Source organism: Camelus bactrianus, chromosome 4, assembly GCF_048773025.1.
Source record: "Camelus bactrianus isolate YW-2024 breed Bactrian camel chromosome 4, ASM4877302v1, whole genome shotgun sequence".
Lineage (NCBI taxonomy): Eukaryota > Metazoa > Chordata > Mammalia > Artiodactyla > Camelidae > Camelus > Camelus bactrianus.
In genome coordinates this window covers 65,891,915-66,140,443 of record NC_133542.1, presented here as the reverse complement: position 1 = coordinate 66,140,443, position 248,529 = coordinate 65,891,915, and the positions used below count along the sequence as shown (strand labels likewise).

At 53.5% G+C, this 248,529-nt stretch overlaps 1 protein-coding gene and 3 long non-coding RNA genes across 15 annotated transcripts; 3 read left to right on the top strand and 1 right to left on the bottom strand.

Annotated features, from left to right (window-relative positions):
* Positions 1 to 11,863: 11,863 nt before the first annotated feature.
* On the bottom strand, positions 11,864 to 201,780 carry DAB2IP (DAB2 interacting protein). Of its 9 annotated transcripts, XM_074362158.1 has the most exons (17): positions 135,521 to 135,786; positions 112,905 to 113,008; positions 92,993 to 93,141; positions 39,713 to 39,866; positions 37,970 to 38,068; positions 36,569 to 37,123; positions 33,320 to 33,464; positions 33,091 to 33,235; positions 30,396 to 30,632; positions 28,609 to 28,810; positions 26,477 to 26,655; positions 23,571 to 24,459; positions 22,740 to 22,892; positions 20,415 to 20,608; positions 15,713 to 15,800; positions 14,845 to 14,915; positions 11,864 to 13,750 (listed from the first exon to the last, which is right to left on the bottom strand). In XM_074362158.1, the coding sequence occupies exons 1-17, from the start codon at positions 135,642 to 135,644 to the stop codon at positions 13,741 to 13,743; spliced, it is 3,498 nt and encodes a 1,165-aa protein (XP_074218259.1). In that variant the 5' UTR covers positions 135,645 to 135,786; the 3' UTR covers positions 11,864 to 13,740. The 9 variants fall into 9 exon arrangements, with proteins under 9 accessions (XP_074218259.1, XP_074218258.1, XP_074218256.1 ...); XM_074362157.1 differs by lacking the exon at positions 135,521 to 135,786 and adding an exon at positions 201,646 to 201,780 and having other exon boundaries at positions 11,864 to 14,915; XM_074362155.1 differs by lacking the exon at positions 135,521 to 135,786 and adding an exon at positions 179,031 to 179,397 and having other exon boundaries at positions 11,864 to 14,915.
* On the top strand, positions 143,497 to 150,979 carry LOC141577491 (uncharacterized). The gene is made up of 3 exons (XR_012506537.1): positions 143,497 to 144,166; positions 145,824 to 145,927; positions 147,835 to 150,979. It is a non-coding gene; the product is annotated as an uncharacterized LOC141577491 (long non-coding RNA).
* On the top strand, positions 178,137 to 212,748 carry LOC123615463 (uncharacterized). 4 transcript variants are annotated; one of them, XR_012506540.1, is made up of 9 exons: positions 178,137 to 178,489; positions 178,687 to 178,877; positions 179,964 to 180,139; positions 182,638 to 182,814; positions 199,849 to 199,917; positions 201,890 to 202,024; positions 202,209 to 202,376; positions 206,427 to 206,579; positions 210,018 to 212,748. It is a non-coding gene; the product is annotated as an uncharacterized LOC123615463 (long non-coding RNA). The 4 variants fall into 4 exon arrangements; XR_012506539.1 differs by lacking the exon at positions 210,018 to 212,748 and having other exon boundaries at positions 206,427 to 207,279; XR_006723038.2 differs by lacking the exons at positions 178,687 to 178,877; positions 210,018 to 212,748 and having other exon boundaries at positions 206,427 to 207,279.
* Positions 212,749 to 234,278: 21,530 nt separating this feature from the next.
* On the top strand, positions 234,279 to 239,764 carry LOC105065259 (uncharacterized). Its single transcript, XR_834914.3, has 3 exons — positions 234,279 to 234,499; positions 234,598 to 234,728; positions 239,587 to 239,764. It is a non-coding gene; the product is annotated as an uncharacterized LOC105065259 (long non-coding RNA).
* The last annotated feature ends 8,765 nt before the right edge of the window (positions 239,765 to 248,529 follow it).

The following is a 248,529-nucleotide window of genomic DNA, read 5'->3' as shown; positions in this document are numbered from 1 at the left end:
TGGGGATGAGACCTGAAAGGGAGATTGTAGGGGGCAGAGGCCAGTTCCGGCGGCTGACCGTGGGCGCTGCTTTCAGAGAGATGGCCTCGGGGTGTTGCCCTGTCCTCCTGTCCACCCTCTGCCCCTGCCCTGTGTCTCCCTGCTCTCCTACCTCTGCCGCTGGGTCCCCTGGCCCTCAGCCACCACTGCAGCAGGACCTATGGACAGGCCAGCCAAGGACTCAGCCCTGACGCCCGCAGCCTGGTCACAGCACTGCATCTGCTTCTGCCCCGCCGCCTAGGACCCCACAAGCCTGGGCTTCTGCCTTCAGCACACACCATGCACGCCGGCAACAGCCCTGCACCAACAAAACTGGGACACCTACTGTGTGGTCAGGCCACTCAAGATGGCTGTTCTCTTGCTCCTTGTACGTCCCCTGCTCAACCAGCCCCTGCTTCTCCTGCACCCGACTCACCTGAGCATGTCTGCCCCCAGCCCCAGCTAGCGGTAGCCCTAGTGCTTAGGCCAGAGCAGCTCCACCTGCTAGTTTCTTAAATGGAAACATCTGCCCTCGTGATGGTCGTTAACCCGAGGGGCTGTGAGGGACGTGCCCCAGCTGCTGGTTTCCCTGGTGACTGATGAGCCAACGTGACGTCAGTTCCCCCATAAATGGTGGCCTCCTTCTCCCCTGAGTAGCGGAGATCCCTGCCATGTCCTGCCTGCCGTCCGCTGCTCACGGTGGGACGTCGCTCCAGGATCCTCTGCTTCGGCCATGTAAGGCCCCCTGTCCAACGAGCCATGGATGTCTCTGTTGCTGTCTCCAGGCTCCTTCTTTAGTCTTGAGTCTGGGCAGCTATAAGGCTTGCCGGCTGGCGGGGGGCAGCCCAACAAGTGCCGAGCCAGCCAGGAGGCCGAGGAAGCTCCCGTGAGCTCCAGGCTGTCGGAAAGTAAGGGCGGGGAGCTGTAAGTTTCCAGGGGTGATCCCAAGGTGGCCGCCCGCTAGCACACGGGGCCCTGGGACAGCTGCCCGCCCTGAGAGACGTCTTTCTCTCCCACTATGCTGATGATGTTCTGTTAACCTCAGAGTCTCTTTCCAGTTTAAAAGCAGCAGCACTGTGCTCGTGGCTCACGGGGCTGCACGGGGGTGGCTGCTGAGTACAGACAAAACACAAGGACCTGGACTGTCTATCAAACACTTGTGTGCTATCTGGTCGGGGAAGACAAGCTATTCTCCACCCACCGCCCCTGGATAATTACAGACACAGGTGTTAGAGATATTAACTCAGGGACAGGCTTGTGTGTTGGACGTGGCCAATTACCCAGAAGGGTTTGGTTGGGGCCCGTGGCATCAGAAAAATAATGAGTACCCTTGATCTTCTGGTCCGTGATGGAAGGGGGCAGAGCAGCCGCATGGTGTGATGGGCCCACAGCTCTGTGCCGTCTACAGTGCGTTACAGCAGGTGGAGACATTATAAGAGGCCTGCCGCAGTTGTCAAACAATGCAAACACCCACTGTTCGGGGTCAAGAACAGCTGTCCGTGACATATGGGACCCCCAGGGACACGGATAGTGAGCAAGGAACCCACTTTACTGGACACAAAGTTCAGGAATGAGCTGGTTACAAATGCCGTGTTTCCACCTGCCCTACAGCCCCACCGCTGCCGGGCTCGCTGAAGGGGTGAACGGACCGCTTCAACAACCACCAAGATGGAAGATCTCTCTCTTAACGTGTGGACCGGGAGGCTCATTCAAGCCCTGCAAATGAACATCACTGAACATCCCTGGAGCAGTCGTCCCAGTGCTAATGCTGTGTTAACCCAGAGGCAAGTGGTCAACATAACCCGAGTTCAACTGTTGACCACCGAAGAAGGTTCACTGCCCACTGTTGATCAGGACGATAACTCACTTTGGCCCTTGTCACAGGATCTACACCTGGGGAAAGACATTATAAAATGGCCCTGGGCCTGGCAGGTAAGTCCCTGGTGGTTTGGGTTTGCAGCCCTGTGGGGAAGGGGACAGACTTCCCTACTGGAGAAAGGCACCACTATATTCACCCTGTGGTCTGTTGTTAGACCCCCCTCTCCAGTGTTTGCACCAGCTGTGGGGACTGAGGGTGGACAGGTGGCCAGGTACCGCAGGCCGGGGCAAAGACCACAGGCAGGGGTGGTATCTCAGAATGCCGCTACTGCTTGTATTTTGCTTAACGGTCATGACCTCCCCATATTGTGACTGTTAAACATCTGACGTTTCCTCCTAGCCTGGGCGGAGGGAACCTGTTCGTGGACTGGGCGACACCTTGGCCTCACTGCTGGGCGAGTCTGATTGCTGGGTCTACAGCCAGACGCCGTGGTCATCTGCCCTGGATGTCCACGAAACATTGACCCGATAAGTGCTTGGCTCCAAAGTTTGTGCTCCTCTTGGACTCTGATATCAGAACCGCATGTGTGATATTTAGCTGGAGTGCACCTCACCTACCTGACCCCGGGGATGTGGCAGAAGAGGGGCGGGCTAAGACTGCAGGGGCCATGCAGGGTGTGTTGGGGTGGAGTGTGCGGTCAGGCCACTCAAGATGGCTGTTCTCTTGCTCCTTGTACGTCCCCTGCTCAACCAGTCCCTGCTTCTCCTGCACCCGACTCGCCTGAGCATGTCTGGCCCGGCCCCAGCTAGCGGTAGCCCTAGTGCTTAGGCCAGAGCAGCTCCACCTGCTAGTTTCTTAAACAGAAACATCTGCCCTCGTGATGGTTGTTAACCCGAGGGGCTGTGAGGGACGTGCCCCAGCTGCTGGTTTCCCTGGTGACTGAGTCCACTTGATGTCAATTCCATCAATTCCCCTATAAACAGTAGCCTCCTCCCCCGAGGAGCGGAGATCCCTGCCATGTCCTGCCTGCCGTCCGCTGCCCATGGTGGGACGTCGCTCCAGGATCCTGCTTCGGACGTGTAAGATCTCCTGTCCAATAAACCATGATCTCTCAGTCACTGTTTCTGGGCTCTTCCTTCGGTCTCAAGTCTGGGTAACTACAAGGCTTGCAAAGACCTGCAGGGTGCAGCCAACACAGACCCACACTGATAATACAAGCCATCTGGACAGAACCACACTTGAAAGCACACCGCATGGATACCTGCTCCCATCCCAACATGCAGGCTACACTTACTCACAGGGACACACACCACACCCATCACAGCCAGCGTGATTGGATACATGCGTGCACACGCGCGTGCATGCGCGCGCACGCACACACACACACACACACACACACACACACACACACACTTCTGCATGCATTTTGAATTTCCAAGTGGCAGATAAAATTTGTTAATTCCTACTTTCATAGCCCTGTGGTCAAGAAATATGGCCTTTTCCTTTTATTAATCTGCTTTGTTAAAACATTGTGTTAGATGTTAAGTATACAAAGTGGAATAAACTTGGACCCTACAGCCTAATAACAAAACAAATTCACCTTGACAATCTGATGTAACACCCAGGGCAGCAGAATCCCAGCACCTATATTTTCTGTAACATACTATATGTATTTTTTTTCTACTTAGGTTGATTTTTACTGTTATTTCTATTGCCTAAACACTGCTGGACCCCCCAGAATTTTCATTACTATATTAATTTGCTTTTCTTGAATTAGTATGAGTGGACATAGTCTCATTTGTTTACTGTTCATTTGTATTCCCTCTTTGCAACTTGCCATCTCATATCCTTTGCCTGTTTTTCTGCTAGTATGACTGGAATTCTCCAAATTTCCAATCATTTGTCTTTTTCAATATTCTTTAATGATGCTTCGAGCTGATACACAAGCGTAGATCACGACACTGACTTTGAAGCACACGTGTTCTGTTTTTCGCTCTTAGTAACGACGTACTGTAATCTATTCCCAAGTTTTGTTTATCGATGAAGCAGTGTTTGAATTACGCTGGCACCGTTCAGGACCTACTGCGAGGCTTCCGCAGGCTGACACGCTAAGGCTTGGTGCACCGTGGAGAGCAAGCAAGACTCGCTGTTGCCAGTGGAGTTGGTGGTCCAGGAAGGAAACTCCGTGGGAAGTCGCCCTCCAGGTTGCATGCTCATCCATTCCTCCGAACAGGCTGTGCCCGTGCGCCCCATCCCGCTGGGGGCAGAGAGCGGGGCAGCTCCACCTCTTTCTCTGCTGATCAGCCGGCACCTGCCGCAAGTGTCCCCGCCCCGGGACACTTGTTAAACTTCCGAATCCATGGAATTGGAGGTATAGATGCCAACACATGATTTCTAAGATGTGTCTGTGTATGTGCACATGCGTATGTGTTTGTGTGTGTGTACATTTATTTCCTAGCTCCGTCTGCTGCGAAGGTCAAGAAAGGGCGTTCTCGTAGCTCTCAGATCTTGCTCTGTAATTCCATTCCCCAGGGTTCCTCAGAAAGGACTAATTTCAGAGCTGGGGTGGGGCAGGTACAAGTTGAGCCTAGGACATCTTGTGAGGCTAGAAAGTAAGGGAATGTTCGAAAACCACACTGACGGCATCACAGGACATGGGCATCAGCTTGGAGGGACTCCCAGTGGCCAAATTCGGGACTGTTTGAGCACCAAAACAGTTGACTAGTTAGTAGCCCTTCAAAAACAGGCCTTTGTAACAGTCCACACCGATAATAAATAGATTTTTAAAACATACGTAGGGAGAAAGGAGGACATTTGCTGACGATAAAATTGAGTCAACTGGTAAAATGGGAGAAGGGCTTGAGTTGCAACCATCCTAGTCAAGACTGGATCACTCAAGAATCATTAAAATTGTCTAAATCTTGGGGAACGTTTTGTCCATGAGCAGGATATTTGTGTGGTGTCAGCATGTCTCCCGGCAGACTGCATATTATATGCTGCAAGCAAGAGCAAAAAAAACCCCACTAATTATACACTGGAGAAGTTGGACCACACCTCGATCAGGTAGATGATCAAAAGTAACATCCTCAGCAAGGGCTGGAAGGGCATTCTGTGCCTCCAGAGATCTGACCGTGGGAAGGACTCAGCATGTTCTTTGCAGTGTTTTGACCAAGAATGGATAACGGAAACCAGGCACAAGGAAGCATCAGACACATGCAAAATGCGAGTTTTATTTAGAAAGCGGGAGGGGGCGAGAGGAATGGTTGGTTGTATTTTTCCAAAATGTCAATGCCAGCAAAGACAAAGAACAGCTGTAAAAGTGTTCCAGGTTAAACAAGGTTAAAGAGACATGACAGCTAAATGCAGTCTCTGACCCCAGACTGGATCCTGCGCTGGAGGGAAAAATAGTATAAAAGGATGTTGGTTCTACTGAGAACGTTGGAATGTGAACGTGAGATGAGAGAAGTCTGTACGATGTCAAGTTGATGGAGGTTATAACTACACAGCGATGACGTTAGAGAACATCTCTAATCATCGTAACGACACTGAAGTATTGAAGGGCGAAGGGCTGTGATAAATGTAACTCATCTGTAGGGAACTGAGGGAAAAAATTATGTGTCCGTGGAGAGAGGGAGTAGGAAATGATAAAACAAATGGGTAACAATGTTAACAGGAGAATCTGGGTAAAAGACATGGGTGTCCTTTGTATTGCTGGTTTTAGAAAATTGGCTGCAAGTTTGAAATTCTTTCCAAATCAGAAGTAAAAAAACACAAAAACCACAACTTTAGATTCAAGAGCTTGAGATTTTAGAGTATGTGCAAATACAGTCATTAAAAAGAAAAAAAATCATGTGTCAGAAACCTGGATAAATGGTTATTAACACTAGATAGCCACGGGGGGCGGAGGGATTCGTGAGTGATGGGATCCCTTTTAACTTTGTATGTTTCTGTTTGTTTTGTTTTGAAACAGGGGTCAGGAAAAATTGTGAAAGACCTTGAAATAAGAAAAGAAAGATGATCGGACTTCCTGAATCCAAAACCAGTTTTCCATTGTCCTTGAGCTACTCAGTCATTAAAAAAAATCATAATGCGTATGATTCTTATTCATAGAAACCAAACAGTGTCTGGTGGAATACACTTGGTTATTGCCCTGCCGGTGGACCAGTTTTGCATCTATTTGCAAAGCTTTTTCAGCACGTGTGATTGCCTATGTAAGTGTGGCTCTTTGGATTCTCCTTTGAATTGGCTATGACAACAGATGGGTTCCCTCATTAATTAATGAGTTAAAAAAATGCTACATAGATGTTCATTTTATGTTTGTGTGAAATTCATGCTTTTCCTACTTAAAAAAGGTCCTTTATCACAAGAATATGTTCATTTTTTAAAGGTTAAAATCTAGAAATATTTTAAAAGAAAAATATTCCAGAGGCTCTCCAGAGACCTAAATCAGACTCGCAGGGGGAATCTCCTCTCTCCTCTGCAGTCTTGATTCCCCAGGCCAGTTCTAGATTCCCCAATGAGCACAAAGCCCAACTTCACGTAGACAATTTACTGAACCCAGATCCTTTTTTGGTTGATTCCCAGGGATATCCTAAGAAGATGACCCCATCTTTTGCCTTCTCTTCCCCAATAGTTATAATTAGCGTCTTTCTTGCCTTGTTGCTTCGACATGTGGCAGAGTCCTGCCTCCAAGTCTCTGTTTCTTAACCTCATTAGGAAGGTCTCATGTTTTAATCTTAAGGATGATGTTGGCTATTGGCTTGAGATAGCCTATTTTTTAAAATGTGTTTTTATTATAAAAGCAAAAATATGATCAGAAAAAAAAAAACTTAGAAAATACTAAACACAGAGAGAGAAGGGGAAATAAAAAGCCATTTATTATCTCATTATCCCTAGGTCAATATTTTGTTAACACTTTGATATATATCCTTAATAACAGTAATTATTTTAAGATTTTATTAGAATAATTGTTATTGTTCCCAGAGCAGGTAGCATTTTTTATGCGTCAGTAACTGTGCTAAGGAAGGGGGTGACAAGCATTATTTCAGCAAACCTTCATAGAAGAGTTCTCTATACTGTAGGTACTGTTACCCCCCCTTTTCCCAATTTACCTGAGATCACCTGGCTCATTGACAGACACTAAGACTAAAACCCAGGTCTCCCTCATGCCCAAGCTCTGGCTCTGACCTACACTCTTCTATCTCTTAATCAAGACCTGTTTTTGCAAACAGATTTTTAAAACTAAGCTAGAATCCTTCTAGACATACAATTCTGTTACGTTTCACACCTAATATATTATTAACATCTTTCAAGGTCATTTATTATTCTTTCACAAATTTAATGGCCGCATGGTGTTTCATGCTATGGGTATGTTTTATTTATTCTTAAATGGCTCCATATCAAAACAAGAAAAAAAAAACTGGTTGTAAAATAGTCAAACAATAATAAGAATGTAAAGTAGAAAGTTCAAGTTCTCCTTTCCATCCTTCTGAGCCCCACTCCTCAAAGTCGCCATTAATAGCATGTGTTTGCGGCCACATAGTTTTTCTATGTAACTGATTACATGTGATGTAATTCGTTTTTCTTTAAAGGAATAGGGCATACCAATCTATTGCTTGCCTTTCACACACAAGAAATACATCATGAACATCATTCCAAATCTACCCATCCTTTTTTTTCAAGCATTTTAAAAAATTGAACTATAGTTGATCTACAATATTGTGTTAGTTTCAGGTGTACAGGAAAGTGATTCAGTTATACGTACATAGATAGACGTATATTCAGATATATGTATATATTTTTCCAGGTTCTTTTCCATTGTTATTACAAGATATTGAGTACTGTTCCCTGGGCTATATAGTAAATACTTGTTTACCTATTTTATAGGCAGTGGTGTATGTCTGTTAATCTCATATTACTAATTTATCCCTCCCCACCCTTCCCCTTTGGTAACCATAGCTTTCCATGTCTGTGAGTCTGTTTGTTTGTGAATGAGTTCATTTGTATTCTTTTTCAGATTCCACATATAAGTGATATTATATAATAATTGTCTTTCTCTGCAGTCTGATTCACTGCATTTAGTATGATAATCTCTAAGTCTATCCATGTTGCTTTAAATGGCATTATTTCATTCTTTTTTTATGCTGAGTAATATTCCATTGTGTGTATGTATATGTATTTCTTTATCCATTCATCTGTTGATGGACATTTAGGTTGCTTTCGTGTCTTGGCTGTTGTAAACAGTGCTGTGATGAATATTGTGGTGTATGTATCTTTTTGAAATAGAGTTTTAATCTTTTTGGAATATATGCCCAGGACTGGGGTTGCTAGGTCATATGGTAACTCTATTTTTAGTTTTTTAAGGAATCTTCATACTGCTTTCCATAGTGGCTGCACCAATTTATATTCACCAACAATGTAAGAGGGTTCCCTTTTCTCGGCACCCTCTCCAGCATTTATTTGTAGGCATTTTAATGATGGCCATTCTAACCAGTGTGAGGTGATACCTCATTGTGGTTGTGATTTGCATTTCTCTAATAATTAGCAATGTTGAACATCTTTTCATCTGTCTGTTGGCCACCTGTATGTCTTCTTTGAAGAAATGTCTATTTAGGTCTCCTGCTCACCTTTTGATTGGGTGATTTGATTTTCTGATGAGTTGTATGCACTGTTGGCATATTTTAGAAATGAAGCCCTTGTTGGTTGCATCATTTGCAAATATTTTCTCACACTCCATAGGTTGTGTTTTTGTTTTTTTTCATAGTTTCCTTTCCTGTTATCTATACTTCTTAATGCACAAGAATCAAGAAGTCATATTTGACTCTTGGCTTGAGAACTGGGAGGATGGCAGAGCCATTTGTGGGGGTTAAAAATTGGAGTCATATCAAACCTGGTGCCAAGTGGACCTGTGAATGAGGCTCAGGGCAGTGGAGCTGGGTATAAAAACATGGGCATCACTGAGCAGAGAATGGGTGCCATGTAAATCCGGTTCCCGCTGCTGAGGAGCTGCACCTTGAGAGAGGGTGTGCGCTCTTCAATTCACCCCCATCCTCACCTCTCCCGGGTGTGTCTCAACCCTGGGGTCTGAGTGTTTTCTGAAGTGGGCCTGCTGCAGTCACTCACATGCTGCCAAGTCACTGAGGCTTCCTGTTTTGCAATGTTGGGGATATTCAGAAAAATAACCCGAACTTGGAATTAAAGCAAAAGGAGGCCAGCTTGTCATCCGTGTCTCATCAGAGTATTGCTAAGAGGACCACCCTGGGACTATTCCATCATCTGCAGGAATACATTTTTATTTGACTTGCCCCTCACTCTGTATGTAGGTATGCAGTGTGTGAAGTTACATGCTCACTGCTTATGGTTTAATTGCCCTGTAGGGTATTAACTAGTCTTGACTTTCCTTCCTTTCTAGCTGTTATATTTGCAAACAGGGGGCTTTATTGCCACTAATGAAGCAAAGCCCTGGGGAAATTCATATCCAGTTTCTTTTATTCGTTGGGAGCCCCCCTCAACTGTCTGCAGGGTCCTGGCTGTCGGCACTCTGCACACGTGTGTGTGTGTGTGTACCCAGGACACAATTACTGCTTAGATGTCGCTATGGGATGGTGGGACAGTGATGCAGCCTTTGCATTGGGAAGTATCTGGAGGTCTGTTCTCTGAAGCCAGTTTCTCCAAAGATCGTTTCAGCCAGCGACCTGGGAGACAGAAGCCTGGCCCTGGGCGTTCTGGGAGTCGTGAAGGTGCTTCAACCCTCCCCCTGCTTGCAGACCCGTACCTTGCAGAGTCTTCGCTCCTGCCTGGTGTCCCCACGTCCAGGCTACCTGGTTCCATTCCTCCAGAGAATAAACATCCAGTCCCTTACAAGGAGGTGAAGGGGAAAGAGGGAGCTTCCTGGCTGTGCAGACTAGGCGGAGGAGGCTGGGGCCTGGTTCCCCCGTTTCCCACCTGGTGCCCTTGCTCTGCTCCCACCATGCTGGGCCCCCCCTCTTCCTGAGCCTCTTGTTGGGGGGATCTTGGGGCTGATCAGCGCTTCCGGTTTGTCTCCCCTTCTGCTCTGCTAATTTAGTCGCTGCTCTTTCGTTAACCTCCATCTGCCAAAGCTGCTCAGATTTTCTCATATACTGGTATCTCCTTCCCACATTAATTCTGTCCTTACGAGTGATCATCTTTTCAGTCCTTTCCTGTCAGTATAGTGGTGTTTGGGAAGAGAGAAAAATGCATGTCATCATTGTACTTTGTTTAATTAGAAGACTATCTCTTAAAGAGGATCCTACTGATTCAATATGTATTTCTTAAACTTTCTGATAGTTTTTCGTCTAAGTAAATATTTATTCGTGATCTCTTTTTATTGCTTCAAGGTACAGAATGTGGCCCAAACTATTTCTTTGGCCGGCTTTCTGAGGTTTTCCTATCTCGATACAATAGTCAACGCTGAGTAATATTCCAAGTGTACTCGGAAGGAAGGTGTGTGCTCTCTAGGGTAAGAGCTTCCTGTCACCCTGCTTATTAAATTGTATTAATTATTAAAATCTTCTGGGTTCTCATGGTCTCCTTGATCTGTCATAAACTAATACGGGTGGTATGTTAGTCTCAAATGCAATTATATTTTTGTCGAATTTTTCCTTTGCATTTCCAGCAGTTTTTGCTTTGTACTTGTTACTTAATCCACATGTGGCGGTTCATAGCTTTTGTACTTAAGTTATAATGGCCCCTGCTAATGTGAAATTTTTTTCTGTCCCATCCATTGCGATTCTTAAATCCTATGTTGTCTACATGGCATCACCCCAGCAGAGGGATGGCGGTCCCTGAGCGTGGGGACCAGGGCTGCGGCATGGAAGCACTGCAGGGACCCAGCGCTCTGGCAATGAGGTGATGGAGGTGTGGGAGGCAAAGCCAGGTGATAGAGCCGGGGAAAGAACACAGGTGGAGTTGGCAGGTCCTGCAGGCTTTCAAGGCAAGAAAACCCAGCCTGGAGCAGGTGAGAAGCGGATGGAGACCTGATACTTTAAATGCTATGTGAAGGCACAGTAGGGGCTGAAGACACAGGAGTGATGAAAAGCAAGGGGTGGGAGGGATAGAACCCTGGCCAGGGGCTGCCTGGGGAAGGAAGGGGTCTCCTCCTCTCCTGTGGTTGCTGCGGGGAAGGAAGCGAGGTTGCGGGCTGGGGAGCCAGGGTCACTGAGCGGGGTCAGAGGGTGCAGTAGGAGGCTGGCTCCCAGGGCAGGAAGTGTCTGGCTGGGACGTCTGAGCAGAGGTCCAGGTCTGGCTGAAGCGCAGTGGGGAAGGAGGGAGAAAGGCCTAGCTGAGTGGAGACAGGAACACACAAGGGCACGGTCTGAACTCGGCATGTTTTTTCTCTTCCGCTCAGCCACCCAGAGAGCACAGCCTTGGGGCTGATGTGGTCCAAGAATACCGTCGAGAGCGGGGTTGAGGAGGGAGACCACAGGGGCTAAGCTGGGTGAAGGCAGCGAAGACACTGTGGCCTGAGAGGAGAGGACCTGAGGACCGGGGTGTTGATGCAGGAGGCGACGGGGAAGGCTTGACAGGAGATTGCAAGATGCGGCCACAGGGGCTCAGGGGCTTGTTCCCAACAAAGGCCCTGGGTTCAGCCTCGCAGGTGAGTCTGCGCCGCGTGTCAGGATTTTCCGGGTCTCAGGAGCCTGGGTTTAGGTCTAGCTCTGCAGTGACTGGTTGGTGATCCTGGACCAACCTCTCTTCCCTCCTGGAGACAGACTTCAGGGGCTTGGAAAGCATTTGAAGCAGAGGCTGGCAGGAGCTGGTGTCCGCTCCAGGGAAGTGCAGGGACCGTGCTCTGGGAGCCCAGCAAAGACCTTGTCCTTGCTTGTCAGAGCCAAGGGAGAGACCCCGGCTGGAGGAGGAGTGGGGGGGCAATCCCCCTGCCCACAACTGCCACCAGGGTGACCCAAGTGCTAGGGTCCCCTAGGTAAAGAACAGTATCAGCCCACGACTCAAGAGCCACCCCTGGAAAAGCTCCTGAGTCCCAGCTGAAGGGAGAGGCGAGCCAGGTTTAAAATAGCTAAATAAATCTTTAATATTTCTAATTGCAAATGTACAGAAATTGCACAGCCACACAGTCTTAGCACACCGACAACGCTCTCTGTACATTATTACACCGTTAGAGCCCCAGCTGGAGGGAGGCGCTCCGGCCAAGTCTCCAGCGTTGGCGTTTTTTCCTTTTCACATACTTACAAAAGGGGGGCAGGGAGGCAGAGTGGGGGCTGGGGGCGGCTCTCAGGCCATGTGTAGAAAAGAGGGGCTGTTTCCCTGGACAGTCTGCCTTCTGCAGACGGAGGGGGGAGGGAGGTGTGCCCCGAGGCAGATGCTCTGGGGGGTGGGGGCACCCGGAGCTCTGGCCTTGGTCCCCCACCCCCTCTTTTGGGCAGTCGGAAAGAGTCTTCACTTATGGAAGTTTGGCAGTTTCCTTCACCCTAAACATAAAAGTCAAGCAAAACAATCGGGCCTCTCTGTTGGCAGGGGAGAGCCTTCTCCAGCAGAGCTGGGCCTCTGTCTCCCCAAGCAGAGACTGCTTCCCCTCACCTCTCCCTCTGGGGCACAGGTTCAGTGTGACCCTGGCAGGACACATGTCCCCACCACCCTCACCCAGACAGCACACTGCAAAGCCAACAGGTAAATGCCACAAGCAGGGAAAACCCCCAACACCCAAATCCCCAATCTCTGCCCCCTGCCCAATACTGTTCTCTAGATTAAAAATAAAATAAAAACCGTCGGAGAGCAGCGGTCCCGGGCAGCCCTCGGCAGCACCAGGACTAAAGGACTATGTACAACCATTAGGTGAAATAGTTACATTACAGTCAAACACCAAGAACATTTACAAAAATCGTCAGACTTGCAATTCAGATAAAAATCTGTGAAGAGTCTGTACACTTTTACAGTTTTTGCACTAAGTAAATAAGGCTCTTGGCCTGAAAGCTTACAACCCCAGGCCAAGGGCCGCCAGCACCGGCCACTGCTGGCCTCCGGAGCCCGGCTTGCCCAGGCCCTGGGAACCTCCCCCTGTATTGCTAAGAGGCGCTCAGTCCGAGGTCGCTCAACGAGGCATCGGTGGGAAGAGAGGTGGGTAGGGAGGAGGGGAGGGCTCACTGGGCAGCGGGATCGAGACTGAACCAGAGGAGGACATCACTGGGGCCAGGCCCTGCCGGTGCGGCCAGGACTGGGGTAGGGCCTCAGCCCCACAGCTTCCTTCCTGAGGTCTGTGACCCTTGGGGGTCCTGCCCTCTCGCCACCAGCATGTCTCCGGCCTAACTGAACTGCAGCTTTCACCTAAGAGCCCCTGCTCAGAGCACAGGCCCAGGACCGGGTGCAGTGTGGTCTGGGCCACCCCTGCCGCGCTGCCCTTCCTTGGGATCTCTGTGGCAACCTGGGCCCTGGTAGCGTGTCTCCAGCCCCGGGGGCAGGAAGGGCTCAGCGCTCTTTCCAAGGGGCTCCTCAGCTTCCTACGGCTGAGGCAGCTCGCCCAGCCCTGGCTCCCAGCAGGGCAAACACCCCAGCTCTTGCCCAAGATTCCCCAGGGTGAGGAGTGGGACAGGGATGGACGAGAGAGGCCCAAGCTCCTGCCCACCTATGTCCCGCAAGGGGTGGGGGGTGGGGAGGGCTGATAAGCTACAGAACAGCCTAGAGCTGAGGGAAACCAGCCCCAGCCGTGGGGTGGGCGCCTCCCCTGTCTGCAGCGCCTGGGTCCTCCGCTGGGGCCCGGGAGGGTGAGGCAGAGGCCGGCCGCACACACGGGGCCAGGTGCAGGCCGCTGCTGTCTTGGAGAGGGAGCAAGTCTAACATCCTCCGGGGCCGCTATTTCCCATGCAGTGCACACGCTCAATTTTAAAAGGCCCCTGTGTTCCAGCAAGCGAGCAAGCGGGCTTTTGTTTCTAATGCATACTGTGAAAGGAAAAAAAATCACAGTTATCCACCTTCTCAGGGCCTGCGGGCATCAGAATTTTTTTTAACCATCAATCAGAAAAGCTCAGCCTCTCTCTCGGGGGAGCACCAGCTGGCCACTCCCTGCAGGGCCACTGTGCCTGGGACACTTGCTGTAGGAGAAGGGCAGGCACCGCACAGTGCCACTGGGGCCAACTCTGCCCACGTCTTTGGCTTTGCAGTGCCCAGAGTATCAGCCCGGGCCCACGATTCAAGGGAGGGAGGCTCTGGATCTTCCTACAGGCACGAGGGCCCAGAAGAGCAAGCTGTGATCCTCATTGGGTTTATTTGGCAGAACAAGTTAGGGAAGGAGGGCGGAGTCTGGGGACAGGTGTGGGGGTGAATCCTCGGTTCCTCACAGCCAAGAAGGCTCCCTGCGCATGCAGTGGCAGGTGCTCAGGGTGAAGACGGGCAGGGGACCCAGAACTCTGGCAGTTCCGTCCTCCCCACCCACTCCCTGCCCGCCTGCCGACCGCCCTGTCAGCTCTTGGAATGGAGGGCAGGTCCCACAGGGCAGGGCCTGGCTGCCTGGGAGCCCTGGGCCCCTGGGGAGGTGAGGGGAAGCCATAAGGAGTAGGTTCCTGGCTCTTCGACCCTCCACCTCTCCGGGCCCCTCCCTGGGGAGGGTGTGGGGGTACATGCACTTGGCCAGGTCAAGGAGGAAAGGTGACGCACACCAGATTCAACAATGAGCAACAATGAGCCTGCTCCCACCAGGCTGTCCCCACTCCCCAGCCTGCAGTCTCTTTGGCCTACACTGAGCACGCTTCTCGGGGAGCGGGCCGCTGACCCGCTCACGCTGCGCCAGTCTCTCGCGGCTCCCTCTGCAGCCGCCTCCTGGACCACGGGGCGGAGGGGGGAGGAGGGCCGCGGCCTCCGGCCCCCTGCGCTGGGGCTGCTCCTCCCCAGGCTGCGCCCCCGCCCTGGGCCACCTCGGTCCTCCCTCTCCTCGGGCAGGTTAACAATTGCTGCTGTTTCTGAACTCGCCGTTCTCAGTAATCTGCAATTTGGTGGGGTTGGTGGGGGAGATGCCGTTACGGGCTTGCATGCTGTACCTCTCTTTCAGCTGTGTCAGGGCGCTCATGAGGCGGGCGTTGGCAGCGTCCAGGGAGGCGATGCGCTTCTCCTGTGGACAAAGGGGGCGTTAGTGGGGGTCATGGAATGGGCTCCTGGGCCAAAGGATCTCCTGGGGGCTGAGGAAACCTCCAAGAAGTGCTGGGGGGGCTGCGGCCTGCAGGTCACCACGTGTGAAGGATGGGAAGGGCAGTGGGCCTGCTGGAGAAGAGGCGGTCTCGCCATCAAGGACCAAGACCTCCTCGAGCCTGCCTCCCTAATGTCCCTACCTCGTCACCCGCTTCTCACCCAAACAGAGCAGCCCCAGTGCTGTCATGCACCAGCGCCCCGAGGGCAGGCGGCCTCGCTCACAGGGCATGCGTGTGTGTGACACAGGTCACAGCTCCCGGTCAGTCTGTGCAGTTTCTAGACTGAGCAAGGTTGTCCCTTGAGAGGATAAGAGTGCAGACCTGAGTGAAGGAGACTGGAGGCCAGAGTCTTTTATGTCTCCCCTCTCAATGTGGCTGGGAAGCCACGGCTCTCAACAAGAGCTCCCCTGCTCCCCTGACCAGCCTTCTGTCACCCCCAGACTTCCCCATTCCCCTCCCAAAAGCTTCCACTATTTGGCCAGGGCCCCTGGTGAAAGGCAGTACCCACCAAGTTGCCCCACCCCTTTCACAGCCTGTCCTGGTGAGCCTGTGGTCCATTGAGACCCTCAAGTCTGACTTCTTGGAGCAGAGATCCTGGCCTTCTAGCCTCCTTAGCTTTTATAGTGGGGCATGACTGAGGACATAAAGAAGCCAAGGTCACCCCCTCCTTATCCCAGGTCCTTTAACACCTGTGGCCAACCAAAAGGCCAGAGCCCCACACCTGGGCATCAATGATCTTCTGTTTGGAGTCTACAGCTGCTTGCATCTCCGCGTGGTCCTTCTTCAGCTCCTCCTCCACTGACATCAACCTGCCGCCAGAGACAAGGACAGTCAGGCTGCATTTGAGGGAGCAGGTGACTTGAGGTGGGTGTGGAGCCAGGTGGGAACAAGCCATCACACCCGCACAGAGGGACACACTAAGAGAGCACCTCCCTGGGCCACACTGCCCACACCTGCCTGGGAAGGAGGCCCACACCTGCCCCCCGCGACTGACATGGGCTGAGCCTGCTCCTTCCTTACAGTACACCTGCCCCAGATTCTGTTCCCAAACCCCCAGGAGCCCCTGGGGCTGCCCCTTTCCGGATGTTCTGCCGGAGCCGAGAGGGTAGGAGTGGGTGTTAGGTCCTCACCACACCCCAGAACCAGGCAGTTGATATGAGTAGGAAACGAAGGCCCTGAAGGGCTCTGGAGCTTTTTCCACCCACTCTCCTCACTGAGGCTGTGCCAGGCACTTGAGGCAGCAAGATTAAGTCACAAGTCAGCGGGGACACAGGAAGGGAGACAGCAGCTACGCTCTGCATGCGAAGCTCAGGGGCCAAGGGAACAGGAAACAGGAAGTAGCTAACCATCTCGGAGGGTGGGGTGGGGGTGCACACACCGGACTCTACAGCTACATCCGAAGGACAAGCAAGGCCTGCTGGAGGGGTAATGAGCACAGGAGACGTGAGGAACACAGTCTACAGAAGCTGAGAACTAGGGCCAGTGTGAGTCTGTCGCCAGCTGCTCCGTCCCTGAGACCCTTCCTGGCCTCACCTGCTTGTCTCTCAAGTCCCTGTCAATCACTGCTCATCACTCCTATCCTCCTATTCTCTTCCTTTAGCTTCTGGACCCCACGCTTTCTGGGTCCCAGCTCCCAGGCCACTGCTCTGCAGACGCCTCGAGGACGTCAGGGCTCCACAGGGCTCTGCCTCAGTCCCCTACTCTTCGAGCTCGATGCTCCTCTCAGACGAGCTCACCCACTGCTTTATATCTGTCTCCACCCACACTGCTTCTCCAGCCCAGCGGAGCAGCTGACCCCAGGCGAGCACTCAGGCCATTTCACAGGAGATGCACAGGGAGGTCGGCAGCGCTGGGGCAGGTACAGCAGGGGCTGTCGTGAAAAGCCAGTGGGATCAGGGGTTGAGGAGCGATGATCAGGAGGAAGGGGTGTGGGGTCACGCCAATGGGGCCTTTCTTGTCACAGGAAGGTAAAACATTGAGCAAAGCCTGTAAGAAGGGGGTGGGGAGGAATGGGGGAAGAGGGAGAGACTTCTCCTTCCAGCTCTGGTGCAATAACAGGCACTGGATTTAACCTCCTGCCATTTAAAAAAAAAAAAAAACTAGAAAACTGGACAAAATTTATGAAACAAAGATTTCCAGACCCTGAACAGGCAGTGCAGTACAGTGACTCCCAAGAGAAGGGAACACACAAGGCAAGCCCCGCCCACTGCGCTGGGAGTCCAGGCAGGCAAAGGAGGGAGGTGATGACAGGGAGTTAAGGAGACCGTAGGGCAGGGGAGGGAGGGCACGAAAGCTTTATTGGGGCAGTGCCACAAAGAAGGAAATGCAGAGGTCTCTGCCTGTCTCCTGAGGGGTACCCCTGGGGCTTTGACTGAGGACTGGTCTGCATGCCTGTGGGAAAACAGCCAGGCAGGTGCAAAAACCATTGGAAAGGAGTACACAAAACAACCCCAGGAATAGTTTATGATCCTTCCAGGCAGTGTGGGAAGATGTACTACACAGGGGCATCAGGGAGAACCCCAGAAAGTCTCCAACCCCTGCCCAGAAGGAAACCTTCTCAACAGTGGAGCCAGATTAGGCCTAGACTGAAGACTGTCCAGGATCCACCCCAACAAAACTTAAAAGTAAGCCTCGGAAGAATCAAACTGATTCTTATAACCTCACTGTGTCCTAAAACAAAGCCCCGAAGTATTTAAGAAAGACAAAACATCCAGGGGCTACATAAAAATCACAGTTATCTGGCAAACAACCAAAGATCACCAAGCACACAGAGAAGCAGGAAAGTATAACCCAGAACCAGGGAGAACAGCAGGGAAAACATACTCAAATGTCCGATGACAGAAGCAGTAAACAAGGACATTAAGACAACTGTTACATTCCACATGTTCAAGAAAACAGAGGACAACATGAGCATAAGAGAAGAAATGGATGGGATTTAAACCAAACTGAAAACCTAGAGGCAAAAAATCCAACATCCAAAATGAAAAAACACTGGCTAGGATTAACAGCAGATTAGACACTGAAGAAGAAATAACTAGTGAGCTTAAAGACACAGTAATAATCTAAGATAAAACAACAAAAAAACCCCACAAAAAAACAAAAAAAGAAAACAACAGAGCGTCAGTGGGATGTGGGGCAATCTAAAGCACCCTAACGTACGTGCGATGAGAGTCCCAGAAACAAACCGGGGAGGCAGAGCTCTATACCCACAGATCCAAGAGCTCAACAGACCCAAGAAACACAAAGGAAACATGCCAAGGCGCATCATAATCAAACTGCTGGCAATTAATGATAAAGAAAAAAAAATCTTTAAAACAGCAAGAGAAAAAAGATACATTAAGTATGGAAGAACAAAGATACTACCAGAGTTCCTACTATTATAGCCAGGGTTAAGGGCAGAATGGGGTCCACTGCTAGTTTTGGTAAAAAGCCACACCACACACATACTCCTGCTAGAACAGCTGAGTTACACGGCCTACAAAGCCTAAAATATTACCTGCCCCTTTACAGAAAGTTTCCAACCCCTGCCCTGAAGCGACAACAAGATACAGCTAATACACCAATGAAGCAGATAAAAAGGGCTCGTAAAAAATGATCCAAAAGAGGGCAAGAAAAGGAACAAAACAGATGGTACAAATAGAAACAAGGAACAAAATAACAGGTTTAAAAGTAATTATATTACATTAAATGTAAACGGTCTAAACACTCCAATTAAGAGGCAGAAACTGTCAGGTCAGTTAAAAAGCAAGAATAATAAAATGTGTGTCACAGAAACTCACTTTATATAGAGGGATATAGTTGGGTTAAAAGTGTAGAAATGGAAAAGGATGTATCAGGATAATACCAACCAAAGGAAAGTTAGGGCAATGATATTAATATTAAACAAAGCAGATTTTAAAGCAAAGGAATATTATGAGATCAGGTGATTGTATAAAGAGGTCTCTGTTCATCCACAGCACTTAACAAGCCTAAGTGTGTGTATGCACCTAAGAACAGAGCTTCCGTGCACATAAAGCAAAAACCAACAGGAATGAAAGGAGAAATAGACAAATCTGTAATTATTAGAAACTTCAATATCCTTTTCTCAGTAGTTAATAGAAGAACAGTAAACAAGTACATGGAAAAACCAGTAAAGATACAGACTTGAACAACACTGTCAACCAAATTGCCCTAACGGACATTTACGGCGGAGAGAAAACGTAAACCAATCCTGGTGTATTTCCTCCGTGCTGTAAACTGATCTCAAGAGCACACACTTCTCAGAGAACACACAGGATGAGGACGAGGTAGTGAGGCTGAGAAGTGCTTTCATTCTTCGAACCACATATATGAGGTGAGCCAAGAGGACGGCTGGCAGGCAAGTGAACAGTGGGTTTCCAGTCACCCTGTTCACAGGCCCTCTGCTCATGCTAACTAACCACTTTACAAAGAACCAGTCACAAGTAAATGAAACTGATTAGGAGCAGAGAAAAGGTGACCTAAATAGAGGGCACTGGGGAAGGATTTTTACACTGGACAAAAAGCATGAGGCCAGGCGGGGTAACATCCCGGCAACTGCACACCTGCTGAATCTATCCACACGACAGGCTCTTGCACCATGTGAACAAACAGGCTGTAAATCCAGGTTCCTCTTGCACCTGGTGTTGCTGTCATAAGGAAGCAAACTCCAGGACTGGGACCCTGGGGGCTGGCCTGGATGCTACACTTTGACTATATTCCCTGCTTGCAGACATGGAGGAGGGTGTACCCACCCTACCTGTGAGTAGGGGGAGAGAGGAGAGAGAGACGGGAATCAACACAGAAATAAAGATGAAATAAAAGCCATCAATGAAATTGAGAGTCAGCGTTAAAATCAATGGTCCCCCTGAAATCTTCCTCCACAACCCAAAGGCACCTTAAAATTCAACATACCCCAAACTGGCACCATCTCTCCCCCTCCCCATCCAAAGTTCCCCATCCCAGTAACTGGCACCATGACACATCCAGATGCTCCTGGTAAAAACCGGGTTATTCTGCCTGCTCCTTCCCTCCCACCTCCCTCTTTCACCCACTGCATGGAGCTGACATCCACTCCTACTTTTCCTGCCCTGGACTGGGTCCTCACTGTCCTTCTTGGCAGTCCTATCCAGCTTCTAATCTCCCCCGAGTGTTCGCCAAGAAAACACGGGCCCCAGGCCCTCTGCAAGCTGCCTTAGCTGACCTCACTTCGGCCAGGCCAGCTGTACATTCCACCAGCAACACACGTTGTACCGTGTGGGTTCCCCACACTCCAGGCTACCTCCCACCTCCAGGCCTGTGCCACACTGTCCCCACCACCTGGGACACTCTTTCTCTCTCCACACCCAGCTCATCCTGCAGCTCTGCCCCCTGTGCGTGTGTGTGGGGCCAGGACTGGGCCCAGAGCAGGACCTGGCTGGCCTCACCTGCTGATGATGCCCTTCATCTGGATGTCCTTGTCCTCCTGTTGCCGTCGCAGCCGCTCCTCGCCCTCCTCCAGCCGTGCCTGATACTCCAGCACCAGCTTCTGTGTTGTCTCCTCCTGGCACTTGAACAGGGTCTCATACTCCTCCAGCTTTTTGGTGGAGATTCGCAACTTGTCCTGCAGTACTGCCAGGTCCTGCCAGGAGGGCAGCGTGCCACGGGCACAGCACCCAGGACAGAGAGCACAGCCTCATGAGCAGAGCGGGGGCACGGGGCGGGAGGGAGCCCGGCTCAGAATGCCCAGGGTCCATCCCAGCCCACTTCGCCCAGGGGGAACGCCCAAGGAGCCCAGGCAGAGGGGCCAAGGTGAGACTAAAAGCCTGTCCCCTGTCCAGGGCTCTCCCACCCCCTAGCCTGACCCTACAGTTACGAGGGGGATGAAGACTCAAACCCAGATCTCAGAAGTAAGGATCTTGAGCTTTTCATAATTAACAAAGGTTAAAAACCTCCTGGGTACATTCAGGAGTTCTGACAGTGCTCTGAGAGGTAGAGCCTCTATAGGAGGGGAAACTGAGGCCCAGAAAGCAAGTGACCCAATCACACGGAGAGTAGAGTGAGTGACTGGCAGGGTGAGGTCCCAGCCTTGATTTGTCCCTAAAGCCATGGCAGTGGCATGGGAAGTGAGGGGACAGATAAAGGCAAGGCGGTCCGGAGCTTTCCAGATCTGACTCAACCCAGCACACTCAGCCTTCGGGGAAGAGAAGGGACATGTAAAGTGGCAAGAGAAGCAGCGAGCTGGGAGGCCGGGTGAGCTGGACCGAGGGAGAGGCAAGGTCAACATGGGAATCAAGGGGTTGCCGGCCGGGGGCCGTGAGAATACAGGGAAGGGGGAGGCACGAAAAGCCTCTTCTTGAGCCCCAGGCAACGGGAGCCCGATTCACTCATCAGCAAGGCCTGCCCAAAGCTCAGAAGGCAGACTGTGGAGAGACCCCAATCCCACCCCAAATCTAACTCCTGAAGCAAAGCTGGACCCATAAAAAAGCCCAGCTCCGGGAGAAACAGCCCCATCCCGAGTCCTCTGCTCGGCTGGTCAGAAAGGGGTCAGGAGGGCCCTCCCTGACAAAGGCAGGACCAGGTCTCCAGGAAGCTTGAGAGAACTCCAGGATTTTCCTGTGAGGGTTAATAGCAAGACAGCGAGAGAAGCAGCAGCTCATCTGGCCTAGGAAAGAGGACACTCCGGCTGCCTAACCCTTGAAATCTTTCGGGCAAACCTTGCAATCCACAGAGGGGAACGTGGTCTCAGAAAGGCACAGAGCCTGGGGTGAGACTGGCCCTCTTTGCTCCCCAAACGCTGGCTCTTGGGGCACTGTGCTCCCTGTCCCCTGGTCCCCTTCACATAATAATGGTGAAAGCAGGTGGATGCAGTGCACCAAGGGGATGGTGGAGGCGGCGGAAAGCAGCATGGACATGGACCTTGCCCCAGGCCAGGGAGAGGGAGTGCAGACCCCTGACCTCCGTGCCCTCGCCTGAAAGGCTGCTACAGGCTTTCCTGGGGCCAAGGAGGGCGAGGGCACCCACGGTAAGCGGGGGGCCTCAGCCTGGGTCCAGCATCAACCTGGGTTTTGGCCTCCAGGAGATCAGGACCAGATGTGGACCCAGGGCAGCTGCCACAGTAACTAAAATAATTCTGGAGAACTGGCTTACCCTGCTGCCCACCAAATGCTAGATGTGTGATGGGGTGGGATGTAGATGTTTTAGGGCCAATATTTTTCCCCTGAAAGGAAGAGAATACCTCAGTAGCAACCCGACATCACCCCTCCCTGGGTTTCTGCCCCAGACCCTGCAGAAATGGGGACTGGGAGAGAGCCAGGCCATGGGTCGGCACAATCGTGGAGTGGAAGAGCCTGGCTGGGGAGCCTCTCCCCACTGTCTTATGAACCCACATCTCTGCCTCTTTGTGCATAAGGCTCCCCCAAAGGTCTCCATGCACTTTTTTGGCATCCTAGGCCCCCAAGTCCTAGATTCTCAAGTCTTAGATTCTCAGAAGCTCGGCTGCCCAGTCATTTAGAGAAGATGCCTCCTGAGTCTGGATTCAGTACAATTTCTAGGTGAGTCTCCGTGCAGCCCACATAGATACCTCAGGTTTAAGCTAAATCCTCCAAATTCCACTGACTGCTGTCCTCATGTGGGACCAGGGGGTTGAGAAGGGACTGGCCATTTGTGAGAACAAGGAGGGCTCCGTATTCAGGGCTCCAGCGGGCAGAATCCCGCCAGCCACCGCGGGGAGGCAGCCCGCCCTACCCGGAGCTGCCAGGGTCCGGCTTTACCTTTTCTGCTTGGCTGAGCTCGTCCTTACTCCTTAGCCTATCCCTGTGGGGGGGGTCAGGGCCCAGGCCCTCGTCTTCTAACAACTGCGCGTTCATGGTCAAGAGCCAGGCGGCCGTGCGGTCCAGGGCATTGGGGCTCACGGGTGAAGGGCCCTGCGATGAAACACAGCTGTGAGGGGCTGGACGGAGGGCTGGGAGGGGTCCCGGGTGAGCCATGGGGGCGAGTGGCTCAGAGGGGAGCTTCAGCTGACTAGGCACCTTGGACGCAGCCCCTGGCCCAGGGAACTCCCAACTCCTAGATGGCAACCTGAAGCTAACAGCCCAGGCGGCCTCCTGAGCGTGGCTCTCTGTTGCCCAGGTGAGAGCCAGTGAGCTTGGCCTGGTAGGTCAGGTGCCCAACCCAAAGCATATCTGTTTTCCCTACTGCATGGAAAGCCCCGGAGACCAGCTCAGAGCAGGGAGGGGTTCCTGGGGGCCATGTCAACTCTTATTCTGGGTCGGGCTTCAACAGGCTTGGAACTGGAGGTGGATGGACCCCTCCTTCTTCCTCCCTGACCCCAGCTGTCTCTGAGGGAACTGGCAGAGGGTCCCCCAGGCTACAGTGCCCTCATTTGCAAGACTTAGGTAGGGGCCCGTGGAGCCTAGGGGAGGGGGTGGTGATGTGCAGGGTAGGGCAGGGTGGTGGGATGGGGCCGAATGTGGCATCATTCAGCATGGGATGGCGGCTGACTGCGGGTGGAGGTGACATGACCAGGAGGAGCAGCACGACACGGGGTAAGACCGCCCCCCAGGCAAGAGAGCTGGGCATGCCCTCCAACCGACGGCACTGACCTGCTTGTGCACTACACGAGGCTTCAGCTCCGGGCTGTCGCCCTTGGAGGAGGAGGACTGCTGCCGCAGCCGAGCTCCAGGGCCAGCCCAGTCGGGCGAGGCCGACGCCAGGGTCCCGCTTGAGGGCCGCGGGTACTGCAGGGTGCTCAGTAGGGTGGGTGGCGTCCGGCCGCGGGGGGCAGGAGGTGGCGGCGGGGGTGGGGGCGGCGGCTGGTCGATCCTCCGTTGGGGGCCGGCGCTGTTCTGGCGGGGCACTGTGGGCTGCCCGCCCTTCTCAGTCAGCGACATCTGCCGCCGCGCCAGCTCCCCGGGGCGCCGCCCCAGCTCTTCGGCGGCACTGCTGAAACTTCCCAGCTTGGCGGCAGCCGCCAGCTCCTCGCTGTTGCTGTGGGAGCTCAAGGAGCTGTGGCCCTCAGAGCCCGAGTCGCCGAGGCCGCGAGGAGACAGCGGCAGGCCGGCCGCCATCTGGTACACAGGGTTCTGGAAGGAGAGCGGTGCCAAGAGCTGGGGCCGGCCCGGCGCGCCCTCTGAGGTGCCTGGTGTGGTCGGCGTCTGGCCTGCCCGCCGCACCGTGGCCAGCCCTGCCAGGCTCACCGGAGCTGCCCGGGCCGGCCACCCAGCCACCAGCTGAGTGGTAGGTGCCTGCCCGTCAGTGGCGAGGGCATCAGTGCCCGCCGGGGAGCCCGCCTCTCCGTCCAGTGTGCGGGCGTCTTGGAGGTCCACCATGGACAGACTCTTGCCACCGTTGGCCATCTGAAGATCAGGCTCGTTGGCTTCCGAGTAACTCGAGCTGCGGGCAGGTGAGGGCTGGACCCCGGAGGACCTTGTGACAAAAAACAAGTCCTTGTTTTCGGGGGTTGGAGACGGTAACCGGGTGAAATCTATCAGACTGCAGGGAGACAAGCACACACAGGGAAAGAAGGGGGAGAGAAGAACTGTGAATGCGGCCGAGGCGGGTCCCAACCGAGAGCCCCGCCAACCTGCTGCCCACGGCCTGAGCCAGGGCGGGGAGGAGAGGGAAGGCAGGGGAGGGGAGGCAAGGGAGGGGAGGGCGGGGCAGCAAGAATGGGAGAGTCCCAGGAACAGCAGCCCAGCTGCAAAGCCAAACCACAGGCTGGCAGCTGACCCTGGCAGAAGCCACCACGAGGGCTAAGGGGCCGCGATGGCTGCTCCCACACAGTCCTCTGCACCAGGGGCCCGCAATGCCAGCGTCAGGCCAGGCTGCCCTGCAGGCCCTCTCTCTGCTCAGCTGCACCTCGGGACAGTGGGTTCTGGGGTGTGGAGTATTCTGGAAAATTTCCCTTAGCTAAACCCAAACCCACAACGCACTGGCTCTCTGCTATCCAAGGGCCCTGCACTGAGAACTCCGACTTCAAAGCCGCGGGGGCTCCCTTTGCCTCTTCCCTCTTGTTCCTAATCAGACTGATAACCTAAGTGGGGGCCTGCACAGAGAGAAGCCTCCTCTGCAGCCTCCTGCTGCCACCTCTTGTCTGACTGGCAGGCGGGGGCTGGTGTTTCCGGCAAAAACAAGGAATCAGAGGAGGATTCTCAAGGTGTGACTCAGGAGGGGAGGGTCTGCACCTGCAGTGGCAGGCCATTCTCTCCCCGAGTCCCTCAGCCTCTCTCTGGTCCCTTCCCGGAAGAAGGCAGAGTGGTGGGGCCAGTTGGGCTTTGGGAATAAGGATGTAGGGGGGTGAACAGGGCTCTGGGCTGGAGATAGCAAGAACCTGGGGGTTCCACAGGGGCTTGGAATGGAGTTGGCTTAGCCTGGGATGGAGAGGAAGTGCCAAGCCCCAAGTGATGGGACTCAGGCAGGGCAGGCCGTGGCCACTCACAGCCACAGTACTTGTGGGCCTAGAAGAAGTGGACAAGGGCAGCAGACAGAGCCAGGAGAAAGCTGACCAGCCATGGGCCTTGGCTATCCAGCCAGACGGCAAGGTCAGGTCTCCCAAGAACCCATGTGCCCGGCCACCTCTTGGCCAAAGTGTGTGTTCCCACCTGAACCCTTGCTCTGCCTCACTCGGCAGGTTGAATGAATGGCCCCTCAAGATTCAGGAGGACCCTGGAAGGAGCATCAAGATCTCTGCACCTCCGGCCTCCTCCTGGGCCTCCAGTCCCACACACCACACCCCCCAGTCCTTGATCGCAATGTCCTAGCCTGCTAAAAGCCTCTTGCTGCTGCCACCACCTCAGAACGAGACAGCTCCCAACTCTGCTGCTCCAGCCTCATCCTCACCAGCTGCTCCAAGACGGCCCCGGTAAGGGGGGGAAGTATAGGAACGGGGCGTAAACAGTTCAATACAAATGCCAAGGTTTTCAAAGGAATGCCCTCTTTTTGATGTCAACACTCGAGAACACTTCACCTCCCCCTCCACTGTGGAGGGGTGTGTTTTATTTACAGGCCACTCGTCCTAGGGCTGGACCTCAGCACCTCTCTAGTTTTCCCAGGCTCCCAGCCTCTAAGCCTTGCAGTTACCTGAGCCCCTCTTGAAAACAGACACCCTGGAGCACCGCTTCTGGAGATTCTGATTCAGGTCCAGGAGATACCAGAAAACAAGTATTTTTAACACCACCCAGTGATGTGGAGGTGTTGTAACTGTTCTTCATCAAAAGATGTTACCTTTCTCCAGTCCTTTGTCTGTACTAGTCCCTCTACCTAGAATGCCTTTTCCACCAATGGGAATGTTACTTTTCCTAAAAAGCTCAGAACTATAGCACCACCTCCACCAGAGAGCCTCCCCTGACATTTCCCAAACAGAAGTTGACCACCTGCCTATAAAACACGAGTCTCCCTCAGCTTGTTTATAGACACCTGTGTAGGCTTCTTCTCCAAATGAGACTGCAGGTGGGCTGCACCTTGCCTCCACGTGTACCCCACAACACCCAGCGTGCCGAGCAGCTCTTACCCAGAGAGATCGTTCTCGATCACCATCTTCTGCAGCCCAGCTGAGATGCTGCTGCTGCCAGAGCCAGGTGTGGAGGCCAAGTCGTTGGTCCCTGCAAGCTGTCCACTCCCTGGGGTGCTCAGTGCCGTGTGAACGTCCCTCAGGATTCGAGGCAGAGGCCCCAGTTTGGATACAATGCTCTGCAAAGACACAGCAAGAGGCAGGTGTGACCCACTGGGGCCACCTGGGGAGGACAAGTGCACTGCAGTCACTATGTTCAGAACTGCTAAGGAGCTGGTCAGAAATGCAGGCCGCCCTCCCCTGCAGTCAGATCCAACAGGTCTGGGAGGGGGGAAGGAGCCCAGAAATCGCAAATTACATTTTTACCAGCTCCCTGGATATTTGTGAGACAGGGTGAAGCCCATAGGAGAAACGCTGACCTAGCTCCAGCCTCTCACCCTAGTTCATCCTACCTCGGTGCCCCCGCAGAAAGAGAAGCCCACAAGGAATCCCCGAATTTCCCCACCTGCACCTTCCCATCTGAGAGGCTTCTGGGACAGCCCTGTCCCACGTCACCTTCTCCACAGGGTGGGCTGGGGCCTGACCCACTTCAACACCAGAGCCCCAGTGGTGATGGCCCAGGTACAGAGCAGGCACCACCACACGCCTATCAGATGAGTAACAGGTGACTGGTCACACAGAGGGTGGCACCTGGGCATCTGAAACACACTGTCTTAGTTGAGACGGACAATGCTAAGGGCTCCAGGCTGAGGGTAGGGGACTCAGCCTGCACCTGCTCATGCACCAGCTCCCACCCAGGGCTTTGTGCAAAAAGAAAGCGTGAAAACTCGGGTAGTCAACAGAGAAGAGATGTGAGTGGCAAACAGCTCAATTTTAAATCCTGCTACAACTCTGTTAGCTGTGACAGCTGCTGACCGTCTTCGGTACTCCCTGCCTGGCTGCGCAGATACAGAGGACAATGACCGGCACAGGGACTCAGTAAGTGGTGGCAGTAGAGTGACTGGCGCTGGCAGCAGTGGAGGAAGAGAGGGCCTTGGCCCTCATTTCCATTTCTTCCTCCTGGGTCTCTCGCAGCCTACGGATATAAGTGAGTAGAAAGGACTGCGAGTCTGCTTGTAGTGAAAAGCTGGGACTAATCTGAGAGGCCAGTGAAATAACAATGCAGTCATGTGATGGAACGGTCCGTGGCCATCAGAAAGGTCTCAGTGGCAGTGCAGCAGGTACCACTGTAGAAAGATGCCCACGACAGAGGGAGTGAGAAGCACGCTCTGCAGTGCACGGTCAGCTCTCACTTTAAAAAGGAAACAACTCTGCCTGTGTGTGTACTTAACACATGCACAGATCTATCTAGAAGACTGCACACCACAGCGCCCTGAGGGGTCACCTCCAGGGATCGCCACGAGCAGGGAGGCCCTCCAGCTCTGGTTCAGCAGTAGCTACTTCTGTGAGATGGTCTCCCAGAGCCCTGGAAAGCAACATGCTCTGGAAGTGGATCCTGGCTGGCTCAGCCCTGGCTGCCGAGAAGCTGCTCGCTGTGTGGGCTAGGGCTGCTGGAGGCAGTGGAACCCCAGGCCACGGACGCTGCACTCCTGGTGGCTGCAGCAATGTCAGAGGTGCCTAGGGAATAACCATTTCAACTGATGGTCAAGGGCATCAGATGGAAAGGTTTGTAGCTTCCCGCCTGACACATGGAGGTACAGCATCTTCAGAATCTATCTTTTCCATATCAGTGGCATCAAAACCCATAGCAAAGATGTTTTTGGAGAAATGGCTAAACCTGATCACATTTCTCATGGGTAGGGAGCACACCTTCATACAGGGACTCCATCTACTCAACACCAGTGTGTGGGAGGCACAGCCAAAGCCTCGGTACACGGAGCAGGCTCCCCCGGCAGGTGCCAGCGAGTGGACGTGGCACCCTCACTGAGGAAACGGGGCCCGAGATCCCCAGTGCATGTTGACAGGGCCTGGGCCGGACCCTCTGGCTCTGCTGCCTGGGCAGGGCTGCTGACCCACACCCTGCAGGCGAACACTTCGACCTCCAGGTTACTCTGGGGGGAGGAGTAGCCTCGAGCTCTGCAGTGGCCTTCGGCCCGCCCTCTGCCCCATTGCGGCCCAGTGCGGACAGGCACCTGCTCCAGCTGGCTGACGGCCTCCCAGAGCAGCGAGTGCAGGCTGGAGAGCTCGCGGCCCAGGTCGATGTAGCCCTCGAAGCCGGCCGTGTTGGAGATGGTCTCAGGGTTGGAGATTTCCAGCAGGAAGCGCTGCATGTTGGTCCACTCGTGCTCCAGGAACTGGTTCATGAACGACATGTACTCCTCCTTGCTGCCAAACCTGGAGATGGAGCACACTGGGTAAGTGCCCAGGTGCCACCGAGGAGCCCCTCCTTCCGAGACCCCCTCACCTCCCATCCCTCCTTGCCCACCTTGGCTGCCTCCCAATCCATTCTGACTCGGGGCCCTGTTTCCTCACGACTAAGTCTAGACAGCCTTCCTGGACCTCACTACCCATTCACTGCCGGTCACAGTCTCCTTCCTCTTTTCCTTCAGTGTCAATGGCCTGGTGCACAGATGACTCAGTCTACCCTCGGCCAGGTCTATCTGCTGACTTTCAGACATGTACATCCACAGGCACCTCCCTTCATCCTCAGCTCAGCCAGGTGTGCAGTCATCCCCATCACCCCGAACCCCTGCCCTCCTCCTAGGCTCCCTATCCCAAGTGGAGACACTACCATCCAGCAGAGAGCTGAGCCGGAAGCCTGGCCGTGGTCAGTTCCTCCCTCTCCCTTCTCACAACTGGCAGACCTGCTGACTTTATCTTCTCAACACCTGCTGACCTTGTAGCCACTGCCCCCCCGTGCCACCACCTTCCTGAGCCAATGCTTCCACCACTTTTTTCTTATGGGAACCATAGCTCTGCTCTCCTCCCAGTCTTGGCTGCCAGTCCTGATCCCTTCCACCCCTCCTGCACCACTGCTGTCAGGCTGAACTTTTCAGGACCCAGACGGATAAGGGCCACCCTCTCTCCTGCTCATAGCCCTTTGGCGGCTCCCACTGCCCTGTCTGGCTTCCAAGTCCCTGCTGTCCTCTTGGGTCTCATCTCCCACTTCCCCAGCCTGGCACTGGATGACTGAGGAAGCTCACAGCGCCTGGTCCCTCCCTCCAGCACGCAGCCCCCCGGCCCTGCCCCGCAGTTGCTCCGGCTGCCTTTCACCCTGACACACAGCTGGGGAAGCACGTCTTTCAGGAAGTTTCTCTCCTCTCCCCACAAGCTTAGGGCCCTCCTACGAGGCCATGCACATCTCTACCACAGCTCTGTCCCCTGCTGAAGAGGGTAGGGACCAGGCGTGATTCACAGCCCAGCACAGAGAAGACCTGGAGGGGGGCTCCATCCACACCTGGTGAGAGCGCTAGATGACCCAGCCCTTCTGTTTCCACCTGCTCGGCCGAGGTACAGCGAGAACACTAAAGTGCTTCAGGAGCAAAGATGGCCTTGGCAGCATTAGACAAGGATGGTCTGAAACCATCTAAGTGTCCAGCACAGGGGACAGGGTAAGGAGACATGGGCCCTGCTCCCTCGGAGGCATATTAGTCATTCATTTCAAAATGAAGCTTATGAATGTTAAGTACATGGGAGAGTCCTTATGATAAAATGTTAACTCAAAGAAGCAGAAGGAAAAAATATCTTGTGTTCTCACCTCTGAAAATTAAAGAAACAGCAAAATGGCAAGTACTTTCAGTAGGGAGAGGATGGGGTGTGGAGATTTTACTCTTAAGAAAGGAAAGGGGGAGGGAGGGGAAGGCCTGAGGATGGCGGGGGCTGAAGCAGGGGCTGTGGCACAGCCCAGCTAGGGGACAGACCCCTACCACGGGCTCCAGCCTGCGCCCTGACTCTGTCCGTCGGGCGACGTGGCACTCACTTGGCAAAGTTGGCCAGGTTCTGGGTGACCTTGGCAATGAGGGTGAGGGTGCGGGCAGTGCGGTCGTCGGGGTATTCCTGCAGCAGGTTGAAGAGTGAGGGCGACATGATGGCCGGGCAGAGGAAGCGCAGAAACAGGGAGGCACTGATGAGCCGCTCGCTGATGTCCGGCCGGCCCCGGCTGCTGCACTCCTGCCGCCACGAGGCGAACACCTCCTTCAGCTCCCGTGGGAAGACGCTGTGCAGGGACAGGCGAGGGTGGGCCCAAAGGTCAAGCAGGGGGCAGAGCAGAGACCTGGTCCCAGGTCCAAGGGAGCCAAGTTCCAGCGCTGCTCCACCCGCCGCCTGAGTCCTCTGAGCCCATCACTCCGCCATCCACCATGCAGAGCGCAGGGGCACAGGGACAGCACAGTGCAGGCACAGAGCGCGTGCTCAGCTAGCGGAAGCAGCAGGGACGCCCTAGGGGGCTTCAGCAGAGCTGGGCATGATCAAGAAGATGGGAGTATCTTGACCTTGAGTGAGAACACAGCTCCCCACTTTCTAGATGGGGAGGCAGCGACCTCCCCAGGCAGCCACGATTGAGTGTGGGCAGGGGGCCTAGCACCGGCTGGGGGCTCTCTCCACTAGGCATCCCCACCCGGCCACAGTGAGACCCTTTAAGTGGCCTTCCAATCTTTTCACTAGAAGATGTGTGTTCCCTGGACCCAGTCTACCCCTGGCTCTCTCACTAGCCCAGGGTGCTCTGACGCAGGGCCTGGCCCTCCCGGGGCTTCGGTCTCCTCACTCTCACACTGAGAACAAGGCCTGCCCTGCTGAGCTCACAGAGCCATCTCATGGCCTTAAGAGGCCTTGAGCAACTTGAAAAGCTTTTGCCCAACAAGCCCAGCACCCAGCTCAGCAGGCTCTGGTAGTGAATGGGGCTAAACCAACAAGGACATGGCTGGAGAGGAAGTGAAGGCAGGTGACCTTTAGTCTTGGCCCCCGAAGTGCCTGGCACAGGACTGGGCAGGGGGTAGGTGCTGAGTGATAACATCTATCCACGGCCTTGCTCAGAACTGAGAGGTGCCTCTGGGCTTCTACAAATGCCAGAAAGAGGAAATGGAAATTCATTGTCTGTGGACATGTTTCCCTGCGTTCCACACCCGGCCCGCCCTGGGAGCAGCGGGGCAGAGGGTGAAAACAAAGGCTAGCCCTAGGGTGGTAAGTGTGCTCCAGAGTTCAGGCACTCTGGCTGCCCCTCTTCCCCTGGAGCCGGGGGTCATTTTTGGCTCAGCCCAAGGGGCCAGGTGGGCCCCAGGTGAGCACCTTGTGCAACCCTGGGGCAGAGGGACCTGGGCAGGGAGCGCCCACCCCATTGGCTCTGCCCCCACCAGAGGATGCCACTCCCCTAGCAGCCTGTGTCTGCCTGTCCTTCGGGAGCAGCAAAACACTCCCAGGCCCTTCTGAGTGCCCAGCCCTGAGCTAGTGCATCTGCCTTTCTGAGTGCCCAGCCCTGAGCTAGTGCATCTGCCCCAGGGTTTTCACGGTGTGTGCAGGAAATGGACTTGGACACAGGCATCCCACTCTGATGGGACCAGAGCTGTGACAGAGTGCCCAGGAGGGGTGAGCTGAAGGAGGACCACAAATGGGAGCCAGATACAGGCCTTAAAGCAGGAGGGGAAATAATATGACCAAAGAAAGGAGAAAGGTATATCTGGGGGAGGGGGTGGGAACAGGGTCAGGAGAGCAACTGAGATGGGGAGGACGCAGGCCTGAGCTGGAGCAAATTTGGGCAGCTCCTCTAGTGTAAAAATAGACCCACTGCTCAGGGACTGGCCCCACACAGTCCCGCAAGCCACCTGTAATGGAGCTGTGCTCGGCACCAGGTCACTTGCCCCCAGACCCATGTGCCCCAGGAGCAGGCACATGCCTGGCACATCAGCCTTGCAGGAAGTGGCTCTGGACTGATTCTGGCCCCGACTGCAGTCCTGCATTAGCACCTGCTCTGCTCACCCCTGCTCCTTTCAGGGGCTGCCAGGAGCCTGCAGACCTCTGTTCTGTTTGAAGACCAACCCTTCTCCTTTGTTCTCTACAGTCCCAGCAGGAGGCCTGCCTGATGTCCAGGCACCCACACAAGCCCCTGCTGGGTCCGATCACAAGCCTGTGATGTGAGCATCAGCTCCTGTGGACAGGTAAAGAGTCCCAGGTGAAGCATCCACCTGCCCCAGGTAGGCCTGAGCAGGGCCCTGTCAGTCTGGCTCCTGGTGCCGCCCCATCACCTATGACATCACCTGCCAGGCGCACAGAGGATGCCCACTATCAAGCATGTGCAGTGGACTGCCACACCGAAGGCTTCAACACTGCACACACCATGTCCTGCATTACTCTGGAATGCTCCTTACATCTGAGAGCCCAAAAAGAACCAGGACGGGGCCCTGGCAGTCTAGCAAGACTCAGTGAGGTCAGACAGCAGGTGGGTTCCCATCCCAGACTGGAGTTGCGTGAGGCTGCAGGCATGTCACGTGCTCCTCCCGATTAGACGTCAGCTCTCCTGTTGGTAGGTCAGGGATGACGGAGCAGAGCTCCCTTGCTGGGCTGCCTGGATGGGGTGAAGCACACGTGGGCGAGCACAGCGCCCAGCACCCTGTAGGCACCCTGCCATAGGAGGATGGGAGAGAGGGTGGGGGGCCAAGAAGGGCGTGCAGGACAGCACTGACCAGTAGGAGTTGATGATCTTGCAGAAGGCCAGCTCGCAGCACATCTTGAGGTTGCCCTGGTGCTCAGGGAGGTCAGTGGCCGAGCACTTGCTTGGGTCCACTTCACAGTTCTCATCCGATTCATACAGAGCTTTGATGAACTCACCTGGAGCCGGGAGGGCAGGGAGGGGCAGTGAGGACCTGGCGGGCATACCACACCCTCTGCCCGCTGCCGGCCTGCACCCCCTACCTAGTGCGTCCTGCAGGTACTTCTGGCCCACCAGCTTGAGGTACTCCTCGATGGCCTTGGTGGCCAGTGTGTTCTCCCGGAAGATGAGGTGCTCATTGTCCCCACAGCGGTCCACCTCTGACATCATCAGGTCCGTCAGGAAGTCCTGAGGAGGCAGGTGAGGGGAGTGGACCTGAGTGGGCCTGGCAGGTAGAACCCCAGGAGAAGCCCCTGCTCCTCGGGGCTGCCCCATTGCCAAGCTGCTGGCACCCACCCTTGGGAGCTGCCGGGGTAGTAGGGCAGGGCAGCCTGGTCGGGGGAGATACCTCGTGCCGGCGACATCAGAGCTGGGTCCAGGATCAGGGAAGAGCACGCTACATGGAACCATGAGCCTCCGCATCACAGCCAGACCCGCTGGACTCAATTCCCTGTTCAGCCATGCCCAGGCCTGGCTGGGTGACCGGAGAACTCCCCCTCCCACTGCCATTGGTGCCAAAGAGGACAGATGGGCTGCCCTCTCCCCCTTGTATAAGCAGCTGCCACCATTCCCCCGTTACTCTGATGGGGTCCCCTGCACCAGACAGACTCGTTCTGTGCAGCCTCAGAGGGAAGGATGAGAGAGAGGCAGAGGCGGTCCAGCTGCCCTGGAACGCAGTGAGCCAGTGCTTAGTCGGTTAGAGCACGGACCTTGGCTTGGGCAGGAAGGCGGGGGCACCGCTCCCACCTGGCAAACCTGGGTGGCAGCCCCTCACTACTGTGGGTCCCAGACTTCCTTGGAGAGCAGCTGGAAGGCAGCTGTTAAGCGATGAGCCTCGCAGTCCCACGCACGGCTTCACGGGAAGACCCCAGGAGGGAGCCTGTGCCCACGCCTTCCCTCCTGACTGCACCCATCCAGGTGGAAACTCCCTCCCCTAGGCCTGTGCCTCCCCACGCCCACAGCCAGCCTTGTGACTTGGGGGAGGGGGAGAGAACAGGCAGGAGGCAGGAAGTGGGAGACTCAGGGGAGGGTTAACAGTCAGGGCAGGGGCCACCCAGCACAGAGGCTGCAAAGTGGCCAGCGTGGGCCAGGGTGGGCCAGGGTTTCTGGAGCTCTGGAAATCCCCCGCTTCTGTGTGCACAACTTTGGGGCCCTCTGAAATCACAAGTGGCACAGGAGACCCAGCTGGCCAACGGAGAGACAGGAGGGACTGGGGGGAAGCGGCAGTTGGCCTCTCCGGGGACCACACAGCCTGAAGACACCTTCCTGATCTACAAGTGACATCTAGGGCCCCCTTCTCTGACTACACAAAAGCAGGGTGAGTGCTGAATGTACAGCCCCGCTCATGCCCCACGGCCTTCTTGAAATCCTGCGGCAGGTGTAAGGCCCCGGCAGGGATGAGGAGGGGCTCTCCTCAGGGCTAGGACCCAATGAGGGGGAACAGGCACAGGACAGGGAAGTGAGCTGTCCAAGGCCACACAGCTGCCTGGGCCAGATCTGGCCCAAGTATCTTGTTTCTCAGGCCCTGTTCTTCTTGTTCCACTGAGTGGGTGGGGGTGGGGGTGGGGGCACCAGGGAGAAGCCCCTTGCAGCCCCACGGTGGGAACAAACTGTGAAAAGCCACAGCCAGGAGAGCAGGGCCTGGGGAGGGAGCAGAAGGTGCCAAATGTCCTCTCACACGGCCCTCGTCAGATGCTCTGGTGAGAAGCATCTCACAAGTTAGTCCCCAAGTGTTCAAAGCTCAGGTGTCCGTCACCCCAGCAGCCTGAGTTACTTTCTACCCTTCCCCTTGCTGCTCCCCCGGCCCCTTGGAGGGCCCCTGTGGGGGGTGGGGGAGGGGTGGCTGGAGCCCTGGCTTCCACCTCCTTCCACAACGAGCACCCCAATTCTCCTCTCATCTCAGCTGTGAGCCTCAAGAGCAAAGGTCACTTCAGAGTGGAATCAGCATGTCAGGCCAGTCCAGCCCTCAAAGGACCCTGCCGGAGCCCTCGATGCCTCCCTCACTCCTGCTCTGAGGCCGGACTTCAAATGCCTGTTTCCAGCACCCCTCCCAGTGTTGGCCAGGAAATTAAGGACAGCACAGCCAGACGTGGCTCTCCATGCAGCCCTGCCCAGTCAGGTTGGTGGCTGCAGGTTGGGGAAGGAGGGGGTCCAACAACATGGAGGAAATGGAGTGCCCAGTCCCCAGGGAGCCCACAAGGAGAAGTGCCTCTCCCTGGTCCTGCACTGGTCACACACCACGAGCCCAACAGGCAGGGGCTCTGAAGGGCCCGAAGGAGGCCAGGGCCTTCCGAGAACAGTAGAGGAAAAGGGGTCCAAGGGAGCCATATACCCTGGGCTCTGCCTGGGGACCTGAGGCCCGGCCCCCAACCCACATCTCCCCTGACCCCAGGCTGAGGGCTCAGGATCTTGACCTGGCCACTCGGCTCTCAAACCACACCATGTCCAGAGGGCGAGGCCTTTTGCAGCATGGATGGGATCCACATCCGGCCCCTCTCCACTGCATTCCCCTCAGGCAGCGCCCTCAAGGGAGGGGCAGGGTAAGGGGCGGGTGTGTGCCCTGGAGGCCTAAAGAACCACACTCCACTGTGTCTGCAGGCGGTAGGCTTGGGGAGCCTTCCAGAAGGAGCCCACTAGTCTCCAAAACCAGGCAGGTGGGGCTGAGGCGTGGCCTGGCAGGGAGTGGCCGGTGAAAGGAGGTGGAGAGGAGAGCGGGGCTCCTCCAGCCCTGAAGCAGGGCCTGCTGGGGGCTTTAGACAAGCCCTGTTCCTGAAGGCTGCAGCCACGGTGGGCTGCCTGTCAAGACAGAGACTGCATGTCTCCTGTGCATGAACCTGGGAGGGAGGGGGAGGCTGGGGCTCGGAGAGTGACTGCACCCTGGTGGGCACCTACTGGGGTATCTGCCAAAATCAACACCTCACTGGATGTGAGTGACTGGGTCACTGGGACCCATGTGCTGGCAGAGGCTGGCCACATGGCCTGCTCCCCTCAACCCTCAGAGGCCAGCACCCTGGGGGAGTGGGGAGGTCCCTAAATTCACTTCCTCACTGCCTCCATCCACCAGCTCCATACCTGCCTTGGCCATCAGCTCCAACAACAGAGGAGTGCAAAATCTCCCCTTCGTGATGCAACTCTTGGGTTCAGGGTCCCAAGACCAGTGCTGTGACCAGCGCCTCCACCAGAGCTGAACTTCATCACGTGGACATGGGGACTGGCAGGTAACCTAGGGTGTCACCCAGACTTCCACAGAGCCACGTGACGTGGGGAGCCCCGCCTGAGGCCCACACACCTACCTTGACCTTGCCTGTGCTCTGCAGGATGTGCACCAGGGCCGACGCCATCTCTTCCTTGGTCTTGGCGCTGAGGATGGGCTCGAGGGCCGCACAAAGCCCCAGGTAGTGGTTGGTGATGTGCTCAGCGAACTCCTTGTACATCTCCATGGGCAGGATGGTGATGGTCTGGTAGCGCGCCTTGATGCGGATCATGGGCCCAGGGCCCTTGCCGCCTTTGGGGTTGGGCGTCACCACCGGGTACCACTTCTCCACGAACTGCCGCCCGGCCACCGAGGCGGCGGGCAGGCTGACCAGGCCCAGGTAGCTGTTGCGCTCCTTCTTCTTCTTCTTGTCAGTCTCCCGGTACAGATGGACGGTGACGGTGCGCAGGGGCGGCAGGTTGTGGAACTCGAAGTGCTCGCCCCAAAAGACGTTGTCGGTCTTGAGCTTGCCCGTGGTGCGCGCGTACAGCACGTCGTCCAGGCACAGCTCGCACAGGTACTTCTTCTTGGCCGGCAGGTCCTTGGCCTCAATCACCCACAGCTTCAGGATGTGCTCCACACGCCGGCTGTTGTCCTGCACACGTACAGAAGGGCCATGGTGACCAGGGGGCCGGTCGCCTGCGCACTGCCCAGCCCGGGGTGGGGAGGAGCTCTTGGAAGGTGGTGGGGAGGGCCTGGGCACTGACAGGACTGGGGTGGGGTAGGGACAGCTCTGGAGACTGATGGACACGAGGCTGGATCTCTGCTCTGCCTCATACTAGCTCACTGACCTTGGGCAAGTGACAATCTAAGCCTCAATTCCCTGTTCTATAAAATGGGAATAAAACCGAGTAGAGAGCAAGTCCAAGGCCAGCACAATGCTTGGCACACAGCAGCTGCATGTTGGCTCTTATGCAGCTTGCTCGTCTGCAAAGTCACTTCAGAGGTCATGACCATTGCTAAGGCCCTTCCTTAGTGATGTCACGGTGACCAGTGCTCAGCGCAGGCTGAGTCACCCAGGAGGCAGACACAGAAGCAGGCGATTACAGTCAGGGTCCCAGGAACCTGCCAGGAGAAGCCCGGGGTGGTGAGAACACAGAAGAGGGCACCGGCCTGGGCTGGCGGTGCTCGCCTGGAGGAGGGACAGACAGCTAAGGTGAAATCGGAGGGAAGAGCAGGAATCAGCTTGGAGGAAGAGGGCCCAAGAGTCCCAAGGCAGAGGTACACCAGCACCCACAAGCCCAATACTCAGTTCTCCGGCCCAGCCTCCTCACTTCCTCAGTGTGCAGCTTCAAAGACAGAGGCCCCCGGCACTGGAGTCAGCCTCTCTCAGAGCCCAACACTACCACCTGCCCGGGCACAGCCCGCACTGGAGACCCCTCCCTTGGCTCCCTCACGTAGGAGTCTGCGCTCTGCTCTGGGGAGGGGGACGCAGGCCTACCTTGTTGGGATGCACCGCTCGCCGCAAGTTCTCCATCCACTTATCCCGTTCGGCTGCTGACCGGCAGGAGAAGCACTTGCTTCCTGACGACGTTGTCACCTGTTGGGGGCAGGCAGGACAGCGTCACGGGGCGGGGAAGGCAGCAAGGCAGTATGATGGAGGACATTTGGGGCTTGGGGGGTTTGGCTGCCAGGTCTGTCTGTACCACACCCTCAGGGAGGAGGCAGAACAAGACTCAATGACCCCTGTATTTCACGTCTGCAGGCGTTGCACAGAGACCTGCGGTCCCAGAGCAAGACAGTGACAGGAGGGTGGCCCAGCCTCATGCCATCTGGCACCTGGTCCTGCCTCCTCAACCCGGCCTCAGTGCACTCTGTCCATAGGAAAGCCTCTTTCTGACTCCAATCTCATTTTCTCAGAGATAGAATAAAGAAGGCATGGCCCCCAGCACCAATCAGAGGGCAATGCTTAACCCAGTCTCCCTCCATCGGTGGGGCCAGAGGCACCTAGGGGACAGCCACAGGTAGGCACAAGGGTCACCTCAGTTTTTAGCTGACACCTGCTGATGATGCTTCTCTTTTGCCAAGTGACAGTGACACCAATGATGGTCAGAGAAGCGTAACATATCTGGGGCCAGACTAGAGAAATAAGAATTGGGCCATCTGCGTGTGCTGAGTCCTGGGGTCCTCCCACCTGGAACCCTTACCCTCCCCTCACCATCCAGCTTAATCATCCTCTGGTCTCCTCCAGGCGAGGGAGCCTGGCCCAAGCTGTTCCTGCTACCCCAGCAGCATGCTCTACCTAAGGAAACCAGACTCTTTACCTAACCTTATTCAAGGGCCTGCACAAGCCACAGCACCCCCTTCTGTAGACAAGTAGACAGACACCATCCAAACCCCAGGCAAAGAAGTCAGAGCCCAGAAGGAGCCCAGCTGGACCAGAAGTCCTGAACCAGAACCGACACCCAGAGGGCACAAGGCTGGGGCAGATGCCAGGCACCACTCCATTCCCTCTCTGGGGCTGGGGTTGCCAGGAGGTGGCCACACCAGTCCCGGGCTCACTCCTCTATCAGGAAGCTCCCTAATTATGCAAGATTGTTGGCGGTGGGAAGCTTCCCAGAAACAGAGGTGGGAAGAGAATATGAATAGTTAGAGAAGCAATTAGGAACTCCCAGGAACACCTGAGACATTAGTTACCCTGGTCCTGGTTTAGCTTCAGGCTTGTTGAATGACCTCTGATATCACCTTGCCCTCTCTGGACTTCAGAGTCCCCATCCATAGTTGGGCACTGGACAGGTGATTCCAGTGACAGCCCTGCTGGGTTGGGTGGCTGGCCCTCTGCTCTCAAACCCTGGGACACAGAATGCTGGGGCAGGACAAAGTCTGGCTCTCATCACTCAAAGGCGGGGACACTCCTCACTGCCCCACACTGCACTGGAGGAGTTTGCAGGAGGGGCGAGCAGGCTCGAGTGGGGCTCTGGGGCTTGACCTCCTCCACCCACTCAAGCCTCTTGCACCTGCCAGCACGGGGGACAGTGCCAGTCCGTCTCCAAGGAGCCCACAGAGCAGGAATGAAGCCCTTCATTTCTCAGCTCCACTTGGTCTCCTAGGAGCCAAAGGCTTTGACAGTCCCAAGAGCCCGGCCCCCAGAGAGGCTACAGAGCACTCCAGAGGGCGTCTGGAGGAGCCCTGGCCTCAGCGGGAGAGGACCCAGAGCCCGCCCTGCCCCCGCAGTGGGACGCACCTCGAAGCAGTAGTCCTGGCCCAGGATGCTGCTGTGCACGGGCTTGATGACCACCTCCTCCTCCATGCTGAGGTCCAGCGCCTCCACCGCGCTGCTGGGGCTGAGCAGGGACTCGTGGGAGCGAGACTCCTTCAGCCTCGGCATCAGATGGGACCTGAAGGGCAGCAGCAGAGTGCGTCAGGCTGGGCCTGTCCTGTCCCCTCCCTTCCCTTCTCCAGGAAGCCTGCCCAGACATCCTCTCAGCTGGAGGCACTCACTCCTCTCAACTCCCATAGCCTTTTCTGTCTTAAGGCAAAGTTGGGGGGAAGGGGCATTGCAGGGCTGGAGTCACAGACTGGCCGGTCCCTTTTCCCCACTGCAGGGCTCTGGGTAAGGGACTCAGCTCCTGCAGAAGCAGACAGCGAGGATGAGGCACCACCCAGTACTGGAAAGTCAGCACTGGGTGCAGGGCAGGGATGTGCCTGGCTCCTCAGCAGCCCGAGACCCACGGGAAGAGCTGACCCAACACAGGCAGCCTTCCCCACCTCCCCTCCCCTCAGCCCTGGTCCCCATCCAAGACAGAAGCAGTCACTCCATCCCAACACTTGTCCAGAATGTCACTGCTGACAGAACCCTTTCTCCACCGACCAGCATCGGGCGAGGCAGGAGTGCCCCAGAAACTCCGCTGCTCCCTTCTTACAGACGAGGACCGTGAGGTTCAAAACAGAAGGCGTGCAGCCATTTCTGCACAGTACCTGAGATGCCAGGACAGAGTCCACACTCTGAGGCCCAGGAGCGCAGGCCAGGGTCACTGGGCCCCTTACAGGCACAAAGAACAGAGCTAGTTGACTCCAACTGGTGCCCAAATGGGGCCTGAAACAGGACTGGTTCTGATAGACCTGGCCTTGGACCCGGGCCCATCGCTCACCTGCTGTGTGGCCCTGGGTAAGTCACTTCCCCTCTCTGAGCCTCAGTTTCCTCAGCACATTACATGGAAAGCACCTCAGTAGGTACCTGCACAGTGCTGGGGAGAGCCCACCTCTGAGAGGTAAACGTCCCTTTCCAGAGCCAGTCGGACACTGCCGGGCCTGCTAAGACCACTCCAGGATGTAGGCTGGGCAGGCCTCCCCCCAGCTCAGCCCCACAGTCCAAACCCTGGGCTTAGGTCACTCAGACCTCCTTCCCCAACACCCTCCACCCTTCAGCTCTCTGCTTCCAATGGTCGAAGCCTCAGTCCATCATCTCTCCCTGTCTCGGCAAGTAAAGACCCTCCCTCAGGTCAGCGAGGCCTGGCAGGACCACCACATGCTTCCTTGCAGGGCACACACCCTGTAACCCACTTCCAAGACCACCAGCAGTAAGGGGGGCTGAGGCCCACTGCATGTGGGCTCAGGAACCCGGAGATGAGCTGGACAGGCCCTGCCCAGAGGGCTGCCCAGGCTGCCAGAGGCCACCCTCCAGCCCCTACACATGACACCTCCATGGCAACAGCCCTCCCTGACATGGAGTCCCATGCTAGGCACTTCATGGGAGTAAGAGCTAGAACTGGGACCCCAGCTCTTGGGGACCTCACAGCTCAACCCAAGAGGCTCGGTCAGGCTCCCCGCAACTGCTCCCCAATGCCCAGCACAAAGCTGGCACAGAGCAGGGCTCAGATCACTGGAGCCGAGCCAGCGCCCTGGGGCAGGACTGCTGAAAGCTCGAGGGGAATGGACAGACCAAAGGGAAGCTGTGAGACAGGCTGAAGTCAGGTTAGAACCAATCCAAACCCCTTGCAGGGCCCGCGTGAGGCCCCGGGCCACTGGCACGCACAGCCGTGGTGCCTCTGCCCCTCCAGCACCCTCTCTGGGAGGCAGCATTTCACACACAAGCACTGAGGCCAGGCCACTCCACCACAGGTGCTGGTAGGCTTCTTCCCGGGACCAGCCCTCCAGGCCCTGCTTGAATGGCCCAGCCTCCTCCCCATCACAGCACTGACCAATGATGCGGGCAGGTCTGCCATTCCCTCAGTTGAGGTTCCACCCTGGGCCTCCCTCTCAGAACGGGGCTCCATACCTCAGGTGCCAGGTCCAAGGCTGGGACCCGGAGCCCCCAGGTCTGCTGTCTAGGGCTGAAAACCCAGCCTGCAAGTAGAGATCAGGCGGCTTTCTGGCCCAGCACGGGAAACCCTGGCAGGTAAGATGCTGGGAGCCAGGGTGGGTGGAGCGGGCACCCAGGAAGTACACAGGGAGGAGCTGGTAGGCCAGGCCGCCTCTTGCCTGGGGCACTTGCACTAGCCGGCTGGCGAGAGAAAGGAGGCATGTTCAGTGGATTCGGTCTATCCAGGGAGACCCAAGGGGGCCCTGGTGCTACAGTCGAGGAGCCCAGCAGGCCGAGGCCAGACCCCAAAGCAGCCAGAGCTTGGAACCTGTGGCTAAGGGCCCTCCTCTTCCCTCCCCAGCATCCTGCCCCACAAACATGCCCCAGCTGGACCAAGCCCCACTGGGACACTTCCAAACTGAACAGAGGGTTTGGGGAAGGTCGTATCTAAAGGCATCCCTGTACAGCTGGGCAGCCCTGACCCTTCCCACCTCCCCCAGGGATTTTCTAAGTGAGAGGACCTGGAACACGGGCCACACCCAGCCCTACAGCCCAAGCTCACTGGGAAGAGGAGGAATGGGGTGGGGTGGAGTGGGGCAAGGCCCAGGGAGGCTCAGTGGCTACTCCGAGATCTCCCAGGTGCTTCTGGGAGAGGAGCAGAGGGCCAGGCTCTGACCAGTGGGACAAGGCCAGGGGGCCTGCGCTCTGTGACTCATATGCAGACACATACCCTCCTCCTTCAGCCTGGAGTCTACCTGTGCCCCCTCCTCCCGACAAGGATTGTGGGGGAGAGAAAGGGGTACCTATTTATCAACTCTGGGCCTGTGCTTTGGGCCCAGAGGGGAGGTGGTCTGTGGTGACCCTGCAGGGTGGGACCTCCTGGCAGAGGTGAGTGTGCCCATGGTGGTGACTGATTAAGACAAGTGGGGCTCAGGGAGGGAAAATGGTCACTTGGTCACTTTCCAGATCCAGCAGGCCCATCTCATGGCCTAAGAACCACCTCCTCCAGGAAGCCAGGCAGCCCTGTCCCGGGCCTGCAGCACCCCTAACACTTCACACGGGGGACTCCTGCCCCATCAATCACCCGGGCAGGACTCCACCCTGCCCCCTCCCCCGCCCGCCTCTGCCTCCGGCCAGCATTGTGAGGCACTTCCTTTCTCACCTCCAGCCTCTGCCTTCCCAGGCTGGGCCGGAAGCCCATCCAGAGAGGGAGAGAGAGAGGGAGGGAGGGAGGGAGCAGAGCACCGCAGACTGCCCAGGCTCCAAGGGGACAGAGAGCAGGCACAGTCTCCCTACCCAAGAAGCTTGGAAAGGAGGTGAGCAGGTGCTGCCCTCTGCCTTGCTCCCGCCCAAGTTGTGGGTGCCCACCTCCACTCCGCCAGGGCACCCAGCTGGTCACATTCACATCCCTTTTTAAACTTCAACTGCACACAACTCTGCCAGGAGCATTCATCTACCCATTTAGAAAGATGGGCTCAGGGAGCAACAGTCACTTCATCTGCCCAAGGCCTCCTGCTGGAAGGGACCCAGGTAGGTCTGGGGGCCCTGCCCACAGCTGCCTTGTATGGTATAGGGGGTCAGCGCCACCCCCCTCCCCATTCCTGAGTCAGGCCCTTCCCTGTTGCCCAGAGTCTGGGGTGGGAGAGACGGTGGCCCAACACGCCCACTGTGTGGCCTCCCCAGTGCCCAGCTCAGTCTTGTGCACCCCTCAGTGACCTCCTGTGGTCTCTAGAGACCAGAGCCTCGGTCCTCGGTGAGATGGCACCAAGGAGGGCCAAGGCCTTTGCACGGGGGCCCTGGCCGTGCAGGCCACTCCCACAGCCCAGGTGTGGGCTACTTCTCACAGCCACCCTGCCAGGGCTGCAATGTGACTGCGCTGGGCTCAGAGAGGCCGGGTCTTGCAGCTACAACAGAACTTGGTCTCATGTCTGGGCTGTGGGGCTGTGCCCGCAGGAAACATCACACACAGCACTTGGCTGGATCCTCACAAGGCTGCGAGATGGATACTGACCTCATGCTGGCTTTACAGGGGAGACACCGAGGCCTGCTCAGAGAAGACAGGTGACCAGCCCAGGGTCTCAGCTTCCTCCTGGTGTCACCTCCACACCCCAACCCCACTGGGAGCCCTTTCCTTATCTGAAAGAGAAAGGACTCTGCTCTCAAATGGAAATAGAGGATAATGAGCACACACCGAAGCACCACAGAGAGGCTTTTCAGGGAGAGGCACCTCCCCCCACCACCGCCGGCGTTTGAGTCATGAAGAGGGGGGATGTCCCAGCAAGATCACATGGGCTTGGCTGCAGCTCCGCTGGCTGGGATCCACCTGCCTGTTCCACTTCCCCCTGGGCTCCTCTTCCCCAGGGGTCATGATTCCCTCAGGCAGGCCTCTAGGCACTTGTAGCCCCCTCTGCCCAGAAGTCCCCTTGTCCTACCCAACCTTCAATACCCAGCATCAGTGCTCAATCTCCCACGACGCATTCTCAAACTCCTGGGGCAGACAGCGACCTTGCATGTGGCCCCAGCACCTTGTTCATTAGGCTGTGCTGGGAGGCCTGTCACAGAGCTGTCTCCTTGCCAGGCAGGGGGCTCCTTGTGGGGAGGGCTGGGTCTGGATCAGCACCAAGAATCAGAGCCCCCGAGTTCCTGGACCAAGGCCACAACACCCCAGCAGCCAAGGTCAGCTAAGCCTGGGGGAATAGGAGGTCAGCTGCCATGAGGACAACCTTCCCTGAGCCTTCAGACCCTGGTGGTGGGAGAAGGGACAAAATGGCCCGAGCACTGGTCTTCAGGGCAGCTGCCTGCTCAAGGCCAATTCCTAAGAGCAGCACCCTGGTGCTCACACAGAATCTCCAAGGATCACCTGGCTGTTGCTTTGTCCAGGTATGCGGAGCTCCCTCCAACTCTCCCAAAGTCAGGGGCTCATCCTCCACTCTGGCTGCACCCCACTACCATGGCCCTACCCCTCTGACACTGTCCAAGACACAGCTGATTCTCTAGACCCTCAACCGCCCATCCCCATCCCCGGGACTAAAGGCCCTTGTGTCCCCTGCAGTCGCCCCTCCTCAAACTAGCCCAGCTGCTCAGTTACCCACATGCTCCATGCCATGGAATCCTCACACATCCTGGGAAAGGGGTGGTGCCCGGATTCCCAGGTCACAGACAGGAGCCAAGGCCACAGGAGAGGGAGGCCTGCCCTGCCCTCCTCTGCCTCTGAGAGCTGTCTTGGTCAGGGCCTTGGGGGGCAGCAGAGGAGGGGAGCCCCACTGGTCTTCCTGTCTAGACCACAGCAGTCCCCTCCCACTGGACGGGCCCCTTTGCCTGACATGATGTCACTCTGGCCATATCAGCTCTCCCCTCACAGCCTAGAGAGAATCAAGTCTCAGGGCTTCAACCTGGGGTTGAACTCTCCCCACAACTCTACGCACTCACACATACCCTGGCCAGTAACCTAGACTCTCCTCCCCAGAGAATCCCTGGCCAGCCGGGACTCCTTCCCTCTGGGGGGCCTTTGCCCATGCTGGTTCCAGAACCCGTCCCACCTTTCTCTCCACCATCTGCCCCAGAACAGCCTTCTTTCTCAGTCTTCAAAGCCCAGGCCAAATGTGGCCACCACAACGCTGTCCCTGGTCTCTCAGACATACAAGAGCTCACACTCAGGCCGGGTGGCAGAGTCCCACTCCACAGCACTTTCCAACCTGCCTCCTCACCTGTTCTCACGACAACCTGTCAGGACCAAGGTACCGCACCTCAGAAGGGCCAGGTGGCTTGCCCAAGACCGCACAGGTGGCAAGTGGCCGAGTGGGATTTGAACCCCGTTCAGCAGACTCCAGGCCTAACCATCCGCCCGAGCCGAGCCTCCCCACAGGCAGGCACGCAGGGAAAGGCCCACAGCCAGCTGACCTGCTCAACATGACCACTCATTCCAGGTCGGGAGGAAGAGCTGCAGGGCTGGCTGGGGTCGGGTAGCCTGTGCCCAGGGCCCAGGAGCCGAGAAACGTGGGCACAACACGGGTGCAGGCGGAGCCGCTGTGGGAGACACAGCCAGGCCCCAACAGCAGCTCATTGTGAGGGCCGGTAGCAGGAACAACGGGACATTGTCCTGGCTCCTGGGCCACAGCCTTATCTGATAGCCTTCCAGCCAACCCACGAGCTGTTTTTCAACTCCATCCCTTTTTTCCTCTTAAAAGGTTAGTGACACAGAAGTTTAGCAAATTCCCCATTATTTCAAGGAGGGAGGAGACCTGAAAATAGAACTTGTGATAATTAAAAAGCCCTATGGGGAGGATGTTCCCACTACGGGTGGGGCAAGTAGAGAGTGGGGCTGGAGAGCCTGGACAGGAAGAGGTTCAGAATCTCCCTCCAAATCTCGAAGGGGCAGAGGGAGCTGCCGTGCATGCCCCCAGAGGGCAGGGCTGGGGCCAGGAGAGGCCAAGTCCAGCTCAGTCACACTGTCCTCAAATGGGCAGGCTGGTTTGGTTTGAGAGGGAGCGGGCACCCTGTCTCTGGAGGCGTGCAAGTGGAGCTGAGAGAGCTCGCTTAGCTATGCCGCGGAGGGGACGCCTGCACTGCTGGGGGCTGCTGGCGCAGGGAACAGGCAGGCAGTGGGGTAAACACGCACTCTGCACACCTGCAGCTGGGAACAGGCAGGAGAGGCCAGCTGCAGGAGCAAATCAAGTCCCATTCCCTATAAAACACACAACCTTGAGTACCTGTAACTCATTCAACTCTCCAGGCCTCAGTTTCCCTGTCCCTAAGTGGGGAGAACTGACCAACCTTCCTCACGGAGCTGCCATAAGCATCAACTAAGACAATGCAGGGGAGGCTCTGGAGAACAGGGTCAATGCCAGGACACAAACAGGGCCACACCCCACCCCGCCCCTCTGCCCCAAACATCCAGCAGAGCCATCTCTTCCCCAGGCCCAGCCTTGCCCTGCTGGCCTGGGAACCGGCTGCTGAGGCCAGTGCTCACTCCTGGCCCAGCTGGGGTCCCAAGGGAGGGGAGAAGAATGCAGCCGCCTGATGGCCCCCAGGGCCCTGGGGAGACAGAATCTGTCCTTAAAAGGCAGGGAGGTTCACTGCCCAGCCTGGGAAGGCTTCCTGGGATGACAGGCCCTGGAGGCACGGTCCCTTTCCACCCAGGGTTCTCCCGGTCGGAGGCAAAGAGGCAAGTCCCAGCAGTCACTAGAACCAGTGTGACCCCGCCACCATACTCACACTGAGCCCTGGGCTGGGAGGTGCCGATCTCCTGCCTCACTTTACCACCCTACCAGCTAGGAGCCTGTCCTTCCCCGACACCGCAGGGCTGAGCTGGAGAAGGAGGGGCCACACCCTGGCAGCTGTCACGTGCTTCAGCTATGGCAGCGGGAGGCCCGATTCCCGGGGTGCCCCACACATGCTGCATGACTGACCTGCGGCAGCATGGACTTCAGCCACTTAGCAAGCATCTACTACGTGCTGAGCTCGGAGACCGGTGTTCTCACCAAGGTACACACGTTGCCACACAGCCTTCTCCCAACAGCCCTGCACAAAAGGAGGCATTGCCCCAGCAGAAGGGGGAGCAGAACTCAAACAGGTTTGATGAGCCCCGGCTTGTGAGGCGACACCCTAGTCAATCCAAAGGGTTCGGTGAAGGAAGCTTTAGGACACCAGAGAGAAGTGGGTTGGCCGGGCCACAAGGTCCAGAAGTAAAAGCTGGGATCCTAACAGCCTGATGACCCTCTGTCATACGGACCGGTACCTACCTCATGCTGGGCCAAGCCTGTGCCCTGTGCCCTAAGCAGGGGTCCAACCCTCTCACTGAAAGGGTCCTGTCCTCACCCGTCCTTGATCTGCCTGTGACGGGGGGCCCACAGGCCTGCTACATGGCCCCGAACAAGTTCCTTCCTCTCTCTAGGCTGCTGTCTCCTCACCCACAGAGCTACCCACAAAGTGAACTCCCCGTGAACATAAGGGCCAGATACTAACCACTACCACCCCGCCTCACCACCACATGTAGTAGTGTTGGGCGATACCTCACTGCTGCCTGTTGCTGACTTGCACCACAGGCTTGGGGAGAGACCAGGGATGTGAGGGGTGCTGGTTCTGACTCCTGAACAGGAGAGGCATCCCTCAGCATCCTGCCCATCTCCTGTCCCCACCCTTTCCAGTATAATTCTACAGCTTAATGGAGTTTTCAAACAACATTCAGGGACACATTTACCTCCCCACATCTTTTTTTTTGGGGGGGGGGGGAAGGGGAGGGGGCAAGGGGCACAGAGAGAAGAAACAAAAAACTTTCCATCTAATCCCTTAAGTTGTCCTGCAGCCTGAATAATTTCAGGTTTTTAATCAATAGCTGTCAGACTTGTCAAATTACTTTGGGGACTGCAAAGCAGTTTTTAAACATTCATAAACCTCAGTAGAACAGCGAAGTGCCCTGAATTTTAAAAGAAAAGCATCTGAGGAACACTCACTGAATAGGATGAGATTTGGGCAAATCGAAAGTGAGTTGAGGACCAAATGCTCCTCCTGCTTCTGAGTTGGGACAGCTCTCTGCCCCTCCCTGGTCCCCAAGAGAAACCACCAAGCCTGGCCCAGCTGCTCAGAAAGACTGAGACACCCAAAACCCTAAGCTCCCCTCAGCCTCCCCCCCAGGTAAATCGCCCCCCAGCCCAGGAGCACAGCATTAGCCCCATCTGCCACAACCCTGGTGCTGCCAGTCCCAGAGCACCCAGGCAGCAGCCCACTGCCCATCCCCCAGCTCCTTGGCTTGGAACTCTTGAGAACAGTTCAAGGCCCTGGCTGTGCTGTCCGTCCCTGCGAGTTCAGTTCAGTCTGTGCCGTTTCCTCACAAGCACGAACACGCCCCATGCATCCCCTCAGCCCCACAGATCATACCCCTCCCTACCCTACCCTCCCAGACCATAGAAACCTCCAACAGCTGCCTCAGGCCCTGGGGACTCAGGACCCAAGCGGGGAGGGATGATGAAACAAAACAAAACAAAACAAAAAAGAATGAGCTGAAAACCAAGGACTTCCACTCCCCAAGGAAGCTACTTCTTCTCTGGCTTATCTAATTCCTCCCAGCTCTCCACCTCCAGGAAGCCTTCCTGGGCTCAGCAGCCTCTCTAAAGAATGAGAGAGTTGGGGCAGAGGTGGCATCTTCTCCCCTCTCGTCTCCACCTCAGACCCGGGTTCTGATGCTGTGTGAGCCACTCATGTTGGGGTGAAAAGGTGATCTCGGGACTGTTCTTTCCTACCCCTGGGCACTAGGCTTCCAGCCTCAGACCAGCCACTTGTCAACACAGCCCCAGTCCCTGGCATCATGCTGGTTGATGACTGGTCTAACGTGGTGAGTCTCCTTCCTTAAAGACAAACACATGTGACTTTGGTCAAATTAATTAACCTGTCACGTCTCAGTTGTCTTATCTGTTAAATGGGGATAGCACCACCTTCGGTGCAACAGGTGTAACCGAACGCGCAGTGATCAGCCCCGGCCCTTCCTTCCTTCTGGGCATTCTGCCCCTTCCCGCCCCTACAGCGCTTCTGCCTTAGGCAGGTGGCTCTACTTCCTTGCTTAAGGAGAGATGGACCCATTTGGGAGCAAATGCTGGCACCTTAGGTCCAGCAGCAATGCTTTCTCCTGTCCTGCCACCATTTAGGACAGAGGTGCTTTGTGGCCTCTGGCAGACAAGAGGCAAAGACAAGCTGGGGAAGGGGCCAAGGGAGTGTAGACGTTGGGCAGGTCTCTCCTGCACCTCCACTTTCTCATCTGACAAATGGGCTGCCCTTACCCGCTCCCAGAGCCTGCTGGAGGTCTGTTATCAATGATAACACCTCCCACTCCTGGTTCGAGTTAATTCAGTATTTCAGTGTATAGTTACTGAGTGCCTCCAGTATGAAAGCGCTGAGCCTGGGGGCCTTGGGACCCTGGTTTCCCATCCTCTCAAAGCCTGGTGTGTGGGAGTCCCAATGGGGCATCAGAGCTCTGCTTCCCTGACTGCAACTCACAGGAGACAGCCAGGAGCTCTCATCAGCAGCAAAACAGCAGGAGCGGGTGGCTGCCAACCAGCCACAGGCGCCCAGGCCACCAGCGAAAGCAAAAACTCATGTCAAAGAAAACCAGGGCGTGGCTGCTGAGTTCCTCCTGCTCCTAGCGACCATGCATCTAAGCCATCTGTGGCTCTCCGGTGCCGGCCTGAGCCACGACACCCCATACGCCTGGGAAGTGCACCAGGCAGGCACTGGCTCTGCATCTAGCAGACCCCAATCTCTGCTGCTCACGTGGCCCAGCTACAGTTAAAAAAACAGCTTCCGAGACCTTGAGGGGCTTCCCAAGGCCAGAGTGTCCCAGATGCCCAAGAGCCCACCTTCTCTTCCCACCATACTCTGGCTGAGTCTGGGATAAGCTAGCCCTGTCTGTCACTTACCACTGGCCCATGGGATTCCAAACAGTAATGCCATATACTTTAAATTGTTTCCAAGGTGCATCCCAATCCAGCCACACAGGTCCTGCTCAGCTGCATCTGGACCCAGTCACACCCGGCTGCCCATCTACACTCAGAACACTTCCAGCAGCAAGTCCGCCTTATCCATCAATGCCCAGCTCAGAGACCGCCATGTTCACTCCACCTGCCCCAGCAGAACCAGAGTTTGCCCCGAGGCACTCCACCACCAACCCACCTCTGGAAGTGGAGGCTCAGAGAAGTCCAGCAGCTTGCCCAAGGTCACAGTTCACAGGCACCTGGGCAGGGCTGGAGGTCTGGCATCTGGGCTCCAACTCCAAATTCTCTTCACTGCCTGTCAACGCCTCAGACTTTCACCAAGCCTACAGAAATCCTGTGATCAAGTGCACTAACTTTCAAGTCACTTAGAAAAATCATGGGTCACCAGAACTGTACTGAGCCCTTCCTGTCACCTCCTGTGTGACTCTAGGTAGATCATTTCCCTGTCTGGGAAATGGTGAGAAGGGTAGGAAGCTGATCCACCAGCAGTTGTAGTGATGGTGGTGGCCAGGACCAAGGGACACAGAGACTTGTAAGAAGCCAGGCACACGGCTGGCACTTCCATAGCAGTGGCTCAGCTGCCCGTCACAATCGCTCCACAAGACAGCGTGTGACAAGCCAAAACCCAGACGTCTCTGGAGCCAGGGTACTTCCCCAGGACAGACTGACGCATCACAGGGACCTGGCTCCTGACAACTGTTTCAAACATTTAAGCTGCAGCAAAACACACCCCAGGTCTGGACACGCTGCCAGCCTGCAGGCCGATGGATCAGGAGACAGACACAGGCAGGGAGAAGCAGGGGAAAAGAAGAGTCCGGCTAGGGGTGGGGAGCGGCCCCCAAACCCTAGCGCAGCCCCACCCAGTGCAGCCCCGGGCTGGGCTGAGCAAAGGCCAAGCACCTCACTTCCCGGTTCCCAGTGCAGCCACGGATGCCACCGGGCCTGCTCACAGAAAGGAGCATGATTCCCTCTCTTTTTAAAAACTGAAAACAGAAAACAACACTCCTCGGTTTCTTGCTTTTTGGCAGGGTTATCCTAATCACTTCTACTACACTCTGGGCCACCGGTAGACGTCTGCAGAGGGGCAGAGACACCACTGTGGGGGAACAACTGAGTCCCTCCCAAGACTGGGCACCTGTAACGACCCCTCTCTGACCGGACACTCCCACCCATCTCATTTAGTTGCCCCTGGGCCCAGGAGGCTGGCAGCCTCCCTCCTTCCCTCCTCCGCTCAGGCCATCAGGTCACTCACCATCCCTCAGCTCGGCCACCAGGCTCACCAGGCTCACCAGACCGGGGAAATGGAGGGGCCGGGCCAGCTACCCTGCTGCCCGCTGTCCCCCACTGGGCCCAGCCAGTCCAACCCCACTCCAGTCCTAGGCATACCACTCCAGCCCTGTCCACTGGGACTAATCATGGCTAGTTAAACAAAGGCTAAGTTCCAACACTCCGTAATGTGCTTTTAAAGGGCCAGTGTCCCACTTGGGGCCGCTGAGGACTTAAAGGCACAGCTCCCTTTTTCTGTATAGGAAACAAGACAGCAAAAAACCAAAAATCCCTCTGAGGTCATGATCAGATTAGAGGCCTGGGGCTTCTCAGGAAGATTTTAGACAAAATGTATAACAGTAAAACTCCAAATTTCACCTGAAGAACGGCCCACACCCTAAAACCAGGAGGCTGCATCTCAAGACTGAGTAGGAAGCGCCCACGGTGCACCAGGCACAGCTCTCTGCGCTGCACAGCCCTGTCTCGTTACTCCTCACAATCATGCCACAACACGGGCATTCCCCTCACCCCACCTTACAGGTGAGGAAGCCAGGGCCGTGCAAAGTCTGCAGCAAAGCCAGGGCACAGCCACGTGAGTTCAGCCAAAGCCGCGACTCTCTCCCACCTGCTCTCTCTGGAGGTCCCACCTGTTCCACATCCACTAGCATCTTTTTTTTTAAGGAAATAAGCCGGTGAGGATAAGGAATCATTCTCACAGGTGCCCAAACACTGGGCTTTCAGTCTAGGCCTCAAAACCCTGCGAGGTCGGTTCCACTCTTTCCCCCTCCTTACAGATGAGAAGACTGGACATCAGGAAGCATAGGAAAGGCAGGGAGAGGAAGAGGGGGGTCTGCAGCCCTGCAGGGGTGGGGCACCTGACACCCAGGCCTTCATCCCTTCTCAAATAGGCTCTACAGTCAAGAGGAGGGGGTGGGTGAGGGAGCGGTCCCTCCAAGCTCATGGCTCAGGCAAGCTGGGCACGGTCCACAGGAATGGACGAGGCAGGGCTGCAGGGACGGGGGTACTCCTGGGGCCCCTGGGCTCCAAGGGTGGGCAAGGCCTGGGAGCTGCTAGAATAGGAGTGGGCAGGGGAGAGGAAAGGAGGAGAGACTTGACTGCCTGGGGTTCATACCTGGTCCAGCAAGCCGTCCAAGAAAGGTGGGCCATTTTGGGGCACCAGGAGTGGGTGGGCAGGCCGTAGGTGCTGTACAGCCAAGCCATCAGAAAGGTCGAGGCCAGGCGGAGTCCTCAGGCCTAATGCTGTAGGGGCCAGGTCATTCAAGGATTTACTACCCTCAGCCCATTTCTATGGAGCCTGGCATAAGTTTGAAGCCATGCAGCCTGGTGGTTAAGAACATGGGTTCTGAAGCCAGACTGTTCAAACCTGGGCTGTGCTGCTTGCAACCTTGTGTTCTTGGACAAATCAAGTCCCCTCTCCAAGCCTGTTTCCCCCTCTGCAATAATCATAGTACTAATCCTCACAGGGTTGCTGCGAGGAGTCAGTGAGTTACAGAACCAAATCTGGCTCCCAGTGAGCACTTACGAAAGAGCTGACAGGTTAACTAGGTTGAAGGAGGCTGTCCCAGGATATGCTGGGAGACTCAAAACTAGCTTCCTGGGTAGTGACCCTGGGCAAGTCACTTCTTTCTCTGAGCCTTGGTTTATTTCTGTAAAGAGGGGGTCCAACTGGGACCCTCAGTGACTACCAGGCATGACCACTCCCTAGCATGTCCCAGATGCCCACCCTCCTCCAGAAGCATCCAGGTCATAAGGCCATAAAGGCTGGGCTGTGGTCCGATTCCCCTGCAACCTGAAAACAGCCGGCCTCTACCGCGCCCCAGCCCCAGGCTAACTGGAGTTTGCTGGGTAGGGAGAGGGTGCAAGGGTGCCAAGCCACATAGCCTGTCAGGAGGCAGCATAAGGCATCACGTCTCCAGGTGGAGCCCAACCCCACCCAGCCAGCTCCGGACCTCGGTCTCCCCACTCCCCAGTGAGGAGCGGGCCCCCTTCTCAGGTGTCTCCCACGGGATGTGCTGCAGCTGAGCCTGCTCTCCTGCGTTCAGCAGCCACACAAACCACTCCACACCTGTGGCACAGCCTCCCAGAAGCTGGGGGCTCCCTTGGCCCCAAGAGCCCCCAAAGCTTGACCAAGTTCAAGGTCTGCCGCTTTCTTTCTGGAGCCTAAAGCAACTGATGTGTGTCCTGGGGGAGCAAGGAAGAGGAAGGGACGCACCAAACAGGGGGTAGGAGGCAGAAGGAATGCCCTGAAGCCCTCACAGAACATGGGGCCACTATTCCTGAGGGGCAGTGGGAGACCCAGGGGCTTACACCCCCACCCCACCTCCTCACCCACAGGGTTAATTAGTACGGGGTGGTGTGACTCAGAGGTCTGCAGGGCTGGGTGGCAATTTTGGTTGTGTGCCTTAGCAACTGTGGGACTTTGGGCAAGTCCTTTCAGTTTCCTAAGCCTCAGTTTCTTCATGCATAAAAAGAAATACACTATCCTCTGCAGACAACAGATGTAAAAACACTGGTTAACCAGACACAGAGGAAGCATTTAATGAAACAACTTGGGAACCCAAAGACTCAAATACCTGGGTGGCATTTATTCAACACACTCAGAAACCACCTGGGGACCATCAGACCTTAGGTTCTCCCCAACCCTACACTGCTCCCCGACAAAGCCAAACACATTCTAAACTCCCCCTCACAGCCAGCCAAGCCTTGCAGGAGGTCAAGGTGCCGGCCACCAAAATACCCTGAAAAAGATCTCAAACTTCTCTGGAAGCCAAACACACCAAGGAACTTTCCAGAGCAAAGCCACTAGTGCAAACGAAGTCTAGTTCTGCTCTGGGAAGGCGGGAGGGCCCTCTGAGGAAAGCCAGATCCCGGGCTCTTCTTTATGTGCCCTGGACCCAGAGAGAGACTGGCAGGGAGAGGGGAGGGCAGGGCTGGGTGACTCTACAGAAAAGGGGAAACCTGGTTAGCGAGCCCTCCAGGGAGAGAGGGAGAAAGAAGAGCTCAGAGAGCTGTTGAAGGTCATTTTGGGGGGCCCAGTTCAGCCCATTCAGAGTCCCTAGAGTCTGCTGAGAGGCCCTGGAAGAAGGCCCAAGGTGGAGACCCTCCACTGCCGGCAAACCCGGACCCAGACCTGAGGACGTGTGAGCCTCTCACCTGAGCCTCCTTGGCTCCCCGGGCTGGCCCGCTCTCCCTGCGCTTCTCAGACCCTGCTGCCTCCTCTTCTACTCACCTCCTGGCTACTAAGCATACCCGGCCTGACCCCAGGGAGTCTCTGGAAGGTCCCCAAAGGCCTTCATGTGGCCAAAGCCAATCACAGTTCTTGTCGTCTCCTCACTCGACCTGACAGCTAGCTCCCTCCCTGAAGCCCAGGCCACCACACTCCCTCCTCCCTCACAGGCCACGGCCCTCCTTTCCTCCAGGTGTTGGCAGTTTCTCAGGCTCTGATTTGGGGGCACTCCCTTCAGTAAAACACGTTCCTTTGGTGATCTCATCTGCTCTTAGCTTGAAACACCTCCTGTGTGCTCAAGATTCCCAAGTTTCTATCTCTGGTCCTTCCCTGCTCTGAGCTCCAGACTCATACGTCTAAATGCTGGCCTGATACCTCGTCTTGGATGGCTTGTAGAATCTCAGGCCTGAAATGGCCAAAATGGAGCTTTGTCTCAGCAGCTTAAGCCAGAATTCCCAAAAGCCAGGAACCCTCCCTTTCCCTGACCTTGAGCACCCAATCCATCAGCAAATCAGACCACTACCTCCTCTAAAATCTCTCATACCTGTCCACTCCTCCGCACCTGCCTGATCCTGCCCCTCTACCTGGAGTAAGAGGGACCTTGGAGAAATGCAAATCAGATTATTTAACTCCTGGGCTTTGAAACCCTCCAGTTATCCCTACAGCAATTTGAATAAATCCAGACATCTTCCCAGGTGAAAAAAGTTCACAGGAGTGGCCTGCCTACCATCTGACCTCATCCGGCAACTCCACCCCCACTACAAGCCTCCGCTTTCCCGCCTCCCGCCTCAGGGACTTTGTACTTGCTGCTCCCGCAGTGGGAGCTCCAGTTCCACCCCCTTCTCCAAAAGGCTGGATTCTGGACTCTGGAGGAACTCAGTCCTTCCCCAGCCGCTCTGGCTACAACAGGTCCTGCCCCACCCCCATTACTCGCTACAGAAACACTTGGCCGTTTCCTTCTTATCATCCTGCTCATTCAGCCAGCAAATATTTATTATGTGCAGAAGTATGAGCCGGTCACTATTTCAGGCACTGGGAATCCAGGTGCTGAACAAACCAGACAAAAATCCTGACTTACATCACTCAATCCGGAATTACTTATTTGTTTCTCCACTCACTTATGGTTACCTGTCTTTCCTGCCAGAAGGTAAGCTCTGTGTGGCCAAGGGCTATGTCTGTTGTATTTCTGTATCCCAAAGGGAGGGTCTGGCAAGGTGTAAGAGGTCAGTAAGTATTTATGAAATAAATTTGGAGACACAAAGAACAGGGCAGCAAAAGACTCAGACCTAGAAAGACACAAGAAGTCAAGAGTCAAGCCTTTGCTGCCTCCAAGGCAGATGCCTTTCACTGCCCTGTGGACTCGGGTGAGCATGAAGGCTTCTGTAACACCCGAGCCCTTCTGGGGGACAGACTAGATGCACAGTGGCAGCTTCGGTTACCTGCTGGAGAAGAGGGATGACTGTAGGCCTGTGCAGTCGAGGAAGGTTCCTTGAAAAGGTGAAACCTGAACAAGGCCGACCCCCATGCCCCCCACACCCAAACCTAGAGAGGGAGGAAAACAAATCTGTGTTTTAGGGCTCTGATGTTCTTTGCTCTAGTAGAAAAACAGGGAAAAAACTTGCTCCAAAAAACCCTTTACTTTTTATTAGTGTCTGGATCAATATAAGTTTTAGGAGTAAAGCTTCTCCTGCAATACTAACCGCCAGAGAGACAGCACAAGATTATTAAATCTGTCTCCAAGAGGCAGTGGCTGGGAGCCCCAGCGGTTTCGCCCTTCTCCTTACCTGCGCTGGGAGCCCCAGGCTAAGGGAACAGCAGCCCTATGGCCCTCACTGGCTACACAGCCTGGGGTCAAAGCCCCCTCCTCACAGCCCATCTTGCCAACCCCACCAGTTCCCTGGGCCTAGATTTCCTTCCCCACTGCTTCACCTGCCTGCTTCCACCTCCTCGGTCCAACGCTCAGTGGGCTTCTCCCTACCCAGCTCCCGCATGACTTGATGCTTCAGGAGGACAGGGCCTGGTTCCCAGGAGGGAGAAGCCAGACCAGTAACCCCAGCCCCCACCTTCACTCTTCCTCCCAAGCCTCTGGGGAGGGTCTCCATTCCTTCTCCCAGGGCCAGTGAGGAACCTGGGCTGGTGCGGGAGGGACCTGTTGGGCACCAATGGGGTCCCGGGACAGGTGGGGTCCTGGGACAGGTGGACTCCCGGGGCTGGGCCTCCTTAGAGAAGCAGCCAGCCCCACACCCTCCAGCTCTAACCCACAGCCATCGAGGTCACCTGCCCAGTTGCCAGGGAGTAAGTTTCCTGTACCCCTTTTACCCCCACAGAGCCACCCACAGACCTTGGCAGTGGGGTAGGCCCCTGGGCTGACCCAGGTCTGCGCACCAGGGGCCCCGGAGCCAGATCCGGCTTTCGAGGATGGCTGGGTCTCCACAGAGCAGCTCCTCCGGCCCGGCCCAGGATCTTGCTTAGGTTGTCACCGAGGAGTCCGAGGCCACAGAGACCCATTTCTGAGGATGATGTGCACCCAGGTGCCTCTCCCAGACAGATCAGGGGACCTCTCAGCCCAGGGCGGCATCTAATAGGTGTGACCAGACAGGCTTCCCCTTCCTGCAAAGCACACGCTGATTCTGTCTTCCAAGTTGAAATTTCAAAAATGACTTAAAAAAACACCACAGTGACAACATCTAGAGATTTCCGGGCCCTCCAAGGAACAAGTGGAAAATTACAGTCTTCCATACAGGTAACCACATGGCACAACCTCCAGGTCCAAGAAGTCTAGAAAGACACACTCCCAGCCACGAGCCAGTAGCCTTCCTGGGGCACCTGGGCGGGGTGCAGCCTGGGGACCGAGCTCCAGGTCTGGTCTGGGTCCGGGAAGCTGGAGGAGGCTTGCAGCGAGCTTCAGGCTCCTCCCCCAAACTGCTGACTCCGCCCAGGGTCATATCCTGTCCGAGTCCCGCCTCCGGGCCTTTGCACTTGCCATTCCCTCCCCTGGATCCTGGCTCTAGGCAAGGCTGGTTTCTCCTCATTCTGCTCTGAGATCAAAGTCGTGCACGTCCTAGGTGAGGCCATTCCTAACCACTCTAGCTAAAGGAGCAACTTCCACTTTCCCCTACTCGTAGTGATTACCCTGCTTCACTTTCCTCATAGAACTGATCTGAAACTTGCTTGGGCCCCCTCCTCCCGCCCGGGAGAATGTCCCGGTCGCAAAAATTGGGCTTGTTCACCTGGTAGGCCCGGTAGACCTCCAGCCGCGTGCCTGGCACAAAGTAGGCACTAACAGATGTCCTGAACGAATATATGTCTTTCTGGCTGGTCTGAGACAAGCCAGCAGAACGAGGGCGGGGGTTACCAGAAGACCGGGGCACGCGGAAACACCTTTACCCCGCGCCGCTCGCAGAGTGTTCCAGGCTCCGACGACCACGCGGCGCGCCGCACCCCCCTCCCAACCCGCGCTCCAGACCCGAAGTGGCCGGCCCCGCCCACCCCGAGCCGCTGGCCCCGCCCCGCCAGGCCTGGCGGCGGGGACGGGGACATTCCGCTACCAGCTGCCCCCAGCTGCAGCCGCTTTCCGCCCCCACCCGCCGCTGTGCTCCGGCCAAGGGCAGGGAAGAGGCCCGGCCCAACCCCACCGCCCGCGGAGGCCCCGCCGGAGTTCGTCGGGCTCAGAGCAACAGCCCTGATCACCCCCACCCCCCAACTCCGGGACCGGCACCCTCCCTCCCCCGCACTTCCATTCAGACATTTTTTAAATGCGAACAAAGACAGAGGTGCAGACAAGGTCACCCGGACAGAAGGGCCAAGGGTGAGCGGGGCTCCGACTCAGAACTAGCCAGCCAGGCAACCAGACAGCTCCCCTAGCTGGGAAGGACTGGGTTCCCAGGTGGAGTCCCGGATTCAAGTTCCCTCTCTGGGCGGTGTCTCCTATATCCTGGGCTGAGCCAGCAGTGCGAGGCGGAGGGTGAAGTGCTGGATGGAAGAGATAAGGGGGTGAGCTAGGTGAACTGTCCGGGTTTGTGAATGCTACAAGACGGGCAATCGGACCCATGAGCCCAAATGCCACCCCACCTTTTGGCCTCGGGTGACATTAACACAGCCCTCACTGAACCAAAATCCCTCTGGGAAAGGCACACCCAGCTAACTCAACATTTTTGCCTGGGGTCACCCACCAGAGAAGCCACAGTTTTCCAAGCACTGAGCCTCTATCACACGCAGAGAATCATATCTACTTCCCTTATAGTCACCACCCAAAGGGGCTAATCAAAGCCTCCGCTAGGGTGGCTGCTGCATTAACTTTCTGATGCAGTAGGATTATGGAATCTAATCCCTCCATGTAAATATGGATTAACAAGCCGGTGGGGGAACACAGCCCCTGCCTGGGGTCCTGCCTACTCTGTGGCCTCTATATCTAGAGGCAATCACAAGCCCCAGTTCAGTCCTCGGTGGTTTCAGCCTGCTCCAGACTCTCAACAATAACTGAGCTCCTATTAAGTGCTGGATTGTCAGGCACCTACAGTGCGCAGGCAGGCAGGATTTTGGCTGGGGCACCTGCAGAACCACTGACTCTTCTGACTATGGCCCCACAGAAACCCCCAACCTGGGAAGTAACTCACTCCATCCCCTGATACGTTCTCACTTGGGCTTGGCTCTGTTCTCAGCACAGGTGATCCTAATCACAGGTAATCCAACAATACCCGCCCCCTCCATCTGCATCTGCTCACACCCCCAAAGCCCAGAGGACTCATAGCCAGAGGTGTACTTACGCTGGTTCCCTTCCTTCTGAGGTGAGGTTTCCCCTCATAGCTTCATCTGGGTCTATCCAATGTCTTAATAAAATTTCAGAACAGGGGAGAGGTGAGGCTGTAGTCACCAAGGGAGGCCCTGGGGCAGAAGAAGCCTCTCTGGCTCCCAGAGCATCCAAGGCACCAGAGATGGAGGGGACAGTGCTCAATTCTGAGCACTCCTCCAGGGTGTAAGCCCCAATCAGGCCTCCCACTTGAGCTCAATAATGTCAATAAACAGGTAAGGCAGAGACTGTAACCCCCTTACAAATGAAGAAATCAAGTCCAGAGAAGCTCAATCACTTGCACAAGTTGGCCCAGCCACATCTGGAAGTAGATGTGCCTTACCACAGACAGCTATTTGTATCTTTTTACTGGTCACCTCTTATCTCCCTCTCCAATTCTAATACCCCTTCCTCCTGGAGCCATCCTAGATTTCCCCCAGGTAGCAAGCTATCCCCACTGGTTGATCCACACAGATCTAATATCTTGCTATAACAAAACAGGCCTCTATGACAGTCTCTCACTCTGCAAAACAGCTGTCACAGGAGGCAGTCACAAGCTTTAAAAAAAAAAAAACAACACCTGTACCTAGGGGTCAGAAGATATACTTGTCAGCTGTGTCACCTTGAATAAGTTGCTTCCTTCCTCCTCTCCTAGCCGCGGTTCAGAGGGCTGCATAGCCTCATGCAAGCTCCTTTCAGAAGCATCAGTAAAAGGGAGTAAATACACAGTGAGCACCCTTGGAATTTCAGAGGCCACCCGAATTCAGTTACTCTTGGTTTCAGTGCCCCCAGTGACCAGGCCTCCAGAATCAGTCCCTGCTCACCCACTGCACACTCTTCACCTTCACTCCACCCAGCCACAGGCCCTCCTCCTCTACTCTTCCCAGTGCGTCCCTGTCCTTTCTCATGGCCACACCTTTGCTCCCACGGATCATCCCTCCTGCTCCGATTTCCAGTTCTCATTCAATTTCAAGACCCAGCTTAACTGCCCCGCCTCAGGGAAGCCTTTCCCAGTGTCCCCAGGCACGGAAGCTGCATGATCTCTCCCTCTCTTCCTGAATTCCTGGCCTCCCCACTCTTCTCCCAGGGTCCTGCTTGGGTTCTGTCAGGCCCTCCCTGGGGTCTATTCATCTCTGGTTCTTCAGATCCTGGGACTCAATAAATGCGTGATGGACAGATACATCCTGCAGGTCAGTCTTCTCCCAAACATTCAGAGCCCAAACGTCTCATCATCTTCTGGATCTAACGGTGCCTCACCAACTGGGCCAGGCTCTCTGGGAGGCTCTGGAACCCTCTTTCTTCAAGGAGCTTCCCATTTCCTGGGGTACAGGGGAGCCAGCACCAAGACTGTCAAGGAACACTTCCAGGCAATGTTTGCACATCCCCTTGGGAAGAGAGATGCTCACAACCTACGAGGGAGGAACTTCCTTGTGATCACAGCCCTCTTCTTTCTACAGGCTATGTACAGGCCGGCGGCCCCCTGCGGCCTGCCCAGAGCTGCCTCAGCCAGAGGAGGGCGCTGCCATAACCCACCGCCTCAGGATGAGTCTGCAGGACAGAAACAGGCACAGGACAGGACGGGAGAAGGAGGCCCTGCAGAAAGTCAGCCCCAGAGCCTGGCGCCTCATAGACAAGAGCTTCTGAAGAGACCCCCGCTGCACTTAGCTGATGGTGAGAAACAAACTTGGTATTAGACTGAGGGCCAACTTTGGGTAGCAGTTTCAGTGTGCCCCAGCTGTTAATTTATGTGAGCACATCTATGCTTGTGTGGTTTCATCATCACCAACAAATGACAAATGTGCCCCGGCACCTGCTATGTGCCAGGCCCAGTGCTAGGTATTTTGCATACATTATCTCGCTTAATCTTCCAAAAAGCCATCAGCTGTGGGAATCCACAGAGATACTTTTACTACAATGGAGCTGAAGCACAGAGAGGTTGAAAAAGGTGCCAAGGTCACACAGCTAGTTACTGGTGGCAGCTGCGATTCCAGTCCCCTCAACAATCTGGCCCTGGCCTATCTTTCTGGCCTGAGCTTCCAGTGCTCACCATTCCCTAGCCTCTGTTCCCTGTCCCCACCCCTCAAGCTCCGCATGCTCCATGTTCTGTGATTGGGCTGGGGGCAGGGGATTCATGTATATCATCAGCCGGCAGCTTCCTAACTCCCTCCCTCCTCTCCACCTGCTCAAGAGCCCCCCAGCTCCAACCCCCTCTCCCCTCCCATTAGGCCAGCCAGGCTCCTGCCCTCTGGCTATCTCCTTCCCTGACCCCCATCTGCCAGGCCCCCCACCAGCATCTTGTGGTAATGACTTCAGCTGGCAGAGAATCCTGGAACCTTCCCCCTACAGTGATGCTGACACATGTTCACTCAAAAAACGTAATGTTTCCATCAAAGCATTTAGGGGGAGTAAATTCCTCCCCATGTGATGCCTCCTTGGAAAAATAGGGTAAATCTACTCGAACAAGCAATGAGACTTGGTCAGCACTTCTCTTTCTTGGTTGTCACGGTGCCAAGTCCCGGGTGAGCCCAGCACGGTGTTCCACGGAGTGAGTGCTATCAAAGGGCGGATGAGGGAGAGGGGAGGGACATGGTGTATGAGGCCATGACTGCGGCCCCGCTGTACAGTGTGCTGGGTCAGTTTGCAGTCTGTCCCCTAAGCCCCTCCCCAGAGACTTGAGTGCTACTCACTGTGCTCCCATCAGAGCCCAGCTTCTCTGTCTCTGACTGGGTCACCTACTGCCCAGGCCCCAGCTCCTGGCCCCCCACCAGGGTGGGGCCCTGCCCTCACAGCCATCACCACACCAGACCTGTTACCCAAGTCACATACACCACCTAATTTCACCACAACCCTGAAAAGGTCAGGAAGCCAAACCTCCCTTATCCACCCCCTCCCCAGTCCCTGGAACCGGAGAAGGGGATGCGGTGAGGAGGCCCTGCTCCACCTCCCAGTTCCAACTCTGCCAAGAGGGGAGGTACAATGCCAGGCACTGTAACCTGGGGGCCCAGGGGTCAGTGGTGGCTGGCTAGGTCCTAACTCGTCCCAGCCGCGCCCTGGGCAGCTGGAGAAAACTGTGAAGCCGGAGCAGCTGGGCCTCAGGGAAGGCCCAGCCCTCCTCAGCAGAGAAGACGGAGGAGGGGAGGGGAGGCCCACAGACCACCTCCCTGTCCTCATTTCCCCACGTAAACAGACAGCAATCCTGCAACGAGACAGCAATTACAACCCCTCCCAGAATTCCCCAGAGCCCCGCTGTTAGAGATTCCCGGCTTCAACGGAGTGGAATGGAAGCGTCTGATCTGATTCCCTCCACATGTTTTCCAAGAGTCTGCTGCCGCCGTGCCTGACACTACTGGCCTCCTCTCCGCGACACGAGCCATAGGGAGGCATCGCTAGTCCCATCTTACAGATGGGAAAACATCCAATCCGAGGCCACACAGCTAGGAAGGGTACAGGCAGGTGAACAAGACACACAGCTTCTGCCCTCAAGAAGCTGGCAGTCCAGTGAGGGAGGGATGCATGCAGACATGAGCGTCAGTACAAGCACACTTGACAGGCTGTGGGCCCAGAGGAAGCTGCAAAAGTATCCAGCACAGGGCTGGCCCATCAGAGGACATGATGACTGCAGGGACAACAGTTCCAGTTTGGGTGCAAACTATCAGGAAAGGCTTCATGGAGAGGAGGGTGTCCTAGCACATTCTCCTTCTGAGATCTGGGTCCCCCACCAAGCTCTGTGCCTGGCACATAGTGCAAGGGAATGAGTATGGACAGACGGGTTAACCGGGGGCAGGCCCCTGGCATACTGAGTCACGTTTACATCACGACAGCCCAGCCCCAGGGGGTGTGTCAAGTCCTTGTGCCTCATTTACAAGACGAGGAGACAGAAGTGCAGAGCAGTCAAGTACTCTGCTCCAAGTAACCTAGCCAGTAAGGTCCCTGTCATGTCTGGCTCAAGGCCTGCCTTTCCAGCAAGCACTTAATTTCTCCACGTCTTTGCTGGCTCATCAGCAGAAACTCCACTGTCAGAAGTACGTCCACTGCAGGCTGGGGGCGGGCAGCCTGGGTTCATGGTGAGCACGTGATTCTGGATCCCGCTCCAGCAGCCTGTGGGGTAAATGGGAAGAGGGGGCTCCTCTCCTTCCGAGTCAAGCCTGCCAAGGAACGGCCACCAATACGGAGTTCTAATTGGTGAGCCCAGCGGCACAGAGCCCAGCAACACAGCCGGTGGGTGATGTTGTTGCAGGGGAAACAGCTGAGTACAGCAAATATAGCCGCTGACCCAATTCAGTTCTGTTCTGTCTTCGAGAAAATAATTGAGTTTAAATGAATAGGTTTCCCATGTCCCCTCCGGCCTCGGGGAGGGTGGAAAAGGAGAGGGGGAGACAGGAACAGTTCCCTGGGCTCACTGTTGGTTATTTTTGAGTCATTAGGCCTGTGAAAGGTTTCTTTCTTGCCTTGGCGGACAGTGGGGTTGGACATGGCTGGGAGGTGGTGAGGTGGAGTGAAAACCACACAAGGTGGACAGTGAAGATGGAGGTTAAAGGCCTAGCTGACAACGTCTTATGGAGTGGTCCAGTGGGGCCACAGGCTCGTCATCTATGGAATGGGAACACTATCTCCTCACCATACACCCCTCCCAAAATCACTGGAAAGAGCTAATGCAGGCTAAGCAAACTCAAAGCCTTCCAGGGAGTAAAGGAGCCTGGGGTGAGCTGCAGAGGCCAGTTCTCTGCCCTGCAGAAATATAGGCCCAATGCTGCCAGGGCTGTTTTTTCAAGAAAAGCCAGAAATCCAGATTTTTCTGGTGAATGTTGAGGGTGAATGTTTTAGGACTGCTTAAGTATCAGGACTGCTTAAGTATCAGGAACAGATTATTAAAAAAAAAACATCTTTCTGCCCTACCAGACCCAATGAAACCGGCCTGTGGGCTACATGTGGCCACGAGCCACCTATGTGCAACCTCCAACTTAGTGACAACGCATGTAACGCCATTTAGGACGTGCTGGCATCCTCCCACCTGGTTATTGCTTCATAGTTTTCTTTGACCGTGAGGCCAAGCCCAGCCCTACTTCAAGAGGCTAGAGACACCCTCCTGTCCTCAAGATCTCAGGGGAGGAAGGAGGGGCTCCCCCGCCACACACACACACTCTGTGGGCAGGTGGGTGGGGATGCGGGGCTGGTTTTACCCTAGAAATTAGGGATCCTGGGCTCGCCTCCTGCATCACCCTCAACAACCTGTTCGAGTCTCAGCTTCCTCTTTGGCAGAAAGGGAGTTTTTCTGTGATGGCCAAATAAGACAGAGAAATCTTCGAGATAAAGAGCGAGCATGTCAAGTCTCCCCCAGAGTAGAAGGAGCACGAAAGTTAGCAAGACCTTGGGTCTTTTTCCCAACTGACAGCTCACGGCTGTGTGAGCCCAAGGAGGTTACCTAACTTCTCTGTGTACAGGAGATAAGAATCTCTGGCACACAAAGCTGCTGCGAAGATTAAATGAGATGATGATGGTCAAGTGCCTGGTAGGATGCCTGGCACATAGCAAGGGATCAAAAAAATGACAGGCATTATTATTACTGTTCTTCTTATCTTTAGTGAAAAGCATGCCAGAGAATTTTGACTGGGTGATTACAAGAATGTAGCACAGCCTGGCAAACCTGTTGTTAACAGATGAGGCCACCTATAATTAGCACAATCATTACATATGCAAATGATGCGGCTAAGATGCTGGAGAAGGATGTTCTTTGAAGTGTGCTCAAATAACCCCCTCCCCTGGCCGCCCTCCCTCCCCAAATCTTGTTTACACTATTAATTTCATTAGCAAACTTTTTTTTTCATAAAACAAGACAGAATTCTAAACTAGTATATATTCCAGTCAAAGGGGTTTAAAATCATTTGATGCCTGCTGCCCACTGCAGGGGGCTCTCTGCGGAGGCCCGCGCCCCACCTGAATTGTTTGGGGGGCCCATCCTCATGCTCTTCGGTCAGCCGCAGGCCTGAGGCTGCCACTTACTGTCTCCGGGCCTCTTTTCCCGGTAGTGCAGGCTGAAGACCTCCACTAACTGGCTCCTGTCTGATACGTGGAGCTGGGAAGGGGAGAGGGGCGGGGGGGTGTGTCTGGCACGGAGCAGGCACTGTACTCGAGCAGCTTTAATAAGGCTGCTGAGTTCCCTCAGGGCCAGGACATACCACATCAGGCATATCATGGTCCCCATTTTACAGCTGAGAAAACCCAGTCCCAAAGAGAAACTGAGAGAGTAATTTGCTCAAAGTCACATAAATATTAAGTTGCAGAACTGACTTCAAACTTGGGTCAGGTCAGTCTACCACCCTGGAGTCCACTCCTCTGGCTCTGCCCTCAGACTGCACTCAGCACAGGCCTCTCTACCTGGAGAGGACAGAGGAAGTTAATAATCCAAAAGTGATCACAGCACCTTCGTGCTGGGAGGGATCAGCAGAGACTGACCCAGGTTCTGAGCTGAAGCAGCTGAGGTTCGGAGGTCCTGTAATTTGCCTGCAGCCCCACAGGCAGGAAGAAGAAGAGCCTAGAACCCAGAGCCTCTCGCCCCCGGACGCTGCTTTTACATTTACGTCTTGAAACACGAGACAATTGAACAGTCCTCCTCCCCCTTGGTAGTTGGGTCAGTATCTTAACCACCCCTGCATCCCCTGGGCCCAACACAGACCCAAGACAAAGGATGCTCAGGAAATCTTTGCTGAGCTGAACTATTCTCTTACCAAAAAAAGACAATGCTGAACAGCTGGAACAGTAAGGCCCGCGAAGGAAGATGGGTGGTGTTCAAGGTTACGGGAGATCGGACCATCCTCCGTGGGAGGATGTGGCCATCCTCAGCTTGGGAAGGGCCCCTTTCAGAGCATTTCCCTGCTGGGTGTCTGTTCAAGAAGAGGGCAGTTAGCTGACTCTCAATATTGGAAGAAATGAAACAGAAGTCTTAACAGATATGTTAGCCCCTCACCTGCCCCCTGCCAGCTCTGACCCTTCCTCACTCCTTCCTTGGCCCCTGACATTGCAGCTGGGAGAGATATGTGATTTGCCTGAGGTCTGGAGTGGTGAAGACTGGGACTCATACTTCTCTGCTCCTTCAACAAGGCTCTCCCGTCACCCCTCCACACTAGCTGGCTCTCCCACCCCCGCCCCCCAACAACCCCCCACCTCTGGCCCTTAGAAACCTAAAGGAGCCTTGACAATGATGGTGAGCATGACTGCCCTCTGCCCCTACCACCACAGCCACCTCTGCCCAGCTAAGCAGACAGGGTACCTCCTGTGTGTGGACACTCTGCCAGGCTCTTCCCCCTTTAAATTCAAATAGTCCTCACAAATATCCCAGGAAGCAGGTACAATGGGATAGAAAATGAAGTCGGACAGGTTAAGTAAGCTGCTCCAGGCTATGGAGCTGGGCAGTGGTGGATGCAGGGCAGGTGGGCTCGCTCAGGGGCTGCTCCGTGCTGGGACCCAAGGAACTCCCGGGTGGGGGTCCCCTACCTCCACGTCCTGGTCATGAGTGTGACACAACGTATCACCTACCCCTCAGCACTGTATCCTGCCAGGGATCACTCAGCCCATCCCCCTGCCTCCAGACAAGGCTTCCATCAGCCTGGAGTAGGGGTGTGCTTTCAGGACCGAGGCTCAGGGGCTGTCCAGAGCTGTCCAAGCCCAGACAAACCATCTTTCAGAGACCACCCTAAATCCCTATCCCCACCACTTCCCAGCACCCCTTGTCCCTAGTCCAGCAGCCTTCCAGGGCTGGGGACTGGAGCTCCTGGCAGCATGGGGGAGGGACAGAGAGGAGACCCGTTCCCTGGAGGGTGAAGGGAAGACAGGGCCGGGGTCTCAATTGCCAGCTTCTTCCTCCTCCTCCCAGGCCCCCTTCCCATGGGCAGGGAGCTGCTTCGAAACCACTGCTCTGACCCTCTTAAAAAATCCTTCCCACTCCCAGTCACCTTCAGGATCAAGTCCTGCCTTCCCACTGCCCTTTACTCTGTCCCTTGCCACTCCCCAGGCCAACACACAGCACACGTACACAGCAACACAGCCACCAGGCCTACCAGCAAGCCCCGTCCCTCCTCTCCAGGGGAAAACTTCCACCAGCCATCACCTTCACTCTGCGGCCCAACCACCAGCTCCGTGGAGCTGTCCTTGAGCCCCAGTGGAGTCCTCGCTCCCTTCCCTGTCCACCCACAGCCCCTCTAGTGTAGAGGCCACTGACCCATCTGCCTCCTCCAGCCAGTACGAGCCCTTGAGGGCAGAGACTGGGTGTGACTGCCCCTTGCCCACAACACAGCATGTGCCCTGGCTGGCTACAATTTGCTGCACTGGGCTTGCCAGGGTCAATGAGCCCAGATCTAAGGCTAACTTCCAGAAGGGGAGTCTCTTGGAGGCAGACCTGACTATAAGACCCCCCGACCAGGTCAGGTTAGGGTCTGCCAACTGGCTCTCCCAACCCAGCTCATTAAGGGAACATGGATGGTGCTAGGCCCAGTCTTTCTATGGATGCCTGACAATGGCTGTGTCGAGAAACACAGGAGATGAAGTCATCGCTCCCAGAAATAGGCTGATTAAGATGTGACGACAACGCAAACAGCGAGGCTGGACAGACACACACACTCGCTCTGTCTCCCCAAGTGCTTCTCCACCCTGGGAAGTCAGGCCAATCCTGAGCTCCTCTGGGAAGCGGAGATCACGCCAGGAACAGAGCCAGGGCAGGGAGCTTGGACACAGGCAACAGAACCGGCCTCAGGAGCAGGGGTGCCCGGGGGCTCTCTCCTTAGGGATCCCTGTCCTGACCTGCGCTGAAGTCCCCGCCCCGCCCTGGCCCTCTCAGACCCTCCAGTTTGTTTTCTCACTTTCTCCTTGGCCCGCCTTCATCCCTTTCCAGGGTCTAACCCCACCTGCTCCCCACTTTCAGCCCCCTCACACTTCTGTCCTCTTCTGCAGAGCAAGCCTGCCTAGATTCCAGGAAGGTGGGAGCTGCTACTGGCTGAGACAGGGCTCTGGGCTACAGGCACTGGGCTCAGAGCTCGGCTCTGTCTTGCTGCAGCTAGGTGACCATGAGCGGGTCAATCCATCTCTCTGAGCTTACCTTCCTCATCTGTGAAGTGCAGATAGCAACGTGCCTATGTCATGGGGTGAGACTAAATGAAATATGTTGATTTGTTCATTCACCAACCTTGTGTCACACCCTGTTATAGGGGCTGGAGACACATCAGGGAACAAGACACCAACTGCCTGCTCCCCCGGGGCCTAGAGTCCAGTGTGGGAGAAGTGCGCACGCCTGTATGGTAGTGGCAGGTGAACTCGGGTGCTAAAAAGGAACCCGCAGCAGGGCCCTGGCTCGAGGGGATGTGAAGGCTGGGTTTGATAATGCTTTTGGATGAAGCGTGGAGGGAGGTCACAGAAATCTGGGTGAAGAGTGACCCAGGAAGAGGGAACAAGGGCCAAGTTCCGGGACTGGGGTGCTGCAGGGGCGCGGGACAGGGATGAGTTGGGTAGGTAAAATCAGCAAGGTCGGCAGGAGCTGCCTGTGCAGGGTCCACAGGAAGGGACGAGACGCCACTGGGTGGTGTGCTGTTTGAAGCCTGCTTCAGGCCACTGGCAGAGAATGGACCAAGGGGAGCTGAGTCGGAGTCGGAGACCAGCCTGGGGGTCGGCTGCAGGGTCTGGGTGAGAGGTGCCAGCGGCCTGGATGCGATGGCACTGGTGGTGGTATGGGAGGCACTCGGCACGTGCCTGGCACAAAGTGAATCCTCAGTACTCGTTCTCCTTGTCCCTGTCCTCGTCACCCTCGACATCCTCGTCACCCCTAACGCTGGCCAGGACTCTGCTGGTCCCAAAGCTGAAAGGCTGTCAGGCAGACCTCAGACGAGCCCTGTGAGGTAGGCAGGGCTCCTCACCCTATTTTACAGATGACCAAGTTCCTTGCTCAAGGTCTCCAGAGCAGCGGCAGGCCGGGCCAGCACTCGGCTGAGCAGGCATATCTCCTCCACGTGTCCCCCAGCCCTGCCCAGGGCCCCGTCCTCCGCCAGCTGTGTCCCAATCCACACGGGGCCTCCACCGGGGAAAACATTCGACTCCCAACAGCAGCAGCGCCAGTGCGGCATGTCACAGACTTCCGAGTGCTTTTCTATCTTCTCTCTCACTCGCTGAGAGGGAGGTACTCCAGGCCCCACCACACGAGAAGCGCCCTCGAATCTGTTTCGGAGCTTTCCTGAGCTAGGCAAGTACTCCTCCCTGGGCCTGGCTGTCCCTGCTCCCGCCACCCCCCTACCCCCTAAGTCAAATGAGAGCCCCAGGAGGAGACATGCATGCACCTCTCACCCCAGGCTGGGACCAGAGCTGACTCCTGTCCCTGTCCCCAGGGCGGGGCACAGGTGAGCAAAAACAGAAACAACTCAGTCCCGAAGGCCCCAGAGACAGCCATCCGGCCCACCCCACTGAGTGGGAAGGCCCGCTCAGCCACCACCTGAGTCTGGGTGGAGCTGCTAAGAAAAGCCCATTCCCTCTCTCTTCCCTCCCCAACCACAGAGCGACCTGGGGAGCCACCCACCCCCGCCCACCCCCAGGCAGCGGGGAGGGAGGGGCTCTGTGGACAGCAGGGGCCTCCCGACCTGATGGAGCACAGCCATCCTCCCCCCCTCTCTCTACAGGCTGAGGAGGTGGAGTTAAGCTAGACACCATGCTCTCAAGCACACAGACATAGATCACTTTTTTATAAGCCGCAGAAAACACCCTCCCCCAACCCCGACCAACAGTCAGCAGTGGCTGGTGGCGGGGCCAGGGAGGTGGGGTTCTGAGGTGGCAGCCGTGTGGAAGGAAACATTTCACTTTTTGCTTTACCCTTCTCCGTGTGGCTGGAACTTGGTATTCCATGCTTGTGTTTTTAATTACTTTTATGTTTAAAAAAAAAAAAAAGACCTTAAAGTAAAGTAAAATTCAGTGAACCAGAGGACATTTGGTGAGGAATGTGGCAAGTGGTGGCACCTGTTCCTCTCGTGACCTCATGAGCCTGGGGAAGGCCAAGTGCCTGCCTTACACTTCATTTCTTCTGCCTGGGCCTCACCTGGGCCAGCTGCCGCCAGCCGCCCTGCACACTCAGAGAGGACAGGGCCAGAGTGGAAGGAGGAGGAGGACTCGGAACCAGCCAAGAACACCCCTGACCCTGGCCTCAGACACTCAGACAGGAGCATCTGGGGATCGCAGAGTCACCCCCCCCCCTTCCCTGACAGTCCCGACCTCCTCTGCTGCCTCACTGTCTGTGCTGGTTCGCACAGACCACTGTCCATGTCTGTCTACTCCGTCAGCCCCTGGCCACACTGGACTTCAATCACCTGTGTGTCTCTGGCCCAAGGCCCTGCACACAGCAGGTGCTCAGTGAGAGTTTGCTAGACAAATCGCTGGTGATTAGTTAGAAAGAAACTCAAAAATGGATATGGAGGGAGTGGCAGACAGGGTGGAAAAACAAGAAAAGTTATGCCTGAACAGGAAGGCACCCAGACAGGCTTTGGCCAGAGAAGTTCAAACTGAAGAATGCAGGATCCCTGCAGGGGGAGGGGGCAGGGAGGGGGAGGGAGCCCCTTTCTGGAGTTTTATAATTTCTGGTGCCCAAAGGAGCTACAGAGCCAGCAGGAGAGCAAATGTAAAGGACCAAGAGAGGTCACAGCATGCAGGGGCACATAGCAGACAGCCCCCCGAAGATCAGGCTACCCTGTGTCCCAGGGCTTTCTCTTAAATACTTAACAACCTTTCCTCCCTCAGCTCTTCCCCGACCAAAGCCTCTCATTCACTGTGACAATGCCAGGCAGAAGTGACAGTGACAGGCAGAAGCGCCTGGCCAGGGGCAGAGGACACAGCTGAGCAGGCTCACAGTAGCCTGGTCTCGTCTGCCACATATCTGCTCATCCAGGGCAGCGTCCACAAGGGCCAGTCCCTCAGCACGGCATGCCCGGCTTCCACAAATGGGCGTGGCCCCATCCGTCCTGCGGCTCCAGTGCCCTTTGCTCCAGTCCCTTGACAGTCCTAAAAAAAGGTCCTGCAAGATTCCCACAGCCACACTTCTGCCGAGGTGGCTCCCTTACCAGGAGGCCCTTCCTACTCCCTGCGGCCCACCTGGGTTTTATCCAACCTTTAGGATAAAGATCTCTAACTAAAGAATATGGGCTGTATTTGGTCAACATTCATGTTTTGTTTAGCCCACACAGTGTTTGACATTTTTAAGTTTTGAATCAAGTCCCAACATTTAAAGATGCGAAATTTCAAAATGTCACCAAGAAATTCTAGACTTCTGGCTTCTCTTATAAATCCAAATGGCACAGTGGCTGCTGCCCCCTTAGCAGGACACACACCCTCCAGGTTGCCAGTGTCCACCACACTGGCGCTGCCTCGGCCTGTGCAGCAGCTGGCACGATGGAGTGGGGTCCCCCCTACATCTCCCAGAGACATGCCCAGCACCCGGCGCACAGTAGGGACTGGCTTATTGTGTGTGGCATGGAAATGAACAAAGACACCATGCCCAGATCTCCTGATTGCTATCTCCCTCCCTACAAGACCCCAACAGGGACAAGACGATGCTCTGGGTCCTGGGTCACCCTCCCACAGTGGGGCACACCTGTAGTGGGACCCTAGGGCTGTGACCAGATTCTCACATCAATATCTGATCTTTGCTTCATAAGCTGCATCTTCTAGAGCCCAGCTAAAGTCAGAGCAGTGCTCCTGGCATCTTTCCACCTTCCATCAAGTGGCAAGATTCTGAGCTGGCCCATAGACGCTGATCCCCAGGACTTTTACTAAACAGAAAAGCAGAAATTCGGCAGCAAGAACTAACAAAGCCAAGGCTTCCTCGATGCCTGCCTGCAGGAGGCCTGCCCCGCTTTGAAGCCAGTAGCCAACTCTTTCCTTTTTCTGGGTTTTCAAGGTCAGAGTCACATTGGCAGGAAGGATTCTCTTTGTTCTCCTGCCTCCAACTTACCCCAAACACAGACACTGTGCCCAAGAGCCAGGTCCTCAGCAGTGGCAGAGGATGCCCCTGCTCCTGGGGGTGGGGGGAGCAGTGAGAGCCAGCCAGGCACTGGTCGTGCCCCCAGGGGCCCTGCTTCCAGGGAAACGGCGTTGCTGTGGGCCTGGCTTCCCTGTCAGCTTGGGAGCACCATCTCTGGTCCACAGTGCCATGCTTGATAAAGGCTGATAGGAGAGGAACAGCTGACAGTCCCCAGAGTGTGCTCCCAGCCCAGGGAGCGGGCCCCCACCCGGAGGATGGGCTGGCTGGGCTCTGCCCCTCGCTGGCTGACGCTGTAACTTCAGGCTACCTGCTTCCTCTCTCTGAGCTTCAGTTTCTTCATTTGGAAAATGGGGAAATAAATACCTGATCCGAAACAATCAACCTCCTAATGGGACCTGGAGGAGCTTTGTGAATCATAAAGTGCCAGGCCAGAGTTAATTATTCCAGCACCTGGCACAGCGCCTAGCACGCAGTAGGTGCTCACTGTATCGTTCGTGGTGCATTTATTGGGCCCTGCGCTGTGCTGGGCTGCGTGCAAGGTGTCCAGGCCCAGAATGAAGGCCTGCCTGTGCACATGAGGTCTGCCCTTCAATGGGGCCTGCAGACAACTGTCATACCATGAGAACTGCCAGGAAGTAAGGATCAGGATGCTGTGAGAGCGGGGGGAGGTCCTGGGCTCCCCCAGGTTGGGTGAGGGACCCAGGCCTTATAAGAGCTACTGGCTGCCGGGCAGCAGAGGCCAGAGCTGGGGATGCTCAGCTGGAGGCTGCCTGGCACTCTACCCACTTCCCAACAGCTTAGTGTAAAGAGAGAGCTGCCAGGTGTGGCGAGCAACCCAGTTCTCTGAAGGCACCCAAGTGCACGTGCACGTCTGTGCACCTGGGCACGTGCGCCAGGGAATGAGCAGTGACACAGCACCCACGTGGACCAGACCCCGTGCCACGCTTTTCACCTCTGCTCTCTTAGTGGCCCCAGCACCTGCTTGGGCAGTGGTTAAAATAATACAGACATGGGCCCCACCCACCAAGAGGTGAGGCCACCCCATCCCCAAAGAGCAGTGCTGCCCAGAGCCCGGAGTCACACCGCCCAGGGGCGCCATTCTGGCTGTGCCCCTTATCAGCCCGTGAGATCCGTGTCAAGTCACCAAACCTCTTGGCTCCTGGTTCCCCAATCTCTCAGGTTACTGTGAACATTAAGAGACAAAGCACCTGGCGCAGAAAGAGTGCTCAGCCTCACACCCATCCCCTACCTAATCCAAGCCCCCCAAACACAGGCACATGCACACACACATGCATGCACTGTGGGGACCCAGCCAACACCCGGCTCACCTCTGTGTCTCCTCCTCTCCTTACCTGCTGTTTCTGCCCCTCTTAACTACTTCACACTCCCCTGCTGCTCTGAGCCCTTTCCCGCCTCCCAGAGCAGCCTCAGGTCCCAAGAGGACAGGAAAGTTCGAAGCTTTGAGTACAGGGCTCGCTCATGGGGCTCCCTCTGCCTCCCGGCACTTCTCCCTTCTTTGCCATCTGATGAACTCATCCTCTTTCCAGCCTCAACTCCCACCACTTCGGGGAAGTCCCATCCCCAATTCCTTGAGAGCAGCCCCAACACTCACCCACCGCCCAAGCAGAGAAGTGCAGAGAGAAGTGGGCAAAGCCTCCAGCTCCTTGCATGTTCCTGGATATATTCCTTCCCCATTCTTGGCCTCAGCTTTCCTACCTGTGAAGGGACCTCCATGACTTCTCACCTACGGCCCCAGCATGAGCTTGCTCATGTGCTCTATTTGGGAGAGATGGAGAGAATCTCCAGGTTCACCCCAAGGTTCTGGAAGGCTGGGAAGGAATTAGACTCTGCCTTGCTCTACTTGGCAGGGCGGGGCAAGTACACTTCAAGAGACCCCAGCCAGCACCCCCAAGAGACCCCACTTGCTACCGGGGGAGCAGATCCAGTAATCAAGCACAGAAAATGCAGAATAAAGGGAAGTCCACTGGGGTTGGGGGCGAGGGATCATGACAGGCTTCAAGCAGAAGAAGCTAGGACTTGACAGACAGGTAGGATCACAGAAGGGAGTCGGAGGAGAAAAGAAGAATTCCAGACCAAGGGAACAATGTGAGACAGAAGCCACGACACCGTGACAGCGAACACATCTCATGCTACTACGGGTGTCTCAAGGCACTCGGCTAAGCATTTAGATACGAGTCTCATTTATTCCTCTCGACTACCTTGGAGATAGGCACTGCTGTTATCTCCATTTTAGAGAGTTAAGCAAGTTCCCCAAAGTCACGGCACTGATGAGTGATGGAGCTGGGATCCGAACCCAGGCATCCACCTGGTGTGTCTGTGTGATTAAACAGGGGTGACCAGGCACGGAGGCTCAGGGGAGTGAGGATGAGAGTCTGGGGACTCCCAGGAGACTTGTTAAGACCTCAAAGTTGTGCTTTGTTTTCCCTGCAGCCTGCTCTTGGGAGGCACCCAACCCAGGCCAGTCCTGTTGGTGAAATCCCTTTAGGGTGACCCACCCGCGCATGGGAGCGTGGCAGCCACACAGAGTCCAAGGACCCCGGCCACGCACTTCCTTTGCACCATCTGCCTCAAGGATGCAGGGAGCGTCTGCTAATGAGTGAGCGAGCTGCGTGAGCAGGGGAGGGGCTGGGAGCGAGCAGCCAGTCAGGAGCCACGGCTGTCAGCGGCCACACCGACAGGCTGGCTCCAAGCTGTTGCCAGGGCAGCCCGGAGATTCTGCCTTTGCAGGCGGAGTGATTTAGAACCAGTTGCTCTCCCCTGGGCCACCAACTCCGCCAGCCCGGGGCCCCCCATCCAGTGCCTGGCCCTTCCAAAACCTCAGCACGGACTGTCAGGGGCCCCGTAGGGAGGGCCACTGGCACGGGAGGCCATCAAGACAGAAAGTGTGGGCACACTTCACGTGATGGAAACAAGCCCCTTGTTACCACTGTCCCAAACAGGGACCAGGGCTGGGGGCTTGAGGCTCCTGGGTCAGTTTCCAACAACCCAGGTCCATCTTGTAGGACACTCACCACTAAGTGGGACCTGCACTCCCGCAGCAGCAGGAGACCGCGGGCTGGAGGGGGGAGGCGAGAGAAGGAAGGGTGATAAGGGGGCTGAGCGGAGAGCGGCACCAGGAAGGCAGGACCCTGACAAACGCTCACCAGGGCTCCTCTCAGCATTTAACACGTGGCTGCCCCCCTGCAGGGTTGGGATAATTCTGGGTGGGGAGGAGTGAGCACAGGCTAGTGTGGCTGGAGGGGCAGATGACGGTCAGCCCCGCGCACCCAGTGTGCTGCAAAGTGGTGGGCACATTAAGAACATGACTGACGGTGTGACAAACACACATGTGACATGTCAGTGAATCTACCCAAGGGCAAACTCGTAGGAGCCCCTAACAGGGACTCAGATGTGTCAGGGGGAGCTACAGCAAGCCCATTAAGTGGTTTTCTGTACAACTGCTCCAGACCGATGCGGCATTTCCTCTCATTTAGAAATGCGTTCCACTAGTGCAACGAGTGCCTTTAAGTGTGACCGGATAAAAAGCCCAGAGGGCATGGCCACGCTGTCTGTACCTGCTCTAAGATTCAGGCAAGCTCAGCAAAACAGCCCTTCACAAGCAGCCTGTCAGGGTCCAGAATCCTGTTTGCCTGAGTCCCACCACCCAGTGGGAGACCTTGACCACTAAGCCAAGCCATGAGAAGGTTGGCAGTTCCTGCCATGGGAACACTGGCATCACCTGAGAGTGAACCTCGGGTGCCAGATGCTTCTCCAGGGCAGAAGGACAAAGTGGGGGGCTCACGAGAGGCCACGGGGCTGTCCTTCTGAGAGCTGGCTAAAACGTGTGTGCACACGGCAGGGCACAGTATGAGGCTCGCCTTCACCGAAACTCTCTTCCTGGTAGTCCTGGGGGAAAAACAGACAGAGTCCCCACCCACCACTAACCATCAGAGGCTACTGAGATCTACGGAAGGAACCTGGCTGGCTAAGTGGCCACCTGGACTTAGGAGGGAGAGGCAGCAGGGATAACAAATTGAAAAAGTGCGGTGACGAGTCACCAGGCCTGCTGCTGATTCCCCGGTTCCCCAAAGACCACAGTGGGAGCCATGGAACCAGGATCAGAGGACAGCCCACTGACTACCTGCAAATAACAAAGAGTGTCGTGAAAACAAGCAGGGGCCCATAGTGCCCAAGCTGGGGCAGAAATCAAGGGATCTAAGGTCTGGGACCCACCCATAACCCAGGAAGAAGAAAAAGTGTGGGACAAGCCTTGACCTGGCTCCTGCTTCACATCTGCCTGGGCTCAGGGTGGCTGGAGTGTGCCACCATGGAACGACAGGGACTGCCTCCCAAGGAGAACCAAGATTTGGAACTAAAGTCAGGGCTGTTGCAGTGATCCTGAAACCCCACCAGAAGGGGCTCTGGTCAGCCTGGCTTTCTCTCCAAGGGAGGGGCTGGTTCCTTGAGAAGTAGGGGCAAGACCAGAAAGCAGACCTGGAGGCACTGGCTCCAGGCAGGATGCCCTAGTGCCCCCCACTGGCACCCCGCTGGGTGGCTGGATTCCCTCAACCTTCAGGGCCAGCCCCAGGCTTGCCTGGAACCTCACAGTAGATGCCCTGCTGTTTATCAGAAGAACTAAGCAGATTTCCTTTGGAAGTGGAATCTGAGCAGGACAAAGGGCCCTCGGCTGGGGCTCTCCAACCAGACCAAATAAACACTCAGCCTCTCGCCAGGGGGGTCTGCAGTTGATATTTGGAGAGGGGCAGGAAAGAGACAATCTGAGCTGAGTTTGGGCTGAAACTGGCTTTCAGCCAACAGCAGTAGCAAAACACTCCAGGCCAAGTTCCTGCTTTGTCTGGGTCTCAGCTGCCCACCTGGTTCCCTAGGGGCACGGTGAGGCCTGGTCCCCCAAGCTGGAACAGGCAGTGGTACATCCAGCCTCAAGGTTATTCCGCAGCCTGATAACCCAGCACCCCAGCCACCAACATCCCTCAGAGGCATGGGACCCTTCCAGAGAGGGGAGAATTCAGAGCTGCTAGCTGGACATCTCAATACTTGAATGGGTCTCAGAATCACCTGGGGGCTTGTCATGAAGACAGATTCTGGGGCCAGTACTAAATCTGTGAATCGGACTCTCCAAGGTAGGGCTCTGGGATCTTTTTGCCTGGTTCCCAGGGCACCATGTGGCTCAGCTGTACCCAGGAACCTAGAGAAGGTGGGGTGACCTCTGATGCCTCCCAAAGCCCCCTTCCCAGTGCCTACAAGGAATGCCTGGTCTCTCCCCATCTGCTGCTGCCACTTCCTAAAACCCTGGGGAGTCCCCAGGTCTCAAAGCACCTTCAGCTGACAGTGCCTCTCCCCACCTCGGTAGGCAGCCAGTAAGGCCCAACCCAGTGACAGGCCAGCTGAGATTAACGGTAGGGAATAAATCAACCCAATTCATGGGGGGAGAAATATGTTGTTTACAGAGATTTTTTCGAAGAGGAGCCACCAGTTGACTTGGTATTTTGATCGTTAGAAAATTACCCAAGTCGTGTTGCCGTTAAGAGGAAGCAAAGTCCAACAGGGCAGAGAGGCCTGGCCTGGGGCTGGTAGGGGCTCCGCTCTCTGGAGTCCTGTACCTCCCCAGCTCAGAAGATTCTTGGGTCACCCTCCAGGGACCCCTGCTCTGCAGGAGTGAGGTCCCTGAGACTGGCTGGTGCCAAGTCCAAGGGAGGCACGTGCCAAGGCCAGCTCCCTGAAGCAGGTGGGCACGCACCTGGGCTTGGAGGTACACAGGTTCAAGTCCGGGCTCTGCCGTTTAAAGGCTAGATGATCTTGTGCGAGTCTCTCAACCACCTTCAGCTTTGGATTCCTCACTTATAAAATGAGAAAATATCCATTTCCTAGGACTGCTGTGAGGGTTAAGACCACACAGGCCCTCTCTCAGCCCCTAGCTCCCGTCCCCCGGGGACTGCACAAGCTCTTCTGTCAGTCCAGAAGGCCCTCCCGGCAAGCTCAGCTGGGCCCTCTCTTCCTCAGGTAAGCCATCCCCACCACCCCCAACAGATAAACTCTCCAGCTCTGGGCTCGCACTGCCTTCAGGACACATGCCTCAACAGCAATGACACGCTGACCCGCAGGACACTTTCAGTGCGGAGAGCCAGGGCTGGTTTTGCATCCCCACTGCATCTCCCCAACCTGGCACCATGCCTGGCACACGGCGGGCCCCAACTGAACGGTATCCACTGTCCTCACGATCAGGCCATCAGAGCTCCCTGTCCCGTCACTGGCTCCAGACCTGACCACTCGGGAACTCTGGATTCCAACCCGCACAACATTCCAACCAGTGCCCTGCCCTAAAAGGGCCTTCTCAGACCAACCGGCCCCTCTGGAGCCTCACAACACAGCAGCTTCCGGGGACCTGGCCTTGCACGGCTCTCCAGATTTCTCATAGTAACACCTTCTTGGAGTTTCGGAAGCGAACCAAGTCATTTGCCAACTATTCTTTCCCATTAATCTCACAATGCATTTGCTATTTTCCCTCCATAATGACTCATTTAGCAGCAACAGAGCAATTAGGCAGACCACAGAATATTGATTTTCTAAGTGGGAGGAATGTCCGCACAGACATCTCTTTACGCCCGTCTCAGGCTGTCTCCTGCTACATGACAGGGTGAACCTCAGGAGGGCTCAGCTAGATCTGCTGGCTGGATTCTGGGGTCTCCAATGGAAGCTCAAAAGCATGGTATGTGCATATGTGGAAGAGTGTGTGGGCACCTGAGATGAAATGGCAAAATTCTCATTGGACATGCGTGTTCCCATATAGACCTCAGAACTCTTGGAGACAGGCACCATTATCACACTCACTTTAAAGATAAGGAAACAGAAGTTTAGAGATTAAGTGACTTGTCTTAGATCACACAGGCAGTTAGGGAGCCAGACTCAGACGCAGGTCTGTGTGTCAGCAGAGCAGCAGAGCTGTTCATCAGGGCACCCTGCGTGGCCTGCTCTCTGTGGGAGCCAGGGGAATGTGGCACCGGTGGGGGAGCAGGGAGGGCAATGCAGTCTCTCCGATCGTGTGACCCAAGGAGACACCTGAGACATACAACAGCTGGTTTAGGTCCTGAGCTGCACACTGCAGCCTCTGCACCTGCCCCTGGCCAACCACCAGGCCTGGGCGGCGGCTCTCAGAAAGGCCTGAAGAAGACACAACGGCTCGCCCTCCTCCTCCTCCACCTCGCAACTACCACCACCAGCCCAAGACAAATGCCTGCCCAGCTCGTGGGGCACTTCAACATCCCCACACTATAAAAAGGGAGGGCAGACGAACGGCATGAGAGTCAGGAACAGTTTGATGAATCAGGAACAACATTGACAATAAGCCTTATCCACCGGTGTGCGGCTCCCAAATCAGGCCCCACAGCTGGGATCCTATCCAGCAAGAGCCTGGCTTACCTCCTACCTCCCACTCCCAGGAACTAACTTGCGGCAAGCTGGGAAGGAGGCTGTAGGGGCAAAAGGTCCCCAAGGTCCCAGGGAGCAATGCCAGCCTCCACAATTACCTTTACCCAGGGAGCAAATGGCTTCTTGGTGGCCAGGGGAAAGAGCTGAAGGTCCAGTTAGCAGACACGGGTTTAAATACCAGCTCTGCCACCATCTATGTGCCTTTGGGTGGAATAATGACCTCTGAGACTCAGTTTCCTTATCTGTAAAAGGAATAATGCCTGTCTTGCCACCTCCCCAGCTGGTACGAGGGTCCAGCAGTAAATGATAAAGTGCCACCTAAATGTTGGATAGTGAAGCTCAACAGAAGGGAAGGTTTCCGAGCTGGAACTGCCCATTACTGGAGATAAGCGAGCAGGCCCTGGACAGCCCGTGAATATGGGGGGCCGAGCATCCTATATACCCTTTTGGACACCCAGATGCACATCAGCATGTTAAAGGCTCCCAGGAGTCAAGCATTGAAGAAATCTACTTGCTTCGGTTCACTGGATGCTTCCCTGCCTTGTTTGGACTTGTCATCATCAATGTCCATTAACATCTACAAGGATGTGGGGTTCTGTGGAACCCAGTTTGAGAAATGCTCCCATGGGCGCTTTGGACGATGACTAGGGGAGGAAGGGAAGAAAGCAAGGCCTTTCAAGTACAACTCTGATGAGAGAGACAACAGGACCTTCCCCAATGTCAACCACAAGTCAGGTGCAGACCTAGCCCTCAAACTCCCTACTACACAACAGGGAGACAAACCCATACGCCCAGAGAGAACACTGACTTCAACAAAACAACACTAAAAAGGGACTTAGAAACCTCAAAAAGGAGTCACTCCCAGGCTATCTGTGACCTGAACATGCCTAGAGACTTGGAGGGATTGAAGAAGAAGAAAGGCCTCAAGCAGAAATGCCTCCCTCTTCCCTGCTCTTGCCTGAAAATTCACCATCATGGCCTTCTCCTTCTGGGCTACCCGAAAGGGGGCTAAGTCCCCACAACAGTATTTCAGAGAAGAGTTTGTGGGACCACAGAAAGGGGGAGAACACAGTCATCTGTGTGTCCAGGCTCCATCTGTGGATCCCAGAAGAAGGCAGCGGGCACCACCAGCCCCGCCCATTACGATGCTGCAGGCGCTGCGTGGACACACCCCCTCCAACCCAGTGCCCTCTCCTCTCCCCAGGGGCTCTGTGCCAGGAAAGGCTGAGGAGTCCGGGAACCACTGGCTCCCTGGAAGGGCTCCGGCAAACCCACCCATGGCAAACCCATCCATAATGGTGCAGACTTTGCTCCCAGCAAGGACAGAGCCTTATTAATTATTCAGGGGATGGTGCAATTATGCAAATCAGTGGGCAGCCTCTGCCCGACTGCTGCCTTCTGCAGCAGTCCAGGGGGAGGGGTTGCCCAGAGCCCAAGCGGCTGGGTACCAGAAGAGAGTCACCCAGCCAGTGAAAGGGGGAAGAAACCCCCCACATTCTGGGCCTACCAGAGGGCCCAGAGCCAGGCCCCGTCCCACACACCGGAGAGCTAGTAGCTGCTTTGAGGAACATTCAGAAGACCTGGGGATGCCTTTTCCCAAAACAAAACAAAACACACCCTAAAGCTGTTGCTGGGCCAGCAATGCCATCATTCAGGGCTTGATCCTGTCGGTCCTGAAGGCATGGAATACTTTCAAAGTTCCCTCTTAAAGCATGCGTCTAACGAGAGGTAACACCTCCAATTAGTGTTTACCAAAGAATGTTCTGTAGAACACTGCTGCTCCTGGGGTGGGGGTGGAGAGGACAGGAAACCCTGGATTAAACAAGGTGGAGCTGGTTTCTTTACTGCAGGACCTCCCAGGGCCGAGAGCAAGGACGCCATGATGCCCCTGGAGGAGGACATCTGGTCTCACCTCCAGGAACCAGGGAGTGAGTCTGATAAACGCTGGACAGACTGCTCACTAAATCCTCTGCCGGGTCCATCACCCCTGGACTCTGAAATCCCTTGCAGTAGGTTTCCACTACTCTCATACACAACCATCATCAAAAATGTGAACTTCACGTGCGCAGGGTAGCTACACAAGACCAGCTCGGGTCTGTTGGCCGGGACTCTTGGCAGGACGCTTACCCATGACCCTGCCATTGCCCTCACCTGCTTCTGCTACTTCCCAAGGCCCAGCAGCTGTACGGGTGCCCGGTGCCACCTCAGGTCCGCATAGGGCTGGGTTAGCTGGGAGCTCGCTCAGCTGCACCATCACAAGCCCTCAGCCAGCCCAGCCGGAGCTCAGTGCCAGACTCAGCCACCTTCCCACAGGTGAGGAAGGCCCACCTCCACTGCCACCTCAGGACTTCCTCCTGCAGAGCCCAGGGTGGCCCTGGGACACTTCCCCAGCCCCATCTGGCGGCTGCCACGTTCTCTCATATGGGAGACATAAAACACTCTAGAAACATCTAGATGCAAATCCCATCTCTGCCACCCACCTGCTGTAAGATCAGGGCATGTGGCTTTTACCTGTCAGAGCCTCAGTTTCCTCACCTGTAAAACAGGGAGAGAGCAGGACTGTGCAATAGTGTAGAGCACAGACTTGGGAGCCAGGCTCCTTGCGTTTGAATCCCAGCTCCGTACTCCAGCACTGCAGCTCCAGGGATCACAACAGTGTGCAGCACATGGGCTGAGGTGAGGATGGAGTGAGCCCCTCTCAGGGAAGTGCTGAGAGCAGGCCTGGCCCACGGGACCTGTCCATCATGTTAACTATTACACTAGAGAGGGCCCCAGCTTTGAGTCCAAAGAGACCTAGATTCTAAATCCATCACAAGGGTAATCCCCGATAAGTGATTTTACCCCTCCCAGGCCAGTTTCGGCACCTGTAAAATGGGGGGAGGATAACAGAGAGCAGTCCAGAGGATTAGAGATGCCGCACAGACGAGCCGCGGTGCTGGCACGCAGCAGACGCTCTATACACGGTAGGTAGTGTAGTGACCACATTACTGACTGAGCAGGTCGTCTGGGAAACGTCTGAGAGACCAGGAGGACAGTGGTTGGTGGCTGGCCTTAGATAATAAAGCCAGACCGCCTGGGTTTGAATCCCACCTACGAGCTGGATGACTCGGACAAGTGGCTCGGTCTCTCTGTGCCTCAACTTCTCTGTAAAATGAGGACAGTAATGTCCTTCAGAGTGTTGTTGTAAGGATGAAATAAGAAAATGCAGGAAAGGTGCCAGGCATGGAGCCTGGCCCATCACAGGTGGCCACGCAGGGGTGTGTGTGCGCGCGCGCACGTGTGTGTGTACAGGGGTGGGGGGGGCTGGTGATAACACAGTACCAAGAGAAGCTTGCACGAAGAACAGAGATGAAAGACATCTTGTCCCACCCTGCTCCATGGCTCCATCCCACGTCACCCCCAGGGACTTCATGACCTGCAGGCAGTGCAGCAAAGTCCAGGAAAGACAACACCCTGTGCTAGGTGCCTCCCCTCCAGGAATTCCGTAGTCCTGGGCACTGAGAGATTAGTTTTTGTTTTTGCTTTGTTGAGATGGGGAAACAGGCTCAGGGAGAAGCAGTCGGTGGAGCTGGGCCCCAGACCAGCTCTGGGTGACGGACTCAGGCTCCTTGCTGCTGACCTCTGCGGCAGCTGGCAGTGCCGGGGATGCGGCGGAAAGGCAGTTGTGGGTTCAGACTCCAGCTCCATGCCCCACAGGCCCAGGTTCTCCACGCCCCTCCCACCCCCAGCCTTCTCCCCCAGCAGGTCCCTGGCCACCTCAGTTGGGAACACAGCACCCCCTTGGCCCGGCCCTCCTGGGGGCCTCTGCACAAACACAGCACTCTCATCCCCGAGCCCAGACTCTCCAGGCTGCACTAAAAGACCTCCACTTCCACGTGGGGGCCAAGGGCACCCAGTCCAGCCATGAAACACTGGCTAGTCCTGTCCTCTGGGCTTTGGCTCATCGGACCTGGGCTTGAACCACACTACTGCCACTCACTTGATCCTGGGACTCCAGAGAGGAGGGACTACACCTCTCTGAATCCCCTGTAACTGGGAAGCCGGCAAGAGGAGTGGGCTGAGCCCTGGGCCTGGAGTGAGGAGACTCTTGCCCCTTCACCTTTCTGAGCCTCACCCACCTCACCTGTAGAACGCGGACCACAAACACCCTAACTGCTCCAAGCACCGTTAGGAGACCTGGCCAGTGGTGTCAAAGCACTGTTCCCAGCGGGGAGCCCTTGGCAAGTACAGGAGGGGCGACTGGCGCTCCTGCAGGAAGGGGAAGGTTATCTCAAAAGGCATCACAAGCTTAAAAGGGAACGGCACAGCATGCTAATGGGGGGATTCTAGGCATCAACCAGGGAATGGGGTCCTCCAGTGTGTGACTCTGGGCCAGCCACATTCCCCTCTTGGAATTTCAGTTTCTACATTTGTGAAATGGGAAACAAAAACCCCCTTACCAAGAATCAATAAGAAAAGAGCAGTGCCTAGGCAAGCTGCGGGCACACACCTGGGACACAATCCTGCCCTCTGCAAAAGGAACAAACTTTGGGCAGCGGTTCTCAAACTTCGGGGAAACACCATTACTCCACCAGAGGCTAATTCAGAATGTCAAGGGTGGGGCCCAAGAACCTGCACTTTATCAGGGGCCAGGCCTGTGGCTTCCAAGACAGGAGTGGGTTTTATCAGAGCCAGTTCTGGGGAAGGGGGGATTGTTTCCTGATGAAACCTGAGGAAGGTGGAAAGGGGGGAAGAAGGGCAACAGGAGTGCAGGGTGGGGCTCTATTAATCAGTCTCCACCCCAGCCGGAAACAGTCATTGTTGAGGCGCACACATCCTTCACGTGCTAACAGTCTGCAGCTGCAGCACGAAGCTTTGATTATGAATGTCAAAAAGACGGAGCATGAAATTAACTCCCCCTTGGTCAACGGGCACAGGGCGACGCTGCACTAACTCACTGCCCTCAGCATGAAAACTCCCCATGACAATGTCGCATCCAATTAGAGCCTGTGCTCCCAGGGTGGCATCTGTATCTCTGCCCGAAGCACCCTTTTACTACCAGGCCCAGCAAACAAGGGCCCTGAGGCTGGGAGAAAGGCCAGGGCGACAGGCAGGTGATGTCCCGGGGTTAACTGGGTGGTGGCCAGAGCCAGTTGGGACAGGGGCTGGGGAGGGCCCCTCAGCTCCCCCATGGGGGCTGCCCACTGAGAAAGGGAGGTGGGGAATCACTGTGACAAGGAGTAACTCACCTCTCAGGGCACCTGATGTGGGGAAATGTGCAAACCCAACCTTCCATCTGAGCCAATTCCTGCCCCAGCAGCCTCACTGGAGAGATAGGAAGCTAAGACTCGTTGCCCTCCCGAGGTAGGATCACACCGAGGTAGCGGTGGAGCAGGCCCAGGAGCCAGGTTCCTGTGGCTCTGGCACTCTGTCTGCTCCAGCCTGGTCTGTGGCAGCCAGGGTAGAAGTGGCAGCAGGAGGGGTGGCGGGAGGTTGGGGGCAACAAAGCCCTGCTCAGGTGCCTTTGGGAGAACCGGGAAAGAGTTCTGGAGGCTGCCCTCTGGCCCCTCTCTTCCTACCAGTTTTTCTCTGGGCAGACCCTGAGCCCCTCCTCAAGGCACAAAGTGCTGTGTTAGAGCCTCCAGCCTCCCACCAGTCCCCCAGACAAGCTGCTACCAGCCAGTCTTCAAGGGGACGACCCCAGGAGTCAGGTGCATACAGGTTTCCTGAGCAGGGGTGAGTCAGGGTATCTGGGGACATCCTATTCTTAGCATGCCCCCAGGATCAGACTTGACCTCCAACCACGAGTTCATTTCTTACTCTTCCCCAGGACTGCACAGGGCATTGCCAGGTGGGCTGCCAGTGACCCTTGCAGGTGAGATTCCGTCTCCCTCTCCTTCCCCTAGGTTTTCACCCCACCACCTGCCTGGCTCAGAGGTGACTTCTGGTGTACCTCTGGTGGCTTCCACAGGGACCTGGCTTCTAGTTGCCAAGGAGAGTTCTTCCATGTGCATGCCCAGGGCATGTGGGGTGGACTGCAGAAAGGACTTGATAGGCAGCCGCGGCTGCGCCCTGGCTAAGTACGAGATGCTGGGCGCCCACTCAGGCTCGCACCACACCTCCCCACAAAGTACAGAGATTCCCTCTGTCTCAGGAGGGGATGGTCACACAGGCCACCCCTCCTGGCGCCCCCAGATGGGAAGGGCAACTTCTACATCATTACCATCACAACCGTCTCCTCTGGGATTCCAGCCAGTCCTCCGAGGTGGATGGGCAGGTGTGAACTCAGGTGACTCTACACAGAGTCACCTGGTGGGGATCAGGTCCTTTGAGAAGCTGCCTTAGGCTCTGGAATTGGGGGAGGGGTCCTGTAGGCAGCAGCCCAATGGCTGCTGGAGGGGTAGGAAAGGGGTTGGTTTCATTGTAGAGTGGCTGGTCATGGTCCCGTCCACAGCCCAGGCCAGGGCATGTCTCCCCACTGCTCTGGGGCCTCAGCAGGTAGGGGTGGTAAGTCTCACCTCCTTCTGGGCTTGCTCTCCACAGCTCACCCCCAGGCTGGGAACTCAGCCCAAACCACTCCTCGCAAATGGATAGACTGATGGCCAGAAGACACACTACTAGAGGTTCTTCACGGGAGGGGCGCTCTTCCACTCACCCACAGCCAGTCACCCCAGGAGGGTGGGCAGGGGAGGAGCCAAGTGCGCCCTGCCACTGGGAAGGAGTCCCCCACACCAGCGTGGGAGCTGCATGTCTTCCTTCTCGCATCTTTGGTCTCCCTATGACCTCCAGCCCTATTTTGTGGCCCTCTAAAATAGCCATTAATTACAGCCCAGTAATTAACTTTCTGGTTCAAGTAATATTTTGCAAAGGAATTCCATTAAAGAGTCGATCTGCATATCCTCAGACATGGGGCCTGGAAATAGGCAGCATTACTTGGGGAGAATGTGAAAAGCCCCACAGCACCCCTCAGGCCAGGCACCCAGGCCTGGGCTCCACTGGCACCTGAAGGCATGCGGGGACTCAGAAGGTGGCTGTCCTGATGGCCTGGAGATATGCTGAGCCCCGGGAGGTTCTCCTCAAGAAGGCACAGACAGTTTGCTCACAAAACTGGCCAGCTCAGTAGCCACATGCCCAGACAGTAACTGCACAGACGCACCCATGTGAGAGCTCAAACACAGAACACACCATACACATAGCGCGACAGGATGTGTGTAAACACACACAACACACGCACATGGTGGTAGACAGGTACACGTATGAAAAGAGACACAATAAGAATGGTAGCCAGCATTCACTGAGCACTTAGAATGAACCATATGCCCATATTCGACCTGCAAAAACAGCCACTTCACACAGTCCAACCCAATGTGAAGTGCCAGACACAATTCCAGATGCTTTACATGCGATTACTCATTTCAGATGCACAGACGTGTACAAGGACAATTACATGCAACGCACACACACCTTCATGACGGCAGGTGTGGGCTTGTATGACACACAGAAACATGCACTCACAGATGTATACATGCCCACAGACACTTGTACAGAGACAGGCCTCTCTAGCCTTTAAAACCCCAGCCCGGGGCCGATCGCATTCTTAGTAGCTCATTTTCATCGTTCCTAAAAATATTGCCCAGCTTAAATCTCTAGAAGATACACGAGGGAGCTGCAGATCTAAAAGGAGGTGATAAAAATGAGAAAGCAAAAATAAATTGGTTCTTCTCTATGTCCAGGTCATGTTCTGTGGCCTTCCCCTCCCTCTCTAGAGATGAGGTTCAGAATCAGGTGCTAATTCGTGGGGATCCAGTCAGCCCTGTCCCGAAGATGCCCACGGGGCTCCATGTACAATGCTGCAGGGGGGTCGGGCCTGGGTTCTGTGGTGGTCCCACCTCCACGCCTTTGACTGTGTCTCTCAGTTCCCTTGAATATAATAGCCCCTTCCCTGCCTACCTATTCTGTACGGCGCAAGACCTCTCAAAGTGCTGTGTAAATGCCAGGCCTCCTTATGATAATTCTCGGATTAAGAATTAAATCTGATTCCCTCATGGAAAGGAGAGCAGGCAAGGGGGAGCTGGGGGAGCCTTCCATGTAGGTAATTAATGAATTCCCTGCCTCACCACTTGGAAGGCAGAGCCTCGTCTAACAGAGATCCACCTACATGGGCCTTTCAGAGTTGAGGAGAGTCAAACAGGGTGACCGAGAATCGTGCCAGGGGCTTGTCAGAACGTTCAGAAGGCAAAGGACCGTAATAGACAAGACTCAAAAGCAGCACAACTGGCCATTAAACTCAGGAAAACAAAATTCAATCACTAACAAGTGAAGGAGTGCAAGTACCCCAAAAAATGTTATTTTTCTGCCTATACAAATGACAAAGACCAACCATTACAATGACAACACCCAATGTTTTTAAAGATGTAAGGAAACAGGTGAGTACCCTCAAAAACCTGAAGCTGTCCATATTCTTTGACCTAGTAATTCTAAGACCTTCTCCCATGGAAACAATCACTAATGCAGACAAAGATGTATAGTCAAGGACTGAAATACCAGCATCATTTTTAATGAAGAAAAACTAGACAGAACCTAAATGCCTAAATTATTAGAAACAAGTATGGCCCAAACGTCAGATGAAACAGTGAACTTTTAAAATTGATTTTTAAAACACATATAGGAGAGGTTTGCTTTCAGGCGTAGACAAGAACAAGGGTCATTCTGCTCAGCTATTTCTTGTGTTCAAAGTAGTAATGATCCTCTGACAGCCCCTCTCACCTCATGAGGGACATCTAGTATCATCTCTTGAACTCACAGTAACACCGCGTGACTGCTTGTCATTTTCCCACTGCAGACGAGGAAACTGAGGCTCCCCAAGATGAAGTGACTTTTCCCTACCAATGTTAACTACAACTTATTGAAAACTTACAACATGCTTGTCTAACCTCTCTCACATGTTGTAAAATTTTAGAAACATTTAAGAAATGTGCAAGGCCCGGTGTTAGCTGCTAAGGAAACAGCATTGCACAGGATAGGCATTTTCTCTTAAATACATGCTGACTCCATTAACACTAGTGTTTCCAATGACAGTATCATCGTCAGGCCCATTTTGTGGATGTGCAAACTGAGGCTCAGAAAGGTTAAGCGACTTGCCCCAGGAATGCCTGGCTTCGAATCCAAAGATCATATACTTCCCATTACTCCCAGAGACTGTCTAGGCTGCACAATCATCTCGACGTCACCAGAGGGAAGGCAGGAACTCTCTGTCTACAGCAGGGGAGGGAGAGAGTTGAGAAAACCCAGGCCTGGGTGCCCAGCCCCTCCTGCACCTCCTGTCAAAAAGTAAAGCAGGAAAACAGATCCCGTCTTCCATTTTCTTGGTTCCTCATCAAGCTTCCTCTCACCGCTCCAAAGAAATGCCTCACCCAAAGGGACAGAAATGATTCCTGCCCACTCAGGGCCAGCTGAAAGGCCCCACTGCCACTTCCAAATTACCTGCCTTCCTAGTCTTATGCTGCCTGGAAACCTACTGTTGGTAACTTGCAGGTGTGGGAACTGCAGGCAACACAAATATTCCTGGGAAGGGATAATCTGTCTCTAACTCCGCACATATCAGCCTTGCGTACCTGCACCTGGGTCGCCCACCTGTGTTGGGGGCCAGAGTCACAGAGAAGCAGTATCAGGGAGAAAAACAAAATAAGGAAAGCATAGTATTGCCAGCTGACCCTCCCAGCTATTCAAGAACGTTAATAAATAAATGAGTGACTTAGAAATTATCTTCTGGGAAGGCAGAAACATCACATCTGAGATTGCTTTTACCAACATTAAAACGGTCTTGTAAATGAAGCAGCAGCATTTCCAGCCTGCAAAACAAAAATGCTTTTGCCAGCACACCTTTCACCTGGAAAGCCTCCGAGCAGCATTCATTTCTGTCATCCAGGGGAAATGATTACCTGTCCCTGGTGCTTATTTCCAAATCCTCCAAAGAAGAAATGAATGTTGAGGGGCCCAATGACTTTGGAGACTGGCTGGGAACCTCCTCTGGGCTGTTTTCAGGGGAATAAGTACAAAGGCTCAAACCATTCCTGTAGTCCTCGAGGACCCCAGAGCTTGGCTGTGCCCACCAAGCCCTGTGGCTTGACCCCAGCCTCACCACCAGACATCAGCACCCCTCCCCCATCAGCATCTCCACACCTGGGGCAGACTCCTTTCCCAGCGAGCCGAAAGATCCCAGAAGAGAACCAACTGATTTCTAACCTCCAGATGAGAGAATCCCAATGCAAAAAAATAACCTCCCTAACAAAGCGGTTTGCGGAGCACAGCAGAGAGCATGCAACAAAGCCGCTTCAGGGGCCATAAAGCAGACAGATTCTTCCAGAGTCAGGACCCAGGTGGCCGCCCCTGAGTGCCCTGTGCTCCTGCTCCACATGGGGAGACTTCGGGGACCAGGGCTCACACTTGCCACCCTAGAAGCCCCCACCCCCCTTCACATGCCCATCCCGTCACAGAGGCTGGTGTCTCCGCACTTACCCCCTCCGTGTGTAGAGGCATGGCCGCCCAGCGGGGTCCCATGGAGCCAGGATTCAACCCCCTCCTCACTGCTAAGCCAAGCCAAAGGCAGCCGGCTCTGTCCTCCCAGCCTTCCATAGCACCACCGCACCACGTCAGAGTGGGGGGAGGCGCCTCTCCACCCGCCCAGGTTTGACCATGAGCCTGGGGGGTGGGGGTGGGGGTCGCCATAACTGGTTTTACTCACTCAACTCCAAACAGGACGACACCAGGGACTGGCCCGGAGAAATATCTGCCCATCCATCCCAGCAGCAGCGGATAAATCTATTTCTAAGCAAAGCAACAAATCAGGAGACCCCAGTCCTAGCAAAGCCTATTTCAGCTCCAAGGCTGGATAGAAGGATTTCCAACTCAGTCTCACTGCCTGTCCGTGGGAAATCTGGGCTCCCTTCCTGTGCCAGAGAAGCCACCAAGCCAGATTTTGTTTATAGAAAATTAATAAGACAATTCCACACCACTGCCAGTGACATTCTGCTCCAATCACTACCGTTTACCACCGTTTCTAGAAACAGACTTGTAATTTTACTCCCTATCCCCCTACTCCATGCCCCTTCAGCCCGTGGCAAACCTGACCTGAGGCCAAGCTGTGCAGGACCTGCTCGAGGTCATCTCGGCCATGCCCCGACCTCTGGCCAGGGTTGCCAGCCGACCGCCTGCCAGCGTCTCAGTGCGGGCTTCCCGCTGGAGGGAGGTAAACATGGCATGCACGCTGTCTGCTCCCGGGAGGGCAGACACTCAGAGGCCGGACCGCCTGCTGTCTCTCCAGCTCCCCGGACAACCAACACATGCACACAAAACGGGGTACGTACACAAGCCCCCGCATACGGGTGCAGAGAGTCCTGACCCCCACCAAGGAAAGCGCAGAGAAGGGCATGTTCCCGGGGTAGAAAGCCGGAGGAAGGGGCCGGGCGGAGAGAGGAAATCAGCAAACCCGGTGGCCTGCCGCCCAGACAATAACAAAGATGGGAATCGAGATTTTCAAAGACGCAGTGGCTGCACCCAGCGCTGAGCTCTGGCCTGGCTAAATCTTCCTGCCAGGGCACGCCTGGTCCCCTGGGGCACCACAGCCATCAGAGAAAGGCTGAGGGTCCTGCCTTGGGCTGGGCTTGGCAGCTGGGGCAGGAAACCAGCTGCAGGCAGTGGTGAGGATGCATTAGAGAGAGCAGCTCTGGGCTGATGAAAATTAAAGGTCTCGTAATTCTCTTGAACGATGGAAGGGGTTCTCTTTGAGAAAATGCTAGGGGTCAGTTAAATAGTCACTCAACCTTGGACAGGACTTGGGCTATAACTTGTACTCCTCTGATCGCTGGAACCAAGGGGGAGGGTAAAGACAATTTCATTCTACCTGTGCCTCTCCTACAGGGAGTGCCAACTCACCAATCATACACAGGAGCACAGCCCTATGAAGGAAGGCAGATGCCAGGGGCCTGAGATGTGGGGGCTGAATGCTGAAAAGGCTCCTTGGTGCCTGCCCGTTCTTTCACCTCCACTTAGCTGAGCAGGGACACGTTCTAACTGGCACCAGAATCCATCACTATGCCTGTGCCCAAGCAGAAAGGTGTCAGGACTGGCACAGCCCTAGGAGGGAGACCTGGGCCCCAAGAGGCTGTGTCCGCCCAGTGCCCCCGCACGCAGACAGGATGGCTTGCCCTTGCGAGCTGAAGCCTGCTTCTTGCCAGTGACTCCTGGCAGGCTGAACCACCTCCTCCCTCCCCTCCTCTGCCCCACAAGCCACCTCCCCTTGGAATTTCCACACCTGCTTCTGGCTTGCCCAGGAAAAGGAAACAGGGAACAGGAGACACCCCTGGGAGTGAAGAGGTGAGGGAGGGAAGCAGCTGCCTGGGCTGAAAAGGATGAGGCCCTTCTTCCTTGGCCTCAGGCAATGCCCCTGAGCTCAGGGCCCCGGCACTGCCCACTCTGCCCGTCCCAGCCCCCAGCGGAGCACGCGCCCTACTTCGAGCAGATGTGCCCCCTAAGCGGCCCAGCCCCCTGCTCCTCCCCTCCAGATGTTCACCGTTTTCCTCACTGCTGGGTCTCCGCAAAACCCAGCATCAAATGCCTTTTGTATCGGACACTCAAGGGCTCCAGAGACAGGGGGATGGATCCTGGGGTGGAGGCGCCACTTCGGTCCCCAGCTCTGGGCACTGCACTGCCCGGGAAACAATGCCCACCTCAGCCAGGCAAGGCAGGACTTCTCGGCGAGGACACTTCCCGCTCGGCCTCGCCCCGGGGCTCGGGCACCCGGTCCTCACCCCCGGGGGAGAGGGAAAGGTCCTCCCGTCGCGCGCCCCCCGTCCGAGGTGGCCCCACAAGTTGCCGGAGGGCGGCGTGGGGTGCCCTCGCGCTTTCGGCGCGCCCCAGCCCGGGCTCTGGCTTTGTCCCCGCGCCCTCCGGGGCGCATCCCGGGGCGGCGACGCGCGGAGGCCGGCCCGGGCGCCGGCGGCGGCGGGCTCACCTCTCATTGTCCGCGGCGGAGGCGGCGGCAGCGGCGGCAGCAGCGCTCCGGAACCCCGGCAGGATGTGGCGGAAGCTGTGGTTGCGGTCCAGCTTGGGCTGGCTCTTGGTGCGCTTGATGGAGCCCTTGAGGCGGCGGCTGAGGAAGCCCTGCGCGCGGGGCGACAAGAGGGGGAAGGGGAGGCGGGGTTAGCGCGGCGGCAGCGGCGGGCCCGGGACCCGCGCGGGACCCGCGCCCTGGCTCGGGCGGCCGTGCGGCCGAGGGCGGGCGCGGGACCGGGCTCGGGCTCGGGCTCGGCCCCAGCAACTCACGGCCCGCGCCGCCCGCCCGCCGACCGAGCGCCGACGGCCCGGCCCGCGCAGCGCGGCCCAGCCCACCCCGCGCCGCTCGCCTGCCCGCCCGCCACGTCGCCCCCGCCCCCTAAGCCGCTGTTGCCATGGCGACGCCGAGCCGAGCCGCGCCGGCCGCGACCGAGGACGCCCGAGCCCCCCGGGCGCGGGGACGGGGGGAGCCCCCGGGACCGAGGGGGCGGGGCTGCAGAGGGGCGGGGACCCATGGAAGCCTCGGTGGCGGCACCCCCAACACCTCTTCCCAAAACAAGGTCACACCCCCCCACCCACCGGGAGAAATCCACGCCCCCCACGCCGTCCAGGATTGCCAAAAGCGCCTTCCTCCACCGGCTAGGTCGGTGTTCTCAGCCAGGTTGTACAAATCGGGGAAACTGAGGCTCCGCGAGCAGGTGTACGGTCCTCTGGGGGGAACAGCTGGCCAGCGCAGCGCCTGGTAGTACCCTGGCCACCTGGACCGACCCCTAACCTGGGCGCCTCTCCTTTCTCAGGCAAATGCCACTGGCCCTCAGGGTGGAGCCCTTTGCCTGGAACTGTTGTACCCCAGCAGGGGCAATCACCCTGGGGACAGGGTGACCTAGTGTCTAGCTTAGGGAGGGAGGGAGGGTTTGCTGAATATCCCCACTGCATGTTTCAAGATTTGGAGCCAGGTGTGAGGGAAGGCCGGACCTTCTCTAGAGGAACTATTGCCTGGAGCACTCATGACTCGTGGAGGATAGGGGCCCGCTCCTGGGAGGAGTATGGCAAACCTCAGCTGGGCCCCCCATTCAGGCCATTCATCCCTCTGTCAGGCTGCATTGGACTCAGGCCAGAGCATAACTCAAGCCCAACCCCCAGAGCGCCAGGTCTAATAGAAGAGACAGTATTTGGTACAGCAGCTCCCTTTACAGGTGATGGGGTAGATTTAAGGGCTCAAGTGGCCACAGCCTGGGGTGTTTTGTACCACCCTTCAGGCAGCTGGAAGGAGAGAAAAACTGAGGGAAGGGAGATTCTCTGAGGATGGAGTTGTCTGAGAGGGATTCTGGGGACTCACCCACTCCAGCCTCATTTCTAGGTGATAAAAAGACAGAATAAAGTGGGATATTGACTCATTTTGAAGTTAATATTGTACACAATCTGAACACCACATTTCATCCATCACACAGTAAAGGGTGGGCTTGGCAGCCCTCTCTGGTCTAGGGGGAGAGCTGGACATTTGACGCAGGCCATGCCCTCACTAGGCCTGTCCATCACCAAGGCCCTAGCACCCTGGAAAGGATGAGGGCAAACACTGGCTACACATGTCATCTCATGTCACCTGCACAAACAGAAATGACAGAGAAACAGTATCCCTTTCTGCAAATGAAGAAACTTTGCTCAGAGAGGGGAAGTGACTCACCCAAGGACACACAGCTTCCAGGCCTGCCTAATGCCAGAGCTCTTCCCATAGGATCCTCCTCTTCTGCCCACACTCTTCAGCTTTCCATTTTCCTATCTTTCTGCTGCTACTTTTTCCTCTCCCTCAATGTCTCCCGTCCATAGGAGACCTATCCCTGTGGCCACCTGTCCAAATTCTGCACATCCTTCAAGGCCCAGCTGAAATGCCACCTCATTCAGAATGCCTTCCCAGGCAGTGGCATCCAAATGGACTCTCACCTCTGCAGCCTGGTATCACCCACCAAGGTACTCTGATCATCTGCAGTTCTCTTAGGGGTTAGGGGCCACAGGAGGGACCCTCCTCCAGAAGGGTGACCCACGGACAGGACAAGTCCTAATGTGGAGGGACCACAAATGGTGGCAGGCCGGGGGAATAGTAGGTTCTCTGGGAGACACAGCATGAAGGCAGGGACCTACACCTCCACACAAGCTCTGGGCTCTCCCAACCTTGGCCTCTTGCCAGGTGTGTGTGTGGTGTGAGGGGGAACACACCTGGCTAACTTGGATGGACTCTTCTCTCACAGGTGTTATTGTCAAGCAAATTCCCCCAATGGGCTTGTAATTTTTCTTGGCTTTTATTTTTTATGCTGATGAACATTTCACAATTTTTACACTCTTGTGATACAAAGAACCACGAAGCATGTTTCAAATTTATGTAGCTCATTCTGTAGCAGTATGGACAGCTTTATTCTATTTCTGAGGTTTTTTTTTCCCCAAAGCTTCCTTCCTTCTAGGAGGTTGAGTGGGTCACGAATCACTTCGTCCTCTCCACCCCCACCCATCAAGGCTACACTTAATGTTCCTCTCAGAAGCATTACTTGTCATCCATGAAGCCTACTCTGAACATACCTCCCCCTACCCAAACAGATAACTGGGCTCTCAGATCATTGAGACCTTGGAGTCCCAAACTCTCTGTAACATTCACTCATTTATCAAGAGCCAACTATGCGCTAGACACAGTGACCAAGACCACCACAAACACTATGAGATGAGTGGTGTACAGATTAACAAGAGGACAGGGAGGTCACATTCACCGGGCGGGTAATTCTTCAGGGAAAGGGGAAGACCCCTGTGAACCTCCACCACACATCACATGTCCACCCCAAAGGACCTTGTGTTCCCAGAGGACCCAGCTTAGGGGTCTACACATGGCAGGCTTAACAAATGCTCATCATCCCAGAAAGCCACAGCTGGAAGGGGACTCAGATCCAAAAGACTTACAAGGGTAGAATAAGGCCCAGAGAAGGAAAGGGTCTTTCCCACGATCACACAGCAAGGTTAATCGAAGACCCTGGACTCCAGATCCCTGCTCTGCCCAGCCTCACAGCTTGCTTACTGACCTCCTTCAGAGGGTGGAAGGACAAGGATGGCTCCTCACCCAGCCCTGGATGAAGAGAGGCAAGCCTTTTTTCCTGTCCCTTCATGGGCAGGTCCCAGGACATGATTTCTCAAGGCAGTTGCAGCCCCAAACTCGGGAAGAGGAACTGACTGGCCTTCAAATCAGAAACCCTTCTAGACCCAAGTCAACCTTTAGTGAGGGGCAGTGGGTGAATCATGTCCCCTTTTGCAGTAAAACGAGGTTCCTAATGCTCACTTTCTAGGACTGTGGTGAAGCCTGCTGACAGCCAGCGGCTGAGAGCTGGGAACGGGGGCAGGCAAACGGGACTCAAATCCAGCTCCACAGACCCCTGGCCACGAGGTGGTGGGCAAGGCCCTTTACCTCTCTGGGAAATGGGTAGCGACTGCAGTGATGATTAAGCAGCACAAACAAAGCTCTGGACACCCCCTCTTTCCACACCCCTAGGGCCTGACTTCATCCCACCTTCTCCAGGAGGCTACCCCTGACCACATACTCCGGCCCCTCACACCCCTCAGGCCAGCTCAAGTCCTTTCACCCACCTGTGTTCAAATCTTAGTTCATATAAGCTGTGGGCAAGTGACTGGACCTCTCTGAGCCTCAGTGTCCCTATCTGTAAAATGGGCTAAGAATGATATCTACTCTGTAGGGTTGTAGGAAGGATTAAGTGAGGTAAGGTACCACAGTAAAGAGGTAAATACTAAGCAACGAAACACAGTAGCTACCAGTGTTTATTATTATTATTATACCGATGTTGGATCTCATACAATCCCTGATTTTTGCTCCAAGAAGGTGTGTGATCACCACAGGTGGGAGTCTGTCTGGACTCCCCGAGGGACTTGAAAGCAACATGGCAGCGGGGACAGGGCTGGTGTCACACAAGCCTGGTGAATGAATGAACGTGCTTGCAAAATTGTCCCAGAGCCACAGAATACCATTCAGTTTGGTAGTTTTGAACTCTTTTAAACAAGCACTTTCTTCTAAAGCAACCTCACAGAGACTCCGGAGGTTCAAAGTGCTCAGCCAGGCAGGGCTGCTCAGGCGGGGGCCTCAGCTGTCATTCACGGGAGCAGGCACTGATGCCTAAAGCTCAGCGAGGCGCCCGCACGGTGTGCGGGGGCCAAGGACGGGGTGCTCTGCCTCTGCTAAAGCAGTCCCGCCCCCCTGCGCCTCTCAGGCAGCTGTGCCACTGCAAGCCACCGCTGCCACAGGTCAGCAAGGGCCCCAGGGGCTTTTGCAAGAGGCTGCTGCCTGGTGTCACCACCCCCAGCCCTTTGGTGACTGAGTGTGGACAGCGGCTGTAGCCTCTGTCCCTCTCTGTGACAGCTCACTGCCCGTGCGGACATCCTCCCTCCCAGCTGATCCGCAGGCCCCTTGGACTTCCATCCATGTCAGTGACCAAAGTGCAAGAAAGTCCTGAGTGGAGGACAGAGGCGCCATGGGGTCTCTGGCTGGAAGGACGCAAGTTCTCAGCAGCTCCCCCATCCCTGTTCCTGACACTCCGGCTCTCCGCCACCATGCTGACCCTGGCTCACGATGCTGCTTCTCTAGGAAGTTCTGGGAGACTTTCTTAAAGGCCTTTCAGAATTCCAGACACATGATTTCTTCATTCACCATTTCAATCAATTCCAGGTGATGAGGATGATGATAAATGACCAGTTACCGAGCTCAGCCCTGCCAAGTCGCTATGCCCGGGGCACTCACTGAACACCTCCCAGGCCCTAGGAGGGGATGCCTAGGAGAGCCTGATGCCCCCTATGGGGAATCCTCCTGAGGACGTGTGCTTCAGAATTCAGGGTGTGTGGGGTTTTCAAGTGGGGAAACACAGGCTCAGAGAATTTAAGCCACTTGCTGAAGGTGGCTGAGCTGTCAGGTGCAGAGCTGGGGCTGTAACCAGGAGAGTTCTAGCCCCTGGGGTGGGCAGCGCAGGGACCACTCTTACACACTCCCGAGTGCCACACATGCACACTTGTGCATGCATGTGCACGCGTGTGCGCGCACACACACTCACGCGTGAGTCAAAGGCCAGAACGGGAACGGACAGCTCAGCCCATCCTCCCCGAGCCCCGGGCACCGTGCTGGGCCTGCAGAAAGGAGTTATAAAGGGAAGGTGTTTCTCCCTGAGTGCAGGGCTATCACCCAGGGCTCACAGGTGAGGACCTGGAGGCTCAGGGAGGGGAGACTTGCTGAGGCCCATCCTCGCGTGTGCCTCACTCCCCACCCAGAAGGCAGCACCTGGGGGTCATGCGTTTGCATTCCAGCACCACCACTTGGGCACCCGGGAGCCACATGTCACCACTGGTCTCTGAGCCACTTTCTCACCTGAGTGTAAAGCCCTCAGCACCATGCCTGGCACATAGGAGGTGCTCTATCAAGGACCAGTCCTTCCCCCAACTGCATTTATTTGGTTCTGCATCCTCAGTCCAGCCTTCATCACCTCCCTTTTAACACACTGACTCTGGGTCACTGCAGATAGGTGGGTGGGCCTGAGCTGCCTTTAACTCCCACTGAGCCCTCAGCTGCCCACCCTGGGCCCCTGAGACAGTGCTCAGGGTGAGGGCAGAACCCCGTGGCCCTCCCTCAGCCCAGCCCCAGCTCCTCCTCTATGGCTATTTCTAAGGGCTGCACCCAAACAGAAATCCTTCAAAGAAGGAGGCTGTTTTCACAGGCGTGTCTCTCAATTTCTTTCAGAGGCTGTATGCAAATGCCAAAAGCACACCTAAATAAACACGAAAGGGAGGGGAAGATCCCATCCAGGTATCAGCGCCTCTCAGCCCCAGGAGAGGAGATATGCTGCGCCCAGAGGCCGGCTGGCAGACCTGACACCTTGGCAGGCTGGTAAGGACATCTCCCCCCACCCGGGCACAGGCTCCCGGAGAGGGCTGGGGTGGTGCACAGTCCTGCTTCTGGGGTCACAGGGTGAGAGCTGGGAGGGCCACAGCAGGCAGCCAGGCCAATGCCTGAATGACACAGATGAGGCACCAAAGGCCCAGAGTCACCAAGCAGTGCAGTTGGCAGAACCTAGTTTCCCTCTCTCTTTGCCCGGTGCTCTCCACAACACCAGCACGCTTCTAGAACCTCCCAGTCTCCCTGTGTTTCCTCTTCCCAGGCCTCAGTCTTCCCATCTGTATTACAAGGAGCTGGGTTGGGTGATCACCGAGCTCCTTTCCAGCGCTGATTTTTGATGATTCTCTAAAGCTAGAGCAGCTGCCTTCCACAGCTGGGCTCTCTCACGCTTGGCCCTAGCAGTACCAGCACATTCTGTGGCTTTGCTTTAGTCCTTCAGATGCAAAATTCCTCCTGCCCTCTTCCTCTGTTCCTGGGGCTCTGCCCTCAGCAAGCCGCCAGGCCTCCGTGGCCTCCTCCCCTGGGAGGTATACACCATCAAAGAGGGTCCCGGCTGGAGAATAACTCAGTAACAGTGGAATTTCAGGCACTGTAACAGGTAAAAGAGGGGAGGAATGTTAAGCCAGGATCGAGTTGGTGCCTTCCTGGTGGCCACCTACTCACAGGCCACCCTAGGCCCAGAGAACCTTCCCTAAGCCCCTGCCAGCGCTCCTTTGAACGGAAGACCTCCACACTCCACCTTACCCAGAGAAGGCAGCCGGACTACTCAGGTCACACAAAGGGAACCAATTCACAGGCCATGAGAGCCAGGAGGGGGCTGAAGCCTGACACTCAAGGATCACTCTTGTATTAATGTATTTCCTGGATAACTACCCCCAAACATGCTCACGTGGAGAAATACTCAGGGCCAGAAACACACCCAAGTTCAAGGACATGCATGGGGCACATGGCGGGGGCATGGCCACAAAGAAATGCACATATAAGCATAAGCCTCCCCAGCACCACCAGATACACAAGCGTAAACACACAGATACACACAAACACATGTGCACGCTGAACATACACAGCCATGAAACACACAAATAAACATACAAAATACTGAGACAGGCTCACAAGTGGACACATACACTCAGCTGTCATCAGGCATTCACGGAATTACGCTGACACCCAGGCCAAACACGCTGGCCCACGTGTGCTTACGTTCACAGCCAGAGCAGAAAGGGAACGTGGCTGGGTAAGCTCTACAGAGCCGGGAGTCCAGATCTTGGGTCCAAGGTGGGGACAACAGCTCCAAGCTGCTGCCACCACAATGCCGCCTGCTCTGCGGGCAGGGCCTCACTTTGTGCCAGTCTCCGAGGATGACCTATTTGCTTCTCTCACACCCTGAAAACTGTCTTCACAGCTCCCTGAACGTGTGGTTTCTGGAAGCCTGTGGCCTGGCAGGTTGTTCTGCAGGGCCCTACGCCTCCCCAGAGCTGGAGACCCCTGCCCCAAACACCTCTCCTTCTGTTCATCACCACACCTGAAACCCTACCGTTTGACACACATCTTTAGGTCCTAGACTTACCTCGATCTCTAGGAATCCCCAGGTGGAATGCAGATACCTCCCCTCCCCTTTCCCCAAGAGGCATGGTAGCAGAAGGTTCCACCACTGACTTAAAGGCCACAGGCCTCAGGCCAGTGACCTAACTGTCTGAGCCTGTCTCCTCTTCCATGAAACAGGGACAACGGTAGTCACTTCATGGTTTGTTGTAATGAGCTGAGTGAGGTCACGCATGGAAAGAACTTAGCCCATTTCCCGGCACACAGGAAAAATACTCGCTACTATCATCATCACTGTCATCGTTTTTATTGCTCAGACTTTGTTCGGCCACCAGGGGCCAGCCCAGCAATTAGCCAGAAGGAAATAGAGGGCAGAACTTCCGAAGCAATCTCTAGGACCCAAATCGCCTTTGATGGAGAAGGCGGCTGGTCACTAGCTCACTCAGGGCGTGTTTCCTGAGCCTCACCACGCGCTGAGCCCTGAGAAGGGCTGGCTTTCTGCCCTCAAGGGTCCCACGGTCCAGCTGGAGAGGTGTCCTAGGCACCGGCAGGCACCTCCCTGCTGCTTTGGCTGCCTCCAACCCTGCCAGCCTCCTCTGGTCATTCTCCAGGGGCACCCAGTGGGACCTTTGAAAAAGCAGATAAGATTCTGACACTAACCAGCTCCACCTCCATCCACAGCTCCTCACAGCTCCTGGGATGAAAGCTGAGTTCCTTGGTGAGGACCGAGGCCCCTCCTGATCTTCCGCCTGGGCTGTGTCCCCAGTGGCTTCAGTGGCATTTTTGAAATTGCCAGCTTCTCCTGCCACAGGTCCTTGGCACAGGCTGTTGCCACTGTCTGGAACAGAGGCCCCCTTTGCCCAGGGGGCCCTGCACACCCTTCAGTCTCGCCTCAGCCTTCTCCTCAGATTAGTCCAGATCACCCTGCAGACCTATCACTGTTGTAGTTATACATGTATTTATTTCATGCCTCCCTCCCCCACAGGATTCTGGGGGCCACTGCAACCTGGGTCCCTAGTGCCTGACATCTGGCAATTATTCCATAAATACTTCCTAAATGAATTAACAAATATTTATGATACAAAAGAAAAAGGAGAAAGGCAGAGAATGTGCTCCGGGAGGCTTTTTAAGGGATTCCACTTGGGGTCAATCTGGGTGGGCTTCCTGGAGGAGGTAGATTTGCGGGCATAATAGGAACATTGAAGGTGAGGCAGTGTGTGGGCTTGCTGAGATTACCTGGGGCAGGGCAGCCTACACGGGTATTCCAGGCAGAATCACAGCACAGGCAACGGTGCGGAGCTAGGACAGCAGCGAGTGTGGCTAGTTTGGAAGCCCCTGCAGTGGCCACAAAAGTTACACACCCGAGCCCAGGCTCATAACATGGGGCATACAACCCCCTCCCCAGTGCATAGGACACCCAGGTCAGGGGGCCCGTAAGGAGTCTAGAAGAGGGAGTGGAGCACGCAGTGGGGAAGAGGGTAGGGGTGTGAGGGTGGGAGGAGGAAATGAGGGTGTCAGAAGGACCCCCCTGGTACCTGCCAGTGCCCAGGACTGAGCGGCATCAGTGAACAGAAATCAGACACTGGTTCCTAAGGGGTGTGAGAACCCAGAGCAGCCAGGAGTACTCCCTGCCCCATCAATCCCCTGGCTGGCCAACATTTGCCTTAGCCTCATAAGCCCACCCCGGGGGTCCAGGCAGCCACAAACACTTCATCAGCTCTTTAAGCCCTTGGCCAGCCCTGAACTCAGGGTGGAGAGTCCAGCACCCAGGGCCGCCTTGTTTCAGGAAAACCAGACTTCATCAGGGAGCCACACCCCTGCAGGGTCTCAACTTTCTTCCTCTGCCTTCCTCCAGGCCCTGCCACTGAGGCCCTAACACCAGGCCAGTCTTCCCGAGGTGACTCATTGTTTATACCCCATCAAAACGTCCCTGTCCTATGCTCTGTGTACTGTGCATGAGTGAACGCTCTCAACAGAGGCTGCCTGGCAGAAGCAGCAAGAAAACCATGCACAGACTCAAGAAATCTGGGTTCAGAATCCAGCTCTCCTATTCATAAATAATGAGGACTATTCCAACGCATTAGTAAGACTCAGCCAGATGTTAAGCTCTGTCTGAGCTTCAGGCACTATATTAGACGTGATTGCCTTGTTTAATTCTCACAACCCAGTGTGCAGATGGGAGAATGGAGGCTCAGAGATGTTAAGCTACTTGCACAAGGCCACACAGCCAGGAAGTGGCAGAGCTGGGTTCAGCCCAGGTAGTCTGCACCAGAGCCCAAGCCCTTCCATGATTCCATTACTGCACTGTGAGGCCCTGAGCAAGCACCTTAGCTTCTCTGCGACTCAGCTTCCCCACCTGTACAATGAGGGGGACTGGTGTGGCTGATCTCTAAATCCCTTCACTTTGGGCATGCCATCCTTCCCCTCCCAGTGACCCATTTGCAGGTGACAACAAAGGGGCCTTCTGGAGACAACAAGTTGCTCAAAGAAAAGGTGCTGATGGTGGGACTTCAGGCTCTGTGCTGGGCCACCATGAGCTTCTGTGGGGTCAGACTGTCCCACCCTGCCTTCTGGCAGGGAGAGGGGGCGGGGGTCTCCCTAGAGCAGCAAGGCAGGGAAGAGGAGCTATCCTATTTGTCCCTAGACCACAGATCCCCAGGGAGTACCAGGACCCCAGGGTGCTCCAGTCCCAGAGACCTGTGAACCCTAGTGGGAGGCAGAGACAAGAGGCTGGTAGCAGCCCCATAAATCCACCTGTGTGAGCAGTGCTTTTAAAAGCCCTTTTCACTACAGGACAAAACGCACCACTTGGGGAGAGGATTTTATAGGCTATTCTCCTCCTTGGTGGGTGATGGCGATTTGCCCTGCAGACCAGGCTCACCTGGGAGTTCTGCCCCTGAGGGGTCATGGGAACCCACGGGGTGGAGTCAAGGTCAATTTCAAGGCAAGACTGGTGATTTGGGTGACTTGTCCTGACCTCTCTTCCCAAGTGGGTGACCACTCAGCCTCAGAGACCCAGCAGGCTCAGCTCAGCAGGCTCTCAGGAGCGAGATGGAAGCGCCCCTCCTCTCCTCACCCTGCACTCACTCACTGAATGCACTCCCTCCCTGCGTCTCTCACACACCTTCACCCCACAAGCCCATCAGGTGTCCGCCACAGGTGAGGCGCTGCCCTGATGCCTGGGGCTCAGATGAATCGGACACAATCACTGCCCTTGAGAAAGTCACCACGTCTGGTGGACGGTTAGGTCACAGCGCCTGTGATGGGGAGCCTGGGGAGCAGCTGCCTGCCAGAGCTGAGGGGGAGCCCGGGGGCGGGAAGGAGCTCTCAAGAAAGGAAAATGGGGAGGAAGTGCCGGCGGTCGGGCCAGCCTGTACAAAGGCACAGAGGCTGAGACAGGCCTCGGGCCTCTCGCTGCCCACCGGGGAGCCGGAGCCCACCTCCTGCAAGCCGTCTACGGTGCTGCCGCTGCCGCGGGGCAGTGACAACCGCGGCTCATTTAAATGTTCTTGAGGCAATTCCACAGAAAAAGTTACTCATCCCAATTCAGGCCCTTGTGTCAGAAACACATGCCATTGCTGCCACCTCCAAAGAGGGCCTCCTGGCTTTGGAAGCAATTCCAACCCGAAGATTCAGCTATAATAATGTCTGCAATCCAACCCAAATGCCACCGGGTATGACAGAGGCAATGGCTTCGTTTTCATATGGTGGGGAGGTGTGGTAAGGAGCAAAGGCAGATAAGCCCTGCCCTACACCCAGTTTCCTGGGTCCCCTGGGAGATGGGAAGGCCTGCAGGGGCCACAGGGTGGGGTGGGAAGAGGGGAGCAGTGCCCTCCTACCCCAGGGTGTCTGCCCTGCACAGACACCTTCAGACCCTGGGGGGCTGGGCCAGCTGGAGGCAGGGGCAGCACAAGAGGAGGCAAGAAGATGGGGAGACTCAGGTCCAAATGCCATGCAAAACAGGTTTTATGACTCCTCCCCATTGTGCAGACAGCAGGGAGCTGGTAGAGCTGGGATTCGAACCCAGGTCAGCTGGACTTCGTGTCCAAGCTCTGACCGCCATCCTGCCTCTCCCAGAAGGCCTGTCTTTCTCCCCATCAAAGCAGTGGTGAGGCTGGAACAAGACGCCTGCAAACCATCGGAGGGCAAGTGTGATGGAGCAACTATTGGTCCAGCCTGGGGAACAAGGTGCTGAGACACTGCCCCGCAGCCCACATGCTGGCCCGCCTCAGCCCGTGACCCTCCTCCTGCTGGAAGGCTACCTTGGCCCCAGACCTTGGCCCCTCCATGTCCCTGATAAGGGTCCCCTTTCAGAGGTGCCCCAGCTCTCCAGTCAATCCAAGCCCAGGCAACTCAGCCGCCAGCGCCAGGCCCAGCTGCCCACAGGGGCTCCTGATTTGAGATGTTCCCTCTACTGGACAGTGGACTCTGTGGCTTATTTAGCTCAGTTGGACCCCTGTGGACCCTCAGGGCAGGGAGAGAGGGAGCAGAAGGCACTCGAACCCCTGGGATTTCCTCTCTCCTCTGGGAGTTGCTGCCCAGGCAGCCACTCGCTGCCCTCTGCTGCCCCCAACTGGGGAGAAACCATCCTGCATGGACACCTCCAGCTCCCTCCTGTACTCATCAACTGGAATCTTGGCGTCTGGTATCTTGGGGACCCCTCCACTCCCTCTCCACCTCCTGGTGCCAGGGCTGGGCCCTAGAAGCTCTGTCAGGGGCAGTGTCATTAGGAGGCAGCAAATGAGAGGTGTAGCTGGGAGGACCCGAGGCTCTGCGGAAGGTGCCGGGTAGGGTGAGCCCCACCCATCCGCAAGCCAGGGCGGGGCGTGAACTCTGCTGAAGGACTCCCTGTGCCGGACCCTGAGCCTTCACCGCCACCCAGTGAATTAATGGCTCCTGTGCTCGTTTACAGATGGGGAAAGAGAGGTTCAGAGTTGGGCAACTTGCCTGAGTGATGCCACAGAGTGGGGCAGGGAGCCGTGGGGCCAAGATTCAAATCCTGCCCCATCCCAAGTAGACCTATGGGAAGAGCCAGGACCCAAGGGGATGTGAAGAGAGGGAGAAGGGCCCCCAAACAGCATCCTACCTGCCAGTCACAGAGCCTGACATTCCACTGTGAGTGACTCAAACTTCCAATTGATAAGGCTCCTTTTGTGCAAGGAACTTAGGACACACAGACTGGGGAGTCAGCCACTGACACCTTAGTGGGGACCAGTTCCTGCAGTTCCTTGCAGCCCAGTGGGGACTTACACGGATGTCCTGGAGGTACCTCTGGAGGACCCCAGGGCAGAAGTGGGTGATGGTGCAGGGAGTGTCCTCACTCCCCTCTCCATCCTCCCTCCCGAGTTGCCCCAGCCAAGCTGGCACCTCCCACAATGAGGCAGGAGATTCCAGGGCCCCTGAAATGGGTTCTTCTGCCCTTAGGGACCCCTATAAGGGCATCCTAGACTCAGATCCCAGGGGCAGGGATGGCGTCCTGACAACCTGCCTGAGAAAAGCAGTTCGCTTGCTCCCTCACTGGTCCCCGTCTCTGCTCACTGAAGGAGCTCCAGACTCTCCCAGCCTGGTCAGGTATGCTGCTCTGGACACACTGCACTCCGGGTCTGCTCTGCCAGCTCTGGCCCACCTTCACCTCCCTCTTGCGGACTCCATACTCCTGTTAATACAGCCTCCTATCCCGTTTGCTCTGTGTGCAGCCGTGGGTCTCCTGTCCCTCATACTCCAGCCACTTCCTCACCCTTCAGCCCCCAAATTGTTCCCATTTTCTGCTATCACTTGCTCATGCTCTTTCCCATCCGCTGGCCTCGGCAGGGGCCATCCTGACTGCCTGGAATGTCCTGTCCCCTCACCTGCCTGGAAATTACTTTGTCAAGCCCCAACTAACCCTGCCGTATTTTTGCAGATAGAAATTATGTTTTAATCCTGTTTGTGTCAGTGCCCCACACAGGCCTGACACATAGTTGGTGATTAAAAATTTATTAAAAGAAAGGAAATAAAGGAAGGCAGAGAAGACAGGGAGGAAATTCAGTTCACAGCCACAATAGGATTTGCACACCAGAGCTCTGACTTCCACCTGCGCCGTTCACCGGCTGTGGGACCCTGGGCCAGTCCCTTCTCCCTGAGCCTTGCTTTCTTAATCTGGAAAACAGAGCTAACGTAACCACCTTCCTGTTTATTAATGGGGCAGGCAGCCTCCCAACACTGCCAAATACCTCGGATGCTGGTCTGGCCTCGATTCAGGAGGCTCCAAAGAGCCCCTGGTCCCACACTCTCGCCCTGCAGACCGCCCTGGCCGGCCCTGGCCGGCTTCTGCGCCTGGGCTGCCTGTGGCAAGGTTCCTGCTGCAGGAAAGGGGGCCTCTCCCCACAGACGGCGGACACAGGCCAAACGGACACAGACCAAAATGATAGTAATTTTCCTTTTGGGTTTGAACAGTTTGATAACAATTAGGCTCCATGAAAGCCAGAGGAGGAGGAGGGCTGAGGGTACAGGGCCCGATCTCTCCGCCAACCCTCTCATCTGCAGAACAATGGCCAGACACGCTGGGAGATTCCAGCTTACATGGCCCAAGAGAGCAAGGAACATTGGCCTCACAGGAGGAATGGGGGCGCCCAATCCAGGGTCCAGTACTACCACCTGTCAGTCAGCCACGTGGCACGGTTGACATCCCTCCACCAGCCTGCGGGCCACAGACATAGACTGTCCCATGCAAATGTGCATTTGAGATGGGCCAGAAGCAGCCTGGAGTGGTGGAGAGAGGCCCAGAAGATATTCTAGGTAAACCGACCTTCTCTGGGCGTCAGTTTCCCCATCTGTGCAGTGACAGAGCTGGTTCATCTGATCTGGGAGCCTGACCGGCTTTTCCATCCACCACCCCCAGCACTGACAAGGGGCACTAATGGGGGCAGAGAGGCAGCCCAGGAGGTGGCAGTGTGTTGATGAGCCATCAAGGGCCCCAGGGGGAGTTGGACATTCATGTCCATTCCTTTCAGCCCTCTCCTCCCAGGAAACATGATGGGGTGGGGAGATGGGCTCAGCTGCAAGGAAGAGAGGGCAGGAGGGAGCAAAGCATGAGGAGCACTGGACAGGGGAAAGGAGAGACCTGGGCTCAGTTCCAGGTCCTGCTCCAGACATGCTGTGTGACCTCGGGAAAGGACCCTCCCCTCTCTGAGCCTCAGTCCCTCCTCCATAGGGGAAGGGTTGGACCAGTTAATTTCCAACAGCCTTTCCACAGAAGTTTTAGGGGGAGTCACCCACAATCCTGCATGCTTGTGGTCAGTACCTGTTTCTGTGTATGTGAGAGAGAGAGAAAAACAGCTAGAAAAGGGGAGGGTGCTGGTAAGCCACAGGAACAGGAAGAGGGGTGAGCAGCTGGGGGAACCTAAAGTCCACATCCCAGAGTCGCCTGCCCACTCCACTCTCAGTCATCATCCCCTCTGACTCCTGTGTCCTATAGGGGAAAGTCCAGAGGCTTCACCCACTCACTTTTCTCTCTGGGCTCCTTTCTGTCATGCCTCCAACTCTACCAACATCATCTAATCACACAGGGCCACTGTTCCTCTTTAGTTAGATCCTGCTCTAACTGGAATACTCTTCTCCCTTTGTTCCTAACAAACTCCTACACATCCATCAAAGCCCAGCCCCAAAGATCCCTCCTCTAGGAGTTCTTCCCTACCCTCGCTAGCCAGAGGTAACTGCCCCTTGTCCTGGGTTCTCACAGCACCCCAGGCACACCTCCATCACAGCATCAGGACCACCTAGGGTGCACACAATTGAGCATCTAGTAAAAGTGGGTGGTTGAAAGGAACTGAGACCCACTTCTAGAAGCATCTGCAATCAACTGGTACTGAGTTTATCTGCAGCTTCCACCAGCCCCCTGGGCCTTCCCCTCCCTGATACTTCTCCATCTCCATCTCACAAAAAATAGCCCTGAGACCTAATTTCAGCTAAACCTTCAAACACGACTCTTCACTTTCAACTTCCCAAGGAGGAATCAATTGGCTGTCAAGTTTCCCAGAGCCTCTGCCACCTCCTACACCGGGGCCCTGTGAGCGTTCCCCTCAAGGTCGATGGGAGAGGATGGGAGCAGGGAGGGGGGTGGAGGGCAAGGTCCCAGCCCACACCAGGGGAGATTGGGTCTGGGGAGGGCGGCAGGCTGAGGGGACTCCTGGGGAAACTGGGAATGGTCACCATCTCCTTAGCCCCCAAATCAAGCCATGAATTCCTCAAATATGGGATGGCAGGTGTGGCGGGCAGCCGGCTGCTGCCACAGGTCCCTGGGTTTCAGTAAGGGGGATAGGTACACGCAGAGCCGGTGACCTACCCTGACAGTCTGTGCAGATCCAGGCCCCCAGCCTGTGGCTTCCCTGCCTCTGATCCTCTCTCACTTCCAGGATTCCCTACTGGCTGCAGAGAAGACAGACCTGGGTTTGAATCTCAGCCTCGCCATCTCTTTGGAGCCCAAGAGCTGAAGGGCAGAGATGGGTGGGAGTCCCTTTGGTCACCTGCTCCCAGCTCCTTCCCATCCTGCCCTCATCCAGGGTCCCTGCACAGCTCTCAGGGCATGCACTGGCCTGCTAGGCCTGCTAGCACCGTGTGGTCCTGGGGAACCACTCCCCCACCGCCCAACTCCACCTGTAGGTAGAAGGAAGTTGTACCAGGTAGGCAAAAAGTTCCATCTTGCCCAAGTCACCAAGCTGGTATGACGCTCAACCCCAGATCTGCTGACTTTATGGTTCCTTCTTTCAGTTACCGCGTGAAAACATTTGAGTGCCTACTATATGCCCAAACCACAAAGTCCACTCCCCTCATTTTACAGAAGGGTAAACTGAGGCTTTCCCAGGGTCACGTGGTCTCTGAGAGGTAGAGGTGGGACCAGCACTGAGCCCTGGATGCCTTGTGGGGTGGCTACAGTCCTAGGCTGACTCACAGGAGTAAGGACCATGTGTGGGGGTGCAAACCACCCAGACTCAGAAGTGACCCCAGCTGGGTGGTGATCTGGTTAAATCCAGTCCCTCCTGGGCCTCAGTTTGCACGATGGAGGTGAACAGAATGAGTCCTATAGACCGCAACTTCGATTCTCCATTAAACTGCATCATCGCCAAAAGGCACCCCTGTGAGAGGTGGTGACATGCCGTCACCTGGGTTTGAAATGGCAGCGAAGACGACAGTTATTCAAGTACATTTTGTGGCATCTCCCCTACCTCCCCCAGGCAAAACCATGTTCCCTGGGTTCCCTCGCGGGGCTACACAGAGCATCAGTCAGCCGAGCGCGTGAGAATGTGGCTTGTGGGAGCACATGGGAGTGTGTGAGTTCAGGCTGCAGGGGAGAAGGGACTCTTCTGGTCCTGCACAGGGTCTGTGTCAAGTCTGTCCCTAAGGCCCAGGCCAGGCACATCTCTGATCTTCCCCCTAAAACCCAGCCCTCTGCCCTCCACCCCAAGCCTCCCCAGATCTTTACTGTTTTGGAGCCAAAAGAGGAAACGCAATTCAGAGGATAACGATGAGTTTCATGGATAAAGTGTCTACCATGGGTCAGACCTGGGCTGGTGTGTACACCCAAAGGTCCGCCGTGGTCCTTCAAGGAAGGGCAGTCATTCCATACTTGACTGATGAGGACACGCGGCTCAGAGAGGTTGAGTAACTAAAGGGGTCACGGAAGAACTGGGATTTGAACCCAGATCCCTACTTCTGAGCTCTCTGGTTCCCCCAGCTCTGAGCACCAGCCCAAGACAGAAACTTGACTCACACCCCTTTCCTTAACTGCTGCACACAGGAAGAACCAAGGGGTTGAGGGAAAGGACACAAATCATAAAAGTCCAGCAGTCCAGGTTTCCACGCCTGGCTCCGTCACTCAGGGGCTGTGTGACACCAGGCAAATGACTTCACCTCTCTGAGCCTTAGTTCCCTCATCTGTGAAACGTAGACACTAATGGTACCTCCCCTCAGGGCTGCAGTGAGAAGTGGGTAAAACGACAGCTGGACACACTTTCCATCCTGCAGACCCTAATCGCGCAGGCGGGACTGCGTGTCCGGGGGGCCCGGTCGTTCAGAAGACTGGTTCTGGCTCTGGCTCTGAGCCACAGGTGGTTTCTACACCAGGAAACAGCAAAGATGCCACTACAGGAAAACAGCCAAGCCTAGCTGGCAATTAAAGAGCTGCAAATTATAGCAACTTCAAGGTGTGATGAGACACCTATCAGAGCAGCAAAGGAAAGGGAAATGGGTAAAAAGCGATGCTGAGGGCAGTCTGGGAGGGTGTGGGGGAAGGAGTCCCCTCCTCTGGTTCCTCTCCAGCCAGAGGAGTGCGCGCTCACGTGCTGGGCTCAGAGAGACCTGGGCCCAAATCTTGGCTCCACCATTATGAGCCGTTGGAGCTTGGAGAAGTGAATTCACCTCTCTGAGCCTCAGCTTTCTCATCTGTAAAATGGAGTGATTGAAGTATCAGCTTCCAGGTTGTCTCAAGGATTAAAAGAGATCACGTAGGTAAGACCATGAGCACAGTGCTGGGGGCTGCATTATGATTAGTCATTGTTCCCTAAGGCGCCCTGAAGGCTCAGCCCTGGAGGCCGTGGCCCTGGGGACTACAGGGAGGGGAGGTCTTGGTCCCTGCTCCAGCTGATTCGATCAGAGTCTCCCAGGTGCCAGCCTCCTGGTCCTCCCTGCTGCTGGAGACCATCTCCCAGAGGCCCTGGTCTCACTCAGGGAAGTGACCTGGAATCCCTTCTCAGCACAGGTTCCCTCTCCTCACTGCCTGGAGGCTGATCCGATCCAGAGCCTGGGGCCCAGAACTACCTCTTAGAGGAGCTTGTTAAAAATGCAGATATCTAGGCCCTGCCCCTGGTCCACTGCACTGAAATCTTGAGAGGACCCACGAATCTACTTTGAGAGCATTTTTATGGCATACAGACAGAAGGGAGAATCAGTGGCCCTGGGGAGGCCCCATCCCGTTAGCCTGACACTCAAGGCTTTACATGACCAGACCCGGTCCAGCTTCCCTGCTTCATCTCCTACCCTGACCTCCAGATCCCTCAACTCCACTCCCACCAAGCATTTCACCATTCCACAAACACCTCAATTTCAAGTGTGCCTCCATGCCTTTGCAACTGCTGTTCCCTCTACCTGGAACTCCCTCTCTCCCTGTCCCTGCCTGCCCAACTTCTAAGGACCCTTCAAGACCTAGCTCAAAAGTCAGCTCCCAGGGGACACCTTTCCCAGCCCACTCCCAGCTCAGCTGGAACCCCCATATCACACCATATAGTGCCAGCCAGGCCTGTGCCCTCTCTGCTCCCTTCACCCCAAACCCTCTTTCCTCTGCTCGCCAGAGGGCTGGCTCCTCAGCCCTCGGACTTTGGCTCAACTATCACCTACCCACCACGCCACCTCAAAGAAGCCCTCCTAGTTTTCCCCATCACAGCAGTTTCCTTTTCTCCTTCACAGCACATGGCTCCAATACAAGAACGCGAGCTCAGGGGCTCACGTAAAGTCAGGGGCTTTCTCCACCTGGCGATCTCTTGGCCAGCTCCTCTCACTCAGCCCCAGTGGCCAAGAATGGTGCCTGGCACCCAGCAGGCCTGCCAGAAAAACAGCTGAATGAATGAATGAGTGAACAAATGATCAAACATCCACCTCCCCTGCAGACTGTGAGCCCTCGGGGAAGAGAACGTGTCTGCTTCTTCTCCCTGTCTACTTCTCCGGTGGCTGGCAGAGCAGTGACAGAGGGGCACACGGTAACGTGCTGAATGGGGGTGTAAAGGGACATAAAACTGCGGCGCGCGGAAGGATGGCGGGGACGCAGAGGAACGTGGCGTGTCCGACGTTAAGGGTGACTGGGTTCGAGTTCCACAGAGTCGTTCAGGTTTGTAACAAAAGAGTGTGTGCTGGTGGGACTACAATAATCAATAGCTTAGCTATACAGGCTGTGTTTTGTCAGTTCTAAGACATCACCCTTGGAAGATACAGCATTATTTTATGCACCACCAAGAAAGAAAAAAACACAGCTATTAAATTAGGACACACCACGGACTGTACTATGAGAGATATTAAAATGTGGAAACAAAAAGTGTGCATCTGAAAGAAGTGTGGCGTGTGTGCGCACGCGTGAGGGTGTGTTGCTCGGACCTAAAACTAGCCTCTCCCCTTCCCAGGACAGCTCCTCTTGGGCCCTGAGGCATGCAGGGCCAGAGGTCTGTCCTCAGCCTGCCCCCTCCCTCGCAGGACAGGACCCCCATGTGGCCCCCAGGGGCGGAGCTGAGCCACAGAGAGGGGAGCAGCTAAGCGATCGGATACCTAGAACAGGGGAGGCTGGATGCTCTCCCGGTCCGTGAGGCTCCAGGAAGGGGGGCCACGGGGTCGCAGGGCAGCACCCCGGCCCAGGTGGCGATGGTGACGCAGAGATAGTTACCGTGACCCGGAACGGCGTAGCTGCTGAGGGCTCCATGCTGGGGCTCTTCTCCGAGAGGCTGCCGGGCAGGCTGCGCCGGGAGCCCGGCCTTTCTTGGGGCGACTCTGTCAACAGAGGGAGAGAGAGGGTGAGCAGGGATAATCAAGGCCACCCAGTCAGGCCCTCCTGTCATTCCCATCCAGGCCTGGACAACAGACAGCTGGTCCCCATAGACACGTACAACCATTGTGGAAAACAGTTCAGTGATTCCTGCTAAAGTTAGACAGAATAACCACATGACCCAGCAATTCCACTCCTATACTGCAAAAAACTGAAAGCAGGGACACAGATAAATACTTGTATACAAATGTCCATTGCAGCGTTATTCACAAGAGCCAAAAGGCAGAAGCAACTCAACAGATGAATGCGTGAATACGGTGTGATAGCTCCAGCCGATGGAAGGCAACTGCACCATTAAAAGAATGAAAGTTCTGATACGTGCTGCTACGTGGATGAACCGTGAAAGCATGCTGAATGACATAAGCCAGATACAAAAAGACAAATATTGTATAATTCCCCTTATATAAAACACTTAGACTAGGCAAATTCATAGAGACAGAAAGTAGATTAGAGTTACCAGGGGCTGGGGGCAGGGGAGCAGGGAGAGTTATCGCTCAATGGTACAGAGTTTCTATTTGGAGTGATGGAAAAGATTTAGCAATGGATGGCGGTGATGGTTGCACAACATTGTAAATATACTTAATACCACTGAGTTGTATGCTTGGAGACGTTTAAAGTGGCACATTTCATGTATATATTTCAAATTAATTTACCACAACTTTTTAAAAAAGATTTCCTAAGGTAGGGGAGGGTATAACTCAAATGGTAGAGCACATGCTTAGCATGTATGAAGTCCTGGTTCAATCCCCAGTACCTCGTCTCAAAATAAATAAACCTAACTAAGCCTCACACACACCCTGCCAAAAAAAAAAAAAAGTTAAAAAAGAAAGATTTCCCAAACCTGCACTTCAAGCCACACATTTTGTGATGTGAGGTAATGAGCTCCCTGTTACTGGAGGTATACAAGCAGTTCCTTCAAACATGAGCCTCTGTGATCACTGGCTTCCAATCCGGACCTTCTCTTTCAGAGGCTTTAATCCTGAGGAAAGTGCAAGGGCCAGGCAGGTAATGGAGTCAAGAGCATCAGCCAGCTGCTCAGCTCCAGCTGGTTATTTTGGCACAGCAATGGGGGGCCCAGTGCAGCCAGAGCTTCCCACAGTTCAGGAGAACCTGGAAATATGGGGGTTTTTCTCTAACATGAAATATTATTTTAATATGAAATATTTTAAATGGTGATGGCTCATTCAAAACTTTGAGCCATGTCCTGGGCACACCTGTTTAAACAGCCAGGCCAGTGGACCTGGCTGCTTTCTTCACTGTTCCCCCATACCGGGCTTGGCACTGGCCACCTCTTGTGCAGTGCTCCGGCTGTGGCCCCCACAGAGGCCTCCCTCCCTGCTCCTCCCAGCCTGACCCACCCAGCACACTTTGGAGGAAACCCTTGGAAACCTCCTCCGCCCCCAGCTCTCAGCCTCCAGGCTCTCACTTTGCAGACACAGTGTGTGTGTGCGTGCGTGCGTGTGTGTGCGTGTGTGTGTCTGTGTGTGTGTGTGTGTGTGTGTGGTGGCGCTCTCCTAATGCCCACGTCTAAGCCAGCTGCATCTCGATATCCCCAGAGCTGCACGGAGCCTGGTGCGTGGGGAGTGCTTGGGAAAGACCTGTTGACTCACAAGGAACAAAAAGGACAGGGCGGAGACTTCCCTGGTACGTGCGAACACAGTGGGTTCAGAGTGACGCGCACGCCCAGCAAACACACACACACACACACACACATACACACACACACATTCACAGCGATGTCCATGCTCCAAAGCGTACCGGCTCAGATCCCTCCCCAGGTACACGTGCATGTGTGGACATGTGGACGTGCACACACACAGGACAGACGACGAGGAGCAGGCTTTCCCAGAAGGCAGAATGGGCAATCGGGGGCGGTGCTGCAGTCTCCGGCCCATTCTCCCCCTGCAGCTGGATTGGACAGGGGTCCTCGGAAGTGCGGAAGGACAGAGATGAGCCCCGCACCCCACAAGGACAGGCCAGTGCCGAGCCCTGGCCAGTGGGCAAGCAGGCAAAGCCACTTGAGGACTGAAGGAAGTGGGCCACTTGCAGGGATGGGTTCCGACCCTGCTGCCCACCAGGCAGACCTGGGGCAGAGGGTGAACCGGGTCCAGATGTGGACTAGCCAGCCCTGGGCCGCCTCTTCCAGAAAAGCTTCCTGTTCAGCCCAGTGACTGCCATCCCTTACGGCCTCTCTGCTTCCCTTGTGGTACCTCCTACTCAGAACCTTCCTCACTCCCCCCCACCCAAGGTCTCTGCTAGTCACACTCCAGGGGAGACCCATTCTTTTTGGAGGTTTCCCCAGGAAATCTCTTCCTGCTCTCCATCTGCCTTCCTCTCTCCTCCCCACCCCAGCACCTCTCATCACCTCTACCTGGGGGTCCACCCTAACTAACTACTGTATCCCACCCATGTGTGAGGCACTGCCCTCAGCCTCCAGAAGGAACTACCCTCTCTCCCCAACACACACACACACAAAATGGCCACAGCTTCACTGCCTCCTCCTGGGCAGGTGAGCCCTCATACCTCTAGGCAAGGGATACATGGAGGCACCTGACAGGACACAAGGAGCCCAGCAAGGACGCCTCTCCTCTAAGGTCAAGACTGATACCCCACCAACCTGCGCAGATCACCACCCTTGCCTGCTGGGTCTGAGCCAGGAGGCTCTCAGAGGTTTCTTGGTCCAACCACCCATTTTACAGATGAGGAAACTGAGACCAAAGGACAGGATCTTGTCCACTGGCCCCTAACCCAGTAGATGCATAGGAAAGGCCCTCTTGGATGCTCCCAAAGTAGCCATAAACTTCACTTCAGGAGCTCTGGGGAGCATTTCTAACTACTTCTGGTTTGGTGCTATGCAATTCAAGTCAATTTTTGCTCAAATAAACTCTTCAAATTAAACAAAGATCTGGCCCCTCCCCATCTACGTCAGAAGGTAGAAAACCAGCGAGGAGGCTGCAGGGCAGGTCGGAGTGGGAGTCCACTCTCCCTCCTGCATGAGGGGCCCGCTCTTCCCTCAACTTCTCAGGCCTCCCACTCCAGGCCCAGGGCAGGGCCCAGCACTCCAGAGGAAGGGGAACCTTGGTACCTTTCCGGGCAGCTTCTGCTTGGCCCCAGTTCCATTCTCCACCCTTCTCCACCCCACCTTCTGCTCCAGGGGGCTGACCCACATGTACCAGGCTGACCGAGTTTCAGGACCCATCAGCTTCCATGGGGTCTGGCCAGTGGGGACCCCTAGTTGGGGACTGGGGAGGGAGGAGGGTCACCTAGGCCAGCCGCGTCCTTCCACCAAAGGTCCCGACTACCATCAGGACGACCCAGTCTCCTGGGTTCTCACCTCCTGGTAACCACGTTCTCCTCCTCCCTCCTTCAAGCCTCAGAGGACCAGCCACAGCCATCACTAGCTCTGGGGTCCTGCACGCCTCTTCATGGTTCCCCACACCCGCCCACACCTCCAGCCATCCTAGTGTAAGTGCCATCTGCTTCCCGCTGGACCCCTGCTGATCCACCAGGCGGGATCTTGGCTGCCTGAGAACCAGGTCCTGCTTACAGAGCTGGTGGGACTCCCCTTTCCGTAAGGATGGGCAATCAGGCCCTTCAGGAAGCCGTCACATGCCCAGGGTCACGCTGAACCATAGGGGCAGAGGCCGGGCCACACGAGGCTCTCTCCTGACCCGACACCCCAAACAGCCTCCCCCAGGAGCCGGCAATACAAGCTCCAAACACAAAACCACATGGCTCCCTGGGGTGTGGACCAGTGTCTCTCTACCTTTTATTCATTGTCTCCCCTAAGGAATCTTTTTAGACACTTTTTTCCCAGTTCCCCCTCACCCCCAACAAAATTCTAATGCCATAGATGTACGCATGAGTATACTATATCAGCCTTTATATAGAAAAAAAGTGAGATTTTTTTCACCTCGCCTTCCAAAAATCAATTTTTTGCACATTCAAGGACAATACTGCCCCCACTGAGAAAGCATGTTCTGGACCCATTTAAATACACTCCCCACATAACTACCTGGACAGCTATGGTGAGCTCCACTTTCCAGATGAATACACTGAGGTTCTGAGAGGCAAAGGTGTCTTCCTCTAAAGTTCCCTCCAGTAAGAAGCAAGACTATATTCTGAAAGCCCCTTACACTGTCCCCACAAACCCATACTTAGGGGCTCAGAGAAGGGTGAAGGTGCCTGGAGCATGGGGTAGGGGGAGGAGCACCAGGCTGGGACTAGGAGATCGGGTTTAACCTTGACTCTGCTGTGTGACTCCAGGCCAGCCCCTTTCCATCCCTGAGCTCATGAGTTAAAATCAATCCAGTGAGTCAGGGAGTAAGAGCAGTGACTGGCTCTATTCCTCACCATTTAAAGGAAAGAAAAGGAAAAAAGAAAAAGAAAAAAGAACCCCGCTCTTTATTTAACACAGGCAAAGAAGGCTGACCCCCTGAGTTCTAACTCTGCCTTGAAAAACACAGCTGCATTTGGCTTTTGATTTAGCAGCAAGTCTTTTCTAATTTGAGGAAGCAGACACTGGGAGGCTGGGGCTATGCCCCTCAAGCTCGAAGCAACACAGCTGGTTTGAGCAGAATCCCAGAGAAGTTGAATGAGTTTGCTAACACTGTGCAGCATGAAGGTACATCACCAGAGACAGACCTTGGGGAAAGGAGACCCAGCCAACCTCCAGTCTGCCCCAGACCACGGAGCACTGGTCCAGGAGTCTTCCCTCAGCTCAGACTCACTGTGTGACCTCCACACGACCTCTCAGACTTCCGGTCCACAAAATGAGGTCACAAGACCAACTGATCGTGGATCCCCTTTCCACGAGGAGGTCAAAAGAGTCTGTTTTAAACAGGCAGACCACACTGCCTTCCCATCCTTGGAAGCCACAGTCAGAGAAATGCATTTTAACCTTCATGTGTTTGCAAAAAAAAATAAAATAAAATTGGTTTCATTCAAATGCTGCTGGCTTGGTTGCCATGGATACCTCCTAATCATGAAGGATGACTGTTACTTGTTCCCATGGAAACACGGAGGCCTGAGGAACATCCTGTAATTTCAGACAAGACACCAAATTTCAGTTGTCGAGTTGCACTGCCCAGATCTTAATGCTTAAAAACAGGTAGAGGCAGCAACCTCTGATCCTAGCAGCCAGAGAGAAGATGTCAGCACTGCAGAAAGAGGAGGTGTGAGACAGGGGTGTACGTACATGCTGGACCTCAACGGTGATCAGGAAAATGCAAATTAAAACTACCAGGTATCATTTCACACTTCTGAGATAGGCAAAAACTGAAAAAGAACAATGACCCCAAATGTTGACAGGGATGTAGGGAACTGTTTCATTATAGCTGGTGGAGGGTAAAGGATTTGAGAACAATTAGAAAACAGCTAGTTGAAACTGACACATACAAATACAATCCAGGACCAGAAATTCCCCTTCTACCTGTCCAGTCTGAAAAAGTGCTTCAGCCTTGCCCATGCAGATCTGCACAAAGATGTCTACTGCAGCACTGTTTGTAGAGGTAGAGTGTGGGAAACAACCTAAATGTCCACCAATGGGGGATGGATGACTGCTCCTTGGGGCAGTCATTCGGTGGAATCAGGTAGGACTCTGGGGTGCAATGTTTACACAGAACACACTGGCACTGCAAAGGACCCACTCTTATAAGATCAGCATGAACCAAACTCAAAAACATGAGGTTGAGTGGAAAAAGTAAGTTGCAAAAGGAAACAGAATGGAATTCACTTATACTTTTTTTTTTTTACAAGAACATTCATAGCAGCTTCAAACCAAGCTAATAACAAAAAGAACATTCAAGGCGGAGGGTATAGCTCAAGTGGTAGAGCACATGCTTAGCATGCATGAGGTCCTGGGTTCAATTCCCAGTACCTCCTCTAAAAATAAACCTAATTACCTCCCCCGCTACCAAAATACATACAACAATAAACAAAATGAACATTCAAACCAAGCTAATACAAAAAAAAATCTGTAATAGCCAAAAAACTGGAAATAACCAAAATTTCCTGCAATAGGTGAATGGTTAAACAATGGTACAACCATAGTGTGTGAGGCAGAATAATGTTCCCCCCAAAGAAGTCTACCCTAATTCCCAGAATCTGTGAATGTTATTTTATAGGGCAAAAGGAAATCTGCAAATGTGATTAAGGTCAAGGACTTTGAGATGGGAGTGTATCCTGTTTTATTCAGGTGGGGATAATCTTAAATGTGGAAGGCAGAAGGATGGGTCTGAGAGATGTGATGATGGAAGAAGGGGCAGGACAGATTCCAAGCGTGAGAGGAATCATAGAAGGGGGGGTCATAAGCCAAGAGATGTGGGTGACCTCCACTGAGAAATTGGAAACATCCTCAGCTGACAACTAGCAAGAAAAATAGGGGCCTCAGTCCTACAACCATATGGAACTGAATTCTGCCAAGAAGGAATGGGCAATGAAATGGATTTTTCTCTAGAGTCTTTAGAAAGCAACACAGCCTGCTAACACCTTTTTTGTCCTGTAAAGACTCAAGCCAGAATTCTGACCTACAGAACTGTAAGACAATAAAACTGTGTTGTTTAAGCTGCTAAGTTTTAACTTGTTATGGCAGCAGTAGGAAACAAATACACATGTCATGGAATACTACTCGGCAATGAAAAAGGAACGCACTATTGAAATATACAACAACTTGGATAGATCTCCAGGGCATTATGCTTGATGATAAGAGACAATGTCAAAAGGTCACATAGTGCATGATCTCATTAATATGGCATTCTAAAATTGATAAAGTTATAGAGATGGAAAATATAGAGATTAGTGGTTGCCAGGGTTTAGGGATGGTGGGGGGCAGGTAGGTGGGTGTAACTATAAAAGGGCAGGACGAGAGAGATCTTTGTAGTGAGAGAATAGTCTTGTACTTTTTTTCCTTCATTCTTTTTAGGATGTGTTTGAGCCTACATGACTACCAGTCTAAAGCAAACAGATACAGTAATGGGTTGACATACTTGAAAAACAGGGTAACCACAAACCAAAAGCACACAACAGAGTCACAAAAACTAAAAAGAAACCAAGCTAATACAAAAAAAAAAAAATATATATATATATATATAAAATATATAAAAATATCAAACCACAAAAAGAAAAACAAGAAAGAAAAGAAAGGAACAAAGAAGAAATATCAAATCAACTGGAAAACAAAGTTCAAAACAGCAATAAACACACATCTATTAATAATTACTGTAAATGTCAATGGACTAAACGCTTTAATCAAAAGACACAGAGTGGCAGATTGGATAATAAAACAAGAGCGCACAATATGCTGCCTATAAGAGACCCACTTTAGGGTGAAGGACACACAGAGACTGAAAGTGAGAGGATGGAAAAATATATTTCACGCAAATGGAAATGACAAGAAAGCAGGAATAGCAATACTCATAACAGAAAAAATAGACTAAAACAAAGGCCATAAAGAAAGATGAAGGACACTATTTAATGATCAAAGGAGCAATACAAGATGAGGATATTACACTCATTAACATATATGCACCCAATATAGGAGCACTTTAATATATAAAACAAATACTAGTTTTGTATAGTCTTGTATCTTGATTACAGTGGTGGTTGCACAAATCTACACACGTGATACAGTGACACAGAATTACATACATGCAACATACCAATGTGCAGAAAAGATGAGAGAGGAAGAAGGAAAGCAGACCTGACACCCAGAAGCAGACCCGACGTTCACAGCTATGCCACGCTGTTCTCCTTCTGGACATAAACGACCTCACAGGATACCAACCTCAGACAAGGCTACCATGATGCAGTGAGGCAAAACAAAGCCACTTCATCATTTTGTCTAAGCAACCGACAAAAGCCAGGTCACCGTGCCACCCACACAATACCAAACATCCCCCCACCTTGGCTAACGTGAGTGTCTGCTGCTTCTTTACCAATGACAGCTTTATCCTCGGGCGGCCTCCTCTCCCTGGAGATAAGATTTAAAGTACCCCAGCACAGAATTGCCCCTACAGCTGTCTGAGAACAGCCAATCAAGAGTGAACCCCACTTCCTTAGACTTCTCCCAAAGCACCCAACCAAAGCCCAAATCCTAGAGTGGGTTCTCTCTACTGCACTCTGACTGAGATGGCCCGTGATTCCCCACGGTGTGTGTTCCCCATCAGTGCAATAAATAATAAATCCAACTTGATCATCTGGAGGCGTGTTCCTGGTGAGTCTTCGGCTGGAGGGCACTGATGCTGGAGGATATTGTATCAGAGTTACATAAGATGTAACGATTAGAGGAAACTAGGGGGAAGGACACATGGAAACTCCTCTGCACTGTTTTTGCAATTGCCTATACATCTGTAAAAATTTCCAAATATGAAGTTAATAAATAGCCTATTTGAAATATATGGAATCGTATCTGTGAGTAAACAGCTGAGATTTGCCATCCCGAGAAAGTAACTGCAGAAATGTATTCATATCCAGTGTTACCTGAGTCGAGAGAGTGGCCAGCAATCTAGAGGCAAGAGGCACAATATAAAAACCGCTGCAAAGGCTCACCACGGACTCTTGAGGCTGAAATACATTTGCTGTCTATGTGATTAAATTAATATGTTTTGCTTTCTGTTTGTATGTGTGTGCACTTACATACAAACGTATCATAAACAGTACTCAAAAACTTATCAGTGGTTCTCTTTGGAGAATGAGACAGGCTGTGGGTGGGAACTGTACCATTTACTGAATGAAGAATAATTCAGCCTTCCAAAAACTAATAGTACAATTAAAATAGAAATGAGTGGTATAATGATTCAGAACAAATTGTACCCTCTGAATTCATCAGAAGAGGAAAAAGGAAAAGAAGCAGAAGGCAAAACAAAATCGGCAAACAAAACAAATGGCATCAAAAGCAACCACAGCCAAAATGACCAGTTAGAGAAAGCGGATCCGGAAAGTCCAAAAAGTAGATTTAGAAACAAACTTGTGGGTAAGAGAACACAACTCCCCAAGCCTGGAGCTGCCAAGGTGCCAAGGGACCAGTGTCCCATCCCCATCCTGCTGCCCCGCCCCCCACTGGCCAGGGGAACTGCAGGAAGAGCCAAAGGAAAAATCACCATGGCAGCAGGCCATGGAATCCTCAGATTGCTAGAACTTTCCAGACACAGCAGTGCAGCTGATGCCACTGTGCACCTGTGTGTGCGCATGCGTGCGCACGCGTGTGTGAAGCACCTCTGTACTGTTCTTATCTGCTCTTAGCAGTCAGCCAAATGAAGACTGAGTTTGCCAAAATATTGCACTGATAAATTAGTAGGTCTCCTGCCTTTAATTGCACACTTTGTCCAGTTCAGCCTTTGGCCATCCATCTTTGGGAGGAGGAAGAGAGGTGGTCCTTAGAGGTTACTAAACCATACCCACCTATGCTAGGCAGAATACTGGCCCCCAAAGAGCCCACGTCCTGATTCTAGAACCTATATGTTACCTTCAATGGCAAAAGGGACTTTGAAGATATGATTAAGGTCTCTCCAGACGGGAAGATTATCTTGGATTACCTGGGAGGGCCCAATGTAATCACAAGAGTCCTTGTAAGAGGGAGGTAGGAGGGTCAGAGAAGACAAGGAAGGGGATGTGGTGATGGAAGCAGAGGTGGGAGTGCTGTGGGGCCATGGGTCAAGGAACGCGGGCAGCTTCTAGAACCTGGAAAAGGCAAGGAAACTGATTCTCCCCTTGAGTCTCAAGGAAGAATTCAATCCTGCTGACACCTTGGTTCTAGCCCAGGGTAACAGATCAACAAATCTCAGATTTCTGACCTCCAGAACTGTAAGATAAGAAGTCTGTGTGTTGTTCTAAGACACTACATTTGAGGTAATTTGTTCCAGCAGCAACAGGAAGCCAATACACCCACCGATCAAGGCTCAACTTATGCGAAGGAAGATGGAGGGGATGGTGACATCAGAACACTGGCTGATCTAGGACTGTGGACCCTCAAGGCCTCTCGCCTCTCCTTTTCCAAATCTACAGCTGCCTTAAAAGAAGAGTTTCCTTTTAGAAATATCATATTCATCACCACATACAATGTCAGCATCTCTCTCTCCACAGTGCATCTGTTGTCAGTCGACATGTGAAGGGTTCAAAACTCACAAAAGTAAATGGCTCCTTTCTCGGTTATTTTATTTTTATAATGTAATTTAGAGATATTTTCACATCTGTATATGGAGAATGTTTCATCTTTCAATAGTTACTGCATACCCTGTGTATTTAGCCTTAGTATAGATATCAATCACATTGATAATATTTCTTTGGGGTATTTAAGTTCTAATGGTAGCACTCCAAAGGGAACCATGATTATAGAAACCTAGATATTCAGGTGTAGAATTAAATTCATCCTATTTTTCATTTCATTCAGAAAATATAAACAATTTCTTTTTTTCCCCCAAATTCCACTCCAGGACTTAAATGGTCTGCATTATTGTTTAAAAACTATATAATTAAATTAGAACATGGCTCTATGATATACCAGGCTTATATTTTTCCAACAAATTAAAAGGGGCATAAAGTTTTAAGTGTGTACATATTGAGTTTTTTTTTTTTTTACATAGACCTTTAAAACTCTCTTTACCTTTCTCTATTTGACAACTTGGAATTCGAATTTTAAATTATCTCCAAGTTTCTAATTCAATGACTTAATACCAAAGCAAACTGAATGTCAGCTCTTTGTGTAATTTTTAACTTGAGGAACAAACAGTTGACCCATAGATTGTATATCAGATCTTATAAGGGATACAAAATTGTATTTTGGAAAAACGAAAGAGCAGATCGTTTTATGTTCTACAAAAACATCTGACTGCCCTCGAAACTTGGGGGAAAAAAATCTAGGCAAACATGAAGCTCATGCCACGGGCCATGAGGCATAGAGCCCTGTGCCTCGGACCCACAAGTCTCATGTCTTCTGCCGGCAACCAAGAAACTCTACCAGGTTGGTAAAAGTTCCACCCTTCATAGAAGTTGTTAACAAAGAGTATCAAAAATACTTAGGAATAAATGTAACAAAACAAGTACAAGACTAATAACTAAAAAACATTGCTGAGAGATATTAAAGATAATCTAAATAAAAGGAGAGACAGAACATCTTCAAGGACTGGGAAGATTCAGTCTTATTAAGACAACAGTTCTCCCCAAACTGATCTATACACTCAATGCAATCCTAATCAAAATCCTAGCAGGCATTTTAAAGACAGCGACAGGCTCAATTTTAAATTTAGATGGCAAAGCAAAGACCTCGAATAGCCAAATAATCTGGAGAAAGCAGAAACAGGTTTGAGGACTTACATTACTTGGTTTTGAGACACACTTTACAGTCTTGAAATACAACTAAAGTAATCAAGACAGTGTGATATTAGCATAAAGATAGGCATACAGATCAATGGAACAAAATGAAGAGTCCAGAAACAGTCCCACACATATGTGATCAATTGATTTTGGCGGGTAGAAATAGTACGAAGGTAAATTGATGGTGGAAAAGATAGTGTTTTCAACAAATTGAGCACTAGAACAACTGGATATCTGTACATAATAAAAAATGGGCGACGAGGAAAGGTGTAGAAACAGATCTCAGAGAGACAGGGACTGCACCATAGGTGTATTTTTATCCTAAAACTAACTCCTAAAGTAGGAAACAGCAACATCAACTTTTAACAAGAAGAAACTGAAATTCACAAATGTCAATTGAAGGGACCATGACCGCACAGCTAGGAAGTGCAGGAGGCAAGACTCAAGCCTGGTGATCTCTGAATCTAAGGGCTGCCCCAGGATGGGGAGGAGCCTCCAGGGAGAAGAAAGTGGGAGGACACGGGGCCCAAGGCCCCCAGGAGGCTGAATGTCCTCCCAGCCCTTGGCCTCTCTCTCCATCCCCAGGTCCCCTCCCAGCCCCGCGACACGGCAGAAAGAGATGAGGGATGTCACATTTTGTTTCCACGATGTGGGGAAGGGTGTGGGGAAGGGAAGGAGTCACGAGCCTATGGAACTGTGATAGCCTGTCATCTCTCAGATGGAATTGGGATCAGAGTTCAAGCTGTCTTCAAGTTCAGGACATGGTTCAGAGTCAGCGGAGGTTGCCCACTATTTCGGGGGTGGGGTCTGCTGGGAGAGAGGCGTGGCGATGACTGTGGAGGGCTGGGGTCCAGGGCACCTCCTCACTCTGGGAATCCTCAACATAGAGCATTGGAGGTGGGGCACAGCAGCTCCTCAGAGGGGATGTGGGGGGGTCAGGCTGCTGGTATTCAGGAGGTGGGAGGGAAGAGCTCTGTCCTCCCAACCATGTCCAGCATCCTGGGTAGGGCCTCTCCAAAAGGGCAGTGCAAGGGTTTGCTCCCTGGCCCCTGGCTGGCCTCATGAATGACAGTCCAGTGTAAGGGCTGCAAACTTTCAGCATCCGGAGACACTGTCACCAGCTCTCCTTTATGCCCCTCTGCTTGAGCCCCTTAACAACTGCCTGGGACAGCCCATCCTTCCTACTCCTCATCCTCCCACGCACCTCACTTTCAAAGCATCCCAGCCTTCCAAACACTCTGGATTTCCCTGTCACTCTAAGGGTTACTTAAGTGGCCTCAAGATTTCTCTCGCCCCTGAGTCTCTTTCTGCTCCTTTGCTTTCTGAGGATTTCTAGGAACTTCAGCCAGCAGTGTCACCTCCTCCGTTTTTTTTCCTGAGTTTTCTCTTGTGACTCTTCGCTCTGTAGCCACAGGGCCTGTCGCAGGTCCGGCAGAGAGCTAGCTTTTACTCTGTGCTGCTGGAATCAGGGTAGTAAGGAGGTCCCGGCGTGGAGACACGTGTTTGCTCCTCTCCACCGCGTGCTGTTTCTCTAGACCCACTTTTGAAACACACTAGGCGATACTACACATTTTGAAGCATTTGCAAATGTAGTAAAAGCATAAAAGCACGTGTGGGCAGGACGTACCCCGCTTGCAGGAGGCTGGTTGTCCCTGGCAAGAGTGGAGGAGGTTTTAGTTCTGTCTCCCAGGTCAGCACATTTTTTTTTCATAAAGGGCCAGAGAACAAATATTTTAGGCTTCTCTTAACTGCTCTACTTTGCCACTGTAACAAGGAAAGAGCCACAGACAATATTGTAAATGAATAGACGAGGCTGTGATCCCATGAACTTTACTTATGGACACAGAACTTTGAATTTCATATCATTTTCACGTTATAAAACATTATTCCTCTTTTGATTTTTCTTTCAACTATTGAAAAATGTAACTGCTACCCTTAGCTCGCATACAAATCACACAAAATCATACAAAACCAGGTAGAGGCCTGGATTTGGCCTATGGGCCGTACTTTACCGACCTCTGCTGTACCCGAATCTTTATATTTCTAAGAAAAAGGGAAAGAAAAAAGAAAAGAGGAGCAATCATAGCAATGTTAATATCTGTTAAATCTGAGAGGTGAGGTCATGGGTGTCTGCAACATAATTGTTAATACTTTTCTATACTTTCAAATATTTTAGAATTTTTTAAAAAAATTCAAGAAAGGAAAAAGCCTGGAAATAACTTCCTAGATGCTCCCAGAGCGTATCACTGGATGCTGGAACTAAAGGTGACTTTTTATTTTCTTCTCCTCTATAATGGATATTTATTACTTTATTACTTTTGTAATCCTAGGGGTAGGGGGAGGAGGGGGAACATCAACATAAACATTGTATTTTGTAATAAGATGAGATGGAGGGGTCTGGCTTATAAGGGACCATCAGTGACCCATGAGCCTCTTCCATAACATCCCCATGAAGGGCTGCCCCAGCCCCCAATCCCCCACCCGAGGGCTCCCTACTCCTTAAACCGGCCCCTCCCTCTGCAGACAGCACTGCCCCTGAGGGTACAACCAGAGAGCTGCATCCTGGGTCCTCTGAAGCCCAGGGTCCCATCCCGGGAGGACACAGAGGCTATTGCTGCTGGGGGATGGTGCTCAGGCCCCCAACCTGTTTGCTGTTAAACACGCAGCTTGGAACAGATTCCTAGACCAGGTGGAACAGTGACTTCACAGACAATTAATTATAAATCCAAGCTTCTCTCAAATCTCCACATCCACCAAACTTCTCCAGCGATCTCTAGTTCTGCTTACCACCCAACTATTGGACCTCCTGCCACCTCCAGGACCTTTCCCACCACTCTCTAGAAGCTGCTCCCCCCAGATCCCCCCACCCAATCTGGAGTCACCCCCACCCCCAAAGCATCAAGAACCAGAGCAGGCCTGTTAGCCATGCCCACAGCTCTGCTGGCCCTCTTCCCATCCCAAACCCTCCTCACTTGCCTAGGTCTTCCCAAGGGCTTATCTCACCACCAGCTCCCACCCGTCTCGCTATAAGGACAACCCCTGACCACTCTCTCCCAGCTCAGACCCCACCATTGCCTCTTGCACCAGGATGGCCAACATGGTCACCTCTGCTCACTGGTACCCACTTTTCCCTTCTCCCCTTCTCCTTGTACCATGTCAGTCTAGTTTTCTGGTTGTTCAAAATCATTTTCCTAAATCGCAGCTCTGGTAAGTGAGAAATACCCTGGACTCTGCCGCTCAGTAGCTGGGCAGTGCCGAGCATGTCACTTAACCAGTCTGAGCCTCAGTTTTCTCATCTGCAAAATGGAGCTCATAAAATCATCTGTGAGCATGAGAACTTAATGAAAGGATGCATGTAGAGGACTTAGAAGCATGCCTGGCACTGTGTAAGTGCCCCAAAATGGAAGTAGGTGTTATTAGAACCACTGTTATTTTTAAAATCCTACCTCTGATTCCCCGTGGCCTGCACAGGGAGTTCCACCCTGTTGGCTCACCATCCAAGGCCCTGCCTACCCTTCCAGTCACACCATCTGCTAACCCGCTTATAGGACTCCCTTCCCCTCAGCATCCTGAGGGTGGGGGCTGACTGTATCCTCCACGGCAGCCCCTGGCACAGGGCTTGCAAACAGTAGGTGGCTCACTAAAGCTCTGCTGCTCTGAACAAGTACCAGTGACACTTGTAGCAGCCTCTGGGGGAAGGGAATGCCAAGAAACCATCTGGATGGTTCCAATCCCACAGGCATCACACTTTATTTCTAGATCAGCCCTAATAGAGCTGCAATTAACCCCTCAGGCTTTGGATGAGCAGATAACGACAATTCATCCAGCCTATAATGAAACCCTATGCTGTTCCGCATCCATCTGTTCAAAGTGCTTCTTAGCCCAGAGATGTTCAGTCATTTGTCTGAGGTCACACAGCCTTTATGGTGCAGTCAGGAGGACTCCCCCCCACCCCAGCCACACTCTTGAGCCAAACTCCATCCCCAGCAGAGAGGTGTAAAAGGATAGAAAACCACTTTTCCATAAGACTATCCCAGATTGCCAATTTATTGGTTTCCAGTCTCTCAATCCAAGTTCGACAAACCCCCAAGCCAAGCAGGACACGAAAAAGAGCCCCATCCCTGGTGGCCCAGCTCCCTCTGGGGCCACCCTCCCTCTCCCCGCTGTCCCCGCATCCACCAGAGGCTTGGGGAGGGGGCAGGGCCTCACAGCCCCACATCTTCCTCTCCGAGCTCTGCCTTCTCCATTTCACAGGCCGTGTCAACACATCACCTCTAAGGGCCGAGAAAAAAGAAATAACACAGCCCAGATGCCGACAGTGCTCTCCTGTCTGTCAGAGAGAAGAGAGGAGGGAAATAAAAGCTAACAAGACTTCCAAAAGCCAAATCCCCAAACCTCCTCTCGGGTACCTGGCAGCTGTCAAAGTCAACACAGGAACCTGGCGAAGGGGGGAACCGATCCCAAATAAAATGCAGGCAGCCGTGGAGTGTGGGATTCACAGACCGACACGGCTGCATTTCCAGGCATGTGACAGACGTCCTCACGGGCCCATCTTTTCTGCTAACGTACAGGTGGCCTGTCTAGACTGTGGAACCAAGACTGTCTTTTCTGAGAACTGAGTCTACTCTCTTTTTTTTCATTAGTATTATTTGGAGGGCGATTGAGATTCCCCTCGCTTCCTTATTTATGCAATCAGAGGAAATCACAGCACAGAGAGCCTCTTCCAAACTCAAGGCCACGTGGGCCAATTTCAGATGGATAATTAAATATTGAACAAACGCTGAAATGCCTCTACTGGATCAGGATGGCTAAAAATAACCACCCTGCCACTCCGCACGTGGGCATCTCGGCTGTTCCCTCTCAAATCCCTCCTCCCAGCAATTGTCAAACACAACCATCTCGGGGAAATGGCGGGAGGGGGGAGGGGGCGGGCGGGGGTGGGGGGGCGGGGGAGGACCGGGAACCGACTCCCCAAACACCTACTTAACAGAAAACAAAACTTCAGCTCCCAGCAAGCCCCGAGAATGTTCCTGACCAGGAAATACTCTCCCTTTCCTGACATTTAACCAAGTGGCCTCAAGAGGAAGGTGCAGGGGAAATATTGTAGCCATTACTTTTCTTTTAAAAATAGTCCAAAAGGCTTCATGTCATTTCGAAGCAAAACACATATGCGTTCTGGGATGTGAGCACGTTTGTGTCAAGGTGCACAGGGATTCAACTCCTATGCCCTCCCGCTGAGAGGACCCAACTAGGAGCCCAGCTGCCTTCGTGTCCCTGTCTGGGCTAATCTTAGGACGAGCAACAAACAAAACTGACGCTAAAAGAGGATGCGAAGAGGTGTGGATTCCAGACCTGGGTCTCTCATTAACGTCTGTACCTGACTTCAGGCAAGTGGCCTTGCTCCGTGGGCCTCAGCTGTCAAGGGGAACAGTTAGCTCCCAGGGCTGGAGCTGCAAGAAACCACAAGGATCAAGCCCACAACCTCCCGCATCAGCACCCGAGCAAAGCAGGCTGGGAGCCAGTCCCTGAGCGACCAGGTCTCAGGAGTACAGACATAGACCACCTGGGGAATCAGAGCTCTAGACCTGACCCACCGAGGCCACATTCCATGCCTCTCTGAATTGCACCAGCGAAAAGCAAGAAGCACGGGGCTTTGCAGCGTGTTCTTAGCATGAGCTTTGGAGTCCAGTGACCTCCATTCGAACCTTGCCTCTTACTTCACACCCTGAGCTCGGTTTCCTCCGCTGGCAAAGGGAAGTGACGGTAATGACCCCTACCTCCTAGGAGGGTTGGACAGTAAGACGCCCTGGGCACAGGGCCTGGCGCACGTTCAGCTGGGTAAAAGGAAGCTATTATCTCCCTTATTATTAAAGGTGGTGAGAATCAACCAGAAACACAAAGACAAAGCGGCTAACTTTCCAGCAGATGAACTGGGACCTCTGGCCCCACTCAAGGACCTAGATAGCTCTGGAAAGCAGGCCCTCAAGCTGTCTGCCCATCTCCAGGGACTTCACATCAGGGGACACTGAACCCTCAGCACAAAGGAACTTGGTGGAAAAACAGGGCTGAGGTTCTAAGACCTGTGACCTACCCAGGGAAAGGACACAGCTGGCAGACATGAATGGGAGCAGGATGGGGTGGGGGTCGTGGGAAGAGACTGGATCTGGGAGATCTCCTGAGTCATCCCAGGCAGGCAGAGGGGCCAACCAGGGGAGGCCAACTGGGTCCCCTGCCCCCTACACTGATGCCAGTGGGGTCATTCCCCTGCCTCCTTCCTGAGTTATGGCCAAGATTGTGGGAGCTGGTGGCTGTGAACACTCAGTAGAGTCGTTGACTGTGCAAATCAGAGAAGAGGAGGAGGTGGGCTTATCAAAGCCAAGGCTTAAGCCCGGAAAGATCTGCCTGCCCACGGCACAACGAGGTGGTACGTTCATTCACAAGCTCAGAAGGGGGAACAGGGCAGAGCTGGGCTCCACCGTTTCCGAGCTGTGTGATGTGGGACAAGGCTCCCACTCTCTGGGACACAGTCTCCTCACCTAGAAAATGAGAATAATGCCAGTATCCCTCTCACAGCATCGTCATGAGCATTAAAGCAGATATGGCAAATACAGTTAAACTCACTGCCGGGCACTGAGCAACTCAGAGACAGAAGTCATTTTAACTTTATGACATACCATGAGAAGGAGTGAACCTCCCAGGACCTGAGATAGAAAAGCGAGGAGGGCCTGGAGAAGCTGGGCCCAATCCCCGAAGGAGAGATTGTGTCTCAGCAGGAACAAAGGGGAAAAAAAAAAGGCAGAAAATGGTAGATGTACAGTGTCACAGGTCTCATCTAAGTTGGGGGCAGAGAACCAGCCCTTGGGCCCTAGAAGGGACATTTAAAGACTGGGGGGAACCACAAGGTACAACCAGCCCCCATCCTCAGGGCTGTTCTCACGCTCGTCCAGCCCCCTGGGGTCTGAGCTGCTGCCCATGGGCCTCTCAGCTGATTTCACTGAAGCCAGGGTCCCCATGGAGAGGTCTCAGCCCCTGCCTTTTCCTTTTGGAGCACACAGGCCCTTCCCTAACCATTGCTCCCAGTTAGGAAGCAGCTGTGTCACACCAGCACCCTCCCCAAAGCTGTTGCCATCTTCCTGGGAACCAGAAGCCCTGGGTTCCATATCCCGCTCTGTGAAGGCGGCCCCTCGGTGCTGCAGTGTCCCCAGCTGGACGCCAGAGGTGGGATCACTCAGCTGCCAAGTTCTAAGCCCTGGAGGGGACCACCACTTCTGGAGGTCAGCCCCAGCCCTGCTGGGCCCCTGTAGTGAGGTTGCCTGCATTCCTCAAAGTATGCTGGGGCGATCCTGGGAAGCCTCACACAGACTCCAGCATACCCCAAAAGAAAAGACACCCAGGTGGACAGGAGGGGGCCATGTTGCAGCCAAGACACAGGTCCATGCAACGGAGTATGTGTGGGCATAAGAAGGAACTGATCATCTCAAAAACATCTGCCAAGTCCCCAGCACCCAGGCAGGGCCTGGCATGTGGCTGGACCCCTAGAAAAACTCAGCCCAAGACACAAAGAAAAGAAGAAAAACCTCTCCTGAGTAGGGGGATAGGAATTCCAAGAGGTCTCCTGACATGTGAGGCAGCAGGACAGGATCAGCCCCAGTTGACAGATGGGGAAACTGAGGCCCTGGGATGTGCCCAGAGTCACACAACCAGCTTGTGGCTGAGCTGGGACTAGAGCCTGTTTCCCACTAACCACTGCTCTGGACCCCATAAAGGGCTCTGTGCCCCAGCGCAGCTCAACAAGCCAGCCTCCCCAACCCTCTGGGGGTTTGGTGGGAGCAGGGAGCCTGTGGAATTCAGCTCCATGTGCCCCCACACCCACCGCACAGTAGGTGCTCGAGACGTGTTTGCTAGTTGAATAGATGAGCAAACTTTATCCGGGGTGAGAAGAAAACTTGCATTTCTCCAGCAGCCCTGGGGGTACAGGTAAGTCAGACAGACAAAGCTTTTCTTGATCTTGGTGGGGGCAGGTGGAAAGTACCCTGGCTGGTGACACACTTTTAGGGACAGGACTCCCTCAAATCTACGGGCCGTGCCCAGTCTTCAAGCAGACTCAGAGTTACAAGGCACAACATAAAATGGCCAGATGACCCTTGCCATCCAAAAGGCACTGTTTCCACCCTGCCTCTGGCAGTCGTCAAGCTCCTTTCCCCCTCCCCACGCCATCACCAACAGGTTCACTCTGCCCATTCTCCAGATGGAGAAATCAGGGCCCAGAGAAGGGAGGAGACTTTCTTAGTGCCCCGCTTTGGTCACACCTGGGAGGGTGCAGACACTCCCTCACTGGCAGCCCTGTCAGGAACAAAGTCTTACTTTCAAGTCTGCAGCTAGTCCCCTCCCCCCACCCCAGAGGGACAGTGGGGGCAGTAGGCAAGGAGCTTCCTCAGAGGTGGCAGTCTGGTCACAACCCTTTCCCTGCCACCAGCCAACTGTTCCCTGCACTTTCCTGTTTCTGAACACACCCACCCCTGAGTTCTCGGTCATTCTCCTTGCTAGTGGCAGAGGCCAGAATGGGTGTGGATCAAGGGCCCCATCAGGGCTAGGGTGCTGGGTACCACTGACTCCTCAGGGGCCTGATGCTGTCACTCCATGGGACCAAGCCCCCATGCAGATGGGGAGACTGAGGCCTGAGGCCTGAGGGCAGAAGGGTCAAGCTCAAGGCCGTGGGGTGGCTCCTCCAGCATGAGTTACCACCTGGGTGGGGGTGCTGCCCTCTGGAGGAGGGGTGGTCCTGGAGGCAGTCAGGGATCTGGGGGGTTAGTGGAGGGAGGTCAGTGGCTGCTCTAGCTGACCCCTATCCAGCTGGGCCAGGGGCCTCCAGTCTCCACCTCTCACCCTGCCAGGCCGCTCTCACCCCCTTCCCATGACTCTTCATCACTCAAGGCCTTTATCAGGCCCAAACTAGTGCTACCCATTGCTCCCCTCCACCAGCGCCCTCCGCTCTGTCCACAACACCCATGGTGCTTTCCTCCTCCGTCTTTGCACAGGTTGCTGCTCCATCCAGAGTAAGGACATCGAGAGCTCACACTCAACTGTGCCGCGAGTCCCAGGCAGCGCGGGCTTCCAGCTTTCCATGCGTTTGCTCTCATTCCTTAAAAACACCTGCCATCACTACTACAACTTACCATTAAAGGCCACTGAGGCTTAGAGAGGTAACTGGCCAAGGGATGGTTTTGTACAGAGCTGGGGCTCGAGCTCAGATCTGACTCAACCACTCTCTCCGCCAAGGGAAATTCTATTCTCTAGTGAGACCCAGTCCAAATGTCACCTACTCTGTGAAGCTCTCCCTGATTTCCCCAGATATAACTTCTGTTCAGGGACAGTTTCCTCCCCTCTCCCTGCAGGTTGGGCGCCTTTTCAAGGCTGGGACACAAAGCAGGGGATCCTGAACAGGCGGGACTGGGAGCTAGGTTTCGGGTGACGGCCAGACTTCTTGATTATCTCCTGCCCAGCTGCCTGGGGACTTCCAGTCAGGCAGGGGTGGAACTGGGCTGAAGGAAAGGTCACGCAGGGCACTGAGCAGGGGTGGGGTGCATGCAGAAGGACTCACAGTGGTCCGAGTGTTATTGGGCCTCTGTACAGTTTCTATTTCCCACAACCAGAACCCATTTCCTCACAGAATCTTCCACATACTACTAGCCCCTTTTTACAGCTCAAGAAACTGAGACTCAGAAAAGGGAAAAGACTTGCCCAAAGTCACAGCGCTTGAATCAAGATCTCTGGCCACCCTGGCCAAGCCTGGAGGGAGGAAGCGGCCAGAGGCCTCTTCAAGGAAGGCAAAAGGGAGAGGATCAAAGGCTTTGAGAGATCCTCTTAGACTGAACTCCCAGTACACACGTGTATACTCCCAGTCTCAGCTTGAACCCTTCCAAGCACGGGGAACTCACTACTCAGGAACTCACTACTTCCTGAGGAAGCCCTGTACATTGTTGTTCGGCCCTGACTGTGGGAAAAGTCTGCCCCATTCGGGGGGGAGCAAATGAACATTTACTGCCTGTCCGCTTCATTTATCCTCAGACTGATGAGAAGGCTGAGGTTCAGGGGCAACATACAGGGCCTGGACCACACAACCAGTGCCCAGAGGGGTGGGTATTTGATCAGATCCCAAACACAGATTTGCTCAAGCCCTTCTGGGTCAGGCTGGGCAGCGGGCCAGCCTTCCCGATTCCCAAGTAAGCTGATGGTACAAACTCAGCCCAGGTCCCCGCTAGGCGCTCCCCACCCACTCCTTCTTCCCCCCATCAGTGGACACCTCAGTGGGTCTGAGCCTTTGCCAGGGACTCCAGCCTCCCCGGGTCCCTTCGAAGGCCTCCTCCTTCCAGGAGGCCTCCCCCCTCCCTCCTACCCAGCCAGGGAAGGAAGTCCTGGCCCCCACCCTGCCCAGAAGGCAGCCCCCTGGATCACAGGCTTTCCAGCTGAGGATCCTGTTACTGGAAAAAGAAAATGCTGCTCGCACCTCCCCCTCCAGGTTCTGCCTCTTGGGCTTAAGGGAGAGAAACTCCTTTCAAAGGAGGTGGCGCCCACTCACTCAGAGAGGTCTTGGACAGATGTTACAAGCCATGGCTCCTTTGGAGCCAAGGACCCCTGGGACAGGACCCCTGGGACACAGCCCTGATACCCACCCACATGTCCCTCCATCCGAGAGGTGAGGGAGTCTGTTAAGTACCCGAGAGAGAAGAGGGAGTGGGGGAGGGTAAGCTGAGAGGCCAGGACAGCGCAGACAAGGTGAGCAAAAGCCAGATCCACTCGGGTGACCTGATTGCTCCGCTGCTGGGTAAACTGAGGCACAGTGGGGACGGGGTCGAAACTGAGAGGTAGAAGAAAGAGATGCTGAACTTCTATCTCCCTTTTCCCTGCCCAGGACAAGGGGAAACACCAAAACCTCAGTTTCCCCACCAGGGTGGGGAGCATGGGGACGAAGAGGGGGGAGCACGAATGGAGCAGACACAGTAACTAAGGAGCTACCAGAAGGGGAGGATGAGACAGTCCCGGGTAAAAAGACAGCAGGAGGAGCCAGGGTCCCTGGCATCCCAGGGCATCAGGAGGTGACAGGGCGGCAGGGAGGGCCTGGGGTCAGGGGTCGGGGTGGCGCCTACCCCTGGCGGGCCGGGTCCGGCTGCGGGAGCGGCTCCTCTGTCGCTGCAGCCGGGGCCGCCTGAGCAGCCGGTAGTAGTAGGAGGGCCTCCCGGTGCTCTTCCTGGCGCCTCCGCCCGCGGACATGCTGCCGCCCGCCGGGCACCGGGCCGGGCCTGGGCGCGCTCACACGGGCCCCATCGCCCGCTCCGGCCGGCCCGGCGGGCGTCCCCGTGTTCTCCCGCGCGCCGCTGCGGCCGCCGCCGAGGCCAAGGCTGCCCCACAAAGTCGCTCAAACTCCTCCTCCTGCTCCCGCCCTCCGCCCTCCCCGGAGCAGCCGGCCCCGCCGCGGGGGCCGGGGACCGGGAGGCCGGGCTGGCACCGGCCCGGAAAGTCAGTGCGGGAGAAATCCCGGCCTGGAGTCGACGGGGCGAGGCGGGCCGGAGTGCCCAGGACCCCGGGCCGGTCCTCAGGAGGGTCACCGCCCTTAGCCCCCTGTGCCCTAGAGCCCGAGGCCTGACCTCTGGGAGAAAGCCTCGCCCCACCCCGCCGGCGGGTGTAGACGGTGCACACCCGCGTGTGCGCCCTACCCGGCATCGGGCAGGACGCACGCCAGGCGAGCAGGCTCCCGACCGGGTCACTTTGAATTAGGGTCCAAATGAGGCCGATGCCACAGGGCCCGTGTCTGCCCCACGCTCACTGGGCTGAGTCTCCACCCACAAACACACCGCCCGGCACGCCCCCCACCCTAGCCGGGTAGAAAGGACTTCACTTTTACTCGGGATACTCTCCTGTTCTTTAAACCCATGTGATACATGTATTATTTTCCTGTATTTACAATTAGGGTGTATATTGCAAGCACATAAAATGTCGTGAGAACATAATGAACACCTATGTATCCCTTGGGACTTTGCCAAATCTGAGCATTTTGCCGCTTTGATCCAGATCCTCCCCTAAATGAAACACCACAGATGCTGCGAGGTCTTCTTTGGCGCTGGGCACTTACAGCCGCTCTGGCAGGGCTGCCTGCAGGGCAGAACTATCCCTACCCCACTGTACAGACAGGAAGATGAGGCTGGAGAAAGCAGGAGGCCAGCTCCCTCTATTGCATCCTGCTGAAAGCTTTCTCTAAGTCATGCACCCTCCCCTGCTCAAGAACCTTCCATGGCTCCCCAGAGTCCAAAAGCAACAAGTCAACAGAAACTTCTTTAGTATTTAAGGCTTCAGTGATCTAGCCCCAATCAAACCACCCCCTAGCCTCACGTCCACTGCTCCCCTACTTCTCACTCCTCTTGGCTCTACTCCCAGCAGGGAGGCCCTCTCACTGACTTTTTCCTGCCTGGTCAAAGCCCTTCGTTCTAGGGCCCACCTCCTCTAGCCTTCCCTGACCACCCTGGCCGAGTCTCTCTCTCCCCTCCCTTGCCCCTGCAGCATCATCTCTCTCTCAAATTATTCAGACAACCACCTGCCTGAGTTCCATCTGCTCAGGTACAGAAGGGGAAACTGAGGCCCTGGCAGGGAGGTCTGACTTGCCTCAATGGCAGAGACAAAGGGCCTTAAGCAGGGCTCTGGACAAGCAGTCTGAGGGGTCTGTTGGTGGGAGAGTTACATATGGGGCCTGAGGGAATCTGGGTGTCCACCTCCAGCACAGCTGAAAAGAGGGGGCCCTGGAGGGGGCGGGGCAGTCTGGGCAGGAATCCAGACCAGGTTTTGCACCTCACAAAGGGGTCCCCTTCCCTTGCTTCCCTCCATTAGGGGTGGGGCCCCCAGGTCAGCAGAAGCCTGGATCACAGCTGGAAGCCAGGCGCCTTCCCAAGACCAGGGGGGAGGGGCAGGAGGGGTGTTTCTCCTCCAAACCCAGTCTGGGTTGTCAGAAGCTATCAACTCCCCTGGCCCCTCTCCCCAGAGCTCTGGCCAATCCCTGGGGAAGATGGAAAACCACAAGGCCTGCAAGGACCCCATTAGCCTCCTTTGGTTTAAACACTGCTCTAGCTCGTTTTCAACAGCAGACATCACGGGAGCCTCTTTTACAAATGCAAGCGCCCCTGGGAAGAGCGGTACCCAATCCCTCCACCTACAGGCAAGCTGTGAGGCTTCCCAGCCAGCCTCCTCCAGGACATCCGAACCCAGTTGGGAGCCTCCCTACTCAGCCTGGGCTCCCTCAGCCACCTGCCCACACCTTGCCACTTCCAGAATGAATAACCAAGGAAGTCAGATCCTCCAGTTTGGGGAGACAGGACTCCTAGGAAATCCAGCTCAGGGTGGGGACAAGAGTCCTATTCCCGGGGCCTAGACTTCATCTGAGCCAGTTTCCTCCCCAAAACAGGAATTCCCTGATCAGCCAAGTTCTAGCCCTCCCTGAAGGGAATGAGAGACGGATCGAGTGATCAGACTGATGAAGGCTAGGACAAGTGGTCTTGGCTTGGGGCACCTCCATCAGCAGATCTAGATGAGCGTGTGTAGGACCTGGGATCTCATCTGCAAACACAGTTGGGCTCAAAGGTCTGGCATAGATTCTGCTTATACTTGGGCTTCTCAAGCCTTTCTCTGTGCCTCAGTTTCCCCACCTATGGGGAGAAGTTACAGACTCCCAAACTATCTGCCTTGTGGACGGAGGAGGGTCAGGTAATGAAGAAGCAGCTTTTGCTTTTCTGGTCTTGGGATGGAGTGGGTGTTGCCAACCACTCAAGTTGAACATCTCCATGGGCCTCAGGTGGGTACCAAGTAGATACCAGCTAGGGTACTGAGTAGGAAAGGGGCAGAATGGGAGGTAGGAGAGGAGGTCCAGGACCCCCGGGATGGGCAGGCAGACAAAGGCTGCTCCCTGCACGCCCAGCAGAGCATCTGGAATCAATCCTGCTGTGGAGCAAGCCACCCACCCCCTCCTGCTGCCCCTGTGGCCTCCTCCCTTCAAACAGAAGCAGCCCCTCTTCCGGAGACTGCCTTGACTGAAGGAGGGGCACCTGAAAATAACCCTGCCCCGCCACCACCACCACTTCCTCCGACAGATCCCCTCCAAGGAGAGGCCCCTCCAGAAAAGGCTCCCCAGGCCCTGCTGATCTGCGAACCCAGAGCCCTGCAGGGCTAGCAGTCCAGTCCGTGGTCTTGTTGGCAGAGGGTCTCCTGAATAGACCCAGCTCCCACCTCCCCACGTACTGCTTTGGGTGGGAGTCAAGACTGTAGGCTCCATGCCTGTGAGCCTCCAAATGGCCCCAGCTCCTTAAACATGCATTTTTCTGGTGTTCCTTCAAGGCTCTTGATTTAATGGATCTGGGTGGGGACTGGAAATCTGCCTGTTTAGTGAGTGCCAGGCAGGGGCTTGGGGACTGGGGAAATCAACTTTCACCATCCCTCAAAAGCCCCTAAAGGTGAATGTGCAGAGTACTGAAAAGGACCAAGCTCTGTCACAAAGCAGCCAGCTCTCTCTGCAGCCCCACCTACTCCTGCACTCTGATCTATCTGCTCTCAGCCTTCAAAGGCTCCGGCCTCTGCCCTGATGGTCAGATGGCTGCCATGAACCTCTTCCATCTGCACCCACCTGGTGAACTTCTCCTTAGCCCTCAGGACCCGGCTCAAACATCACCTCATTCAGGAAGCCAGAGTCCCCAAGAGAACTCCCCACCCCCGCCACACCTCACCAGTCAGGTTTGAATAAGGAGGACACAGGAGAGGACCAGGGAGGGATGGACCCAAAGGATTTCCCTCCAGGCAGAGGACCATCAGCATCCTGGGGTCTGAAGGAGAATCACACCCTGCTGGGCAGGAAGTCCAGGTAAACCAGAGGTGGGGCCAGGGCTGGGTCAGCAGGGAGGGGGCCAGCCCAGTGCAGCCTCACATCTTACTGGGGTGTTAGGTTTACAGTCGGTGAGGAAGGAGCAAAAAAAAAGCATACAGGCAGAATTACCCTTGAAAAGCCTTAAATTGCCCATCTAGGATAGTTTTTCCTCCAGTGTAAGGACAGATCACCCATTTCTTCATCTGAGCAAAGAAGAAGGGCCATGGCCTTTCCTGAGGGGTCATTTTTTGCAGGAGGAAAATGACAGCCACAACCAACATTATCTAACACTAGACTCCACTCCGGGAGGAGCAATGCTCATGCCTGGAGGGGACCACAGGGTCTAAGACTTCTAACTAGGGAGGGTACAAGCTTTGGCCTCGAAAGATTTGTCTGAGGGTGAATTTTGGATTTAATAGCAATAAACTGTGTTCAGCATTCAATGTGTGCCAGATCCTGTCCTCAGCATCTATGCACATTTATCTCATTTAATTTACAAGCCAAATGGTCACCACGTTCATTTTACCGAAAATACAGGTGGCACAGAGGGTAAGTGAGTTCCCTAAGGTCACACAGCTTGCACTAGGAGTCAGGATTTGAACTCAGGCAGGCTGGAAAGAGCAAAGTTCTCAAGGATGAGCAGGACTTAATGCAGAGATGGAGGAGGGGCAACAGGCCGGAAATTTCCTTAAAAGCCAGCTTTTACAGGGAACAGGAGGAGGCGAGAAGGGATGGAGTCCTGACACGGGAAACACTGGAGCCCACGCCAGTCCCCATACAATAGGTGTCTGGAAGGCTCAGACCTGTCAGGTTTCCTGTCGGGACAAGGGTGGCCAGTAGTGACCGGGGGAAGTCCCCAGCCAGGCAGCCATGCACACATCCGCCTCCCAGGCTGGTCTCCACCTTGAGTCACTGGAGCCCTGGGCAGGGTGGGGGTGTGGCAGGGGACATTCATGGTTAAGGTCATGGGCTTCTGCCCCTGGAGGCGGCCTGTCTGGCAGGCAATAGCAGCTTCCTGTGTCCACTCTTTGTCCCGGAATCAGGCTAGACCATGAGCAGGACCTTCATTCAGAGGGGGGAGGCCGGAGTTGGGGGGTGCAGCTGAACCTGAGAGGTCACACTGGCATCCAACGCCTCCACTGGCCCCTGGACCTCCTCCCTAAAGCCACCAACGAATTCCATGACATCCTTCACAGAAACTGGCCCAATCAGGGCCGAGATGACCTCGGGCTTAGATGGCCCTGCCCCTTTCAACACAGGCGGAACTGGGGGATCAATCAAGCGTGGACACTGGAACACGCACAGACAGAGCCTCGGGGAGTGTGAGTGTTTTTTTAAATCAAGTCACTCAAAACTGGGCTGAGGGTGAGGCAGGGCTTGAACGGGGTAGAAGGCCAGTGGGCGGGATCATTGTGTTTCTTTGGGCGCTGTGTGACTCAAAGAAAGCCCCTTGACATCTCTGGGCCTCAGGTTTCCTCGTGTTAAATACAGACAAGTTATCTCTGTCCAGCCCACCTCCACAGTTCATATCAGGATCTAGAAGTTTCCTCCAGTCCCAAAGCACCACCTCTGTGTTCCCTCCTGTCCTCCAGAAACTCAGAGAAGAGGATATATCTCCCTCATAAATGTCAACAGCCTGTCATAAAATCCTGGAAGGTCAGGGCAAAAGGAACCTTCAGAGTAGGTGATGGAACCAGGGAAGCTGGGACCCTATAGGACAGACACTTGCCTGGAGGAGCCTGCCTAATTCATTGCAAGCCGGGATCTGGCATCAGTTCCCCAATTGTGGAGGGTCTGATTGCCCACTGCACCCCAGCACAGAGCAGTCAGGGAGAGGTGCCATCACTCCCCACATATGGGGCAGTGAAGCCATGGGAGGAAGGGACTCACCTGAGGTCACATATGAGAGCTGGAGGTTAGTCCACCTTGGGACTTAAATAGAGATGCCAAGGCCCCTTTTCCCTCTCAATTACCTGGACCACCCCTCCCAGATACCTGGCGCATTCTGCTCACAGGTACCCAGATTTCCACTCAGGGCCCCAATCCTGTGGTTGGGGGAAGCTGGGATCCACTCTCCAGGCTCCAGTCCCAGCCCCTCCTTCTCACCCCTCCTCAAGCAGCCCACATTTCAGCCCAGATGGCCAGGCCTGGAGCGCCTCTCTCTGTATACTTCCTTTCCTGCCCTGACCCAGAAATGCTGCCAAGCTCCAGGTGGGCCCACAGCTCCTTTCTCTCCCAGCCCTGGGGCTAAGGCTCCAGGTCTCCGGCCTCCTTCCTCTCCTTCCAGTTGATGGGCCCAGACAGCCTCACACCCACTAGGCAACAGGAGGGGGTGGCATATGGTCCCAGTGTGAGGTCAGAGAGCCCTCTCCCTTCCCAGGCAGGCCTGCCTGGTCAGCTGGTCAGCCATTTCATGGCTGGCACTTGCCTGGGTTCCAGGGGGACAGGGCCTTGCTCCATCCCCGCAGATCCCACTGAGGAGGACAGATGAACTGACCCAGTAGCCAGCTCCTAGGATGCTCCCATCTTGGTGGGCAAATGAAAGAGTATGGGATTTGGAGTGAGAACCAGCACTTCCTGGCTGTGTGTCCGTAGATTAGTGCCTTCCCCTCTTCGTGCCTCTGTTTCCTCAACTATGGAATGGTTGTGAATTTGTGGAAGGTCATACAGCATAGTGAATCAAAGCCCTGTGTATAAACTGGCTGACATCTGCCCCTCCGGGCTACTTATTGCCTATTTATTTTCTCACCAATCTGTGGGCTGCTTGAGAGCAGAACAGCCAGAGCTAGTCAGCACAACTACTGGCCCAGAGCTGGCTCTCAGTAAGACTGACTGGGAGAGATGGTGGCAGCGTTTGGGAAACAAGTCCATCTGATCTGGAGTCAGTACTGGGAATTTGGAGGAAGGAAAAGTCCTGGAAGACTGCCTGGAGGAAGAGTCGTTGGCTCTGAGCCAGAAGGCTGAGTGGACATTGACTGAGTAGAGAGCAGAAGAGTGTATTCTTGGAAGCGGAGACAACATGAGCAAAGGCCCAGATGTGTAAACCACTGAGACCTGTACTGGGGGCAGTGTGTAGAACTGTGAGGCTGGAGCAGAAGATGAGGTGGGGACTGGGCAGCAGGCTGTATGGGGTGTGAGGGCTGAGATCAGGGAGATGAGATGGGGAGATAGATCCCAGCAGGGGTGAAGCCCAGGCAGCCCTTCCAGAAGGGGAGGAGTGTAGTAAGGAGGGAACCCCAGCTGGGGAGGGCTCTGGGGATCAGGGCTCCAGTCCTACCTCTGCTGCTGTGCGACTGCCTGACTTTGAATAAGTCACAGCCCTCTCTGAGCCTCACTCTGCAACTAAAAGGAGGGACTGGCTCCATGAGGCAGGCCTGCAGGGGTGGGGCTAGCCTATATGCCCATGAACTACACCGGCAGCATTTGGAAACAATTTCCAGGGCCCCCTTCCCAGCATCACCGAATCCAAATCTTGGTGGAGAGGGCCAAGCAATCCATATTTGTGAAAGAGCTTTCTAGCAGCTTTCTTGGGGAGCCACTGGCTAAGACGGTTCTATATGAGATCGGATAGCTTTCCAATCTTTGACTGGGACCTACCTCAGGGCCTTTGCATGTGCTGTTCTTCTATCTCACACACTAGCCCCAGACCTTCAGATGTCAGCTCTGTCCTGCCATTCAGGCCTCAGCTCAAATATCACACCCTCAGAGGCCTTCCCTGGCCACCTTATCTCAAGTACCTCTGCCCTACTCCCCACACACTATCCCACTGTCTTGTTCCATTTTCTTCAACTTATCGCTTCCTGAAACTGTCTTATCTGTGTATTCGGCTGTTCACTAATTGTCTTCTCCCAAACTTTAATGAGGGCAGGGGCCTTGTCAGTCCTGTCCCAGGCACGTCCCCAGTGCTCACAACAGCACCCAATAAACTTTGATGAATGAGGTGAATGAAGGGAGCTGGACTCAAAGCCCCCATTCTTTCTTCAACACCAGAACCAGGGGGAAGGGACTTCACCGCTCTGGGTCTGGGTTTCCTCTGTGTGACATGTGGACAACGGACTGTAATTTACTTTTAAGCAGCAGCCTGGGGCTGGTCAGGAGGCCAGGATGTAAGTCCTGACTCTCTGCAGGAGCTGGCACAGAATAAACGATTGGATGAATAAATGCCTTTGCTTTGCTGTGTGCCTTTAAGAAAGTCCCCCCTCCCGTTCATAGGCCCAGCTTCCTCTCCTGTAAAATGGAGTTGGCTGGGTGGTCTTTCAGGACCCTTGGGCACTGACACGCAGAGCCTCTGTGCCCAGTCCAGAACATAAACGGGAGCCACAGCAGGTGTTAGAGGAGGGGCAGGCTTGCCAGAGTCATGGTTCTCACACTTTCTCACTTTTCCTGGAGATCCCACCCAGCCCATAGCTGGCATCCTAAGGCTGTGTAGATGAGAATTAAATGCAGCTTCTGCAACCTGTCACCCCTCAACTCCCCTTCAGAGCGAGAACAATGCGGGCCCTGCCCTGACCCCAGGAACAGCATTTTGTCTGGAAATTCCACCAGAGGGGAGGAGGAAGGGCTGGGGCCCTAGAATTTCTGTGCCTGCTCAAACAGGAAGTAGCTGAAACTTTGGGGCCAAGGAAAACAAGTTCAAGGTCATCCTGGAAATCAGCTCCCTGTTCCCCATGGCTAGGGACTTGTCCCTTTCCCCAGGTGGGGCTCTCCTGGAGATTAATGATTAACACAGAAAGATGGGATGTGGAGGGGGGGATGGTCCAGGACCACAGGCAAAGACCTAAGAGGAAGCAAAATCCACCCAGCCTCCTCTGGCATACCTTTGATGACACGGAGCTCACAACCGAACTGGCCCCCTGTCCTCAGAAAATCTGAAAGTGAAGATGTCTTCCCACAGGTAGGACTTGCAGAGGACCTTTGGGGATCCAGTGGCCATCCCACTCTCAACTCATGGCTTGGAGGGCTTGGGACTTGCCCAGGGTCACCCAGATGCCCCCAGGCACTCCCGCAGTTCCCAGTAGCAGAGGAAGTTGTACCAGGCGCAGGAAGGAGGAGCCAGCAGGAGAGTTGGGGCTGGAGTCCGGGCTTCCCTCCCGGCTAAAATGCCAGGGTCAGGGTAGGGGGACTGATCTCTGGCTGATCTTTATTAGAAGGGGCCTTGAGTTGATCCTGAGCCCGCTGAGAGCCCTGGGGAGGCAGCCTCAGTCACAGGAGCCTCAACACAGCCCCCCTGACACCACGGCCTTCTCTTTCCCTGTAGCCTCTGCCCCTGGAAAACTGCGAAGTGGCTTCAGAATTTTCTGTGCCTGCTTTCTCTGACCTCGTGTTTCTTGTGTCCTCCGGGTGCCCCCCTCTCTTGTAGCTAACCCCCTCACACAGCCTCCGGTGCATGTACAGACCTGCCTTCCCACTCAAGCCCTACGGTGGGCTCCTTCCAGGCCCTGCCAGGCCAGGCCCCCAGAGCAGCCTGGAGCCCTCAGGAGGTGCTGCCTGGTGCTGCCCTCTGCCGGGCTGCGGAGCCCTGGGACAAATCCTTCTTGGCAGGACCCAGCCCAGGACGCCCAGGGCTCCAGGGATGTGCCCCCTGGGAACCCCAGGGAGGCATAGCACAGGGTCCCAGTCTGCTGAGTGACTTAGATAAGCCTTCCCCACCCCTCTGCACCCACTCTGACCGGCAAAGCGGGTGGTGCAGAACCTCAGTTCTCAGATGTCAAGGAGCTTCAGTCCCCCAGGGAGCATGTTAAAATGCAGATGCCCAGGCCCACTGGGGAGAGCCTGCTTTAGCCAGCCTGGGAAGAGCCCAGGAATCAGTATTTTAACCAGCAGCTGGTGGTCCCACTCTGATCACACTGGCCCATCTACTGCTCTCTCTCTGGGCCCCCTGGCTCTATATGGAGGCCTCTGGGACCCCAGTGCCCGACAGTGTTCCCAGCCTTTTACAAACTGTAGCCTTTGCCTTCTCAGCACCTGTGAGTAGCAGGCAGGAGGGATTCCCAGCCTCATAGTACAGACAGGCAAACTGAGGCTCAGAACGAAGGACCAGTTTGCTCATCCCACAGTGAAGCTCCCAGCTTCCGCCTTCCTCCCCAGGCTCCCCAAATGTGGTCTAGATTCTGGGGCCCAGAAGGTCAGCTCAGGTCTGGCAGCAGCCCTGACTGGCCCCCTTTTGTCCTGGTCTCTGTGCCCTCTGACCTCACCAGGTTCTGGGCGATCATAATATCCCCTTACAGACCCAGTAGGCCCGGTATCTTCTTACAGGCTGGAATGGATGTGGTCCCATCGGAGACAACATTGCCAGCTTGGTGCTGTGCCCTGGCGTCCTCAGGAGCTGGACACCACCAGCACATCAGAGATTAGAGAGCCTTCGACCAAAGTGTTTGCAAGGACTGGCCTGGAGAAACCGAGGCCCAGAGTAGGGAAAGCCTTGCCCAAGGTCACAGAGAACACAGTTACTAACCCCATTACAGTAACTTACTCTCTGCCGGGCAATATCAATTCAGTGCATCCTTATCACAACCTTAAGAGGTGGACACTATTACTCGTCCATTTTACAGGCACAGAAAGGGGACTGTGGTAAAGACGGGACTGGATCTCATGCAGCCTGGCTTCTCATGGTGACTCTGTACTGCCACAAATGGTCTCCCCTAACTGTCCCCAGGTAATTCACCTGCCAGCCCTTTTCCAGATGTCAGGAAGACAGCCACTTGTAAAAAGGTGCCCCGTAGCAATGAGACCAGGACCTTGGCTTCTAGTCCCAGTGCGGGGCGGGGGGGGGGGGGGGGTGTCAGTGGGTGCTGCCCCAGACAGACCCTTCCCCTTCCTCAGCCACACTGGTCCCCAGCCCTCCACCACTTCTCTCCTTCATGCCTTTGCTCCCACAGTTCCCAGTCCTAGGACACCGGACATGGGGCGTGCTTCCCAGACACCCAGCCCCTCTGTGAAGCGGATTAGTGCTAGCTCCAAATTCTAGCTTGAGTCTCCGACCTGTTTCCTCTCCACCGTCATTACCCACATCCAGGTCACTACCATCTCTAACTCTGGGGACTCCCACAGCCCCTAAGTGGTCCCCCCAAATCCTCTCTTGCCTCCCGAGTCTACCTTCCACAAAGCAGCCAGACAGCATTTTTCAAAGAGCCCTCTGTCCCAGCCACCTCGGCCTTACCGGCCTTTGGACATTATTTCTGGCTCCTTCACCGCCCCATCCCTCCACCTGCCCAACCCTCCAAACTCTCCGAACTCTCTGCTTTGCCCCAGGGAGCCCATTGCATTGTGCCGTGAGATCTAATTTTTGATGATTCATCTCCCATCTGTCTCTCCTGGCTCACTGCTCCCCCCGAGGGTCACGTCCTGTCTGCCGGGCTCACCCGCATAACCTCAGTGCCCAGGCCGGCGCTGTCACACGGCCGCTGCCCATCAAGAGGAGGGAGGGGGCACCACAGGCGTGTTTTCAAGAAACCAGTGGACACGGGAATGTACACTGAAGCCCCCAGACCTCTGGGCCTCCGTGCGTCACGAAGCTCCCAGGCTCACAGCAAATCGGGGCCACGTACCCTCCACCCCCACCCCAAACAAGTCACAGCCCAGGACTTATTAATTTTCTTCCCCATGGGTTTCAGGGCTTTTCATTCTGTGATCTATAGCCCATCCAATAAATTTCCCCCATTATCCTTCACATGCAGCGTGCTGCCTTTCTGCCACTTAATAATGCATTCGGCCCACTGGGCCTCTCCCTGGAGAAAGCTAAGGCTTGGCTCCAATTCGGGAGCAAGCCCACGAGGCCACGTGGGATTCTGAGGGCTCCTTTCAGACCCAAACCTGGAGCAGATCTGAGCCTCACACTCAGGGCTAACTGGGCAGGGGCCCAACTCCTCTCCCGTCCCTCCCTCCCTCGAGCAGTGAGAACGTAGGCTCAGATGTCCGTCCCCTGTGGGGCCCTAGTGGCCACTTTTACAGCTGGGCTGGAGACTGGTGCTTCCCAAACCAGCTTCCGTGGCTTGCAGCGGCTCCACAGCCATGATCCTCATCTCCTTCTCCAACTCCCCAGGCAAGGCAGGAACCCATCAGACCCGTTTCACAGATGAAGAAACTTCTCTGAAATACAGGGAGATTGCAGCCCCGCCTTTCTTACCCAACTGGGTGCTTGCCAGCTTCAGACGTGGCCAGTGGAGATTTCTGAGGGTATCGTCTGTGCTGCCACTGTACACAGGGCTTGACTTGAACTGTCTCACCCACAACGACCTTTACAGGCAGAAGGTTCTGTTATACCCACTTCACAGATGGGGAAATCAAGCCTCAGAGAGAAGCAACTTCCCTGGGGTTGTCCAGGAAGAAAATGGTAGTGCCCCAAAGGAGGTCCCCCCTTGGAGTGGGGGTGAGAAGGGTCTACACGCTCCAGGGAGCGCACAGCTCCAGCCAAAAACAAAAGGTGGCAGAGAGGCAGGAAGAGCTGGGGGCTGTAGGGTCTGATAGCTCAAGGGTGGCAATCCCACCCCTAGGGGCTCCTCAGCTGGGTGACCTGGGGCCAAATCCCTTAACCTCTCTGGGCCTCATCTCCTTCCTCTGTAGGATATGAACACCGTCCTCCCAGGACTATCACGGGACCTGCATGAGGCAACACGTGGGAAGCTGCCTTGTAAACTGTCCAGTCCTGGGCCGAGTCACTTCTGCGTGTTAGGACAGTGAAATAAGACATCATGCAAAGACCTGCAGGAAACCCCTGTGCTGCTCCAGGCGAAGTGTAACCGGCAGCTCTGAACGGTGCAGGGATGGGCCACGAGACGCGGGCTCCTCCTCGCACCACGAGCTGCTTACCTTACTCGGGTACCAGGCACCTCGCACACCTGTTTGGAAGCAACTGGGAGGCCCTTCTGGTTGTGGGCGCACAGCGCTGCCCGGCTGGCTGGGGGTGTTGGGCAGAGGGGCATTCCGGGCTAGCCTGGGCCCAGCCTCCCGCCGCCATCCCCTCCCCGGGCCCTCAGCCGCTAGGTCTCCTCCCCTCCACCCGCCCGCCGCTGAAAGTTTCTGCTCCTACTTTATAGTTTCCGTGGCAACCACCTCTCTTCCTTTGATTGTTTTCCTCTCCTCAGTCACTTTACCCTCTTAACAAGCAAGTTTCTCTCTTCTTTATGCTAAAGGGAGAAACAGTGGGTTGGGGCAGGAGGTCTGGCCAGGAGAAAGAGGACAGAGAGGAACAGGGCTGGCAGGGGAGGGGTGGCCTCTGGGGTGCAGCCAGGGGGCTGGTGCAGCCACTGTTTGCCCACAAGTGACCTATGGGCCGGAGACTGCCCACAGGGTCCTCCACTGTGGGCTTCTTTAAAGGTGACTGTCCTGCTCAGAATGCCTACATGGCCCTGCAGGGGATGCCGAGGCTGGTCAGTCAAGGCTTTGCAAGGTGGCTGGTCCTCAGTTTGCTTCCCACTGTCTTGTCTTCACTCACAAATGCCCGTGTTTGGACCCACTCTCCCTGCTTCAGCGCACCCTTCCTTTCCCTGGGCCGAGCTCCAAAGTACCCCAACAGGAAGCCCTCCCCGATGCCCCCACCACCACCACCCCATCAGAGCTCCTCTCCCCTCCCCGGTGTCTGTCCTCCTGGTCCTAACCTTTCTCCTAGGTGGCCTTCTGCCCCTGGACAGCAAAGGCAATGCCTCCCTCACTCCATCTCCGAGCAGGTCCACAGGAGACTGTGTGGAACATACAGCCAGAGAAACCCGGCCTCCGGTCTGGGGCCTCCCACCAGCTAGCCACGGGCCCTTCGCAAGTGTGCTCTAGAACTTCATGTTCCCTGTGGTTGAATATGGATGGAATTCACTTCTTCCCAGGCCGTTGGAGACAGAAATGAGTTCGTGGGTCTGAAAGAGCTTGGAAAATTCTGAAGAGCTGTGCCGAGTCCGGGATTATTTTTAGGCACTGAATTAGTGCCGTCCAATGAATAGCCCAGAGGCCTCCTTGACCCCGCAGGTTTCACAGCTCTCTTTCTCCACCTGCTGACCTCTCGATGCATGTACTGCCCGTGTCCGGCCAGCTCCACACCATGGCCCTGTCTCTCTAGCCAGTGCTCCACACCGCAGTCATCAGCCACCAGCTTCCCCAACCACACACACACACACACACACACACACACTGCCACTGTCCCCAGGATTGTCTGCTCTGGCTGAGTCTGGCTGAGGGGGCTAAGGGGGCCTCAGAGGCCTAAGTCAGCAGGGAGCCCACGTGGTGGGGGCAGGGTTGGGGGCCGGGGCAGGAGGCAGCCCCAGAAAGGGCTCCCCAACCAACCAGTTGTCCGCTGACTTTCCCTGTTCCCCCACCTGCTTCTGTTCCGTGCCCATCCCTGAGGCTGGACCACCAAGACCCCGCTTCCCTTACAGTCCGAGCAGGCTCCCCAGTAACACCTCCCAGAAGCACAAGGTCTCCTCCATCTCTCCCACCAGGGCTCCCTTCCTTTCCCTGGTGCTGCCGGTGAACTTCACCCCCACCTCCCGCCCAGCCTCAGACCTACACGTCACCCCTTCCAGACTGCTGGCAGAGGCTGCACCTGCCCAGGCTTGTGCTAGGAGGGGGCTGGTTTCCATGTGCAAGGGGACGCCTGGGGGCACAGCGGCTTCGGGAGGGGCTTCTGTGTATACTTCAGGGCCATTCCACCTCCCTCCAAAGACCCGCAGAATCAGAGGGCCTTGAGCAGTTTCCAAGAAAAAAAAAAGAATAAAGAATGTGAAATGTCAGAACCAAATTACTAAAGACAGGGAGTTTCTCCTCTGCCTCCCCTTCGGTCCCTGCCTTGCTCCCAGTTCAAGAGCCCAGGATTCCCACAGCTGACATTGGGAAACCAGGTCATTCAGCCCTCGCACTAGGGTACATGGGGGACACATCCCAGGAGCTGGCATTTGAAAACTCATGCAAGTACTGGCACCATCCCAGGAGGAACACTATGTAGGCCTAAGGGGGCTCCAACACAGCCCCTGTTCTCAGGGAACTGACAGTATGATGAGACTCATGGACTCCCACAGGGACCCACCAACAAGGGCCCAAGGCAGAGGAAGCTTGAGGAAGGGAGTAACTAATTCTGGCAAGGCAGGGAGAAATCAAGGAAGGCGTCACAGAGGGGGTGGAACCCGGGCCAGGCCTTTGAGAAAGAGTCCAACAGGCGGATGGGGTTGGGGAAGGCAGGGAACCCACTGAGGGTTAGCGGCAGCCTGGGAACCACAGAGACTTCCCTTTTCCAAGTGCCACGTGGTTAGACCATGTTGAGGGTTTGGGCTAAGAAGATGTTGGCCCTGTGTGGAATTAGTGGGAACTCTTGGGCCAGGCAGGTGGTAAGGCCCCCAGGATGGCCCAGAAAAAGGCACTTTCCAGGCTGGTTCCTGAGACGAGACCCTGAAGCCATGTCTGTTCTGATCACTGCTGTCACGGGGCAGCAGCCCCAGAGTACCAAAGACGGGTAGAAACTGCTAGGTCTTAAAAGCCCTAAAGAAAAGAATTGCCTCGAGTTCCCTGAGCAGCCCATTCCGGGATTTCACTGCAGCCCACCGGTCAGCCAGGAAGTCCTTCCTCCTATCTAACCTACATCTCTCTTGCTGAAATGTACACCCACTTTGCTTTGGAGACACAGGAATAACAAAGCACAGAGGCTGAAAGGCCTCACCAGGCGCTCTGTTTGCAGCTGAGGTAGGAGTTGGGGCGGGTCAGTGGGCAGAGACACAAGCCCTGGCTCTGACAAGAGAGGACAGGGCCCTGTTTGTGTGCATAATTAATTTATAGGCCTGGGGAGGGCCAAGCGAGCGGGAATGTCCTCTCTCTGGGCCTCAGAGGCTTCCCTGACCCAATTTAGAAGCTGCATTTATTGTGTTGTTCATGTCAGACCTTCCGATGAGATCTCTATTCCCAGCGTGTTCATGAATTTTCTGGGGGTTTAATAGAGTACAATCTGAGAACGATTTATCAAGAAGATTAAACCCCCAAATATGCTTCTGCATGCTCTACAAAACACAGCAAATTTATTCTCCGGCATCAGTGGGCTCCCACTGCCCAGAGCAGCGCAACCACTCAGAGGGATGAAGGCTGGAAGCCCTGGACCCAGGAGGTAGGCAGGTCATGTGGGGCACAGGAGACCTGCTGAGGGTCTGGGGTGAGCGTGGGAAGGTGCATATGGAATCCGGGACCCCCAAGGTTCAGCCGCAGAGTGAGTATGGCCCGTGTTCCCACCTTGCCCAGGGCATCCCTGCTGGAGTTGGGCTGGGGTGGGGGGTGTCCCAGGCTCACAGCCAAATGCTGGTCTAGATGCTTCCTGCTCTGGGACTTGGAAACAAAGAGGGGCTCGCTCTCCGAGCTCCTCTTTCATTCACCACACCTTCCCAACACTGGGAACTCCCAGACAGAAAGGACTCATGTCAGAAATAAAATTTGTACTTGACCCTTCCTGGAGCGACTACACTTGAGCCTTGCTGGAGGGGACGCTGGGCAGAGGAAGTGAAGACAGGGCAGGAGGTAGCCCTGTCCCAGGGCTTTGCGATGGCACAGAAACCCAGGGTTGGGGTGGACGGGATCTCAGATACTGGCTCACAGGCCCAGGCCTCAGTGCAGATCTGAAACCTCAGACTCGGCCTCTCTTCTCCCTGCAGACCCGCCAGTCCAATGGGGCCACGGGACGATGATAAAAGCAGTCATACGTTCAGCCTGCCCACCACCTGCTCTGTGCCAGGCACTGTGCCGAGCTTTAAACACTCACAACAACCCTGCCGGGGCGGGTGCGATCATCACCGCAGGTCTCAGATGAAGAAATAACTTCAGAGAGTGTCTGATGTGCCTGAGGCCGCGCGGCTAATAAGGGACAGAACCAGGATTCAAACCCTGACTTCAGACTCCAGCGCCTGAGATCTCAAGGACCTTCCACCACCTCGTCCCATAGCTGGGACAACTCCCCCTCTGGCCCCGTGGGGACCCTCAGTTTGGGCTCAGTTCAGGTCTCCACATTCCCTACCGGATGACCGCCCAGTCTCCTCACTGGCCACCCAGAGCCCAGCCCCGTCCCCTCCAGTCATCCATCCACCAGCAGCCAGAGGGACTGTTCTGGAACGCAGACCTGACCATGTCACTCTGGTGAAAACCTTGCTGAGGCTCCCAGGGCCCCCAGAGCACCCTCCTCTCTGCTCTCTCTCGCACCACCTCCTTCCTCCACAGTCACCACGTGTGCCCCCCCTACCAGGTCCCCATGCCTGCGCTCCTGTGGTCCCTCTGCCTGACGTGTTTTTCCTCATGTCTCTAACTTCAATATTCTCAAGGCTCAAGTCCAATACTGCCTTCTCCACGAAGCCATCCCAGGATCAGTTCCCTACGAAGAAGTGACTTCTCCCTCTTCTGAATCCCGACAGCACAGGATCTCCCGGGCCCCTGGCACAGCCAGTTTAGCTACAGATCTTGCTCCTGAGGCACCCAGGAGCTTCTGGAGGGCAGGGTCTTCCCTCACTAGGTGCTCCTTGCCATCCCCACACCCCCAGGGCCCAGCACACAGCTGGGTACCCAGAGCAAGCTGCTTCAGCACAGACTAGTCCACTTGGCAACAGGACACCTTGACCTGTGAGCAGTGGGAGGCAGGAGCGGCCTGAGTGCCCGGTCTGTGAGTCCTTCACCTTTTTTGGTGCCAGGGACCCCTAAGGCCTGAGGCCCCCTTCTCAGAAAAACATTTTAACATGCATAAGATAAAATACCAAGGATTACAAAGGAAACCAATTATGTTGAAATATAGTTTTCAAAATATTATTAAAAATTATAGCAATATGTGTACTTCTTTATGAATGCCTTCAGTAACAAGATCCAGTTCTAATAACTATGGTCTTTTTGAAGTATGAGGAACAAAAGCATTCTTTCTTTTTTGGTTGGGGGGTGTGTAATTAGGTTTATTTATTTAAAAAAAAATTTTTAGTGGAGTTGCTGGGGATTGAACACAGGACCTTGTGCATTCTAAGCACATGCTCTACCACTGAGTTATACCCTCCCCCACCAAAGCATTATTTCAAGATACCCACAAAATTATACTATGACATGAAGGTTCCTGTGATTTCTATGATTTCTATAAAAATAGAACAGCTAATACCACTGTGGTTTGTCACCTACATTTGTAATTGAAAGAATTACAATTTGGAATTGTAATTAGAGGTCAGTGAAAATGAAGGTGGGATATTTTTTTTTTCCTGACCAAGTTCATGGACACTCCAGATTCCACCCAGAGTCTGCTGGGGTCCCCAGTTAAGAACCCCTGGCTTAGAGGCAGGGGCTGAAGAGAAAAAAGCAAGGTTTGTTCTGGAGTCCAGATTTTGGCTGTGCTGTCCCGAGTGTCCCTGACCTTCTTAGAGCTCTGTCTCCACCCACCTGCACAGTCAGATCACTGAGGAACCTTGCCCCGTGCCCACAATCTGCATGTTCCAGCTGATCCTAAAGCCCCTCAGTGGGGTGGGCTTGGCAGAGGCTCCTAGAGAATGACCTCCTGTAACCACTGTGCCCCGGACAGCCCAGCCCAGGCCCTCAGGGCCCCTGGCCACCTCCCAGGGAACTTGTTTTATGTCCCATAGAAGCAGGGCTGACAGGCGATAAATCGCCGAGGAAGGCTGGAGTGGGCTCAGACTGTCTGCCCGGCGCCCGCCCAGCCACCCCACTGTACCCACCGCCACCCTCTCCATAGGGATGAAAGCACCATTAATAACCTGGGAAGAAAGGGCGCCGTGACGACGCGCCCAAAGGCTGCTCGGAGATCATCTCTGGCTACATTTTCTGAGTGCAGCACCAAGCCTGGGGCCGCTGTCTACCCTAACCTTCCTCTGTCACCAGCAGGCTGGGCTCCCCTCCTCCTGGGATCCCCCAGGGCTGCCTTTCAGCCTGGGTCTTGGCCTCGAAACTCCTGACCTATCCACTCATGAATAGGTTATGCTTTGCAGACAGGGCCCCCCAAAGAGTGGTCCCCAAGGCGGGGTGGGACCAGAGAAGGAAAGGTGGTCGACTCTGTCATCTCTGTCACCTTTACCAGCATGAGTCCATCGCTGAGCCTACAGGGAAGTCTCTGGTCTCACCCAGACCCCACTGCCAACTCCACTCGTCATCCCATGCCCAGGTGATTGGTTCCCCTGCACGGTACCCGTTACCAGCTACCTTGTGCAGGTCTGTGGCAACCTCTGTCCAGGCGAGAGCTCAGGCAACCCTACTACCAGCCCTGTGAGCGATAATAACTCTTATTGTCTCATTTTACAGACAAGGTAGCTAAAGCTCAGAGAGGTTAAGTGACCAAGCAAGGAGTCACAGCTGGAAGCTGACAGAGCCAGAGTTTAAGTCCTAGTCTGTCTGGCTCCAAATCCCCCATTATCAGCTTTCCAGACTCCAAGTGGTCCGCCCTGCAGCCACAGATGGCCAGAGTCTCTCTAAAGGAGGTTTGCCAGGCCCCTCCACACACCCCTCCCTTCCTTTCCTGCCCCTGCCCAGGGGCTCCCTCAGAGACCAGAGACTCATTTCCAAGCCCTGTGGCCCCAGTCCCACCTCCTCCAGGAAGCCTTCCCTGATTTCCCATCCTCTGCAGAGTCAGAAGTCTTCTAGTGCTTCCTAGCCCTTAGTAGAAGCTGCCAGGGATGACCACTAACACCGCCTGTGGGTAGGGGCTGAATGAGTCTTTTCCCTCATCACCTCTACCACCATACTCTCAGCCAGACTCAGACACACCACAGGGGCTCTTCCAAGAGGAAAGATGAGAAAAGTCATGCTGGCAGATGAATAAATGAGCTCCTGGCTCGATGCTCATGCCAACTGCCTACCAGAAGCAGGTCTGTTCACCTGCAGGCAGGGGGGTGGCTGCCCCAGGATCACTGGAGTGGGGGCCCACCTGACCAGTCAACCAGGATGGCTGAGGGAGGTAGGATTTGGCATTGCAGCAACTCCCTGGACAGAGAGGAGCCCTGGGCCGAAGGGACAAAGTCAGCAGATGCACTGGACCCACACATTGCTCGAGAAGAACCCATAGAAGGGCCAGACCCAAGTTCAAGGCCAAGGTTCAAGAACCACCACTACTGCTCTGAGCTCACGGAGGGAAAAATAGCAGTGCCATTCCCAGCAACAGCCACTTTCCTAATAAATGTGCTTCCTCTAGACAGAGGAATGCTGGGCCTGAGCCCAACGAGGTCCACAAAGGATGTTCTCTGAAACAGCTGGTGGGGCCTCACACAACTGCAGAGGGGGCCTAAATCACCCTCCCCACTCCGGACTGCAGAATGATCTGTGCAGGACATAGAAAGAGTGAAGTAGAGGTCCATGTCCTAACTGGAAAACCTTTCCAAAATATCTTAGTGACAAAAGCAGGTTGCAAAATGATAGATGATTTTTTTAAATTGTTAAACAGGATCATAGATTTTCCATTGATACATATGTGTATGAGAGCTCAAGAGAGAACTGAGAAGAACACACTCCAAAGGCCTCCTGAGGGTCCCCCCCAACTCCCAGGTGGTCCTGCCCCACAAAGCTCACCCAAACTCTACCCCAGCCCTAGCCCAGCACCCCCCACTCCCGATGCAGGAGAAGCGCATGTCCACATCCGCTCTCACCCATGATAGGCAGGAGTGTAAATGACCCTAACCTGTGCGGAGGGCACCTTGGCAATGTGTATCAAAAATTACAATCCATAAAATGTCCACTTTAAATTCATATAATCTCCTTCTCCATCTTATCCTCAGATAAACACTCACGGGAGTGCAAGAACAGATGTACAAGGATGTTTCCATATCCCTGTCTGCAGCAGCAAAAAAAAAAAAAAACAAAACCGTAAGCAACATCCACGTCCATCATCAGGGTCCCGGCTGAATAAATTACGGTACCCTCTGAAGATGGAGTTCTGAGCAGCCCTTTCGCAGCGGGTGGCAGAGAGGCGTATGCTGGCACAGGGCCCTGTGGGTTGAAGGTGCAGGACATGTGGGATGATCCTGGGTGGACAAGTCCGTGGAAGGTTGAAAACAGGTTTCTGCATATTCTTCCAAAAAAAAAAAACAAACTAGTGGTTATTCTGGGGAATGTGTGTGTTGAGTTGGGGACAAGAAAGAGAAGAGGTTTAGTTTTCACTTTAAAGGCTTTTGTGTATTTAAAATTTAATTTAAAATCATGGAATGTGCTGTTTTCATATATTAAAAACCAGATCTTGGTGCGAGATGTTGATGGGGAGGAGGCCGCACGTGTTGGGGAGCTGGGAATATCTGGAACTCTCTGTACTTCCCGCTCCATTTTGCTGTGAACCTAAAACTGCTCTAAAAAATAAAGTCAATTTGAAAAAGAGAATTAGAGATTAAAAGCCTTTAGACATTGAAAAGCACACAGCGCTTTGTCCTCCAAGTCAGCGCTGCTCCAGGTTGAAGCTTCCTGTGCCTGCATCATTCACAGGCTCCATCCTGGCTTCCACATGGGGAGGGGCTGAAAGGTGGACCCACCCAACTAAAGCTCAAACTGGGGAGCCCTGTTGAGGTCCCAGCTCTGAACCTCTGCTCATGTGACTTCCTCTGCCCAGAATGCCTTGCGCCCTCATTGCGCGAGTTCAAGCACCATCCTCCCCAAAAGCCCACTTCAGGCACCCTCACCCCCTGAGATGCAGACCCTTCCAAGGACAGTCTGTGTCCCCAGCATCTCTTTGCAGCCTCCAGGGTTGGCCAGTGTCCAGCACAGAGCTCATTAAATACGTGCCCTACTGGACACATTAACATTTCTAAAAGCCCCAAGCACTGTCTGGATATCTCTCAGGGGCCACTCATTTTGCCTTGAATTATGATTCCACCTGCCCTTAGCAGCAGGGAGCTCCCCAGAGGGGCTCCCGGAGCCCACACCCCCAGTGCCTGCCCAGCCCTAGAGCTCACCCAGCTCAAGAATCTCAAGGGCTAGTGCCCGCGGCTGGAGCCAGGAATTGAAGAGAATGAAGGAAGCAGGCCGGCCAGGCTCAGCAGAGCACGCACGCCCCCGCCCACAGGAAAGCAGGAGGCCGCTGGAAGGCAGGCCTAGGATGGCCGGAGGATCCAATTTCCAGAGCAGCTACCAGATTCTGATGTAAAAACCTCCTGACTCTTACATGTAAGCGACTAATAATGCACACTTCAAAACAAACACCTCACAGGTCACATGAAATAGGGCTGCAGGCCGGTCCCCCTGTCTCCAGGGGCCCCCCCCGGGAGTAACAGCTCAGCATTCAGAGCAGCCACAATTAAAAAAGAAGAAGAAAGGCAAAAAAGCCCTCCTTGGTCCTGCTGTCCCAGCAGCCCAAACAGCCCCAGCACCAAGGGGACTCAGAGGCCAGCCATTGTGAAGGCGGCCCGGCTGGCTCTGGAGCCACCAGCTGTGTGACCTGGGGCAAATGACTTAATCTCTCTGAGCCTCTGCTTCCAACTCAAGAAAAGAATAACAGTATCTGCCCCCCAGGCTGTGGTATGAGTGCTGGGCTGTCATGAGGGAGAGGATCGGGGGACCTGGGAAAGGGCCAGAGCCTGTAAGGGCTCACCCTCACATGACCAACAGGGACAGTTAAGCCTAGAGGAGGTGAGGGTGCAGATGTGTCACAGAGCGGTGGAGTGGCAGAGCAGGGGCCCCTCCTCAACCCCCCAACCATGCCCTCGATGGAGCAGGGGATGATCAGCCTCAGAGCTGCCCAGGGAGGCTGTTTCAGAGGGGTACTCCTCTCCGAACACACTCAGCCCCCCAGGATCAGAGTTCCACACTCATGGAGCACTGAGTACACGGCTGGCACCATGTGAAATGCTTCAAGTAAGTTCCTGTCACTTCACTTTTTCAACAATCCCAGAGGGAAGTTATTATCACCTCCCCATTTTACAAGCGAGTTCACCAGGGCTCAGAGAGGTGCCCTGATTTGTCCAGGGTCACCTAGTAAGTGGTACGGCCTGGATCTGATGGTGGACGGTCCCTTCCAGGGCTCTTAGCAGCCTCCTCTTCAGGGACCTTGCCCCCTCTTTTCCACAAACCCTGCGATTCCTACAGTGTGCTAGGTGCTGACCTAGTCCAGGGGCCACCGGGAACAAGACTCCTGCTCCAGGCAGCCTGGCTGGGGCTGGGGCACAGAGGCAGGGAACCAGGGACTGACTCAGCCTGGGAGAGTGGCCTCAGAGGGGATGGGGCCCTGAGCCAGGGCCAAAAGGTGAGGAGAAGCAGGCCCGGAGGCACACAGGTGAGCAGTGGGCTGGGTGCGCCAGGAGAGAGCCCCCAAGCTTTGAGGCTGGGGGCTGGGAATTACAGCACAGACAAAACCCACCACACTCAGCCCCAGGTGGGTGAGACAGCCACGGACGGTTTCTCTCTGGAGAGAACAAGCAAATGTGGGAGGGACAGAGAGGGATGAACATTATGGAGGTGATGAAAACTCAGAACCTTGGAGCTGAAAACCTACCCGTGGGGTTCCCCAGCCCTCTAGCAGAGGAGGCTTCTTGCCCCGGGTGAAGCTCTGCTGGCCCATCACCACCAGCCTCGAGGTCATATTTGGGGGTGATCACTCAGGCTTAGGGACGTATTATGGGCTAACATATGTTCCCCTAAATTCACACATTGACATCCCCACCCTTCAGTAACTCAGAATGTAACTGTATTTGGAAAGAAGGTCTTTAAAGAGGTGATTAAGTTAGAAGGAAGCCATCAGGGTGGGACCTAGTCCAATCTGACTTGTGTCCTTACAAGAAGAGGAAACTGGACATAAAAAAGGGCGCCAGGGGCCCACGTGCACAGAAGATGATCATGTGAACAGCCAAGAGGGTGACCGTCTGCAAGCCAAGGAGAGAGGTCTCAGAGGAAACCAGCCCTGCCAACACCTCAGTCTTGGACTTGCAGCCTCCTGAACTATGAGAAAATAAATTTCTCTTGTTTAAGCCACCACATCTGTGGTATTTTTTAATGGCAGCCCAAGCAAACTGATATATGTGGGGTCCAGCCATGCTGTGTTGGAGCAAGGACCCTGGCTTGGCCATCTGGAGCTGGCCTTGGGCAAGTCAAGTCAATCTCATCTGCAAAGACAGGGTGAGAGGAGCTGGCCACTCGCTTAACAGAGATGGTGCAAGGCTCAAGTTAGGCTGAGAACGGCCAGGTGGGAGGTGGCAGCCCACCTGTGCATACCCCCAGGCACCCACACATCCTTGGGAATGCATCCACCCTGGACTCCTTCTAAAGTCTGTGAACATTAAAAAGCATCTGGACACTTTTCACACAACTAGAGCAAATAATCCTAAAACGGATACAGACTCTCAGAAGACCCAGAATTGCCAAAGCAATACTGAAGAAAAAGGATGAAGCTGGAGGAATAACCTTCCCAGACTTCAGACAATACAGCAGAGCTACAGTAATCAAAACAGCATGCTATTGGCAGAAAAACAGACATATGGATCAGTGGAACAGAATAGAGTCCAGAAATAAACCCACACATCTATGGTCAATTAATCTTCAACAAAGGAGGCAAGAATATACAATGGAGAAAAGACAGTCTCTTCAGCAAGTAGTGTTGGGAAAACTGGACAGCCACATGTAAATCAGTGAAGTTAGAGCACTCCCTCACACCATACACAAAAATAAACCCAGAATGGCTTAAAGACTTAAACATAAGACAAGACACTATAAGCCCCCTAGAATAAAATGTAGAAAAAACATTTTCTGACATAAATCTTAGCAATGTTCTCCTAGGGCAGTCTACCCAGGCAACAAAAATAAAAGCAAAAATAAACAAATGGGACCTAATTAAACTTATAAGCTTTTGCTCAGCAAAGGAAACCATAAGCAAAATCAAACGACAATCTACAGAATGGGAGAAAATACTTGCAAATGATGCAACTGACAAGGGCTTAATTTCCAGAATACATAAACAGCTCATACAACTTAATAACAAAAAAACAAACAACCCAATCCAAAAATGGGCAGAAGACCTAAACAATCAATTCTCCAATGAAGACATACAAATGGCCAACAGGTACATGAAAAAATGCTCAATATCACTGATTATCAGAGAAATGCAAATTAAAACTACAATGAGGAATCACCTCACACCAGTCAGAATGGCCATCATTAGAAAGTCTATAAATGATAACATGCTGGAGAGGGTGTGGAGGAAAGGGAGCCCTCCTACACTATTAGTGGGAATGTAGTTTGGTGCAGCCATTATATATGGAAAACAGTAGGGAGATTCCTTAGAAAACTAAAAATAGGCTTATCATATGACCCAGAAATCCCATTCCTGGGCATATATCTGGAGAGAACTCTAATTCAAAAAGATACATGCACCCCAATGTTCATAGCAACACTATTTACAATAACCAAGACATGGAAACAACCTAAAGGTCCATCGACAGATGACTGGATAAAAAGTTGCAGTATATTCATACAATGGAATACTACTCGGCCATAAAAAAGAATAAAAATGCCATTTACAGCAACATGAATGGACCTGGAGATCATCATTGTAAGTGAAGTAAGCCAGAAAGAGAAAGAAAAATACTATATGATATCACTCATATGTGAAATCTAAAAAAAAAAAAAAGACACAAACAAACTTGTTTACAAAACAGAAGCAGACTCACAGACAGAGAAAACAAACTTATGGTTACTGGGAGCTGTGGGGGGAGGCGTGGGAAGAGATAAATTGGGAGTACGAGATTTTCAAATACTAACTACAGTATATAAAATAGATAAACAAGTTTCTCCTGTATAGCACAGGGAAGTACATGCAGTATCTTGTAGTAACCTATAATGAAAAAACATATGGAAAGGAATATATGTATGTATAGGTATGACTGAAACATTACGCTGTGCACCAGAAACTGACACAGCAGTGTAAACTGACTACACTTCAGTAAAAATAAATAAATATTAAAAAAATAAAAAAAGCATGTGGACTTCGAAATTGCCAGTCCTCCAGGGACAGACAACTGAGCCGGGGCAGGTGATCAGCTGCTGGATTCCCTGCAGCTGTCCTGGTTTTTAAAACTGAGAGTCTCATGTCCTGGGAAGCACCCCTCTCCCAAGTCCTGGGCAAACCAAGACGGTTGGTCACCCCAGCCAAGGGTCTGCCTCTCTTGAGGTTTTTGTTTACTCATTCATGTGTTTGTCTAACAAATATTTACTGAGGATCTACTACATACCAGAAGCTGTCCTCATGGGCTTTTGGGCCCGTGAAACACACAGAAACAAGCATTAAAAACTATAAACAGAGCCACACATGTATACACTTGGGTAAGTTAAAACTGTGATGCGTGCTACAGAGGGAAAAACAAATGTTGAGGCAGAGACTAACTGTGCGAGGGGCCACCCTCAACGAGACACCTGGTCCTAAAGGAGGGTCATTCCAGGTGAGAGCTGTAGCAGGACATTCCAACGAGGAGACGGGGCTGGAGGTGGATGAAACAGAAGGAAAAGCCAGTGTGGCCGGAGAGCAGTGAGGACAGGCAGGAAGAGGTGAGGCAAGCCAGCCAGACCTCGGGGCCAAGGGCAGGCTACATGTGGAAGCCGGGAGCCACCTGACCCACGTACACACTGGCTACGGAGCAAAGAACAGACTGTAGGAGAGCAAACACAGGAGTGAGTCCAGTTAGAAGCATCGTGCAGTCACCCAGACGGCAGCCTGGATCTGGATGAAACCGGGGAGCCAGGATGATGGACAGATTCCAGGTTCTTCCCAAGGACCCATGTGGTCTTCCTCTTTAACTCAGCAGCCATGGTCCTCCCCCAAGAAGAACCCTGGGAATCAAAGTAAGTCAAAGCCCAGTGGCCTTGGCGATGACATTTTACCCCCAAGCCCCAGTCAACAAACACACACGCCAGTGTCTGTCACTGTCTCAGCCAAACCTGTCCCAGGCTGGCTGGGGATCAATCTCGTCCAAGGGGCCAAGAGACCAAGTGGCTTTCTCCCCCTGGGGGTGGGGAGTAGGGCACTGGCAGTATTTTAAAGCCATTAACGATTGACGTCTGTTAATTATTAGTTTGTCCACCTCTGTTTTGCTTTCCCCCGCACCATTGCTCAATCCACCGGCAGCCCTGGCCCTGAGAAGTGGAAATATTACCTCCTAGCAGAGAGACGGGGAAGCAGAGGCCCCTCACACAGAGGGAGTAACCCCATCAGACCAAGGCTTAGAAAGGCCCCCTGGAGGCAGGGTCCGGGGGAGTTGGGGAGCAGGCACGTGACAGGAGGCTGGGGCTGGGGCACCCCTCGTGGACAGTGCGGGCAGGGATGCCAGTAGGAGCCAGTGGCCAAGGGAACTGCTAGTCTTTCAGGAAGAAGGAAGGAGGGAAAGGGGGGGAAGCCCCAGGCAGGGATTCCCCGACCCAGGGGCTGGCCGGGGCGGCCCTTACCTAAAAGAGGAAGGTCCAGGGCGGAGGAGGGGTGGTTGGGGTGGGAGGAAGTGGTTACAGTGGAAGGAAAAGGACTTCCATGTGGGAGTCGTTGATGTGCCTTTAGAGCATCCAGTGAAAGTCACTTCTCCATCTGGAACTCGAGAGAGAGGATTAGGGTAAGAGACTCACCATGGGGATTGGAAGTCGCCCAGGTTCAGGGGTGGTTGACGCCCCGGGCATGAACGGGGGCTCCCAGGTGAGAGCGGGTAGGTGAGAAGAGGAGTGAATGGGAGCAGGACCCTCAGAGGGTCCCAAAGCGTCACCACGCAGGGACCTGGGAAGGCTGGCTGAGGCCTCCAGCAATAACGATATTGTAATTACCGAAGTGCCCATGCATTGAGTTTCTTTTACACGCCAGGACTTGAACTAGGGACGTGAACGCATCATCTACCTCACTGACACCTCCATCAACCCACTGAGGTTGCTACTGTCATCCCCTTACAGATGGGAATGTCAGCAACTCCGTTACCCAGCTAGTCCTGGACCCAGTCAAGCTGCAGAGCTCCCACATAATTTTAACCACTATATGGGGGGGTCAGCGTTTGCAGACTGGTCGGGGGTGGATATTTTCCCTGGGGAAGGGGTTTCTAGGGGCCGGAGGTGACCAGGTAGCGGCGGACAACTGTTCCTCCAGCTGGGAAGAGTGGGAGGGCAACTTCCTCCAGCAGCTGGCCTGGCGGCCACAGTAGGAACCACCCATCTGAGCGGAAGGATCTGGAAGGCTGCAGCAGGGGGCTAGAGGCGGGAAGGACCTTTAGTTCTCCTTCTGCCTTTAGGAGCCAAACTTGGAAAACAATGGCCGCTAAAAACGATTTGATGACTAAAATTTTTGACTGTGGCTAAGTTTAGCACTCGGGGTGGGGCAGGCCCAGTGACGTCCAGCGTGCAACTTCCACCACCAGCCCGATGTCGTATCCTGGTCCCCTGTTTAACTCTTCTGTTCCCACATTTTCAGATAATAACTTCCAAGCCAAATAGGACTTGGAGGTGAATGAGACGCCACTCAGAGTCCCATGAGTACCTAACACCTAAGCTAGAAAGGGCAACCTTTAACCTGAAAGAATCAACCACTATGGTGGAATTTCAGGCACCAGAGGTGGTTTACCGGAGTTCCTGAAATCACACCAGTTCTCAATCTGATGAAGAGCAGTAAACAGTAGGCACTCAAACTAAAACAGTGCCCGGCATATGGTAGGCACTCAGTAAATACGTGCCCCTGCAGGCAGGAGCTGTGCAGCTCACTTTTGTTGCGGTCAAAGGACAGGAAGGCCTCCCGGGAGCCTCGGAGCACCAGGAGCCACACCCTCCAACCACCACCGCTTCATCAGGTCTCACCGCATCATGATGTGTCCGTTCTGCAGGGTAGTACTCCATCTGGCCAGAAAGGACTTCCAAGCACAAGTATTTGGACCTTTCAAGTTTGGGGGAGTCTTCCAACATCATTCAGGTTCAACCCAATTGTTTTCAAGCCTTAGAAGCACTTCCAGACCACCAAAACCCAGACCCGACTAGGAATGGCAAACGACGGCGCAGCACACGCAGCCCCCTGCCACCCCGGCTAAGGCTCAGGCACCTCTCGGACCCATCACGGTGCTCTTTTCTGCTGAGCCACGCTGGGCTTCAGATCCTTCGAAATGCCCCAGGTCTGGTTGGTTTTGTTATAGGAGACAATGTAAATTCCTTCTTTGGCGGGGAAAAAAATGTGCCTCTGAAAATCCATTGAATTTAATGACCATTCATGACATGGGAATCGTGTTTATGGGTTTTTTGTTGGTTTTGCCTGTGCCTGCGCCCTGCTTTTCTGGGACCCGTGCCCCAGTTTTCTCTGGGATCTCCCCTTCCCCGCACCCAGTACAGCGGAGAAACAGAGTTTAGAACCCAGGTGTGGGGAGGGGACGAGAGAACTAGACAGCACATCCTAACTCGTTCATTCGGCCAGGGTTCATCAGGCCTCCCTGGGCTCTGCAGATCCACAAGCCCACAAAATCCCTCTAACTTCGGCCAGCTTGAGGGGGGCTTTTGCCTCCTGTACCTGAGAGAGCACTGGCTGACCCCGGTGTACGCACCGAGCTGGGCACCGAGGGGTGATCCCAGGGTGACCAAGGGTCCCTGTCCTTCAGGAGTTTCCCAGTCTAGCCGGTGGTTACACAGACTCAATTAACCAGTCACAGCACCAGCTCCAGCTCAGACCATGATGGAGCCAGAGAAACCACTCCGCTCCCCCAACCCAAGGACCCACCCCCTCCTCCACGGAGCCGCTGCTGAGCTCCCATCCCCCACCGAGCCCACCGAGGGTCCTGGACCGGGAGTCAGGAGACTGGGAGTGCGGTGCGAATTTGGACAGGTCACCCTGGGCCTCAACCTCTTCATCTATAAAATGGGGGGGGGGGGAATGCCACATGACACCCAGGCCAAAGGCTCTGGAAGGGACTTGCAGTGTCCAGACCTCACAGAGGAGGGTAGGACAAAGGACAGGCCACCTCCGGGACTGGACCCAAACCTGTGCTCCAGGGGTCTGAAGATTCCCTCCCCTTGGGTGAGGAAGGGGTGGTGGTTGGGGTTTTGGGGGAGAGACTGAAGCCCCTGGACTGCACTGCCCACCCTGTACAAGCCCCAGATGAGAGACCTAAGGAAACTTCTAGTCCAGCCTCTTCCTCCCACATCCAGAGCACTCACTCATTTGAAATTGGGCCTTCTCTGGGCATTTGCGGGGGCCATTTCTGGGAGGAAATCCCCAAGCTGCCTTTTTAAACTTCCCTGTCTCAGGGGGCCTCCCCATGCTGAGGTCCTCCTCCATGCAGTTCTCCACATCCCCATGAAGCCAAGCACCCTGCCCTGCCCTGCCTGCCCCTCCCAGGGGACAGCAGTGTCCTGGGCAGCAGGGTCCAGGGCCAGCACCTCGGGCTGCCTGGAGGAAATGTCAGGTCGATGTGCAGCAGCTGCCCTCCCGAAAGGCTCTCCTAGGAGTCGCCAGTGCCTCCCTGGCCCTCCGAGAGTCCAGATGACAACAGCCAAGTTCAGGGTCAGGCTGGTGCCAATGCCCAGGACTGAACTGCCTGTGGTGAGGGGTGACCACGCCCCTCAGACCTGACACTCACCTTGCAGCTCTTCACTTTCCTACAGTCAGCCTGCCCCAGTTCCACAGTCAGGCGAGCTCCCTGACTTTCAATACAAGGGGGGACAAATGTAAAGGCAAGAACCACATTATTTATAGTCTCTGCCCCACTCCCACCATAACCATCACCAGCAGCACAGCTGGCCACCCACTCCTTGGAAAACACCTTTGTGGGCATCCCCCTGCCTCTGCACCACCACCCTCTCCTAAAACAATGTTCAGCAGCTCTGAATTACCAAAATCAATTACTCCAAGAAGGAATTTAGGCAGCAGGCACCAGCATAAAGGCGGCAGATAATTCCCACTGTCAGGTAATGGCTCCCCTGAGAATTTCTGATAATAAAAGAAGCATTGAAAAGAAAACACCTTCCCCCAGAAAGGAAGTGGAAACTGCATTGATAAACAGAAGGCTCTTCTCCTCCCTGCTGTCTTCCCTTCCTCAGCTATGCCCCTGCAGGACTAAACCCCAGTAGGGTCCCAGAAATCCACAGGGATGAGGTGGGAGGCTGGCGGGGCCCAGTTGTTGGGTCTCAGGCCCTGGGGACAGTGCTAGGTTCCCAGAGGACATTTGACTCTTGCATCCTTCCTTGGGCAGGGATAACCGACAGGGCCAGGGCTCCCATTACCCGCAGGCTCAGGGATACACAATTTGACAGTTAAGCTCGCTCTGTTCCATGTGTCCAACTCATCCCCTCTTTGAGAGTCAAAAGCTCTTTGAGAGCAGGTCACAGCCATCCCTTCCTTGTCACCTGGCCCCAAACACCCACATAAAGGACCTGCCAATTGATCCAGGAGGTGATGGGGAGTTTACCTGAAGTCAGTTCTTTGGTTTCCTTGATTGTAAAATGGGGAGATAGATAGCATCAAAACTATTATGTAGATGTCTGCAATTCCACATCCCCCTAGGATGCCACAAGCCTTGTCAATAGGCCTTCCAAGAAGAAAGCATCCTAAGCGCAGAGGTTTGGTGAGTTCTGGGACAAAGTTCAGCAGGTTTCTGTATTGCAAGACTTCTCAGAGCCTTTAAAATTGCTACTGTGGATTGGTATTGTATGAATGGGCATCAAGTATGCAGCCTTTTCCAATACTCCTCTTCTACAAAGTACCTTCCAGACTGCCATTCCATGGAACATACCTGGGCCAACAACAGCAACAGACAAAAGGCATAACCAAGGATGTAATAAGGCATATAAGGAGGACTGGTTGTGGGGGGTGGGGTGCTCTAGGCCAATTTCATGGAGGACAGAGTGCTTGAGACAGGTCCTGAAGGAGCAAGGAAGGGCAAAGGTAGGGTAGGGACATTCCAAATAGAGGGGACTGGTCAAGCTGGAGCCCAGAGGTGGGAGAACCCAGGACCTGCTGGTCCTGGTTGTTATCTGGATAGAATGAGGTAAGACAAACGGGGAGGGTCTTGAGGTAAAGAACGCAGTAAGGGATTTTTTTAAGGTCCTTGAGTAAAAATAATGGCTTACTTGCACAAGAACTCACCACATGCTGGCATTGTATGAAGCAGAATTCTTACAACTTCTATAAAGCAGGTTTTATTGTACCCCTTGCTTTAGAGCCGAGGACAAGTTAAGTAGCTGTGTCAGTTCATGAAGTGACTGGGGGGCAGGGCAGGGACTAGAAGCCCCCAGCACATCAATTTCAGGACCCATGCCCTTAACCACCGCTCCTCCTCGCCCCAGAGCCAGGAGGGGCAGGACAGAACCCAATGCCACCAACACCAACAAGTTGATGATTCCTTGCCATGGGATGCCTTGTCCCTACGCCATCGGCCAGTCCTCCCCAAATGCATACCTAGGTCATTAGTTCTGAATATTTAAAAGAAGTCTTTCCAGCCATCCCTCTGGGAGTGCGCAAGAAGATGCCAACACAGCATGTTGGTACCTAAAGAAACAGTGGGCAAACTCATCAACATCCTCAACAAGATTTGTTTCCTCAGCATGTGGCTGCGGCTTGATTTATGGGGCCTGTGAAGCTGTTCTAAGAGGGAGCAGACCTCTCAAGGGAGCGGGGGAAGTCATCATCATCACCATCAAATATTTCAACAATCATCTCAATCACAGTAAAGAAGGCCCCGGACAGCCTCCTGCACATCCACAGGAAAGGAAGTGAAACTTCGTTCAATTAGGTAATTAACCAGACAATGCAAAGAGAAATTCCAGCAAGGATGTAAATTCTTAAAAATCTCTGCACTAGTTGGTGAGGAGGATGTCAACAACAGGAACTCGGTGGAGGGGAGAAGCCAGGGCGGAGAGGTTTGTCCTGAGCTAAAAACAACAGCAGGCAGGCAGCAGTTTTTAATGACAGGCACTTCCCTGTGCCGGCTCCGTGATAAGCACTTTTCCCGCATTACCTCACTGATGCCTCAAGACAACTCGGTGACGTGAGTGTCACCATCATCCTCATGTGATAGGTGAGGAAACTGAGGCACCAGCCTGAGGGCACACAATGAAAGTGACAAACTCCGCTCTGATTTCAAACCCACATCTTCCTCCACACCCCTCTGCTCCTTCTCCAAGGTGTGCCCGAGGTACAGGGGCTCTAGGGATGAACAGATCTAAATGGGGAAACTGAGGCTGGATTGGACACCTTCCCCCTCCCCAATTGTCCTGACTGCCAGGCCTGGGGCCTCCCAGCTGACCGGGCTGCAAGGCTGCCATGGAGAACTAGGCAAGCTTGGGAGAAGTGATTTTGCAATCCTGTTTGCAGAAACCAGGGCAGCCGCCTCCAGCCCCACTTCCTCCAGGAAGCCCCTACCCCACCCCATAGCTCACCCTTCCTGCACCAACCTGTGGCCTCTGCAAAGACTGGGCATGCTTTCTCCCTAGGAGTGGACCCAGGAGGTTCTCTGGAGGAGGTGGGGAGCTGAACCTCACACTTGTTTGAGTACCTCCCGCCCTGCCCCCTCTTCACCCGGAGGGGCTGCTTCAGCACTCACCTCGGTGCCTTAACCGGCAGAAACAAGCCCTAGTGGAATGTGAACTCCATGTAAAAGATAAAATTCAAGCGCCTTAAAGAAATCTTTTCCTCTATTATCCCCTTTCTCTATTCATCCCTGTGTCTCTCTAAAAAAAAGTCCATATTCGAAAACCTTTTTGTTTGGCCAATTTGAGTCACTGTATATCTTTATAAGAAAAATAAATAATTCATATAGTCTCTTTATATCAGACTTCCCCATACTTAGAACTGCCTTCATCAGAGGCAATGAGTTCTGAAAAGGGGCACTGGCCAGAGTACCCGAAGACCAATGCAAAGTTAAGTGAGAAGTCTCGGTAATAATAATGCAAGTAATGGTTAAGTCCTAGCAGAAACACTAGCATTTATTGAGTGTTTGCAATTGCAGTGTCCTGTGTTATCTAGTTCCGTGTCTAAACTTAGCCTAACAACTACCCTGGGAAATAGGGATTGTTCTTAGTCCCAATTTACAGATGAGAATACAGAGGATCAGAGAAGTGAGAGAACTTTGCCCAAGGCCACACAGCTGGGAGGGAGAGCAGCCAGGACTCCAATCCAGGTCTGTGTGATGGACCCCAGACCACTCTCCATCCTCAGCCTCTCCGAAATACCAGACCCCCCTCCTCAGGTGGGAACAAGCTGCTTGGCTCTTTCCCCACCTCCCACTCCAAGCCCAGGATTCAGCAGCTAACAGTAAAGCCCTGTTCCAAATCGGAATCAACACAGCACTGGTCACTCCACTCAAAGACAAACGCCCCCAGCAACCATCGTGCCTTAAAGGCACCTTATCGGGATAGAATGGGAAAGGAATGAGCATCAACATCAAAGAAGCCAGCAGCTACAGGGGGTGGAAAGAGACAGGCCGAGGACCGGCTGTCTATGAGACCATGGCTTCTAATGTGCCCGTCCGTCTGGAGCCTGGATACAACCGTACCTGCTCTCCTCTGTTCCCCAAATCTGACTGCTCAAGGCCAGTGCTGAAGGGGGAATATAGGGATGATGTCAATCTAGAACTCCTCATTCACCCACTTCCTGCCCCTTAGTTACTTAATCACAGCTAATTTCTCTGTATTTACACTTTCACAATCTCACAGGAATTAGCCCAGCAGCTGGAGGGCAGAGAAGCAGTGACTAATACCTCGGGCCGTGGAGTAGGGAAGACTTGCATGCAAACTCCAGCTCTGCCCCTTCCCAGCCAGGTGACCTTAGGCAAGTCACTTCTCTTCTCTGGGCCTCAGTTTCCTAGCTGCAAAATGGAGATGCTAACAGGACCTCACGGGTCTGTTATGAGAATCAAAGGGGATACTTGGAAAGCCTTCAGCCCTGATCCCGGCTGATGGGACGTACTCAGAAAGTGTGAGCTGCTCAGAATTACTATTACAGCCCAGGGAGGTCCTGCCCCTTGCACAGAGCTGGTATGAGGCAGAACCAACACTAACACCAGGTTCTAGCTCTTTCTCGACACAGAGCCAGTCACCCAGAATCTGTGAGATGGCACAGCCCAGAAGCTTGTCATGGCCCATTAGCCTCCAGGTCTGCAGCTGACAGGACAAGTACAAAGTCCCAACCCACAGGTTTATTTTCCTTACACACACACACAGAGAATCGACAAGTGGTTCAGAGTGAAAGTTCCCAAACCTTGGCATCCCCTCCCATCCCGAGGTGAGCAGTGATCTCATCCCTGTGACTAAGCCGCCCGCCGACGCCAAGAGCCCTCTTCGGGAACCCGCAGGCTTGGCGCTGCTGGCTCCCAGCCCCGGGAGGAGCTGAGGCGGTAGAACCAGGATTCACACAGAGCTGGGAATCCCTGTGCTTGGAGCCCAGAAGCAGAGTGGCTCTGAAAAGCAGGACAGTGTGGCAGCCAACGACCAGAATGGGGCTGGAGATCCAGGTTCGAGTCCCACCTCTGCCATGAACTTCCCACGAGGGTTTTAAGCAAAACCAGGCCTCTGTCTGCCCAACTCTAAAATGGATGGATGACAGATTTCCAATAGTCTGTCTCTCAGATCTGGCTTAGCTTCCTCCATCCTGCCCACCAGGGTCTCTGCCCTAGCTGGGGAAGGAGCAAAGAGCTAATAAAGGTATGAGTTAGAGGACAAAGGGCACTAGAATGTGCAGGAGATCCTGGGGGTCTGGGAGCTTGCCAGGGGCAAGGAGCACAGTGCTGGAGGCACCAGAGCAGCCTATAAAGGTTTCAGTGGGTCGGGAGAGGAGAAGAGCCTTCCCGAACCTCAGCTACCACCTCCTCCTTTTGCTAATTCCCCGCACCCTGGTGAGGACAGATAGACAACTAGGAGAACCTAGATTAAAAACAGAATAAATCCAAGAAACCCAGGTACAGACTTTGCCCCACAACTGGCTCTTCCCAGAACCCAGAGGCAAGAGAAAACATGATTCTCCCTCCTCCATGGTGCCAGGTCCCCAGAAGGAGAGGTGGACGGACAGGGTGTCTTCTGAGGATTTGAATAAAAATCTACTCTACCAAACACCGTAAAATGACACCTGCAGCAAAGCCAGGGAAGCACACCATTGCACTGCACTATTGATAAAGCAGGCACCTGCTGTGCTCTGGAATCCTCAATGGCTCCCAGTTCCCTACAGCACCATGTTCACACTCCTTTTTTATGGCACTCAAGGGGTTCAAGGTGGGATTCCAATGGTACTTTCCTGCTTCATTCCCTTCACTACCCCGCCTCCCCCCATGCCCCTGCTCTAGCACTTACAGCCTCCAGCTGCTCCCCCCGACACCACCCTTGATCCATCCTGAGTCTTCCTGCTGCCCTGACTGCTTTGCTTAATAATCTACCCCTATTGTTTCAACCAACCCCCTTCCCTCCCGTAGCCTGTTCACTTCAGACTTTAATCGGGCTTCTCAGAAAAATAAAGAATGCAGGCGTAGGGGAACAGGGAACAGGCCTAGATTCTGCCACCAAATACTGTGTCCAGCCTCAACTGGTAACTGGGCACACGCCTCCACGTGCTCCTGTATAAAGCGGGCAGTGCGACCTCTACCTACGTTAGCAGCTGCCAAGCCACTCAAGTGAACTAATGGAGCCGAAGGGCCCTGCGCGGCCTCAAGTCGGACACCAACCCAAGGGATCAGGGTGCCTATTTTTAACTCCCCACATCCTGGCTGAAAAACAAATCCCTCACACACCCTGCAGATCCCTATCAGGGGGACCGGCAGAGCCTTTTGGGAATTCTCTCCTCCCGGAAGCAGCACCGGCTTTGATGGATGGGAAAGGCTCCGAGATTCTGGCTCGGGCCAGCGCCAGCTTCCATTATGTCTGGCTGGATCCTCACTGACCCTGACAAACAGTCATTTCCTGGTGGACTCAGTTGTCACATATTCTCCAGCTGGTGACAGCCAGACAGGGTCACCAAAGATGCTGAGAAGGGCCATTCATTCATTTACTTATTTGTTTACCCCCCCCCACTCCCTCCCCTTCCCCTCCGAGGAGGTGGGGCCTGCTCTAGGCTTGCCCAGAGGAGTCAACCTCAAGGCACCTGTGCTGGGATGCTCTGTCTAGGGGCAGAGACAGGGGGGGAGACAGGTAAACTGAGAAAACAAAAGTGAGCAGGACATTCAGTGACAAAAGCATCATGGGAGGTAATAGGACCTCAAAAGCGCCTGTGGGCCTCCAGCTGGGCAAGGGGCTGGGGCGGCATCTGAACATAAAGCCAGGCCATCACCAATCTCGATTCTCTCCCTCCAGCACCTTCAGCATCCCTTGGACCTTACTCCAAGATGAGTCTTTAATAGCTATGACCTGCAGGGAGATGGGAACTTCCTGCTTCAGGACAGAGAGCTCCTACCTGGTCACCTGGCCCAGGTGCGTAGCTGTCAACTAAAGCCTCTTCTCCCTGGTCCCACCTTGCTCACCTGCCACTCCCTAAGCTCACTCTCATCAAATGATACCAGAGGGGAAAACAACCCCAACATAAGAGTTTCAAAGGAAAAAAGCCTCATTCTGAATGTGGAGTCATCAGCACAGAGATCCTCTTCCCAGATCAGTGACCCTTGCTGAACACAGGGACGGAAATTTCCCCGCAGTCTCTGACTGCAAAGAAATGCGCATCCTTAGAAAAGTCATGTGATCCCTGGGTGCCTCTGGGGCCAAGTGTGTGGGCCTCCAACACAATCCCCATGACCTTGCAGACCCTTTGTAAGTACTTTACAAACTCTCTTCTGAATGTTAGAGAATGAGGTGAGTCTTGCTTATGCTCCTTTGACCTGAAGTTCAGCCTGCAGGCAGGGGAGCTGATGAGGGGCCCTTTTCAGACCTGGTTCCAGGCCCCTCTCTCTCTTTGATGTCACAAAGCCAGAATAGACTTTAAAAAATAAAAAGACAGATCAAGAACCAACCAAAGGAGGCAGGAAAATCTTTCTGCAAACCAAAGGCATCTCTCTATCCATCCCTCGACTAGAGCCAGCCTGGCCCAGAGCACAGAGAGGACCACCCCCCTCACCTGTTTGCACTGGGAAGTGGGGTGCAGGCAAAACACTCGGAGCCAGGAGCGTAAAAACCAAGCCCAATTACAAGCCAGTTCAACTCTACAAGGCTTTAAGAGCATTTATGAGACCAAAGAAGGCCCTCACAGGGCCCCACCCCACTCCGTGGGCAGCGAGATGAGAGGTAAAGCCGGGCCTTGCCCTCGAGAAGGTCCAACCCCATCTCAGCACCGACAAGCCGATGACAAATTGTAAAGCAAAGCAGCTGAGCAGAGCTACAACCCAGGACCGCACAGGGGGACCGCTCACCCTTAGTGATGAGACCGAGTGGAAGTGACATTTGTGTCAGACCCGGAGGGCCAGTTAGAATTTGAGCAATGAAGCAGTGGCCAAGACAGAAGAGCACACAGGAGTCACAGGCAGAGAACAGGCGGCTTGGGGAGCAGAGGGCGAAGAGGCAGGCAGGAAAGTAGGAGCGGGCATGGGGCCCTCCCTGATGGCCAGGCCATGGAGCACGGGTTTGATCCCGTGGGTGGGCAACAGGGAGCCACCCCCAGGGAGGGGAAAAGAGGCACCATGGAGGCAGAAGCTGAGGGCAAGTGGCTGACAAAGGCTGCGGTTAACAAGTGCCTGCTTTAGGCAGCCAGGCTGCTGGGAGCCCACCCTGGGCCCAGAGAACGGGCAGCCAGATTCCCTTCGCCAGCTGCTCTGCTCCGGGGAGATGCTGCAGCCGGCCCAGCACAGACTCCATCTGGGAGGGGGCCAGACTCGAAGGCTGGGGACTTCCCCGAGGAGGGCCATGTAGTAGCTCAGGGACAGACAAGGGACTGTCACACAGCCTCCTGGTCTCTCCGCCAAGGCTACCCTGGGCTGAGAGGGGTGCTCTGCTGGGTTGGTCTCAGAATCCCACTCCCCCACTGCACTCCCCAGTCACTCCCACCATCGCCCCCCTGCAGAGTTCAGAGAGAGTGAGCAACCTCACCTGGCCCTGGGCACCCCTCTGCTGCCCCGCCGCCACCCCCTGCTCCCTGAGTCCCCAGACACTCAGCCCACAAAAGCCCTTCTGACTAGTTTCATAACAAGCCCCAGGGCAGCACTCTGCCCTCCAACCCCACCCAACACCTCACCCATGTCCTGAGCCTGTCATGGCCCCCCCAGCCCCCAGAAATGCAAAAAAGAAGTGTAACCTGTGAATGTCAAGGTTGGAAGGGATCTGAGAGCTAACTAAACAGCCCCTTACTTTATAAACAAGGAAACTTAAGTTTTCAGAGATGACCAGGATCACACAGCCCAACGGTGGACCAGTCAGAATCCAAGTCTTCAAGCATCCAGGCCAGGACTCTGGCACCAAAGCCACGGCCAGCTGGGGCCGAAAACACTGAGTTGTGGGATGTGGTGCAGAGAAGGCCTGTGCTTATTGTCAAGGGACCTGGGTCCAAGTTCTGACTTTACCACCTCCCCCACGCACAAAGACATTCGAGCTTTGGACATGTCACTGCAGCTTCCTGGACTCCAGTGACCTCTTCCATAAAATGGGTGTTTAATAATTCAGTGCTTTCAGGAGATCAAACAGGATGAAGGGAGAACAAGTGTTCTGTGTACAGTCGGGGCTGGGAGAGTGCCGAGGCTCACGTGGCGATTCCTTTACCCCCAACCCCTCCCGGCACCAGCCCTGCCCAGCCAGCCTCAGGTCAGCCGTTTCCCCAGAGCTGCCCACGGACCAGCAGAGCAGCCATCCAGGGGAAAGGATGGATTTCTACTGGATTTGAAACAGCAGTGCACACAGGGCAGACCCACTCCACTCCCCTCCCCTAGAAGTTGGAACACAGTACCTCCTGTCTGGGAGGTCAGAGGCCATCACGGGCCGTGGAGGAGGAAGCAGTGTGTGTGGAGGGGAGTCCTGCCCATCTCTCCTGGGTCCCCACCACTCAGGCTGAGAAATCTGAGCACAAGAGTCTCATTCAAGGTGCACCGATCCTTCTAGATAGCAGAGGGTAGACGTTGGAGGGATGGGGTGGGGGCAGGGATGATGAGCAAGGCCTTCTGGGAGCCACAGGCTTGTGGCTGTGAACATCCACTGTGGCAGGAGAGGCCTCACCAGGGGCACTTCTGTCCCCCAGGGCCTGCCCCATAACACCTGACATCCGCCCAGGAGACTTCCACAGCCCATCCACAGAGAGCAGACACCCCCCTGTGGGTGTGACATTATGCCCCAGAAAGGGAAAGGAACCAGCTCCAGAGAGTGAAGCCAAGACTTGAATTCAGTTCTCTTGGAACCTACAGCCCACATTCTCTCCCTAAGCCTCCCTTAGGGCTATGGTTCTCAAACTGTGGTGCGCATGAGAATGGTCTGGGGAGTTTTAAAAACTGCAGATTCCTCATAGAGGTGCAGGATCCACATTTTAATAGGGGCTCCAGGTGACTGTGATAAAAGCATTGCCAGCATACACCACACACCCCGACATACATACACACACACACACTTCCAGGCACGCACGCCAGCACAGGACAGAAGTCACGATTCGAGGCATGGACTCTAAAGGCAGGCGCTGGGTTTGCAACGCAGCCAGTTCCTTACGGGTTGTACAACCTTGGCTTAATCTCTTAACCTCTCTAAACCCGTTTCTGCATATGCAAAATGAGCATAAGAAAAGAATCCACCTCACAGGGCTGTCTTAAGAATGCACGGAAATAGTATGTGTAAAGCCCTCAGCATATACAGGATCTGGCACATAATAAACACTCAATAAATGGTGCTATGATCATTGCCAAACTCAGTTCAATGTGTTGAATGCCTAAGGGAGGGAACAGAACGCCAGGCACCGGGGGACCACAGTGAATAATTGAGCCAGTAAGAGATGCCTGAAGGGTTATATACAACCAGTGGGTAGAGGTAACAGGGACACAGATTTCTACTCAAAATAGGAAGAATTTTTTAACAGACTGGAGATGCCCAATCATGAAACCAGCTGCCTAGTAGGCTGCCACGAGAGGATCCCCAGTTAAAAAAAAAAAAAAAAAGAGTAGATGTTTACCACGTGGAGATGCATCTTCAGGGAAGGAAGAATGGGGATGGAGTGGCTGGATGATCTTGAAGGTGCCTTTGGCCAGGCTCTCGGTCAGCCCCTCTCCCTAGCATGCTGGTTAATTAGTGCATTTGCACTTCCCTGATATTTACAACCTTTACCTCCAAGCATCAAAAGGGATGAGAGGAGATCAGAGGTAGACAGAAGGCCTTATATCTTCTGAATGATTCATGACAAGGAGAGGGATGGATGGGGTTGTCTTAAATCTGAGGCCTAAAAACCTACTGAAATCATATGCCTTGGAGGGTATATGTATCTGTGCCCTTTTCTCAAAAGGGCTGGTTAAGAGGGGCTGGTCCACACCAACTTTTGAGAGAACTGAGGCACAAAGGGTCTGGGTCCCTCAGTCAGCAAAAAGGACACAGACTGGCAGCCCAAGGCTGTTGTCCTATGAGCCAGATGCCTTCCATGCTTGACCTCACAAAAGCCTCACCACATCCCCCTGGGGTGGGAACTTTGAGCTCAGAGAGGTTAAGAAACCTGCACAAGGACACATGACTAATGAACGGTGGGGCTGGGATTTGAACCCTGGTTCTCTGGGCTCCAAAGCTGGTGTTTGGTATGGATTTTTTAACTCTCAGGTATACTGTCTTAGATCAAGAAGACACAAACAGGCGATTGGCTTTGACATAGAGGGGAAATAATGATCATTAAAAATGATGATCCTCACAGGTGACAAGCTACTTACCTATCCACCCTCAATCAAAATTAAATTCAAATCAAAATTAATTTCCCTCCCTCCTAAATAGCAGAGGAGGGCAGCGCAGGAGAGGAGGGGCACAGTTTCCATATGACATAGAAGTTCAAAAGAACAGACCATTAGGAAACCAGAAAACCCCACAGTGATTCCCAGCAGGCTGGGGATTGGAACCTAGATGGCTTTGGTCGCTAAGCCCACTCTGCTTGCTCAAGATGTTTTCGTGGAGAGTGGGGTTCAAGGCAGCCCAGGAAACAGAAAAGAGATCTCACTCTGATAACCCCGCCCCCCTGAGAACTGAGGAGTGGCTACCGGTTGAACAAAACAACACCCAAAACTTGGGTGCCCCGGGGTGCCTGGCTCTAGGCAGAGAGGAGTGGCTGCCCAATTGTCAACCCCCAGGGTGAGCTGAGGAAGGTCTGAGGTTTGGGGAGACCCCTTGGAAGCGCTGGAGTTGGGAGGCTGGAGAAACCCCCCAGCTAACCCCTGCCGGCTGCGGAACCTAGCTGGAGGTGACTTCCTTGTAACACCGCAGCGCGGTCCTCTCCCAAGGACCCAGCGGTGCAGGAGGGCGCACAGGAAAGTTTAAAGGGTCAGCGCACCACGCAGAGATCCTGGTGGCATAGGGAGCTTAGGGCAGAAGAGGGTTAAGTAAAGCAAAGTCCCAGCACAGTCCTCACTCAGGAACCAGCATACCTCCCGTCAGGGCCCCCAGATTCTCTTGAACTCCGGATTCCTCTGGGACTCCGACAAGCCCCCGGGGGGCCCTTCATACCGACTCCGGGGCCCTAGCTCTTACCTCTACTCGCCAGACGGGCCGCTGGGCGCTGCCATCCCAAAGGCACCGGAGCCCGAGCAGCACAGGGCCGGAGTCACCAGGTGGCGGGGTTGCGGGATCGTGATACCGCGGAGTCTCGGGCACAGGAAAGTTTCCGTGGCGCCAACCAGGCGGAGCGGAGCCGGCCAAGCAGGCGGCAGGCCCGGCAGTAGCGCGCTCCGGCCGGCTCCGCGCCCCCGCCTGCGCCGCGGTGCTCGGGCTCCCGGGCTCCCCCGGCCACTGGGCCGGCCCAGCCCCGCCAATCGCAGGTCCCGCCACCCACAGCTCCGCCCGCCCGGCCTGAACCGAGGCGAGGCGGGAGGGGAGGGGCGGGGGCGCACCTGTTTGGTCAATCGACCCCACTACCACCACCCCGCCCCGGCCGGCCGGACAGGACAGGGCCGATCCCCTTAGCTCGCCGAACACGCCCCCTGTCCCCGCTTTGGCCCCGGATCTAGGCCGGGCCACACGCCCTCTCCCACCCTACACCACCCCCCACCGCTGGTCTGGGCACTCCCCCTGTACCCTGGCCGGGCTCAGCGAGCCCTCCGAGGTCCTCTGTGCCGCGGGACCCGCTCCTTCCCCAGCCTCCAGGATTTCAAAGATAAAATCCCACTTGAGCCTGGGGACCATGGGAGTACCTGACTGACGAGTAGACCGCGGCTCTGCCTTGCTCACCCGTCTTTCTGCACTTTACACCCGCTCCTTCTACAAGGTACTTCGAGCGTTGGTTGACCCCTTAAACGTTGTTGTGCCCTGGACTCGTTCTCCGCTAGCAAGGCCCACGGGCTGATGCTAAGTCCAGAGCTTTGGGAGAGGATGGCAAGGGGGTGAAGGTGTGGTGGGGGGGGAGGGGTCACAGGGAAGGCACCTCCAGCCCTCCCACCAACATAAACTCTCCACCCCATCTAGGTTGGAGCAAACTTCTCCAGAATGCTCGCGATCCGTTTCAGCAGGTTCCCCAACTTCCCTTGGGGTCACAACCAAAATTAAAGCTAGACAACCTTATTGTCCCGTTTTCCAGATAGCAAGACTGAGGCCAAAGGGAAGCAAACGGTTTTCAAATGTAGCGGCGAAACTGCTGCTTTTTTTTCAAACCAAACGTGAGTTTTCAGAGAGCGCCTGGCAATTCTCTCCTGGGTTCTGATGCCTGAGTTCCCCCTCCCTCGCCCCCCGCCGCGGACCTGGGGTGGGGAAGGCGAAAGAGGCGCTAGCAAGCGCCTGGGAAGAGCGAGCGGCGCGCCGGCCCGGCTTACCTCGGCAGCAGAGCGTGTCCTCGCAGAGCGCGCCGGCGGGAGGCCCCAGCAGCGGCAGGGAGGCCCAGGCGAGCGCGCGGGAGGCCGCGCCGCCGGCTCCCATCCCGGACGCCCTCGGCGGCTCCGCGGCCCGCGGGCCTGCCACCCTCCGCGGCACCTGCGGGGACAGCGCTGTGCCCGCGGCCTCGGCCTCGGCCTCGGGGGTGGGACCTGGGTCAGGCCCGGGGTGAGGATGTGCGGGGCTCCCCGGGCTCCCGGGACTGTGGCGGCCCGGCTCCCGGCGGGCGTAGATTGCTCTGGGCAGGGCGCTATTTTTAGCAAGAGCTGCTCTCCCAGTTGGACAGACAGAACCAGTTAATTCGACAGCTCGGGAAGGGCCTGCACCGGGAGCTCCCAGGAACCGCAGCCGCAGCTCTGCTGAAAGATGATCCTTCGCATTCCTGCCTCGCGAGGCGAGAGGGCGGGAGGACGCCTTTAATTCCTGGGGGAAGCCAGCGTCCTTTCTGAAGGCAGTGCCTTGGCCCCAAGTGCCCGCCCAGGAGAGGGCTCTTTAAATCAACTCTGAAACCGGCCGGTCTTCCTCCTGCTGACCCCAGGCCTCAGACTTCCCATAAAACTCTCACCTGTGATCCAACTTCCCCTACCGGCCTCCAGCACTGGGGAGTGCCCCTCAGCTATAGGGTCTGGGCCTCAGCAGGGACAGAAGCTGGCACTCCTATCACTCAGGAGCTACTTGCTGAAAAAAGGGAGGAAAGATAAAAATCCTGTACCAGATGAGCTGGAGGATCAAATAGAGGTCTTCAGAGCCTGGGCAAAAGGGGGCCGATGGACAGGTGGCTTTGCAATCCTCAGAACCCCTAATACCACACCTTCTGGCCGTGTGACCTTGCAAATCATCTCACCTCTGAGCTTTAATTTCCTTTTCTGCATTAGGGAGTCTCGAGAGCCCAAGAGACAGAGTGTGAGAAAGCCTTTGCAAACAAAAGCATGACATGCATGTTCACAGAATGAGTGAAGAGAAGGACACAAGGATGAATAAGAAGTGGATCTGCTGTCAGGAAGCCACTGAGTCTTCTAATTCAAGGAGGAGGTGCTAAGGGCTGAAAAAGGTACAACCATGTGATATAGCCCAGGGATAGATAAATAGGCTAGTGGGCTAGAATAAAGTCCTCAAAAATAGACCCATGCATGTATGGAAACTTCATATGTATCAGAGGTGGTGTTTCAAGTTGCTGGAGAAAGGGTGGACTTTTTTTATAAATGTTATTTTATGGAAGGATGGGATGTCCATGTTGAGAAAAAGTGAGGTGGAATCCCTTCCTCACACCATGCATAAAATAAAATCAATTCCAGGTGAATTAAAGGCTTAAATGCAGGAGAAACTTTTAATAGGGAAAGGTTTCTTAAGACCCTCAAAGCACAAACCATGAAGAAAAAGATTGATAGATTTCATTAAAGGGCCTAATTCCTGTTTATCAAAAGAAGACATTTGGAAAAATGTGATATCCAAAATGTACAAATCAATTTTCAAAAAAAACCAAGAGAAAACCGGACGAAAGATATGAACGGCAATTCGAAGAAGGGAAAAAGTAAACATCCAATAAACATATCAGAAGATATTCAGCCTCAGTCTTAATCAGGGACATGCAATCTAAAACCCTAGGAAACCATTTCACACCTGTGAGACTGGCAAAAAGCAAAGGGGTGGACAGCAGACAGTCCGTTGATGAAGACTGTGAACTCTCATACACAGCCGGTGGAGGGGGAAAGGGTACCACACTGGAAGACAATTTGATAGCAGCGTGAATTGATGCACAGACCCCCGTGACCCAGAGGCTTGGCTTCTGGGATAAATCCAGAGAACTTCGTGCTCATTGCAACTGTGCCGTCCCAGTAAAAAATCTAGAACAGCCTCAATGTTCATCAGCAGACAAAATGCATAAACAAATTGTGGACAGGGCAGTGAAAATCTATTATTTCAGGGAAAATAACTAGATTCCTTATGAATCTTAAGTGAGGGGGTGGGGAGCAAGTTGCAGAGGATCAAATTGTCTGATCTCATTCATAGAGATTTTTAAAACATGCAAAACAAAATGATACCATATATTGCTAGGAATGTATATATGTGGTAAAAAAGGATGCAGAAATTTAGATAAATGATACACAATTGAGGAAGTGTTTACCTCTGGGGGTAGAGAGAGACATGAAGGAAGGTGGGAAGGGGCTTCACCTCTATTGGTAACGTTTTATTTCTTGACCTGGGTGGTAGGTACACAGGTGTTTGACTCTTCAGAACATTTTTCAAGGCACAGAGCAAGCTTGGTGGCATAAAATATAAAATCCACATAAAATCCAGTCTGGCTCTGAACTTCGGTTTCCTTATTTAAATAATGCGGTTGTCATGTCTGTGAAGTGCTCAGCACGAAGCATGACTCATGGTGAGGTGCTCAGTAAATCTTAAGAACGTGAATAGCCGGCTCCCTAGTCCCCACTGGGACCCTTCACACCCTATTCCCAGCCAGCTAAGTCTCCCCTACCCAAGCACCACCATGCCACCAGGTCTCCCAGCCTCCCAGGCTCTGAGATGCTTTCATAACTGCTCACTCTTCCTGAAATGCCTCGTCCTCCCCATCCCTGCTGGGCCGCTTTCTCCTATTGGGATCCAGCTCTGGCATTTCAGCCCATCAAAAGCCCCTGCAAGGTCTTTCTTCATCAAACTCTCCCAGGCAGAGGGTTCCCACAGCACCCACGCACCCTGTGGTCCTGGTTTATCACACAGTGGATTATTGTACCTGAGGGGTGGATCTGTCTCCTTCGTGAGCTGGCTGTGAGCTCCTCCAGTTCATTAACCTTGTCTGAGTCACCCCTGCAGTCCTACCACCTGCGTAAGGCTTGGCCTCAGGAAGGTTTGCTGAATGAATAAAGGGGGTGAGTGGACCCAGATTCTCAGAAACAAAAGGGGTCATGCCGAACTTTCAAAAGGAAAGCAATATCACTATACAGTTTGACTGCCTGGTCTTCATTGAGTGTTCTTGGGAGGTCATGTGACTTGTGGGGTCAGAGAGAGCTGGGTTCACATCTAAGCTGAGCCACTTGTCACCTGTGTGACCTAGGGCATGCCACTACATCCCTCTAAACTCAGTTTCTGTGTCTGCACAACCAGGATGTGACTAAGACTTATGGCAAGGGGTTCTTGCAAGGATTAATGATAGAGGCAAAATGCATGGCCCCATTTTTGGAATGGGTAGCAATTATGTGAATATTGACCAAGAGGAAGATATTTGCAGGGGAGGGTGGAAGGAACCCAACTGGGTTACTATGAAAGTGGGAGGCTGATAAGAGAGTTGCCAGGGGGTGTTCTCCAGTTCTGAGCATAAGCACGCACCTGGAGACTGGCCCAGAAGATGGGAGAGTCAGAAGTGTGCTCTGAGTCAATGCTTCTCGTGGTCCTCCCTCCGTCCTTTGTCCTACCCCTGGGTGTGGGGCTGCTCAGCATTTCAGAACCACAGTCCCTCCTCCCTGTCTCCCTACATCCACGCTGGCCCCCTCAATCTGTTTTCGCACGTAGCCCAGGGATCCCAATCTGGACCTGTCTTTTGCTTGCCAGCTTCCATCTGTAAGGGCGACAGAGCCTGCGGCACCTTCCCCAGGGACGCGTCTGAGGCGATTTACCAAATGCATCATCTGCACTATGTATGCAAAATCCACATATGTCCACTTGACGGAAGCTTCCATCAAGGCAAAGTACAGAATGGCAAATTGCTTATAGTCCAGACTCTGGAAGGTGAGTTGGCCGCTGTTACATGTTGGACAAGCAAACAAATACATAAAGTCGACAGGGCTATGTGATCACTGGAAAAGAACAATACTGTGCACTTCATGGGTTCAGATGAGATTTTCTGAGCTAATGAGCCGATCCTCTCTGATCCACATCCCACTGGACAGTGGAATATTATCCCAGTGACATGGACATTAGCCACTGTTGGTGCTTTGTCCCATGAAAATGGCCATGTGAGGCAGGAATCCTGTCCAGCTTAAGGTCTGCCATTTCAATGCTTCTCAGGAAGGTCATTGATGACCTCCTTGTTGGTAACACCAAAGGACACCCGTCCACCTTCATCTCACCTCTTGGCCATATTTCACCCCTTGGAAACTCTGATCTCACCATCTCACCATCCTTTCCCGATTTTCCTCCTAGTTCTTTGGTCACTTCCTCCTCTCCTTCACCACCTCATTTTACTCTACTGGGCTACAAAAGCCAGAGCTTGAGATTGTCTGCTTCCCTCTTATCCTTCCAGACTCTCTCCATGGGCAGCTTAAACTCCATCCAGGCCCATGACTTCAACCGCTGTCCTTAGGCTGCTGAGCCCCAAATGATTACTTCCAGGCTAGTCCCAGCACTGTCTGTCGTCTCTTGCCTGAACTTCTGTAAGAACTGAGCTGGTTCCCTGCATCCACTTGGGTCCTCTCCCCGTTGCTCCCTGTCTAAGGGTCATCCTCACATGGCTTTCAAAGTCCAGTGCAGTCCTGTCCCTCCGATCCCTGCTTGAAAGTTTCAGTGGCTTCTTGTTGCCTTTGATCTGGCCCCTGCCTGTTCTTCCAGCCTCACTTCTTGCCATCTCCCCTCTCCGTCTCTGCCTTCAGCCCCCCAGCCAGTTTCTGGGTCCCCAAATACGCAGAGCTGCTTCCCATTACACAGCCTTTACACATGAGGCTCCCCTCCCTGGACCACTCTCCTCCATCCCCTCCCATCCATGCCCTAGTTAATTTCTTCCCATGGCAGCTTCAGGGAAGGCTTCTCCGGCTTTGCACACAACACAGTCTACGCATCCGCAGCTCACGTCTTTGCCCTCTGTGCTGTTTATCACCGTTGGTGACTATACCTTCCTTGTGTGACCACTGGATGAGTGTGTCGCCCTCCCAGGGCTGGACGTACGGAGCCCCGGGACCATGCCGGGTGTGTTCATTGTTGTATCTCTCCCCACCCCCAGCAAAGGCCTCAGCACAGAGTAGGTGCGCCATGGATGTTTGTGAAATGAATGAGTGAATCCAAGTCTGCCGGCACACCTCCAATGCTGGGCCCTGTTTATCCTTGTTGGACAACGTTAATTGCCAGAAATTTCTACATCTCTGCACAAGGGTAAGCACAAGGGGACACAAGTGTGAGCGCTTTGCCAGGTGCCTCATGTGTTCCCACTTAATTCTCACTCCCACCTCCGAGGATGCTCAGAGAATGTAAGCAACTTGCAGAACATCACACAGCATGTAAATGCAGAGTCTGTACTCAAACCCATGTCTGTTTGGCTCCAGATCCTAGGCTCTGTTTCCTATAATGCCACACCACCATGTTCACGCCTATGAGGCTTTATACTCGTACAAACTAACCAATTACTTAATCACCTATTGGGCTTATGGACCCCTCAGTTGATGATCAAAGGGAGATTCGAAACCACAGCGACTGAGGTATCATATGATGGACGAACACCCAGGCTCGCAGGCTTCCCGGGGCAGGGATGACTTGAATGGAGAGGGAGAGGAGGGAGCAGAGAGAAGCCTGGATCCAGTGTGTGCAGGGCCCTGAGGGTCACCAAAGATAAACAGTCAAATGTGCAAACCTCGCTTCCCGCTCTGAGGTGTTTGAGAATGAAGTACGCAGAGAGAATGCAGCTGGAGTGAGACACGTGGACTGAGGAAGAGCAGGCGGTACTGAGCAGGAGAGTGCTCTGGTTCCCAGGACAGCCTGTTTGAGGGGCCGCAGCCCTGACCGAGTGGATTCAGTCCTGGATGCTTTGATTTCACCTTTCCAGTTTCTCTCACACCCACCCCCACTGAGCACGGCTTCCCTGAGTGCCATGTCACTGGGGCTCCCTCTGGGCCGGGCCCTGGGCTGGGTGCTGGGGACACAGATGAACAGAACCGTTCACATGTGCAGGGGAAGAGAGAGTCCACATCACCCGGGGCCCACGGAGCGCCCCTGAGTGCCACCCCACGTGCTCCTGAGGGAGGCTGGTGGGTGGCTGGGGGGCCCTGATGCCAGCCTGGGCTGGTGGGCCGGAGGGGAGGCTCCAGGAAAGTCTTCCAAGGAGATGACTTCTGAGTGTGTCTTGAAGGAGCAGAGGGAGAAGTCAGCCAGGCGGGGAGGAAACAATCCATGCCAAAGCATGACGGCATGAAAAGGCCAGGCCAGGCCAGCCCAGCGTGCTCGGGATTCCAACCAAACAGCTGGGAGGGAGGGGGCAGGAAAAGGGGCAGGGCTTGGGGGGAGGGGCCCCAAATGCCATGCCCAGGAGCAGGGACTTTGGGCGAACTACTGGGAGATCTTAAGCAGGGGAGGGACGGCCAATGCTTGAGCTTCACACACACACACACACACACACACACACACACACACACACACACAAATCCTTTCATCTGGAAGAGGAAGGTGGATTCCAAGGGCACACCTGGAGGCTAGGAAGAGGACCATCAGAGGAGAGGGCTGACTGCGAGTGAGGAAAGGGGGACAGACAGCTCTTCAGAGGGGCTTGGACAGAAGCAAGATGAGAGATTGGGTGGTTGCTGGAGGAGGGTGCTTTGGGCGGGGGTGGGGGTGGGCACGGTGACTGCCACCCAGATCCCCCCTTGGAGAATAGAGGACTCACTCCCCCGGGTGTGGCTCTCAGCTGTCAGCCCTCTTTGGGGGTGGTCTCTGCTAAAGTGAGCACCGCACTGGAGGTGACAAGTTCTTCCTGGAGTGTCCAACATCAAGTGACGAATCGCCCCAGGGACACAAAGTCCCGGCCCCTTGACACTACTCAGGCTCTGGAGGGCCAACCCTGCTCTGGGGTCTTCCCAGGCCCTACAGAGAGGCGCTGAGACCCGCACTTAGACTGCGTGGCGGCTCAGTTTCTCTTGCTCCCTGCCCTTCCCTTCCCTGGGTGCTGAGCCCTCAGGCTGGCCCTGGCAGACCCGCACGCTGACACATCTCAGAGCCTGCTTCAAAGGGTGGATAGGAGTTCGCCGGGCTGTGGAAAGTCAAACCAGGAAGAGGAAACAGCTGGTGCACAGAACCCAGTTGAGGACGATGTTGGGGGCTAGGGTAGGATTACCAGATGAAATACAAGATACCCAATTAAATGTGAATTTCACATAAACCATGAATACTTTTTTAAAAAATGAGTGTGTCCTATGCTATACTGGGGACATACTTATATTAAAAAGTTATCTGTTATTTACCTCATCCCCTCTGACACCCTCTCTGCCAGCAGCCCACCAGGGGGTCCCCCATGCTGTGGCCCAGGTGCTTCTCAGTTTCCATCTTGTCCCTCCCTTGCTCAAACACCTACAGCATCTCCCCATTGTCCAAACCCTCAACTGGTCATCTGAGGCCCTCTATCGTCTGATCTGCAGCCACTCTCCAACTCTGTCTCCCATCCTTGAATTACAACCCCCTTTCATCTTCCACCTTTGGGGGTTTTGCTCAGCTGTTTCCTCTGCAAATAATGCCCTCCCCTGTGTCCACACTTCCAGAAAGCCCCCCAGATCCCTCTGGGGGGACGGAAGTGGTCATCTCCTCTGAGCAGCAGCGGTAGCACCTTGAGTGAATCATTTCTCATCTCTGAGCTTCCGTTTCCTTGTCTCTAACATGGGGACAATACTGCCTCTCTTAGGTGGCTGATGAAACAAGAGACCATGCTCAGAAAGTACTGGACGCATTCTTGAATGGTGGCACTACCCCACTCTCCGTGCCTAGATCAGTGCCTGCCACTCAGTGAGCACAAATGCACTTTTGCTGAATTGAATTGACACAAAGGTCCTGAGCTTTCATAGTTTAACTTGCTTCTTGGAATTGTCATAGCCAACAGTGGAACTCTGACAAATTCAACCTCCTATATTAAGATGATCTGGAAAGAGATGAATAACGAAACCACTGCAATTCTGATTACATAACGGGCTTCCCTCCCAGGTGGCAAAGAAGCAAACCAGCTCCCCGCAAAGGGCCGATTTTAGAACCAAGCCTGGCGCCCAGCCTCTCCAGCTCGGAGCAGTTAATATCCGCCACGCACGTTTCTGTCTCAAGCCCTCCCAGTCCCAGACCACAGAAGGTGATTTCTTGTAACCATTAGCATAATTACCTGACTGCGACACTATAGAGAAGCGATTAGATGAGCCTATGATTTTTGCACAGTTATTTGTCTCAAGTAAGTCACCTGAAGTTCATCTGCCATCAGGATTCATGGCTGTATTCTGTAATCGTAGGGAATTATTTTGCTAATAACAGAGGTACCTTGATCTAATTTAGTTTTAATGCCAGGAGGTGCCCTCCCAGAATAATCAGCTCCAGGGCAATTCCAATTTCCAGGTTGGTTACACGTTCTGGAGAGAAGATTCAATTCAAGGAGGCTGAAGTTAGGTCTTTATCACCAAAAGTCATCTGGGGGCGAAATGGAATCCTACCTCTGCGTGCTTGCAGGAAAAGTGCAGGGAGAGGCTGAGCTGGGGGATCAGGGGCTCCCAGGCAAGAGGAACCACTAGAAGACATCACTGATGGGTGACGACTGGGTTGAGTTAGGACCACAAGGCATTCCCTGGGAGAACCCTAATTTTCCTTGTATTCTTTCATTATCTCATTCATTCTTTTATTCCATTTCTGGGGTCTCTGCCCTGCCAGACCTAGTCTGTGCTGTAATCTGAGTACAAATGTTGATAACAAACCCTTGGGCAGCCCTGTTCTAGGTGCTTTAAATGTATTAACTCATTGCATCCCGTGAGGCAGGTGGGTGCTATTACTATTTCCATTTCACGACGGGAAAAATGAGGCAGAGAGGTTAAGGCACTGGCCTCAATTCACTCAGCTAGTAAGGGGCATAGCTGGGATTTGAACTTCAGACTGTAATCGTCCTCAAGTTCATCTATAAGGAAGACTCTGAGCCCACCAGGAATTGTTCAATCCCGAATCTGCTCGCATTTACCCCTCACAACAACTCTGGTCCCATTTTATGGAGGAAGAAGCTGAGTCTCAAGAGGGGGGTGATCTGGCTAAGGTCAGCACAGTGAGTGGAGGAGCTGGGGCTTGAACCCTGAGCTTCTGACTCTGGACCCAGTGCTACACTGGCTAAAGCCAGGAATTCCGAGCAGCATCTTTGAACAGTTCTGGAAGCAGGCTGGGTATCATGTAATTAAACTAAATGCACACTGACCAGCCACCCAACTCTGTGCTTTCCTTCCCGCTTTGGAGCCATTCCTTTTCCCCATCCCCCACCCCTCGCCCCAGAAACCGAGTGTCCTCTGCTGTCCTGCCAAACAAAGCCCCCTGCCCATTCTTGTTCACTCACTCATCTGTTTATGCTGTCAGCAGAGGGCTGTAGGGTTCAGCGGGAGGGGCCGGAAGGTCGACGGGGCTCTGCCACTCCATTCTGCTCTAAGCCTTGGTCTTCTTATCTGTTCTGGAAGGAGGTGGGTTCTTTCTGAACTGATGGAGCCACAGAACCCTGATTTCAAGTGAAAAATTTCAGGCAAGCGCAAAGTTCACAGCAGGTGAATGCGAGCTGCTCGGGGCAGAGCTGTCAGGGGAAGAGGGGTCTCTCCTGTTTGGCAACCTCTAGGCATCTCCTTGGGACTCCAGGACTCCTCTGTCCACCACTGGCCTGGACAGAGTGTCTTGGTTCTTGGGGTTTTTAGAGCCAAGGAATCTGGGTCCACTGATCCCCGAAGTGCTGAGTGGGCAGCTAAATGCCCTCCTGACAGCCTTCCATCCACCTGAACACCCATCCTGCCTTGTTGGTGTCACCAAGGGCCAAATCTGAGAGGGGCCTGTCAGCAAGGCCAGGCTGTGCCCAAGCCCCTGCCCCTGGGAAAGGAGCCTCCCAGGAGTCTCAGCGCAGAGAAGTGCTCCCTGCTTCTCCCTGCCATCCTGTGGGGTCAGTCTGTCCTGGCACATTGGCCAGAAGGATTGCCTACTCCTTTCACCACGACTCTGCCCATTTGTTTTCTCTCTTGTCCTCTCCCTGTTCTAAAACCATGTTTGTTTGTTTGTTTTTAATCCCTCCCTCTCTCCCACCTTCCTCCAACAAGAGCTCACTAGTCCCCAGCTTTCTGTGCTAGGACTAAGGCTTCAGGAGGAATGAGCCGACTTCACTGGCAGAGACAGCTGTACGCTGGAGTGATTGGTGCCACCAATGCCCCAGGCCTCACTCACTGGGGCTGGGAAGGCTTCCTGGAGGCAGTGGTGACAAAAGGGGCACCAACGCATAAACAGGAGTTAGCTCATTTTGGGGGCCATTGCAGATGGGGTGAGGTAAGAGCCTTAAAGGGCTGTCCAAGGGCGGTGGACTTGATCCTGAGGGTCCTGGGACGCCAGTGGAAGGCTTAAGCAGGGCAGGTGGGGATGCTAGACATGCATTTTAGAAGCTCATCTGGCTGCACACGGTTGGGGATGGGGAGCCGGAACAATGGGGCTTCCCTTCCCCCGTCACTTCCCCACCCTCACCGTCCTTCTATACACTCCACACAGCCAGCCGTGGTTCCCTCTGAGACACAGCATGTGGACAGAAGGGAAGAGAGGAGAGGCTCTGGGCTGCTGGCTGTTCCCACACTGGCCTGGCCCCCAGCCGGCAGGACAGCCCTTGACCCCTTCACCCCCAGGAGCAAGGGTCAGGATTAGTTTAAATCTCCATCCCCACTGACTGGGATGCTTTGATTTCTGGGCCTCTGAAAAGGATCTGTTTGTGAACAAGAATTCAGATAGGTTAGCCTCCCCACCCCCCTCCAGCACCTTCTATCCAAATCCTGGCTCTGACAAGCCCCTGCCCCAGCTAGCAGCCCCTCTCAACCCTGGCTCACTGCCCCTCCTCCGCGCCAAGGCGGGGGGAGGGGGAGGTTTCATCCCCAAACACAAGCTCTTTTGTTCCACCACTCAGCTCAGGCCTTGGCTCTGCATCGCATTGGTGGAGGCTTTACTGGCACTCAGTGAGCCCCGGGTCAGAGAAGGATGAGGCGTGGAGTGGGCATTGAGGGGCTGGGGACAGGGGCTGGAGGACAGGCGATTTCTGACTGCAGCTTTGGTCCCTGTCCCTCCCCTGTTCAAATCTCTCCCTCAGCTCCTGCTTACTCTGGGACAGTGGTTCCTAATCGGGGGCAATTTTATCCCACAGGGAACATTTTTCGATGTCTAGAGACATTTTTGGTTGTCAGGACTTGGGCTGGGGCGAACGGCAGATTTGGTACTGGCCTCGAGTGAGAAGAGGCCAGGGATGCTGCAAAACACCCCCCAGTGCCCAGGTCAGTCCCCACAACAGAGTCCCCGGCCCTACCTGTCAGCAGTGCCGAGGCTGAGAACCTCTGCCTGCGGGTACAGCGCCCTCACACTGTGTCCTCAGCTGTGACCCAGCCTTCAGGCCCGTCACTCCCAAGCCACCTCTGCACCCTGGTCCATGCTGTTTCCCTTGCTAGGGCACACTCCTGGCTGCCATCCACGAAATCTGATTTCTCTCCACCCCCTCCTACCTGTTGGGACCCCTCCTTGCTGCTTGCACCAGCCCCAGCTGCCCTCTCCCAGAAGCTGTCTCTGACTCCCTGATAACCGATTTCTCGCTTCCCTGATCAGCACCCCACCAAATTTAGCCCTCAGGTTGCGAGCAGGCCAGGTAGGTCAAGAGCCCAGGCCCCTGGCACCTCTAACACAGCCCCACCTCCCTCTCCCTGGCACAGGACCAGGCACTTGGGGTGCTCAGCGCAGACTCACAGTGGCACACAGCGGGGTGCATGCTGGCTTTGGAGTCAGTAGGACTAGGGTTCAGATCCTGCTCTGCTACTTCCTATTGGTGGGACCAATTGCCAAACGACTCTGTGCCTGTTTCCTCCTCTGGAAGCTGGGGATGGGTGTTCCAGCAAGAGTTCTGTGAGCCGTGCACTTGCCCTTCCCGCTCCGTGCTCCCCGTCTGGCTGGCTGACCTCACTGAGGTGCCCCTGTCTCTGGCCAGTCTCAGATGGAGAACCACCTACTCTTGGGGCCAAGACTAGGAGGATTAGAGTTGCCCTCCTCCTTCTCCCCAGAAGCTGGGCTTGCTCTGGGCAGCTGAGGACCTTGGGGAAGGAGACCTCTGAAGCCCGAGGTTCAGGAAGCCGGAGGCTGGCAGGCCTGGGTGAGTGGCAGCTCAGAGCCACTGCCCTCTTGACTCCCAGACTCCTCAGCCTCTCTCTAAACACTCTTCCCAGCTTCCCAGCCCCCTCCCAGAGGCATATCCTCTGGGGACTGTGACCTCCTGAGGTAGGCAGCCACCCACACTTAGCAGAGCTTGCTCAGGGAGGGACACTGTGCTGGGCAGAGGTGTGGTTTGGGGCTTTAAGAATTCTGGGGATACAGCACAATGGCGGCTCTCCAGGGCTTGGACCTATTCATGGCTCCTGGGGTGTGGGATGAAACCAAGCACCGGAGACTGGCCCCCCTAACCTCTCCAAGCTCCTCCATTGCCTCCCCCACCTGGATTTTGGGGTCCAGCCTCACTGAATTGCTGCAGGTTTCCAGTAGCCACTGTGGTTCTCGACTCCAGATCATCCCCGGCAGGTCCCTCTGCTGCTCACTGCCTCCTGCCACAAGCCAAGCCCTGGTTATCTTTAAGCTCAGCATCTTCCCTGCTCATCCCTCCCCCACCGGCCTTCCTGTCCTGAGCTGTCATTGTAGCTTTAGGCCCCTGTCCTGAGCTTCCCCCTGAGAGAATGGACCCAGCCTGGCGCTTCCCCAGGCCTCCAGGGCCCCGTAAGGAGCTAGCCTGCAGGATGTGCTCTGCACAAATGAAAAGAAGTGAATGTGGGCAAGGAAAGGAGATCCAGTCCCAGTGGCTGCCCCTCAGAATCTCCTGCTAGGGGTGGAGGAGGAGGGGAAGGTGGGGGAGGAACTGAAATGTTCCAATACCCAGGTTCCCCTCTAGACTAACTGAATCCAAATCTTCAGGGACGAGGCTGGTGCCATGCCAGCCCACAGTGAGGGTTAGAACTCTCTGGATGGCTGGAATCGGCCCGTGTCCCCTCCCCCTTCCTGGGTGCAATGGATGCCCCTGGCAAGTGAGCTGACTCCTGGGGGGGGGGGGCTGCCAGTGCTCTTTAATACCCGCATGTTGCACTCACCAGAGGAGCCCTCTACACCCTGCGCTAGACCATTCATTCAACAAACATCCAGCAAAAAGGGACACAGAGACAAGGCTGGCACCCAGGGGCGACGAGGCTGCCCCCAGAGCGCTGAGTGGAACTGAGTGGGGAGCAGAGGAGGATGAAGGGTGTTGCAGCACCAGCTGGAGAGTCCCCTGGTCTGGGGTGGGGACTGGAAGCAGACTGGGAGACGGGAGGCTGCAGATGAGGAAGGGTCAGGGGCTGTGGTGGCTTGGCTAGAGGAGGAGGAAGGGAAGGCTGTTGGGAAGACTGAGAAGGGACAAGAGAGGCGGGGGGGTGGCATGAAGGTCAACGTGTGTGCAGGTAATAAGAGATTAACACAATGACAATCTCAGGAATAATAACAATAATAGCCACCTGAGTGCTAATTCTGCCTGAACGAATCTAGAACTGTTTTCAAAGAATTATCAGTTTACTCTCCCAGTAACCTGCGAGAAAAGGACTGATGTGTGTAATCATCCCATCTCACTGACGAGAAAACTGAGGCTCAGGGAAGTTATATAGTTTTCCCATAACCATGTGCTACCTGGTTAGTGGCTGGGATCTGATGCAGATGGGCCACCAGTCCAAGGACCCTTCCCTGGGCTACCCCCAGCCCACCCCCAGGGCCTCTAGGCCCCGAGGAGCAGTAAGCCAGTGCCCCAGGAGAACATCCTGCACTTGGGAGTTGGGGCTCCTCTAGCGGACTTGGGGGGAGCAGTCTAGGGGAGGGGGTGGTGCCGAGGACCATGTGGTCGGGCAGTGAGGGAGCTGTGCAGGAGCAGGGGGGCTGGGGGTGCTGACGGAGTGGGGAGCAGAGGAAGGGATGGAGCCCTGGACTTGTTGAAGGAGGAGAAGGGGTGGGTGGAGGGGCTGATTAGGGGGTCCCCAGGCAGGCAGGCATGGGATGCAGAGCTCAGAGCCATCTGGCCTCAGCCGGGAGTTGAGGGAAGGAGGCGGAGCGGAAGCATAAGCACCAGTGGGCCTGGAGGGGCCTAGAGGGGCTTCAGGACCTGGAGCCTGACTCCTCTCACTGCCCCCAAGTCTGTGCACCTGAATTGGGGGGGGGAGCGCCGCAGGAGGGGAGGGGGCAGGGCCGGAGCAGGGTGGGGCCCTGTCCATCCGCTCCATCGGCTCCCAGCTGTCAGGGGCCCAGTCTGGGAGCATGGCCTCAGGAGATCGGGCTCACTCACCCCAACGCGGCCCTCCACAGAGCTGGCCAAGGGAAAGACTGCAAGATCTCAGAGCAGGCACCCTCCTAGGCACCCTGGCTTCCAGGCCGTGGACTTGGCAAAGCCACTTGGTCAGGGATAGTGTCAGCAGGAGAGAAAGGTCTCTACTGGCCCCCTCCCAGTGGCGGGGGTAGGGGGGCAGGGAGGACACCAGGTACCAGGAGGGAAACCAGGGACCGAGCTGGGAGAGCCCCAGAGGGCTCCAGAGTGAGGCCCTGAACCCAGCCACCTGGGCTTCAGGAGGTCAGAGCCCACCCTCGCTCCCTCCCCTGACCTGTCTGGCCGCCTGCTAGTTCGACTTCAGCAGAGTTCCAGGTCCCCTCCCTCCATTGCCACTGCTCAGAGCTGCAGCCTGCCCGTCCACCCTCTTCTCAGTGCCTAACGTTCCACCATTAGTAATGGCGGGGGAGGCCATTTGTCTGATATTTGGGTCAAGGGAGAGAGTCCTGGGCAGAGGTGCGATTGGGGGCAGGGAACAGGCACCCCGGCCATTTCAGGAATTATGGTCCCCTGAGCTGGCTTTTCGGGCGCACAGCCTGCCTCATTCTGGCACTGGGTCTGTGGTACTCTGGGGTGGGAGTGTGGGGCCCCCACACCCTCACAAGCTCACTCATGGGTGATTGCAGACACAGGCAGCGGAGAAGGAGACCCACCTGCAGGCACCGTGTCCTAGTGGCGAGGTGCTCATGCCCTCAACACGCATTCCTGTGGGTGCATACACACACACTCACACACACTCACATCCACAGAGGCACAGGGGGATGTAGGTCACCCGCCGGAGAGCCTGGGGCCTGAGGTTGTGAGGATCCAGCCATCCAGGCACACGCATCCAGATTGGACAGAAATACCTCCCTCCCTTCGCCTGCCTCTTCTCCCTACTCGCCTGTGTCAATCTGACCTGAAGCCTCTCTAGGCTTCTGTTTGGTTTCCCCGGAATGTCACTGACTGAGACTGCAGAACCTGACTCTGTCCAGTGGAAGGGCAGGGTTCCTGGCCCCCGTGGCTTTTTCTGTGTGTGTGTGTGTCGGTCCCTGTGTAGGGCAACATGGAGTCTACAAGAGACAGAGGGCCATGGCCCCACCCAGAAGACTTCCAAGGCATAGCCCATGAGATGTCCCAGGACCAGATGGGGTATTGACCAAGAGGGTACAGTCAAAGAGAGAGGAACAGAGCAACCTCAACTTGGCTGATCAGGGCTGGCTTCCTGGGGGAAGTGGCAGGACCTTGGCTGGGGAAGTGAGTGAAGGTTTCAAAAAGCCTAGGAAAGGGAGTGGCACTGACGCAGCCTCAGCCACTCCCATCCTCCACCCTGGAACTGAGTCCTCTCTGGGGGTCACATCTGGAAGGACCATCACAAACTCTTCTACAGAAAACCCCTGGTTGGCACTGCAGGCCCTTCAGACACAGCAAGCCCAGAACACCACTCCCCCTCCCACCCAGAATCCATTCTTCCACCCACATCCCCTTCTCAGTGTGGACACCAACATTCCTGCCACACAGGCCAGAAACCAGGTCACCCTGACCTCTTTTCTCACCCCACCCCCTCAGCCTCCAACTTTTCAGTCTGGCTCATGGAGCAGCTCACAGCCCAGAAGTGAAGGCAGGGAAGCAAATGGCCTGTACTCATCAGCATGCTGCAGGAGAGCAGGAAACCCAGGGTACCCGGAAGCTCAAATGAGGTAGTCAGGGAAGGCTTCCTGGAGGAGGTGACAGCCAAGGTTCGACCTCAGACTGAGCAGGAGTGGCCAGATTAGGGGAGGAGTAGTGGGGAGAGCTGAGATGGGGAAGTGTTCCAGGCAGGGGGAACAGTAGGTACAAGGTGAGAGAGTAGATGGAGGGCAGTGCATTCAAGGCAGAAATGAATTCATCACGATGGAGTGGAAAGAAGGGATGTGCTGGAGACAAGAGCGGAGGTGTCATCCAGGGTTCAGACGGTGGACTGCCTTGATGCTCTGGTAATGAGCTTAGACTCTCTCCTGCTGCAGTGGGTGCCCCGTGGGACTTTAAGATGCCTGTGAGTGGCTCCTTTGGCTGCACATAGAGGAAGAGTTTGGGGGACGAGTGGAGACAGGAATCCCCAGGAGGGGGCGAGGCAACTGTCTAGGAGTCCAAGGTGGAGCCTGGCCTGAGGTGGGGGCTGGGAGTTGGAGAGTCAGGGTACCACGGGGTACCCACGAGGGAGGGGCCAGCCCAAGGCAGCCACCGTCCAGGATGATATGAGGAATGATCTGCGAGGCAGCTACTGCTGTCCCCGCTCCTTTGATGAAGAGGCTGGGGCTCACAGAGCCACGTGGCCCAGACCCCGGAGGTGCCGCAGGATGGAAACCCAGGCCTGTGCATGAGGACAAGTGTGAAATGTCTCTGCTTCCTAAACAGCAGGGGGTCTGGTGGCAGCCACTGCCTCCTTCTCCCCCCAGGAGCCCCTCTCCTTGGGGTCCAGCTCCTCTCTCCTCAGCTTCCTCCTGCTCTGCCTGGCCCAGCTCCAGGTGCCGGGGCCGCCTTCCCACCCTCCCAGGCTTCACTCCCTGGCCTTCTTGTGCGAACAGCTGCTCGGGCTTGGGCGCATCAATGATGTAAGCCCCTCCCCGTCCGGCCTCATTGTTCTTCTTTATTGACTCTTCTTGCTTTTGCTTCTTCCCAGAGTCCTGTGGGGCAAAAAGGGGGGCTGCACCACTCGTCCACCTGCCCAGCTGGGGAAGGTCAGAGGCCCAGGCAAAGCCAGCCAGCAGGACTGGGGCTCTCCTGAGCACAGAGAAGGGCTCTGGACTGGGGGCTGGAATACCCAGGGGGCAGCCCAGAGTGGTGGGCAGGAGCACAGGCTGGGTTTGAATCATGGGTGCCCCCACTAGCTTGTAACCTTGGGCCCTTATAAGCCTCAGTGGCCTCATCTGAGCAATGGAGCTGTTCCTTCCTCTGTAAGGAGCCAATGACTCCAGGCAGAACATTTTGCACAGAGCTGGACACATAGTGAAAGCTCAGTAAATGGTCCCCCCTGCCTCTCTGGCCTGATTCCTTCACCTGTGAAAGGACCTCAGGTGGGAATGTGGCTTCTCCTGTTCCTTAGAGCCATCAAGCAAGACAGAAGGATTGTCACCCCTTCACCACCCTGGGTAGGCTGGGCTGTCATTGTTACCTCAATTTCACAGATGGGGAAACTGAGGCTTGCTAAGGGCCCAGGTCTTTGCCCAGGGCCTGTAGAGTTAACTGATTGGCAGAGCCAGGAGGGGGCCGTAGGCTCTTATCCCTGAGAGGTAGAGCAGACCTGAACCACCTGTCTTCCCAGTGATCCGTCCACACAGACGCAGCCTCAGAGAGGGGCTGAGTGGGCACTGGTTCAAAGTACAGTCTCGGGGGTAGGGCAAACTGCCATGACTCTCAGATCTGACATTCACTCGCTGTGTGACTTTGGGTGAGTCCCTCAGCCTCTCTGAACATGAGAACGATGATATCAACCTCGCAGTGTGGGGGAAAGGGGAAGTGAGATGGTGGATGTCAGGCATGTGGCCGGCCACAGAGCTATTTTTTTATGGTTATTTTCTATTTGTTACCAGCTGAGGCAAACTGCTTGTGACATCTTCAGCTTCCCCCTCTCATAGGGGAAGGGCCAGGGAGTGGTGACATCAGGCCCCTGACAGCTTCTAGCCCAAAATAGCCCTCTCTTTAGACCAACTCTCTCCCATTGCAGTTCCTACTGTCCCCAGCTGAGTTGACATCACCTTCAGCTGTGGCTCCTGCCTCATCATGCCTGTCCCCTGAACTGCTCCACAAGCAGTCCTGAGGAGGCAGGATTTTAGGCGACACCTTTGGCATAGGAACGACTCTCAGAAATGAAGCCCCTGGACTCTGCAGCAACCTGGGTTAAATCACTGACCTCGCTGTAAGGTTTTGGTGTCACTTACCTTCCCTGAGTCTCAGTTTCCTCATCTGGAAAATGGAGCTATAACAGCAACCTACCAGGTTTACTGTGAGGATTCAAATAGGCAACATACATAAAGGACCTTGCATGGAGCTGGGCCTGGAGCAGGTGCTCAATAAATAGTCCTGGTTATTATACCTGCAGCACTTGGACGTTTACAAAATCACCTCCTTCTGCCTCCCTACTAGGGTGCCCAGCTGGAGCGAGTATCCTTTGCTGGTTATCCTCAGAAAGAAGTGGAAGGTTCTGAGCTGCCTGCCCTGCCCCCAGGATTTCCAAAGCAAGCAGCCCCTTCCAAAGTTTTTATCCGGGCTGTCTGTCTGAGCCTGACTCCCTCTCCTCTGAATTATGAACTCACTCTAACAGGTGTCCAGCCTCACGCGGTTTTACCTCGGCCCTCCTTTGGAGACCCCAGCCAGGACTGGGTCTGCTCATTCGTCAAAGACATTGAGTCCGAACAAGGAACAGGGACTTGGTCCAGGCCACCTGATGGCAGAGGGAAACTAGATGGGGCTCAGGCTGCAGGGAGGGAAGAGGGTGCCAAGTGCTGAGTTGGATTTAGAATCTCAGATGGGCAGAGCTGTAGCATCTGGGGGTGTGGAGTGCGTTACCCTCAACGGACAGCTAAGGAAACAGAAGCCCAGAGAGGAGGAGGATGCCTGAGGGCGCGGAGCAAGTTAAGGGCGGGATCCAGCTGGTACTGGATCACCATTCAGTCCTTCATTCATTCATCCAGTGAATGTGTATTGAGCATCTTCTCAGAGGCTCTGGCAGGACCCTAGGGGTATAGTGGCAAACAAGATCCAGCCCCTGTCCCCAAGGGTGTCGTGGTCTTGAGTGGGAGTCAGGTCAGCGACCCGGTGATTCCCTTGTCCCCCTCCTCCGCAATCACAGGCACATAGGATGGAGACGCTTCTCTGGGCTAAACTTTCCATGCAGCTCTGAAGGGCCCATACCAGAGCCAGTCAGTCAGACCTTGTCTGGGCCTCGCCCCCGTCAACACATGGGGAAACCGAGGCCCCTCCATGGAGAGCTCTGCTAGCTCCCTGCTCCTTGCCTTCCTTCTTCTGCTTGTTGCATAAAGAAACCCCTGCTCCTGTGTTTGCCACTCCCCTAGCCATGGTCTGAGCCCGGGCTGGCCTTGCTCTAAGGGTCCCTCATCTCAGCACCCCTTATGGGGCTCAGCCCTGTCTGCTAAGATGCCCTAAATGCACCTGAGGTGTCCAGAACTTCAGTGTCAGTGGCTGGGGATGGAACTCCTTTCAGCCTCTGAACACCTGGTGAATGGAACCACCAGGATAGCCACTGGCTGAAAGGGAGTCTTGCTCAGAGTCCCACCCCCAAGCAATGCCTCTCCCAGCCCTGTCCCCATCGAGGCTCCTGAGCCCCCAAGGAGCTCCGCTTGCCAACCCCTGACCAGAAGCCTCACCCTCACTGGCAGTGTCAGAAAACCCTCTGAAGTTTCTCTGGCCTCCATGCCTTTGCACCTGCTGTTCTGTCTGCCTGGAATGCCTTTCCTTACCTCTTTGGCTGGGCCAACTGAATCGTCTGCTCACTCATTCAACAAGTATTTATTAGAAGCTTACTACACATTAGGCAGAGAGCTATGTTCTGGGAATAACAGCTGTCAGATATCTTAGAGATTAGTGGGGGATACAGAGGTTCAACACGTACACATATGCTAATGTGCAGTGTAAATAGGAACAGATCCTATAAAGGAAAAGAGAGACTAGGAGAGTGGGATCTAATTTAATGGATGGGGAGCATGATCTAGGGAAGGCTTCTCTGAGGAAGTGACTGTCAGTTGAGATTGGGAGGAGGAGGGATTAGCTCAGTGAAGAGTGAGAGGAAAGAGTATTCCAGGCAATGGAAATAGCATGTGCAAAGGCCCTGGGGTGACAACTAGTTTGGTGAGTATGAGGCAAGTCATATCAGTATGGCTGGAACCTATAGAGTGAGGGGGTGAGGGCAGAAGAGTCAGGTCGGAAAAGGAGGCAGAAGAGGCAAACCTTGGTGAAGGGACCATGTGGGTAGCGGCGGGGGGGGGGGGGGTCCAAGAGAAGGAACCAGAAAAAGAGACTGAAAAATGGATGGGAGAATATCAGGAGACTGGCCTATCCCAGAAGCGCATGAAGAACAGGTGTCTCAAAAGATAGAATTATCCACTTCTTCAGTGGAGGAGTCACCTCTAGGAAGCTTTCCTTGACTCCAGATGTGGCCTTCCCCATCAGAGTGTTTACCTCTCTCCCAGTCTAGCCTGGGAATGTCACAAAGGCAGAGACAAGGTTTGACTTGTCTCTCCAAATCCAAACTTAGTCCGGATCCCAAAAGTAGCATTTGTTTGTTAGGTGAATAAATGTGTGTTGATCTAGGATCAGAGAGGAAGTGACTCAGGCCACAGATTTCCCTTGCTGCCCTGACCAAGATGGCCCCTTCAGCTCTGGTGCTCCAGGGCACCCTCTCTCGGCTGAGCCTGGGGCCACTCCCAAGGACAGCCTGGGCCCCCTCCATTCCTGCCCACCCTTCCCCTGTCCCTTCCTCTCAGATCCCAGGCACCTCGCCGCCTGACCAGCTTCCAGAAGACCAGCAACAAGCTCCCACAACAGGTGACAAGGTATGATGGTGCACAGACCCTTCAATTAGGGGGCAAGCAGCCTCAGCTGCCAGGGGCCCAGGGCTTACCCTGCCCTAAGACTGCCTCTCGCAACCCCGGGGGGGACAGCGGCGGGGGGGGGGCTGTGGGTTCCTGAGACATCACTGGGTTCCAGGTGGGGAGATGGCACCCCAAAGGATTTGGAGACTTGCTTGGCCACGGGTTTGTCCCCCAGGCAAGTGTCTGTGCCCTCTGTGGGGTTGCACCCAGGCATCCCTGTGCCAAGCTTCAGGTGGAGAACCTCTGGAGACAGGGGAGACAGGCAGGCCTGTCGCGCACCCCAGACTGTCTGCCCTGCCGCCCCCTCACCCCACCCCACCCCACCCCGAGGAACTCATCACTCTGAATCCCGTCTCGTCTGTATCATTTGTCTGTCTCCCATTGGAGGCTGGGAGCTTTTCCAGGGCCCGGGCTTCGCCTCCCCTCCCTCTCTCCCCTCAACTCTTTCCTCCCTCCATTCACTAAACACAAACTGTTTCTTAGGCTTGAGTTCTTTATTCCTGCACCCTTGACCCTGACACAAAGCCTGGCTCACGGCGGTCACTGGGCCTGCGTCCACTGGCCCCACAACTGCCCCAAGATGCCAGGCCCATGGGCTTGGTCTCGCCAAACTCCCCTGAGGGGTACAGCTCCAAACATGGCAAAGGGCCCCCTCTCCCTGGAAAGAGCTGAGGCCGACAGGAGGGAGGAAATTTGGCCTTGAATCTAGGCCTGGTAGCCAGGCCTGGCTGGGGTGGGGGTGGGGGTCCAGAGGGAGGAGGACATAGTTTTCTTCGCAGAGACCTTGGTCCCAGGAAGACCTGGGCCCCAAAAAGGCTGATCCAAGCAGGGATGGAATAGCCCTCCTCTCTCAGGCCCACAGGGCCCTCTCCCTACCAAGCCCTAAAGCCTGCTGCCCCCCAGGTCTCCCCTCAGGCCCTGAGCCCCCTCCTGCCCCCTCTCCTTTGCACATCCAAGGAGACAGCCAGTGTCCCAGGTGTCCTAGACGCGGGTGTGCAGCCTGGTCAGGCTGAGCCATCAGGTCTGAGTTACTTGCACCCCTGGGGCCCCAAACCTGCAGAAACTGGCATGGCTGAACCATTCCGAGCCTTACAAGTCCCTGCCATGGGCTCTCGGGCTCTCAGGCTCTCAGGAAGGGTCCCAAGCAACTTTTCCCCAACAATCTGCCCAGGGTTTGCAGGGAGGCTGCGTCAGGGGCAGCTCCCCGGTGGCAGCCCCTGGGGCCCTGCGAAGCGGTGGGGAGTGCTTTCAGCCTGGCTTTAATTACAGACTGCGTTCCTGGTGCCTGGTCCATCTATATTTATCTGCAGGATCTCACTAATTAAATTCCCCGCAGCACCCGGCAGGCCTGTGGACAGCGAGCGAGTGAGGCAGACAGGCAGGGGGGCTGCAAACTTCCTTCCTTTCCTTCTTGGCCAAGAGCAAAACAGAAGCAGACCAAACTCCCTCTCCCTCCCCCCACCCCTCACCCCCGCCAGCACCCACGTCCAAGGGGCTGCCCAAAGTCCCGCTCCAGGGACACTCCAGCTCTGTGCTCTGTAGTTCCCTGGGCACCCAGGACCCACAGGTCCCAAGACCAGACAGTGCCCAGCTTCCTCCCCCCTTCCACTCGGATTCCTGCAGCAAACAGAAAAGTCTGCCTGAGCGGCCACTGAATCCCCAACTCTGCCACTTTGCCGTGCTTCTTACCGTAGGAGTCGTCTTGGTCCAGGAGGGAGTCGGGCTCCATGGCGTATGGGCCCCCAGCCCCTGGCCCCACCTGATTTATGAACCGAGGCTGTCTCCATGAGCGTCTGGGTTTCTCCTTTTGTATTCCATCTGGCGGCTTTTCCAACTAGATGACTGGGTATTCCTGCAAACAGGCCCCTTTCCAGCCCTCGCCTTCATACAGTACATTTAAAGTAGCAGTAACCTCTTTTTCCTCCCCCCGCAGCCTGGCTGGAAACATTAGAAGGGACCGAAGCAGCGAGATGTCTAAAATAGGAAGACGCCAGGGACGACTGGCCTGGCTGCCCGCGACGCTGGCTGCGGGGATCTGGCCCGGCTGTGCAGATGGAAAAGCTCAGAGGTAAGGCTGAGCCTGGGCTGAGCATCTGGAAGCTACTCTGGGGCCCTGGGGTCTGTGAGGAGGGGGGAGGCTGACCCACCCGTGGGAGGGGATGGGGGTTCCGCTCTGTTCACCACCCAGCGCCCAAACCCCAGGGGCTTCTCCCAGGCCTTGCTGGAACCTCCCACTCAAATCTGTTCCACAGACATTTCCTGCAGTGTGGGGGATGCAGAAATTGACTCATCCATCCATTCAGTCAGACGCTAGGTTTTTTTTTGAGCATCTACTCGGCGCCAGACACCGGGCCAGGTGCTGGGTTTGCAGCGGGGAGCAAGTGGCAGTGTCTCGTCTCTTGGAGCTCACAGGTAAACAGGTCAGTGCAATGCAATGCATGCCATAAGCACTGTGGGAGCATGAAGAAGGGCTGCCTCACCCAGACTGGGGAGGTGGTCGGGGAAGCCTTCCTGGAGGAATGGACATCTAAGCTGGGGCTTCGTGGATGAGTAGGAGTAAGCCAGGTGAAGGATTTGCCAGGTGGAGACAGTGGCCTGTGCCAAAGCCTCGAAATGAGAGCGTACTTGGAGGGTTCAGCACCTCCCAGATAAGTTCCAGGTGGTTGGAGCAGCAGTTGAAGCAGGGGTGGTGCAGGGAGATGGAGCCATGGGGAGAAGCAGGGGAGGGTCGGGCAGGGTCTCACAGGGATGGTTCTCAGGCTTGGCTCAGGGGATGGCCCGTGGGAGTGACACATTCCAACTTGTCCTTTAGAAAGGCCTCTCTGGCTACTGTGTAAGAGGCGGGCACCAGGGCAGGGCTGGACCGGGGAGGCTGTCAAGATCCCCACGGAGAAGGACACGTGGCCTCTAGCAGCGGAACAGCTATAATAAGGCTGGGTGCCGCTCACTGAGCAGCCACCAGAGCCGGGCACCACCCGAGTGTTACCCTCATTGTCTCCTTCACTCCTCAGTGACCACCCCCTACCCCCAGCAGAAACTCTGCTCGTCCTGTTTTGCAGATGAGGGCAATGCAGCTTAGAGAGGCGAAGTGACTTGTTCGAGGCTTGTTGAGTAGCCTTCAGGCCAGGCCTGGACCTCAGAGAGGTGACAGCCTTGGCACTGGGGGACTGGAGGAGAACAAAGAGGCAGTAATCCAATCTGCATCAGACCCAGAATACGGAATAGGGCCGCAGGGTTGTGGGAGAGGGAGGGTGTCATTGGGTCCAATCAAGGAAGGCTGCCTGGGTGAGGAGGCATCTGAACAGGACAGAGAGAAGAGCAGGATTTGGGTAAGTAAGCAAGGGAAGATGAGGGCATCCCAGGAAGAGGGAATAGCACAAGCAGAGATGCGGAGGCAGGAAGGCAGCAATGGGAATGACAGCGGATTGGGAGAATGTCAGGGCAGATGAGCCGATTGGGGCTAGAGCAAGAGGGCATGGAGTGACAGCCTGGAGTGCGGGCCTGGTCCAGGAGGTGATCACAGCCCCGAAGGCCTCTATTTCAGAGAATGGTCGTCATCCCAACGGAGGCCTGGGCACGCCTGCCGACAGCCGCTCCTCAGTCTTCTCCTTAACGCTCCGTACTTACAGCAAGAGAAACTTTCTGCCCGCACAAAATCACTAGAATATTCAAAGCCAAGCTTCAGCGACCAGATTTTTGGAGACATGGCTCTGGGGCTGAGGCAGAGGGAACATCAGGAGGAGGGAGATGCCAGGAGGCTGGCAGGAGGGCCCAGGCCAGGAGAGGCAGGGCAGGAAAGACCCACCTGGGCCCCTCCCAGACACCCGCCGCTGCCCAGCCGCTCCCAGAGCAGCCAGTGGCTGCCGATGGGTTGGCTCAGCCTCAGGGAAGCGCCTTCTGTCACCCTTCACCGCCCCTCCTTGATGACAGAGATCCCAGCTCCCAACCTCCCGCTGCCTTAATTACAGGGAGGTCAGGCCCTACCCTGGCAGCTCCGGGACCTGGCTCCCTGGATCTCTGACTCAGCGGGTGTTGGGGGCAGGCTGCAGTTGGGGAAGGGGGTCTAGAAGTGGTGGTTGGGGCCCCCCCGACCACCAGGCAACAGGTGAGTTCAGGTCCAGTACGCACCCTTCCCCAGTGCCCCAGGGTCTCTGCGAATTCTGGAAGCTCAAGGGATTCGGGGGCTCACTTGCACATAGGCACCTGTGGTCTCTTTCTGGCTATAGTGTGATGGGGCTGAAATCAACCACCTGGGTTTCCATCCAGGCTGTGCTGCTCACAAGCTGGGTGACACCGAGGTAGTTACCCATCCATGGGAGTCATTGGTGGAATGGGCCTCTCCTGGCCCCTCCTCATCGGGTGGGTGGTTGTGAGGATTATCTGGGCTAAGGTGCATTAGGGCTTTAGGGCGGGACCAGGCTGGCGTGGGTTAAGCACTCAATAAAGGGTAATGCTCATCCTTATCCAAACTTTCATTGCCTCCACAGCCTAGAAGGGAGGGAGGGGGAATTGGAGGCCCCTTTTACAGATGAGGAAACTGAGGTTCCAAAAGAAGGGACTTCCCTCAAGGGTCTCACAGTGAGGCTCAGGATGCACCCCTCACCAGCCTGTGCCCCCAGAACCAGCTGGGAGCAGGAGGTGGGGCTTGGTGGTGGGGGACCTGGGTCCTCCCAGTTCTGCCTGTCTCCAGGTGGCATGACCCTGGGCGGGGTGCTTCCCTCTCTGGACCTCACTTTCTCACAGGTCAAGGTCAGTAGAATTAGCCTGACAGCTCCCACCCTCCCAATCCATTTCCCTCACTTTATGAATTAGACGAGCAGAGGCAGGGAGGTGACACACAATAGGGAGTGACAAGGGACTGGGAGAGTGTTTAAGTGCAACCAGAGCTCTGACCCTTCAGGGACACTTTTATAGTAAATGTGTCTCCAGCACTGGGCTCTGCTTCCTTCCCTTGGGGACACAGGGCACACAGACCCACCTCCTGATTGGTGGCTGCACTGCCTTCTGCCCTTTGGCTGTGCCACCCCTGATGTGGACCGTTCCCCTACGGGTCTGCCTGATGGGAGGTCCCTATTGCCACCACCTCCTCCCGCCCCAGAGCACCCAGCAGGGCCTCTCAGCCAAAGAGGAAAGGAGTATGTCTGGATGGAGGGGGCAGGGAGGCTCAGAGGTGGGACAGGGCCGGTGAGAAGACATGTCCAGACCAGCCTGGGGTCTGCTCCCTGGTGGCCCCACCTTACATCCTGGGCCCCTCCAAGCATCTGTCTTTCACCGTCTCTTGTGTTTAAGGAGAGGATAGCTTTGCACTGTTGCCTGTTCAAAGGTCACAAAATTGAGGACTGGCACCTTTAATAGGTTCTGAGCCAGCCGGCAGGGGACAAGGGCAGGTTCCAGAGCAGCCCTGTCACCGGATTCAAGGAGGGTCTCCTCCTGATGCCAGCAGCTCCTTGCTTGTGTTCCCGAGCTCTCTCGGGGAATCCTAACCACGTGGTCCTGAAGAAACTAGGACTCAGAGAAAGGAAATGCTCATCAGCCCCACAGCCTGGAAGTGGCGGGAGCAAGGCCCAAGCTGTGGGGCCCCACGTGCACTGCTGGGCCGGATCAGAAACTCGAGTCCTTCGTGGCGCTGCTGGGATGGTTAAGTCACTTGCCTCTGGTGGTCACACAGTGGATTCCAAGGCCCAGGCTCTCAACCACAATGCACCCTGGGCTTCTCATCCTGCAAAGGCGAAGCTGAATTATCATTAAAGAACCTCAGATCTTTCCAGGAAGAAGCAAGCTCTAAAGAAATGCGGCATTGAGGAGATGGGTTCAGTGGCCTGGGCGCCTCAGAGTTCCCGAAATCATGGATTTTGTGAGGAGCTCTGGGGCTCCATGTGAGACATCCTGGCTGCTGGGTCCCCGGGGCCCTGTCTTGGGTCCCGGGAAATCCTGGCGACACAGGCACGCCCTGCATTCTGGCAGCAGGGATGAGACAAGGCTGCTTATGATGTAAGGGGCATTTTCAATGGCTGGCGGGGGTAATGCTCTCCGTCTCCTCCCTGAGCCCCCAGAACTTGGCCTTGGGGGTGCCCACTCATCCAGTCATCGCCCCAAGAGAATCCCAGGCTTCCCAGAGCCCTAGGTGGGAGGCTCATCCAGTGCAACCCTCCCCACCCCTCGGTAAGGCAGGAATCCCCACCATGACATCCTTGTTCCAAACTCAGCTTACTTACCTCTCAGGATGGGGAACTCCCTCCCTCCCAGGGGGTCAGTTGCTTCTGATTCCAAATAAGGTCCTTCCTCAGTGGAGTCAGGCTGAGTCCTCCTGCTGCCACCACACTGGTCCTCACTTTTTCCCCTCTGTGGTCACAGAGTGACTCTGCCTTGGGGGAAGCCCCTGCGGCCATCAGAACCCCCTTCCTGAGCTCAGTCCTCTGCCCTCCACCTGACCCGCACCCCTCCCCACGCTCCCTGGCTTGTGTTTTCAGGTTTTGTGGTGAGTCAGGAAGAAAACCAAGAAGCCTGGAAGCGTTTTACCGACATGGCAGTGACGGCAGTCATGCAATTCAGCAAACTTTAGCCAGAGACTGTGCCAAGTGCTGGAGACACAGAAATGAATCAGAGTCCCTGCCCGCCCGCCGGTGAGGATCTCCACGAGGATAGAGGTGGGAGGGAGAAGAGGGACACCCAAGGCATCTGCCAGGAGCGGGCGGGTCAGCAGCGTGAACGCCCCCTGCTGGCCACAGGGAGGGTTGGAAACGATCTTTCAGGATGGCTCGTTCCATCCTCTGATTTGTGTTTTATCAGCCACCAAGTGCTGCGGGGTGGGCTGAGCCACCATTCACCCAGCCGTCCTCTACTGAGGGACGTCCGGGCTGGTCCCTGTCTTACATGATTACAAGCCGTGCTGTTGTGACCCTCAGCACACACATCTATCTCTGTACACCAGCGTTAGTATTGTTGGATTCTCGGAAGCAGAATTGCTGTGTCAAAAGACATGAGAACTTAAAATCTGGATTAATGTGGCTTACTGGAGCAGCTTCCCCTCACGGCTGGTAAGAAGCACTGCAAATTCTCCGGGGCCTGGAGAAGTCCTGTAGGGGCCTGTCAGGATCTGGGACCTCAGCATCTCAGGTGCTCCAGAATGACTCTGGGGCTCAGGTGTCTCCAAGTAGATGGACCTACCTCTTCCTACAGAGTCAGACCCAGGGCAATACTGCCCAATCAACATGTTGGTCCATCCCTCTATCCAGCTATCCAAGCATCCATCCATCCATTCATTAGTCACTCATCCATCCAAGCATCCATCCACCATTCCATCCACCCACCCACCCCTCCAAACATCTATCCATCCACCTTCCCATCGACCCACCCACCCATCCATTTAGTATTTGGTGAGCACTGATGATGGCTTCGGTACTCTGGTGTTGGTGGTAAATACAATCATATTCCTGCCTTTTTAGTCTTCACTGTCTGGTGAAGGCAGGTCTACACGTGCCAGGTACTGAGAATACAGCAGGAAACACAAGAGGAAAACAGTCCCTGCTTTCCAGGGTTTACATTCTAGTGGAAGAGATGGATAACACATAAACAAACGTGGTATGTGGGGGGATGATAAGGGTTCGTGAGGGAGATAAGGCAGAGTGAAGGGGGTAGGAAGCCCTGGGAGTCAGGCTGTGTGTCATCTGGTCAGGGGAGGCCTCTCTGAGCAGAGGCCCAGAGCAGTGATGGAGGGAGCTGTGTAGATATTGGGGGGCAGAGGTAGTGTCAAAGGCAGAGGGAACAGCCAGTGCAAAGGCTCCAAGGCAGGGATGTTCAGTAACAGCCGAGGAGGCCAGCATGGGGGTGGCGGGAGACCAGGTCAGCTCCCAAAGGTCTTGTCGGCAGGGAAGGGCTTAGCTGTTACTGAGTGAGGAGGGGCCTGTGGAAAGTCTGGGGCAGAGGGAGGTTGGCTGCGGGGTTGGGAATAGATCAAAGGGGGCTAGGGCTGAAGCAGGGACAAGGGTCAGGAGGCCAACGAGAGATCTTGGACCAGATGGTTGGGTGGAGGTGGTGAGGAGGGTGGGGAGGGGTATATTTTGAAGGTAGCCACAGGCTTTCCTCATGGACTGGATAAATAGGAGTGAAGGACAACACCGAGGTTTTTGGCCTCGTGAACCAGAAGAATGGGGATGAGGGAAGAGGAGCAGGTGGAGGAAGGGAGTTCGAACCGAGAGCTTGATCTGAACGTGGGTAGTTGGATGTGCATGTTAGCCATCAGGCAGAGAGGTGAGGAGCAGCCCGTGGGGTGCAGCCTGGGGTTGGGGGACAGGTCCAGGCTGAAGACAGAAACATGGGGCTGTCAGCGTGCACATGCCTGGATGCCAGCCCCGAGAGAGAGAGAAAATGGAGTAGAGGTCTGGGGGCCCATTCCTGGCGCGTCCCATCATTAAGAGGGCAGGGAGATGAGGAAGAACCTGTCAAGAGAACAGGGAAGGAGCAGCCAGTGAGCAGGAGGAGGAGGACACGGAGGGCGGGGGCTGGGAGCCAAGGGGAGGAGGGATTTCAGCCCGGAGGGCATGACCGCTGTGTCAGGGGATGCTGAGTACCCACGTGAGCTGGGGGCACAACACTGACCGCCGGGTTTGGCAACATAGTGCCACCTGGGCAGAGACGGGGGAACTCAGGTAATTGTGGGAGCCCCAAGGAAGGGCACTGAACAAGGAGGGCTTCCTGGAGGAAGGGGTGTCCAACTGGGAGTCTGAGGGACACATATACACTCGCCAGGTAGAAAGGGGATGTCCCCACTGAGCAATCAGTACAAGGCCAGGAAGAGAGAGTAGTCAGCTTGTTTGAGAAACTGAAAATAAGTCTGGCTGTAATATGGGGTGCGGGACGGGTGAGATGGAGGGGGGTGTTATCCTCACAGGACCCTAGAGAGAGGTCAGCAAGGCTGATGGTGGGGTCCTTGATTAGAGACCAGGCTTTGGTGGCAGGAGAATGGGTGGGAAAGGGAGGAAGGGGGTGGTGGCTGGGGGAATGGGGAGCCAGGATGAGAAGTGATTTGGGGAAGGATGATGAATTCAGGTAAGTTTAGGGTGCTGAGGACGCTCAGGGGGAGACCTCCAGCATCAGTGGGGCCCGTGGGCTGGGCACTGGGGTCTGGGAAGCCACCATAAGTGCAGGGAGGATGCTGGGAAGAGCTGGGTGGAGCTGAACCACACACAACTCTTTCCTGGTGCTGCCTGCCTGAGGTCAGCCTGTGTCCAGCCGCCCTCTGTGTGCTGGGAAGGGGCCCTGGCAGCCCCCGGTCACTGTGGCTTGTTCTCCCAGAGAGCAGGAGCCCAAGGGGAGCCCAGTGGTTCCTCTGGATGGGCTGTTATGTGCCTTGTCCCTCCCATCTCCATCCCAACCACAAGGCGCCTTTGTCATGCCCCTCGGGCACCTCAAAAGGAAGGGGCCCCCACCATTTGCTGCATGCCCACAAACATCGATTCATGGAACAGTAATTTATGGAGCACCATCCTGGCCCTGGGAAAGCAATGATGACCCAGGCAGACAGGCCTCTGCCCTCCAGGAGCCCACCATCCAACAGGAGAGGCAAGCAATCCATATAGAATTAGATCAAGTGTTGTATTAGAAGAGGGAGGCGGGGGGCCTTTAGGGGTCAGAGGGGCTTCTAGGAGGAGACAACATTTAAAGTACAGGTCTGAAGGATGAGTCAGAGTTAGCCAAGAAAAAAGGAGGGGGGACAAGTGTTTGAGGGAATGGGAATAGCATGCAGAAGGCTCAGAAGTGAGAGAGAATGACAAGTGGGAGGCAAAGAAAGGATTCAGTGTGATGGAGCATGGGGTGCCTTGCGGTGGGGGGGGGGGGGGTTGGGGTATGCTGGTGGTGTAGAACCTCAGGAGGCAGGCTGAGGACTGTGGACCTTCTTCTGAGGGCAATGGGGAGCCATGGAGTGTCTTAAGCCGGCAGGGACTTGCTCAGGTTAATCTGTGGGTGAATTTGGAGTCAGAGACCAGAAACACTCAGTCTCAGTCCAGAGAGACCCAGGATTATCTCATCCAAGGCTAGACACCCCCTCCACCCTCTTGTAGCTCCCTTGACAGGCTTGAACCCCTCCAGGGACCTAGAACTCACTACTTCAGGAGACAAGTCCTCAAGATGATTTAACAAGCTCCGTGAGAGCTCCACAAGCAGGCTCTGGGAGTCCAGCCTGGTCACTGGGATACCCGCGAGCTTTTAACTCAGCGCGGCGAGGCGCGAGGTGGGCTGGGAAGCACCGCGGAGTGGGTAATAGCCCGGCAGCTGGCGTTGAAAGGCTCCGGAGCCACCTACGGGGGCGACTGGCTTGTTGCGTGCGAGCGCTCCGGATGCCACCTGGTAAGGCTGTCGGCAGGATGCTGAAGAAATAAATCTGTTCATGAAGATGCACCGCCTCCTCCCCACCGCACAGCACCCCACTCCCTCCCACCACCACTCCCGCCCCTTCCGGGAGCGGCTGAACCTGCCCCGCAGCGCCACCGTGTGGGCAAAGCGGGTCAGGACAGCAGGAGATCGGTCACTCTGCTCCAGGTGCTAAGCGCTGGGCAGAGGAAAAGAACCCCATCCTAAATGGCCTTTCCAGGCTGCAAGGCACACCAGGTCCTATTCTTACTGAATTAAAAAATTTATTTCTTCAGGATGGAACTATATTTGCGGCCTGCTTGCGATTCGTAATTATTTAAGTAATACATACTTACTGAAAAATTATGCAATCTCCATAGCTGGCAGAAATTGATCATTTCCTCCCAGCATTCATCCTCCCCAGCCCCCTACTGATTGCATTTTGGCAAATAGGCTTCTGGATTTTTTTTTTTTCTACAGGAATATATATATATATTTCTATTTGTCTTACCTATTTTCTGTTTCCTTTATTTCTTATATACACAGATATGCAAATGAGATCATATTATGTGTGCCTGATGTTTTGCCATTTGCTTTGCTTTTTAAATTTGTTTTTGTTAACTGTTGAGCAGAGACAAAAGAATATTTATCTAATGCATATACAGTGTGTGAAGCAGGTCGAAGTGAACCCTGTGTGCCCACCACCCAAGTTTATGATTTAATTTTTTTTCAGTTAAAAATTTTTTTTTCTCCTTTCTCACGTTACTCTGGGTTGACTTCACACTTTTTATTAACCCACGTCATCTCTTCTTTAGCTTGTTAGTTTTCCATTCTTTCAGTGCTTGATCTACAGATTACAACGCGTATCCCTGACTTATTAAAGTCTAATATAAATTAGCACTCTTACCACTTGCGGGAAGATGAAGGAATCTTAGGCCACTAAAAACTCCATTTACCCCCTCCTGACTTACATGCTATTGTCATTTGGTGCCATCTGGAAGTTTAATTCTTTATATACTTCAAGCTCCACAAGAGGATATTATTATTGTTTTGTACAGACAATATTTATTTAGATTAACACCGTATTTTTCTCTCTCCATTTTCCTTCATTTCTTCTTGCATTTTCAAGCTTCCACCAGGGATCCATTTTTCTCCTGCCTGAAAACCATCCTTTGCTAATTCTTTTGATGGGGTGAGCCAGTGATGAATTATTACAGTTTTCATTTGCCCAAAAGACCTCTGTTTCACCTTCATTTTCAAAGGGTTTTTTTGTTTGTTTGTTTCGGGTTTTGTTCGTTTGTTTTTTTGCTGAGTACATAATTTCAGCTTGGCAAGAGAGGGCAAGAAGGGAGAGAAGAGTAACAGAAAATTGGGACAAATAGAAAACAAACAGTAAGATGGGACACCTACAGCTGAATATATCAGCAATTAATTTCAATGTAAGCAGATTAAATACCCCACTTGAAAGCCAAACATTAACACATTGGATTAAAAAGCAAATAAAGGCCAATCATAGGCTGCTTACAAAAGAGTGATGTTCAATATAAAGATACAGAAACGAGGAGAGTAAAAGGCTGCAAATAGTAACCAAAGGTAAATCGGTGGAACTACACTAGTAACAGCAAAAGCAGATTTTAAGGGGGAAAAAAACAATTCTAAAGATAAAGAGCCACTCACAGAGGGATATAAGGTTCAATGTAGCAGGCAGATAGATCTATACCTTGAAGGGGTGTGTATGTGTGTGTTGATATGTTGCTGTGTTTGCTTTGCGCGTCTGTGCGGCCCCTCTTGCTGCACAACCACTTCCCCTCAGTAAGTCGGGCTCTCTCTTCTCTGGGCCTTTGCACATGCTGCTTGCTCTGCCTGAACACCCTCTCCCTTCCCCACCCTCGCCTTTGCCTGGCGCTCTCTCGCTCATCCACTAAGAGGAGGTGAAAGGCTCCCCTGGGGAGCCTTCCCTGAGCATCCATCGTGTCTGGCCAGGGGCCACACTGGCTCTTGTCCATCTCTGTGTCCCCGGCACTGGCAGTGACATGGCACAGAGAGAGGCCCAGAAACTGCTTGTTGAATGAATAAAAGAATGAGGGACAGATACAGGTGCTGTGGAAGACTTTTCGACTCAACAAGTCTTCCCTGCTCAACTCAAAAAAACCAAACTGTGGTCAGAGCCGGCAGGTCTCTCAGAGACGAATCGAATCCGAGAACCAGCAGCACGGGCACCACCGACTGAGACGCCTGTCTGAAATGCAGCTGCCCAGCTCCCGCTCCAGACCCACCGAATCAGAATCTGCCTTTTAAATACATGCCCAGGTGATTCACCTGCACATCACAGAGTGAGAAGCACTGCTCTCTGGTCCCCACTTCCCATTTCACAGACACAGAAACGGGCAGCAGAGGGGAGGGCCTCGCAAGGCAGTGACAGGGTTGGGACTTCGAGTCCCAGGTGGCCTCCTCTCAGGTGCCAGGCTCCTGCCCCCACCCCACCTTCAGCACCCCCCCCCCCCCGGCACGCATCACCTTTCTGGTTGGCTTGGCCTCAGAGGCCAGACTCTTCCCTGGTCACTTCTTGGGGTCTCTGCAAGGAGGTCGCACTCCCCCTGGTGGAAGTAGGGAAAGATGGGCTGGCCTGAGTGGCCTGGACACTTGTCTCCAGGTTTAACATGAAGGAATGGAGGCGGGGTTGGAGGGAGGGGAAAGAGGGAAGGGGGTCGGGGGTAGGGTTGGGCTAAGACACTTGCTCAGACACTTGTCTGAGTCCACAGTGGCTTCACCACATATTATGTGTGCAGTCTGGGGCCATCTGATCCCCTTAGCTGAGCCTCCATTTCCTCATCTGCAAAATGGACAGAGTAACGATGGTGCCTACGTCACGGGCTGTTGTGAGGATTCCAAGGGGTGATGCTGGGAAAGCTCTTAGAAAAGTTAGGGGACCAAGGTAATAGGAGAGCCATCCGATGTAGAATTCCTGTGAGCCTCTCCGTCCCTCCCTTGCCCCCTGGGAGGCTCTCAGAGACCACTCAGCCCACCCCTTCCTTACTTCACAGGGGGAGATGGAGGCCCGGTGAAGGGAGGCTAAAGAAATATCCACTCCCAGTGGTGGCGGTGGTGGCGTGGTGGGGTGGTCCAGGTCCTGTCCCTGATGCCTGGGATGTGAAAGGCTGAAGTCTGGAGGGGGAGTGACTTTGGGGGACAGGAAGCCAGGAAAAACACATGCTCTGGAGTCAGACAGTTCATGTTCAAGTCTGGCTCAGCCACAGACCAGTTGGATGAACTTGAGCAAGTGACCTTGCAGCTCTGGGCTTCAGTTTCCTCACCTGGGAACATTCTTCCAGGACTGTTGCGAGATTTATAGGAGATGGCGTTAAGCACCCAGCACTCAGAAGGCCCTGTGGTCCCTGCTGTAACTGACACAGGCCAGCTGGGAGGCCAAGGGAAGGTACCCAGTCAGACCACAGCAGCTGCCATGCCTAAGCACAGGGCGGTGGGGTCTCTGGGTCCTTCCTGGGCATCAGGAAGGTGGTATCAGGGTGAGGGAGTGTGGGGGGCCAAGACCAGTAACCAGGTTGGAGCATGGTCTTGAGCTAAGAAAGAGTGCCCTGGGCTGGGGTCGGCTTTCAAAAGTGCCAGCTTCCGAGGCTGATGGTCAGGTTCACCCAGATCAGGAACCTCCCCAAGTGGATCTTAACTGGGAAACATTCTGAGATCTGCCTCATCTATAGGCCCCTACAGGCCCTTCAAAGGGAACTGCCCCCAGGTGACCCTGGGGCCCCTACCGAGGCTGAGCCCTAGCTCCCAGGACACCACCTGTGGCTTTGTTAGTGACTTGGGCAGCTTGGCTTAAAAAATGTGCTGGACCACATCGATTAACCCCTCTGAGTTTTAAGACTGGCAGACAAAGGGGAGAGGGAGTTAGCAGGTAAGGTGGCCAACCCTGGCTGCCCAGGCCTTTCCTGATCTTGACGCTGAGAAGTCCTGCATTACATGAAACAGACACAGCTGGTCAAAAACACAGTAATGGGAGCAAAGGATAAAGAAAAGCGAGTGAAGCTGTGAATACTGATCACAGCTACTGATCGTCGAGTGTATACTGTGTGCCAGGTCCTGGGCTAAGAACTTTTTCCTTTTAAGATATTAAAGATTATTTTAGAATTTATTTTTAATTTGCCGTTTTAACCATTTTAAGTGTACAATTCAGGGGCATTAAATATATTCACGTTTGTGCAACCATAACCACTATCCACGTCCAGAAATTCTTCATCATTCTGTTACCAAGGCTGCTGCCAAAACTGTTGCCCCAGAATCATACCTCTGCCCCTCCCTCAACTGGAAACCAATTACCCTTATCCAAGTTTCAGGAGGAAGCTGAATAGAGAAAAAAAAAAAAAAAAACAAACAAGAACTGGTTAGAACCATCTAGGCCCAAGATGGTGGAAGATCTGACTTCCACTAGACCTTGAGCCTCATTATATGCTCATTGTAATATATTAGCATGCCAAGGGACACACCCACCAGCTCCATGACAGTTGATGGTTGCCATGACAACACCGGACAAGCCCATACGAGGACTGCAAAGGAGAATGCATCAGTTCTAGGTCCAAACCATACCCCATTTTTGGATAAGTCATGAACAGTCCTCCCACTCTGTCCAAATCCCTCCCTTTTAACTCAGCCTTCCTGTATGTGGTGTCTCCACCTGAGCTGGGCTGAGACGTTCATTTGTGAGCTAGGCCCCCGCTTCTCTATTCTTCGGCCATCAAATAAAGCTTATGTTGTTCCAGTCTCAGCATTGGCTTCATGATTGGCTGTACAAATCCCATCAGAAAAAGAACCTCCCTGGCCTGGACAAGGGGTCTTGGCCTGGACTAGGACCCTGACACGCGTCCAGTCAACCAGTTTGCTAGTAACAAGTCCAAGCAGAAAGTCTCTACCCATTCAACAGGAACTCCCCATTCCTTCCTCCCCCCACCCCTGATAGCCTCTATTCTACTTTCTCTAGTTGCCTATTCTAGGTACGTCATGTAAGTGGAATCACACAATATTTCTCCTTTTGTGTCTGGCTTATTTCACTTAGCATAGTGTTTCCAAGGTTCACCCACGTCATCACATGTCAGAATTCCATTCTTTTTAAATTAAGGCGGAATAACATTCCATTATATGGACATTTTGTCCAGCCATTCATCTGCTGGTGGGTGCTTGGGTTGTTTTCGCCTTGATTATTGTGAATAAGGCTGCCATGAACGTTGGTGTAGAAATATCTGTCCCTGTTCTCAGCTGTTTGGGGTAGATCCCAGGAGTAGAATTGCTGGGTCACATGGTGATTCTATATCATTTTGAGGGGTAGCCAGCCTGTTTTCCACAGCAGCTTGTGCTCAGCGTTCTTAGTGCCTTAGTTCTGGCAGCGCCACCCAGGAGGCTGGCCCTGCTATTGGCCCAGGTTCCTAGGGGAGGACCTTGAGATTCGGACAGATGAAATAAAGTGTCCCATGTCCCTCAGCTAACAAGCGCAGAGCCAGGATTCAAACCCAGACTGACTGACGCCCATGAGCCCCTGTGGCCTGGCCCTGGGTTGGCCTGAGTCTTCATACCCTCAAGGGAGCAGTGGCTACAAACAGAAGAGAGAAGATGCCCAGAAGTGCCTCAGCCCCCACCAGCTCCCTGGCTCTGGTTTCTCAAAGGCCGCTGATACTGGGCTTTCTGGATGGAACACACCTGTCTTTGTCCAGCATCTCTCTCTTCTGGCCATTAGACACCCCCTACCCCCATTTTCCCTAAGGAACTCCTAAAATTCCAGTCAAAGCGATTGGATTCACCAGAAGTGGGTGTGAGACCCAGACTTAGCCAATCAGTGTGAGTCTTCCTCCTGGCAGTAGTAATTGGTTCAGAGATGGTCATGTGACCTGTGCCGGCCCATTGAGACTTGAAGCTGGCCGGGACCATGGTTAGAGCTGATGGGAAGAAACTTCCTGTTCACTGGAATGCCAGAGGGTGGCTTTAAGCCAGAGATGCTACAGCCGTCTTGTTCCCTCAGCGGGTGCCTTCCTGAGACCAGAGCCAGCAGGCAGGGAAGCTGATAGGGGTGTAAGACTGAGTCTTAGTGCCGGTGTTTGAGTCTCTGGATCCAGGTGTACCTGAAATCAGATCTGAGCCAGTATCTCCTCCTCTTCCTTCTTTTGCTTAAGGTTGAATTGGGGTTTTTGTCATTTGCATCTCAAAGAGCTTTGATTCGATTGATCTTAGGGTGTCAAGAGAGTCCCAGCTCCCTGGCCACCCCACCTGTGTTTGTGCCATAAACTTTCCTTTCTGTGAGCTAGTCTGAGCAGATATGTTTCAACCAGTTCAACCAGAGTGGAAGAGAGAAGGAGGGGGTGGTGCTCAGCACAGCCTAGAAGGAGCCCAGGACCCAAGAAACTGGCTCGATGATTATAGGGCTGCGAGGTGAGCCTGGCATAGCATCCAAGGGGCAGGACTACCCAGGGAGGGTCCCAGAGGCATCCACTCCAGGGATGCTGGAAGGCAGGTGAGCAGGATGCAGCTTTTCCCACAAGTGCAGGGCTTAGGAGAGAGACTCAATTCCCTGGAGACCAGGAGTAAGGCTTCCACAGGGGCCCAAGCTCAAAGCACTCATAGCTGCCTGTACTCAGCCCTACTGAGGGGAACCCACTTTTCTGAGAGTCTAAACCTGCCCAGGGGCCAAGGCAGGTCAGCATGGTCTTAGCTCCTGCAGAGGAGCTGTCCAGTCTTCGGATCAGGCATGAAGTGCTTCCTGGGGAGGCTGTCACAGAGACCATCACTCATCTTCACTGTCTTCTGCTGGTACCCTTCACCCAGGCCGGGAGCAACATATCCCTACCGTGGTACCAAAGTCGTGCTTCTCCTGAGAGATTGGTTTGTCTTCATTCTGAGGCTTTGGGGATTGGATGTGTCTACAGTTCCCTTCCTGTGTCACCTGCTGGGAAGCTTGGAGCCGAGGCGTGGCCTTCATGATGAGAGTATAGTGATGAGGGAACCCAACCCCTCACATCAAAAGAACTCCGTGCCTCGGATCCCCAGCATTAAAAATTCAACTGACAGAATTATCTGTAATGTTTACACCTTCAATATAATGTTTACACCTTATATTCCCCTCATTTTCAGGGAAAGAATATTGTCTTTTTAAAATATACATCTGAATCTTTTTTTCATGGGAATAAATTACTTTGTTTACAGTGACTCTGCTTGTTTTCAAAATATATACCTTGAATGACTTCTCAAATCTGCATTATAAGGATCTCCCTCCTCTGTGCATCCCAACATGATTTCTGGGAAAATGCAGTGAACGTGTGTGTGTGTTGTGTGTGTCCTGTGCATGAAATCGTGCACTGTACCCATGTGCAGAGAACCTGTAAAGCTGATGGTGTGAGAACTAAGATAACTGGCCACTCAGCGGTGGCTGGAGGATGCCCCCTTATTTCTCTGTGCCTTGAGTAGATAAAAGCCATCTTCAAAATGTCCTGAGCCTGTGGTCTTGCGTCCACAACAGTAAGTCCTTATGGTCTGTAGTTTAACTTCACTCCTGCTGCCTTTGTATTCCCATCCTTGTGTTTCTTTCTTCTTTTTCCGCACTCTTATTTTCTGCTCTGGTTGTGTATTATGCACCCTTAGAAGCTGCCCGAAAGCCTTTCTGCAGCAAGGCAGGGAGCAAATCAACCAGCCAGTCTACTTAGAACCAGACAACAGGACTCCTGAACCTGCTCCCTTGTTCTTCCAGTATCAACCAGCAGGTGGCACTAAAGTGCTCCCAAATATCTTAACAGGGTCCGGGCAGGGCGACCTCAAACATTGAGTGGACAGTGACTGCAGATGGAGGCCTTGGGGACTGTGGAGGGAAGGGGCTGAAGGCAGCTGAGAAGCATCAGCATCAGCTGCATTCGTTCACTGCAGGCTGGGATGATCCTCAGGCCTCCTGGGGTTAACTGATGTCAGGGAAGCATTCTAGGTCAATGTCAAGAGTAAACAAGAGACTAGAGCGCATATGCTCAGTGCCTGGCACATAGTAGGTGCTCAGCAAATGTTGGGACCCTCCTTCCCCATATTGTCCTGGAAGAAATGGGTGGCTTTGCTCCTTAATGGGCCAGGGTCCCAAGCTGGGACCATGCTGCAATCACTGAATTCCTCCCCTGGTACCGTGAGTGAGCCCCTCTCTGCAGGACAGATGCCGGGACAGACTCCACTGGCCAGGGCTGATCCTCCTGTTGTGGCTACTCTTTCCATGATGAGTTTCAGGGGGTGGAGAGAGGTGGCAAGAATAACTACCACTTGTCCCACTTCCCCCTGCCTTTCAAGATCTTCTCCCAGAAGAGGAAGCCAGAAGGAAGGGCACTTTGCCAGGAGCCCATCCCGTCCCCAGCCACGATCCTCAGTGGAAAGAACAACAGGCAGAACCTGAAAACCTGCATTGACAATCGCTGCCCTGTTTAAGAGCCTGGACTTTGATGGCAAGCACATCTCAGACCGGAGTTGGCATCTGGACGCTGCTTACTGACTTTCTAATCTTGAGCAAATTGCTTAATCACTCCAAGCCTCAGTTTCCTCATCTGTAAAATGGGGAGAGAAATACCTACCTCACAGAATAGTCATGAGGATTCAATGAATTAAAGCACATAAAGTGCTCAGCCTGGTGCCTGGTTCCAACCAATGCTGCTCATCACTGCTGCTACCTTTTGTGGAGTCATCTGGGACAAGGAAATTGGTCCCGCCGAACCTGGTTTCCTTATTTTCAAAATGGAGCTATGGAGAGCCTCCTCCCTGGGTTGTTGGGAGGATTAAGAGAGTCAGTAAGTGTACATATAGCCCCTTAGACAGTGGCCAGCACCCAGATGATGTCCTGTCTTTGCTGTGGGCTGTATTGGAATCCTAAGACACTGGGGCTGGAAGGAAGCACTCATTTTAATCCCTTTACAACATCCCCTCCAAATGGGTGCTTTATGTCTACTTGAATGCTTCCAGTGATGGGGTACTCACCACCTCCGAGGAAGCCCTGCCCCTTCTTTCTCTGTTCAGCTCTGGCCATGACAGTGCCCTTCTTTATGTAGGACCAAGATTTATCTCCCAGTAGTTTTCCAGCCAGGAATTGAACATATTCCAAACCTTGATCTCCCAGGGGCCATCACTAACTCCTCACTTCCCTTCCCCATGACTTCTGTTAAATGGATTATTCCTCTGGCCTTTGCAAAATTAGATTCTGATCTGGTGAGTGGGGGCAAGGGGAGGGGTGCAGCTGAAGTTCGCCTCCGGTTTACAGGAGGGCATTTAACTGCTTCCATGCCAGGGCGGGGATTGTCCCACAAAGCTGGTGGTCAGTGCGAGAGGCTGCTTCTGCTGGGACTGGTGATGTCCACACTCAGTGTTTGTGTTCATGGAGCCACTGGACACGTCATGTCTGCCTGACATGGCAGAGCAGCAGCCACTGGCTGCAGATGGGGAAACTGAGGCTCAGAGTATAAGTGGCCGAGCAGGTAGCTCTGCCTGTGGATGAGTTCATTCATCCAAATGTTCTCTGAGCCCTTACTTCATGCCAGGTCCTGTGCTGGGTGCCAGGGATACTGCAGTGAACTGGACAAGGATATGACTTTGTGGGAGGCTGGTGGTAAAGGGAAATACAGGGAGATAATGGAGGGAATACCTTATTCTTCCCACAAGCTGGAAGGATGGCTTGTTCATCCGTCCTTCTGTCCATTCATCCATCCATCCCACCAGCATGTACTGAGTGTCTAAAATCATGGGTCCTCAGAATCCAGGGATGCCCAGAATCAGGACCCAGTGACAGATCCAGACATTGGTTATTTTTGCCGTGCATCGCCCTCTCTTGTCTTGGGGCAACAGTATCCTGACTTGGCTTTGGAGACCTTGTTCCCCAGCCCACATGTTTTAAATCGGCAAACTCCATCTCCCTTCTTGGGGGTGGCACGCATGACCTAGACTAAGCTCCATAGCGCTTTCCATGATTGTCGCCATGATGATCAGTTCAGGGATTGACCCGTGACCTACATCAGGTTAACTGGGACCAACAGGTCTCAATCCTAGTAGTCTGAGATATGGAGGAGGGGCATTAATCGTTCCACGGGAGTTGGTGTTGAGGGGATGGGAGATGTGGGGGGTGACCCCAGGGAGCTGGAGCATGGAGCCGACCCAGGCAAAGCAGGCAGGGGCCAGCAACGTTATTTGAGTCCCGAAGCCGTCTACGCCTGACGCCGGATCTATACCTGATGTGAGTCACTTTTTGGTTTAAGGCAATCTGAATTTTTGCCGTTTTAAACAGAAGAGGCCACCTGATTCCAGCACAGTCCTCCTCCTCCCAGCTGATCCTGGGTGGGCATCACAGTCCTCAGTTTCTGTTGCTGCCTCACCATCTCCTGTCCCCTTCCCACAGCTCCTGACCCTGACTGCCCACTCTCCAAGATGATGGATGCCTCTCTCAGCCAGCCTCAGAGTCAGGCTTCTCAACCAAGTTCAGTTCCTCCTGGGGTCCCCCATGGCAGCTTAGCCTCATCCTCTGTTCTTATCTCTGCCCCAGAACTTGGAACACACTGCTCATCACTGAAGGACCCCTCCTTGGGCCGCCCCCCTGAGTATCCTGCCTGCTGAAGATGCTTCCTTTGTTGGGCAGTGGCCCCTCCACCCCAACAAGTCCCTCTGGCTGGAAGTCAGCCCAGCACCTCATCCCCTCGTGAAGTCTGCCTCCGAAGTATCTCGAGAATCCATCCCTCCTCTTCCGGATGAGGCCACCCTGGCCCAGGTCCCATCCCCTGTTGCCTGGACTCTTGCATCCGCCTCCTCACACTGGTGTCCTGGGCTCCAGTCATCATCATCAGTGGAGGTCCATCCTTTGGGACTTTGTAGCTCAAGAGAGAATCCCTCCAATCGCTTGCTTGGGGTAAGGCATCGGGGAATACTTCCGGCTGTTGCCATTCTGGGAGGGGGACAGACGGGGGGCTGGGGGTCCCATCATTCAGGATGCGCGTTCCTTGATCCCTGCTTTAGTCTTGTTCTCTGCAGTGCTTGATACTTGCAAGCCTTCGTGGTTCAATTCTCCCGTGGTTAGGCCTGTGGGTGAAGTCATCTTTACCTGTAAGATTTGAGGAACCCCTGTTCTATGTTCAGGCTTCCAACCATACCTGGTCCCTCCACCGGCTTTTTCCCTGCACTGTCAGTTTGGTGGGACTGAGGAGGAATGGGGGTTGCTGCATAGATACCTGGGCCAATCCACCATGTCTAAGGGGCTCTCAGTTCAGGTTCACCAGAGAGGGGCCTCTACCTCCCTCTCTCCCCTCAACCCTCCCCACCTGGCTTGTGCCCCCACCCCTCCACTGAGACACCCTCCGTCCAGTCTCCAGGACCAGATCCACAACCAACTTCCTGCCCTCACATGACCTGATGTCTTACAACATCTGGCACTTTGGAACTTCCTCTCCTTCCAAATTTCTCCTCCCTTAGCTTCTGGGGGGACGAACACAGTGTCATGAAGACCCTTCCTGCATTTCTCCAAACCTCTGCCGTAGCCTCTGAATCTAATATGCTGGCTTCTCTTTCCCCTGCTTTCTCTAAACTGTTGTTATTCCTCAGAGCTCACGTCTCACCTTAGATGGTTTCCCTGAGTGCCTCTTCCATTCCTGTGGTTTCAGTGGTTTAGTTCCAAAAGCTGATCTCTTCCAAATGCCGACCTCTGGCCCTGACCTCTCACCTGAACTCCAGACCCCACGTCCAGCCCTCTCTCTCTTTGTGGCTGGCCTCACATTGAAAGCCGGACTTGGCTTCCCCTCTCCCAAACCCACCTCTCTTCCTCGGAAAGGCTACCATCATCTGTTTAGTTGCCCAGAAACTTGGGTGTCATCCTTGACTGCCCTGTTTTCTCATTTTCCACACTCAGTTACTCCCCAGGGCCCACTGACTTTAGCTCTTTAATAAATCTTTATGGGTGGGAGGGTACAGCTCAGTGGCAGGGCGCATGCTTAGCGTACACAATGTACTGGGTTCAGTCCCCAGTACCTCCATTAAAATGAATAAATAAACCTAATCACCACCCCCCAAAATCCCCCACAAAACAAATAAATACACAAATCCCTATCCAGCCACCCTCTCTTCTTCCCTAAAGCTTCTCTGAGCCGGTCTCCCTGCCCCCTGCATTCCACACTGCCGCCCACCTCCTGTTAAAATGCAAATGTCACCATGTCCTCTCCCTTCTGAAAAGCCTCTGATGGCTCCCCACTACTTAGGAATTAAGTCCAAATTGCCCCCAAGGCTGGACTTGCTAGATTTAGCAAATAAAAAATACAGGATGTCCAGTTAAATTTGAATTTCAGGTGAACAATAGTGGGTTTTTTTTTTTTTTCCCAAGTGTATGTCCCATGCAATATCTGGCATCTGGACCCTTCCCTCCCCACCGCATTTCTTGCTATGCTATATTTCACATGGACGTTCAGGACAGACTGAACTGTGAAACTGAGCTCCCTGAGTGGGTCAGACGTCTCATCAACGGGCCCTTTTCACCTGCTGCTCCCCACACCAGAGGCCATGCCCCCCTCCTGCCCTGACCAACCTCTGCTCGTCACTGGGGTCCCCTGCTCCAAGAAACCTCTCTGCTGCCCCATAGTAGGTGGGGCTCCCCTCCTGGGTGACCAGGGGCCCATTTCCCTGGACGGCAGCACTTTGTCTGCTGGTTTGTCCTGCCAGTTTGCTCTGTCTCTCCTGCAGACAAGGAGTTGCCAGCAACTCTGTGACGTTCCCCGGCCCACATCTGGCCCAGCCTGCCTGGCCCCATCCAGCTGGAGGCTCCCATGGGCCTGGAGCCTTGCTTCTAGCTCTCTTGGCCTGGGTCCCAGTCTGATGGTTCACACTCCCTCCTCACCCAAGTTCCCACGAAAAGTGGCCTCCACCCCTAGCCCCCCTGCCCAGGGCCAGATTACAAAATGTTGAGACAATGGAGGCTCCCGGCCAAATTTCCAACAGGCCTGCCGTGAAATCCCCCACAGCATCTGTCTGTACATCTGGGGGCAGATGCTGGCAGCCGAGGCCTGGAGAGCAGGGCGCTCTCACACTGGGCATGCCCAGGCCCTGATGACAGAAAAGGGGCGGGAGCTGACTTACAGCCAGGACACCTGGTTTGAATCCCAGCCCTGCACCTTTCTGCTGCCTGGAGACCGGGCAAATGAGCACCACCCGTCTTGGACCTCATTTTCTTGTCCATAAAATGGGGATAATAATGCTTATCTCACAGGATATGCTATCAAAGAAGAGTACCTGACACACGCAAGAACATACAGCAGCAAACAGGACGATGCTCTGACCTTCACTTGCCTTGCTCAAGGCTGGTGGCAGCAGGACCTAGGGACCAGCGCTCTCCTGGCAGCATTCTTCTCCCAGCATCACTAACCAGCATCACTAACCAGTCCGGAGCAGCTTTATATAGAGAAGAGAGGAGGAGGGTTGTCAGACCCTACTCTCCACCTGAGCACTGGCTCCAAACAGCATTCCCACTGTGAACAACCTGCAAGTCAACAGCATAGGTGAGCCAACAAAGCTACAGGTGGGGGTGATCACACAGGAGGCAGCAAAGGGACAGAGTACAAAGCACTGGGCAGGGAGCTGGAAAAGCGGGGTCTCCTCCCTCCTGAAGGCTGTCCCGCTCCGTCCCCTCAGACCCCAGCTGAACTGTCACTGCAGCTCTGCTGAGCCAGCCGCCACCCCAGTGGGACAGGTCCGCTGCAGATATTCCTGGCACATTTCACCTCACCATTTATATCATTTATTTCTGGGTGCCATTATTTATGTTCCAAATGGAAATGCAAAGAGAAAAAAGAATGGAAAAAAAAAAAAAGGAGGAGGGATAGAATATCCGAAAACTGTGGGACAATTAAAAAGGTGTTAACACATGTGGAATGGGAATGCCAGAAGAGAAGAGAGAAAGGAGCAGAAGAAATTTTGGAAGTGATAATGGATGAGAATTTTCCAAAATTAATGATGGACTCTCTCTGCCTCCCCCTTCCAAACCGTGAGCGCCTCAAGGGCAGAAGTCTGTCAGTTTGCAAATAACAATAACCAAAATTGTTTACGATGATATTTACAAAGTGTTTTTATAAATTTTATATATATATATATATATATATATATATATATATATATACACATATACATATACATACACACATACACACACACACACACACATACAGACTTTCAGTTCCAGCTCCAACATGGAAAGACCTCAGAAGGCATCATTTCCAACCTCCCAGGAAGACCAAGCGGAACAAACAGCAAATCTTAGATCTGTCAGAGAATTTGAGTTCACAGGGCAAATCCTACCCTAAAAACTGGAGAGACAGGAAAACAGAATCACAACCTGATTAGCCTCCTGGGGGAACCTCTGGAGCCCTGATGGGCAGGAACACTCCTGATGGTAATTGATGGATTGCAGGAAGCTCAGGGTAGACTGGGTTGAGAGGCAAAAATTCCTAGATAAAATGTTTGCTAAAAGGTAAAACCTAGATAAAAAGGTTTCATCCCACATGTTTGTGTGTCTTACCCCCAGGAGACTACTGGGTTCTCAAGGTGAAGACTGGAGAGAAATCCCCTCTGCTTCTGGAGGGGGCAGGGGAAGAGTGGCCGCTTTCAGATACACCCAGGTCTTTATCTGTAACAAAGATCTGCCCCCAAGGAAAATTGCTTTACCAGAGTCTTATCTGATGTGGGCAAAGGGCTAAGTCACCTCCAGCCTAGGAAGTGGGGGAGGAGCTAAGAAGGTCACAGCCCAGGCACTCAGGGCCACTAAAAGGACAAAACAAACAATTGGGATTTAATCATAAGACTCTAGAATACTTTCCCTCCCCAACATTTTGTCACCACATCAATAGGTATAATAATAGTGGATTACAATTCAGAGAGCTGCAAGACAAAATGCTGTTTAAAAAGAATTCTTAGGAAAAACCAAAGACAACAGGAGAGAAGACAGCAAGGAACTAGAAGAAACTGAAGCCTCCTAGCCAGGTTAACATCAAACCTCACACTAAAAGCCCGAGTACCTCAGTTCCTAGTACCAGATAAATCACGGCCAGCTTTCAACAAAAAATTACAAGGCCTGCTCAAAGACAAGAGAAAACTTGATGTGAAGAGACAAAGCGAGCATCAGAACAAGACTTAGATATGAAAACAGAGTTTGGAATTGTCAGAGAGAGAACTTAAAACAGCTATGATTGACATGCTAAGGGAACTAATGGAAAAAGCAGACAACATGCAAGAACAGATAGGTCAAGTAAGCAGAGGTAGAAACTCTTAAGAATCACAAGGAAATGCTAGAAATCAAAAACACTGTAATAAAAGTGAAGGATGCCTTTGAAAGGCTCATGAGTAGGCTAGACACAGCCAAGGAAAGAATGAGTGAGCTTGAAAATATGTCAGTAGAAACATCCCAAACTGAAATGCAGAGAGGAAAAAAACTCTTTGCCATGTTTATTCAACATAGCATTGGAAGTTCTAGCCACAGCAATCAAATAAGAAAAAGAAACAAAAGGAATTTAAATTGGACGGGAAGAAATGAAAGTGTCACTGTTTGCAGATGACATGATACTATACATAGAAACTCCTAAAGATGTCACCAAAAAACTGCTAGATCTCATCAACGAATTCAGTGAAGTTGCAATATACAAAATTAATATACAGAAATCTGTTACATTTCTATATACTAACAGTGAAGTAACAGAAGGAGAAATTAAGAAAACAATCCTATTTACAATTGTATTAAATAAAAAAAAGAATAAAATACCTAGGACTAAATCTAACTAAGGAGGTAAAAATCTGTACTTGGAAAACTATAAGACACTGATGGAAGCAATTGAAGATGACACAAACAGATGGAAAGATCTATTGTGCTCATGGACTGAAAGAATTCACATTGTTAAAATGAACATAATACCCAAGACAATCTATAGATTTAATGCAATCCCTATCAAATTACCAAAGAAATTTTTTTTTAACAGAACTAGAACAAATAATTCTAAGACTTGGTATGGAAACACAAGAGGCCCCAAATAGCCAAAACAGTCTTGAGAAAGAAGAGCAAAGCTGGAGGTATCAGGTTCCCTGATCTCAAGATATACTACAAAGCTACAGTAATCAAAACAGTATGGTACTAGAACAAAAACAGACACACAGATTGACAGAACAGAATAGAGAGCCCAGAAGTAAACTCACATTTATATGGGCAATTAATCTATGCCAAAGGAGGCAAGAATATACAATGGGGAAAGACAGGCTCATCAATAAATTGTGTTGGGAAAACTGGACAGCTACATGCAAAAGAATCACCCCACACTTCGCACAAAAAATAAATTTAAAATGGATAAAAGAGCGAGTTCCCAAACCATAAAACTTCTAGAAGAAAATGTAGGCAGTACATTCTTTGACATCAGTCTTAGTAAAGTTTTTTGGATCTGTCTCCTCAGGCAAGGGAAACAAATGCAAAAATAAACAAATGGGACTACATCAAGCTAAAAAGCTTTTGCATAGCAAAAGAAATTAGCAACAAAACAAAAAGGCCGCCTACTGAATGAGAGAAGATATTTGCAAATGATATATCCAGTAAGGGTTTAATATCTAAAATATACCCCAAACTCAATATCAAAAAAAAAAAAAAAAAAAAAAAAGAACCCAACTGAAAAATGGGCGAAAGATCTGAAAAGACATTTTTTCAAAGAAGACATGCAGATGGCCAACAGGCACACGAGAAGATGCTCCACATGGCTAATCATCAGAGAAATGCAAATCAAACCATGGTGAGATGTCGCCTCACACCTGTCAGAATGGCTATTATCAAAACAACAACAACAACAACAACAACAACAAATAACAAGGGTTGGTGAGGTTGTAGAGAAAAGGGAACCCTCGTGCACTGTTGGTGCGAATGTAAATTGGTGCAGCCACTGTGGAAAACAGTATGGTGACAGATCATAACTAGACTTATTGTAGTGATCATTTTGAAATGTATAGAAATATCGAATCACTATGTTGTGTACCTAGTGTTGTAGATCATTTATACTTCAAAAACAAACAAACTCATAGGAAAAGAGATTAGATTTGTGGCTACCAGAGGGGGTGGGGTGGGGGGGTGGGGTGAGGATGGTAAATTGAATGAAGACAGTCAAAGTGTACAAACTTCCAGTTATAAGATCAGTGAGTTAGGGAAGTAATGTACAACATGATAAATATAATTAAGCTGATGTATGTTATATATGAAAGTTGTTAAGAGAGTAAATCCTGAGACCTCTCATCGCAAGGAAAAAAATATTCTATTTCTTTAATTTTGTATCTGTGAGATGATGGATGTTCGTGAACTTATGGTGGCAATCATTTTGTTGCAGAAAAACGTGTTACAGCTCGGTGTTACAGCTCAGTTGTGACAGCAACCTGGATCCAGGCAAGAGACCAAGCAACACTTGGAGAGTTGGAGAACTCAGGTTTATTACACCAGTGAGCCCAGAGGAATTAACATTTCAAGCTCTGGACCACAACTGTAGGTTTACACAGGCCTTTTATAGGCTGCCAGTTTTACACTTTGCAACATCATATGCAAATAAAGTACAACAGAAGTTGACCAACCAGGAACAAGTTTTGTAGAAATAGACCAATCAGGAGTGAACTCCATGCAAATGAAGTACTACAAATGGACCAATCAGAAGTTAGGGAAGTGGACCAATCAGAAGTGAGAGTAATAACCAACCAGGAGTGAAGGAAAGTGAGCTCAGGGAACCAATAGAATTCTAGGTGTAAGTTAGCCGTTTTAGAGGCAAAAAGTGAGATAGAGCCTCTGGGCCAGGGAGCTGGAGGGTGCTGGGAGGAGAGCCAGTGGCCCTGCCTAGGGGTCCTGCTGGTCTTAGGGGGCTTCCCACCTCAATTTCATGATGTATGTAACTCCAATTATCATGCCATACACAAATTTATAGAGTGCTGTATGTCAATTATATCTCAATAAAAATATAAGGGAAAAAGTCTGGGAAAAAAGGGGGGAACAGAATATTCAAACTGTGGGGCAGTTACAAAAGGTGCAACAGGTGTGTAATGGGACTCCCAGAAGGAGAAGAAAGAGGGAAAGGTGAAGAAATTTTGGACATTCTATTGGCTGAGAATTTGCCAAAGTTCATGACAGACCCCAAAGCACAGATCCGGAAAGCTCAGGGAACAACCAGCAGATAAATTCCCCCAAAATGGACACCTGAGCATATCCTCAAACTGCAGAATATCAGAGACAAAGGGAAAATCTTTAAAGAAGCCAGAAACAAAAACACCTTCCCTGAAGAGGAGCAGGGTAAGAATGACACTCGACTTCTTATCAGAAACGAGTTAAGTGCAAAGAGAGTGAAGTCAAAGAGTTAAAATGTTAAAGAAAAAAAGACCACCAGCCTAGAGTTCTGTGTGTAGCAAACTTATCCTTGCAAAGTAAAGGAGAAACAAAGACTCTCTCAGACAAACAAAAACAGAGGGAGTTTGCAGTCAGCAGACCTGCCTTGCAAGAAATGCTGAAAGAAATTCTACGGAGAGAAGGGAAGTGAGGCGGGTGGGAAACTCAAATCTACATAAAGAAAAGAAGTATGTCAGGGCTGTGTGTGACTCTTTTATGTGGTCAGTCAGGTGTGGCCACAAGGGGAGACACGGGAGAGGCTCAGGGAAACAGTTTATTACAGTCACATGTCCTAGAGCCGGGAAGCATGCACCCCAGGCAGGGCCACAAGCGAGTGACACCAGGGTGGGTAGGAGGCAGAATTCAAGACAGATGGCTACACTGGAATTTGACACAATATTGTATAATGATTATAAATCAATAAAAAATGTTTAAAAAAAAAAAAAAAAAGACAGGGGAGCACTGAGGCCACAGCTTTCACTGGGATTTCCACAGGAAAGTCACGTCAGGGCAGAGCAAAGGTGTAAGATGGGCTAGTTTGAATAATTTGGGGCTAGGGTAGTTGGGCTATTGGGGGAGTCTCTGGTTGCCTGGAACCTGGTCCTGGGATGATTAAGGCAGAGGAAGAGACCATCTCTGAGGGTGTGGGAGCCAGTTAGAAGGGTGAGGGCCCTGGATTGCTTAGTTTACATTTGAAAGGCAGGCTCTTGGCTGGGCTGTCTATGTTATCTCTGAGAATTGACTAGGCAGGGGCAACCTCTCTCCAGCCAGAAAGGTTTTTTCAGATGAGACAGACAGACAGACAGACAGACAGACAGACACACACACGCGAATACTACTTAGCCATGAAAAATAATGAAAATTTGCCATTTGTAACAATGTGGATGAACTTGGAGGGTGTTATGCTTGGTGAAATAATTCAGACAGAGAAAGATAAATAACTGTATGTTATCACTTATATGAGGAATCTAAAAAATAAAGCAAACTAGTGAATATAACAAAAAAGAAACAGACTCACAGATATAGAGAACGGTGGCTACCAGTGGGGAGAGGGAAGGGTGGAGAGGCAAGACAGGGGTAGGGAATTAAGAGATACCAACTACTATATATAAAATAAATAAGCTACAAGGATATACTGTACAGCACAGGGAATCTAGACAATATTTTATAATAACTATAAATGGAGTATAATCTGTAAAAATTGGGATCACTATGTTGTACACCTGAAACATATAATATTGTAAATCAACTATACCTCAATTAAAAAACTTAAAAATTTAAAAACATGACATAAAATTTTTAAAAAATACATATATATATACACAGAGAGACAAAAACAATAAAGGATAAATGAGGGTAAAACAAAATCTTTGGTTGTTCTTATTCTTAATTGATCTAATAGATAACTGTTCAAAGTAATAATAGCAAAAACGTACTGGGTAATTGTAGCAGATGGCTAAGGGGAAGGAATGACAGCAATGTTACCAGGGACAGGAGGGAGGGACAGGGAATACAATGTTATAAGGTAACGTCACTACCTGTGAGTGTTATTTGAACGTGGACTTAGATGAGTTGTAAATGTATATTGCACACTCTAAGCGAACCACTAAAGAAAAATTTTACAATAGCATAATTGAGATACTAAGAGAGGGGAGACAATGGAACCATATTATATGCTCAATTAAAACCACAGAAGATAAAGAGAAGATTTGGGGGGAAGATATAGCTCAAGTGGCAGGGTGCATGCTTAGTATGCACAAGGTGCTGGTTCAATCTTCAATACCTCCTCTAAAAATAAATGAATAAGTAAATAAACCTAATTACCTCCTTTCCCCACCCCCCAAAAAATTTTAAAAATTAGATTCAAACATATATACAAAGAAATTTAAAGGAGGAAATAGAAATGTCCTAGAACGTATAATCCCATCTTCCAATCAATGTTGAAATCACGTTTGAAAAATACAGTTAGAAAATGCAAATGGTACAGCCACACCTTGAAAACGGAGACTCTCTTTCCAACATCTCTCTCCCATTGTTGGTTTCTTGTGGTTCTTCCAAGGAAAAAAAGCTCTCTGCACATAAATATTGCTTTCTGATGAACGCTTTTTCTTGTTTATGGTTTTTCACCACAGCAAATGCTGCCAAGAACGTTTTTTTTATTTTTGTCTTTTAAAAATATTTTCTTTTGAAATAAGTTTAGACCTACAGAAAAGTTATGAAAAATAATACGCTCTTCCTCCAGCTTCCCCTAAGGCTGACATCTTACATAATCCCAGCACAGTTACCAAGATCAGGAAATGAACATCACACAAACAAGAGAATCTACAGTTTCCCCATTCATGTCCTTTTTCTAGTAGGATCCAGTCCAGGATCCCACATTGTATTTAGTTGTCATGTCACCTCAGGTACCTCCAATCTGTGACAATTTCTCAGTCCTCGTCTTTCGTGACCTTGACAGCTTTGGAAAGTTTCAGCCAGTTATTTTGTAGCATGTACCTCATTTTGCATTTTCTCATGATTAAATGATGCTGTGCATTTTGGGCAGGAATACCACGGGGGTGATACTGTCTCCCCAGTACTACATATCAGAAGCGTCGTGATGTCCATATGACTTGGCATGATGCAAACTCTGCTCACTTGGGTCAGGACGGCATCAGCCATATTTCTCCCCCCATAAAATGACTATTTATCCTTTGTAATTAATAAGTGTCTTATAGGGAGATACCTTGTGATGATGCAAATATCCTGTTTCTCATCACACGCTGGCCCACTGATTTTAGCATCTGTCAAAGATTCTTGCCTGCCTCAGTGAATACTGTGGTGTTTGCCCAATGGTTATTTTCTATTTCTGTTATTCCTTTTATGTTTGTTCATTGGACATTTACTGTAGGAAAAAGCCTCCCCATTTCCCTCATCTATTTAGTCACTGAGCACCAAAACTTGAGTAATTGTTTTATTCCATGAGTTACAATCTATTAACATCATTATTTATTTTGTTGCTCAAGTTGTCTTAAACTTTGAGTCCTTCTTTGCTTTCTGACACCACAAAATGTTCCAGGCTTATCTTGTATCTTCCCTTCCTTAACCCTGGAATCAACAATTTCTCCCAGGAGACCTGCTTCCTTTTATTGGAGAATAGCCTTTAGAAATGAAAATCTGGTCACCCAGTGCCCTCATTGCTATTGGGGTGTGCTGTGGTCTCAATGTTCAAGCCTCACCAGAATTCACATATTGGAATCCGACCCTCCAAGGTGATGGCATTAGGAGGGGCCTTTGGGAGGTGATGAGGTCCTGGAGCCCTCGTGGAGGGGGTTAGAGCCCTTAGAAAAGAGACCCCAGAGAGCTCCCGGCCCCTTCCATCATGTGAGGACACAGTGACAGGCTCTGTCTGTGAACCAGGAAGTGGGTCCTCACCGGACATCAGATCTGCTGGCACTTAGATCTTCGAATTCCCAGCCCTCAGATCTGTGAGGAATAAATTCCTGTTGTTTATATGGCATGCAGTCTGATGTTTTGTTATGACAGCCCAAATGGACTAAGACAGAGTGTCATCGATTCTAGGCCCTCTCAGCAGGCAGAGCTAGCAAATATTTTATGTATGTATATTTTATGCTTACACATGCATACACACATTTATATTTACATCTGTATCCTTCTAGATAGATAGAGAGGATGGCTGTCTAGGTTTCTCTCTCACACACACTCTCTCTATATAAATGGATGGATGGATGGCCACTCTCTCTATATGGATGGATGGATGGATGGATGGATACATAGCCACCCTCTCTATAAATGGATGGATGGATAGCCACCCTCTCTCTCTCTATAAATGAATGAATGAATGAATGAATGGATGGCCAAGAGTTCATACTGATACCTCTGATTCTACTCCAGCACCACAGAATTCATTCTAGCCTTCCTCCTTTACTTATTTCCAACTCCTTTCTCCAACAGTGTGAAATCTGACTCCCCAATCCATTTACTTAATTGCTCAGTCCTAGGATACACATTAAGCAGTTTCAGAATTGCTAACCCAGACTTCGGTGAAAACAGTTACTAGCTGGAACACAAATTCGTGTACAGTCCTTTTTGTTTTTAGCCTTCCAGCCTTTCTGTCTATATCCAGTCAAAATAACTGTTTCCCAAAGTTGCCTAAGTTAGTGCTTTTCTTCCCTGTTGCCTTCAGTGTGGTGACGCTATTCATTTGTCATACTTTTGGGTTCATTTGTTACTATTTGTGTAACTTTGGAGGTTCCCCTGATGTCCGGGTTGCTTCTATTTATTTAGTTAGCTTTGGGGTGTGTGAAGCCTTGCCAGGGTCCTCTGAGTCAGAGCTGGCCAAAAGTCAGAGAAATGCCACTGGTCCTTCTCTCCTCCACCCCTGTTTCCGTTTCCCCTTCTTTCAACCTCATTTGCACCTACCCTCTGTAAACGGCCCATCCCATTAGCTTCTGGTTTGCCCTCAATATTTATCTTGAAAACATTTTGCAAAAGTTTCTAGAAGATAAATTCCAAGCCTGAGATTTCTGGTGTGTGCTACATGTTCCTTGACTTGTACAAATTGCTTCCACATAGCAGAGTAGGTGCTCAGTGAGAACAGTTAAGGAATAAATTTTTGGCTCGACACTAACTCATTGTCTGATTTGCGGAGTCTCTTTGTGTCTCTGGACTTCAGTTTTCTGACTTCATAGGCAAGGGAAGCCTCTTCCAGCCCTGATTACAGCATGCTGGGACGAAGGCAGCGAAGTGGACAGGCGCACCTCGTTCTATTGCGCTTTGCAGATACTGTAATTTTTTTTTTGTGTGTGTGTTTGTGGCAACCCAGCATTGAGCAAGTCTGTCAGCGCCATTTTTCCAACGGCATTTGCTCATTTCATGTCTCTGTGTCACATTTTGCTAATTCTCTCAACATTTCAAGTTTTTTCCTGATCTTTATAATATTTGTTACTGTGACCTCTGAGCAGCGATCTTTGATGTAACTACCAGGACTCGCTGAAGGCTCAGAGGATGGTTAGCTTTTTTTTTTTTTTAGCAAGAAAGTATTTAATTAAGGTATACATTTTTTTTTAGACAGTGCTATTGCACACTTCATAGACTACAGTATAGTATAAACATAACTTTTATATTACAGGGAAACCAAAACATTAATGTGACTCACTCTTTTGCGGTGGGTCTAGAACTGAACCTGATCTCCAAGGTCTGCCTGTGTGTTTGGTCTTTTCCCTCCACATCTTTCATGATTCCTTCCACTTCTTGCCACCTACCTCTCCCTCTCCATCCCAGCTCCATAAACAGTAACAAAAAAACAGTAACAACCTCAGTAATGATGGCTGCAACTGTTTACTGAACACTTGCCTTGTGCACTAATCTCATTTAATTCCTCACAAAAACCACCTGTGTAGGAACTCATTTTTTTCCCCTATTTTATGGACAAGGAATTCAAAGCCAGGGGAGGTTCAGGAACTTGCCCAAAGCTGCATCGTTCTAAACTGGGGGACAAGACTCGAGCTTTTGTCTGTCTTCCATCTGAGTCCACGTGGTCATGTTCTTGGCAGAACTTTCTCCCTGTCCCCGTGGCACATTCCTGTACGTGTGGTTCTTGACAGATAGTTGACTAAGTCTCCCATGCCTAGCGTTTCCCATTCCTGGTGAATATAAATAGCTGTTCTAAGCACAGATAAGTCAAAGCCTTTCTCCCTCAGAAGCTCTGGACTGTGTTCTGTGACTTTCCACACAGGGTCTGCAGGATGCCAGGCAGCCTGAACTTATGTAAGCATGCAACTGCTCTTTTCTTGCAACATTTGCCAGTACCTCACATGTTAATTCTTTGGGCCACACCTTAACTAATGTCACCTTTGGCTTTTCAGAGACAATATGACCCAAGACGGTCTTTCTTCTCGGGGGCAAGGAGGCTTGTGGCCTGGAAACTATCCACGGGCCAAAATGGTGACTCTGACAGTGAGGACTTCAGGCCCTGGCAGAGCTGTCATGGGAGGAGGTAAGGGCAGCAGGACCTACCCGACCCGCTGTGTGTCAAACTCAGTCCACGCGGCTTCTTGTGGCTGCACTGAGAGGCAAGATGACCTTCCTGCCTCTTTTCCACAGGGTGAGGGAGTCTGGCCTTGGCTGCTTTTCCTTTGGCTCCAGAGCCAGGTGCTAAATAAGGTTTCACTTGTGCCTACTCTTAGAAAATGTCCCCTGCGAGGCAGTACAGGAAACATACAAAGGTCCCAGAGATAAGGAGGCTCTCTCAGAATACTCTCTTTTTGATGATAAATGCTGCTCAGGGCTGCTGCCTCACACAACTCCAGGAGGCTCTGTTCATACAGAGAGCACGTGGAGTACAAAGAATGATGCTCTGCTGGAGTCCACGCTGGGACAGTCCCCTGAAATCATGCAGTGCAGTGGTCCTGAGGCTGCCTACTTCCATTTCCTGAGCCAAAAATTAAGGCTTCATTCCAGTTAAAAATAAGAAAAAGGGAAAATTTTAAGAAATGCTGTGCCTCTTAAAGTACTTGCCATTCCAGCATTTTAATCAAGAGCTTAGTGAAAATGATTACCTCAAAAAATTATCTTTAAAAATGAGGAAGAAATGTTCCCATCAGGTATTTGCAGGAAATTCCAGGTTAAGTAAAAGACAACCGATTCCTTTGCTACAGGACTTATCAGAGCCTTTAATATACTGAAGACTGTCAATCCAAGATGCAGCGATGGGCCGTGGCATTTCTCAAGCTTATTTCATGATAGAATTTCCTTTTTTGAAACTAGATGTTTCAGGAAACACACTGGGGAAACTCTGGCACAAGAGTGAGTCTTCCCAAAAAAGTCAACTTTCTTCAAGAACATATAGAACACATCATTGTCCCCCTCCTGTCCCTCTCAGCTTGAATCACTGTTCCATCCCTGAGACCACTGAGACCCTAGGACAGCCCAGTCCACCAGCCCACAGACTCAGGAATGAATTGTGGTTTATTGAATCTGTTGAATTCTAGATTGTGTGGTTGCTGACCTGGTACAGCCTGTGTGGCTGAGATGCCTCAGTTTCCCCAACTAGGGCTGTAGCTCCCAGCCTGAATGGGACTATTGGGAAATTGCTATAAAGGGTATGACTCCCTGGAATTCTGTTCTGAGCTGGGCTCTGTCTCACCCCCTCACCCCAGCCTCTCCCCTATGACCTTCTCCCCTTTTTGCTCAAGCTTTGGCATTAAACAGAAGTAGGTTCTCATTTTGACTCTGCCACTCCCCGGCCATGTGAACCTGGATGTTATAAGGCTCCCTTTGGGGTTAATTATGCCTGAGTTATAAGACTTATACTAGATAAAGTATGTAATGAGCTGAAGCCAGTGCTATCTCAATAAGCCCTCGGTGATTGTGTGATCCCAGCTGTGCTGCTTCCTGGCTGTGTGTCCTTGTGCAATGCACTCCTTGACCCTGAACTTCAGTTTTCTTATTCTTAAGGTAAGAATAATCATGCGTATTTCAGCAAGTCACTAGGAAACTGAACAAGAGAAAGCATGCAGGTGCTCTTTGGAAGCTACGCAGTTTTCTGTAGCTACAGTAACCATGGTAACAACAATGCATTAGTGAAATGTAAAGTTGCTCCACCAACCAACGGGAACCCATTCTAAATCCCTCAGGAATTCTGTGTACTTGGCAGCAGTTCTACGGATTGACAACCATTCATCCCACAGATATTTTTGGACTGCCAACTCTAGGCCAGGTTTCAAGCTCACGCATTGTCACAATAAGGATGATTGTGACAGCTGATCTACATTCTATTTCTGTTGATTCCCCAAAACAGCCCCTACCTGGCAAGTATTATAACCCCCATTTCACAGACAGGGAAACTGAGGCTCAGAGACGTAAAGCAGTTTGGCCAAGCAGTGCTTCTAAGTGCTGGAGCTGGGACACAAGCCCTGGCTGGCCTGACTCCAGGGTCCATGTTCTTCCAACCACAGAAAATCTATGGGGTCTGGGAGCCATGGTTGCCAAGAACGTTGCTATGGCTTCTGGAAGGCAAGGAACCATGAACCCAAGAGGTGATGATTTTCCATTCTTAGCTTCTCTGTGCAGAACTCTGGTTGGCTCCTCAAACATCTTTTCTGCAGTTCTTCATCTCCAATGTGGGAGAAATGGGCTGTCTGCAAGACAAATAGACTTTGTGCACATTTGAACCTCTGGTTGTCTTGGCAAGGCTGTTCACAATCCCCCCTTTCCCCACCCTCAAGAGCTTCCTTTAATAAGTCATTTTGAGCCTTCACAGAATGCAGGCAGCTCATTTCCTTCCACTCCTGCTCTGCTTCCCCGTCCCTGCCCCCTCTGTGTCCTGGCTCCAGAGTCCCAGGACACGTGTTTTGGAGCTGAGCCCTGCCCCAAGGCCTCCTTCTTGCCTGGGGCTGGTTAGCTCACTGGAGAGTCAGGTCTCTGAGTTTCCTGATGCCACGGGATGCTAAGGACCACACCTGGAGCAGCAGTGGGCGGAGGGAAGCGTGCTCGTCTTGGGCCGGTGGACGTACCTGTCCCTGATACCCCCAGGTGTCATGAGGGACCAGTAGCCTCTTCTTGTAAGTTCTGGTGACAAATATAGACTCTTCCACCCTCTCTGGCAGCAAATCCTATCCCATGTCCCTTCTTCAAATTCAGTTACAACTTCACAACTGTTCATGTGCCCAATGCACAATGAGGCCAAAAAATGCTGAAATGTCTGAGTTTGGAGCAGAGAAAGGTTTATTGCTGGGCTGAGCAGGGAAAACCCATGGCTCATGCCCCTCAAACCCCAAACTTTCTGAAGGGTTTCAGCTGAGTGTTTTGTTTTTTCTTTATTTTCATTATTGGTGGGGGGAGGTAATTAGGTAATGGGGATTGAACCCAGGACCTCCTGCATTTTAAGCATACACTCTACGACTTGAGCTACACCCTCCCCACTCCAGCTGAGTGTTTTTAAAGGCCAGCTGAGGAAGGGGTACCAGAGTCTGTGACCAGCTGCGCACAATTCTGATTGATTGATGATGAAAATGAGAGTTCTCACCAATACAGAACGCATCTGCAATCACATCTACGATGGCCGCCTAGTTTTACCTTGGATATCTGAACCACAGCTACTCCGTTTAGACTTTCAAATGCATTCCCCTCTTCCAGACCGAAGCAGATATACAGTGTGTGTCCAAAAGGCCACAAAACAGGCCACTTTTGGTCAGTAAAGTTTAAGTCAAACTACGCATAAGCCAGAATGATGTCCCCCTACCTCAATACGTGGCAGATTTTCCCATCATTTCCCTTCTGATTATAAATTTTTCAATAGATGATCAAAATATCTGTCCCTTAATACTAGGGGGTGATGGCTCCTGTCCCAGGTTCAGGTCATGTGCCTCGGTGCTAGGCTGGCTTCATAGTTGCCTAATTAAACTAATCAGATACTGTGAACAGGCTCAGAGGTACGTTAACAGGGAAACAATTTATAGGCCATACATTTTATCACTTCCACCCAGTTGTTACACAAGCACTGATAGGGAGACAAACATTTGGTAAACAGTTCAATTTAAAAAGTAGATCAAAATCCAGGAATATTTCAGACAAAACCAAAAAAATTGCAACCATTTTCATCAGTTCACTCAATCCTGTGCAATCCATCCCTCTTACTAACAGTTCCATGAACTTGGAGTTTTCTTTAGACTTCTTAATATCCAACAGCTAAGCAATCCAATTTAAAAGAAACCTGTATTTGTCAGAGCCCCAAATCTTCTCGAAGATGAAGCAGTCCCACAAAGCATGCGCTCAACTGTCTTATGAGTAAGAAAACCCCCTAAAAGGCAAGTAAAAGATCCAATCACAATAATTTTGACAAAGACGCTTAATCAACACACAACATTCCAACAACCAGAACGATGACTCATGGCATCATACCAGGACAGACCCAAACTCCAGAAATGCCACACGATTTCTAGAATGTCCGCATCAACAGCGTTCACCCGACCACACGAGCCAAGGAGGCTCATCAGTATTTGACAGTGCCTCCCGTGCAATTCAACATACCAGCCCACCCTAGTTAGTTTAAACATCTTTCTCTGAGGTGCCCCAGGGGCCCTCCAAAAGCACCCCCGAGTCAGCTGAAGCCATAAGAACTTTAAATAGAATTCGATAGAAGTTTGTCAAAAATACCAAGAAGTTTCCTGCAGTCTGTCATCCGAAGCATTCTAAGCAAACTTGTTCTCTTAACAGAGAGGAACCAAATCCAGTCCTGCACCAGCCTACTTTTATTTTTTTATGTATTAGTTTCTTTTTCGTTTTTTTAAATTTTACCTATTATTGTATAATTTTTTTTCATTTTGGCCTGGGGGAGGGTGGTAACTGGGCTTATTTTTAGAGGAGGTACTGGGAGTTGAACCCAGGACCTTGTGCACGCTAAGCGTGCGCTCTACCACTTGAGCTGTACCCTCCCCCACCAGCCTACTTTTATCAACAAAATCCATTTACCTAATTAAGTTTAATCTCAGCCCAACTATGCATAGAACTCCTTCTTTAGGGTTCTGTCTCTACAAACTTCTCACAACTTTCTGTATCCATATTAGTTTGTCTATTTTTTTCTCGTCTAAAAACAAACAGCTTTAGGAAAAAAAAACTTTTTTTCTCAACAAAGTGCAATTCCAGTCATCATACCTTCTTTTACTCAAAACATATGTCCTACTTTCCTACTGGATACAGCCCCCCTGAATTTTCAGGGATCCCCCCCCATTTCCAAATATCTACTCTTCAGTTTAAAGAAAGAACAGTAATAGATAAAAGTATATATGTGTATATATATATATATATATATATAAAATGTCTCATTTGCTCACATTCACATGCCTTACTTTCAGCAAAACCAGGACAAGAACAGGATTTGGATCCAGATACTGACACACATACACAAGATGGAAGCTGAAGCAATCACAGAAGGCCAACTTTGATGTAACAGTAGACCCATTAGGGGCCATTCTTCTCCAGATCTTAGCGAGTTCTGAGCCCACACAGTGTTACAATAAAAAAAAAAAAAAAATTATCATTTTCTTTCATTTATGGGAGCATAGCTGAAGATCTCCCAGTTTTGTAAAATATACCCTAGAAGGGACTGTAAGGCGGACCAGGGCCTTGCTCATCCATGCTTACTCACCACGGACGTTCTCAAATAGCAAGAAAACAATAATTCAAAACAGTCTTTCAAGGTCCCAGTTCCCAAGCCCCCAAAAGGGAGATTCCCAACCCGTCAGTCCGAAAGGGGAAAACTCCAGCCCACACCCAGTCAGAGATGAAGCGGAACGAATCCCCAGGGCTCGAAAGGGAAAATTCCCAGCCAAACGGCTGCCCCAGGCGAAGCCAAGGCAATGGGGAAGGATGCTCTGGTGTCGTCTCATGTAGGCTCCATTCCCCACCAAAGACGTCTCAGCCAACCGGTGCAAGTACTGATACACAACACACACACATGCAAACAACAAACTTGGTCCCACAAACAAAAGATCAGACAAGGTGTAGCCCAAAGATTCCACCTGCCCTCCCGGGCAGAGGCTTCCAGAGTGGCCTGGCTCCCAAAAGAGCATAGACCCAGAGCGGCTAGCAATGAGCCCAGCTGGAGTGGACAGAGTTCCCAGCCTGCGCAAGCTGGAGTGACTTACCCTCAAGCGACACCAAATGTTGACCGTAGCTCCTGACAGTTCTTGGCTCCAAACAGCCTCATGCCAGGGTGGCTCACCTCTGTCAGGGAGGGTCCCTTCCAGTTCCCCAGAGCCAAATGAGCTTGGGTAGCTCCTGGGGACCCAAGGCAGGAGCTGCCTGTGGCCAGGGTCAACCTGCCACAGGCATAGACTCCTAGGCTGGAGTCACCAAAATTGTTACTCAACACAAGTTCATGTGCCCAACGCACAGGGACGCCAAAAAATACCGGAACAGAATTTGGAGCAAAGGTTTGTTACTGGGCTGAGAAAGGAAAACTCATGGCTCAAGCCAAAAAATCCCCAAACTCCCTGAAAGTTTTCAGCTGAGCATTTTTAAAGGCCAGCTGAGGATGGGGGGAGGGGTGGTCCTAGGGTCTGTGATCGGCTGTGCACAATTCTCTGATTGGTTGACGGTGATCAATCCTTAGGCATCAGAAGGTCTGGGGGGCTATGTGCTCGTGATCATCAGGTAGTTAATTTCTTCCACTTGGTGGTGGTTTTGAGCATCTGAAAAACTCAGGCAATATGCATGAGGTACTATTATCTGGGGCCTTCAGAGAGGAGCTACAGGAGAGGAGATGGAGAAGGGGTTTATCCCGGAAGGCTCCCATAGGGTCCTGCTCAGTTACACCCCCTCTCACCTCCCATTGGCAGGATGTCCTGTATCACACTCTTGGATTGTCAGGGAGCTCTGGGGATGCTGCAAACATCTTGTCATTGCTGCCAACGTACTACCGCATGGCGCTACTCGGGTGCCAGTCTCATGTCTGTCCACTCCTGCCCCATGTTGCCTGGGTTCTGATTCAGGCCACCGTGACCCTTCCAAAGTGGGGGTGCTCGGCTGGCAACTTCGCCCCCACTGTGGTGAGCTCTGCCACTGGTGCACGAGGCCTCAACACCTCGGTGCTCACACCCAAAGGCCCTCAGGGGCAGAGAGAGAGGGCCCAGGCTTCTATATCTCTTGGGGCCCTGTCCCCACAGCCTTATCCCCAGCTCCAGGAGCCCACCCAGAGGTAGGGGGCCTCCCTTTCCAACTTCTAGAATGATTAAGGGCATGTTCTGTCCCTTTCTCTGATTATGGGGCTTCTGGAGACTTATCAGGAGGGCCAGGAATTTAGAAATACATTGAGCTAATCTACTTTTCTTAGAAGAGAGGGTTCTCAGGCCTTCCTGAGGGTAGGACCTCCTTTCATTCCTTCCTGCGCCAAATAATCTCTCCTCTCACAATACATGGCAGCTCATATCAGCTCAGTGAAGGAGACCTCTCTCCCTGGCCTGGAGAAAACACACACACATCATGTGTATCGAGGACTCATGGGACTGGCAGGTGTTACTGATGATTTGGTGGTAGAGGGGGCGGTGTTACAAACAGCTTCTGGGGAAGAGGGACAAAGCATCACCTTCTACAACCTTCGGTCACCCCTGCTTGCCTGGAAGTCTGCCTGGTCCCCCCACCCGGGTGCTGGCTCTCCTCCGTCCTCTCCCTTCCCCCACCCCATTTTTTGTTCTCTCTTTCAAGAACTCCTCGCTCCAAACAAAGCCTTCCCCTGTGTCTACAGTCTGTTCAAGATGTTTAAGATGCTTTCCTCCCTTCCCAGCTCTTAAGATAAAAGCTGTTAAGACAACTTTCTTTGTTCATATTCATCACCCGTAACCACAGGAGGAGGCATGGTTACCTCACTTGATGTCTGACACCAAGAGAAGGAAAGAACTTGCTTAATTAAAGAGCTGATAAGTAACAGACTCCCCACTTGGGCCAATGGGCTTGGCTCTCGGACACCAGGCTATGGGCGAGGTGTGGCTAAAGAAGGGCCCTGACACTTCTTAGGTGCTCTGCATGGTCCTAAGGCTTGGAGTTTCTCATGTGACCCGGAAGTTCTCCCCACGTCACAGATAAAGAAAATGTGCATCAGAAAGAAGCAACTTGCCTGAAGTCAGCAGTAGGCCGGGCCACTCCCCCTGCCCAGGAGAAACCTGGGTCTTCGCTCCAGCTCTGCTCCTTTTGGCTCTGTGCCCTGGGATACATCCCTTCCCAGAGCTGAACCGACGGGGTTGGACTGAGCAGTTCCTCCCAACGCTGATGTCTAGGGGGCTAGGATTTCACTCTTAATGACTCTACTGATGCTTCTTTAGCCCAGAGACCCCCTGCCCACCACCGCCTGTGCAGGCTCTGTGAGTCTGTTTTGACCCCAGGCCGTGGGCTCATGCTGGACTTTGTAGAAAAGAAGACTGTATTGCAGGCGCTCCTGACCCTCCATCTCCCACCGCAGCTCCACGTGCAGCCAGCCACCCGAGAACTGTGATGGCTTTCCAAATAACCCAGAGGGCTGAGTTCCTGAGGAAGGAAGAAATTAGACAAATAAAGCCAATTCAAACACTTTCTTCTTATTCTGGTCTTGGGGACTGGCCCAACTTCAGTGCTTCTGTCAGGCCCCTCCGTGGCTTTCCCAGTGCCACGCCCACCTTTGAACAGCCAGAGCACTTGGCCAAGGATGACCAACTTCGTCCTCCTTTGCCTGGGACTAACCCAGTTTTCAAACTGAAAAGTTAACATTCCAATAACCGGGCCCCCCCCACCCAACCCCAGTCCTAGGCAAACTGGGAGGTTGGTCACGCCACCCTCACCGTATCTTTAATACCTTAAGAACTGCTTGCTGATTAAGAATTCAGCCTCTCGAGTCAGATGGATCAGGTTTGAGTCCTGCCCACTTGTGAGCATCACCAAGTGACTGCTTTTCCTGGAATCTTAGTTTCCTCGGCTGTAAAACGGAGACAATAAAGACATTTCATTTCAAAGCACTGGTGTGAAGATTGACTGAGATAATGTTTAGTAGGATCTAGTCCCTCGGATCACAGCCTCACAGAACAGATGTTAGAACAGATGTTAGGCGGCTAATGGAGGCTTGTCCTGAGTATCCCCGGGGCGCGAGGAGGAGCTGATGAAGTCGGCCCAGGGATGACAGGAGACCCTTGAGGGCTGGCGAGCTCTTTGGCTGGGGCCTTGATAGATGAGTCGGTATTATTCAGGAAGAGAATGGGGAAGAACATTCTAGGCCAAGAAAACAGGCTCGGGAAGTGCGTGTCTGGTCAAATTCAGCTGAGCTGCAACGACGTTTTCTGGAATTTCCTCTGGGTTGAGGTTGGCCATAAGAGAAATCTGCATGAGGTATGAAAAGTGGAAGTGAATGCAGCCGCGTCTACGCTCAGACCATCAGGACGTGCAGTGTTGCAGCTCACGCATGCTGGGGTAGATCTCTCTGTCTGTCTGTCTCTCTGTCTCTCTGTCTCTCTCTCTGTCTCTCTCTCATGTGATGTAGCAGCCAGGTGCGCACCTGCTCCAGCTCCCACTGGATTTTTCTCCATCAGTTTCTCCATCTCTTCATCTCTTGGATCAATTTCTTCAGCAAAGTCTCCACTTCTCCTGCAGGTCAACCCCACGATGGAAGCCAGAAGCTCAAAGGCAAGGAGAGACAGCATGGGTTCCAGTTTGTTCCCATGAGAACCAGCTTGCCCTTGCTCTGCCCAACTCCTGACCATCTTCCTTCTCTATTGTCTGCCCTGCTGGCCTCAGACATGACACTCAGAGCAGAGGCCACCGCTATGCATAAACCATTTATGCCGCTCTTATACTCCCACAATTGCATAAAGTCAACTCCCTTTAATATTTCCCAATTCTCTACCACGCCTAGTGGTTCTGCTTCTCCAAATCAACCCCGACTGATACACTGAGACCTGTGTGACTGGGGGCTGGAGAACCGGGAACCTGGGTGGGGCAGGGAATGATGGGAAATGAGGACAGAGAGGTGGACTGGGGTCCCGGGGCCTCAAAGCCGTGAATGTCTGGGCAAGGGGGTTGAAATTTATCCTGATGTTAAGGAGGGCCATTGAAGCTTTTTGACCTGGGAAGTGACTTGGGCAGATCCCAGACGCTCTTTCCCTCTCTAACATTCTCAGTTCTTATGATTGCCTGTTTATTTTAAGCCAAGCCCTGGGCTGGGTCCTGGGAGAGACACAGAGAGGGTCCAACATGGGTCCTGTTCCCCAGGGCCTCAGAGGCACGTATGAGTTAAGTCTTTTATGTAAAGAAGGAACTTCAAGTCAGAGAGTGGTCAGAACCACAGGAGGAGAGCTGGGAAAATCATCTATTTCCTCAGCTAGAATATAACTTTCTTAAACCACATTTTTTCTGTACTTCCCCTTTCAGGGCTGAATGGATAGCGGTTGCTTCTTGGATTGACTTGAAAATGCTGATCCCTCTTTATCAGGAGACCAAAAAAACAAAACAAAACAAAACAAAACAAAAACAAGAAAAAACAAAACGAAAAACAAAGACAAACAAACAAAAAACTTAGGGGCTTGTACTAAACAAACAGAGGTTTCAAAAATGGTCTTTTATCCTCTTAACTTCATTTACTTAACAGTGTGGGTGAATCTCATTATTAACTAGGGATGTGTCAACCCTGTGTCCTGGGGGTCCAGGCTGGTCAGAGTCGGGATTCAGACACTTTAGCACATGCGCCCAGTTAGGCAACATCCCCCACCCAGCCTCATGCCCTTTGTCCCCACTGAGTTACAAGGGCTGAGGAGGTGGGAGGGACCCCTGGGTCCACAGTTGCGGTTCAGACACATACAGGTGTGTGTGGCAGAATGGGGTGGAGGAGGGAGGGACCAGCTGGCAAGGCACGCGAGTGTTTCTTCCGGACGGCAAGGCGTCTGGGGCGGGCCAGCAGATTCAGCCACCAGGCCAGGGAGGGGGACACAGGGGGTCAGCGTCCCCCTCCCCGGGACACTAGGGAGGCTGCTGGTGGGAATACAGGAGCTGCCTCACTGAACTCTGTGTCACGTAAAGGCCCGAGCAGCCTTGCTGGGGGATCTGAGACAGTGTGCAGCCTGGAGAGGAAGGAGCATGCTTCTCTGTAGCCACGTGACTAGCTGCGGCAGCCCTGTGAGGTCTCAGCCAGCAGCGATGTCATCGTGGGCCTCCGTTCCTTTCTACCTCTAAGGGCCGTGGCTCTGGCTAGACACGTAGTCACAGGACTGACTCATAAGTGACTGTGTCACAAACTCACGAATATAACAAAAAAGAAGCAGACACAGACAGGGGGAACAAACTAGTGGTTACCAGTGGGAAGCGGGAAGCAGGGAGGGGCAAGAACAGGGGACGGATTAAGAGGTACAAACCATTAGGTAGAAAATAAGTTACAAGGATATACTGGACACCACAGAGAATGTAGGCAATATTTTATAAGGACTATAACCAAAGTGCAACCTTTAAAAATTGCAAATCACTTTATTATACACCTGCAACATAATATTGTACATCAACTATACTTCAGTTTTTAAAAAATGTGCCTGTATCACAATCCTTGGGACTGGAGTTCCTATATGAGAAGATAAAATGTATCTTTAAAAAAAATTTTTTTATCATTTTTTATTGAAGTATAGTCAGTTTACAATGTTATGTCAGTTTCTGGTGTACAGCATAATGTTTCAGTCATACGTGCATATATACATATATTTCAGATTCTTTTTCATTATAGGTTACTACGAGATATTGAATATAGTTCCCTGTGCTATACAGTAGAAACTTATTTATCTATTTTATATCTAGTAGTTTGTATCTGTAAATCTCGAACTCCCAGTTTATCCCTTGCCACCCCCTTCACCCCCTGGTAACCATAAGTTTGTTTTCTGTGCCTGTGTTAATGGAGGTACCGGGGATTGAACCCAGGACTTCATGCATGCTAAGTGTGCTCTCTACTACTAAGCTATACCCTCCCTCGCCCTCAGTAGAAGGTTTCTAACTTGCAGAATTGAAGATGGAATGTTAGTGGACATTGTTCCTATCCATAGGTGGCAAGACCTGGGAAGACTGGATTACACCAAAATAAGAATGGAGCTTGTGAAAAGACAGCAATCAGATAGGTAGAGAACTAGTAATCTTATCTTGTCGGGGAGGAGGATGTAGGATTTTGTGGAGCCTGAGTAGCAGAAGCAGATATATATGGCATTGGGGTGGGGAGAGAACCATTAATCTCTTGCTGCAGAAGGTGTAGACATTGTAAAGCACCCAGATGGCGTGGAGGAACTGGAACCAATGGGAGAAAGCCATTTAAAGCCCCTCGCTTCCTCCCCACCCTCCTGTAACCACTAAAGTTGTCTTTTTGATACCATGGATGTATCCACCCTTAAACAGATTCCCCTTCATCCCAGGGAATAACTTTCGAGAGCCAGATCCCTTCAGGTAATAGTGGGTACCTGGCTGGGACAGGATTCTAGCAGAAGTAGGATGACCAAATGGTGGGGATGCTGAGGGCCAGCAAACTCCAAGCTCTGGCTCTCATGGACCGGTAAAATTCTAATTAAAAAAAAAAAATTCTTTGTCGTATCAACATAAGTTTAACACCAAACAAGGGAAGAAGAACATACACATAGCCTTTCTCAACAGAGAATTTATCCAACACATACCAAGAAAATAAATGAGAAAGAAAATATCCTAATTTATGTACCCAGTTTCTGATCCCACAATGGATGATTATAAAGCAGGGAATATGAAGGAATTACAACTGGCAACAGCAGCATGGATGAGCCTTAGAAACATAATATCACCAGGAAAAGAAGACTCACAGAAGGCATACAACATGATACCATGTGTATAAAAGTTTAAAAATGAAGCCAGACCAAAGAGTATCTTGTTTAAGCATGGATGCACCCGCGGTCAAACTATTTTTGCAAAGCAAAGGTATTAGAAAGACAACTTTAGGTAGTGGTTACAGGAGGGTGGGAGGAAGTGAGGGGCTGGGATGGGGGAAACACAGGTGGTGCGGACGGTATCGGCAGCTTCTAGGGTCTAACGCACTTGGCTGAAGGGCAGATGTTTGTTCCCTTATGTATTTTTAACGCTTCATGACTTAATAATGCGACATGTATTTTTGTCTGTGTAAAATTCTCAAAAACCAAAGGATATATGCAGAAGTGCACAAGAATGTATGGGTATAGAAGTGTTTTATACACAAGATTCTTCCCATTTGGGGCATCTCCATTGACAGTGACACAGAAACGAAGCTCGGGTGTCTGACTTGTTCTGGCACTTCCACATCTGTCAGTCCTTTTCATCAGTCCAGGGTCATGTGGGTATGTGGGTGGCCTTCTGCCCACTTGTGCAAACCCAGGAGGTTGAGGAACAGCAGCTCTGGCTGGCAGAGCTTGCAGGAAGGGGACCTCAGGCTTGGCGGGTGACACTGTGCAGTGAAAATGTGGATGCAATTTGGGATTTGGAAACCATGGTGGTGGAAGGGAAGAGAGTGGGGTGGAAGGTGGCAAGAGGGAGGGGTTGCTATAAATGGCCTTTGTGGAGGTGACAGTCCCCATCTGTCCTGCTCCTAGACCCAGGACAGAGTCCCCATCGTGTTCTGGTCCTCCTCTGGCTGTGCCCTCTCTGTGGGGTGAGGAGTCTCCAAGGCCAAAGGGACACACCCTCTCAGAGCTTGCATTGTCTTCCTCTTGGAACCACGCCCTGGGTCCCTGGAACCTGGGAGTTCTCTGCCCAGCGGTCCTGGCCCTGCCTCCTGAGGGCAGACCGCACCAGCCCGTGGGGCTGTGCAGGGAGCGGCGCTGACAGAGCTTAGGTTCACTGAGGATGCACGTGCAGGTATGCAGGGCCCTGTCGTAGTGTGGATGGAGCCATGGGGAGGGGAGGAAGGGCCGAGGGCTGGGGACCTTTACTGGTACTCTTGCCCCAGCTCCACCACTCTTAGGGTTGGGCCTGTCTAAGACTGCCTTAAGGTCTAAGATTGTCTTAAGGTCTAAGATTGTCCCCATGCCTGCCAGCCAATAATGTGAAGGCTCAGGCCCACGTGCCCAGGTCAGAGGCTTCAGGATGCCCCACATGCCTGTGGTAGCTCCTGGCCACGCATAGAACAACTTGGCTGTGAGCTGCTCTGTAAGGCCCAGCCAGACGTGGGTCCAGAGCCCTGAGCTCTGGGCTGTCCCTGGCTCTGCCATCAGCAAGCTTGGACAAGTCAGTTGCTCTCTCTGCAAGGAAGGTATAAGATGCCAGTCACCTCGGCGGGGAATCAGAGCAGGGGAGCATCTCAGTGGAGGAACAGCCAT

What these genes read in the sequence shown, in the direction of transcription:
- DAB2IP (XM_074362154.1), bottom strand. Translation starts at nt 135,644, where the DNA reads ATGTCCGCGGGCGGAGGCGCCAGGAAGAGCACCGGGAGGCCCTCCTAC. An exon ending in ATGAAGGGCATCATCAGCAG is followed by an intron (nt 15,801 to 20,414) that starts GTGAGGCCAGCC and finishes CTCTGGCGGCAG; the next exon opens with GTTGATGTCAGTGGAGGAGG. An exon ending in AGAAGATCATTGATGCCCAG is followed by an intron (nt 14,916 to 15,712) that starts GTGTGGGGCTCT and finishes CTTTGTCCACAG; the next exon opens with GAGAAGCGCATCGCCTCCCT.